General features: G+C 37.8%; 13 protein-coding genes and 1 non-coding gene across 40 annotated transcripts; 10 read left to right on the forward strand and 4 right to left on the reverse strand.

Moving 5' to 3' along the window:
- Nucleotides 1-8,379: 8,379 nt before the first annotated feature.
- LOC127413516 (fibroblast growth factor 8-like) lies at nucleotides 8,380-14,319 on the forward strand. Of its 2 annotated transcripts, none has more exons than XM_051650720.1 (5): nucleotides 8,380-9,083; nucleotides 9,166-9,202; nucleotides 10,076-10,223; nucleotides 11,813-11,919; nucleotides 13,269-14,319. In XM_051650720.1, exons 1-5 carry the CDS (start codon nucleotides 9,052-9,054, stop codon nucleotides 13,542-13,544), a joined length of 600 nt encoding a protein of 199 aa, XP_051506680.1. In that variant the 5' UTR covers nucleotides 8,380-9,051; the 3' UTR covers nucleotides 13,545-14,319. The 2 variants fall into 2 exon arrangements, with proteins under 2 accessions (XP_051506680.1, XP_051506679.1); XM_051650719.1 differs by having other exon boundaries at nucleotides 8,381-9,083; nucleotides 10,043-10,223.
- A 9,512-nt stretch (nucleotides 14,320-23,831) lies between these two features.
- Nucleotides 23,832-73,940, forward strand: fbxw4 (F-box and WD repeat domain containing 4). 2 transcript variants are annotated; one of them, XM_051650706.1, is made up of 9 exons: nucleotides 23,832-24,207; nucleotides 31,770-31,865; nucleotides 32,317-32,502; nucleotides 38,201-38,333; nucleotides 39,096-39,190; nucleotides 60,766-60,831; nucleotides 69,685-69,825; nucleotides 73,163-73,304; nucleotides 73,389-73,927. In XM_051650706.1, exons 1-9 carry the CDS (start codon nucleotides 23,900-23,902, stop codon nucleotides 73,521-73,523), a joined length of 1,302 nt encoding a protein of 433 aa, XP_051506666.1. In that variant the 5' UTR covers nucleotides 23,832-23,899; the 3' UTR covers nucleotides 73,524-73,927. The 2 variants fall into 2 exon arrangements, with proteins under 2 accessions (XP_051506666.1, XP_051506667.1); XM_051650707.1 differs by lacking the exon at nucleotides 23,832-24,207 and adding an exon at nucleotides 29,931-31,093 and having other exon boundaries at nucleotides 73,389-73,940.
- Nucleotides 73,941-83,494: 9,554 nt separating this feature from the next.
- LOC127413876 (WW domain binding protein 1-like) lies at nucleotides 83,495-97,942 on the forward strand. 5 transcript variants are annotated; one of them, XM_051651413.1, is made up of 5 exons: nucleotides 83,495-83,558; nucleotides 91,539-91,641; nucleotides 93,105-93,235; nucleotides 94,211-94,372; nucleotides 95,349-97,942. In XM_051651413.1, exons 3-5 carry the CDS (start codon nucleotides 93,133-93,135, stop codon nucleotides 96,059-96,061), a joined length of 978 nt encoding a protein of 325 aa, XP_051507373.1. In that variant the 5' UTR covers nucleotides 83,495-83,558; nucleotides 91,539-91,641; nucleotides 93,105-93,132; the 3' UTR covers nucleotides 96,062-97,942. The 5 variants fall into 5 exon arrangements, with proteins under 5 accessions (XP_051507373.1, XP_051507371.1, XP_051507374.1 ...); XM_051651414.1 differs by lacking the exon at nucleotides 83,495-83,558 and adding an exon at nucleotides 84,282-84,326; XM_051651415.1 differs by lacking the exon at nucleotides 83,495-83,558 and adding an exon at nucleotides 91,035-91,073.
- A 125-nt stretch (nucleotides 97,943-98,067) lies between these two features.
- On the reverse strand, nucleotides 98,068-106,886 carry LOC127413875 (steroid 17-alpha-hydroxylase/17,20 lyase). The gene is made up of 8 exons (XM_051651410.1): nucleotides 105,426-106,886; nucleotides 105,201-105,339; nucleotides 102,198-102,427; nucleotides 101,843-101,929; nucleotides 101,291-101,497; nucleotides 101,030-101,199; nucleotides 100,850-100,953; nucleotides 98,068-100,759 (listed from the first exon to the last, which is right to left on the reverse strand). Exons 1-8 carry the CDS (start codon nucleotides 105,756-105,758, stop codon nucleotides 100,494-100,496), a joined length of 1,536 nt encoding a protein of 511 aa, XP_051507370.1. The 5' UTR covers nucleotides 105,759-106,886; the 3' UTR covers nucleotides 98,068-100,493.
- Nucleotides 106,887-107,230: 344 nt separating this feature from the next.
- Nucleotides 107,231-110,888, forward strand: LOC127413877 (BLOC-1-related complex subunit 7-like). Its single transcript, XM_051651416.1, has 5 exons — nucleotides 107,231-107,500; nucleotides 108,795-108,857; nucleotides 108,981-109,024; nucleotides 109,214-109,234; nucleotides 109,341-110,888. Exons 1-5 carry the CDS (start codon nucleotides 107,369-107,371, stop codon nucleotides 109,390-109,392), a joined length of 312 nt encoding a protein of 103 aa, XP_051507376.1. The 5' UTR covers nucleotides 107,231-107,368; the 3' UTR covers nucleotides 109,393-110,888.
- Nucleotides 110,889-112,911: 2,023 nt separating this feature from the next.
- cnnm2a (cyclin and CBS domain divalent metal cation transport mediator 2a) lies at nucleotides 112,912-133,382 on the forward strand. 2 transcript variants are annotated; one of them, XM_051651239.1, is made up of 8 exons: nucleotides 112,912-114,547; nucleotides 122,290-122,433; nucleotides 122,532-122,669; nucleotides 122,770-122,939; nucleotides 124,543-124,636; nucleotides 125,041-125,103; nucleotides 127,024-127,202; nucleotides 129,978-133,382. In XM_051651239.1, the coding sequence occupies exons 1-8, from the start codon at nucleotides 113,071-113,073 to the stop codon at nucleotides 130,188-130,190; spliced, it is 2,478 nt and encodes an 825-aa protein (XP_051507199.1). In that variant the 5' UTR covers nucleotides 112,912-113,070; the 3' UTR covers nucleotides 130,191-133,382. The 2 variants fall into 2 exon arrangements, with proteins under 2 accessions (XP_051507199.1, XP_051507200.1); XM_051651240.1 differs by lacking the exon at nucleotides 125,041-125,103.
- Nucleotides 133,383-133,613: 231 nt separating this feature from the next.
- On the reverse strand, nucleotides 133,614-160,901 carry LOC127413820 (cytosolic purine 5'-nucleotidase). Of its 6 annotated transcripts, XM_051651241.1 has the most exons (19): nucleotides 160,874-160,899; nucleotides 159,415-159,532; nucleotides 158,387-158,425; nucleotides 151,516-151,589; nucleotides 142,944-143,061; nucleotides 142,755-142,850; nucleotides 142,312-142,403; nucleotides 142,145-142,202; nucleotides 139,478-139,571; nucleotides 139,305-139,358; nucleotides 139,071-139,154; nucleotides 138,874-138,915; nucleotides 138,204-138,311; nucleotides 137,994-138,060; nucleotides 137,736-137,906; nucleotides 137,549-137,600; nucleotides 137,173-137,233; nucleotides 136,614-136,790; nucleotides 133,614-135,330 (listed from the first exon to the last, which is right to left on the reverse strand). In XM_051651241.1, exons 2-19 carry the CDS (start codon nucleotides 159,513-159,515, stop codon nucleotides 135,097-135,099), a joined length of 1,722 nt encoding a protein of 573 aa, XP_051507201.1. In that variant the 5' UTR covers nucleotides 159,516-159,532; nucleotides 160,874-160,899; the 3' UTR covers nucleotides 133,614-135,096. The 6 variants fall into 6 exon arrangements, with proteins under 6 accessions (XP_051507201.1, XP_051507203.1, XP_051507202.1 ...); XM_051651243.1 differs by lacking the exon at nucleotides 158,387-158,425 and having other exon boundaries at nucleotides 160,879-160,901; XM_051651242.1 differs by lacking the exon at nucleotides 158,387-158,425.
- Nucleotides 160,902-163,704: 2,803 nt separating this feature from the next.
- Nucleotides 163,705-167,526, forward strand: LOC127414105 (alpha-internexin-like). The gene is made up of 3 exons (XM_051651849.1): nucleotides 163,705-164,804; nucleotides 166,235-166,359; nucleotides 166,657-167,526. Exons 1-3 carry the CDS (start codon nucleotides 163,743-163,745, stop codon nucleotides 166,898-166,900), a joined length of 1,431 nt encoding a protein of 476 aa, XP_051507809.1. The 5' UTR covers nucleotides 163,705-163,742; the 3' UTR covers nucleotides 166,901-167,526.
- Nucleotides 167,527-167,669: 143 nt separating this feature from the next.
- On the reverse strand, nucleotides 167,670-180,518 carry LOC127414106 (polycomb group RING finger protein 6-like). Of its 2 annotated transcripts, XM_051651852.1 has the most exons (11): nucleotides 180,388-180,518; nucleotides 179,545-179,727; nucleotides 179,244-179,343; nucleotides 179,033-179,129; nucleotides 178,631-178,686; nucleotides 178,453-178,512; nucleotides 178,172-178,289; nucleotides 177,268-177,295; nucleotides 176,907-177,005; nucleotides 172,012-172,098; nucleotides 167,670-169,361 (listed from the first exon to the last, which is right to left on the reverse strand). In XM_051651852.1, exons 2-11 carry the CDS (start codon nucleotides 179,638-179,640, stop codon nucleotides 169,314-169,316), a joined length of 789 nt encoding a protein of 262 aa, XP_051507812.1. In that variant the 5' UTR covers nucleotides 179,641-179,727; nucleotides 180,388-180,518; the 3' UTR covers nucleotides 167,670-169,313. The 2 variants fall into 2 exon arrangements, with proteins under 2 accessions (XP_051507812.1, XP_051507811.1); XM_051651851.1 differs by lacking the exon at nucleotides 180,388-180,518 and having other exon boundaries at nucleotides 179,545-180,319.
- Nucleotides 180,519-180,574: 56 nt separating this feature from the next.
- On the forward strand, nucleotides 180,575-185,081 carry LOC127413823 (DNA-directed RNA polymerases I and III subunit RPAC1-like). Its single transcript, XM_051651265.1, has 9 exons — nucleotides 180,575-180,685; nucleotides 180,923-180,994; nucleotides 181,128-181,235; nucleotides 181,743-181,875; nucleotides 183,105-183,224; nucleotides 183,800-183,952; nucleotides 184,050-184,199; nucleotides 184,295-184,411; nucleotides 184,508-185,081. Exons 1-9 carry the CDS (start codon nucleotides 180,614-180,616, stop codon nucleotides 184,624-184,626), a joined length of 1,044 nt encoding a protein of 347 aa, XP_051507225.1. The 5' UTR covers nucleotides 180,575-180,613; the 3' UTR covers nucleotides 184,627-185,081.
- Nucleotides 185,082-189,155: 4,074 nt separating this feature from the next.
- LOC127413822 (LIM domain-binding protein 1-A-like) lies at nucleotides 189,156-217,278 on the forward strand. Of its 14 annotated transcripts, none has more exons than XM_051651249.1 (13): nucleotides 189,156-189,217; nucleotides 189,465-189,504; nucleotides 193,315-193,412; nucleotides 208,716-208,818; nucleotides 209,078-209,122; nucleotides 210,519-210,594; nucleotides 210,764-210,869; nucleotides 211,078-211,250; nucleotides 211,686-211,808; nucleotides 211,944-212,027; nucleotides 213,958-214,081; nucleotides 214,159-214,328; nucleotides 214,918-217,278. In XM_051651249.1, the coding sequence occupies exons 3-13, from the start codon at nucleotides 193,385-193,387 to the stop codon at nucleotides 215,146-215,148; spliced, it is 1,263 nt and encodes a 420-aa protein (XP_051507209.1). In that variant the 5' UTR covers nucleotides 189,156-189,217; nucleotides 189,465-189,504; nucleotides 193,315-193,384; the 3' UTR covers nucleotides 215,149-217,278. The 14 variants fall into 14 exon arrangements, with proteins under 14 accessions (XP_051507209.1, XP_051507210.1, XP_051507211.1 ...); XM_051651250.1 differs by having other exon boundaries at nucleotides 189,169-189,217; nucleotides 193,312-193,412; XM_051651251.1 differs by lacking the exons at nucleotides 189,156-189,217; nucleotides 189,465-189,504 and having other exon boundaries at nucleotides 192,719-193,412; nucleotides 210,767-210,869.
- Nucleotides 211,481-211,616, forward strand: LOC127414425 (small nucleolar RNA SNORA13). Its single transcript, XR_007892796.1, has one exon. It is a non-coding gene; the product is annotated as a small nucleolar RNA SNORA13 (small nucleolar RNA).
- A 931-nt stretch (nucleotides 217,279-218,209) lies between the features above and the next one.
- Nucleotides 218,210-233,343, forward strand: LOC127413821 (prominin-1-A-like). Its single transcript, XM_051651248.1, has 25 exons — nucleotides 218,210-218,560; nucleotides 218,841-218,929; nucleotides 221,217-221,516; nucleotides 222,501-222,562; nucleotides 223,303-223,508; nucleotides 223,814-223,934; nucleotides 224,163-224,226; nucleotides 224,340-224,429; nucleotides 225,562-225,758; nucleotides 226,734-226,808; nucleotides 227,475-227,538; nucleotides 227,794-227,950; nucleotides 228,086-228,238; nucleotides 229,628-229,751; nucleotides 229,906-229,994; nucleotides 230,325-230,409; nucleotides 230,529-230,672; nucleotides 230,825-230,893; nucleotides 230,980-231,072; nucleotides 231,267-231,320; nucleotides 231,572-231,652; nucleotides 231,791-231,859; nucleotides 231,951-232,040; nucleotides 232,184-232,296; nucleotides 232,439-233,343. The coding sequence occupies exons 3-25, from the start codon at nucleotides 221,285-221,287 to the stop codon at nucleotides 232,530-232,532; spliced, it is 2,526 nt and encodes an 841-aa protein (XP_051507208.1). The 5' UTR covers nucleotides 218,210-218,560; nucleotides 218,841-218,929; nucleotides 221,217-221,284; the 3' UTR covers nucleotides 232,533-233,343.
- A 5,806-nt stretch (nucleotides 233,344-239,149) lies between these two features.
- Nucleotides 239,150-243,080, reverse strand: LOC127414244 (BLOC-2 complex member HPS6-like). The gene is made up of 3 exons (XM_051652131.1): nucleotides 242,323-243,080; nucleotides 241,908-242,005; nucleotides 239,150-241,798 (listed from the first exon to the last, which is right to left on the reverse strand). The coding sequence occupies exons 1-3, from the start codon at nucleotides 242,838-242,840 to the stop codon at nucleotides 240,285-240,287; spliced, it is 2,130 nt and encodes a 709-aa protein (XP_051508091.1). The 5' UTR covers nucleotides 242,841-243,080; the 3' UTR covers nucleotides 239,150-240,284.
- Between the last annotated feature and the right edge of the window lie 12,844 nt (nucleotides 243,081-255,924).

The following is a 255,924-nucleotide window of genomic DNA, read 5'->3' on the forward strand; positions in this document are numbered from 1 at the left end:
AATGCCCCCCCATGTCGGAATTCCTACTCGGAAAGTCGGACGAACTCAGAGGACCCCGAGTTCAGAAAGCAAGATGGCTGCGAAGAGCATCGACTGTAGTATGCTGTGGGTTTAAAGGTTTTTTAGCACTTTTGTCTTTTTTGTGTCCAATTTAGTAAGTTGTATACACAATACTGTATTACTGTTGCCAATAGGCATGTTGCTACGATCCTGTTATGCGTGAATTAACACGTAATGTGTTGTTTATAAACTGGTACAGCTAAAATTGGCTAGGTCGCTGCTGCAACAAGAACAATGGTCAATGTTGCTACAACACTGCCTAACGTTACAAACTGTAAAACCATTTACACAAACCCGTTAGGCAAATTTATTTTGCAAATATATGTTTGTACTTCCATAGGGCATTGCCCTTTGTTTACACCGCTGGTTCGATTAAAACGTGGTTAACATGTTTTGATACAATCAAATACGCTGAAACATTAACATACATTCTCCGCTTTCTGTCATCTTCCTCAAGGTCTCTTAGGTGAAGGGCATACTTATTTTGTAGCTTTCTGTACTCCAAAAGAGCTAGTGCAACAATTACTTTCCTGGAGGCGTCCATCTTTTTTTCTGACTTGTCGTGTTGTGTGTAATGGAACGCATCCAACTCGGATTTCTTGTTTTTTTTTAATGGATATGACGTCGATCCGAGTCCTGATCTTCGACTTCCGAGACAAATGGAACGCAGCATTAGAGCCCACAGACACAAACAGACCAACACACACAAACATATGTGACGGACTTTGTCGAATGCAATAACTATGACATAAGTCTTTGGAGATCATTAGCTTGTGTTGGGCCAATTACATTCTTTGCATACTGAACTAATCTGTGGCTCTGCTGTCGAGGTTCCTCACCATTAGTTGTTTTGCTTATCCATTTCCTTCCCTCCCTCCAATTATCATGTCCCTCACTCTGGGTTTGTTCTGCCAGTGTTGCTGTGACGCCTGTCCATCACTCTGAGTCCCTCTGAAAGAACACTTTAAAAGTGAGAACAATGCTGCCACCTCTCAATCACTGCGGAGTGGTATTGGTACTCAAATGAGTGTTCTTCCCTGGGGTGTGTTTTGTCTTGCTGGTTTTCTTGCCCCACTCAGTAAGGCCTCTGTGATGAATCTCACTGTAAGCTGTCGTGGGTTACCTTGGCGAGGGTTGAGGCGAGAAAGGCGTCCAGTGTCATCAGTGACGTGGCTGAAAGAGGGTGGACTGACAAGCGCGGGGCTCCAGTACATGGAGCTTCTCATCCACCCCTCGGCCCCTCCTGTGCTGTTCTTGTCCCTCTGGAAGAGCCATCAGGCCCCAGAGGCACACAGCAGGCAGCCTACTCCCTGCAGTCAGGCACAGGGCCTGCCTGCCCTCCTCTTAACCCCAGGAGCATCGACAGCCATCCCAACCACCGCAGGGGTTCTCTGGCCAAGCCCCCTGCTTCTCTCTCTTCTCTGCTTTTTCTTTCCCTCCTTCTCTGTCTTTTTATAATTTTTTCTTCTTCTGTCTTAAACTAAAGCTTTAACACTTGTTCTTTGACTCTCACACTCCCTTCTCTCTCTCTTTTTCTCCCTCTAATTTTTTCACAGTTTTAATGAATTTTTATTTTCTTCCACTTTAATCAGAATCAGAATCAGCTTTATTGCCAAGTATGTTTACACATACAAGGAATTTGTCTTGGTGACAGGAGCTTCCAGTGTACAACAATTCAAAAACAATATAAAAACAGCATAAATAATTTTTTTTTAAATTAAAAATAAAACTAATTATACACATACGTACAGACACACGCATTCATACATACACACATACACATGGGTAGTGCAAATCTAATACAGTCTGTTATGTACAGTGCAAATACAAATCTGTTATGTACAGTGCAAATGTTTGTTTTTTTTTTTGTTTTGTTTTTTTTCTCTCAGAGGAATGAAATGGCAGAAGAGGTTGGGTGTGTTGGATAAATATAAGAAAGACTAAACTGTGTATTGCACATGCTAACTGTTCATGAGATGGATAGCCTGAGGGAAAAAACTGTTCCTGTGCCTGACTGTTCTGGTGCTCAGAGCTCTGAAGTGTCGGCCAGAAGGCAACAGTTCAAAAAGGTAGTGGGCAGGATGAGTGGGGTCCAGAGTGATTTTTCCAGCCTTTTTCCTCATTCTGGAAGTGTATAGTTCTTGAAGGGGGGGCAGGGGGCAACCAATAATCCTCTCAGCAGTCCAAACTGTCCTTTGTAGTCTTCTGATGTCTGATTTCGTAGCTAAACCAAACCAAACAGTTATTGAAGTGCAGAGGACAGACTCAATGACTGCTGAGTAAAACTGTATCAGCAGCGCCTGTGGCAGGTTGAATTTCCTCAACTGGTGAAGGAAGTACAACCTCTGCTGGGCCTTTTTCACAATGGAGTCAATGTGGGTCTCACACTTCAGGTCCTGTGAGATGGTAGTGCCCAGGAACCTGAATGACTCCACTGCTGCCACAGTGCTGTTTAGAATGCAACTTGTTGCAACTTGTTCTGGCCCTTGGATATTACAAATAAATTATGGCAAACTTAACTTGGTTTCCACTTGGAATGTTTTTTTCTTGCAAAAAACAAACAAACCAAAAAATACACTGCATTTGTCTACAACACAAACCATGGACAAACCAATGTCATTCTGGACAAAAATTCCTATAAAAAATGGAAATTAAACAAAATAAAAAACAAAGACTAAATATGCTGTCATAATAAGATTTTTTTCTCTTTCTGAAAAATCAGTCTTATAATGTGTTTTGCAAACATGATGACCCTAACCATTTACATATTTGTATTACTTTTTAAAATAAATATAATAAATAGATAGAAAATGAACAAGTAACAATGTTAAAAATATTGTACCACTGCATAACTGCCATCAATTTCAGTTATGTCAGTAATTCCACTCTGGCACCTTGCCCACATCAGACATGGTTGTCAACACTTAAGGAAAGCTATGTGCTTTCCAGGAGTGCCATTCTGTCCTCCACATGTCTGTCTGCCTGCCTGCCTGCCTGCCTGCCTGCCTGCCTGCCTGCCTGCCTGCCTGCCTGCCTGCCTGCCTCCCTCCCTCCCTCCCTCCCTCCCTCTCCCTCTCTCTCTCTCTCTCTCTCTCTCCCTCTCTCTCTCCCTCTCCCCCTCTCTCTCTCTCTCTCTCTCTCTCAGGGATGTTTAAATCCAATTTAGATTTAATTAGTATCATCTTGTTCTGGCTTAATTGTGATTACACCATTGAAAGGCCTCAAATTAAATTCTTGCAACACATAACAGAGAGTTGAGATGTTCATATGAGAGAAATCATTAGATATTTACAAATTCTTCTGCAGAAGTGCACAGTTTCGACTTGAGCTCTGTATTTGTATATTTATTTGTTTGTGAATGGGTGCAAACATGTACAAAGTGCACATGAACTCTCACCCAAAATCTTGCCTTCTAAAATCCTGCTCTTTGTGCAGTGGTTGTTCGGTAGTTTGACAGCAGCTCATCTCAGATTAGTCATCCTGTAGTTGATTAGGCAATAAGCAACAGAGAGTTAGACACGAAGTTAACCAGGAGCCCAGCTCAGCCTCAGGCCATGCAGAAGTACTCAGCCATGGAATGAGATGGGTGACTTTTCAATGGTCCATTAACATTGGTCCAGTTAAACACCAAGGCCAATGTACACAAAAAAGAGGGAAGTAAAAACAAAACATGTATCTAAAGACAGTACCAGTGGAAGGCATCCCACATGTGTGCATACTCAAAAGCAGAGATATCCCTAGGTATTAGATTCACCTTACTGCACTGGTCAGTCGCTCATCCTGTTTCCATGGAAACAAACCTGTAAAGAACTGTTGTTGGTTATACAGAAAATACATATGATGTAAGGCTCTATTCTCACTGAGACACATCTCCCAAGACTTTTAGTAGTCTGAGCAGAAGTAGCAATTGATTAAAAGTAGCATAGAATATAGAGAGGTCCTCTAAAGTGGTTATTGAGCTTATAAATAAAATGAAACTCTGTAATAAATAAAGAAATATTGTTTATGAAACAATATTTTGCTGTTTTACTCTATTTCAGTGGCATGTTTAAGCTTAATATGAGATCTAATATAAACCTTAACTGCAGCACGAGCTATGAAAGCACTAAAACAAGTCCTTGCAGAATGTGTGTATTATCTGTAAAGAGTATACTTACAATATATATATATATACACACACACACACACACACACACACACATACAGTTGTGCTCAAAAGTCTTTTATTTAAGGATAATGTGATTTATTTTCACATAGTTGTTTGGCTCCTTTTAAAATCATAATGATAACAGAAATCACCCAAATGGCCCTGATCAAAAGTTAAAAGACCTGCATAACAAGGTAATGGAACTTTATAAAGATGGAAAAGGATATAAAAAGATATCCAAAGCCTTGAAAATGCCAGTCAGTACTGTTCAATCACTTATTAAGAAGTGGAAAATTCGGGGATCTCTTGATACCAAGCCAAGGTCAGCTAGACCAAGAAAGATTTCAGCCACAACTGCCAGAAGAATTGTTCGGGGTACAAAGAAAAACCCACAGATAACCTCAGGAGAAATACAGGCTGCTCTGGTAAAAGACGGTGTGGTTGTTTCAAAGAGCACAATACGACGATACTTGAACAAAAATGAGCTGCATGGTTGAGTTGCCAGAAAGAAGCCTTTACTGCTCCAATGCCACAAAAAAGCCCATTTACAATATGCCCGACAACACCTTGACACGCCTCACAGCTTCTGGCACACTGTAATTTGGAGTGACGAGACCAAAATAGAGCTTTATGGTCACAATCATAAGCACTATGTTTGGAGAGGGGTCAACAAGGCCTATAGTGAAAAGAATACCATCCCCACTGTGAAGCATGGTGGTGGCTCATTGATGTTTTGGGGGTGTGTGAGCTCTAAAGGCACGGGGAATCTTGTGAAAATTGATGGCAAGATGAATGCAGCATGTTATCAGAAAATACTGGCAGACAATTTGCATACGCTCTTAGACATTCCAGCATGACAGTGACCCTAAGCACAAGGCCAGTTGACCCTCCAGTGTTACAGCAGAAAAAGGTGAAGGTTCTGGAGTGGCCATCACAGTCTCCTGACCTTAATATCATCGAACCACTCTGGGGAGATCTCAAACGTGCGGTTCATGCAAGATGACCAAAGACTTTGCATGACCTGGAGGCATTTTACCAAGACGAATGGGCAGCTATACCATCTGCAAGAATTTGGGGCCTCATAGACAACTATTACAAAAGACTGCATGCTGTCATTGATGCTAAAGGGGGCAATACACAGTATTAAGAACTAAGGGTATGCAGACTTTTGTATCAGGGGTCATTTCATTTTATTATTATTTTTTTGCCATGTTTTGTTTTATGGTTTTGCCATTCTGTTATAACTTACAGTTGAATATGAATCTCATAAGAAAGAAATGTTTTCTTTAAAAATGGCATATATATTACCAATTCTCCAAGGGTATGCAAAATTTGACTGAACTGTATATACAGTACTGTGCAAATGTTTTAGGCACTTAAGATATTTCACAAAAACATTTGTCTTAAAATGTTATTTATATCTTCAGCTTTAGTGTGTCAAAAGGAAACACATTTTAGACTCCCAAACATTACTTTTGCAAATAGAAAAGATTAGAATAGAAGAACAGGGTGCTCTGCAAGAGATGGCATTGCCCCTACAAAGCCCCCCACTGAACATCAAGTCAGTCCGCATTTACATGAAGAGACAGAAGCAATTGAGACAGCCTAAACAGATAAAAGAACTGTGGTGAATTCTCCAAGAAGCCTGGTACATCCTATCTGCCAACAACCAATAAAACCTGTCTCCAGGTGTACCTATAAGAATTGGGGCTGTTTTAAAGGCAAATGTGGCCACACCAAATATTGATTTAGCTTTTTTATGTTTACTGGACGTTGTATGATGTTAATTGATAAATGAAAACTATTTATGGCATTATTTTTGAAGACATCCTCACTATGCAACATTTTTCACAACTGCCTAAAACTTTTGCACAGTAATGTGTGTGTGTATGTATATATATATACAGGGTTGGGAGGGTTACTTTTGAAATGTATTCCACTACAGATTACAGAATACATGCTTTAAAATGTAATTTGTAACGTATTCCGTTAGATTACTCAAGGTCAGTAACATATTCTAAATACTTTGGATTACTACTTCAGCACTGGTAGATTTTCTCACTTGTTTTGACCAGTACAGTAAGACAAAATACACATATTAAAAATACATTCTCTGAAAAACCTAAATATATTATGCAGTGTTGTTTCTAAAACAAGATAAATCTAATTGATCTTGTTTTAAGGATTTTTAGATATTTTACAGGAAAACAATACAAAAATTATTATCAAGAATAAGATTTTTGCCCTAATATCAAAGGTCTTACTAGAAAAAAAGAAATTATGATCCAACGTGAATTTTCTTGATAAAAAAAATATGATCGTGCTGGTAACATGTGCATGTAAAATGGCTAGAAATAGCATTTTAGTTTAGCATAAACATGACAATTTACACAAGGTTTATTTCTATTTCTTCTGCTCCAAACTTACTTCAGACTTACTTCTCTGTCTGCTCGTATGAATGTAACACATCATAAGAAAGTGTTTCACCGCTGTTCAAATGCACTTTGGATCGCATCATTTATATGTATAAATGTTTTCCATCTGAAAGGAATAAATATTAAATGAAACAAATGAAAATAAAATACAAAGTAATCTCTTCAGTAATCAAAATACTTTTTTAATGTAACTGTATTCTAATTATCAATGATTTAAGTTGTAACTGTAGTGGAATACAGTTACTTATACTTTGTATTTTAAATACGTATTCCCATTACATGTATTCCGTTACTCCCCAACACTGTATATATATATATATATATATATATATATATATATATATATATATATATATGGGCCCATCTTCAGTGCATAACTTACACCTGTAACAGTTCTGGGTGGCGCCCCCCTGTGGTACAACTGTTTGTTGCATGGGATGTCTCAGAGGTCATATTCCACAAATTAGTGGTTGGAGTTTTTCTAAGTCCATTAAGTCTTATTATTAAGAACGTTTCTTTGTGGCGGAAGGTGACAGCTCAAACAAATCTATTTATTATGAGCGCTCTGTTGTCATGTCATTTGTTTGAGATACTTTAATTAATTGTTGATCAAATTAGTTTCGCCTGTACTTAAAAGTCTTTTCATCTTCAACGTTTCAGATTGCATGACGGACGTCGGCTATAAGGTATTTAACCAGTTAAAAACCTGCAAATCGCAAATGAGCGGAGACATATGCTGAGTGATGGTGGGCCATCAGAGAGCCACTGAATTCTCTGATGTAGGTTTTTGAAAAGTAACATAAAGGAGGGTGGGGTTGAGCTATTTTGACGTTTAATTAGTTCCGATTAAAGATTGATTGGCTTATTTTTTTTTTTTTCTTTGCTTCACTAAATGATCTTTCTATAATAAAGTTGCAGGTCTCAAATAGATATTTTGTTTTGATCTGGATAGTTCATATTAACTACATTAAAGTTACATCTTGTTTGGATAATTGATAGTAATTTATATATAGCCTATATAAAAATATTTTCACCCAAAGGGTAACATGAAATAACATAACAAAGATGATGATTGACATGTCAGAGGGTACAGAGGTTATTTGTCGCATTTTTGGCCACTTTTCTGCGACTATAAAGAACATTGCCAGTGCATGAAGAGAAATTAGACACTTCACACCTGTGTTATCCCTCTGATGTTTAGGGATTTTTCTATTCAGTAAAAAAAAAAAAAAAAAAAAAAAAAAAAACGCTAATCGTCTGTAATCCTTTTAATATGTCTCACACTTTCCTTTTGCAATACACAAGTCACAAGTAAACCAGTTCTGCAGTCTGGGTCATTGCATAACAGCCTTGGTTTCAGTTTTGAAATCAGAATTAACAACTTTCCTTGATGTTTGGTGGTTATTGAAGGCTTGGAATTTTTAAGCATTTTAAGAATGATAGTGGGTCTGAGTGTCATGCCGGTCTTGCTCAGTGAAGTCAATGCAATTCTTGCTTATTGTAAAGAGCGTATTTTATTGCTCTGTGAATATAATGACTGCATGGTCCTAAACTCATCTGACTGCTTATGGACTCAGGTGAAGGCATATTTGAAAAATGGTTTGGGGTGGGGGTTTGGGTGGTGGTGGGGGGGGGGGGGGGGGGGGGGGGTCTCCTGCTTTTGTTCTATTGAAAAGGGGGCTTGTTCCTCCAGGACCAACCCTACCATTTTAACCAGGGGTGCAAGCGCGAAAGAGGTTGACATTGGAGACTGACTGGCAATGGGAGAAGAGGAGGGGATAAGAGAGTCCCGCCAGTCCAACAACACTGCGTCTTGAAGAAAGATCACCAGCACGGCAAGAGATGCACTGTCCTGCCTCCTCTGACTGACATTCACACAAGAGCCAGACTGAATGATCAAGGGGATACGCGTGGATCAAACGTCTAAGGATTCCCCGTTGGATCTATTTCTACTGCGCTACTAATAGACAGCGCTCACCTTTATAAGGACAGCATACGACTTCGGGGTTTCTTGTTTAAGTCTGCTTGATTAGTGCATATAGCTCATTCGCTAAAACTTGAAAACTTCTCCGTTTACATCCTCCAAGTTTTGCGTGAAGTGCACTTTTTCTTTATTCTCGTTCTCATGAAGGAAATCAATGTAGTGTTATTACTTGTCAGTGGTGTCAATCTATAGAGTCGACGTTTTGCCTCAAAAAAAAAAAAAAAACCTGGACATTTTTTGTGCCTCCGGGCATTTTTTTTTAATTGCCAGTTGATCTGCTCATCATATGTCGCGATACATATTTTGGATGCCAGCGTGGGTCTTTAAACCTTTTAACTGGGAAACCAATTTTTTTAAATCTCCGCAAATTACACAAATTTGCTCCGCTAATTTTTTTTCCGCTGAGGCCCGTCCCCTCCAGCAACATGAGACTCATTCCATCACGACTGAGTTATTTGTGAGCATATTTCCTTTTTTTCCACACAATAACCCCTTTCTTTTATTTTAAAAGACTAATCTGAGATTTGTTCTCTTTGCAGATTTCTTCACCTCTTCGCGTTTTGCTACTATGCTCAGGTATGTGCAAAATTTACTTCTTACATTTACAACTTTTGATATGGTAATTTATTAGTATTATATTTAGATCCATCTGAAATTATTTTAAATTTATTTATTACTAAAGATAAAAAAGTATAAAATATCAGTACTCCAAGTGCGTATTTTCTCGTTATCTCCCTCTATTTTATGTTGTTGTGTTAAGATTATTGAATTCATAGAAGGCGTTCGCACGCGCGCTTTAGTCAACAATAATTTAGATTTAGCTAGTTTAGGATATCCAATAGGTTGGTCTGCATAGATATGCATGTAGCCTGTGAAATAACAGTTAATTTAAGAGGCACTAAAAAGCGAGAAGGGCGGTGTTACACGTTGTTATCAGATGGGTATCACAGTAGGCGCGGTAACCTGGCAGGTAATACTAACATAGCCTACTGGCACAGGACGCGTGGGCATGAGCGCGTGAAGTAGCCTATGCCAGCCTTGAGTCATGTCGTGGGGACATAATAACATAAAAGGCACTAAACTTTTATAGACATGTCCCCTACGCTTTACATTAAACACCGGCGTCACGAGAGAGAGGAGAAGGTTGCGCGTTTAGAACACTTTGGCTAAAAAAAAAAAAAATATTAAATTTTTTTTTTTTATTGTTTTTTTTTACTATTTATTTTTTATTGACACCTTCTCAAAGCAATACCGCAATTCTCGTTAATTAAAAAATGTCAAGCGCTTTCTTTTGTGATTAAACGAATAGGTTATGAATAGCTTCGAACGGAGGATAGTATAATTTATAGGCCCATTTCCACGAATGATGAAACCATTTCTGCAGGTATTGATTTTATGGTATTTAATTTCTGACAGGTAACCATTCAGTCCCCGCCAAATTTTACACAGCATGTGAGTGAGCAAAGTAAGGTGACGGACCGGGTCAGCCGTAGACTTATCCGGACCTACCAGCTTTACAGTCGAACCAGTGGCAAGCATGTGCAAGTTCTGGCAAACAAGAAAATCAACGCCATGGCCGAAGATGGTGACGTTCATGGTAAGAGCATCCTCCTTATTTATCTTACACAAGCACCCTGCGTTAAAATAAGTAAGTGCAATTATTATAAACCCGTCGTGATGCTTTAGCTATTGAGGAATGTTTTTAAATACGATTTAAATACTTTGCCAATTTTTGCAAAGGACTTTGCACAGTGAAGACAATATTTAAAAAGGCTATTGCCTCTTTATTTTGTGGATCTCTTTGATATAGTGTGCATCTGGTCAGTTGAAGTTAAAAAAGCAGTGGAGTGCAAAAAAATGCTAAATGGATTGTAGATTGTTGAAGGTGATTCTCTAGAGAGACGCGCGGGTCTGGAAGAGCCATTAGAACTCATCTTACTTCAACCTTCTGAACATTTCCTTAAGAACGTTCCCCTTCTTTCCCGACCAGCTCCAAGATGAAAATATGTCTAGCCGAATTCTAACCCTTGCGTTTGCTTTCTACGGACATTCAGTCCTGTTGACATACAGATCTCTAAAAACACTGAAAAGCTGTTTTTAAGAATTTTCAAAATTAAGATTTATAAAACATAGATTTGGTTTAATGCAACTAATATAGGCCTACCATTAATAAGGTCTTCTGTTAGTTTAATGTGAATTTAAGCAACCATAATGTTAGTTTAGATTTTGTAAAAGGTCCTAACTCAATTTATTTTCATATAAGTAAACATTTGAATAATTATACAAGCATTAAAAATAATTGATCTCTGTCGCAACTTTAATGTGTTACTCCACTTGGATAATCTCTCTTATTTGTAACTCTCTCTTATGTGGTTTCACCACATTAAAACCCATTAATTATCGGCTCTGTTGTGGTATTTTTTGAAGGTTGGCTCTGGCCCTGCATGGATTTGGTGACATCCATGTCACCTGAGCATGTTGTAGAGACAGCAGGGCTGTTAGTTTGGGCCAGTGCCTGGCTACAGCTCTGAGTTTGTGGTTAGGCACTTCACCAGCAGGTTATCTGACCCCCTCCATTTGAACCATAACTCTTTATGATCACTCAGAGTATGGGGGCTGAATCAGAGAAGGGCTGCAAGTGCTAATTCTTGGCATGTAAAATATACATCATGGAAAGCTGAGTTCTCCAGCAAACACTCCTCAGATTTTCTTATCAAAAGCTTTATTGAACTGTTAATGTATATAGCTAGATTACAAAATCTTTTTTTCTTTTTAAATTTAAACCTGTCTTCCATGTAAGTGAAAAAAGATGACTTTAGATTAAAAATGTAACATTTCTTCACTTTTGTTTTAGTTAGTTTTTCTGTATTTGGATGTGATGGCAATTCACATATTGTTTATGTACTTACGTTAAATGTTAAAAGTCTTGTCAGGAAGTCTTTGGTTCTTTCCCAATTTTTTTTTTTTTTTTTTTTTTTTTTTTTTTTGAAGTGCACATGTTTTTATCATTTTGCTAGAATTTAAGCTTACATAAATCCTAAAGAGTAGTCTCTTTGGATTTCACATATGTATGCCCATATGTGTATCTGTACATGTCTATGTATAGATAAGAATTTGTTTAGGCTGTTGCTCAGTGTATATTTCTGAGTCACATCATCTGATCATTTTCATCTTTTCTTTCTACAGCCAAGCTGATAGTGGAGACGGACACATTTGGGAGCCGAGTTCGAATTAAAGGAGCTGAAACGGGCTTCTACATCTGTATGAACAGAAGGGGGAAGCTGATTGGCAAGGTATGAGAAAAAGTCATACATAATAATTTTGCTACCGAAGTACAGTTTACAAATTCTATTATATGCACAGTATATGTATCACTGATTTTTCTGTTTGCATAACAAGTATATTTAGTTACTGGTTGAAAGAAATCTTAATAGATCATTTGGAAATCTAATTTACAAATGATTAATATCATTTAAACGGTCACATAGACAACCTCAATTGCTTGCAGACCTCTTGATTTCATTCTTATCAAGGTGAAATTTCAGAAAATCAAATTAGTGTTTGCTAAAACATGCTTTTATCGGTTAGTGGGCATCAGAATTTTTCCTATAGATGCATTAGGTAAAATCGAGTGTGAAGAATGGATCAGTCTCCCTTTTTTAGCTGGCTACTCTTGTTCCAATGTGGATTTGTGCCTTCTCCTTGCTGTGAATGGTAATAAAGTGGGATGGAGGTTCGGCCCCCACCTCCCAGCACCCTGCCAGGTGGACCATCTGCTTGGCACCCATGATCTTATGCTATCTGACATATTGGCCATGCAACGACAGCCTGCATGAGAGTTTATGTTTTTGCTATTTTGTATTGGTTGATATGTGAGCCTTTTTTCAGTTTTGGATTTGAGATTTTTAACAGGCCATTTTGTTAAGAGGCTGGGGAAAGGTTTGGAATCCTGGTTTGGCTTATTACCGCTTTTATATGTTGTACCATTGCATTGGCCGGGTAACATCTAAAGGTTCCGTTGTTATGAGAATAAGATGTTGCGATGCCTATGTTAGAGGCAAAATAAGAAAGGCAAAGGAGTCATTTAACCATGTGCAAATTTATTATACCAGATAAGATTAATATTTTCTGCATGTATGTTCTTGTTATTTATAGTTTCTATAGATCAGTTATTACTGGAATAAATTCTGGATTTATCATTATTAAGGTTTTTACAGTATGCCTGTGAAAGATTTAAACAAGGCATTAATGACAATTTATCTCATAGGATGAATCCGACTGGTGTTTACTGAAAGGGGAAAGTCATTGGCTTCTTCTGTCGTTTCTCCCTCCTGATCTTGGACTATAATGACTTAAGCATATGCTGTGTGTGTGTAGGGAAGCCCTATGCAGGGGCGGACTGGCCATAGGAAGAACCGGGACTTTACCCGGTGGGCCAGCCGCAAAAGGGGCCGAATGGGCCACAAAACGGTGCCGTGATATGCCGAAGAGACTCCCCACCCCCCTTCCCAGTCCGCCCCTGGCCCTGTGTACACTGCAGCAGACGATTTTCCAAATACTTTTCGATAAGCTATATATTTTCCATCAATTAACAAATGCTTACCTCAGTAGCTAAAATTTTGTCTTTGTTTTGTCTTTACAGAGAAATGGTCAGGGGAAAGATTGCATTTTCACAGAGATAGTACTGGAGAACAACTACACAGCTCTACAGAATGTGAAGTATGAAGGCTGGTACATGGCCTTTACACGCAAGGGTAGGCCCCGCAAGGGCTCCAAAACCAGGCAACACCAGCGGGAAGTCCACTTCATGAAGAGGCTGCCCAGGGGACACCAAATCGCAGAGCACAGACCCTTTGATTTCATCAACTACCCTTTCAACAGACGGACTAAACGCACCCGCTACTCAAAAGAGCGTTGAAGAATGAAGCAGGAGAAAAAGAGTGAGACAGCAAATACTTTCTCAAACTATGAACTCTTGTGGACTCCTAAAGACGTTTTTGTACTGAGCAACAATATACCTAATTTTTATTTTATTTTTTTTCAGAAAGAAAAAGGTAAAAAATAAACATCTCAAGAGATCTATTTTTGTACCCCTGACTTTTAGTACTGACCTGTGTAAAAGTATAGAAAAGCGAAGCACGGGACATGTAAGTGCTGACTTAGTGCGTGGATTTCATCCGTCTTTCTCTCTTTCTGGTTTTGTTTAATTTGATTTGGATGGTGTTAGAGTAATTTATAACTCCTTGCATTGCTGCTCATTGGGACTTGAAGGGCCTGAGAGAATGCACTGACAACAGAAGGCTGTATTCGGTTACACAGGCATCCGGGGCACCTCTCGACCACCCAGCGATAAGATACCCACCTCATCTCTCAGTAACCTCTCTGGTTCTTGATCCTGGAACTCTCTAGAGATAAAACACGGTTAAAGCAAACAGAGCTTTAAATGCATATTTAAATGTGGCAGCTATATTTTGATTATTACACGTTTCCTACCGTGGTTTAAACTGTAAATTTTCAAGGTGTATAAATGCATTGTATGAAACTGTAGGAAAAGCTTTTGTTCTTTGTTGCATTTTGTTTGTCTGTTTTTTATACAAATATAAATATATTTTTATTTGAGGATGTGTAAAATAATTTTAATGACTGAAATATTTATTTAAAAACGTGTAATAAATTTACCTTAGGAGACTGACGATCAGCTTTTCTTTTGTCTGATACGTTCTTACCTCTTGCTTAATGGATTTCAATCCACAATCCTGATTAGCAAAATTAGTTTGAATAACATTCCATTGCATCTTTAAAGAATTTATAGAAATTATGTTGGTAATACGCATATGCACCTATTTGTCATAACCAAAGTACGCATTCGGCTGATGTCTCTTCTAAAACTGTTTAATACCGATTGAATGGCCTCATCCATAGAAAATTAGGCCAGCATAGTCTTTGTATGAAACTTGTCATTATGTAATTACATCACAATAAATACCACCATTGTTTGCATAACCCTTCTGGTTAGTGACCAGCACAGAGTGAGATGGAGATACTGGGTCTCTCCCCCCAGAATGTTTGGAATGGCACAGCTCAGGTCAACAGCTCAGTAGGACTGTCTCTCTTGGGGGGCTACACTGTTTGGTCTCTCCTCTGGTTGAACCGGACACGCTGCTGCTCCCCGGCCCTGTCTCCTCACACTCAGTCAGGTGTTTTTGTTTAATCTCAGACCTTTAACTCCCTGTAGCTTAATCTGATTGGAGGGGTATCTGTTTTGTCCGAGCAGGGTGGTGTGTGTTTGCGGACGGGGTTCCAGGGAGCCGAAAGCCAAGATCAGAGTGCAACAAAGTGAGAAAATACGAACTGAGATTTGTGGTCTGAGATCACTATCACCTTCTTGCCTGTGAGGAGAGGAGTTTAAGATTATTAATGATTCATCTGAGATGCACATTACTTCTGTTATAATGCTACATAAATTGTGATCAGAAGAAGAAATATAGACCCAACTGGCAGTTTCTTAAAGATTTTTCTATCCCTTGTTAATCAAATTAATTGCATCATAAAATTCTAAATGATTCAGTCAAAAATCATCCTGTAATTAGTGCTGGCATGATAGAAGTCATGAATCATTTAAAAATGTGTAATGCTGATATATTAGTGAAGGCTGGCATTGTTTTTATGGTGCACTATGCCATGTGTTCTACCTAATGTTATGCTAGTAGCTCAGGGTGCAGAGGTCAAACTCGTAGAAAGGCCACTGCCTCTGAAAGCCTGTTCCATTCTGCACTGGGCCAACAGTGTAATCCAATTCACGTTAAAGGTAAAACTTTTCTTGATACTTTGAATTAAACTACTTGTGGAATAAGAAGACAACTTCTAAAACTGATAGACAAAAAGGGCAGACTGAAGGTTATAGTGCAATCCTACATTTAAATAAAGTAACTGGTGTTTGAAAGTTTTACACTTTACCAAGTTTGTGAACTTATTAAAGACACAGCTACATACAGACATCCCAAAGAAAAAGAGAGTAACCAATAAAACGTTTGTTTTTAACAAAGTTTATTGATTTTTAAAAAGAGATTTGGGTAACTTCACCAACAAATCACATACCAGCAATATTAAACTATTATACGCAGCATACCCATTGTCGACCAAATTTTACGTAAAAAAAAAAAAATATACTTGTTCAGTACAAGTTAAGCTCAATCGACAGCATTTGTGGCATAATGTTGATTGCCAAAAAAAATTATTTTTCCTTAAGAGAAAAAGCAAAAATCTGGGTTACATTGAGGCACTTACAAATGGAAGTGAATGGGGGCCAAGTGGTAATCGTTAAAATACTCACTGCTTCAAAAGTATAGAAATATGTAAAAATATGTTTGTTAACATAATTTTAGTGACAAAATTGCTCACAATTTTTTTCTGTGCAAAGTTATATCCAATTTTACAACTTTGTTGTCATGACGATAATGCTGCAAACCCTGTAATCCCACAAAAACAATTATTTAAACTTTATAGCTCAAATAATGCACAAGCTTTAACATAAGAATTAATGTGTTTTTATACAATTATAAGATTCACATTTCTGCCTTTAAACCCTCCACAAAAAAAAAAAAAAAAAAAAAAAAAAAAAAACTGGCCCCATTCACTTTCATTTTAAGTGCCTCACTAACCTCAGTATTTGCTTATATATATATATATATATATATATATATATATATATATATATATATATATATATATATATAAAGAAAGAAAAATAAGGGATGAGTCAAATTATTTTTGTGGTAATCAACATTATGCCACAAACACTGCTGATTCATCTTAACTTGTATTGAGCCAGGAATATTCATCTAATGTCCATAAATAATAACACTTCACAATATTGTTATAAACATAACATTAGTTAACACAATAATTAACATTAGCAAACAATTACTTAACGGCATTTATTAATCCTGGTTGATGTTCATTCATAAATATACATTGTTAATACTTTTATACACGTTAACACTAATAGTCGTCTACTTAAATATTACTTAATGCATTATGAACTAACAATGAACAATGGTATATTTATAAATTAACATTAAACAAGATTAATACATGCTCTAAAAGAAGTATTGGACATTGTTAGTTCATGATACCTAATGCATTAACTAACTGTAATGCATGCAGCCTTACGGTGTTATCATAATGGTAATAATAATAAAACATTTTAATCTGTTGTAGTTTGGTCATAGTGTTAAATGAAAGAACGACTGGTGACAATTGACTCCCTGTGTTTTCACATTGATGATGTCTGCTGTTGATTAACAGACTATGATCAGTTTCTCAGTTTCCCCTGAAATTTGTCTCCATGACCATAAAGTTGTAGGAAACCCAGGGGATCCAGCCGGTTGTGGGAAAAATCGCACCTTCTGTGCAGCTTGTGATGCCATGCAAATGAAGAGCAATTCCACTGAGAAAGAGGGGACGCAAAACTGCTTTCATCCATTTTATTGAGCTGCAACAGTCATCCTTAACCCCTGATAAACGAACAGGGCTACCTTCTTAATTTGCTTAGGGAGCAATTTAGACTTGTACAAGACCCCCTGCTGCACTGGCAGAATGGTAGGGGTGAGAGAATGGGATGACCCAGACCTCTAAGCTGCCTTTACTTCACATTCTGCCTAACCCTGGTCATAAAATCCTTCCTGCAAACTGGAGCTCAATGGAGGAAACATGGTTTGAAATGATGCAGATAAATCCACTTCAAGGGCTCTTTCTAGTACCCATTTAGAGTGCTCACATGAACAAGCAATTGAAAGTCTATTTGATTCCAACTTTTTAAGTTGAAACTGCAGAATACAAATGGATCCACTTCATTAGAGAGTATAATAGAGATTTGTTATTTCTGGGAAGAGATGGTCATATTCAAAATACTCTTAAGTGAATGTGCATTAAGAAAAAATTGTGCACAAACTCTCATAAATTACCAGATGATTACAAATTTGTAGGGGTAGGACAATACGCATTTGTCTTTTACATTTAAAACTTGAGATGTTCTGACATTTTCATTGTCGGAAAATTTGCAACACTACAAAAAGCAGAATTACTACACTTGCAATGATTTCATAGCACACAAGGCAGCAGCCAAAGTTATAACTGACATGAAAACATTGCTCAAAGATAAGAAGGGACTCGACAGTTTGGCTGTTTGTATATGGGACATATGGAAGAACTGTTGACTTTTCCAATTGGAGCTGTAATCTTTTGTTTGCCCATGCATTTCTAAGGCTGATTGTCTGAATGATCTGAACAATTACAGGCTATATGTGTTTGCCAGTCACATAGCACCCTGCAACCCCCTAAAAAGATCAAAAGGGAAGATTCCCCCTCCTTCTTTATTTCCCTTCAGTCATGTCAATTCAGCTGGAAAGCCAACCATAAATGATTTTTTAAAACTTATGGTATCTGGGACACAATTATACAGAGGACCTACATTTCAGTGCACTCACTGAGCAAGCATGTAACCAAATTTTATGATTACTAAATTCCAAATGGGAACAACCCATATCAGTCGACCACCAATCAGAATATCAAAGGATGGGGATGGAGGGGGTATTCCCCTCAACGTCTATGGTGGTATGTCCCATCTGCTGAGGAAATAAACATTTTATTTCAATGCTGTGCATTAAATTTCAAAAATCCTTGTGTTTCTCTATGACAAGATCAAGAATATGGCACAAATTATGCGTCACTTACATGCCCAGTTCATAGGACATACTGATATAAAAATGACCAAATATCAAACTTTTTGAAATTCTTTAAACACAATCAGATCTGAAAAAAAAAAAATCTGTCATCATTTACTCAACCTTATCCAAAACTGACAGACTTTTTTTCTTTCATGCAATACAAAGGGAAATGTTAGGGACTGACAGCCTCAAGGCCAAAGCATACTTCAGTTGTCCACAGTATGCGTGATGCAAATTTCGTCATCAGCACTGTTCGCGCGGTCAGATTTTCTCGACCCGCGTGACATGTTCCTAGTCTGTGCGCATCATCTGTGCATACGCCTGCCATTGACTGTACTAAAAGAGAATCACAAAGCAGTTGTTTGGGGATGCGTCGAAAAAGGTCATATTTGCTCGCGGTTAGAACAGTATACTTTTAAAAGGCAACACGGTCGACCGGGCACAGGCCGATCTGGAACGCACAAAAACGAAGTATACCCGGGCCTTTAATCCCCATTCACATTTATTGTATGGAAAAAAGATGCCATGAAAGTGAAAGGTGACTGAGGCTTACATTCTGCCTCTCCTTTGTTCTCCATGGGAGACATAGGTAGTACAGGTTTGCAACAACATGAGGGGGAGTAAATGATGACATCATTTTTTACTTTTGGGTAAACTATCCCTTTAAGGCAGAAGAGGCTGCTTATAATTCAGTTTAAATACGAAAAGCTCTCTCTTTACATTGCACACTCATCAGATGGCCATTCTTAATTCACTAACAAGCAAAAAAAAAGCAAAGAATCAAGCCTTTCCTTGTTGCTTTAAAAATAAGCTTGTTAGGACTCAAGTTTATAATAGTCTTTTTGTGACCCAGTTTATTTATAACAAACCCTGTTGTCATTGCTTATGTTGAGACCTAAATACAATTATTGTTGTAAGCAAAGTTTAGACTAAGGTTTGGAAACCAACATTACTTTAGCGACAGGGAAAGACAGAGGATATGGCTGTTAAAGAGATAATATCTGTGACAGTGTATTGAACTAAACTCAGCTCCGTAAGGGAGAGAGAGAGAGAAAGCAAGACAACAGAGGCCTGCGTAACTTGGTCACCACACTGAATGGGCTAAGGTCAGGCCACCACTTTGGTTCAAAACAAAGGCAGCCACCAAGTAGTCGCATTACTGACAATCACATACCATAACCTAGGATCAAATGGCCCCTTTGTGGCGCTAATATAAAAACATGTTGTACAATGACAAGCAGTGAATGCTTACATGAGATGGGGTCTTCTGACAATTACAAGAGGCTCGCCTACAAAAAGAAGAGGAAGAAGGAGCAAAAACATCAAGGCAATTGAATTGGCTATATAGTGAGGGGTGGAAAAGTTGAGTGATTGGAGGAGAGGCTGAGTGAAGAAAAGAACAAAATTGCATTCCACAAGCAACTGAGCATGTCTTCAGAGGAATAAAGTGTTTAGAGGCCGAAAAGATGAGAGAGGAGAAAACGAATAATAACAAGCCTGAATTCTGTGTCTGGACTGTTTGGGAAATGCTTCATTTATTGTCTGTCTTTTAGATGACCTTATAAACAGTTTCAAACATATATGAGCTAAAAAGGCAACATTCAGGTCAACCCTTTATTAACACATGTTAAATATGTATTTTATCTCTCTGTTGTGCAAGATAACATGAGTGTAAAATGGCTTGGAGGTGACAACTAGCCTAATACACACACAAATAAATAAATAAATAAACAGCACCTATATCACCCTTGTGCCAGTTTCAGGGTTCCCACATATTTTGTCCAATAAATCTCCATTACTTTTCCAGTTGTTTATGATAAAGCATAATGATTTTAAAAATAATTTGATAGAATGCACACGCAAAGAGCAATTTCTAGCTAAGGAAATATTTTGAGGCAAGCACAACTACAAAAATGTATATTCACTCACTAAATTCCATGACTTTTTAGGATTTTGTTACTGTTCGTGACATTCCGAAGCCTGAAAATCACAATTTAAAAATTTCCGGATATGTTAACATTGCTGTCCCACATATTCTATGACCATGGGAACTCTTCAAGACAAGTTTTTTAAATTCTTGATTAAATAAACATGTTAATATAATATTACTTACATTAATGTAACACTATGCTAATGTCATAATACTGACCAACTCAACAAATATTTTAGCCTATTTTGAAGATTTACCTATTCCAATTTCATAACAAAATTTCATCAAATTTGATTTGCGCAATTAATTTACAAAATAAATGTATAAAACTTAGAATATTTAGCTTTTTTTTTTGTGCATTTTATTTAGTTAAAGATGACTCATTGATGACTCAGATGATTTAATTTTGATATGAAATGTAAATGCCTAAACCTTAAAAAAAAAATTGTGTATATTATGTACACTACTATATTTACATGCACCCTCATAATGCCATTATAATGCGATTAAGGCGATTAAACTGTAGCTCATGTAAACAGAATACTGGGATTATTTTATTGTGATTAAGCTAAAAATCGCTTTATACTTGCATGTAAACGCTTGAATCGCATTTCTGACACTCTGACCAAAGTGCGCCTGCGCAAGTGCTGCAAAGTATGATGTTACGTTCAAGCATAGGTTGGTAAACATTGCGTAACAGAAGAAGCTGCACTAACTTACTTCTCGGACTTATGTGAAACAGCATTTTCTTGCACTGTTTTCCAGCAGTGGTGCTCCCCCATTGCAAAATGTAAAATGTTTCCTTAACAAGGTCTTTCTAATGAGTTTGTCCTCGTGGGCGGAACACAACAACATTCAGCGCGTGTATTCCAATTCACAAACAAATTACTCTTATGAACTGGCTCTTTTTAGTTAAATAAAACAAACAGTGCATCCAGTGTAGTCAAAAATGACTCTTGAACCAGTTCTTTTTAGTGAATCAAAACAGACAGATTAGATTAGATTCAACTTTATTGTCATTGTGCAGAGTACATGTACAGAGCCAATGAAATGCAGTTAGCATCAAACCAGAAGTGCAAATAGCAATTTGTATATATGAGTATATACAAAAAAGATTTTTATGGAGTGCAAAGTTATGAGGTAGAGAAGCAGAGACCAGCTCAATGCAAATGTCTATGAATACAGTACAAGGTGCAAATGAAGACGTATAAACACTGAAGGTGCATTGTACAGGAAGTATATATATATATATATATGGCCGGTGACCATAAGAGTGCAAGCGGCATCAAGAAGTAGAAATTATGTGCAATGAAATGTGCAAGGGAATGTCCAAAAAAAAATATGTAGTCCGAGTGGGATGTAGTGTTCAGCGCCTGGGTTTTGAGTTCAGTAGGCTGACAGCTGAGGGAAAGAAACTGTTCCTGAGTCTGCTGGTGCAACAGTGAAGACTCCTATAGCATCTCCCAGATAGGAGAGGAGTAAACAGTGTAGTCAAAAATTACTCTTGAATTTATTCTTTTAATGAATCGTTCAAAAAGACTTACAAACTGACTGACTAATTTCCCTTATGCCAAGCTGTAGTTAAAGATACATATTTGCAACAAGTTGTTTTAATTCATAAAAATATTAATTGATAGCCTATATTTTGTATTCATTTTTTTAATTCATAAAAAACATTAAAACCACATATCTCAGTGAATAATCAGAGTAATGGCAAGGAGCATGTAAATGGGATTGGAGAGGTTTGCCCAAATCATGTAAACATCTTAAAGGAATAGTTCACACAAAAATGAAAATTCTCTCATTATTCACTTACCCTGATGCCATCCCAGATGTGTATGACTGTCTTTCTTCAGAAGAACACAAATTAAGATTTTTAGAAAAATGTTGAAGCTCTGTAGGTCCTTATAATGTAAGTAAATGGGTGCCATCAGGCTGCTGGCTATTTGACAGTCCAAAAGGCAAATTGAGGCAACATAAAAGTAATCCACACAACTCAAGTCGATCAATTAATGTCTTCTGAAGCAAATCTACACAGGCTGGTGTAAGAAATAAATAAATAATTAAAACTTTATTAACTTTAAAAAAAATTGCTTCCTGCCAGCAATCGACGCATCAGTGATGTAAGCGCTATGGTGTTCACGCGAGCAATCAGAATCGCGTGCTTTGTTTACAATAGAGAAACGAACGTCATGCGAGATTTAGTTAATTTCAAACAGCATCCCAGCGCTGGGTGAAAGCAACCATTTAAAGTTAAAAACATTTGAATTATCGATTTGTTTCTTACGCCAACCTATCGATTTGCTTCAGAAATATTAATTGATCGACTGGAGTCATCTTGATTACTTTTATGCTGCCTAAATATGCTTTTTGGGCTGTCAAATAGCCAGCAGCCTGATGGCACCCGTGTACCTACATTATAAGGGCCTACAGAGCTTCAACATTGTTCTAAAAACCTTAATTTGTGTTCTTCTGAAGAAAGACAGTCATACACATCTTGGTTGGCATCAGGGTAAGTGAATAATGAGAAAAATTTCATTTTTGGGTGAATTACTCCTTTAATCTGATTATTCCTTTTACCCAGATAATTACAATAATCACAGTATTAGTGTACATGTAAATGTAGCCAGTGTTGTATAAGTTACTCAAAAGTACTTCACTACAAATTCCTTTTTTATCATATTACTTTGCTGATTACTTTGTTGAAAACGTAATAACATTACTAATTACTTCACTTTTAAATTCTAAAACACTTTTTTGAAAAGTTAGTTTTTTTTTGCTCAACAAATACAAAAAAACCATATATATATATATATATATATATATATATATATATATATATATATAGTACTCTCCATGTTCATTGTTGCATTCAAGTCATACACTTGTTCCTCCCTTACAATGACTCTTTACAAGGCGTATTCCCTTCAGCTGTCACAGAAATGTACATATGAACATAATTCATGTTTTAAATTATACATAAATAATACTATTTTAGAAATGTGTAGGCCTAAGCCAAGTTGTGTACTTAACTTCAATGAAAATCAGTCACTGTAATTTGATCACTAGAATTTAAAATGTAAAGTGTAACATCCCTTTCTGACAAAAAAAAAAAAAGATTAGATTACAGTAATCTATTATTATTGTAATCTAATTACAATTATTTTTCTTTTATTTACAACTAATTATTTTGTAATCAGATTACACCAAATGCTGGATATGAATAGCCTATATTTTTTCTTATTATAAGTTTTCCTTCTGTATATGAATCTTACAGGGGAGGTTTATAAAATAATTTATATCAAATAATGCCACACCGTGTAATGGTATTATGACTAAGATCTTATAGCATCATCCTCCTCATTGGCAAACCCCATCATCATCATCATCATCATCATCATGATCATCATCAAAAAAAAAAAAAAAAAAACGTACCTCCACTGACCATATTTATCGCCCAAGCTAAAACGACCACAGAAAATAAGCGCAAAGTGTAAGCAGGCACACTAACTCTTGTGTGGCAGTCAGAGCTATGAATAGCATGCGTGGATCACGTGACTCATGTGTTTGTGATGGCTTCCTGCGCTCACTGTGTCTACTCGCTTTGACAAAAACATGGGCTTCTGCATATTCCTGCGTAACACAGACGAACCTCCTCGTAATAGATTCCTTCACATAAGTAGCGGTAGACGCAGAGCAACAAAGATAAGAGAAGAGGCGCAGGTCTGGAGAAGGAGAATGTTTCTGTTTAATTTACCCGAGGACGTGCTGTTCCTCGTCCTGTCCTACCTGGATCACACATCGCTCTGTCGCCTCTCTCAAACGTGCAGGAGAAGCTACCAGTTCATCTCCAGAGACGTAGTTTGGAGGAGAATAGCTAAAGACATTATCAATACTGGGCTGACACGACAAGGATTAGATTTGTAAGGATTTACACAACACTGACTGTGTCGCTAGCTTATGGGTTTCGGCCTAGGCATTGAACAACACAGCTACGTAGACTGCGTAGGACAACGCGCATTCAAATTAGTCGTGACGTAATATGGAAACAGCGTAGCTTGCGATTTACTAAAGTACTTACGCTGACAGTCATGTGTGTTTTGTTTACACGTGCAACCTGCATGTGAGAGGGACTCATTACAAAGTTATGAGAGTATTTAGTGAATGTAATTCTAGTCAGCCTGATTTAACATATTTATATTTTACAGTATACAGTGCTGTGCAAAATGTTTAGGCACTTGTGAAAAAAAAAATCATAGTGAGGATGTCTTCGAAAATAATGCCATAAATAGTTTTCATTTATCAGTTAACGTAATACAAACGTAATTAGGAAATGTAATTGTAGTCAACCTGAATTACATATACACACAGTGCATTCATAAAGTATTCAGACCCCTTCATTTTTTTTTTACATTTTGTTATGTTGCAGCCTTATGCTAAAATGGTGTAGATTATTGTTTTTCTTCACATCAATCTACACTCCCTACCCCATAATGACAAAGCAAAAACTAGATTTTTGATAACTTTGCAAATTTATTAAAAAGAAAAAACTGAAATACCACATTGACATAAGTATTCAGACCCTTTACTCAGTGCTGACAGTTGAAGTCAGACTTTTACATACACCTTAGCCAAATACATTTAAACTCAGTTTTTCACAATTCCTGACATTTAATCGTAGAAAATATTCCCTGTCTTAGGTTAGTTAGGATCACTATTTTAAGAACGTGAAATGTCAGAATAATAGTAGAGAGAATGATTTATTTCAGATTTTATTTCTTTCATCAGTGGGTCAGAAATTTACATACACTTTGTTAGTATTTGGTAGCATTGCCTTTAAATTACTTAACTTGGGTCAAATGTTTTGGGTAGCCTTCCACAAGCTTCTCACAATAAGTTGCTGGAATTTTGGCCCATTCCTCCTGACAGAACTTGTGTAACTGAGTCAGGTTTGTTGGCCTCCTCGCTCACACACGCTTTTTCAGTTCTGCTCCCAAATTTTCTATCGTATTGAGGTCAGGGCTTTGTGATGGCCACTCCAAAACCTTGACTTTGTTGTCCTTGAGCAATTTTGCCACAACTTCGGAGGTATGCTTGGGGTCATTGTCCATTCGGAAGACCCATTTGCGACCGAGCTTTAACTTCCTGGCTGATGTCTTGAGATGTTACTTCGATATATCCACATAATTTTCCTTCCTCAGGATGCCATCTATTTTGTGAAGTGCACCAGTCCCTCCTGCAGCAAAGCACCCCCACAGCATGATGCTTCCACCCCCATGCTTCACGGTTGGGATGGTGTATTTCAGCTTGCAAGCCTCACCCTTTTTCCTTCAAACATAACGATGGTCATTATGGCCAAACAGTTCAATATTTGTTTCATCAGACCAGAGGACATTTCTCCAAAAAGTAAGATCTTTGTCCCCATGTGCACTTGCAAACTGTAGTCTGGCTTTTTTTGTCGGTTTCAGGTTATGTCGATATAGAACTTGTTTTACTGTGGATATAGATACTTGTCTACCTGTTTCCTCCAGCATCTTTACAAGGTCATTTGCTGTTGTTCTGGGTAGGTTTGCAGCAGTATACCGGTTTCACAGTATACCACGGTATGAAAATTGACGGTTATCATACCATGTACATTTGCTTATCTACGGTATTGAGAAAAAAAAATGCAACCTGACGGAGAATCTCACCTGTGCGTGCGCATCTCCTTTCCTCCTTGACTGCCTGTCAGATTCGTCAACTTGTCCCCCACACACACACACACGCAGTGGAGAAAATGTTAGAGAGAAGCGAGATCTGACGTAAGTGAGTGTGTGTGTGAGTTAAAGCAGTGTTTCTCAACTGGTGGGTTGCAGGTCTATTCGGACTGGGTTGCGGACAGCAGGGAAAGAACAATGCCATGGTTCTCCCATTGAAGATATTTCGGCAGCCGCCCAAGTGATAGCCTATTTAAGACTGCTGAGGCAGATTTAATGATAATCTCGCAATCAGCGAAAGGCTTCTCCTCTGCACTTTCGCACGAGTGTAACGGAACTAGCTCACGCTAATCATCTGCTCTGATCTCTGGCATTCACGTGCAACAACTGGGCTTCCCTCAATATTGCGGAGCGCAGACCTCAAAACTGATGTGACCAATTTCAATTCTAGTGAGACTTTTCTAGTTTAAAGCGTTACGAAGGAAGTCAAGTCAAACCTCTCAAATAGTAGGCAGCCCTGACATGCCAAACAGCACTGAGGAGGAAAAGAGCAACACTGTGCTATGAGCAAATTTTTGTTTCATTATACATCATCACCTTTACAAAATTGTTTCACGATTTTACATGAGTAAAAGTAACTGTTATATTTTGACAAAATGTTATAGTTTCATATGAAATAATCTGAAGGTAGAATCTATTAGACCTCATTTTATATCAACAGTGGCATTTGTAGTTAAAATTTCAAGATGTGTTTCAGCTAGTACTTATTTTTTCATAAATACTATAATTTATTATTATTACTATTATTTAAGACTAGCTACACTGACCTAACCATGGTAACAAGGAGTCTTTCCTTCTGTGTAATATGTATGTTCTGTTTGAATTATGTTTGAAATTAGGAAACAAACGGGATAATAATGGGCTCATATAAGTAAATATGCTCTTCAATTTTTAAAAGGCGGAAGAGAAAACTTCCTGTCGCTTTTGTTGTTGACGTCAACAACAAAAATAATGTCACTTGATGATGTAATAATGTCACAACTCATTCACAGAGTTGTCCCTGGGCCACACTTGGGTTGTCTTGGCTGTGTGCTTTGGGTCATTGTCCTGTTGAAAGGTGAACCTTCAGCCCAGTCAGAGGTCCTGAGCACTCTGGACCAGGTTTTCATTAAGGATATCTCTGTATTTTGCTGCGTTCAGCTTCCCTTCAATCCTGACCAGTCCCCCAGTCCTGCTGCTGAAAAACACCTCCACAGCATGATGTTACCACCACCATGCTTCACCGTTGGGATGTATTGTGCAGGTGATGAGTGGTGCCTAGTTTCCTCCAGACATGATGCTTGGAATTGAGACCAAACAGTTCAATCTTCATTTCATCAGACCAGAGAATCTTGTTTCTCACAGGCTGAGAGTCCTTTAGATGCTTTTTTGCAAATTCCAAGCGGGCATTCATGTGTTTTGCACTGAGAAGAGGCTTCCGTCTGCTCACTCTGCCATAAAGCCCAGATCGGTGGAGTGTTGCAGTGATGGTTGTCCTTCTGCAAGTTATTCCCATCTTCATACATGATCTCTGGAGCTCAACCAGAGTGACCATCGGGTTCTTGGTAACCTCTTTTACCAAGGCCCTTCTTCCCCGATTGCTCAGTTTGGCCAGGCGGCCAGCTCTATGAAGTGTCCTGGTTGTTCCAACTTCTTCCATTTAAGAATTATGGAGGCCACTGTGCTCTTGGGAACCTTCAATGCAGCCGAAATTGTTTTGTAGCCGTATCCAGATCTGTGCCTCGACAATCCTGTCTCTGAGTTCTGCAGGCAGTTCCTTTGACCTCATGGCTTGGTTTTTGCTCTGATATGCATTTTCAGCTGTGAGACCTTTGTTGGGGCTTCGTTCAGTTGCGGGTTTGGTTATTAGCAATAATTAATAATTATCAAAGACAACAATTAATTATTAAAATCAATAGAACATTGATTAGAATCAACATTAGCTTATTAATCCTTCAGATCAACAATCATCAAAGATAACTATAAATTATCAAAATCAATAGAATATTAATAAGGATTAATATTGCTGGGGCACCACCCTGGAATCAGGGACTAATAACCAGACAGTATAGTAGTCTTAATATAGATTGTTCTCTTAGGAAAGTTGACATCCGGAGAACATCGACATTCAAAAGGAAAGCCCTTTTGCACAGGGCTGGCAGGGCTGGCATGCAGAACAATGCCAAAACACTTTATGCTTTAAAGAGAAGTTTATTGATGCAGTAATATCAATTAATAATCAATACAATGCAGTCGATAAAGTTCCGGCTTCCAACTACAAACTAAACAGTAACATGATTAGATATGGTAACAGATAAGCCTATAATACATGAGAGGAGGGTGTGTGTGTGTGAATGGGTGTGTGTGTGTGTGTGTATATATATGTAAGGAGAGAAGGAGTGCACAAAATGGCAGGCTTGGCTCTCGTGGAGAGTATGTCACACAAAGTTTCCAGCCAGAGAATGTGGCCGCGAATGTGGGCAGAGAGACTGGTTAATGGCGTCTGCCCATTTAACATGTGTCTCCCGCTGGTACGATAACTTAGGGACAAAGCTGGACTCTATCGCCATGTTATCTGTTCGCCAAATGTGTGTGTGGTTTTGTTTGTGAGGGGTCGTGTGTGTGTGTGCGGTTAGTACGAGAGAGAGAACAGGGTAACGGCACTGAAGCCGGTTTAGCGATCGTGGGAGAGACGGCAACCATTGGTTTTATCACTAAGAGACGCGGTGAACAGTTCGTAATCCATCCGTCGCAGTCGTTGGTTCTTTAATGGATAAACTCAGTGTGCCGGTCTCACCCGCAATGGCGGAAATGCACAAACAGCCCAACGTGGTTGGACGACAACACAGCAAATCTCATTTGTGGTAACATTAAGTTACAGTAATACCTTATTAGCAGCAATGAGCAGACTCGGCGGTTTGTAAACTGTACAAGCAATAACCTTGATACACCAGAATAACACACTATAATAATCTATCTCTGCCCGGACGTAAACCTCTTAAGTCGCATGAGGACGCGGGTAGAATGCGTGTTCGTCCGTCGTTTGACTCCGACTCGGTTCCTCGAAGCTCGGGTGATGACGGGAGGCCGTTTCCTCACTCTGTTTGGAGGGCGGTACAGCGGCTGATTCTCGGCGGGTTGGTGGAGAAGGAAGAGAAATCTTCTTCACTTCTGCAGGCAAAAGGTGAGACACGGATTGCTCGGCAGTCTCCTTCGGATCCATTAGCGTGCTAGGTGGAACACGGAGAATCTCGGCTCGTCCAGCGAGATGGAGATTGTAGGCCAAAGTTCAGGTATGTACGTTACTTCCTTGGGCAATGAGGCTACACCTGGGAACAGCAGGGCTGCAACTAGACGTGGCGCATACTGTCGCTGGAAGCAAGCTTGGAGGAATCTCCAGTGTTTTAAACTCTCGATGACATCATGGTTGAGGGATGCGTTCTGTCGTTTGTTTCATCCAATAGGAGTTGAGAGTTCCATCCTTCAGAATTTCACACCTAGGTGTAAAGTGAGCAAGGCTTGATGGAATCTGTAGTCTGTTTGGACTCCCTTTGTTTGATTTTGGCTTGTTATCAGGCTTTGAGTGTTCCTACAGGCCTTAGTCAGGCTTTATGACAGTGTGTAAGCCTGCCTTTGTCTCTTATCTGAGCACATGAGGCCCAACACCTTATATATAAGTTTTTGCCTTTTCAAATCATGTCCAATCAATTGAATTTGCCACAGGTGGACTCCAGTCAAAGTGTAGAAACATCTCAAAGATGATCCAGAGAAATGGGATGCCCCTGAGCTAAATACCAAGTGTCATAGCAAAGGGTCTGAATACTTATGTCAGTGTGATATTTCAGTTTTTTCTTTGTAATACATTTGCAAAGTTATCAAAAATCTGGTTTTTGCTTTGTCATTATGGGATATGGAGTGTAGATTGATGTGAAAAATAATTGTGTGTGTGTGTATATATATATATATATATATATATATATATATATATATATATAGACATACACAGTGTATAAAATATACACTGGCGGCCAAAAGTTTGGAATAATGAACAGATTTTGCTGTTTCGGAAGGAAGTTGGTACTGTATTTCACCAAAGTGGCATTCAACTAATCACAAAGTATAGTCAAGACATTACTGATGTAAAAACAGCACCATCACTATTTGAAAAAAGTAATGTTTGATCAAATCTAGACAGGCCCCATTTCCAGCAGCCATCACTCCAAAACCTTACCCTTGAGTAATCATGCTAAATTGCTAATTCGGTACTAGAAAATCACTTGCCATTATATCAAACACAGCTGAAAGCTATTTGGTTCGTTAAATTAAGCTTAGCATTGTCTTTGTGTTTGTTTTTGAGTTGCCACAGTATGCAATAGACTGGCATGTCTTAAGGTCAATATTAGGTAAATAAAATGGGAAAAAAGAAACAGCTTTCTCTAGAAACTTGTCAGTCAGCCATTGTTTTGAGGAATGAAGGCTATACAGTGCTTGAAATTGCCAAAAAGCTGAAGATTTCATACAAAGGTGTACACTACAGTCTTCAAAGACAAAGGAAACTGGCTCTAACAAGGACAGAAAGAGATGTGGAAGCCCAGATGTACAACTAAACAAGAGGATAATACATCAGAGTCTCTAGTTTGAGAAATAGATGCCTCACATATCCTCAGCTGAGAGCTTCATTGAATTCTGCCTGCTCAACATCAGTTTCATGTACAACAGTAAAGAGAAGACTCAGAAGTGCAGGGCTTATGGGAAGAATTGCAAAGAAAAAGCCACTTTTGAAACAGAAAAACAAAAAGAAAAGGTTAGAGTGGGCAAAGAAACAGACATTGGACAACTGATAGTTGGAAAAGAGTATTATGGATCTTAACCCCATTGAGCTTTTGTGGGATCAGCTAGACTGTAATGTGCGTGAGAAGTGCCCGACAAGACAGCCACATCTATGGCAAGTGCTACAGGAAGCGTGGGGTGAAATGTCATCTGAGTATCTGGACAATCTGACAGCTAGAATGCCAAGGATCTGCAAAGGTGTCACTGCTGCACGTGGAGGATTTTTTAATCAAAACTCTTTGAAGTAGTTTAAGATATTTTTTTCAAATTCTAATAGTCATTTTTCACGTTATTAATGTCCTGATTATACATTGTGATCAGTTGAATGCCACTTTGGTGAATAAAAGTACCAATTTCTTTCCATAAGAGCAAAATCTGTACATTATTCCAAACTTTTGGCCACCAATGTATATACATAAATACATACATACAGTATATATATTGGATGTTGATTTTTATTTGATCTCATTCAGAATAACCCTGCTGAATAGACCAGTTAAACGGCATGCTATTCTATTGATGGTCTAGGCTGGTTTATGCTGGTCAGTGCTGATTAATTCCTGAAATCTTTGACTTTTCAGCTGATTTAAAACAGCAAAAATGATTCCATTAAGTCACCTCGTCTTTTAGTCACACAAACTATCATTTGTATTTCAAATGTAACAATTTATACACTTTGTGTGCATGTGTTCGCTTAACAGTCTTTACTATCTGCTGTAAGGAAAGTATAGAAACAAGCAGCCTGTCACTTTAACGTCCTCTCAGGCTGTTTCTAAGGGAGAACTTAAATTCAACTAGTTCCCTTAGTTTTGCCAATTATCTAAAATGAACCCAAAATGTACACAGCACAATAATGTTGTATTGTAATAATATTATTGTTAAACCACTAACCACTGATCATTTATCACCAACTGTTTCAGGTGTCCCTCTGTTCCTCTTAAGGACAGAGTGAGGGTGTCCCACAACTGGATCCATGGAGTCTGTCGCAAAGAGGTCCTTTTAAAATGGAAGATTAAGTGAGTTAAATATTATTTAATATTATTTTAACCCTTTTTAAATAAGAAGTGCACTTAATTCAGTTAAGCTGCTTCAAACTTGAATGCAAAAACAACCTGAATCGTACACAAGAGAACTAGCCGTATACAGATACAGAAATGCTCTTGTTCAAGCTAGTGGAATAAAATTAGTGGAAATGTGACCCACCCCTGTCCTTGGAAAGGAAGAAGGGAAAGAAGAATTTTAAAGTAAGTTGATGTCATACTTTTCATTGTCCAACCCCAAAATACATCTTTTTCAGAAATTTAACCTCTGGCTTGAGGAGTGTTGTTGACCTTGCCAATATGGACAAGACATTATTGTGTGTGTGTTTTATTAGCCCCCTCGTCACCTTAAGCCCCAAGATACAGATTGAACTACAGAAAAAAAACGTGTAGGAGTAATTTCCATTCCTTGATTGTTCACCCACAGCTTGTTGCCATGGATACAGCTGGACTGTGATGTGCTGTATATCTCTCAGGCAGCAAACATCAGTGCGTACCATCTGAGAGCTGAGAGGGGAAAGTTGCAGAACAATTGTGTGGCCCTGTTCACAGGACACCAAGAAGATGTGTGTAGATTCACCCTGACAGACACACACCTTATCAGTGCAGGAGGGTAAATCCATGTTCTCTGTTTTCATGCATCATATTTGGTTTTACACCCTTACAATCATGTCAGCGATCATCTAATTTGATGTGATAAGGCAAGAAATCTTTTAACAAGAAACTGATGTAATTTCCATTGAAATCGAGTGTAGATTTCAACTCCATTACTGTAGATTTCTAAACCTAAAATTAATGGCAACATAGTTACACATGCAATGAAGTTTTAGTTTGGTGTCCAGATTCAAAAATAAGTTTCTTTTAGAGTCTAGCAGCAGCCAGTATTCTTTTGTTAAAAAGCAAAACAGGAATGTGCTATTTCTCCCAAATTATTGTGCCACTATTATTTCCTAAATTTAAACATTGTTACTCATTAACTACAGTAGTTCAGCCATTCAGTCCACACTTTGTGGTTTGATTGGGACAGTATGCAGTGGAAAAACACATCATTCTGAACAACTGAGGAGATTTAATATATTTAATTAAAGGAATAGTTCATCCAGAAAATGAAAATTCTCTCATCATTTACTCACCCTCAGGCCATCCCAGATGTTTATGAGTCTCTGTCTTCTGTAGAACACTAACAAAGATTTTTAGAAGAATATCTCAGCTCTGTAGGTCCATACAATGCAAGTGAATGGTGACCAAAACTTTGAAGCTCCAAAAAAGCACATAAAAGTAACCCATACGATTTCAGTAGTTAAATCAGTGTCTAAAGAAGTGATCCAATCGGTTTTGGGTGAAACCGACCAAAATGAAGCTCCTTTTCACTATAAGTCTTGACATCAGCAGTCTCCTTGGCGATCATAATTTCAAGCTCTAGTACACTTTCTAGCGCCATCTAGCTCTGCACATTCGTCAAGCACTAGGAAGTGAAATCAAGCTTGAAATCATGATTGTGCCTAAAGACTGCAATGGCAAAATGCTCAGTGAAAAATCTGTTACAGTTTGGTCTATTTTCACCAAAACAGATTGGATTGCTTCAGAAGACATATTTTGTAATTAACATTTTTTATTGATTCAAAGAAAAAACACAACAGAGAAAAACACAACATATACACACCGAATCAACATTTAACTTTTAACCCTCATTAACATCCCTCCCCAAACACCAACCCCACCCTGCCCCAAAGAACACCCCTGTGGTCACATAAAATAATACACACACACAAACAATAAAATAAAAAATAAATAAATAAAAATAAATAAAAAATAAAATATATAACATGCATAATTAAACTAAACGTCTCCCTCCTCATCCCTTCCCCTAGAGTCCTCCAAAACTGCCAAATACCTACCCCACTTCCTGAAAAATAAGTCCTTCAGCCTCAGCCTTCCATCTATCATCTTCTCATAAGCCGCCACCCTCCCCGTCTCCGCACACCACTCCGGAAATGGTGGCGCTCTGTCTGACTTCCATCCCCTTAAAATAATTTGTCTGCCAATCATCACACCAGTCAGAACCCAATTTTTTTATATATTTGTCCCCCGAATTTATAACTTCCCCATTGCTCAAAATGCAAAGTCTGGGGCAAAGTAAAATTTGAGTGCCCAGAATGTCACGCAAATAATTCTGAATCTTTAACCAAAAATCTTGGATCTTAATGCATCCCCAAAAAACATGGGCTGTGTCTCCAACTTCTGATTGGCATTGCCAGCAGATGGGTTTGTCTTTAAGACCAAGCCTATATAATCTAGAGGGGGTCCAATAAAATCTTTGTAAAATCTTAAATTGCATAAGGCAAACCCTTGCATCTCTAGATGCAGACTTGACATTTTTCAGAATCTTAGTCCACACTCCATCCTCCAATACCAAATTCAAATCTTTCTCCAATAATCTCTTAATAGAAGTTAAAGCTCCATCCCCCATACTCTGAATTAACAGGGAGTAGTACACTGATGCCTCATGACCTTTTCCAAAAGCCGCAATCACCTCTCCCAAAGCATCTGCCTCCTTAGGGGGGTGTGTGCTACTCCCAAAAATAGTACAAAGCAGGTGGCGCAATTGTAAATACCTATAAAACTGAGGTCTGGGAACCCCAAAATGTTGGACCAAGTTTTCAAACGATTTCAACGCTTTCATATAGGTGTGTAGCAACCCCCCTCACAATCCACTTTGGCCAGCAGAAAGGGGACTTGCCAATACATAATCGTGGGTTCTGCCATATGCTTGATTTAAATAAGTGTCCAATTTGAACAATTTGGACACTTTAGTCCATACAGAGTGTAAATGCGAAATAACGGGGTGTAACTTAACTTTTCCGATTAGTTTGATAGATAGCTTTGTAATGGCGAAATAGGGGCAAGAACTGCCTGTTCAATAACAAACCAGGGAGGGGCTCTCTCAGGTGGAAGTGACCAATGAGCCAAATGTCTGAGACTGAATGCATAGTAATAAAACAAAATCTTGGGTAGGCCTAGCCCTCCTTTGTCGATCGGCCTATGTAACTTATTAACATGCAATCTGGGACCTTTACCATTCCAAATGAAGGACTTTGCTATGCTATCAAATTGCTTGAAATAAGAGAGGGGAATGATAGAAAGAGACTCTCTCTGCTTTATATATCTAGCCAAAAGCTTCCCTGCTTTGTCACCCGACTCAAAGTATGACTGTCTTGCCCTGAATAACCAAAACTCCACTTTCCGTGACAAAATAGCGTTATATCTATATTTCAATCATGTCAATTCTCTGAGGTTATCAGCTGACATACAGCGCTTCAGCTCTGCCTCTGCACTTTTAATATTCTCTTCCAACTCCACGAGTTCTCGTGCTTTGGATTTTTTGATGAATGAGGCATACTGTATGATCCGACCCCTAAGAACCGCCTTAAGTGCCTCCCAAGCCACGCCCATAGAGGATACTGAGTCCATCAAAAGATGAAAGTCTCCTCACAATATTATATCATGAGGGGTGCCAGCGGTTTGCAACATCCCTTCAAGATCTATAAAAAAGTCCTGATCATCAGCGTTATGTGTGTAAATATTAGCCAAAATCAACCTTTGCCCTTGAATTTCAGCTAAAACAATAATGACTCTCCCTAATTTATCTTTAGTCTGTTTGAGACATTTGAATTGTAGATGTTTATTAATCAATATAATGACTCCCTTGCTCTTACTTGAGCCAGCACTAAAAAAACATGTCCACCCCATATCTTCCCAAATTTTTCAGCTTCCTGTGGGGAGAGATGTGTTTCTTGAAGAAACATTATATCATATTTCTTATGTTTAAGAAAAGTAATAACCTTCCGTCTTTTTATGGGGCGCCCCAACCCATTTACATTCCTTGTGGAGAGAGATAGTACATTCATATTAACATTTTACATTTTGATATAGTAGAAAAAATAAATTGTCAAAAACAAAATTATACAGACCACATTCCCCATTAGTGAAACAATCAAACCCCGAACTTCCCCCCGAACAAAACAAACAGAAAAAAGAAAAACGTGCGCATTAACCCCGCGCACAAAAGCGCCAACCGGCGACAATCCCTCTAAACTCAAAAGGTCCATGAACGCCCATGAGCCCCCACGACAACTTTGCCATCGGATTGCTCAATTTTGCCTCTCAAATTTTTGAGGCAAAATTACATAACAGAAAATACTTTGTAAAATAAACCCCAGCCAATAGGAAGAATGAACACAAAGAACATGTAGATTCATTCACAGAACTGTCTCAAAGGTGTGATCTTCCGCAAAACAAATTCCAGCTGATATAAAACCGTTCAGATTCCTCGGACAGACAAACGAATGTTCAGTTGGCTGCTATGAGTTCAGCGGATGACGTAATGATTCCAGTGTCCCGTAAAAATACTCAACAAAACAAACTCCAGCCAGCAGGAGGAATAAGCACGAAGAACGAAAAGATTAATCCACAGCTGTTCCAAAGGAGTGTTATTCAATAGAACAAGCTCCAGCCGCTAGGCAGAACCAGTACAAAAAGAAACAAAACTGGCATCCCGGTTTCCCGGATGGTCGAGTCAATTCACTCGGAGGCCGCATAAAAGTATATACCATGACTTACACAGTCCGTCAACTTTATAAAAGACATCCTTTGTGTGAGCATGGAGATATTTTGCGGTCATCCGTAGTGTCCACTCTCAAACTGGCCGGGAACTTCAATGCAAAAGTAATCTTTCGTCAATGCAAAAGTTTCTTTAAGGAAAAGTGTTATTCACAAAACAAACTCCAGCCACTCGGCGGAGCCTACGCAAAAAGAAAAAAGAAACCAAAATGATGCCCAGTTTCCTCAAAAGCCAGAGTTAGTACAGCAAGTCGACCCACTCACATGAGAAACACCCAATGGTTTACTCACCCATTGATTCAATAAAAGACATTGGGACATATAAATACTTTGCGACCGTCCTTCGTTTCTATTCTCAGTTTGGCCGGAAACATCAGAGCAAAAGTGATCTTTCGCTGATGTAAGAGTTTCTTACATTCCTTGAACCGATCGCGTTTCTCTCTTGTCGAACTCGCAAAGTCCGGGAACAAGAAAATAATATGGTTCTTCCAAGAAAGCTTCCCTTTGCTCCTCGCCTGGCGCAACACAAGATCTTTATCGGATGATCTCAGAAATCTGGCCAGAATCGATCGGGGCCTGTCTCCCTCAGCAAATCTGTGAGCTGGGACTCTGTGAACTCGCTCGATTTCCAGCTTGTGGCCTGTTATGTCGAGCAGACCTGGGAAAAGCTCGTCTAGGAATTTCACCATATCTCTGCCCTCCTCATGCTCAGGAATTCCAACAATTCGAACGTTATTTCTGTGGCTTCTACTCTCAAGATCTTCAAGCTTTTCAAGGAGATGTTCCAAATCAACTTTGGTCACGGGCAGATTAGCAGTTAATTCCCTCTCCGAAGATTCCAGACAATCGATTCGTCTCTCAACATCAGTCACTCTTGTAACTAACTCGGAGAATTTTATTTCCATTGCCGTAATCGATCGACGTATTACAGCGAGATCCTCCAAGTCAGCAAGAACCTTCGTCAACATCACCGACAGGATGGACAACTGATGCTGGATCACCTCTCCCGCCGCGCCATCCAAGTCGAGTCCCCGGTCTATAGGCCTGTCGGGGCTTTCATCCTAAACACATAAGTGTCTTTTAATGTCTCCAGAGCCCGAGGATTTTGACTTCTTTGCCATGTTTTACCTCAAAGAGCAAATGTGTAACTGGGTGTATCAAATTTCACCAGATTATAACATGAAAATAATAAAAAATTTAGCAAAGTGCGCAGAGCTCGTCGCTCACACGTCTGCTTCTTGCATGGCGTCATGTGACCTCGCTTCAGAAGACCTATTAAACCACTGGAGTCTTATGGATTAATTTTATGCTGCATATTTGTGCTTTTTGGAGCTTCAAATTTTGGTCACCTGACCATTCACTGAGATATTTCTTCTAAAAATCTCAGTTTGTGTACTGCAGAAGAAAGAAAGTCATACACATCTGGGATGGCATGAGTGTGAGTAAATTATGAGAGAAATTTAATTTTTGGGTGAACTATCCCTTTAATGCTCATTTCCTGTAATGCCCCTCTCTCTCTCTCTCTCTCTCTCTCTCTCTCTCTCTCTCTCTCTCTCTCTCTCTCTCTATATATATATATATATATATATATATATATATATATATATATATATATAATATATAAAACTAATGTTATTTCAACATTCTGTATTCCTACCAATAATAACTAAATTTCTTTTTTTCTTTTTTAGTGATGGTAAAATAATTGTTCATGACAGAGGAAGTGATTACTCTGTTGAGTACTATGGTCACAATCAGGAGGTGAACTGCATTGACTCTAAAGGAGGTGTAATTGTCAGTGGTTCCAGAGACAAGACAGCAAAGGTGGGAGCTGTTCAGGCATTGTTTATCTGTTGGGACGGTTCACCCAAAATTAATTCTGTCATCATTTACTTATGTTGTTCCAAACTCATATGGCTTCTCTCCTCTGTGGAACAAAGAAAGAATGTCATATGGGTTTGGAACAACATGAGGGTGAGCAAATGTTGACGGACTTTTCATTTTGGGTGTACAATTCCTTCAAGTATATATGGTAGCCTTGTCTAAGTTGCCTTTCTCCATTGCTGTGTTTCATTGGCCTCTTTCCACTGTGTGGTATTCAGTTGATTTTGAAGGTCATTTTATAGAGAAGCATTTAGGAACAGAGGACAGTTAATATTCAATAGAGGGAAATAAATCTTTGAGTGATCACAGAGATCACACTCCTCTCCTTAAGTTATCACCTCTTAATTTGGAACCTGTCCAATTCAATCACAATAACTCAATGTAAATTGCATTTATAGTAAAGGAGGCCTTTACATGGCCATCAATGAAATCTGCTATGTATGCTACTACTTGGCAGTTCTATTTGGTATGATGTCATCCTTTTGGACAGGGCGGTAGCGTATGACCCCATCATTCGGTGCATGCAATGATGTGCACTTTAATTTGTGAAAAGCCTTGGAAAGACATCAGGAATTCACATGTCCTGTAAAAGCAACACAAAATTGTTCTGGTTGACTCTAAACATTTGGGTTTCAGTACTGATATTGTTGTACAATGTAGGTTCATGTCAAAATAACTTAAAATAGTTTTATTTTATTGTAGATTTGGACTCTGACTCCAGATCGACTCGTACAGTTCTTACATACAATTCCCACGTTTGACAGAGTGTGGTCAGTGGCCATCAGTCCATCTCTATGGTAAGTCTGTACTCTTATTATTAGCATTACTTTTCCTCAACAGTACTTGTCTGGTTTCTGTGGTTAAGAATCTTAGTACTGCCTGCAATAAACTTCCCGTTTCCACCTGGTATTAAGATGTGTCTCGGGTGTCCCTGCATGTTGATATCAGACACTGAAGAAGATCTTTGAATTTCTCACGTTTGTGTGTATATCCACTTTTTTCTTTTTTTCTGATCGGACGGTTATTTCCTTTTAAATCCCTTCGTAACCGGCAAAGTTTAAACTTGTTTTAGCGAAGCGGTTGATTGACAGGTGAGATGCGGTGCTTTGGTGCTGCCGGGATGCATACAGGATAGATTAGCATTTACACACCAAATGTGATGCAGTTACATGCATTTTTGAGCACATTCGTATGTGCTTTTTGTGAAGCGATCACAAAACATTTTAGACCTTTTTTAGCACTGACCACACCGATCACCAAATACACATCTTAATACTAGTTGGAAACGGGGTCATAGTCTACCAAAGACCTTACTTCCAATATTGAATGGATTTGATGTTGTAAATCCTTGATTCTCACTTAAGCAAAACTATTGCATTTATACAACATTTCTATTATGAAATTAAATTAATTTTAGACACAGTATGGCCAGTTGTTTTGTCTATTGTCACTCCGCTAATGAAAATAGTTCCAAAAGAAGCCACAGCATCATCAATCATTGTACGTCGCTAAGCAACTCAAAGACTGACTGGAATACCAACGAACAGATTCATACAGTAAAGCATCCCAGGTGGTGTTATACTAAATATCGGCACTCTTGAAACACTGTGGACCAGAGAACCAGAACTATCTCTTGTAAATTACTGCAAAAATTTATACATGTTACTGCATGCAGTTACTTTAAAAGCATCTGATCATGTCAAATTTCTCCACCATAACTACAAGTGCACATCCTGTATTTAATATTCTATTACTATATGGTTGTTGGCAAAAAAATTTACCACTTTACTATTTCCACGATGCTCTTGTTGCAGTCCGTCTCACTCATTACACATTAAGTGTTTGATTCTGTTGCAAACTTCACACTCATTAGCTTTCTCAATTCTTCAGACTATATGAATCACCAGTAGACCTGAACATCAACCTTTGCTTTCATCAAGGAGAATTTGAGATCTTTGAAATAATGAACGTATCAGTGGGTTTAAAAGCAAGGAGTGGGGGTGGTGGCATCATTACAGTTTGTGAGGTGAAGTGGTCATAGACAGGGCAACCCAAAGCAGGTGGCCAGACCCTTTTTTAATACATACACTTCAATTTATTGCCATGCCATTGCTTTGAAGTCAAATAGTTCACACCTCTGAAATGCAGATGGAGAAGAATGTGATTCCAGCCCCTAAAGGTTTAGAAAGAAGAACTGTGCCCCCTCATGGTGTGGAACAAGACCCTTTTTTAGCTCTTTTAAACATTTATGCATTTCGCTGAATTGTACTAACACTTTATCGCTTTTAACATAAAATTGTATATGAAAATTAATAAATCATCCTATTAATAAATCGGTACATACTTTTCTGTCCTATTTACTCTCAGGGGGTATTCACACTTGGTCACCTCATGTGTTTTTTGATCTAATTGCTATCCCATCATGAAAATACCAAGTGTAAATGCCCTCCAGGATGAATTTGAGACAAATATAATTCCGATCGCCTCCGGATGTGGTTTAAGATTCATTCCAGACAAAACTCGGTCAAGTGTAAATGCATCTTGCTGTTTAAGCCACTTTTGTAAACTTTACTCCACCCAAACAGTGCTACGTCAGCATATAGGGAAAATGCGGAACATAACAGCTGTTACCAACTATTTGCTTAGGGCTCGTGTCGTGCAATAAATCATAAAGTAAGAAACGAATGCATGTTGTAGGAGAGACAGAACTTTTTTCATCATTAATTTGAAGCAGACCGCTGAAGAAATTGAAACTAAACACTGACAATAAGTGCAGCTGACATGCATGATTGGACATATCTTTTTTTTTTTTTTTTTTTCAATTAACATTTTTTGTTGACTCAAACATATAACAAAGAAAAAACACAACAAATATACATTGAGTCAACATTTAACCCCCACTATTAACCCTCCCCAATCACCAACCCCACCCTGACCCCCAACGAACACCCCTGTGGTCACAAATAGAATACACGCACACAAAAAATAAAAAAAATAATAGACCGTCATATATGAAACTCTGAACCTTCAACCAAAACTCTTGGATCTTAACACCCCCCCCCCCCCCCAAAAAAAAACTTGGGTTGTGTCTCCATCTTCTGATTGGCATCGCCAGCAGGTGGTTGTGCCTTTAAGACCAAGCCTATACAATCTAGAGGGGGTCCAATAGAATCTATGTAAAATCTTGAATTGCATAAGGCGAACCCTTGCATCTCTAGATGCAGACTTGACATTTTTTTAGAATCCTAGCCCACACTCCCTCCTCCAATACCAAGTTTAAATCTTTCTCCCATAATCTCTTAAGAGAAGTTGAAGTTCCATCCCCCAGACTCTGAATTAGCAGGGAGTAATACACTGATGCCTCATGACCTTATCCAAAAGCAGTAATCACCTCTCCCAGAGTATCTGCCGCTTTAGGGGGGTGTATGCTACTCCCAAAAACAATACAGAGCAGGTAGCGCAGCTGTAAATACCTATAGAATTGAGATCTGGGAATCACAAAATGTTGAACCAAATTTTCAAAAGATCTCAACACTCCACTCTCATATAGGTCACCGAGTGTAGTAACCCCTCTCACAATACTGTCTGACCAGCAGAAAGGGGACTTTATTAATACTTAATCTAGGGCTCAGCCATATACTTGATTAAACACTCTGGACACTTTTGTCCATACCGAGTGCAAATGCGAGATAACGGGGTGTAACTTAACCTCTCCATTTAGTTTGATAGAAAGGCTTTGCAATGGCAAAATAGGGGTAAGAACTTCCTGTTCAATACAAAACCAGGGAGGGGCTTTTAGGTGGAAGCGACCAATGAGCCAAATGCCTGAGACCGAATGCATAATAATAAAACAAAATCTTGGGTAGTCCTAGCCCACCTATGTCAATCGGCTTATGTAACTTATTAAAATGTTACCAAGGACGTTTACCATTCCAAATGAAGGACTTCGCTATGCTATCAAATTGCTTGAAATAAGAGAGGGGGACATCTACAGGGAGAGACTGCAGCAGGTAGTTACATTTTGGAATACAATTCATTTTAATAACATTAACCTTCCCAATCATCGATAAATGTAATGAAGCCCACCTGCCCACATCGCTCGAAAACCTTTTTATTAAGGGGTAAAATGAACTCTAACTAAATCAGACAAATTTGCTGGGAATAAAATGCCCAAATACTTAATGCCCTGTTTGGGCCACTAGAAGGTGCCCGGCTGGAAAGCCATTACTGGACAGTATGCTGTCAGAGCCAAAGCTTCGGATTTAGACCAATTGACTCCTTGTATCCTGAGAAATTATAAAAGGAATTAATAATTCTCTGGAGGAAAGGCATAGATCTAGTAGGGTCAGAGACAATTAATAAAATATCATCTGCGTAAAGCAAAAGCTTATGCGCCATACCTCCTGCCACCACCCCTGGAAAATCATCCTCCTTTCTTATTGCGGCTGCTAATGGTTCCAGGGCCAGACAGAACAATAAGGGGGGGAAAGAGGGCAACCCTGCCGGGTGCCCCTATCCAGAGTAAAATAATCTGAAGTTAATCCTTTTGTTTGTACCGCCACTACCAGGTGTCTATAAAGTAACCTAATCCATCCAATAAAAGATTTCACGAACCCGTATATTTCCAAAATCTTAAAAAGATAATCCCATTCTACCATATCAAACGTCTTTTTGGCGTCAAGTGAGATGGCAGCAACCGGAGTCTGATCATTCGCCACTGACCACATGATATTGATGAAACGCCTAATGTTATCAGAAGAGCTGATAGAGCTGCGGCCCTGAATAAACCCCACCTGATCTGTATGTATAAGAGGTGTCATAACTTTACTTAATCGGTTAGCCAGAAGTTTTGACAATATTTTTACATCTAGCTAGATCAGGGAAATTGGATGATAACTCTTACACTCACTTGGATCTTTGTCCTTTTTAAGAATCAGACTGATCCGTGCTTGCATCATGGTTGGCGGAAGCTTTCCATTCTTTAATGATTCTGTATAACTTCTAACAAAAGTGGAGCCAATTCTGTAGCATAAGATCTAAACAAAACACAGCGCCAAAGCCATCTGGCCCTGGAGCCTTGCCTGTAGGCAAGGCCTTAATTACATCGCCAAGCACCTGATTGGACATATCTTAACTACGACAAGCCCAGAGGGAAAAATACACAGTGTGCACATGCATATACTCGCACGCGAGGCAGAGTCACTTGGAATCAAATAATAAATCACATCTTTTAATTTCACAGCCCGGCATTAGTATAATCACGAAAGTAACCACAATTTTTGTAGCACAGGAATTAAAGATCGGAGTTATATCAGTTTGACAGAGACACATTGATGTGGCCAAGTGTAAATGGAATGTGCTTATTTAATCTGATAGCAATCTGATCAGTAAAAACGCACAAATTGAATAAGTGTAAATACCCATGGCATGCATCTTGATTGATTGGATTGCTGTCTGAGTGGGTAAGCACATTCCTGCACTAAATGCACCTGTGTGATAATGCTAATGCTGGGCAGTGAAATTTTGTAGCACTTGATATTGCTCATAAAAACTATAAACAGCAGGAGGCAGTACAAAAGGCAACAGCTGTTATGCCGCATTTTCTTTAACGTCTTTGGGCTCCCAAACTTCCGCATGCTGATGTAGTTCTGTCATGTCTTATATGCGTCTCACACCACAATCTTGAGTCATCGGAATGCTAATAGATTCAAATCCGTCTTTAAGTGCATTTGCACTTATTTTATTTTGGGAATGGCATACTACCATACTACTCTTACTGCAGTATATAGATAAATAGTATGTATGGTAGTATGCTATTCTGAACTTAGCCTGCTCAGATAGCTATCCGATCAGTAAAAATGAATTAAGTGACCAAGTGTGAATACCCCTTTCAAGTTTAGAGAACTGTTTCAGTGTAGAGCTGGTTAACCATTTCTCTCCCAATACATCTGGGAAATTTCCCAATGTGATGAGCTGTTTAAACAAGTGTGGGATGGAGTGAGACAGGCGGAGAGAGAGAGAGGAAAAACTGCAGGATATTATTGCGAAGCGGGGTTGCCTTTGCTACTGCTGCTGCTGCCTTTGATTGCTCGGCCATGTATACTCCCACACACTTAATGACTCACAGGCACATGAAGCTGTAACACTAGCACAGAGCCTCCACTTGGCCCTGATCTGTCAAACGCACCTTCCCAGCTCAGCTGAACAAATGGAAATACTGTGTGCCGGGAGACACTAAAGGACACCGGCTGGCCTGGCCTCGTTCTCATCAGCATCTCATCTTTTGTCACGACAAGGCTTGCGTGTAGCGGAAGCAAAGACACTGCTACTTATGCAGATGCAGTGGTTCAACTCAGTTTTAGTCACTCAGCCGAGTTATTAATCCCCACTGCCCTGTCTCCTCAGCCAAGAATTTAGATTTCAAAATAAGAGACGATTATCCACGTCATTAATTCTCCAATTTGATGGCTGAAATAGCAGGCCTCCGAAACAGACTACTGCACCCAGATAATGGACCGCACTTCTTTACACTTATTGAGGGTGGGAGAAGTTAATGAAATTGCCTTGAAATAGAGGCATCAACTAACCTATAAACTGACTTTTAAAAAGTATAATTCTGTGGTTTGGTGGCCATGTGGAAGTAAATTTATACACAGAAACTCCTTTGAAAGAGAGAATTTTCACTTCATCAGCTGCTGTGGGATTTTAAGTAACCTTTGAGTTGAGTAAAACAGACTTTTGTGGACTACCTTTAATCTAGTGATGTGTCACGATGGCCATTCAACAGCCAGGTAGTTGATTTTTAAGGTTGACTAGTTTATTTAGATTTTTCTTCTATTTAGTAGGGCTGTCAGTTGATTAAAATTTGTTATTGAATTAATTACATGATATGCACATTCATTAATCTAATCTCAATTAATAAAATATATAATAACACTAGTTCAATATATGATGATTAAATAATTATATAATAATTATAGTTAATTTAAATAATTATAATATGTATTATAAATATGATTAATTTCTATAATTAAAATGGATGAAATTATTGTGGCATAGCATTGAGTATAGAATTGATAAGACCAAAAGTTACTTTAGAAGGCCATATATTGTTTATCAGCATATTATTGAACATAAGCCTATCAATGGCCTATAATATATTTATTATAAGGCTTTCTAAGGATGCAGCAATGTGCACATACGTCAGACGGATGCTTTTGTTGCATCTCACTATGGTTGCCTTGCATTCTAGGTCACTGTGTCAAATTACTTTTTACTTTTATGCATTTATCAGATGCTTTTATCCAAAGTGACTAAAGTCCATTCAAGGTTTACATTTTGTCCGTTTGTGTGTTCTCCGGGAATTTAACCCATGATCTTGGCGTTGCTAGTGCCATGCTCTAGCAGTTGAGCTACTGGAACCCTTGTAAATGTAGATAAATATTAAACGTAGTTTGAAACTTATACAAACATATCTCATGACTCCTGCATTCAGAGTTGCGCTCATCTTGTGCTGCTGCTAGTGTCAAGCAAGCCTGAGTGTGGTTTGTTGTCTGTACAGCTGCACTTAAAGAGCACCTATTATGGTTTTTCAAATATTACCTTTCATGTAGTGTGTTATATAGCTGTTTATGAATGTAAAAAAGTCTGCAAAGTTTCAAAAATCAAAGTGCACGACAAATGGAGTTATTGACTCCCAAAAGAAAGAACCGATTCTGAACACATGAAACGAGTCGTTAGTAATTCCAGACTTCCTGTACTAACCTATGTAAGTGGTTTTTGACCTTGGATGCATGTAAATCTATTGTATGAGACCTTTAAAATAATATTAGACGCGTTTAAAAACCATAATAGGTACTCTTTAAACAGCTGGAGTTTCGCTTGCTGCCCCATGCTGAAAACAGATGGTATTTTAAGCTTAAATTGCTTTGTTGGTAGGAATATTCCTTATTACGGTCCGAGGACATTATTAATTGCATACATTTTTTAACACATTATTTTTTATGTAATTAATTGTGCTGAATTAATGTATTAAATTGACAGCCCTAGTATTTAAATTTAATGTACTGCATATTATACTTTGTACTGTAAATATTGGTATTTTAAAGTGGTACTTTAAATAGTATGCTGACAGCTTTCTGTGCATTAGTTGTTAGACAGTTTACACATTAAAGCCCTCCTTGAAAAGCCTTAAAATTCATCCCTTTTAAATTACCACCACTACAGATACACATTCTGATAGACGTCACTGACCACTGTGTCATATCTCGCCTCTGGTCATGAACATTGTGTTTTTAAGATGCCTAGTTCAACTTTTAAAGACCTCTGCATTCTGTTCCATTCCATTGCGCTCCATCTAGCTGTTTTTGAACACATGAACACGTTTTATGTAAACACCCCTACTTTAAAAAATCCATCTTCCATTTTGTCAGACAAACTCTATTTTAAAAGTTGATTAAACTATCAAATGTAGAAAAAGTTAAGCTTAACTTTTATGCCATTCAGTGTGATCAACATTTTAAACAGCAAGAACATACAATGTAAAGTTTGGTCTTGAAGGTAGAACGTACAGGCTTTTGAGCATGCTCAGTTTGATCACAGAGGAAGCCATTTGTGGCAGAATAATTCCCCCTGCTTATCATTGTCATAAGTATGCGATCACTGTAGTATGGTTTTATATTACAGGAATATTTTCTTATTTAATGTAATGTATTAATGTAAATGTTAATAAGTAATATTTTCATCAAAATGTTGCTTGCTGTAATGACCTTACTAATTGACAACATAATGCACATTAACTGCATAGGATTGTCCATTTAGTGGATTTTCTGTGGAAACTTTGTAAACTTCAGTGAAGTGGAAACTTCATGTTTACTGTTGTAAGTCTATTAAGGCCAGGGCTCCCACAGACAAGGACAACCAGGAAATATCAGGCAACTTAAAACTTGTTTTGATTATTAAGGATCTTGTCCAGTAGTCATGGAAAGGTCCTGAAAATTCATTTGTCACAATATGCATATTGTTGCATCTGCCACTGAGCATGCTAATTGGAGAAGCAATTTTTGTGGAGGCAATACCCATAATCCCTTGCACTTGGATTTATTTGTGTGTTTGGTCAAAGCATGGTGACATATGAGGACAACAGTTGTTGTTTAGAATTAATAGATGCTTTTTTCTTCTTTATTTTAGTGTTTTAGCTATGTTTTGCTGTAAAAAGCTGTGCTTTATTTGAAGTCACCATCAGGGCGATGAGTGTTCTCTTTGGTGAAGTTTTTTCAGTTTTCAAGTTGACTTATCTTTGTTTTTGTGGTGATCACCTACACTGCTATTTAAGTCAGCCCATCTAAAAGTGAAAATAAAAATCTGTTTAACAAAGAATATCTTGTTCCAAACGTAAAAAATGCAACTTAACATATGAACCGGTACATTTTGATATCACTGTTATTTCTGAGTGTGTTTTTTAGTTAACTGAAACCACAGACAAACGTAAATTGTTACGTTGACACAACTAATTTGCCCTTAAATTGAAATCTGAAGCTGGTTGCCTTAAATTAAGTTTATTTTTTTTACAGTGAAGAAACACATCCGATCTGGGTCAGTTCAACACAAATCCAGCCAAATTATACAGCGCTTCCTTTGTTCTGCCAATATCAGTCGATTTTGAAAATATGCAGTATTGCAAAGCACACCCCTTCATTAATCTCGGCCATGTCATGCTCATCACACCTGTTATTTATTTGCAGTTTTCATTTGTTGAAGTGATGTGTCCTCTCCAAATTACAGCTGCTTCTGAGAATTGAGCTCCTGACTGTCCACCAATTAGAAAGAGCAACAGATGTCCTCTAATTGAGAGTAAGCATGTTCTGCTTTCACTCATGCAACAGTCAGTGTAATCTCTTTAGGAGCTGAAACCATAGACAGAGAGTTTCTAAAAGGGAGGGTTTCAAAATAGTGATTTCTCAGTGTGTTTTAATTTGGAAACCTGAAGGAAGAGATGGAAACCCCTTGTGTTGCAAATGTAATTGTTCCAGCTTCACGCTTGATGTATCTAAAGGGCAAGGAGCAAGAGAGGAGACGCTGCAGTGAGCAACGGGTCTGAGAGAAGGGGTGAGGGACAAAGAAGAAAGAAAGAACAGAGAGAGAGAGATGTCGAGAGAGTTTGCATATGGTCGCCTCTGACACTCAGGTGTTAGGGGCTGTATAGTTTCAACCCAATGCGGAATCACATTTGTGTATAAAACAAAAGAATTTCCCACCATTTGCTCATGCTTTGATTTTTTTTTATTTCTTTCTCAAAATGATTGTCACTTTTTGAAGAAATAGTTCCCCCAAAAAATTTTTGTCATCATGATGTTCCAAACCCACATGACTTTCTTCTGTGGAACACAAAAGGTGAATGTTTGAAGAATATCCTTATCAATGTTTTCCATGTTATTGAAGTAAAAGAGAACTGGGGCTGTCAAACTAAAAAAAAGAATAAAGTCATAAAAGTGGTCCATACGACTGTGTTATATTCCAAGTCTACTGAAGATATGCATTACTTTGAGTGAGGAACAGGCCAAAATTTAAGTCTTTATTCACTGAAAATCCTGAAATCAGCCCTGGCTCTCCTGATGTCTAGTTTGTGACCAAATTGTTCTTTTGAGTCAGATCTCGTCAATCAGTCGGTTGATCCAGTTTACAAAATTTTCTGAATGATTCGTTCACAAATCTGACTGATCCTGTTCTTACGTTTAACTCACTAACTCCAGTTATCTAGTCACAGTGGTTAACAACCCACTAGAGGAGTAGATTAGGGTACAATGGGGCTAAAAACACCCCTTAAGGAAATGTAGCTTTTTTCTGGTCAAAATTTTTTATTTATTCGTATTAAATATTGATGGAGCAACATCATTTGTGTGAAAATAAATAATAACGGAAGGTTGTTTCGATTAAAATTATTTTTTGTTTTTTAAAAGGTGGTGGGGTAAAAGGCCCCTAAGGTTGAAGTGATATTGTGTAGATACTGGGGCAATAGTTATAGGGCAAAATTTGTCAACTAATGCAAATAATTGAGACAGCAAGGTGCTTTTTTAAGTAACAAATTAAGATGATGCTTACTCAAAATAACTACTTATTTATTACATCTCAAGTATTCTATACACAAACTAATCCCTATTATGATTGAATCAGTCATTGTGAGCCCACTTTGAACATTTGTCATAACAAATCTATTCACTCCACTTTAAAAAAAAATGATATGTGTTTAATAGGGGCCTTTATCCCCTGCAACAGGGGGACTTTTTACCCGAAATACTATCCTTTCACTTATTGGACAGTTATTGAAATTGTTTTGATTTAATGACTTTAAACAAAACTGAAAATGATAAATAAGTATTTTGTCTCAAAAGAAATGTTAATTACAGGGACTTTCATTAGCTACATAAATTTGCAACATTTTAAAAAATAAAAAAAATTTGATCAAATTGTCTCAAAATCAACCTTTAGACACCACATGCAATGAGCTCATGGAACAGAAACATTTTCCAGTGTATAGTGACAAACAGGTGTTTAGGAAAGTACTGTAGTAAGCCTTTACCCCGCAGAGCCTTTAGCCCCATTGTACCCTATCAGTGAATAATGGCTTAAATTTTGGTCTGTTTGTCACAAAAAGCTATTGTTTGGCTTCAGAAGACATGGTATATACTGCACAAATCGTATGGACCACTTTTATGATAATTTTACTGTGCTTTTTTTGTCATTTTGGAGCTTGAAATCCCCAGTTCTCATTTACTTCTATCATATTGAAAAAGTGACAGGGATATTCTTCAAACATTCACTTTTTGTGTTCCACAGAAGAAATGCAGGTTTGGAACAACATGAGGGTGAGAAAATTATGACAGAATTTTAATTTTTTGGGTGAATTATCCCTTTAACTTCCCTCCTCATCTGTTTCTCAACCTCCCCTCTCTCTTTGTGGTCAGTTTTTCCAGTGAACATTATCTCAAGGTCTGTTAGTGGGGTATTCCTGGCTGGAGCGAAATGCCAAGGTTGACTTTTGTCCATCTTGTACCTTTTTGTAGACAACATCACTGATCCTAACAGTGTGTCTAGTGGCCCTTGTCCTTTTTCTGAGATTGCTTTTTATTGTTGAATTTGGGAGCCTAGGTACTTCACACTGTTTTATTAGTTTTATATTGGACCATCTTCTCAGAGCTGTCTCTGGTGTTTCAGAAGTTATATCAGAGCGTAATTTGTGCGAGCAATGACGGACTTGAAGCACTCTATGGTGACTACATGACTTTCACAGGTGATGTTGCAATGTAAACGCTAGTTCTGAAATTCCCTAAATGGTGTCATATGGCTAGCGGTCCCAGCCTAGCTGTGAGACCAATCCGAAAAAAAAGGCCCCTCTCCCATTGCGAAGGTAATGGGCACTCTGGCTCCCTGCATTGTTCTCATTTCACTCCAGTGGGTTGCTCTTCTGTTCTAAATTCCATTTACAACCCCATATCAAAGAGACAGCGCCCATGTTGGAGAAAAAACATCATTCAAAGCAACCCAAATGATTCCTGATTCTTGATCTGTAACCCGTGAGCTTGACTGGTTCTCCCACCCACCCCCCATCTCAGTCTAGCCTTTGTCTGCCATGTCAGACTTCAGACTCTCCCAAATGTTGATTCATCTGCTCCTGTCCAAGAAAAGGCCCTGATTGCTACTAATGGCCTCTGATTAGCATACATTTTATCTTGAAGACACTGTTTTAGAACCTGGAACGTCTCGTTCAGTTGGTAATGTCCCTAGAGGAGAAAGCAACTCTTTCAAGTCTTTCAGATGGCCTAATTGCAGGTAGAATTGGTTGAAAGTTTGCACAGCAATTAACCAGCATACTCTCTTCCATAATAACATGGTTTGCTAGGAAGTTTACCTACTGTGGTAAAAGGATAGTCAAGAGCTACCAAAGATCTGTGTAAGGAATCATTAAAAATTCATGTTTAAAATGAGCATTAGAATTGTTAATGTCTTATTCCACGAGAGATGATCCCATAATTTATGCTCATTTATATTTACAGATGAAATGTCAGGGAAATTAACGGAAGGCAAAACAAAAGCCATGACCTGAATGTCAAATTATCTATTATTTTCCCATTTTGCATTCGCCTACTTTTGAACTTTTTAAATTGAAGAGACTGTTTATTTAACTAATTGTCTTTAAAGGTAAATTTGTAATTTCTGCGGCACTAGTAGCCCAAACGGGAAAAATTATGACTTGTTTTTAAAGTCGACACTTTACCATTGGTCGACCAAACATATAGTCCCGCCCCAAAATAACGGTATTGGTTGAACCAATGTTGCTGTGTCAGGCTGGACAGGCAGCCCAAAACAAACAAAGCAATGTTTTGATAGTGCCATAGAGCTTTAGTGGCTCATAGTACAAATGGCTTACTAATAGTTTGTCTCTGCATATTATGCTGTGATAGGACAAAGTGTTTTATCATCCCAAAAAAATTACACACTTCACCTTTCAGGAATGGTCATTTAAAGGAATGCTTCAGGTTCAATACAAGTTAAGCTCAATCGACAGCATTTGTGGTATAATTATGACTGGTTATTTTGATGCGTCCCTTCTATTCTTTAAAAAAAGAAAAAAAGAATCAAAAATCAAGGTTACAGTGAAGCACTTACAATTTAAGTGAATGGGCCAGTTTTTGGAGGTTTAAGAGGCAGAAAGGTGAAGCTTGTAATTTTGTAAAATCACATACATCAATTCTTCTGGTCAACCTCATGTATTGTTTGAGCTATAAAGTTGTTTAAATCGTCATTTACTGGGATAACAGGGTTTACGGCGTTACGTCATCATGGCAACGAAGTTCTAAAATTGGATATAACTTTCAAAGAAAAGGTTAGCAAGCGATTTTATCACGCTAAATCATGCTAACACCTATATTGTTTACGCCTTGTAAATATTTGAATGTTTACGGATTGGCCCCATTCAATTCCATTGTAAGTGTCTCACTGTAGATTGACCAGATTTTTTTGCTTTTTTATTTTATTTATTTTTTTTTTAAAGAAAAGAAGGGACAAGTCAAATACATTTTTGTGGTAATCAACATTATGCCACAAACGCTATTGATTAAGCTTAACTTTTATTGAACCTGGGATATTACTTTAACAAACATTTTGAATTATTAAATAAACCATCTCACTTCCATCATGCAGGGCACTGGCACACAAATATCTGTCTCCCACTATTCCTCACAGATACCGTCCTTCTCTGCCTTATTGTGTCTGTCTGGCCCATCCCATTTAAAAGTCTTTGTCCTTTCCTTTTACCAGTACAGTAGATGTATAATTAGTAGGAAGCACATCTTGTGATAAATAGTTTCCTGTAGTGTCAGACATGACCGATTCTTACCGACAAGATGGGACTTGTTATGTCTGGAAGAATCCATCTGACGAGGTAACTCTAGCCAGTGTGTGTACTTACCCTGCCAAATGAAGAGTGTGTCGGCTACTTATACACCACAGAGCCTGTCAGTTGAATGTGCTTTATAAATAAAGTTGAGTTGAGTTGGTTTAATAAGTGTGTTTGATATAAATGTGGAGTTTGTGCATGTTTATTTGCTTGTTTTTAGTTTAGGGTAAATTATAGAATCACTTCACTTACAAGGAAAGTAGCAAAGATCCACAGATGTTAGCTTGAATTGTGTGATTTGATCTGAGGTTAATACCAGCTGCACATTTCTGTTCTTGAGAGAATTACGTTTGTTTAGTTTTTCAGACTTTGTTTAATTACAGTTTAGATGAAGAGGCCTCACTAGATTGATCAAATGTGCTTGTCTGCATTGGCCAATGCAGAAATTCTGGTTTGTTAATCACCAAGAGTATTTCTAAACATGACTGATCAATGTCCTAAGCAGAGAATAAAATATGTTTAGAGTGAATGACGTGACTTATATTTATATCCAGGGTTAAATTAAATGCATTAAAATTTCCATTAATAGAAAAATTTTAATCCACTTGATATTAATACAATTTCAGAATTACATTTCATTTAGATCATTTTAGATCATGTTTGTGGAGCTAAGAAGTAAAAAATGTCTAGGTTGTGTAACTGTCCGGAGATTGTAAAAATAAAAAGTTTCATTAACAGGCTGAAAATTTGGAATAAGGATGCTTTGCTATAGTTAGTTTGCCATTGAATAGTGGCATATGCAGTGAAGCTTTTTTATTATTATTATTATTATTAATATTTGAAGAAAAAAAAACTTTTGTCTGCCAAGTTTTTGAGGCGTAATCAACATGTAGGAAGCCATTTTGTTGTCATGTGACAAGAAAACCATAAAACAGGAGTTTGTCAAGGTCATTCAGTTGTATTTATAAATATCACTTTTTTATTTGTTTGTTCAGGTCAAATGAAGTAACCCCCCAAAAACATCATGGTATTCATGGTATCATTAATTTTTTTTTTTTTTAAATAATAATTCAGTTGTGTACAATCATGTGTAATTTGTGCCACTCTTGAGTCATTAAATGATTTTTTTTTTATTATTATTATTGGTCAAATGGTATTAACGTTTTCCAAAAATGTATGAAACCAACACAAATACAAAGATTACATTTCTAAGAGCTTTCACATGCATTTTAAACTAGACTTTTAAAATTTTGTTTCCTGTATGTAATGGGAAAGGCCCTGCCACAGGACAGAAGCTCTCCATCTATCTATCTTCCTCAAAGAGAACAGTACACACTGCCTCTGTAGTTGCATTGAGCCCTGAGCGACCAGGCAGGGGGGATGAAAGGCACAGGGCGCAAGCGTCAAAAAGAGAAGCAACCCCAAGGAGAAGTGAGAAAGGCTCCTTTTTGGGGAGGCCTGTTTTGTTTAGAGTTGGTGAAGCACAACTACAAAGATGTTGCAGGGGTACTGCCTTTGAAATTTTCCAAAGAAAATGATTGTTGGATAAACCGCCCCCAAAATGCCACTCTCTGTCAAACGGAGGGAGCGTGACCTATGACCCCCTGTATGAAAGTACAGCGAGACGTACCCCTCTATACCAACCTAAGCTCACCCCGCCCCAATTTCACCCCCTTTGCTCCACCTCATTCAAGCAAAAAAGAGAGAGAGAGAGAAAAAAAAAGTAAAAAAGAGTGAAATTCACATCATTCATTTTGCTTCTCATCTCTCCCTCTCTTATGGCTTGGAGGGTGAGCCGTGTCTTAGGAGTCAAGAATTCAATTAGTTAAAAAACAAGAAAGAAAGCAAGAAAAGAAAGAGTCTGCAACAATAAAGCGATAACAGACAGAATGTGCATTCCCACACGTTAAATACAGGGTGCTTACTACTGAAAGCACAGCATGGGAGCTATAGCCTCTGACTGCAGGTGGTGGCCTGAATAATTGCAGTCAATATGCCCCTTCTATGCAGGCTTTGCACAAGCAGATCATTACACACATGCCACATACAGGTGTTCCCCAGGCGCATTCGAGATGGAAACTTTTGTTATTCCCTAAAAAGCATTTTTGCTCAAAAGTTAGTTGGGGAGTTTAACTCTGCTTTGGTGTAATGCACAACTGGCTGTGTTCTTTCTTAACCATAAGGAATTGGAATATTCACATAAAAGGATTTGAACAACTTTGTTAAAATTTATTCTGATATATTGAAAATGCCCTTAGTACTAGTAGAGACCATATCTGAGTTTCATTTTTATTTGAAATACTTTAAAGATATACTCTTTGAAAATACACTAAAGATGACTTAAAAAGTAAAGAGGATAACACAGGATTTTTTTCCCCCTCCATTTTACACAAATCTTATAGGTGTGTCTTAGGGGTAGGAATCAGAAGATACTATAATATTGCAATTCTGTAGTGGATTGCGATTTAAAAATGTGATATGTTGCGATCGTTTACTCACTTGTTTCTCATTTATCTTCACTGAACTATGGTGCTTTGGGCAACATGTGCAGAACTTCCCACTTCATCGTAGAGCCATAGAAGTAACATGGAGCATAGACACATCAGTATGTTTATCAATACACAATACATCATTGTGAGGTCAAATACTTTGCAATGTTATTTTTATTTATTTTTTCATCACTTGCAGTTCCAAATGGGAAGAGATTGTAAATTCCAGATGGAAATAACAGTGCTGGCGCAAGTGGCCCAGAAATGATCTGGGCATCATAACTTTGTGATACATCTTGTCAAGTTATAAGAGACAGGTGACTATTTATAAGCCGTTACACACAAGTCCATGTCTGCGTAACTGGTTGCTGACTTTCTCATTAAATTTGTGTGTATTTTTTGTCTAAATTGACATGGGGCTGTTCCACTCCTCTAAGCAAAAGGTGGTGTGTGGAATGTTCCTTTGACCTCAGATGCAGGGGACATGAACAGAAAGCCAAAAGGTCTGTGAACTCGGGTGTGAGCTGAACTGGGGGGGGGGGGGGGCTGGGCTAGAGGATGGGGCAGAAGGGTCGACACAGAGAGGGAAAGAGAAAAACCCTGTCTATTGTCCTCCTCCAGCCAATATAAATACATCATAACCCTTTTCAATTCAAACATATTTAGAGACTAAGATGAAAGTACTTTAACATCCCCTTGAACAAAGCCAGGGGTCAGCTATAACAAATGAACAACATCTACTGCAAGGCTGATGCACGGGGGGTTAAACTCCCTTTGAACCCTGTCTTTATCCACGGGCCTTTGGGAGAGACTGTGATGCATTTGGATATAATAGATGTATTTGACTGTATGTAAAATATTTTCCCAGTGAATAATAGTCAGAATTGTCTTATTCATTCCAGACACTACTTAAATTGCATTTTAATTTTAATATTAATTTAGGATTATTTATTCTTCTGACCGATAGAAATATTTGATTCAAGATTAACTGAATGCCCTCTTCTAGTTTTTTAATTTAATTTGTTGTGCACATATAAAAATATCAGTGTATTTGTCTGAATGACGGTAGTCTGTTTATGTCTTTTGCTGTGTGTTCTTTTTTCCGATGCAGTCACGTTGGTGCTCTCTTGTTGTTGGAATAATTATAGGGGAACAGCTTTATAACACAAAATATTCAGTTCAATATTCATTCAGTTCAATATTCAGTTCAGTACATTACAGTTTAGACATAACAATGAAATGAAAATCTATTGCCAGTAATGTTGGGGAAGCTACCCTTTTGAAACAGTAATTAGCTACTCTACAATTTACTGACAAATGTAGCTATTTATATTTGAAGCTGTTTAAAAGGGCAAATTATTACATAACTATTTAATCTCTTTAAAAATCAGAGATATGTAACTAGCCCAAAACAGTGAGGTTTTTATTAAGGTGCCAACAGGAACACATAAGTTTACAACAACAACAATAATAATAAAAACACCCTGATTATGGGTAAAAACATAGTAATAAACAGCAGCATTCTAAATATTTATTTGACAAAAATGAATGAAAATAAAAATGAAATCTGAACCAATTCACTAAAATGAATCTTCTGATTTCCCAACCAGAGACGAGAGGACGTTTTAGGTGATCATCCCAGGATATTTGTTTCCCCTGCTTGATGAACCTATGCATGGTAGCTGGTCCAAGCTGGTTTAGGTGATTGACTCGCCCTACCTAGGAGGGACCTGTTAGACCAACATACTCTAGTGGGTTAGAGTTGGTAAACCACCTTTGACCAGCCACAAATCCAGCTACCATTTTTCAAAAACCAGCTTGACCATGTTAAGATGCTATGACCTGGTATTTCCAGCAGGGTTACCTCAGTTACCTCAATCAGATGTAAAGTTGTATGCATAATACAAAGTGAAAAATATATAGCAGTAAAGCATTTTATCTTTAAATGATCTTATATAATTTAATATGATATACAATAATATTTGAGTGATTTTAAATGTATGAAAAGCTCGGGGTATGAACAGCACATTTCTAGTGTGTGCAGTTGTTTCGAAAAGCATTTGCGGTGGTCATGACCAAATACGTGTGGTTGCTTGTGTTGGTTTGGTCCTAACAATGTTGTTACTGTGGAGTTCCTCTCCCAGCAGGGGCTGAATTAAAGTTTGTGTGACCCCGGCACTAATTTCATGCTGCACAGTTCCTCGAATAATGATGTCAGCTGATTAGGTTACCAAAATGGTTGTGTTGGCAGTGAACCCCTGACATGTTCTAATGATCCTGAGGCGTGCTGTTTTTTTTGGGGCAGATGAGTTGGGGTCCGGGGTGGGTAGCGTGGGGCAGGGGGTTTGGAGGGAGATTGTGTGCATGGTCTTCGCTTTAGAGGGGGGTGTAAGGTCGAGGGAAGATGGGGCCACATTAGGCGAGAGAGAGGCTTTGACCTTTTACAGCTATAATATCACTAGGAGTCCCTTTCAGATCAATCAGACCTGGTCTGGGAGACAAAAATGTATTTAATATTGTGTTCTATTTTTCGCTCCCTCCCTTGTGTTTTTTCACAATCGGAATCGGTGAGGGATAAGTAATTGAAGCAATAGAGAGTAATAAGGGCTGGGAAGAGAGAGCTTTGGCCTTGCCCCTATTGTATCTTGTGTCACACAGGTTCAAAGGTCAGGGAGCCTGCATATTCTATTAGGGCGCATGGCCTTCATTGGGGCAAATGAGTTTACCCAACAGTAATTAAAATGCCAGCACTGGCCAGGCGAGCTGAATATGGTTGATGGGCCACCGCTAACTGGGTTGACAGCTGCCATGGCTGTCTTTGCCAATATGCTTGGGCTCTCAGTGAACAAACCAACTGAAACCATCACAGATGAGAACGCATGTTCCCTCAACTTTACTAGCATTCCCTCTCTTTTTCTCTCTCTCTGTCTTTGTTTTTTTCCCCTCTGTCTACAAGCATTCACACCAAAAATGGCTTCATATCAGTTTTAGAAAAAAGCTGCTTTATTTTACATATGCCATGTTGAGATCATATGACTTGCCGAACAGTACTCGCTTTATCTCTATAATGCCATTTATTGGACGTTTTCACTCATCGAAATAAACACATTTTTTGCAATGCCATTGTTAACTGAGAAATTCTGTTTTTGCTCAATGCTGCATCTTCACCAATAGGTGTGAGCGAACATAAACACCAGTGTTACTGAGTGCACCTTTAAATTGTGTGGCACTATTTGTTTAATTTACATTTAAGAAAGTTAACTTTTCTCTTCGTGCAATATGTAATTCCTGCTCTGAAATCACCTGTGAGTGATAAACACCTCTAAATTCAAGTCTAACTGTCTCTGCTCACTTGTGTGGGTGTTTGTGTGTGAGAGAGTGAGAGAGATGAAGGGTCACTGTCCCTCTCTGTTTTTGTGCTGGGGGTTTGGAGTTGGACACCAGGCGCTACAGAGCTTATCCACACAGGCTGGTTGTTAATTTGAGGCCACACTGGTATTCCATTGTAAAGCCCATTTCTTTGGTTGATGTTAGTGGGAGGGCAAAGAGCCCCCTGCTCTTTCTCTGGGTTTTTCTCTGGAGGTATTAAAGTATGTGAGAGGGAGAGATGCAGAGAGGGAGATAGTCAGTAGCTGTGATTTGTTTTGTTTTGTGTGTTTTTATGTGTCTTTTGCTAGGTAGGTTTAAAGCAATAAGCCATGAGAGACTGTGTGTCAGTGATTTCACAATTGGGAAAGGGTGCTCTTAGACAAGACGCAAAGCAGAGTGCTTCAAACCCCTTTATTTGAGGTAAAATTACTTGCACATAGACTCGAGTGGCTTATTGCTTTTGTAAAATGGTGGCAACAGCACTACAATAATAAAAAAAGAAACAATGTTTAATAAAAAGTTATTTTTTGTTAATAATTATATGAATGGACCCTTTTTTAAACTTTCCAAATTGTGATCGTGAAAGTAAACTATACCAGACTTCTACAGCGGTGATAGGGGGACCACAGCAAATATTATTTTTTTGCATTCCAATTTGCTCCAAAAGTAAAAGAAAAACTCCACTATTACACTTCCAAGACTTTCCAAAAGAGAAAAAAAATAGAGAGAGAGATGGATTACAGAGAGATTAATCAGAAGAGAGAAAGATGCCAAATAAACTGTCACTCCCTCAGCAACTGTATTTCAAACTCCATCAAAACTATGTTGACTTTTTTTTTTTTTATGAATGCCAGGGTGATGTAACACAAAGAATAATGTGATATATTTACTCAAGAAAAAATTCAATAAAGTTTGCTGGAATTATGCTCTTACATAAGGCTGAAACGCATCATCACAGTCTGTGAAAAGGGTCAATAAATGTTATTTCGCCAAGTAGTATACTTTATTATCCTAACTGTATGCTATTTGCAGGTACCAAGCAACATAGCAACTTGCCACATTGTGTGCTCTCAAGTGTTTGATTATAGTGATTTTACAATGGCTTCAAATTGGGATCCTCCAATCAGAATGGAAAATCGGAACTATACGTTTTATAATATGAATGTGCGGTCACAAGTGTGACTTTATAGTATTTTTATTTTACAGTGGCTACAAACACTACTTATACAATTAGAATTTAGTGTCAGAACCATCTATTTTATAATAGTAAGCATTCACTGTAGGGTACACTGTCACTACATACATTTTACATTGTTGGCACAGAGACAAGGAAACCATTCTGTCAATGAAAGAAACTATCACAGCAGGGCATTGTAGGAATACCTGAGTGCTAAAACAGGCACATTCCTGTGTGTTCACTAGTGTAAGGGCTCTATTGTTCAGCTCACCTCCGAACACAATGCAAGGAGCAGCAGAGCTGCAGAGCCTTGCCCGCCAATCCCAGCTGTCCAGGAGGGCTCTAATCCCTGACAATCACACAGGTCAAAACTACTGCAGTCACACACCCACCTAACAGCCACCCACCCATACCTGCTCAACTCATTTCAACCTGTCATCCAACTAAAAGGGGGTATCCAATTGTTTTTGTTACTTTCTTTTTTTCCCCACGTTCCTCCTTTTTTCCCTGTCTCATGAATGAAAACACATTTGTGAACAAATACGCTGTCTCAACATACCCTTCAGCCACTCTTTACACCTTGCTAGACTCCATTCATTTTTCAAAATTTGTTTTTAATGTGCTTTGTGTATTCTCTCTGGGAGCCAGAATATTACTCCACTGTTATGTCACTTGTTCATTATTGAAATGCTATAAGCATTAAATACTGGAAGAAAAAACAATATTTGAGAAAATGTTTTGAAATGGGACGGAAGACTCTTAAATAGCGATTTTTAAACCAGGTTTTTTTTATTATAAATAATTACATAAAACAAATGAATAATAGTTATAATGATGATGATAATGATAATTATCATTATGAAGTGTTGCTATTTTAAAAGGCATTTAAAAAATAACCAAACATGTATCTGTTCTAAAAACACTGTTTTTTTCTCTTTGCAGCAACTTTGTGACCGGAACAGCCTGCTGTGAGAATTTCGCTCCTCTTCGAATCTGGGACATAGAAAGGTACCTTTCTTTATATGATCTTATTTCTGTTTTTTTCTAATTTTATTGTATGTGATTATATACAGCTGATGTATTTTATAGTGTTTGCTACTCCCAGTAATTCCCACCCAGGGATGCTTAAAGGGTTAGTTTACCCAAAAATTTAAATTCTCTCATCATTTACTCACCCTCATGCCATCCCAGATGCATTTTAATTTCTTCATCAGAACACATTTGAAGAAGAATAGAAAATATCTCAACTCAGTAGGTCCTACAAATGCAAGTGGATGGTGATCAGAATCTCCAAAAAGAACAGACAGTCAGCATAAACATCATCCATCCGACTCAGTTAAATTAATGTCTTCTAAAGCGATGTGGTCGCTTTTGGTGCAAAAAAGATCAATATTTAGTACTTTTGAACTATAAATCATCACTTCCGGTCAGCAGTGGTAGGTACGTGTGATGTAATCGCATTGGCATGTTCACGTCAGAACTGACGCACGTGTGACAAACCAGCAAGAGTAGTGCGGTTTACAAACTGAGCAAGAGGAATGCTATACAGAAGCTTTGTTGGTTTTGGTTTAGATCTTTATTTGTATCTGATTCTTTACTCACAATAGTGTGTGAGATTATGTCCGTAATATGCCAATGTGAATACATCACACGAGAGACCACGTGAACTCTGCCCTCTCGTGACATGAACGCGTATACTGCTGCTGACTGGAAGCGATTGATTTGATTTGTAGTTAAAAAGTACTTAAATATTTATCTTTTTTGCACCAAATGCGATCGTGTTGCTTTAGAAGACATTAATTTAACCGCTAGAGTCGTATGATTGACGTTTATGCTGTCTGTGATTTTTGGAGCTTCAAAGATCTGATCACCATCCACTTATATTTTAAGGGCCTTCTGAGCTGAGATATTTTTCTACAAATGTGTTCTGCTGAAGAAAAAAGTCATACACACCTGGGATATCATGTAGGTGAGTAAATGATGAGAGAATTTTCATTTTTGGGTGAACTATACCTTTAAGCAAGTTCCAGGTGGTACATGGAAAATGTCGATTTTGCTTTGTAGTCCTTTAAAACCGAAATTACGAATTTAAAGTAAAATAAAAACAAATAACAACAAACTCTGTATATGTAATAATATTAATAATAATGTGATGGCCAATATATTATGAGTTCAAAGGTATGCAGGTTTGATTTCATTATACAGGTTTAATTTAAATGAATGGGTAACCCCGATAGGGCTGTGGGGAGAACTAATACAAAAAAGGTTAACCATTACATTTTAAATAGGTTTTATAATTTAATGCACATGCTTTTTAGTAGCATTCAGTTCGCTGCTATATGTTTTTAAACCTTGACATGTGAACCCAGATCTGTTACTATTTGTCATTGTAATTAATTGCACACATATTGACAGTAGAACCTTATCATGATGATAGTTGCTGTGCCATTATCCCCTCATCTGAGTCTTTTCTCTTTGGGAAGTTCAAAGCTGACTTAAAAATTCCTGTCATGAAAGGCCAGGCTTAAACCTGATACAACCTGACTGGTTTCCGTAATTCCCCAGCTTTACCTGCTGAATTCAACTTGCTTGCATGTTGTCAGTCGAGGGAAAGTAAAAGAGAGGGAGGGGGACAACGTGAGTTCCGGCATGAAATGACAAGGTAATTTGAGATGGGGAAAAATTGCGGGGAAGGAGTCGAGGCGATTCCATGCAGATTTCTCTGGGAATCACATATTCTAGAACTCCGGAACAAAAAAGTTGAGTCAAGATTTATTTGACCCACAGTGTGCCTGATGGTTTTTTTTTATCTGTGAGGCGTGGATAGCCAGTGTCAGATTGATGGATACATGGGCTGGGTAGCTATCAGAATGCAGATGCACGCACAGGTAAACAGGCCATTGAATCACCAAGTCAGACTCACTACAACCCTGTTAAACTAGCAACCAATTAAGGTTACAGAGAGGTGTGACAGTCAGTGAACAGCCAACACACCGTTAAATCTGTTTGCTTTTGAAAACTCGATCGTTGCTTTGATGTAACACACAGGGCAATTTTCCGGATGATGTATTTATATATACTGCTCACTGGATTTGTTTTGTTTTTGGCACCATTCAGAGGAAAACTGTCCAGTTTTGGTGAGCCTGTGCCCACTTCAGACTCAGTTTCCTGTTCTTAGCTGACAGTAGTGGTACCCCGGAGGGGTCTTTTGCTGCTGTAGCCCATCCGCCTCAATGTTCGACGTGTTGTACGTTCAGAAATGCTTTTCTGCATAGCACTGTTGTAACACGTGTTTATTTGGGTTACTGTCACCGTCCTGTCAGTGTGGACCAGCGTGGCCATTCTCCTCTGACCTCTGTCATTAACAAGCCGTTTTCGCCCACAGAACTGCCACTCGCTGGATGTTATTTGTTGTTCGCACCATTCTCTTTACACTCTAGAGACTGTTGTGTGTGAAAATCCCAGGAGATAAGCAGTTATAGAAATACTCAAACCAGCCTGTCTGGCATCAACAATCATGCCACAGTCTAAATCACTGAGATCGCATTTTTCCCCATTCTGATGGTTGATGTGAACATTCACTGAAGCTCCTGACACATATTTGCGTGATTTTATACATTACACTGCTGCCACGAGATTGGCTGATTAGATAATCGCATGAATAAGTAGATGTACAGGTGTACCTAATAAAGTGGCCGGTGAGTGTATATATAGAATTTTAAGTTTAGTTTAAGATTTTTGATCACTCTCTGCAAATTCTTGCCAATTTTGATTTAAAAGAATAGTTCACTCAAAAATAAAATTCTGTCATCATTTTTCATGTCGTTCCTGTATGACTTTTTTGCTTATAACACAAAAGAAGAAACTTTAAAGAATGTACCGGTTGCTCGTTTCCATGTGAATACAATGAATGGGGACTGGAGCTTTTAAGCTTCAAAAAGGACACTAAAGCACACACACAAAAAAATATAATAATCATATAAGTGGCTCATACTACTTGTGCACTCTGTTCCAAGTCTTCTGAAGCATTACAATAACTATATGTAAGGAACAGACCGAAATATCCATAAAAAGTCATTATTAACTGATAATCTTCCCCACCAGTAAGCTGTTCTTTAAAATGTTTCCTTTTGTCTTCCATGTAAGAAAGAAATTCATGCAGATTGGGAACTACATGAGGGTAGGTAAATAATGACAACATTTTTATTTTTGGGTAAACCACTCCTTTTATGTTTTACTACCTTGTAAAGAACCTTCCGCTGATTCGTATCCTACACATTATGTGATTGTTTGGATGTGCAAAATAGATGCATTTTATCTCTGAAGGCATCATCTGATTTTGAAGTGTGTGAAAACACAGGTCCGGTCTCAGGAGCGCAGTGACCTGTGCTGGAGCTAGTCGTGTTCTCTTTCCTCCTGTCTTTGTGTGGCTGCACTAGGGTCAGTTGTATCCTGCCGCAATGTGTTCCCGTCTAGTAATCAGGTGCACCTTGTGTGAGGAGCACAAAGCCGCCAGTCACAGGAGGGAGAGAAACCAACTGATGAGTGGAGGGGTTTGGGCGCTGACAGGAATGGGGGCTGAGTGTATGTATATCTCTGTGTGTGTGTTCCTATGTCGCTTTTATAACATTTCCCAGACAGGCCACCAGCATAACCCTTAGACACCCAGCACAAACATGAGGCACATTAGAGCAGTTACATTTACCCCATTCTCAGGAAAAAATCAGAATAAACATGACTGTATCTCTGTAATTTTTTTTATCTTTCTGAATTGAGATGGGTAACGATAGAGCCAAACACTGCCCAGTTTGATGTTTAGCACAGACATGCTTCAGAATAATAATAAAAATGTCACATTACTACTAGAGGGAATAACTAGACTCTATTATTTGTATGTATATCATTATTTTATATTTGTAGAATAACATTTTATAGTATTTTTACATTCCATTTAATAATTTAGCAGCAGACACTTTTATGCAAAAGCGACTTAAAATGAGGAAAATCACAAGCAATTTGAGAGATTTTCTGAAAAAGACTTCTCTGCCATTCCAAAGCAAAATGCAGTGTTGAGATAAAGAAGTTAATGTGTTTTGCTTTTATAGAATGGAGATTTTCAGAGTGATTCTTCACAACAACAACAAAAAAAAGTTGATGCCTTAAAATGTATTTTTGAGCTCACAGTTATTTCATATACTATTTGAGATTATATTTCCTGTACACCATTTTCATCATGACGTAAGTTTATTGTTTTTTTTTTTTTTTTTTAGAGGAGAGTGGATGCACCTATGATCCTGATAGATGTTCTGATTCATGATTTTTGTTTAGCCGGAGACTTCCAAGTACTTTGCAAATACTGATGAGAGCCCCTGACATTTTCTTAACATGGTTTTGAAAGATCAGGGCTTATTTTGAGTCGCACATTTTGACTGGGTGGAGAAATAATAGAAAGGACGTGTACAGACCGAGATCAGTCGAACCCTCATGTCTCAAAGTACCAGCTGACCAGCTGCTTAGTGAACTAATTACAGCACTATGAGGGAACGAAAGAGTTTGTGTATGAGGGACATAAAGATATCTCTGCTGTTAGTCAACCCATTAGAAGCTAATTTTCTTCTGAACTGTCTTTTAAGTGAGGTGCTTGAAAAAACATTCTTTACAATGATCATGCACAAAATACTCAAAACACAAGCTACCATCCCCAGACACTAAACAAGCACACTGGATACAGACTAATGTTTATTGTTTTATGGAAATGGGTATATACCGATCAGCCACAACATTAAAACCACCTGCCTAATATTGTGTAGGTACCCCTCGTGCCGCCAAAACAGTGCCAACCCACATCTCAGTATAGCATTCTGAGATACTATTCTTCTCACCACAATTGTACAGAGCGGTTATTTGAGTTACCGTGGGCTTTGTTAGTTCAAACCAGTCTGGCCATTCTCTGTTGACCTCTCTCATCAACAAGGTGTTTCCATCCACAGAACTGCCGCTCACTGGATCTTTTTTGTTTTTGGCACCATTCGGAATAAATTCTAGAGACTGTTGTGTGTGAAAATCCCAGGAGATCAGCAGTTACAGAAATACTCAAACCAGCCCATCTGGCACTAACTAGGGATAAATAATTTATGCCAGAGAGAAAGTATCAGGGTTCCTGTGCTCAAGGAAAACCTGGAAGTACCAGTAATTTTGAAATTGTGATTTCCAGGTCATTTAAATTAAAAAAATCTTAATTCATGGAAATGTCTTGGAAATTGCTATAGTGACTATAAATTTTCTAGTTTTGCTCAGCTTTAAAATATTTTGTTGGCTTGACATTGTATGTAAAATTATTTTGAAAAATCCTAAAAAAGAAAAGGCATGGAAATGTTTAGATCAATGGGTCTGGGAACCCTGTAAGTAATTTTGTCTGTGTCAACTTAAACTTTCATTATACAGAAATCAGAAACATTTCTAATTGCACAATGGTTCAGTTGCACTGGACATGGCGATTCCATTCTTTCGTTAAAGCCTTTCTCCTCTTTAAGGTGAAAAGCCTATGATCACCCAGTCAGGGACACACAAGTGGTGCTTATAAAGGATCCCTAACTTTTCATGAGGCTTTTGCCATCAAAGAATCACACAATTACCCTGAAATTCTTCACATTTTTTCTCTCAAAGAAAGGGTTAAATGCCTGGATCCTACCAAGAGCTGTGTTATACAAATTGCTATCTCATTGTTTTTAAGAGAACGCGTGTGACATTTAAAAGTCTCCATTGTCCTGGCCCATGGCATTCTTTTATTTTATTTTCCTCTTTGCTGGTGGTTATTTCGACTGTGGGCTAAACTGGTTGATATGCATACGGCGCAATGCAATTTCTGTTTGTTTTTGGTCATGAAAACCTCAGCAGGTTTCGTTTTGTACCTCTCTCATCCTTTCAAGGCACTGGCTGTTTCCCATAGCTTCCCTGTGCCAGTTTACGCTCTACACTTAACCTTACAAGAGCGTTAGCTCAATCTGACCTTTTCCTGTGGCTCTAACACCCAGAGAAATGTCCTCAGCATTGCCCTTTTTCAAAATCTATCAATTCATTAAAGTTCCCTTTCATAAAGTGTGTGTGTGTGGCCCAAATGTTCAAACAGAGACGGAGGACTGTTAGGGAGGCCAGCCCCACCATTTTTCTTGATGGCCCTGAGACCATAACTCACAACTAATTACGAACACATGCCATTCTTTATAGTGCAGAGTAGGGATTTAAAAACTCCTGAACATTATCAGAACATAGAAAAGGAAAGACATTTATTTGCTACTGTCTTATTGGGCTGTTGCAAAAGTGTGGAAGTTTTTCACTAAAATGAAAAGACATTAAGAACTAGTTGAGCCATTGAACTAGTTGGTTGTCTATTGAGAAGCAGACAGTTAAGAGGCCAGTTTCTTATGTAACTAGATAGACAGACAAGGCAGACAGATCAAATCCCCCATCACTTCTTCATTTAATGAATACTTTGGCTAAATTAGTTGTACTTTTTGTTACAAATAAGAGTGTAATACTAGCTCTGTTTAATATATTCAAACATTTATAAATCCATTCCACAGAATTCTGCAGATATTTCCTTAAAACCACTGTAGAAAAGGCATAATAATTCTGCAGATATGTAAAGCACACAAGAACAGCTAGCGATATTGAGTGTTTTTTGCTTGTGCTTAAACATATCCAGGGTTCAAAAAGGATTTGGTCAGTTGCCCTTTGAGGAGTGCTTTAAAAGGATGTAGAAAATAAAGAATTTTCCCTCAAGTTTGCCTGTCAATATTTGGTGGCTACACTGTTCATGTGATCATTTTAGCAGATTGCAAATATCTCAGCTTCCACAGGTCTGAATATTAGAAATCTCCTTCAGCAAGAGCTGCAGAAAAAGCCGCGAAGGGACCCACTCATTGTTATATAATTTCTAGTTTTGGTTGCACAAAGGAGGAGAAGGCAAACCACTTTTCTTTGGCTGCTGTTGGTGTTAATGTGCATTCGAGACAGAAAGAGCGTGCATTGTGAGTGCTGCTGGCAAAGGCACTCTATATGTATTACTCCACTGGGACGGTCCAAAGTAGGAACGTTGACTCGCTCTCGTGTCTTAATTAATGTGTCTATTTCACACTCTGACCTTAGTAAAACATGTGTCATCACTCTGGTAAATCACTCTTGTACTCTGAGTTTAAATCGAAGATCAGTTTCTCCTTAGCAGCCCTCTAACCTTTTTTTACTTAATCAAAAGCTCTCGTTTAACCAGCATTGCACCCTTTGCCATGATCAGACAATGTTTAGAGAAGGGACAGTCTCGCCACAGGTTCACAAACAGGCACACCGCTGTAAGATCAGACCCTGGGCCAGCCATGAAAGAACAAGGTCGCCTGCCATGCAAATGCAGTAATTTAAAAGATTATATGGTTATCATCCATCCTGTAATCTTCACAGGTTCTCTCTAAAAAGAACAAAAAAACATGGGACACATAAAACTTGTGACCTAACAATTTAAGAATCCTGGGTGTTTGCTGTTATACTTGGAACAGTGCTATTACTGGCTTTAAAATCAGAGCACAGATGTGAGGACTTCTTTTATGATGCTTGTTTTTCTCACTTCACGCTTCGACATTTGCAGAGGCCCTGGCAGACGCTGGATGCTCTGTCCTGACCCGAGTTTAAACAAAGAAAAATATTTGATGCAAATTGCTGGCAAGAGACAATGCTTTGTAAACAAATGTTTGGCATCAATTAATTGATTGTCCTCATTGTTTAGCACTGTCATCAGTTGAAGTTGTTGGTACCATGTTATTTTAACAGCAAGGGGTAAATGATGGGTTCTTGCCTATTGCAGATGCCCAAAGGCTAGAGGAGAGTTTGTCTTTAGGGCCAGTGGGGTCTTGGCCTTTGGTTCTGCAGGACTATCTCTTAAAGAGCCTGTGTCTAAGAAAGAGACCCCCCTTGTCTCCCCTAGAGCGAAGGTTGGGGATTACCAGTCTGCCCTCGGTGAACAAGTTCACAGGAGACCTCAAACGTGGGGGGCGGTCGCTATGGCCATTGGGCTCCACTAAATGGTTGCTAGGAACAAGGTATCAAAGGTCCACAAGTCGCACACAGTCACGGTCATGGAGGGAATTAAATAGCAACAAAGAAATTGTGATTTTACAATAATCTAGCCTCAACGGCGTGGGTGGGGGTGGAGAGCACTGCGGGCCTGTTCGGTTTGTGATCATAGGAGCGTGGTGCTAGCCCAGACAGCCCCCCTCTACCCTCTATCTGTTTCTTTCTCCTCCTTTCTTCCACTCCTCTGAGTTTTCCAGCTTCTTTCGTTCCCTCACATATATCTGGGAACGTACCTTAACGGCAAACTAATCTGCTTTGCCAGAACATTCAAAGGCAGAAAGGTGTTTACTTTTTATCTCCTTGTCCTAAGATTTAATTTAGCTTTTGTGTGGTCTGTGGACGTTGGAAACATAGGAATATATTGGGATTTAAAAGTAATGAGAGATTAAGTGAGCAAATGAAGGCGTTTGGTTTGAAATTAGATCTCCCTTGACTCAAGTAAGATGTGAAGACTGGAGATGTTCCAATCTCAACAAGTAAACACGAGCTGTTTAAAGAGTCTTCTTATCATCAAATCACTTTGATTTAAATGATGCTCAGATGTGAGACAAAGATGACCTCACTTGTCCAGTCACTTTTCAACTTGTGCTCTGGTATGATTGGCCTCAAGCAAGCAGACGTAATTCTCTCTCAGGTGCTTTTTAAGTCACTGTCTGTGTTTTTATTAATGTATCAATCTTCTTCAAGACAAGGTATAATCTGTAACCATCTTCTCTTATCTCTTGTTCTGTCTCCAAGGTGTCACCTGGTGTCGTGTCTCGGTACAGAGTTCCGCCGCGGTGCAGGTGTGTTGGATATTGTCTACGAATCTCCCTTCCAGCTCCTCACCTGTGGATATGACACCTTCATCCGTTACTGGGATTTGCGCGTCTGCTCCAGGTACCTGGCCAGGCGGCAATAGGTCTCCATATGAAAAACCGCATAGTGGGAACCTGCATCAGACCTCCAATAGAAACATTTCTGCACTGTTACGATTCAAGTTGAATTAGGCTTAGCACTTGCATTAACCTTTGCTGTCAGCAGATTTGGGCTTGTCTGCAGAGAGTAATAAAGTTAGCCAGTACATCTCGGAGTGCCTGTGAGGAAGATTAGTGTTCTCTGTTAATCTAATAAACCCTCCTGTGCATAGAGTACCGTTTAGATAAAAAAGAAGGCAGACTTGAGCGTACTCTTGGGTCTGTGGACACAATTGTTCCTCTGAGAGAGTGAAAAGGACCCCCTCACTGAGAGAAACTCTTGCGGTAGGACTCTCACCCACCCAAGTCTGCACTGGTTGGTGGCCATATTGATGTGGCGCAGCGTGTCTCCAGGGCAACGGGGCGGGTGCTGGGGATCAGCGAGCTGCCTGTGGGGTTGACTGGGGCTCTATGTAGGGCTTTGGGGAGGGGTCACCCTCACAATCGCATATGGGCAGTCAAGTAACACAAATCAGAGGTGATTGAAAGAGGGCCCTGGAGAGTTTGGGGAGGGGCAAATGTCCCCTCTTAAGATATCAATAATTCACAGTAAGACCAGTCAGGGCCCAATATGTGGTACATCTTGATTCAAAGTGGTTAGTCATCAGAAAGTCGTCATCATGTGTAAAAAAAGAGGGCACTTAAATTCACTTATAACTGTAGATGATGGGTAAGTGTGTGAAACTAATTTTTTTATTAATTGTGAATAATTGAGTTGATTTTAATTTGATTACTCACCCTCACAGGCTCTGTGCAAAGTTACAACAAACTAATTGAACCTCTCCTGTCTCAAAATGAGCAAAATCATCAGCTTTTGCTTCCATTCCTCTTTAATTAAAGATGATAGTTGTGTTTACATCTTTGTGCATCAATTCGTTCTCTGTTTTCAATTAAATAACCAAGTGATGTTACTGTCAAGTTTGTCTTGATGTGTGTGTGTACACATCTGTGGCACAGCGATATGCAATCCAGACATCTCCCGCACGCTCCTGCTGCCCTGCTGTCTGCCACACTCCCTCACCATGATTTATTCAACACACCATTAATGGAGAATTGATCTCTATTGGCTCAGCACAAGCACAGATACTTCCCAGCCTGCTCTAAAACAAGAGAGCCCCTTTCCGTAAACAAGGGATGAGGTTTCACCCTTGTGGCCTGCCAGCATAAATAAGACACTTGCCCTTAAGCCGCACAGAGAGCTAGCCATGGTGGCTTTGGCCCTCTGCTTTAAGACTGGTCTAATATAGTTGACAATGGCTGGAAACTCCTACTTCAGAATGTCTCCAAGTCTCCAATGCATGGCTCATGACACATTCCTTTCAGTTGGTTAATTTTTTGTGATGTACATACTAATGCTCTTAGATATATTTAATTTATAACCTATATTTAGGTTATAAATTAAATAACCTATTGTTTTAAGGGTTATTTCACCCTTTTTATTCCATGGAAGAGCTTTTTAGCCGAATGTTCACACTTCTCTTTTCCATAAAACAAAAGCCTATGGTGGCCAGGGAATGGCAAGCTGCAAAAAAAAAAAAAAAACAATTTAAAAAAGCCTCAGAAAAGGAGTGCATACGACTCCTGCGCTATACTCTCAAGCCAGTCTTCTCAAGCCATACTATAGCTTTGTGTAAGGAACAGACCAAAATGTAAGCCATTACTCCCTGAAAATCTTCCCTTCAGCCATAGCTCTCAAATCTCATTCGCACTTCTATGTAATCAAACATGCCATGTTGTAATTGGTCACATGGCACTTGAGAATATTTGCATTTGGCATCAATGAGACCCATTTACATGCACACTAATACGCTTATAACTACCAAAAATCAGCTTTCTGAAGAAGTCAGACAACACAAAAAAAAATAAAAGTTTTTTAAATGAGACGTAAACAGGCATGTGCACAACACTTGTGCTCATTGGATAAGCCAGTAAGAATGCTGGTAAAAGTGTTTATGTGCAAAGCAGAAGTGAAAACCGAGTGCTGATCGGTTTATACATAAAAATAAAAATGACCTTAAGGATAAAGGAAATCCATTTAAAACACTGTACACACATGCAGCGACGTCACTGTATATCACTGTATGTCATTAGTCTCTGTGCTGTGAAGTTGCTAGTGGGTGTTCCTACTGCTGTCGCTTTAACATTATTGGTGGACTGCACATCTGGCCATATCTCTTGAAAATCTGATCACAGGGAAGGCATTTTGCCAGAAAAACTAAGATATCATTCCTATTTGATATGGAATCAGTTTTCTTGTCCCCAAAATTGCACATTCTGCAGGGAAGAGTGTTTTAATATGAACTGCAGCAGTGCTCATTGCATCATATGATAAATAAGATGAACAATCTATCAATGTATGACTCTGCCGACCATTTCTTTTCCACACATAATTTTTTATTATATTCATGTATGTAGTAACAGACAAATCCCATAGAACAGTGAAATCGCTCACAGAAACTTCTTATCTGTCTTGGCTGAACTTGAATTCATTATCTCAAAGGAGACGGATGACGTGAGCTCCACTGACATCCCCTTCACTCCTATTGGTTGTCGCTCCCGAAAGTCGCACCTCATTTGCATAAAGTTAAACTTTTCTTAACTTCCGAGAAGGATATAGCTACAGGCATTGCTCCAAATAGGAGCAGAAGCTCCAAACTGCCATTAAAGATATAGGGAGCCCCTCACCTAACCCTTTCCCTTACCTTAACAGTGAGTGGAAGTGACGCCCCTTTTGGAGTTGCCGCAACCCTCTTTTGGAATAACCATGCCCCCTTCTGGAATAACCATGCACTCTTTTGGAGATCCCACCCCCATTCTTAGGTCTCTGGCCTGCAGCTGTACCTACTTGTAACTTTCTCATGCTGCCGGACATGCCCACATCTAGTTGTCAGAGGTAGCTCATGTCACTAAAAGTCGCCAGCGCTCATTGAAAATGAATTACATCTAGTCGCTTTGTCGCTGGAAGTCACTGCATGTGTGTATGGGGGCTTAAGGCGTTTACATGACCACATCTATTGTCGGTTTATTAAACATAAACAGTGTATGATTGTGGACGTAAACGCGTTCATTGGTGTCAAGCCTGGTGCACAGCGTCGACATGATGAATTTTTGAATATATGCGAATGCGAAAGAGATTTGAGAACTTTCCAGAAGGAAAGATTATCTGCAAAGTGCGACCAAATTTTTCTTTTGTGTTAATTTATTTATCTTAATATTTTTGTGAGTGCTTTAACTGAGCATTGTACTTCCTCTTCTAACAGGAAGTGTGTGATGGAATGGGAGGAGCCTCATGACAGCGCCCTTTATTGTATAAAAACAGACAAGAATCACATGATTGCCAGTGGCTCATCATACTATGGAGTAGTGCGCCTTTGGGACAAACGGCAAACCCGCTGTTTACAGGTATAAATTTTAAGCATTGTTTTCAGCACCTTTCAAATGGATTGTTCTTACTTAAATTCATATTTGCAACGTTTTTCTTTACAGATGTTCCAGTTGGCACCCACCACTAGCAGCCCAGTGTACAGCCTGTGCTTCAATACCTCTCACGTGTATGCTGCCCTGGCCTCTGTCCTCTACTCCCTTGACTTTAGAACTACAGTGTCCCAGTCCTGGAAATAACCATACGTTTATGTACATTGTTTATGCATATTTTTAGGCTCAGATATCATTCTTTATCCTCAACATGTCCTCCAAGCCCATGGTGAAGTATCCATCTTGCCTTTTGAATTATCAGTGCAGCTAATGATACAGTTAAGGCCTGGTGAACAATTCCCCTGGCTTGCTCAGAGCTCCTGAGAGCGAGCAGGGTTCATGACCTTCTGTGGCCCAAGTCTTAATGGACTTAACACATTGCCAGTGACCTCCGAGATGTCTAAAACAAACACTGCTTAGAGCTGCCAGCACCCACTGAGGGGATATATGCTAAGCCGCAGCTCATATGATAATAGATATATTGTAACTGAAAGTATATTTTTCCAACAATGAGCCAATTAAATGTGTTTTGTTTTCTCTTGTTTTCTTTCTTTGGTCTCAGTTAGCTGAGGCTATGCTTGCTCTGAATTTCTTGGTCAGTTACTGTTTACATTGATCTTATGACACCTTAGTAATGCCCTGTTCATACATACAGCGATTATTTGTATCTCTGGAGGACGCAGAATGGCTATATTGTTGGTCGCTAGTTGGCATTCCTACTGACAGATATAATGCATCAATGACTTATGCATCATATCATGAACAAGATCAAAGGTTACCAATGCACCAATCAAACTCTGACAATTGTTTTCCATGCATAATTTTTTTAATTATTTCCCTGCATGTTGGCAGACAAAAATCATATAGAACAGTGGAATCTCTCGCAGTAAACTTGCTTTGCACTCGAATCCAGTATCTTACAGAAGACTATGCCTGTCGCGATTATTAAATAACCGTCTGATCGCGGTTATTTGATCCAACCCCGGTTATATGAGACAACCGCGATTTTTGCTCATTCAAATTCCAATCACATTTTAATGCCCAAATTAGGGAATTTAAAGCAAATATACTGTACTTTATAAATACCATGAACGGCGTGTTTGCATGTCATTCAGTTGAACTCCGAGTCCCAGCTCCTGGGACGCAACATCAAATAGCTCCTGTCCAGAAGAGCGCGTGAAGCGCCCTGATGCGTGCGCTGTCAGCAGAGACTTACGCCAAACTCCCGCGAAAATATAAATAAGTATAAACTCTGATAGTGAACGCAAAGTGCTCCGGTTTCACATTAAACGATCGTGTAATGGCAAATGTTCCTGGTTCTCATACATGCTGTGTTAATGACACGCAGTGACACAGAGGAGGAGACACTCTTACTCTATTTCTGTGGAGTGATAAAATGATGAAACAAAATCACAAAGGTTTTGCTTCATGACAAATAAGAACTCGTTGGTATAATCAGAGCATTAAAATAATGTGTGAAAGAAGAAATTAGGAAATAAATGTTTTAATATTGCATATTATATATATATATATATATATATATATATATATATATATATATATATATATATACATAATATAGCCTACATTAAAATTATATTTTATTAAAAAATATTATAAAATATGAGTTCAAAAAACAAGTGTAAATGTAAAATTGACCAAAACAAAAGTTTACCAAAAAGAGAGACATATTTTAAGTATTTAGAAATATTTTGACATTTAGAACATTATTTTTCATGTCATTCAGAAGTTTTTAAAGCCTGAAAAGGAAATCATAGTTTATTCCTATTTTATTATTTGATTTATATATTTGAAGTTAAATATGTAAAAATTACTTATTAAAGAGCACCTATTACGGTTTTTCAAATATTACCTTTCATGTAGTGTGTTATATAGCTGTTTGTGAATGTAAAAAATTCTGCAAAGTTTCAAAAATCAAAGTGCACAACAAATGGAGTTATTGACTCCCAAAAGAAAGAACCGATTCTGGACACCTGAAACGAGTCGTTGGTAATTCCAGACTTACTTCCTGTACTAACCTACAGAATTTCGTAACAAAAAATCCACCTCTGGTCTTCATTGGCTGCTCGCAAACAGCTTTGACCCACCCTCAAACACTACACTAAGCGGTAGACCAATCACAACAGACTGGGACATCTGACCAATCAGAGCAGAGTAGGCTCTCTGAAAGGAGGAGTTTAGAATGAATCCTTTAGAATGGATCATTGAACGAGTTGTTTTTGACACTGGGAAAAATAAGGTAATGCTGCAATTTAAATTATTAGCAAACTAAAGTGTTTTTTGACCTTGGATGCATGTAAATCTATTGTATGAGACCTTAAAAACAAAATTAGGCACGTTTAAAAACCATAATAGGTGCTCTTTAAGGTGTATGAAGCACAAAAGCACACCTTAAGAAATATGACAATTTATACTGTATGATAATTAATTGTGAAAGCCCTTAACGAGACAATTAATCGTCATAGCCCTAAAGCAGACAATTAATCATCATAATCACAATTATTTGTTTGACAATTAATCGTCAGCCAAATTTCATAATCTTGACAGCCCTACAGGAGACTGATCACAGGAGCTTCTGTTCCTTCTTCTGTTGTAGTCGCTGCATTGCATCGCTGCTCATTTGCAAAAAGTTAAAGTTTTGCCTCAACTTTGTCTCATAGCTGGACATGTCCACATCATATCGCTGTCACCCATGTCGTTGGAAATCACCAACTAATTAGTGAACCAAAGTCACTTTCTCACTGCAAATTGCTGCATGCGTGAACGCCCCTAAAGACTTAAGTATCATAACTGTTTGTGTTACATGTGTTTTAATAATCGCTCTCTGGTGTACCTAAAGAGGCAGGGAAGACATTTGGTGACCCTGTAAGTGTTTTCGGCTAGTGTTATACACCATAAAGTGAGAAATCTGAGGTAAAATGTTAGGCCTTAAAAGCTATGGATGGCTGCTTGGTCTGTGCCAGAGCAGACATCTGCAGAAGGGGAACAGAATAACCAAAGACCCAGAGAAGATGGCAACATGCCTCTTCGTTCTCTTTTCCTTAAAGCAATTCGTTAAATGCATGGCATACAAGTGCTGAACAGTACAAATGTTGGAGAGCAAACAGAGATCCTCCTATCACTCATATAAGCCACCCTACATAACATATGTTCACCGTACTTTGTTTTAATACTACTGAAGCAATACAGAGGACACATTTAACAACTCGTAGAGACAATGGAACAGTTGCTGCCCAATGCGATTCTTAAAAGGTGGGGCTTTTATTGGGTTGATAATGATTTATGGTCAATTGTGGAATAAATGAGATCATATGCGATGTAGGGCAATCCATTAGCTGATTTTGTCATTGGGTATAAAAGGAATGCCTACACCTCCGTGCAGATATTGTACAATCATGCAGGAAATATGGCCTCCTGGGACTCAAAGACGTGGTCAGTTTAATAAATAATAATCCATAGGTTTGCAGCTCAATGGGCACTCAGTTATATTGAGGATGACATTGTGGATATTCCTAAATTGAAGGCAGTGAATTTTAGACTAGATGTGGCTTCTGGAACAGCATGTACCATCATGTTAAATTAGATAGCCAGATTTACATTAATAAGAAGGTTTCTTAGATGTGAGTTTGACCGTTCTGATTCAAATTCTATTTTTTTTACGCTATTCTTCACTACTGTTTTTCAGTTTTCTATATCAAGACAAGTTATTTGTCATGTACACAGGGTAACAGGTTTGTGCAATGAGTTTATTTATTTATCTATCTATCTGTGTATCTGCCTGTCTGTCTATCTATCATCCATCCATCCATTTACCTATCTATGCATCCATCCATCTATCTGTCTGTCTCTCTGTCTACCTGTCTGACTGTCTATCTGTCTGCCATCCATCCATTTACATATCTTTCCATCCATCTATCTATCTGTCTGTCTATCTACCTGTCTGTCTTTCTGTCTGTCTGTATCTATCATCCGTCCATCTGTATGTCATCCATCCTTCTATCCGCCTGTCCATCTGTCTGCCATCCATCCATTTACATATCTTTCCATCCATCCATCTATCTGTCTGTCTATCTACCTGTCTGTCTTTCTGTCTGTCTATATCTATCATCTATCCATCTGTATGTGTCATCCATCCATCTATCCGCCTGTCCATCTGTCTTTTCATCCATCCATTTACCTATCTATCTAGTTACCTAGCTCTCTGTTTTGCCAAGGTCATTAACAAACAGCCCTTGGGGAATTGCTCACAGTTTCTGACAAAGGTAATGAAGACCTTTAGAGTTCAGAGGACATGAGGAGGGGTTGAAGGCGCCTTATGGGAAGGGGATTTGAGGATTACATTTGTGGGACCTACAGTGCACAAAGGAACACACACAAACATTGTCCAAAGACCAGCCTGCTGTAATGTGATTATTTCTGTATTTTGTGCTCTCTGATCTTCACACTTGCCAGTACATGCAGCACAGATACAGAGATGCTGGTATATAAAAAGGGAACGATTACACACACATGGGATTAAAAGCACTTTGCATGCTTTGCACCTGCATGAATCACTGTAAATTCATACTGGCAATTAAAGCTCAGTAAGAGTACAAAAGGTCTACATTACTCTTAGTGCACCAAGGTTTAAATTTTCTACCAGTATTACACAATAAATATGTTTACACCATCAGAGAACATTCCAACTTTGATCTCAGAAGAAACATCTGGATGTCAAGGAGCTCTCATGAGAAACAGCTGATGACATTTTTGAAAGCATTATGATCTAATTTGTTTTAATTCATGGCTCCAGTTGTTTTGTTTGTTTGTACAGCATCTCTTCCCATGCTGGACACATGCTCTAGCATCTCAACAGTGTTCACACTTCACAGTAAAGAGTGTAAATCACTGAAAGAGACCTGAGCGAAGACCGCTTCGTAAATTTAGATTTCAAAAGACAGGCCGAGGACTGTAATGATGCATCTGGTAAGCTTTCTGGCATGCCTTTTGAAAGCCTCAATTACACCGTGATTCTCCCGGCAGATGTTGGAAGAATAGTGGAAAGCCAAGCTATTTGGCTGGGAGAGCAAAGTGTTTAGCAGGTGAAACAGTATCCGTCATGTTACGTTAGACCTTTTTAGAAGGGTGGGAACCCTATATTTAGCCACTGAACTCTGCTCACATTTTATATTTGTAGATGCACAAAGGGATAACAGAAAATGTTTAGAGGTGCTGTATCTTCACATTTTCCATTAACATTTCTCATGGTTGTGAGCAAACAGAGTACTTTTCTTAGTTTGAGAATGATTATTTGACCTGAAAACCACATGGTAGCTAAATTCAGGTGAATTCGTCAATTTCACACATTATTCACTTGCACAATAATCCACAGCAGTTCTCTTTATTTACGGACCAGACTGGAAAAGTAATGTGAGATGAAGTTAAGAGTTAGCCCCTGTTTTGCTTGGCCAAGTTCACTAGACTTAAATGGAATTAAGGACTTCCTTTTCAGCACGTCCTTTTCGGACGATGCCTTTCACAAGCTGTATTAGCTTGTGGTTATGTATCAAGTGTCACAGTGGCTAATCACACACCCATGAATAGGCTTCAATCCACAGAGACATCTCAGAGGATTCCAGAGTTACACCAATAGTGCCATCTAAAGGTCACAGGGAAGACACCACTGGTGCATTTTACTCTTGACACACTAACACACAGGCAGTATCAATTTAGGGCCCAACATGGTGACCTCTGAATACTAAATGATATAATATAATTGCAATTGCTTTGCTAATTATATGCACAATATTTTATGTTCTGTATTTATTTGCAGCCTGTGCCTCAAATTAGAGATCAAAAGGCCATCTTTCAGGCTTTTTATATACATCAAGTGTAAAAATACATAAATTAGCAACAGACATTCATGTTGTATGAACAAGGCTTTGAAGTAGTTTTTATTTATTTATTTATTTATTTCTAAACTTAGTAGATAGTAGAATAGGGTTTTTGAAAAATGTTTAAACTGATGTTCACTCACATGAGATGAAGACAGGAAATATCAGTCTTAAGAGTAAATGCTGCTTTATTCTACATACACTGATCAGCCACAACATTAAAACCACCTGCCTAATATTGTGTAGATCCCCCTCGTGCCACCAAAACAGCGCCAACCCGCATCTCAGAATAGCATTCTGAGATGCTACTCTTCTCACCACAATTGTACAGAGCGGTTAACTGAGTTACTGTAGACTTTGTCAGTTCAAACCAGTCTGGCCATTCTCTGACCTCTCACATCAACAAGATGTTTCCGTCCACAGAACTGCCGTTCACTGGATGTTTTTTGTTTTGGCACCATTCTGAGTAAATTCTAGAGACTGTTGTGTGTGAAAATCCCAGGAGATCAGCAGTTACAGAAATACTCAAACCAGCCCATCTGGCACCAACAATCATGCCATGGTCCAAATCACTGAGATCACATTTTTTCCCCATTCTGATGGTTGATGTGAACACTAACTGAAGCTCCTGACCCGTATCTGCATGATTTTATGCACTGCTGCCACATGATTGACTGATTAGATAATCGCATGGATGATTGTTGGTGTCGTTCTCACACATCGTACATTCTTACAATGACATCCCTAATTGAAAACATAAACAAATTTGACTGAGTGCACCTTTAAATGTAATGCAAAATATGTTACATGGCTGGGGAAAAAAAAAAAACAAGAGGTACAGGCAGCATACTGTATCTCAAATTGTCATTGTCATTTAGCCTTGTTGATCTGCTATCTTCACTGAGCAGGGGAATCTGATCCATCTGTCACACAATTTTTAAAGGCATTACAGTTTGAATCATAAAGGGGTCGACAGAGGGTAAAGGGGTGGAGGTGTAGCTCAGGCCAGTGGTGCTTCCCCACATCTCAGCCTCTGCTGTGGGAGAAGCTCAGGACCTGTCACTCATCTGTGTGTGCTGGAAGGAAAGAATACATGCCTTTCATGCGGACCTCCAGCATCTCTCCTAAAGGGATCCCACCAGCAGTTAATGAAAGGCACCCTTTCCCTAAAGGAGAAAAAAAAAAGCTAATTTGAAGATACTCGACCCTACTTTGCAAATCAGTCAGTAGATATCTGATTGTCACTCCAAGAGCTGGGGTCTAATCCTATTGTTTTTTCTATAGGATTACTTGTGCTGGGTACCTCTCCCCCTTTGGCACTGCACGGGAGAATAGACAGATTAAGGGGATTAGCTTGTATCCTCCTAACTTGTCAAGCTGGGATGTAAGGATCCATTGACTTAACTGTTCTGAATGAGAGAAGTGCCTAAAAAAGAGAGAAATGAAAGGCAGTGAACAAGAAAAATTCCTTACAGAACAATGCGATTTGTTTGCTTTTGTTCCTTTTAACTCGACTTGGTTCAAAGGGCCTCACCTAAGAATCCTCAGTCTAAAGTTGGAAAGATATGTTGCAGGAATAAAGCAAGTAAGAGCCCTTAGCTATGTCTGTCAAAATAACATTTAGCACAAAACAAACAAGTTTACTTGAGAGATTACACTGAATTTTTAGGGATCAGTGGTTGTCACTTTTTCGATGACAGCATAGGATACATGGATTGTGCAAAAAGAACCTGCTGGAGGTTATTAAAAATTGTACACATTAGAACTCTAAAATACTGAAGAACTTCTTCCAACATTTTATATTACTTTATATTCTGCCCTTTCAGATAGTGTTCAATAGATGTACATTTTTTTTAATTATTTTTTAATATTACAAAGTGATCCAAATTGCACATCCAAATTTACAGTGGGATTTGGACCATTATATATAAAAAAAGTAAAAAAAGAATCCATTAGACAACAAAATTTCAAAGCCAGTGTGGCATTTATTGTATTTGAAAGAAAGACAGTAACAACAAATTTCAAGCATTACATTTCATGTAAAAAACAAAAATAATAATAAAAAAAAAATATACAGTGTAAAGTTCTGTTTAAAATGACAAAACAATAGATTTATTATTCAAAGATAAGACAAAAATTATTTGGACCCTTTCTGTTTGTCATATTTTGTGGAACATGTCCATAGTTAATGTGACAAACTACATCTGGGACTGACTTCATACAGTAAGACTACATTCACTACAAATCACTGTTTTTTTTTTTTGTTTGTTTTTTTTTTAAGTAATTGCAAAAAATGGCTCAAAAAAGTTACGTTAGTTCTGAGAAAAAGCATAATTAATTTATTACCACAATTTATTTTCAGATGTTCACTTGACATTGATTTTTAAAAAGTATTAACCTTTATTTGTTAAGAATGTTCATTGATTTTCCAGGCTAAGTTTACTTAAAGGAACAGTTCATCCAAAAAGTAAATTGCTTTCATTATTTACCCAACCTCATGTTGTTTAAAATCTGTATTATTTCTTTCATCCGTGTTAAGCAGAATGTTTAAGTCACTAATCACTTTCATTGAATGGAAAAAAGATGCAATGAAAGTGAATGGTGACTGAGACTAACATTCTGCCTAACAGCTTTTGTGTATTGACCTGTTTCAAGTGACATCCATGTATGACCGCGACACGATGTTTGTGACCAAAATTCCATATATATATACCTTCAGTGTGCTGCACTGTGGGATGCGAACAAAAGCCGGCAAAATTTTCATTTCTAATTATAAATCTTGAAAAAATGATGGTGTTTACTTACTAGATTCAAAAAGTTATTTTTTTTTCAATAATGTTACAAATTTCAAGTGACACGGCTTCATTTCGCCATAGTCAAGCAGCGATGAAGGGTGAGAGCTGGTATGAAACACTCTTTTATTCAGACATGTCAGTACACATGTCGATTATATTTAGAACTTAATCGAGTCGGATACATTTAAACTGAAAATACATTTCTAAGTACATAGGACAAAGTTAAATTCATAACACCCAGACTGTATATGGGCTGTTCTCACTGCTACCATCAGGCAGGCGGTATTGCAGCATCAGGACCCGCACCAGCCGACTCCATGATAGCTCCTTCCCCCAAGCAATCAGACTTTTGAACTCTTGATCTCCCACGATCAAAATACATCAGCACTGCACTTTATTATTATTACTACTCTTACTCTTATATCTCACACCGGACTGTCATAAATTATATTATTATTATATTATATTCTCTCTTAACAGCTATATATACTACTATATATACTTTTTTATATATTTTTTATTTTTTACTTTTATTGAATAATGTGTATCTATATTGTGTGTATTGTTTACTGTACAGTGTATGTTATTATTTGTATATTGTTGTGTGTAATTATGTGTATATCAGACGTTTAAATTGTGCTGTGTTAATTTGATGTTATTGTAAATTGGTATATGTCTCATCTATGTCTCATTACTGTCACAACTGCTATGTTGATCGGAACTGCTCCCAAGAATTTCACACACCATTGCATTTGTGTTTATGGCTGTGTGACAATAAAGTGATTTGATTTGATTTGATTTGGTATAAAGGTATGTCATATTTGTAACACATTTAAATGTGTAAAAAGCACTATAATGTCAATATACAGTTCTATACATTTAATGTGTATATATACCAATGTTAGCCAATAAACAAGGCATCATAAGATTATGAAGCACACACTTTATTCACATCACCAGATTACAATGTAAACATATTAGTGATACAGTATACACTTACATATATGCCTCGGTTGCTTACTGTGTATTTTTCATGAGATAAAAGTAGCTCTAACTTTCATACAGATGTAATCATCACAGAAGTTTCATAATATTGTGACCAAATCAGAACAGAAAACAACACAAAAACATTTGTAACTTCTGAATGATAGATGTTTATGGTGATATACCGGTAGGCGTGTGTACTCGCTGGTCAAACATCAGACTCGCCAGTGTACGGAGATAAATCATTGGCAAAACATATTTAAATGTCCACGAGAGTCAAGTTTGGCAATATTTGTTCTGACTTAAGACCTGTATACACTTTTCCTGGGACTTGGCAAGGATTAAAAGCAATGTTTTAATGTTTTTCTTGATATTGTTTCACGGGTGTTTTTCATTCACAGCCATTGCTTCCTCCCACTAATGGTCACAAATATGGCGGCTGCGAGGAAAAAGTAACGTCAGTGAAAAAAGTCAATACGGGCTGAAGGAAACTCGAGAACAACATAAGGGTGAGTAAATTATGACAGAACTGTCTTATTATTATTTGCTATAATCTGCTCCCACTGCATTAACCACATTAACTGCATTTTAAATCATGTGTCATACTCTTTCTAAAACAGTGCAGGCTCTGCTGCAATACAGCTTTGAAAACAGGAGGACACAAATTGATAAATAGGTCCATACTGACAATCATTAATTATTTATTCCCAAAACCTGCATGGATAACATGCATGGAATGTATTCAGTTATGAATAAACCAAGTCAATTGTACTATTTATGTAGTTACTTTCTTTCTTTCTTTCTTTCTTTCTTTTCTTTTTTTTTTTTCTTTCTTTCTTTCAGGGAAATATGTTATTTCCTGTCCCTTTAAATTCAATGTCAGCTGATTTCTTGATCTCAGCTGGTGAAAAACAACAAAGTCACGCCCTATTTGGCGATGACGTCGCTTTTTAAACGACAGATAAATCAGCCACTGCAATTTGTCAAACCTGGAAGTGTTCGCTTGAACGGACCAATAACAGCAGTCCATTGCAAGGGGCGGAGCTTCTTAGACTTTCAGAGTTTGAGAGAGAGTTAAAAAGAAAGAAGAAAGAGACGGAACTGAAGCTAGCTCGCAGGCTAGCTGAATGTCCTACCGTGTCGCAGATGTTTCTAAAGCCACGGGGAAGGGCGGAATGTGGGGGGTCGAGTATATAAGACTGGGCATGGGGTTGTTTGTAAGTAACGCGGTTATTGGACCAGTCGGTTCGGTGTCAGTGGAGGCAGCGGTGACCGAGGTAAACACACTGTTAGCATAATTAGCCTAGGCGGCAGACTGTGGCTGCGTCTCAAACCCCAGTGAGCTGCCTAACTAGACAGCATTTTTGGGCAATAAAGGCGCGTTTAATCGCGCTTAGGATGCCTAAAAATGCTGTCTAAATAGGCAGCACTCTAGATTTGAGACACAGCCTTCGTGTACGTTTTCACAGTAACGTCAACAAAGATTGTACTTTTTACATGCGACATTTATCTTTTTGGTACTCTTGATCAAAATAGGCAGTGTTTAGCAGGCACATAGTTTAGGCAGAAGAGGAGACGTCAACCTGGAGGGCTGATCTGAACAACTTCAATCAAGTTTAGCTGCAACAGACCTGAGTCCCTTACATTACTTTGAGTGTGAATTAGGTTGTTGTTAAATTGAATCCTGTGAAAGGTTGTGATGATATGTGTGAAATCTGAGATAGTACAGTTACCAAATCATTAACCTATCTCTTTTCCCCATTCTCACCTTGGTATGTGTTAAAGAAACAATGGTGTTTTCATCATTGATCGATAGCCTTGTCTTTTGGCAGATGTTGCTTTATTCTTAGTAATTGTTTGTATGGTTTAATGTAATAAAGTTAACAATTCACACCATAATAGTTTTCACTTGGATCTCTTATCGGACCAGAGCAATTCAAAAACTGCCAGCAATATCATTGACAAGAAAAATTAAAGACCTTCTACAATTACTACAGCTGGCATAATTACTGATAAGATATAAGTTTTGAATTGTAGAGATGACTGTGATTAACAGGAGATGTAGTATGTATGAATCAAAGTATGTTTACTAGCCGGCCTCTGTGTCAAGGAAACTCGCATATCTAAAAGGTTCTATGATGACGGATCGAAGCTGTTTTGAATCTTTGTGCTTTCACTCTTGCCTTGACTGTGAAAGGCGTGTATATAGGGAGGTGCTCCTCTTCTTTCTGTTGTGACAGGTGTTAGGTCAAGGTCAGAGAATGAAAATAACATGGAGTGGGCAGTTTGTTCTTTAAAGTTGTTGTCTCTGAGGGAATGTAGGTAGAATGATAAAGGGATAGTTCACCCAAAAATAAAAATTCTCATCATTTACTCACCCTCATGCCATCCCAGATACACTATATTGCCAAAAGTATTCGCTCATCTGCCTTTAGACACATATGAACTTAAGTGACATCCCATTCTTAATCCATAGGGTTTAATATGACGTCGGCCCACCCTTTGCAGCTATAACAGCTTCAACTGTTCTGGGAAGATTTTCCACAAGGTTTAGGAGTGTGTTTATGGGAATTTTTGACCATTCTTCCAGAAGCGCATTTGTGAGGTCAGACACTGATGTTGGACAAGAAGGCCTGGCTTGCAGTCTTCGCTCTAATTCATCCCAAAGGTGCTCTATCGGGTTGAGGTCAGGACTCTGTGCAGGCCAGTCAAGTTCTTCCACACCAAACTCGCTCATCCATGTCTTTATGGACCTTGCTTTGTGCACTGGTGCGCAGTCATGTTGGAACAGGAAGGGGCCATCCCCAAACTGTTCCCACAAAGTTGGGGGCATGGAATTGTCCAAAATCTCTTGGTATGCTGAAGCATTCAGAGTTCCTTTTACTGGAACTAAGGGGCCAAGCCCAGCTCCTGAAAAACAACCCCACACAATAATCCCCCCTCCACCAAACTTCACAGTTGGCACAATGCAGTCAGAAAAGTACCGTTCTCCTGGCAACCGCCAAACCCAGACTCGTCCATCAGATTGCCAGATGGAGAAGCGTGATTCGTCACTCCAGAGAACGTGTCTCCACTGCTCTAGAGTCCAGTGGCGGCGTGCTTTACACCACTGCATCCGACGCTTTGCATTGCACTTGGTGATGTATGGCTTGGATGCAGCTGCTCGGCCATGGAAACCTATTCCATGAAGCTCTCTATGCACTGTTCTTGGGGTATCTGAAGGCCGTATGAACTTCGGAGGTCTGTAGCGATTGACTCTGCAGAAAGTTGGCGACCTCTGCGCACTATGCGCCTCAGCATCCGCTGACCCCGCTCTGTCATTTTATGTGGCCTACCACTTCGTAGCTGAGTTGCTGTCATTCCCAATCGCTTCCACTTTGTTATAATACCACTGACAGTTGACTGTGGAATATTTAGTAGCGAGGAAATTTCACGACTGGACTTGTTGCACAGGTGGCATCCTATCACAGTACCACGCTGGAATTCACTGAGCTCCTGAGAGCGGCCCATTCTTTCACAAATGTTTGTAGAAGCAGTCTGCATGCCTAGGTGATTCATTTTATACACCTGTGGCCATGGAAGTGATTGGAACACCAGAATTCAATTATTTGGATGGGTGAGCGAATACTTTTGGCAATATAGTGTATATATGACTTTTTTCTGCAGAACTCAGATGAAGATTTTTAGAAGAATATTTCAGCTCTATAGATCCATACAATGCAAGTGTATGGGTGCCAAAATTCTGATGCTCCAAAAAGCACATAAAGGCTTCATAGAAGTAATCCATATCAAATCTTCTGAAGTGATATGATAGGTGTGGAGAGAAACAGATAAATATTTAAGTCCTTTTTTGCTAGAAATTTTTATCCCTTCCCAGTAGGGGGCAATATACATGCAGAATGTGAATCACCAAAAACACAAAAAGAAGAAAGTGAAAGTTAAAGTGGAGATTGACTGAGCAGGGAGAATAATTTTTAGTAAAAAAAGGACTTAAATATTGTTCTGTTTCTCACCCACTACAATCATATTGCTTCTGAAGACATTGATTTAACCACTAGAGTCTTCTGGATTACTTTTTTGCTGACTTATGTGATTTTTGTTTTTTTAGAGCTTCAAAATTTTGGCACCCATTCACTTGCGTTGTATAGAACTTCATTTGAGTTCAGCAGATGAATGTCATACACTTTTGGGATGGCATAAGGGTGAGTAAATGATGAGAGAATTTTTATTTTTTATTCCTTTAATGCAAGTGGCCTACAATGTGAAATAGTTAAGCTGCTGATGTCAAATCTTGTCTGCTGCTAACATGAGAGAAACTACATGTTTTCGCACAAGGCTACTTCAACAGTCCCATTTTTTATTAGAAGATGGACTGGCTTGAATTTGTCACTGTTATGTTGGTTAAAGTCAGTGTTTCCCAACCTTTTTCTTCAAGGGAGCCCTTTTTGAATGAAGTGACCCCCTCAAACACACATTCAACACCAATCATTCGAAGAGAAAACATTTAACAAACACAGCCTATGCATTTTACACATTTCAATTTCATTTCAAGTATTTTCACCACTAATTAAGTACATTATGGCACTAGAACCTAAAGGAATGTTCTGGCTTCAATATAAGTTCAATCGACAGCTTTTGTGGCATAATGTTGATTACCACAAAAAAGGAAAAAAAATCATTTAGACTCGCCTCTCATTTATTTAAAAGATCAAAAATCACAGTTACTGTGTGGCACTTACAATGGAAGTGAATGAAGCCAGTCTGTTACATTAATACATTATAGGTATACACAACGATCAGCCACAACATTAAAACCACCTGCCTAATACTGTGTAGGTCCCTCTCGTGCCGCCAAAACAGTGCCAACCCGCATCTCAGTATAGCATTCTGAGATACTATTCTTCTCACCACAATTGTACAGAGTGGTTATTTGAGTTACCGTGGACTTTGTCAGTTCAAACCAGTCTGGCCATTCTCTGTTGACCTCTCTCAAGTCATTTCTGTCCACAGAATTGCCACTAACTGGATGTTTTTGGCACCATTCTGAGTAAACTCTATAGACTGTTGTATGTGAAAATCCCAGAAGATCAGCAGTTACAGAAATACTCAAACCAGTCCATCTGACACCAACAATCATGCCATGGTCCAAATCACTGAGATCAAATTTTTTCCACATTCTGATGGTTGATGTGAACATTAACTGAAGCTCCTGACCCGTATCTGCATGATTTTATGCACTGCACTGCTGCCACACGATTGGCTGATTAGATAATCGCGTGGATGATTGTTGGTGCCAGATGGGCTAATTTGAGTATTTCTGTAACTGCTGATCTCCTGGGATTTTCACACACAACAGTCTCTAGAATATACTCTGAATAGTGCCAAAAACAAAAAACATCCAGTGAGCGGCAGTTCTGTGGACGGAAATACCTTGTTGATGAAAGAGGTCAACAGAGAATGGCCAGACTGGTTCGAACTGACAAAGTCTACGATAACTCAGATAACCGCTCTGTACAATTGTGGTGAGAAGAATAGCATCTCAGAATGCTATTCTGAGGTGCGGGTTGGCACTGTTTTGGTGGCACTTGGGGGACCTACACAATATTAGGCAGGTGGTTTTAATGTTGTGGCTGATCGGTGTGTGTTAACATGTTTTTAGTGTTATAAAATCAGATTACAGGGTTTATTGCTGTTACTTCGACATGACAACAAAATTGTAACATTGAATATAACTCTAAAATAATGTATAATAATTTTGTCTTGTGGCTATACTTTTTAAACAATGTGTATTCAATGTTTATGGACTTGCCCCTATTCACTTCCATTTTTAGTGCCATACTCTAACCAGAATATTTGCTTTTTCTTTAAATAAATGAGGGACAAGTAAAAAATAAAAATAAAAAATGTGTGGTTATAAACAATATGCCACAAATGCTGATGATTGTGCTTAACTTGTATTGAAACCAGAATACTCCTTTAAAGGGATCATTCACCTCACCCTTAATGAAAATTCTCTCATCATTTACTCATCCTCATGCAATCCCAGATGTGTATGACTTTCTTCTGCAGAACACAAATATTTCTTAGAATATCTCAGATCTGTAGGTCCATATAACGCCAGTGAATGGTGTCCAGAACTCAGAAGGTCCAAAAAGGACAAAAAGGCAGGCAGCATAGAAGTAATCTGTAAGACTCCAGTGGTTTAATCCATATTTTATGAAGTGATATAAGTGTGGGTGAGAAACAGATCCATATTTAAGTCCCTTATTTTACTGTAAATCTCCACTTTCACATTCTTCTATAACCAACTCTATCCTTTTGAGTTCTGGTCACCATTCACTTGTATTGTATGGACCTGCAGAGCTGAGATATTCTTCTAAAAATCTTTGTGTTCTGCAGATGAAAGAAAGTCATATACATCTGGGGTGGCATGAGGGTGAGCAAATGATGAGAGAATTTTTATTTTTGGAACTACTCTTTTAACATACTGCAAGTAACTTGCTGTTTACAGTTGCTGTCAGAAACACAGGTGTGATTTCTCAGGGCATCTATTAGAGTGATGTCTGTCATGTGGTAGGTGTAATTTATATGTGCTATTCAAAATAAACAATAAAAAACCCTTGCTGCACCTTAAAATCGGCTATTTAGTTGGCAGGTAACTGACCATTCGCTAAGCCCCTCCCCCTTTGGTTACAGATGCTAGCTCGGACAAACTTTACAGAAAGTCTAATAGGAATGAATTGGAGTTTTTTGTTAAATTTGTAAACTCATAAAGTGGGGGAAAAAGGGAATAGATAATTCTTATGTGGGCTGGAATGAAGTGTTGCATTGCAAAGCATTTTATCTGCAGTTTTTCATTACATTTTTCTTTTGCAATGTTAAATTGCAACTTCTATGGACTTTCTGGCACTATGCTAGTTGCTGTCTGTTTCTGTGTTGGAATGCTGCTCTCAGGTTTTGCTAAAAGAGCACCTATTACGGTTTTTCAAATATTACCTTTCATGTAGTGTGTTATATAGCTGTTTGTGAATGTAAAAAAAGTCTGCAAAGTTTCAAAAATCAAAGTGCACAACAAATGGAGTTATTGACTCCCAAAAGAAAGAACTGATTCTGGACACCTGAAACGAGTCGTTAGTAATTCCAGACTTACTTCCTGTACTAACCTAGTAATTTGGTAACAAAAAAACCCTCCCCTGGTCTTCATTGGCTGCTTGCGAACAGCTTTGACCCACCCTCAAACACTACACTAAGCGGTAGACCAATCACAACAGACTGGGACATCTGACCAATCAGAGCAGAGTAGGCTCTCTGAAAGGAGGAGTTTAGAATGAATCCTTTAGAACGGATCATTGAACGAGTCATTTTTGACACTGGGAAAAATAAGGTAATGCTGCAATTTAAATTATGAGCAAATTCAAGTGTTTTTGACCTTGGATGCATGTACATCTATTGTATGAGACCTTTAAAACAAAATTAGGCACGTTTAAAAACCATAATAGATGCTCTTTGCTATTTGTTATCAGTAATCATTATCTCAACAGACCGCAAGTGAAAGCCAGTGGAATTTTGACTGTAAGTTAGGAATACTAAACATTGCTCATCATCAGGAAAGCTTTCAATTTCACAATCTTTTGCAAGTGTGCGTTGTATCTAGCTCAACACTCAAAAGACATCTGTCAGCCCTGCAGTTGTCATCATAGTGTCTGAGTGTGAGAGGGAGTGAGACAGGGGGAGGAGGGTCAGACCGCTTGTCTGTTCATCCTGTTTACTTGCATTCCCTGGCAGAGCTCAGCTCACTCTTGAAATGCCATGAGGGTGTTTAATCTGAGGCCGCCAGCCAATAAACGGGGCAGTTCATGTCGCACTGTACCATGTGCGGGTTGAGGGTAGCCCAAGCCCGACCTTCCTCTGTTTCTTCCTTGGACTCTGCAGTTCAGTGTGTAATAAAACTCTGTTTCTGCTGAGCTGATTGTTGATTTTGCTATCAGAAGCCTACCATGCCTTTTCTGCAGGGGTTTAGACAGGTAATGCAGGAAATCAATAGAGCAACTTAATTTGCTTTACTTATAATACAATCTTCTCACGCAAGGGATTGCATAGTGATTTGCCTCTCCTCTCAATTGTATTTGTGATTTATGTGCTTTTTATTTAAGTAATCTGTAGATGAAGTCAGTCTAATGTCACTGCAGACTTTATGTTGAGGTCATTTATCTACTTTTTTGTTTTGATTGTGTCTTGCATTGAAAACGTCTGTATTTATACTTGATATGGCCTTTGAAGCATCAAGAATATTCCCATTTTTGTTATGTAAGGTTTATTTGAATGCTATATTCTCCATTTTTTAAAAAAGTGAAAGCAGCCTAAAAGAGTGTGTGTGTGATCAGTGAGCAGGATGTCTTTAACAACACTAGCATCGTGGAACGATTCAAAAGCCTTTTATCATATTTAGGCTCATGTTGTGTGTGTGTACTATGTGTTTGGTTTTGCAGAACAGGCTGTTGTGTTTCGGAGTGAACAACCAAAGCTACATCTGTGATTCGGGCCACTGCTGTGGAGAGTCCCAGTGCTGCAGCTATTACTATGAAGTGTGGTGTAAGTATCTCTCAAGATCATGACTAGTTTGCTAGTGTCTGGAATCCTCCACACAGTAATGATTTTTTAAAAGGTACAGTTCACTCCAAAGTGAAAATTGTAATTTACTCAGCCTTATGTTGTTCCAAACATGTTTTACTTTCTTCTGTGGATCACAATAGGAGAACAACAGCCTAAGTCAACATTCACTTTCATTGCATGTTTTTCCCCATACAATGAAAGTGGCACTCAATTCCTAACATTCTGCCATAGAAAGTAAGTCTTTGGAGCATCCATCAGTCACTCCTGGACTTGCATATGGATAACCCTTTAGGTCTGTGTCTATGTCCAATTCCAGGACACTCTAATGTCTGACAAAAGGGCACTGAGTTTCGTTATTTAGGGGTATAAAGTGCCACTTGCATTTGTTCTCAATAAGCCAGACATCGGTTGGACAAGAGGCAGCATGCCTTATAAGAATACATCCAATTCGAGACTCATGTTTGACACAGTAATTGTTTTGTTATCGTAAACAGTAATGAGAATTAAGCGTTCCTTCACGCAGCTTACTGGAACTTCCGTAATTTTAAAAATAAACACAAGTGACCTACTATGTCGTAACAGACACCAGTTAATGATTTCATAGTTGGATTGGAGAAGCTCCATTCATCTTAAACAAATCTCTCACAGAAACTTTCTCATATGAATTTGTAATTACGTTTGTGTCTTTGTCGGGCCGTGATCTAGTTGTTTTTCTGCCTTATTCACACCCATTGGCAATGCTCCTGTGTTATCAAATTACCCCTCTCCCTCTGGTGTACCATCTATTTTAAAAACTGAGGACTAACCTCATCTCCACAGTAATTACAGCACATAATCTGCTGAGTCAAGGGGATGTACTTGGGATTTTTGCAATGTGCCAAATATGTGCGACCCGAACGCACACAAATGCAGTGTAACCAGATCAGGTCAGCTCCTGCAAATAGCTGCGTTAAATTTCTCTATTAGGAAAAGTAGACCCCCTTCTGCCAGAAAAGTTCTTTCCTTTATTTGGGGCAAAGTTTCACACACTTGGATCTCACATGACTTTGACTTAAACAGCTCTTTCCGTTGGCTTATGAGTGTCCCACCCTAAAGTCCAACACATTCTTCTCTTCTGATCTGATGCCACATTTTAGGTTCTGTAAACTGGTCTGTTTTGTTCTATCTCGACATTTCAAAACAGAGAAATTTAAATACACACACGCACACATACATATATATATATATATGTATATATAAGCAATATACTCGAAAAGCTCACTGGTGTTTAGATGCATTTTCCAAATATTTGAAAGCACAAACATATTTTAGGTGATTATGTTGCTTTTTAAACTCATATATTTTATTATGAAAGATATCAATAATAAGAAGTAACAGTTTGCCAGGAGTGTTGATGTTTTTGTGATATATATGTTCCTCTCTCATTATGCTTTTTATGCAAGTTGTGGCGAGCGGGGGCGTGGCCGAGCGATGAGGGACGGCTGGGGGAGAATGATTGCAATCAGCCGGGAGAGGGATAAGGTAGAGCCAGAGCCGCAGTTCGAAAGAGAGAGACGCACAAAGCTGTCTGCGTGTCAGTGTGGTGTGTGCTGAAAAGCAAACCTTTTGTCTACTGCTGAAAAGCAGTGTCTTATTGTGTGATACTGAAAAGTGCAGCAATAAATGTCTGACGTGGATTGTTCACCCGGTCTCCGCTTCCTCCTTTCCACATTAAGAACTTGGTCTGTTACACAAGCATATACACCATTCTTTTATATGAAATTTTTTTGTGCATCATAAGCAGCAATAAAACTATTGTTTGTCTTGATCTCCAAAAATCAGTGTCAGAAAGTAATCCAGTGTTCCTTTTGTAAATGTTATTTGAAAACTTTTAAACTGTGGGATTTTCTTTCCAGTTGACCTTCAAATTGGTTGTATTTAAATTAAGTAGATGACGCAAGTTTATTATTTTTGTGCTCCGTATTAGTGGTCGACTACCATGGGTTTTTCAGTGTCAAAGCTTGTACCGACATCTAGAGAGCAGGGTGGCCAGTATAAGAGATGTTTCTGAAATGAAGTAAACACTTGTTTTACTCCCATATTTATTGAAAATGTACTAAAAAAATAAAAAATGACCACTTCAGCTGTCCAATGATAAGGCTGTCGATAGATTTTAAAAACGAACTCGAGGTGGATGTAACATTATTCTGTTATTCAGACAAGTGGACATCAAACACGCCAAATATCAGCCTGGCTGAGATATCAATCTGTCACTACTCGGTAATACATTTCATACTTAATAGACACAAAAGGTTCGAGGACAATCGTAAAGTAATTTTTCTGTCTGCACTGAAATACTGGCTGAACTGACAAAATCACAGCCAAACAGAACTTTGGACCAAAGGCATTTCACTGTGGGTCAATTTGGCTACCAAGCATGACAAGACGAAAATAGAAACCAACTGACCAACAAAATTTCTTGTCAGGCGACTGTTTGTAAACAGAAGACATTTGCTTCACTGATAGTGATTAACATTGCTGTGTTGTCATGTTTGTGTTCTTTCATCAGGGTTTTGGTTGGTCTTGACACTCATCATCATTCTGGGCTGCTGCTGCCTGTGTCACCACCGCAGAGCCAAACACAGACTGCAGCAGCAGCAACGGCAGCACGAGATCAACCTCATCGCTTACAGAGAAGCCCATAACTACACCTCTCTACCCTTCTACTTCAGTCTGTACCCGCTTTATTACTCTCTCTCTCACTCTGCCTCTACCCCATTCTAACTCGATTATCTGTCCTTCTGCTTTTCTAGCAGCTAACCCACTTTTCTTAAAGGGATAGTTCACCCAAAATCGAAAATGTTGTTGTCATTTACTCACCCTCATGTTGTTCCAAACCTGTATGACTTTCAGTCTTCTGTGGAACTTAAAAGGAGATGTTAGGCAGAATGTTAACCTCAGTCACCATTGACTTTCAGTGCATCTTTTTTCCATACAATGAAAGTGAATGGTGACTAAGACCAGCATTGTGCCTCCCTTTGTGTTCCATGGATGCAAGAAGGTCACACAGGTTTGGAACAACATGAGTAAATGATGAGAGAATTTTCATTTTGGGCTGAACTAACCCTTTAATAATAATACATACAGTACTGTGCAAAAGTTTTAGGCACTTATGAAAAATGTTGCATAGTGAGGATGTCTTCAAAAATAATGATAATTAGTTTTCATTTATCAATTAACATCATATAAAGTCCAGGAAACATAAAAAAAAAAGCTAAATCAATATTCGGTGTGACCACCTTTGCCTTTAAAACAGCACCAATTCTCCTAGGCACACCTGGACACAGTTTTTCTTGGTTGTTCTGTCTCTTTATGTAATCTCAGACTGATACGATGTTCAGTGGGGGGGCTTTGTGGGGGCCATGACATCTGTTGCAGGGCTCCCTGTTCTTCTATTCTAATCTTTTCTATTTGCAAAAGTAATGTTTGGGAGTCTAACATTTATATTTCCTATTGACACACTTAAGCTTAATATATAAATAACCATCTTAAGACAAATGCTTTTGTGAAACATCTTATGTGCCTAAGACTTTTGCGCAGTACTGTATATGATAACTAAAGCTTGTTTTGGATGTCACAGTGGATCAGATTATGTTTTAAATGCAAGTCACTAATCATCCCTAATTATCTGTCTTCCTCTCCTCCAGGGTTTCTGCCTGGCTACCTCTTACCTGCCTATGAGGAAGTCGAGAACAGACCACCGACACCCCCGCCTCCATACAGTGCCTCTCAGCCAGGCCAGTCCACCAGCCCTGTCCCCCTGTGCTCTGAACAACCAGATGAGCTCTGCCCAGCACTGCAGTGCAGCCCTGTTGCCTCTGCATCGGAGAACTGTTCCCCAGGGCCATGCATCGAGCAGCCCCACTCTCCCACCTCACACTGCCCCACCAGAAACACCCACAAACCGTACCTCAGCCTAGAAGAGGACGAGCAACTCCAGCAGGTAGCATGTGCTACCTCACACAGCCTGGTCAAACAAAGCAGTGAGGATCTGACTAAAGCTGGAGAGCAAGGCTTGGACTGTTCTCCTGACATCAACGACAAAACTCCAGGGCGTCATAGGCGCTTCACGGGTGACTCTGGGATTGAGGTATGTGTGTGCAGCCAGGGGCCCGGGGACGGAGAGGAGGAAGAAGAGATGAAAGAGCTAGTAGGGCATTTGGAAGGAGGGTTGCTTGAGGAGCAGGACTTCTGTGATAGCTGCAACCCCCGCAGTAGTAGCCCTCATGGTTTAGGGGTCGAGGAGCAGGGCCTGGCTACCTCAGACAGGGAGCCTCAGCGACCCCCGGTCTGCCTTCATTTGCACACCATCAATGAACAGGAGGGTCAGCATCATGGCAACCATGATCCTCAGAGTTGAGCACAACCAGTTCCAGCAGAGACTTGTTTTACACTGCTGGTTCCCTTTACTTTTTCAATGTACATCAGTTTTTGTACTGTCAGCAGTGTCACTTTGGGTGTACTTCTTTGTGTGTGTGAAAGAGAGAGTGTGTTTTAGGAGGGTGTTAATGTGCAAATCCTTTACGGTTTTTATGGATTAATAGGATAATCTAATAAAGACATTAATAGGTCTGTTGCCTCAAAGAGAGGTCACGATCAAAGCCACAGGGGAAATTCTGTTCCCCGGTTTATAGCCTTATTGAGTTGTCACACAGCTCTGAATGTCATGCCTGTAGATTTGGATGCTTTTCCTTGGTTTTTGGAGGCAGATTGCCTCCTGCTGAGACCTATTAGTTCATCAAAAAAGGAAAATTGTCAGTTTGCTCACCCTCATGTTGTTTTTCTTCTGTGAAACACGCAGATAAAAGGAGACATGTTAATGAATATCCCAGTCCATCTTTTGATTTCAATGACAGTCATTATTTACATAAGTCAGCATAAAAGTAATCGATAAGCGATATACTAGGTGTGAGTGAGAAATAGATCAATATCTAAGTCTTTTTTTACTCTAAATTCTCCACCCTGCTCAGTCAATCTCCACTTTAACTTTCACATTCTTCTTCTTGTGTTTTTGGTGATTCACATTCTTCATGCATTTTGCCCCCTACTGGCAAAGGAGAAGAATTTCTAGCAAAAAAGGACTTAAAGCTACACTATGTAACTTTTGGCCCTCTAGCGGTTAAAAAATAAAACTGCATGTGTCTTGCGGAAGAACATTGTTATGGTAATGACGTAAGTTGTGGTTCGGCTCTGTTCCTCTGCGTGGATGAATGTGGTTTGAGGCATCGATTTAGACAAGGATACAGGGAATCTTATCAGAATGAATGGACAAATAAATAACGAAAGAAAGGAAAAGACGGATATCCAAAAACATGTCATCTGAGCAGGTAAGTGCCATATCTTATGCTGTTGTTTTGACATTGGAAACATTGATGTTTTGAAATAAATGACGTTACTAAATTTAGGCAACGTTCGTTAACATAAGACATAACGTTTGCTAATCTGGTAAGGTCAAACGTTGTTATGTTTTTATAACTGCAGGATAGTCTGGCCAAATAGACCACGGAAGTAACTAATTTATAGATTGTCATAATTACCAACCAGTGGTCAACATCATTTCAAGACTCACATGTCCTTGGCTAGCCTAGGACTAAAGGATTTATTTATATAAATTATTGCCGTTATAATAAAAAATACACATGCTTGCTAGCAAGTTAAAAGTTCTGCACCACTTACATTAAAATGATTGTATTTCACTACACACACACAGTTGTGTGATTACACAATTATACATAAACCATATCAATAAAATATTTTACCTGTTGAGTAAGAAAAAAGCTATCTCTCATTCGCTTTTAAATCCTTTCAGATCTCGGAGTTGTCGCCACCTCTGAAAAGCCAAGCCGATGTTGATTCGAGTTTTATTACGGACTCTGTCTCTTTCCCTTTTTGCTTGAAGACTCTGCTCTGTTCAGGGTTTCTTTGTTTTTACAACTAGTGATTCCCCAGAGGTTTGCCGTTTTGAATGATCCATGGTCAATTTTTCTCGTTCGTTGTAACACAAACAAACTTTCAGCTTCAGCTACTCCCACACCATACACACGCTAAAGTAGCCGGAGCTTATTGTCTCTGTGTACGGATATGACGTCAACACACACGGGCAAATGAAGGATGTATGTAATTTCCTGCTAAATCAGTCTCGACAGCTCTAAAATATAAATTATTATTATAGGTTTATCAAAGTGTATTTGGGTAAAGACATGGTTTAGAAAATGGATTTTTGTTGCACTCAATTTTTTTTTTTTTTTTTTTTTTTACAACAAAAAAAAGTTACATAGTGTAGCTTTAAATATTGATCTGTTTCTCACCCACACTTGTCATATCACTTATGAAGATATAGATTAAAACCCTGGAGTCATATGGATTACTTTTCTGATGCCTTTGTGCTTTTTGGATTGACAAAATATTGGCACCCATTCACTTGCATTGCATGGACCTGCAGAGCTGAAATATTCTTCTAAAAATCATAATTTGTGTTCTGCAGAAGAAAGAAAGTCATACACATCTGGGATGGCATGAGGGTGAGTAAATGATGAGAGAATCTTCATTTTTGGTTGAATTATCCCTTTAAGCTTAAAAGCGAGTCCACTGCCATTATATTGAAAAGATGGACTGGGATATTCATTAAAATATCTACTTTTGTGTTGTGAAGAAGAAAATTGACATACATGTACATTACATAATTTTTATTTTTCTGAGAACTATTTCTTTAAGGTCAGAGTTAAATTATCTGTGGTTGTTTTTGGTCTAACATTTTTATCATTAATGTAATTTAAAATACTTGCTCTCTCAAAGGGACAAGATTACACAGTGCAAACAAATTCCCAGAAAAAAGGGTAGTGTCATGACAGAGCAGTCTACTGACAATTCAGAGCTTTAATTGTCTTTTTGCTGTTGATTTTTTTGTTTTTGTTTTTTACTTTAACCCCAAAATGTTTGTCTGGAATATCACTGCATGATGCTATTCAGAAAAATGAAAGCAAGTCACCTAAAAGTGCCCCCTACCTTGCAGTTAAACTTGATAGGGTTGTCATTTTGTTTGTTTTGTCCTGTTCTTGTATTACATGGTTTTGACTTGATCCAAAACTAAGCTATATTTTGCATGATTATTTACATAGATCCACAAGCTGATATCCACAGTTGTTGTTATACCACACGCTTTCAAGTAGTGAAATTTGAAGTTCATTATGCAACGACTCTTCAAATGAAGGCCGAATATACCTTTGTATATAGATTTAACCCATCTTGCATATTTACAGTAGGTGCCTTTGTTGATATTACTAGCTTTCATATGCCTTAAGTACAATGTGTGTGTGGTAGGATTACTGCATAAAATAATCAAGGGCCAGTATGAGTGGAAATAATAGACCAAGTGCATACTAATGGGTATGACATTTTGGTCAATGTTAACTTCTTGTTTGAAAGGATCACTTGATAAGCCTTCCATCGAAACATATCATTTAAAAATATGTTAGTAGTCTTTGCCTTAATTTAATTTCTGTATTCGCCCATAGTGCTTTAAGTTGGTTTTGTATCTTAACACTGTAAGGGAACTCTTGCACCACTAACAGTAAGGTGACTTGTGTATAGGCTTTATTACATAGAGTAAGCTTTTGATGTAAGTTTTGTTGTAACAGATCAGGTAAGGTTACTGTTATTGCTATGTTAGCGTGTTCTTCAGAGTAGCACTTATATATCTGGTTAATGAGATACAGTGTGTTTTTGTTTTTCTATGGCAGTGAGACTGCGCTAAGCTGCTCCACTGCATTCCTACACTGTCTGTGTGTGTGTCTCATAGTAGGATTGTTCTTCAAGCCACTGTTTATTTGACCTTTGATTCGGGTTAGTAGTTATGCTTCCTACAATATCAGAGTCTTTTGGGCACGGAAAGATTGTTGGCCCTGTAGATCACCAGAGCAGTGTGTTCCTATGTGAACTGGGGGCTTATTTCTTTAAAACTTGATGTGGCAGGAAAATTAGGTTCTGTGTTATCTGGAATAACTGGTTCTGGAGGCAGATTCCAACAAAGACTTGGTGCCTTCGCAAACATTCACTGAGCAGTTTTGTCTGACTTGAGGGTTCGGAATGAATTGGACCAGTTATTGCATCATGAATGCATTTATCAAAATACCTAACTGATTTTGGTTTAGTCATAGATTATTAAGTTTAAGCTTTAAAAGTTATCTGTCGCAACAAGGGTGCTCATGAAGTTCTTTCCCTAGCTCTAGTCCTGAAAGTTTTATTTTGTTCTTTGATGTTTAAGACCAGCGGTATTGATTAAAAGTAGTCTCGGTCACAATGTAAGGTTAGCTTACTGTAAATGAGATTGTGAGAGTTTTTGCCTGAAAAGTTGTCATTGCACTGTTTTGACACTGATGCAGTGAGAGTGCGTGCTTGAAGGTGACGAAGGCTTTGCAAGCCAATTGCTTTTGATTATTGAGTTTAAGCCTGGTACAATGTTTTAGTTTTGTATCCGTAGTCACTTTCTTTTTATATATAAAACTGTATTTTACGCATTTTATAAGACAACCAAAATAATGAGAATCAAAGGATGTTCCATATGAATAAAAAAAGCTTTTTAAAGCCAAAGAATTTCCTCTGTGACTAGTTCAGTTACCCATCCAATGGTCTTATTTCATTACAATAAGAAATGGAGTCACATTGTCACAAGAGATTCATTTTATTCATGTTTGATTTGATACAGCAGCTTTATATTTTTTTTTCTTGACAGAAGGGCTTTAAACTAAAAATATTCACAAAACATTAGAAGAGATGACAGAAAATACAATTACTCAGCAATGCTTGGTCTCTCCTCTGAGTCTAGTAATGACTTTAAATTTCTTAGGTTGAAGAACCACACCAAACTTGCCCTGCAAGTCAGGCAGAGGCTGGCCAGCAGGCATCTCAAGTGTGAACCTTTGCAAAATCCATGACAGGAAGAGAAAGAGCTCCATTTTTGCCAGGGCCTCACCAAGACAAACACGCACTCCTGCGCCGAATGGCAGGTAGCTCGCTGATGGGCAGCACAAACCATCGCCCGCCTCGTTTAGAAATCGTCCTATCGGATTAGAAAAGCATTGTATAAGAATTTTGCTTTTTTTTTTTTTTTTTTTAGGGGGCATCTATTGGAAAATTCTGTGTAAGTTACCTGGGTCAAACAGCTCAGGATTCTTCCATTCTTTCTCATCATGATGTAAAGACCACAGGTTAATAATAACTCTTGTCCCTTTCTGCACAGTGTACTCTCCCACACTGCAAAAGTGTAGAGAAGACATCAGTATTTTTCAAACGGTCGTGCAAATCAGTGTTGTAATTATGAGGTTAATACCTGGAATCTTGGAGTGCCACATGAGGGATGAGGAGTGGGGAGACGGGTCGAATTCGCAGCACTTCCCTAATAGTGGCCTCTAGATAAGGCAAATTTCCTCTTTCATTGAGCTGAGGGTGTCTGTCTGTTCCAATCTTATTGTCCAGCTCCTCCTGAATCTTTTTCTGCACCTATAAGTTTAATTCAAAGGACATCAAGTATTTTTTCCAATGTAAGTGTTATTGATTTAATACATCAAGCAGTAAGCAGCTCTATAGTTACCTGTGGATTATGTACCAGGTAAGCAATTGACCATTTTAATACAGTGGTAGTGGTTTCCACCCCTGCTCCGAAAATGTCCCCCACAGTCATTAGCAGGTGATCTTCAGTTAAACCAACATCCTGAGTGCTGTTGTTATTCTCTGAACTGCGTCTGGCACTCAGCAATGCATCGAGCAGGTCCCTCTGGACGTTATCACTGTAATCCACCTGTAGAGAGAGACAAACGGCACATTATTGACAGAAAAATTAATGGCCGAAAAATAGAGAGGGGTATAGCTGCAGTCATTGCTCTAAAAAGGGGCTGGATCTCCAAACCACCAGCAAAGATATAGGGAGCCCCTAACCGTAAGTGGAGGTAATGCCCCCTTTTGGAATAACCCCGCCCTATTTTGGAGATTCTGCCCCCATTTGGAGGTCTCCGGCCTGCAGCTACACCTACTTGGAAAAATGGGCTACCACACTGAACCCTAAAATACAACCTGTGCTCTAATTATACACATGCTAAGGACATACAGTGAGGTCTGCTTTGTAAAAATGAAGGTGTGTATTTACCTTGTGCTCCTCATATTTCTTTTGAAGCAGTTTGTCTCTGATGGCAACACACTGTCTTAAAATTCTGAGATCTTTATTTGGGAATATCTTGGAGGAAAAATAGGTTCGTTATTTTTTTAGATTTCTGATAATAAGAGAAAAGATTTAGTGTGACTGCTTTTAATGGACATCTTAAAGGCATAGTTCACCCAAAAATTAAAATTATATCATCACTTACCCTCATGTTGTTCTGGAACCAGTCATGTGGGTTCAGAACAACATGAGGATGGGTAAATAATGACTGAATTTTCATTTTCGGGTGGACTGTCCCATTTCATTTTTTTTTTTAAAAGACACATATTGAATTAAGGTTTACCTGTAGCCATGGAAAAATGTCCACCAAGCTGTCCTTTGCTACTGTATCCACGATTCCTTGGCTGTATTGGAGCATAGACTCAAACTCAGCATCTCCACGTTTGTATGAGGAGTTGAAACATAGGGCACACACCACGTTTGTGACTGCACGCGTCAGCTCTGGGGCCAGATCCACTGCACTGTTCTGAGTTTCAGTCAGTATATCACACATAGAGCTCGCCTCCTTGCAAACTGCAGGGGGAAAACAGAAGTATGGTGCCATAAACTGAAGGAAAGAACACAAAAGATGGTTAAAATATTTTAAACAAAACTCCTCCATTGACTGCTTTTGACTCCTCTCCCTACAGCTGGTTCCGTCACTCAAACGTTCACTATTGTTAGGTTTAAAGCAGGTCTACTTAACTTCGGGAAGGTTAGGAGCCACAAAGCTGGATCCCTGTATCCGAGGGCCACACTCTTAATTAAATATTGATCTGTTTCTCACCCACACCTATCATATCACTTCAGAAAATATAGATTTAACCACTGGAGTCTTGTGGATTACTTTTATGCTGCCTTCAAGTGCTTTTTGTAGCTTCAAATTTCTGGCCACCATTCACTTGCAGTATATGGACCAACAGAGCTGAGATATTCTAAAAATCTTCTAAAAATAATTTGTGGTCTGCAGAAGAAAGTCATATACATCTGGGATGGCATGAGGGTGAGGAAATACGGTTAAAAACAGTGTTACTATGAATGCAAACTTTAATACAGTGAAAAAGACACTCTATTATATATATAAATATATACATAAATAAAAATGTCCAACATTCTTTTGACTGTCCATGCACTAAAATAAAATATTTGATGCCATGAGTGTGCCTTCATTTACTATTACTATTATTTTGAATGGCTATGGAAAATGAAGCAATGTGATAATTTTACCTGGTCGTAAAAAGTAATCCGTTAATTTACCTGATGAACTTTCACCTTTTGCTGACCCTTTATGCTTCACAGAGCTAATGTGTACTTCTAAATCATTTGCACATTTATTAGCAACTGACACATAAGTGCCAGCTTTGTCATACATTCTGCTTTCCGTGGATCTCGACCTGGATGAAAGCATGGGAATTTTTTGTGCAAATCTTCTGTAAATTTGCACTTTTGTTTGGGCATTGTTTCCACTCAGCTGTCACTTGCTGCTACTGTCAAGCAACAGTTTGATGCCGAACACAACAGAGCTTCGCGCGTTCGTGGAGAGATTGACAGGCAGGAATTTGGCCAATAGTTGCTGCAAGCCTCTTATAATCGACCAATTGTTGTGCGAGAAGGCGGGACTTACAAAGAGGGGTTAAAGCAATGCAAATATGCGCGAACACACAATGAAGTATTATACCAGATGCACATCATAATGCAACTAAAGCCGAATCCCGGACATTTTCGCAGATTTAGAAATCCCGGCCGGACGCTTTTTTAAGGTCCGAAAAGAGGACGTAGGGTCACCCTACCTCAAGCATACCTGGTTCTTCTCATCATAGGAGCTATGTTGCCCATTACAGTTCGGTACAGGTGTCGGAACCGCCGTCAGCCGTCCTTGCAGCATATCTTCATTTGTGTGTGAAACGGAGGAATTCCTGTCGCTGTTTTGACTCCTTTACACATTTTATTAGCTCTTCGTTTGTTTTCAGCTGGTAAAAATACCACCATATATAAATCTAACGAGCGCATTTAGTCCAGCAGCCAGCATTGTTTTGGATGTTCGGCAAGTTCCGTCGCAAATATACGTCATAAAAGCTGTCCAATCAGGTTGTGGCTTTTTTCTGATGCCTTTGGTTTTGTATCGTTAGGTTCGGTGTTAAAAATGCCAGTGTGAACACTAAGCGAACCAGGACTAAATGTATCATTTCCTTTTTTGGTCCGGACCAAGAGAACCGAACTACAAATGTGAACACACCCAAAGATTTGTTCAACCGCCTTAGCGTTTTGCGCCGAAGTAGATCACTAAGGCGTCTCAATGCCGTCACTGCAGGAAAAATTATTGAAAAGTTATTTTTCCTTTAAATACCGTTGTCATGGCGAGTATATATCTTTAATGAGCTATTCAAAAGATTGGACAGATTTGCGCCGTGTGGAGTAAAGGCGTTTTTACTCTCAAGTGAGATTGCGAGCACGCATGTTTGATTGACAGACCGCGCGTGAGCGCACATGTACTGAGTATGAACGTGCGCGCAGACCATCCTCTTGCAGTTAAATTCCCTTTCTAACGTGATTCAGCAATGTAGAGAACTAGCATAAATCCTCATGAAGATAGACACCTAACAATTCATACAGATTTGATGGGCCTGCTGATAAATATACTGTATTTCTGATGATGATATAATAACGCGGGCTGCAAAAGATCACTCGAGGCCACGGGCAGTGTGTTGGGTAGCATTGGTTTAAAGAATCCTCCCTTGTTCATAGAACTCAAAAATGCATGTACTAACCAAGCTTAGGATGAGAACATGTACAAGAAGTACATGATATTTATTGCTCTCTTCATTGAGAGTTTGTTGTGCTAACCATAGTCACCAAGCTCAATATATCTGCTTTACACCATCATGTATTTAGCATGCTAACATTCACTGTCACTATAGCTAACATAAACAAATAAAAGATATAAAACAGATTTATTTGAGTTACTTCGATATGTATTAATTTGTTGGGTTTACCCAATTCAATTAGGTTCCCTCTACACAAAGTATTTGAGTTAAGATTACATTGTTATTTTAAGTTAGGAAAACTCATTTTAAACATGTGAAACCACTGTTCACGACTGAATCAAGTTCAGCCAAGGAGTCACAGTATATTCTGTTGTTGTATTCTATACATTTTGTTTTTAAGTTTTGGATGTTGTGTGTTATATGGTCTAGATATTATGTGTGCAATTAGGCTGCACCATGTTGTCTGCTGTGATCTGTGCTATTTATAACCTTATAATTATTTTAAATATAATGATTAGTAAAGACAGGGCAGTGATACTTACTTATCTTCTCGATAGAAACTGAACCTTCGCCAAACATGCACAGAGCCCCATGCACCATTTTCCGATGGAACTTCCATGTGGCACTGTAGTCAGCAAATGCTATATCTTTCCCATCTCGAGTCAATATGTCTGTTGTAACCTTAAAGAGAACCATGTAAAGCCTCATTTAAAACAGTAGCCATTTTTATTGAAATTCAAATAATGAGAGTGACACAGCTTACTTACAGTTCGTGGCCTCCCTGCAAATATTTTCCCTTTTTTGATCAGGACCTCTTTTGCATGATGGTGGTTGTTCACAATAAGGACTTTGTGGGAGCCCATCATGAGGGAATAAAGAGCTCCGTATTTCTTTTGCAGCTGCTGAAATAAGATGTGAGGTGGACTGTCACTCATGAGGCTGAGAATACTCCCAATGATAGGCAACGAGGGGAGGCTGGGAGGAGATCTGTCGCCTGGCAGAAATCCTTTCATTTTCCTTTTGAGATACAGGACTGCCAAAGCCACTGCAGAAAAAAGACATGGACAAAAAAGCCATGGCATGATGTGGGATTCAGACATTGTCTGCTACATTCAAGCAAGTGTCCACCAGCTCTCCAAATCAGCATAACATGTATGAGCAAGCCAACGGCATATTTTTATACAAATCCTTCAATGCCATCTCCTTGACCCTGAAATAGTTTAGCTTCAACTATCTAAGTGTCATCAATGTGGTTTTCAACAAAGTTGCTGATTGGGTCCTAACATTCGAAGATGCATAAAACTGCACGTTTGAGCATTTGGTTCATTTTGCACAGCTTTGTGCCTTTTCTTTCTGTTATTTTATACATGCTTTTAGAATGTAATTGAAATTTCTTCCAAATTGTTACATTCTTGCAGATGCTGTAACTTGGCCCATTTTGAAATTGCTATACTACTTTTTGCTCACTTTATGATTGGTTACAAAAATAGACCATGGAATAATGATCTTTTATTATTTCAAACCTTATAATATTAATCTTTCTTTGTAAAGCAACTTGAATAGAAACAAAGTTTTGGTGAGCATTTAAAATATTGAATGCAATGCTGATAATATGCATGATAAATAATCAAATTGACACAAGCAAACAAGTGGAGTGGACAAAAGTTGATAAACTAAAAACAAACACTTAAAAACTCCAGTAATTATAATAAGCCGATGTATTGCACTTTAATGTCTTGAATGTTTTGAATTGCATTGCTTACGGAATATTGCACTATTTATACATTTTAGATGTATACAATAATATTATTTCTCTTGCTTCTGCAATTTAACCTTTCTCTGTGACTTAAAAATTTTGTGATTTCTGTTTTCTTTGGAGCTTGCAAAAATAATATTTCATAGCCAGCATTCGTTGCTGTACGCTAAAATGTTGTGTATTTCTTCAATAAACTGTCTTGGGCTGTGTCTCCTTTTGAAGGATGCGTCCTCCAGAGGTCTGCATACATCATCGAGGCTGTCTCGTTTCATCAAAGCGAGTAGGACGCTTCGAATGGAATTCGGAGGGTGCATGAAGTGTATCCTTCGTGGGCACTCACAACCCACAATTCTTTGCTTCAACGGAAACGTCAAAAAAAATAAATAAATAAATAAATAAAAAAATAAAAATGATGCTAATTTGTCTGTAAATATGATGTTCAAACGCAAGGAATGTTAATTCCCAAGTAGAAGTACCTCAATAGATGGGTGCAGAGTATATAATATGTATAATTATATTAATATATATAATTAAAATAAAGTATTAGACTAAAAGTACACCTGTAAAATCTATTTTCTTTTCTCTTTAAATCATTATAACTCTCCTAAAATGTACCTCATGCATTCCCTTCTAAAGGGACTTTGTTCCCTTCTCAGTTCTCACTCAAAGCGCTCGCGCTTGTTAAAGAGTGGCGTGCTGTCATAGCAACCATGTTACGTTCTGTTTCCGTTTGTCCTACGAACGCCGTCTCGTTTAAACGAGGCTTGTTTAAAAGAGTACACTCGGTATACTGCAGCCTTCAAAGGCCGCGTCCTATCTAGCACGCAGCCTTCGAAACGAGACACAGCCTGACTTCGCTTGACTGAACCAAGTTCTTTGTGTTTTTCGTAGTTTTGAATCTGATCTATCCTCGCACTTTAAATTGTCCCTCACCAGTGTCCGTAGTAAACAGTTATGGCTTCCTCCGAAACGCAACCTCGCTTCGGTCAATCTGTGAAAGGGTTACTGTCGGATAAGGTCACTTCTTGCAGTGGAGATGTGATCGCTCTAACTCGTCAAGTGTTAAAGGGATCCCGGAGCCAAGAAGTAAATATTGAACACGATATATAAACACGATTTTGTTTTAACTGCTATGGCGAAATAGCCGTCTGGCAAGCTGTTTCCTTCTTACAGCATAAACATAAGATATGACTACTAACCAAGAAACCAGCCTACATAGACATCATTTTTGGGCATCATAAGCCTATATATTATGTAGGGTACAACGGGGCTAAAGGCTCTGCGGGGTAAAGGGCTCCTTTCATTTTATTTTCTCACAAAACATCAAATAGCATCAAAAACTACCACAGCCACAGTACTTTACTAAACAACTGTTTGACACTATGATCTGGGCACAATTTTCCTGTTTTATTAGATCATTTTGTGTAATGTCTAAAGTTTGATTTTGAGATCATTTGATTTAATATTTATTTATTTTTACATTTATGAAGATAATGAATATCCTGGAAATTATCACATGCATTATGAAGCACAATACTTATTTGTCATTTTGAATTTTTTTTCAAGGTGATTCAGTAAGTGAAAGAATAGTATTTGGGGTAAACAGCCCCCCTGTTACAGGGGCTAAAGGCCCCTATTAAACACGTTGTATTTCTTAAGTGGGGGGGAAGAGGTTTGTTTTGAAAAATGGTCAAAGTTTGCTCACATTGACTGATCCAATCACAATGGAGATCAATTTGTTTATAGAATACTTAAGATGTAATGAAATGTCAAATGTGATTGAAATTAACAAGAAATGATGCACCCTTTTCTGAAGTAGTTATTTTGAATAAGCATTATCTTAATTTGTTAATTTGTATTAAAAACGATGCCATCTTAAAAGTATTTGTCTAAGTTGACAAATTGTGCACTATAACTATTGCCCTGGTATGTGCACTATATCAATATAACCCCCCTGGGGGCCTTTTACCCCAGGTGTGGTGTAGAATGCTCCCTCACCACCTTTAAAAAAAAAAAAAAGAAAAAAAAAAAGAATTGTATTCAAAACAACCTTCTGTTGTTATTTCTTTTAACACCAGTTATGCTGCTCCATCAATATTCTATAAAAATACATGTACTTCTTCAATCTTGAGACACTTTGTGACCAGAAAAATCTAATTTTCCTTACGGTGTGCCTTTAGCCCCATTGTACCATATCATATATGATATCCAAATATGCTGTCTTGGTATGCGGCTCACTAGGTTTTGAGAAGCAGCCAGAGTTAGACTCAATAATGCAGCTGACAATTACCTAATTAAAATTATGATTATTGTAAGTCTATTATTTATTATTATAAATAAATTGATATATTTTAATAAAAATGTGTCTTTTTCTTTGCAGCTGCTTAGTCAGGCAGCTAGAAATATGGTAATTCAAGAAGATGCAATTTTGCACTCTGAAGATGTAAGTAATGGATATATAAACTGGCTTTATTAGCCTATATTACTGTTATTTATATTAGTTTTGCTCTTTTCCATCTGTGTGCTTAAGGAAAGTGTAACTTTGAAAGATTATTTATGTTTACAGAGTCTACGGAAAATGTCTATTATAACGACCCACTTGCAATATCAGTAAGTATATGTGTATACAGTATATATTGTATTTATCTACATTAACACCATGTATATAGTGAATCATGATGGAAAATGGCCAATGCCAACTGAGAATTGATGACTGATTTAGACATTGCATGCATAATAGTGAAGGTTTGAGTTGTGAATAAGGAACACTGAAATTTATCTTTACTTTTTGTTCTCCAGGCAAGAAGCCATTCAAAAGAAGTAAGTCATAATCATTCAAATGTTTCAAACAATTGCATGATTTTTTCTTTTTTGGTATAGTGTTATGTTTATTCACCTTTCCTTTCTTTGTTCATGCATGTTACAGTGTAGAACGCTCAAAAAACCTGCAGGACCAGCTGAAACATTTGATGAAATAATGGAGCTGTGTGCATACACAAGCCTCCTTCTCTGATTTTTAATTGGTTTTCAACAGTAGATCAAACACTTTGAAACGCACACTGCTCACATTATTTGAGACTTTCTGAGAATTACTCATATTGCAAAGCAGTTATACTTTCAAAAGATACATAGACTTACCTCCTCCTGTCCTGTATGACCTACTTTTGGGTGGTCGTTTCAAAACAGCCGCAAGACCTTCAAGTGAAGGCTTTTCTGTTAGAGATTGTTTCCAGGGTTCATATTTGTCTTTTTGTATTGGTATAAATACAACGTGCAAGGTTTTTTTGTCTGATTTTTAAGCATTGATTTGCTTAAGAACATTTACTTTTAAATCTTGCTTAAAGAAAGGTCCCATTCACTGTTTAACAAATGTGTAAAAAAAAATTTTGTGGTATAAATGTGTATGTCTTGTTTTATGGTGTTTTTGTTGTGCCATATTTATTTGAACATACAATGTTTGTATGAAATTTCACTCAAAAACATTTCTGCATGATTTGTCAGTTAATTAATGAAGGGTATTTTTCTGTCAAAGCTTGGATTAACTTCATAAAATGTATGTGGACAAGTAAGACAAATGGAAGAAACGTGTCCTTTGGCAAGTGCAGCACAGGGATACATAATAAAGTGTATCCCACATGCAATATCAGCAGCTCCTCTGCAAGGGCAAGCAGATGGATGTCCTAGAGCGAGGCCTTGAACTCCTTTGGATTCGGCTACAAAGTTTTGAATTATGTCTGCAAGACGTGCGCATAGATTTTTACATGAGAGTCAAAATATAAGTATGAGGATAAAAGTCTACAATTGTTTCATTGTAACATCAGATGGAAATTTCATTTTTTCCCTTGATAATAATTATAGACAGTGATGAAAAATATTATTCAAGCAAAATTGTTGCATGTGCAGCAGGTATACGGCTAATAAAGGCCAAGCATTAATTTTAAGTGCTTGATAAGTGGTCTTGTACTCTGCACGTCAGCGCGTTCATACTCACAAGATCATGGGAGCTAGTATTGCAAACCTTGAGCTGGAAAGAATGTTCTGTACCTCCCTTAGTTCAACTTATCAGTGCCCAAGGTTTCTAATAATGCACTCTTATAACCCACAATTATGTGGTAGTTTAAAAGCAAGTCCTGAGTTAGGCATTAGTATTACTCTGTGTTTTTGTAAAAAGATAATGTCTTTTGTCCTTAAACATCCAAGATATGGATATTCTTTGAAAATTGTTGACAACTTTTTCAGTTGACTACTGTGTGAAACATTCACAGCAATCTCTCAGTGCAGTTGATTTTTTTCAGTTTGTAAATCAAATAGATTTTTGTTTATTATTTTATTAATTTAGGTTTAGAAAGATCAGTACTGGTGACAGTTACAAATATGCCACTGAGAGTTGCAGAGTGTAAATAATCAAACATGTTTCTGTAATTATATCTCATTGTATAATAAATTAAAAATATTTACAGAATTAAGCATGGTTGTAATGTTCTTGTGTCCTTCAATTTTATTTTTATTTTTTGCCTCAATGTAATGTTCTGCACAATTGAATGTGAATATAAAACTATAACTATATTCGTATGTAATGTATGTTCTGTACTGTAAATATGTTGTTTTTTAAAAAAATATGTGTCAACATCAGATAGCAGTCCATATCGGTTCGTATGTGCTATTTGTAGGGTTATGGCTCCCTCTACAGGCAAAATGTAACCAGACATTACGTGAGAGTAAATAATTGATCTGTGAAAGTGTTTACAATCTTTCGTGACTACAGGGGCCCCATTAACAATAATAGATTTTTAATATAGTTTTTTAATGTTTTATTTTCTTTAATATTTACCTATATTTATTTGTACTACAATATCCTATGCTTTACCACTGAGTAACTTGCATGCTTTAACATAAAATACCTTTAATATCAGTGAATCAGAGCTGGAAAGAGCAAAAAAGATAGTAACTAAACAAAACATCTCGTTCTTTCCCACTCTGAAACGTCACAGACTGATTGATCTGCTGTAAAATCTAGTTGTTTCAGGTGAACATATATTGTTTTGTGGTGTGTGACTTATAAGTGCTAATCAATGCATATGTGTTACATGTTTATGTATGGGGTAGAGAAGCACACACGTTTACAAACAAGTTGGAATTGCAGCTTATTCTTGGATTTGAGTTGATACACCAATTACAAAAGTTCGAACAATTAATTTATACAGTATACAATGTAATTTAACTTTACAGACTCATTAACATAATGCATAAAACAGATAACCCATATAACAATATTTGATTTCCAGAACATTCCCAGAAAGTTTGTTTTAGGTTATGTATGATGGAGGAACATTCTGTCTTCAATACAAGTTAGGCTCAAACAAAAGCAGTGGCATAATGTTGATAATCACAAAAAAAAAAAAAATAAATAAATAAATAAATAAAATAAAAAATAAAAAAACAGACTTGTCTCTCCTTTTATTAAAAAAAAAGTAAACCTAATCGTTACAGTGAAGGACTTACAATGGAAGTGAATGGGGCCAATTCTTGGAGGATTTAAAGGCAGAAATGTGAAGCTTATAATTTTATAAAAGCACTTAAAGGAATATTCCAGGTTCAAAACAAGTTAAGCTCAATCGACAGCATTTGGGCATAATGTTGATTACCACAAACATTTATTTAGACTTGTCCCTGTTTTTCTTTATAAAAAGCAAAAAGCTGGGTTACAGTGAAACACTTACCATGGAAGTGAATGGGGCTAATTTTTGGAGGTTTTAAATGCAGAAATTATAAATAAACCTTATAATTTTATAAAATGATCACTTACATTAATTATCCTTTAAAACTGGTGTATTATTTGAGCTGTAAAGTTGTTCCAATCGTCATTTTTACAGTCATTTGAGGGTTTTATGATTTGTTGATATTACATCATCATGGCAATAAAGTTGTAAAATTGGCTATAACTTTACACAGAAAAGGTTAGTAAGTGATTTTATCACACTAAAATCATGTTTACACACATATTGTTTATGTCTTGTGGCTATGACCTCCAAATTCAGGAACCTTTCTTCATACTGCAACATTACATCAATAGTTTACAAGCCATGTCTTGTTTTGCTCTATTGTTTAGTTAATCGGCCAAATACACAACCAAACTTAATATGTAGGATTTAATAAAAAATGTCAGATTTAATATGTAAGATTTGCTGGATCCCAATTAACCCCGAATCTTCAGCACGTTAATACAGTGCATTGGCTCGTAGTTTTACTGGCAAGACGCTTTTGGCCGCTACTGACCACTCCTACCTTTTAGCTACGCCTCATTTTAACCATTGATTGGTCTTTAAAAACACCCACTACCGCGTTTGAGTCCGTTAGGACCGCCTCTCCTGCAAGTTTCCGTGCAATATCATTGGATACGCTTTTCAGTAGCCCCACCCTATTTTGCATACATTATTCGATTGGTCAACTCAAACGTCAGTCAAGAGGCGTCCGTACAAACAGCAGTTGACATAGAGGCGTGCTGGTGTGTCATCGCGGTGCAGAGAGGCAGCGGTGCGCGGTAAGTAATGTTGACGCTTGGTGTCAGAAAGGCTGTAGAGAGGATGAAGGCGGAATCTGACTCCCTCTGACCGTGGCATCCTACATTCATTCACTACAGTCTGCCCACTGTTAACATGGTAGAGCAATGGACCGCAGTGCCCACTTCTAATATGGCGGCGCTGAACCGGGCTAGATCATTGACCGTTATGTTCTTAATTGTCAGCAGTTGTGTGATCAGCTGCACTAGTGGCACAGATGCACCAGAGGAAACTGTCATTATTGGCCTCAGACTAGAGGACACAGACGAGGTGTCTTTCATGGACGGAGGTTATTTGCGTGTCAGCGAGCGATCTCGTGTCAGGTTGAGAGTCTATGGGCAGAACATTAATAACGAGACGTGGTCCAAACTCGCCTTTACGGAACACGAGCGCTCGAGTGACCGCAGCAGCGCACCTGCGGAGAGCCAGAGCCCCGGAGACGCACCTGCCCTTCACCCCTGTGGCATCCGATCGTCCGATATCATCATTCTTCCCAACGTAGAGGTAAACAGAAAGACATCTGGGGTTATTGAAATAGAAGTGAAACCTCTTCGAAAAACAGAGAAGAGTAAAGCCTATTACCTTTGCATCACGACCGCTGCGCCGTCGGCCTCACCAGGCGCGCAGGACGCGTGGTCCGAGAGCACCTGGGTTTATCATGACGGTTATGACACCAAAGTGCTCGTGGTGGAGGAGAAAAAGTTCCTGTTGCCTTTCTGGCTGCAGGTGATTTTTATTGCCATGCTGTTGTGCTTGTCTGGCATGTTCAGCGGGCTCAATCTGGGACTGATGGCGCTTGATCCCATGGAGCTCCGGATAGTCCAAAACTGTGGAACCGAGAAAGAGAAAAACTACGCAAAGAAGATCGAACCAGTCCGAAGCCAAGGAAACTACCTTCTTTGCTCTTTACTCTTAGGAAATGTTCTGGTCAATACCACCTTGACTATTCTGCTTGACGACATTGCAGGATCAGGGTTGATAGCTGTAGTGGTGTCCACTATTGGGATTGTGATCTTTGGAGAAATTGTGCCACAAGCCATCTGCTCCAGGCATGGCCTGGCTGTTGGTGCCAACACAATATTCCTCACGAAATTTTTCATGATCCTCACTTTCCCCGCATCTTTTCCCGTAAGTAAACTTCTGGACCATGTTCTGGGACAGGAGATAGGCACTGTATACAACAGGGAGAAGCTGCTGGAGATGCTCAGAGTGACAGATCCATATAATGATTTGGTGAAAGAGGAGTTGAACATCATCCAAGGTGCTCTGGAGCTCAGGACTAAAACCGTGGAGGATGTCATGACTCCTCTGCGAGACTGCTTTATGATTGCCGGTGATGCCATCCTGGACTTCAACACCATGTCTGAGATCATGGAGAGTGGCTACACGCGCATACCGGTGTACGAGGGTGAGAGGTGTCATATTGTGGACCTGCTGTTTGTGAAGGACTTGGCCTTTGTGGATCCAGATGACTGCACTCCACTGAAAACCATCACGAAGTTCTACAGCCACCCTCTGCATTTTGTCTTCAATGATACAAAGCTGGATGCGATGCTCGAGGAGTTTAAAAAAGGTAAAATCGTATACAATTGCAATGTTTAAGAAAACCTCTTGGACATTATGTACTTAGAGTTATGCACTGTAAAAATGAAAAGATACTCAGTGCACCATTTGGGGTTCCTCAGGTGCCACACTGGCCAAACTTTCTAGAGATCCTCCAGACTCCCTTTTCATTTATCAGAGAAACGTACTTTTAGTTCCTGCATGAACTTTAAAGAACTTTAAGTACCGTCAACGCCTCCTTAAGTAACCCCATCATAAGGGAAATGCTTCAAGGCTCTTAAAATATATATTGAAGTTCATTGAGCACATAAGTAGGATATCTGGGGCTTATTTAAAGGTTTCCAGGTGGAGCTTCAGACAGTTCTCTGGTGTGTCAGCTGAGGAACCCCAAATGGTACCTTGGGAATCTTTAACATTTTTACAGTGTGGAGTATTCATTGTTAAACAGTTCAACTAGCCTATATGATAATTATTAATTGTGAAAAATGGGTCAGTTTGTTTTAATTTTATTATTAACCAATTACAATACTGACAATCCTCTAAAAGAGTGATGCCAAATCAGGGGCGTACTTAAACAGGTTCCATTGTGTATTTGGAAAGATTTTGTTTTTACTTTGTTAAACCTAGGAAAGAGAAACATATAAATATTAGGGCTCTGTATTTATGGTTCTCAGGCCTTTAGCCCCACACTGTCCAATAACATTCAGTAACATAACAATATTTAAAGCCGCATAAACCAGGATAGATTAAAATATTTGTCACAATTAATTTCTCGATTCCAGACGTTTCAGGAACTGTCAGCTTATGTTGTAGTCCTACATCATGATTTTAGCTTATTTCAACATTTAAATTAGGCTATCATATTTTAATATAACTAATTTTAAATAATCATAAGTCATCTTGAGGCCCCCTTAGGAAAAAAAGATTGTGAAACACTTCTCTAAAGTACCTGACAACTGCTTTCTGTATGAGATGTCAATGCTTAGCATCAGTAAGTAGTATTGTTGGTTTTAATGTAAGATTAGATGTCACTTTTAAAGATTTTACCTGTTGATTAATGGGATGATCTGTTCTCTCTGAAGTGTGGCACAGGCCACTGAATCAGTGGAAACAGTTCAAATGGAGTGCGTTGAACTTGATGTGAAAACTCAGCACTGGCTGTCAGTGATGCAAACCTGTCACTTGCATTGATTACCGAGTGATTGAGCAGAGTTCATGAAAAGACTGTATCCACTCCTGCCGGAGTGTACATCTGCATATTCAGCAGATCCAGGTTTATATATAATCCAAGCTTTTATTTTATGATGTTATGACTTTATATCACAACATAAGGCAGTGAAGCTCTTTTATTACTGCTTTTTGAAATGTATGATTTGGGAATCATTTGAACAGGGGCCCTTAAGCCACAGACTAATCAGTCTGGCTTGTAATTTTCACTGGCTGCTGCACTATTTAATTAGATCAAGATCTCTCAACTAGTGGCTGTGAATTATTATTTTTTTTTAATCAAACAGCAGTATCAGTTGGTCTGGAATGTTTTGCCGTTGTGCATTTCAATACAAATACGAATTTCAATCTTACTTTTGCATGCCATGTACATTTTATAGTTTGGCAGCTGCATTAATTCAAAGCAACTTAAAGGGATAGTTCACTCAATAATGAAAATTCTCTCATCGTTTACTCACCCTAACGCCATCACAGTTGTGTATGAATTTCTTTCTTTTGCAGAACACAAACAAAGATTTTTAGAAGAATATCTCGGCTCATACATTGCAAGTGAATGGTGATCAGACCTTTGTAGCTCCAAAATCACATAAAGAAAACATAGAAGTAATCCATAAGACTCCAGTGTTTAAATCCATATCTTCAGAAGCGAAATAATAGGAGTGGGTGAGAAACAGATAACAATGTAAATCCTTTTTTTACTCTAAATCTCCGCTTTCACTTTTACATCTGAAAGTCACATGTGGTGACTGATATTTTAACTTTCACATCTGAAAGTGAAAGTTAAAGTGGAGATTTAGAGTAAAAAAGGACTTGTATGGTTTTCTGTTTCTCACCTAGACCTATTATATTGCTTCTGAAGATATGAGTTTAAAAACTAGAGACTTATGGATGACTTTTATGTTTCCTCTGTGTGATTTTTTTGGAGCTACAAAGGTCTGATCACCTTTCACTTGCATTGTATGGACCTACAGAGCTGAGATATTTTTCTAAGAATCTTCGTTTGTGTTCTGCTTAAGAAAGAAAGTCATACATTTCATTTTGGGTGAACCTTTAAAATGCATTCAAAATGTATACATTAATATGCACAGTATACACTGGAAAAAAGACTAGTAAGATTTACTTAATTTTTATTTTTCGCAAGTTTTTGTAAAGTAAATTTAATGGTATAAAATTAAGTAAAATCTACTTCATGACATAATATTGATTAAAGTACATTTAACTTAAACATTTGAGTTAATACAGTAACTTTTACTTACAAATCTGATATATATCTTTTTTAAATGTAGTAAAACATAAATGAACATTTTGTTAGAACATTTCACATATTGAACTTTCTTTATAAACACTTAAACATGTACCACATGACATATAGGGACAGTGGCGGTTCACAGTTGTTTTCCGCTTCAGCACGCCCCCAAAGTTGTTTTTGGGGGGGGGGGGGGGGTTGGCTGTGTGGGTGCCTCATGCTCTATTCTATTCGAATACTTTGTTTCAAAAGTAAAGCCACAAGATGTAAACAATATTTATGTTAACATGATGTTACAGTGATAAAATCACTTACTAACCTTTTCTTTGTAAAGTTATATCCAATTTGCCATGACAGTTTAACCTGAAAACCCTAAAATGACCATAAAAATTATGATTTAAACAACTTTACAGCTCAGATAATACACAAGTTTTAACAGAAGCACTTGCTTCTGTTGCTGTTGCTGCACATGTAAGTGATTTATAAAATGATAAGCTTCATATTTCTCCCTTCAACCCTCCAAAAATTTGCCACATTCACATCCATCATAAGTGCCACACTGTAATCTCGATTTGTGCTTTTATTTAACGTAAAGGACGGACTATTTGAAATAATGCACAAAAATGCTGTCTATTGAACTTAACTTGTATTGAACCCAGAATATTCCTTTAAGCTTCACAGGAACCAGGTTACAGGTCCAGCTTATTCACAACATCAATTATTTGTTGGCAAATTCAGGCAAAGAACTGATATGTTTTGATTTAAAATGGATGAAAATAGGCTAAATCAGTTGTTTTAATTTAAGAACCGATGTTGATACATTTGCTCATTTCTATTCATTTTCTCCATGAGAAGGTACATTTGTTGAAAGATTCTGTATTCGACAGTGTCATTTTCAAACAGGTTGTCACCCTGTTGGGTAGGCAGACCACAGTAGCACCATGGCCCAACATTCCACAAATTGTGGCTCAACAGGAAATGGAGTTAAACAGATTTGGGCAACAATTGAGGTATGTGTTGTACAGTGTCAAGCTTGAGTCCATCAACAAAGCCTGTCTTAGAAGCCCCCACATCTCCTCTGTAAAGAACTCCATATCACCCACATAAGCCTTTCTCTCCCTTTCTTTGTTGTGACTCGGCATACCTTTCAAAAAATGTTTACTGAACACAAAAGTAGTGATATGCTGTTATGATGAAAGCTTGCTGTCACCTGATGTGTCAAAGGGCAAGTGACCATTCTAGTACCCTCTCATTTATCTCTGTTTTGCAATTAATTATTTGCATTTCCAGGCTATACCGTTACATTGTTGAATTTTCCATTCTGATGTGCTTTATTGATCCTTTTTGCATTGATGTTTGTTACAGTATGTAAACCGCTTTGATTGTGGCTTTTTTTTAGACTTGGCTTCTGTAGTCTTTAAAAATGACTCGTCAGGAATGAGAGGTAATTGTGATCAAAATGTTGTGGGGTTGGAATGTGTAATCCTGTAAGCAGGGTCAAGAATTCACAGGGTTAATTGATGTTTATGTTGACAAAACAAGGCGCATTTAACAGACTTAAACATAAATCGTGTTGTAAACAATTTTCCAGTGAAGGGTCTTTTAAGATTTATGCATTGTTGGTACAGTAACTGAGTGGTTAACCGATATCAAAAAAGGTCCTTGGGATGACAAAAGTTTAGAGCTAAAATATGAAAACATGCTCCAATCTCTCTGCCTTTCACACACACATGCACAAATATACACTGTCTATAAACCGTACCCAGCAATATACAATATCTCCCCACCCTCTATCCACCTTTCAAACTCCTACAGTTTTCATTGATATTTTAATAAGTATTTAAAAAACTTAGGCAGGTGCACATTTCGTTTTAGTGTTAAATGGTAACATTTGTATTCGTTTACATTAGTTAATGCAATAGATAGCATGAACTAATAGTGAACAATGCTTTTACTGCATTTATTTATCTTGGTTAATGTTAATTTCTACATATATGAATACATTGTTTATATTAAAAATGTATACATGTACATTAACTTTAATGCAATATTATCCTATAATGCAATAACCAAGATTACAAAATGCTGTAAAAAAAAATCTATGATCATTGTTAGTTAATAATACCTAATGCATTAACTGATGTATGTTAATGAACAAAACCTTACTGTAAAGTCTGTACCACACATGAAAATCAAGTTATTGTAGATTGTAATGTGTGTATTTAAATCTACCAGTCTGAACCTAATCATTTAAATGGGTAGTTACTTAAGGGCATTGCAGTAGTTTTGCTTTTATTGTGTTCATCATGCAAGTTTTCAGTCTGATTCTCAGTTATTCACTTTTTTAATTGGACTTTTTTTGGCCCAATAAGTTTCCTATGTATAGATGCTGTGATTTTTGGACTTTTACATTTTTCAACAATTTTTAGTGTTATTAAATAGCAGACAAGTTGATAAGTGTTTAGTCTGTCAGGAAGCTTTATTGTCTTGACATTGACAATGTAAATTTCAGTGACTAGAGGCCAACATAGTGATGTGTTGATGCACTGAAATTGAGCAAGCAAATGTTTATCAGATACATAAATTTTTTTTTTTATCATGTGTTTGAAATCACTTTTTATGGGCAGTTGTTCTGTGTGAGTCATATGTGTGTCACAGGGGGAGAAAAGTGAATTTATTGTGAAGCACATAGTAATTTCTATTTCCGGAGTGAAATATTAAAAAGACTGAAATAAGTCTTTGCCTTTGGGAACCTACTGTTATATTACTGTTTAAAAGAGGATCAGATAAAAAAGGACCATCGCCTTGATAAGTGTCTGCGACATTTGTAAGATGTTCCAGTGAGGCATCACAGACTTGCCACCCACAGTCCCACTGACTATTTATAGGGAAATTCCATTATGGAAAATATCAATGGAAAAACCTCATTCCATAAATAAGGTGGGAATGTACAAACTGTGTCTGTATGTGTTGTCTAGAAAGCATGAGTTTACTCTGAGTCATCTTGGTTCTGCTCACTTGATCACAAATGTTTAATGTAGAACGTTCTGTAAAGCATTCCATCAATCCGTCTTTAAGAAGTTTTTTGGTGGGAAACTCTGAAATAATGTTTTATAATCGACATCCATGTCTCAAGCATAGAAGAGAATCGAAGAGCCTTCTCAGACACCAGTGGTCATATTTCTTATGTCTTGGCAGCTGTGGGAGAGCTATGGGCTATGTCTCTACATCAGATGTCTATACTTCAGTTACATCTGATTTAGGGTGAATTCAGTTTGAAAGTGAGCATTACAATTCCCTACTCACTGTGAAGAGCAGGCCACTTAAAGTGAGCTCTCTAATATGTGCTGGGCTTTACTTTCTTATATGTGGCCATTTGGAATCCACTACACATAAACATTCAATAGTGTCACTTTGTTGTTAATCAGAAAGTTACTTGGTAACTTTTGGCAGCAAAATTAATGCTTACAGTTAAGACTTGTAGGAAACTTCTGAATCTTTAATTAAAATGTATTCAACTTGTGTACAGTCTGTCCATGTGCCGTTTGGTAGAAACAAACAAATATGTAAAGGAATATGTTCTGTTGAAACTGTATATTGCTTGGGTGTACGAGAGCAAATAAGCGGCTGTCTACACAAACATATTTTTTGCACCCATTTGTGCTGTTTTTCTTATTGTTTTTCTGTGTAACAGGGGCTAGACGGACATCATTAACTATTGCGCTGCATCCGCTGTTTGTTCAGCGTATCGCGCTCGAGCACCGCATTTTTAAGATGCCATTTCAAGTTAAAAGAACATGAGGTTGAAAAAAACGCATCTCGAGACACCTGCATTCTGTTCCAATCATTGCGCTGCATCTGGTTTTTTTAATGGAAGAAGAACAACATGTTTGGAGTGAAAGGCTCCTAAAGGTTTTAAAATCCCAGGTGAGATAAATAAATGATGAGGACATCCCACACAGGATAGCATGATTTTAATAGGCAAAATTACTTCCATGAATTGACTATTAGGATTACCAATCGCTAACAGCCTTGTGGAATGGCCCTTCGTGAAGCAATTCAGTTGCTCGCTTTTGTTTGGAACGACTCATCGAGTAGCGTCCCCCTCGGGCAGTGTTTGGAATTCACCCTTAGTTACTTGCTCAGAAAAACTCGAAGGGTGACATAACATTTATGCCTTTTGTGTACACTTCAAAATAAGTTCTTGAAATTAGTTAGTCTTGTCTTTTTTTATTTGCTGTTGAAGCCTTTGTGACACTGTGTGGGTATTTCTTGGAACCTTGGAACAATGGTCCTTCTCTAGGTCCTTCGAACGTAGGACCTACTTGTGTTTTCTGTTTGGCTGCATATCAAGTAATTTATTGTCTGTAGTGTGTTGAGGAGTAGCTGCTTAAAGATCGGGGGTATGAGATGTGGGCTGGCACAGAAAACTAACTCCAATTAGATGATAAGCAGAAAGCTGTTAAACAGATTTTTATTTAGAGATTTTTATGTTATTTTCTCACTGTTTTAGAAGTCAGACTTTGCGGTTTTAAATGGACACAAACCTATGTTTCCTCAGGCAAGTAATTTTGCATACTGAATCAGGCCTGAACGTCTCTTGACAAACTACAGGATCAAGTAAGACCAGTCAGTCATTAACTCAGGTTTCGCTGCTTAGACAGAGCTGCCCAGTAGTTTTTCCAAAGAAACCTTTACCTCTCTATGATTCAGCTGGCATTTACTGGCATTTATGGAAAAGTCTCATATGGACACCCTACATAGTGGATTGCCACACTCACGCTGGTGAGCGCATCGCCCAAGTGGAATGGAAACTTCATTTTGGATCTAATATTAGCTCTGGCTCCGGAAAATTCCTTTTAAATGATCACTAGCTGAGAAACAGGAAAAGAATTTTCTTTAACATTTTGGTTGACAGTACTGGGTAGGAATTTTTTAAGCAGCTTATCGAGGAGGTCCTGGGAAAACAGATGTGGAACCATGAGAGATTTGCTAAGAAAACGCGATGGATTGTTGTCTGGCTCACTCCAAGAGCCTCTTGTTTGAACAGTTTGTTTGGTCACAATTGTCAAATACTAACTCTCACATAGATCCGTTCAGAATGATGATTTTAGTAAGCATCCGTGACATATTTCATCCATAAACCAACAGAACTGCAATTCTGTGGGTATTTGTGCATTTGTGGTTGAAGAGAGTTAGGACCACCATGTTAGATTAGATCTGATTCTGAAGAGAGATACGTCCTAACCTCATAAGGGTGTTTTTTTTTGCTCTGGCAGGTAAATCCCATTTGGCCATTGTCCAGAGAGTAAATAACGAAGGGGAGGGAGACCCGTTTTATGAAGTTCAGGGCATCGTCACGCTAGAAGACGTCATTGAGGAAATCATCAAATCTGAGATTTTAGATGAGACTGACTTGTACAGTGAGTGTTTATCAATTTAAACTAATTTCCCATGTATTTCAGTCTCACAATTCAGGTGCAAACACGTAACATTGTCTTTTTCTTCTTCCCAATGAAAGCTGACAATAAGACAAAAAAGAGGATTGTTCACAGGGAGAGGAAACAGGACTTCTCAGCTTTCAAACCCACAGATAATGAGTTGGGGGTGAAAATATCACCGCAGCTTCTGCTGGCCACACTGCGTTTCCTGGCAACAGGTACTGATTGTTCAGCATGTAACTACATGCGTTTTTTATATTTTTATGATTATTAACTGAAACATATAAAGCATTCTTTAATTTGTTTTCTTCCCTTCAGAGGTGGAGTCCTTCAGTTCAGCTCAAATGTCAGAGAAAATCCTTCTGCGTTTGCTCAAACATCCTAACGTCATCCAGGAGCTCAAGTATGATGATAAGAACAAGAAGATGTCAGAGCACTACCTCTTTCATCGCAACAAGCCTGTGGACTACTTCATCCTCATCTTGCAGGTCAGAGCGTCCTCCGCTGTATTTTATTTTTATGAGCTTGATTTCTGATTGCATGCAATTTTTTTTTTCAATGGCCAGTACAAATATCTAGAGAGTAGAGTGGCCAGTGGTCGATTTATACAGCAGATATACTGTATACATAATGCAGTTTAGTAACAGCAAAAAAATCTAGACAATAGGGATTGACATTTTGATTAATTTTGCTGTCGAGTACTATAACACACACACACACACACACACACACACACACACAAAGTAATGACTTGAAATTTAGAATTTAAGTTCAACATTCAACCTTTGAACCTGTTTTTCTTATGAAAAAATGAGCACTATGCATAAAATAAAAAATATATGCTCTCACACATAGAAAAATACATTCCAAGTCTTCTAAAGTGAAACAATCACAATAAATAATGAAAGAATGTTATTTTTTGGGTGAACTATTCATTTGACAACATCATGCATGTTACATCATGAGTTGTAATGGCAACATTTAGGTGAGGGAAGCCCATAGCAGACAAAGGCACAAAGGAAAATCAAATTGCAATATTTGAGTAGTGTTTTTACTAGTCGAATATTTAAAGCTGAATGAGTACTCGATTAATTGGTTGCTCAGGCACATACCTAGAAGACAAAATTGCTGAAATGAAATGAACGCTTATTTTACACAATATTTCAAATTGAATTTTTTCATTATCCGTTGACAGGCTTATGATAGATTTAGGAACTGTTAGAAGGTGTAGGTACTGTAACACGTCTGGTAATCGGCATTACATTTTTTAATGTAAATGTTTAATTAATTGTTTTATTTAGATAACAAAATAATGTTATTTCTCGATGGTGATCATTTAAAAAAATGAAAATACATTTTAAATACATTTTGAAAATCTAAATAAAAAAAAAATGTTGGTAAAATTAACAACAGAAAATATAAATACGCAAATATTGTCCGATAAATTGGCCTGGATGATATCCCAGTCTCAATCTAGTCACAACCTCTGTAGGCCTTGAGCTATGAATACAAAGTCATGGAATTAACATTGAAATCTTGAAGCTTCACATTCAGACAAGAGCAACACAAAATCTTTGTTCCAAAACCTAGTGAGCTGCCTAACTAGAAAGCATTTTAAAGCATCTGTAGGCATGCTCCTGATGCAAAGGTTGTTCTAAAAGGTAGGCAGCAGCTTTATGCTGCCTTCTAAGATGTCTCACTTTGGCTGAATTCTAAGACAGCATCACATGTATCCATAACGGAGAAGGCAATCTCAGAATGCATTTTGTTAAGCTCTGTGAAAAAATGGGGGGGGGGGGGAGTCATTCAGTCTAATTAAAAAAAGTATTATTTTACTGAATATTTGTGTGTGCTATTTGAGTCTGAGTTTTGTGAGACTCGTGGACTTCTTGTAAGGAGCGATATTTGTGTGGCCTTGTAAATTTCTGTCCGTGAACTAAGTGTGTTCCAATTGAGTCACTTTTGCGGTACCATTTCAGTTAAGATGCTGCCTTAGAATGCTCACTAGTTTTTGGAACAAAGATTTGGTAGCCAGATAACAATAGTCATTGAACATTACAGTATGAAGAACCCTTTCTCTCTGGCCCACAGGGAAAGGTGGAAGTAGAGGCTGGAAAAGAGGGAATGAAGTTTGAAGCTGGTGCCTTCTCCTATTATGGAGTACTGGCCCTAACCTCATCACCAGGTCTGAACAATGGTTTATCTCATCGCACATACAAACCACATGCTTAGATGTTGAAAGTAATTGATCTTTTAATGAATAAATGAAATCTATGATCTGCTCTGGTTGTGAAAGGAAGTGATCATCTTCCAAAAGCAGTTTTTGTACACTCTCCTATGGTTGATTTCTTTATTTTAAATGACTCTTTCCACCAAACTGTGCATGATGTATGATTCTCTACAGATGTATTATTGGATTTATTTGGGCATGTAGAATAACTAACCCCTGTAATCAATCAAATTATGCAAATGATTACTTTTTTAACTTCTTGATTGAAATTCTATTTAAATCATGTTTTCCTCCCCACAATTTCCTTCTCTCTTGCCCTCCTTCTCTTTTTCCTTCTCCCTTTTCCTCTTGCTCTCCAGTTCCCCTCTCCTTGTCTCGAACCTTCGTTGTGAGCAGGGCAGAATCACTGGCAGGATCTCCAGGTACCACACTCGTTTCTCCACCCTTTCACACTTTTCTCTGAATCCTTGACACTCTTTTTTTTCATTAATCCTTGCATACAGATTCAGTCAGTCTGAAGATCTGATTGGTGCACATGACTTTACCAGAAGTGGTTGTGTGCTCTCTTTTATCAGAGTGCAGTGTTTCTAATTTTGTCCCTGGTCTCAGTTCCAAAGTGTGTTATTCTCTGTCCAAGGTCCTAATTTTCTTCTACAGTAAATGTTTTTGCACTGTCTGATAAGAATTGCAGATAACGGGAGCAAATATGCAAATGACTGATAAAAAACAAGAATTCACTTCAGATGGGGTCTGTTTGCTTGTTTTGCTCTCTGCCACTTTATTTTCAGATTTTCGTAATGTGTCCATAAGTGCACAGTATCCTTGCATGTTTTATTGAATGCTTTATATTTTTTTTAGCTGTTATGAATAGAAATGAAGAAAACCATGAAGTCCAATAAAAACATATGAACTATATTTATTTACAGCATTTATTAATCTTAATGTTAGTTTATAAAAATACAATTAAATAGTTCATAATACATTAACTAATGTTAACTTATACAACTTTTGATTTTAAAAATGTATTTGTACAGTATATGTTGAAATTACCATTATCCAATATTAATAAATGCTGTAAAAGTATTGTTAATTGTTAGTTCATCTTTACTGTGTTGTTAATGTTAACAAATGGAACCTTATTGTAAAGTGTTACTGTAACATTTTATAATAGCTTTAAAAAATAACATTACACTTTAGAATTCATGACCCATCATTAGTTATGTATATTCAAATAGTTAAAAATGTCACTTTGATTCATATATTTTCATATAAAATATGAAAATACAAAGTAATGTTTGTTTATGATTTATTAAAGTTATTAAAGCATTACCCAAATATATATGAAAAAAGTATTTAGTAAAAATAATAGACATTAGTATTTATTTATTTTTTCACAAATTTCCATATAATCCAAAATTGTTTATGTAGGTCACAAACGTTTTTATACTCCAGTCCGCTTATCTAAATTGGAAGAAATCCACACGGTAAACGTCTGACCTTAGGATTATACACATTCCTGTAAAATGACTGTTGCACTGCTTCCCCATGGACACCCTTTGAACTATTTCTTTAAGAAGTAGAGCACTTAATCTTATTTTGATTAAAACCTCTTCACCATGCATTACTTGTAAGCTATTATGCAGATGTTTCGATCTTTATTGTTATGTCACTTTCTGACATAGTTTGTGGTGTAAAAAAGGGAGTTTTTACCTGGTAAAAAGAGGCATGGAAGCAGGTGTCTGCTTTGAGTTTTGCTTTGAGCATTAGATTTGAGATGTCTCTCTAAAAAGTGACTAGGGACAAATCGTTGCATTGGCTAATTGGTTGTTTGTCCTTACCGTGTGTTACCGTGTGTTACCGTGTGTTGAATATTTTCCTCAATGTTTGTTTTGGCAGGGAAGGGTCTAAGCTTCAAAGATTTAAGTTGCTTAATGCTAACTAATTGCTATTTGATAATGTTGCTACAGTATATAAATAAGTCCTCAGTGGATTTCTGGCAGGGAATATATAAGCTTAAAAGTTCTAAGTGCTTTATTATTGACAAATTGGTTGTTTCCCCCTTATTATTGTTGGCTGATTATTTACTACATAAGTGCTCAGTGGGTTTGTGGCAGAGAAGTATCTAAGTCACAGCTGCTACATCACAAATTTGGATATTAAATAAATGAAGCTCAAATTTTGTGTCTAAATACACAACAATATTCCAGTACGCGGTTCACGAGTATAGAAAGGGTATACAAAATGAATGGAATATCAGAGAAGCATCTTTACAGCTTGTTTGCACCATAGTAGCACCAGCAGATGACCACTGACCAACATGTCACCCTTTATTTGCTATACAGAAAATAAGTCACCTCCACGACCATTCGGTCTCAACCACTCCGACTCCCTGAACAGGACTGACCGGATGGAGGCGGTCACCCCCACACTGGGCAGCAGCAACAACCAGCTCAACTCCTTCTTGCAGGTCTATGTGCCAGACTACTCCGTGAAAGCAGCCTCTGATTTGCTTTACATCAAGGTGTGGATACTACTCAACTCCTTTAAAAACTGTTTCATTTGAAATGTTTAGGTAATGGTACGTCATGCAACCTAGAATGTTTACTGAAGTTTGAGACAGATTTTGCCTCTGAAGTTACTGTCTGATCAGTCGTGTTGTTGTGCATAAAAACTGACCAAAGAAACATATTTTTATTTATATTTTTACAAATATTTTACATATACATACATTATATTCATTTAGATCAGTGGTTCTTAATGAGATTTGCTTCAATACCCAGATTTTACATTGGACATCAAGTGGTGAACCAAGACAAAATGATTTATTTTACTAAAGTAAACATGCATGGGCCCAACATGGATTGAATAGGAAAACTGACAATTATGTAAATGCATAAACAGCAGATGATTTACAAGCTAACAAATGGAACACACACTGGCCTTAGTATTAGTATATGCCACATTACCGAAACAATTAGCAAATTTGTGGCAAAATACCGCAGACTTTGATTGGTCGCACGGTTATTGACGTCAGCCACAAAAGTGTCTCTAAGCAAAACTCCTCCCTTTTAAAAGTAGATAAGTAATGGGTGAATGTACTGTCAGTTGGTTGTTATCGCAAAATAAACCCTGACAGGATGATTTGAGGAGTCTTGTATCAACCTGAAGGGGTTTATTGGCGATAGCAACCGGCTGACTGTACACTATCCAGCTTATTACAAGACTACTGTGACAAGGAGAGGGTGTGGCCGGGCTGCAAGGCTGCATGGCCGGCGCTGAATCAGCTGATCAGCGGGAGAGTGAGATAAAGGGGAGCCGGAGATGCCAGTTCGAGAGAGAGACGCACGCGGCCATGTTGTATGTGTGTCTGTTTGTTCATGTTTGTTTTATGTTGAGTTTCTTATTAAACTTTACTGTTCAGCCGGTTCCCGCCTCCTCCTTGCCCATCCTTTAACTGTTACAGTGGTGCAGAAACCCAGGAGGGAGGAGGGATGCACTGTCGCAGAGTCCTTGCCATTGCCATTCGCCAGGGGAGCAGCCGTGGCCGTCTGCCTGGGGACGGAGGGGTTGCTGCTGGCCGCCAAGAGCCGGAGGAACCGTTGCTGTCTGCCGAAGAAGGGGAGGAGCGGTTCCATCTGCCAGGGGCCAGAGGACTCACTGCCGTCATCCGGGGGAGGAGCGAGCTGGCATCTGCCAGAGGACAGAGAAGCGGTTGAGGACCGGGCGACAGTGCGTCCGGGAGCCGGGGAGCAAGTTCTTTTCTCTCTCTCTCACTGTGTCTCTGCTCACCCTTTCCCTGTCCCCACGCCTCCCCGGACCACCGGCTGACAGAACGGCTGGAAGGGCAGCGTCTCCCCTCCAGAGATTGGGGGGCATGGCCGGGCCATGTGGGGGGAGTTTGTCAGACCGGTGGCGCCTTGGCCTGAATCAGGCGGGGGAGGAGTGTGACGAGGAGGAGGGCATGGCCGGGCCGTGAGCGGGAGAGCAAGATAATGGGGAGCCGGAGATGCCAGTTCGAGACAGAGAGACGCACGCGGCCACGTTGCATGTGTGTCTGTGTTTGTTTATGTTTGTTTTTATGTTGAGTTTCTTATAAAATGTTTTTACTGTTTAGCTGGTTTCCACCTCCTCATTGCCCATCCTTTAACTGTTACAATTACCTACCAAATAAATAAATAAATGAACATGAAATATTTTAGTAAAAATTATTTTATTAACTTACTTTTAGAGATCACACAGTGATCTGAGAAGTAGGAAAGATGACTCGCAATATCCGGATGACCGATCTCGTATAAATTTATCCTCAGATGTGCGATTGTAATTCAGAAATATCAGACTGCTAGATGGTGCCATGGACCAATCAGAATCAAGTATTCCAGATACCCATGCAATAAGCCTATTTATTTTGCTGTCTTAACTATGAGAGATAATATTGTTAATATAAGTTGTAATTGATTTTTTTAATTTAGTATTGTTTTTCCCCGCTGTCCATGGCTCTATCAAAATAGACTTGCAACCCATTTTTGGGTAGCAGCTCGCAACCCATCAGTTGATAGCCACATATTATTGGACGATTTTATCCAAGGCAACTGAGAAATTGGAAAAAAAAAAAAAAAAAAATTACAAACACCATAAATTAATCAGAAGGAGCCAACTATAGTATCAGTGCAGCAAAGTAAATTTCCTAAGTAGACCAGAATAACCTTCAAATATTTACAAGTCTGAGTCTACCTAAATAATCTGGGATTTAAAATCAAATTTAAACCTGGAAATAAAGTTTTAGGATTTAAAACAAAAAATTTTTTGTCGTAAAATATACACGAAAAATTTCAGATTCTGATTTCTAGGTTGCTAATCAAGCAAATGTGTGATCATGTTAACTCCTTTGTACGAAAGGTTACCGGTATATTTCCTAGCTTTCTTTTGAAGCACACAGGATGCTCTTTGGAACATTCTGAAATCATGCTGGGATAACATGGATCATCAGGTTTTGCACAAACTTATGGAGCCCAGGCCAGCTTGAGTGCATGCTGTCATTAAAGAAAAAGAAAGACATACCAAATACTGACAAATTCTGAAATTGATGTTGATTTTTCAGCTTTTCTCTTAAATTATTATGCTGATAATATAATTTGTAATGGTAAAAAAACTTTAAATTAGAAAAATGCAAAACAGAAGCATTTTCTTGCTAGTGGACTGTGACTTTTAAACCTCACTGTACAGAAACTTGAAAAATTGTTTGTTTGATGCAATTTCCCACCTTACAGGTCATTCATTCTTTTCCACTCTCTCTCAGGTGACCCGCCAGCAATATCAGAATGCCCTGATGGCGTCCCTTATGGACAAAACGCCTCAGTCCACAGACAGTGAGTTCACCAAGATTGAGTTGACCTTCACTGAACATCAAGATGGACTGTTGGATGAGTCAGCCTCTCTTTTGATCCAACAGCAGAGCTCCACCAATGCACACAAAACCAACCACACTGCTCACAACGACGGGGCTATTTAACTAACCTCAGCAGAGAGAGGGATGACAAAAAGAGGGAGAAAATGTCTGAGAGCGTGTGCACTGCTCTATTAGCCTCTCCCTTTCCATGTAGTGAGCAAAGGCCTTCATGTACACTGGGCAGCTTCACTTTTGAGTCCTCTCATCGTGGTCCATTTAAAGGGGATTGGAACATACGCATAGACTGTTAAAGTGAAGGACTGCATATCCCACAATGCATGCATGCACTAATGACCTTAACACCTTTTGTAGGCAGCGGTTCGGTCAGGGACCACCGATGTCATTTTGCTCACTCATCTACTGACCGAAGACATCACTCGAGATGGAGACAGCTACAGCACACTTGAAATACACACTTGGTCTCACACACTTTCACTTGGAGGTGTCCATTCGAAGAGAGACTAATTACAGCTACAAAGGAGCAAGAATTCAGTCACGAAAACCACCTCTGGGACTCTTGAAGAGGTGAGGAGCCACACCTCGCCAGACAACAGAAGGACAAAGATGTAATGGTGCCTTTAGACAATACTGAGTTACTCTTTGCTTTGTCAACAAAGCAGATATAGAGACCCCTGAGGGCCCAGACGACACAGAGCTCTCCCAAATCTTCCGTGCTGGACTCAGGAAGCTCAAGCAAATGATAGGAGATATCTGCGACCAGGAAATTTCCAACACCAGTAAACACTCACAACATGTTCCGTACAGATATATAACACCAAGCCCAATACACCTTTTCAAGGATAGTCAGAGCCAGAGCTTAAGAATACTTCTCAGCCTATTAGAAGGCCAGGACTGAGAGGCCTCATGACCAAAGACATTTGACAAGGACAACAAGTAACAGGAATCACATTGTGGTTCACTGTGGATGTAATGATATCTAAGGTCTTACAAATTTGGTCAACTCACAGCAACCCTAAACACGACGTGCATAAGCAGGCAAAACAGTGTTTGTCTGGAATGTGCCAAATAATAAAGGTTTTGACAACAATTTCTGCAATTTCCATGTTAAGAGTTTGTGTCTCAAACATGAGCAGATATGCTATGTACAGTGTTTGCAGTACAAAGAAATCAAATGTGTTTACATATGAGGGCATTTTTCATCTATATATAAAGAGAGATCTTTTTTTTTTTTTATCCTGATTGTGCTGAGGTACAGTGCCACCTATTTTAAGGTGAATAGAGTATAAATGTCTAACGACTGTTTCCATTTTTATGTATGTCGGACCACTCTTTATTAACAAGATGTTTTGATTTTCAATGGTTTAGCTGTAATCACATAACTTTTAAATGTTTTTTAAAGTCACACCTGCATTTAGAACCTCAAAGAAACTTCTTAAGGACAAGCTTTCTGAAGGCTCAGTAACTTAAAACTCATCATCTTCAAACTCCATAACCTCAAGATTTTGATTGCTCTTTTATCTTATCTTTCTTTATAGGAAAAAAGCTATCCATGTAGGACTCAATGTCATGGGATTTTAAAAGAGGTACTTGTTTCGATTTGTCAGTAAAAAAAAAAAAAAGATGAAAATAATTCACCATTAATGTATTTATTTTGGTTTTAGCATGGCAAGATCACATTTATTCTCTTGATACAAAAGGGGAAAGACTCTCTGGCTGATGTTTTGTCTACCGTATATGTTTGGGTTCATGACTCATTCACGTCTCAAGTGTTTATGTAGCAACCTCTCAGTGCAATAGTGCAACAGCTATGCAGGGACAATCATGACCATAAATAATGTGCTCACAGGTAGGACATGCAGGAAGAAAAATCAGAAAATAAACTAGCAGAATTTAATAAAAGAGGCTTAGATGTGATGTAGATTAGATTAAAGGCATAGTTCACCTGAAAATCTCTCAACACTCATGTTGTTAAAACCCATATGTCTTTCTTTGTTCCATGGACCACTAAAGGAAATGTAAGGGAAAATTCCACAGAAGAAAAAGTCATACAAGTTTGGAATAACATGGGGGTGAGTAAATGACGGAACTTTCATTTTTGGGTGAAGTATCCTCATAACATCATAGCAGAAATGTTTAGTGAAGAAGCTTGAGATGTTGAAAGTGAAATATATATTGTGGAGTCTTTGTCATTCTGTGGACAAATGAAGGCTTCTGTCAACATTCCTATTCTTATATTCTTACATCATGTGTTTTCAACTGCTTATTCCATTATTTTTCACACTGTGGTAAAGACAACACCCTTCAGTTAAAGCATTTGGTGATGTCCTAAACATTGGACAGTGTTTTTTGGTCAGATTACCTGTTTAAGAAAAGAGGAAATGTCGAAAAAAAAATGTGGTGCTCTAACATGCGGTTTGAGTCTATCACACTGCTGTTTTTTTTTTTTGTTTTTTTATCTTGAATGTGTATAGAGATACTGTACAGTCATAAATCAGAGTTCTATTGTATGCTTACATTCTATAAACCACACAATACTATATCAGATTTAAATATATATAATATGCAGATGGAAATTGCTATAATAAAACTATGTTTGACAACTTTATGGCTGCCTGTATTTTTGATTATTTGATTTGAATTTTTAATGATTCTGAACACTTTGTGGGCTAGTGGATGACATTGTTTTAACAATGGCCAATACAGATGACGATATCAAAAAGGCACGGTGGCTATCAATTGAAACTTAAATATAATGGAATTAAAATGTACACAAAATAACTAAAAGTATATTAAAAAAAAAAAAAAATTAAAATGCTTAATCCACTGACAAATATTTCCGTACAATTTGGAACTGACAAAAGGGGAGATTAACACTTCTGTTAATCTACAAAGCAGGCAGAGTTATCAGCTAATACAAACAATTAAAAAATTGTAGATATTGGCCTAACCAAATGACACTTCTTTATGCGATGGCTTTTAAAAGGTGTTATTGAATGACCACCAGGGGGTGCTGCAGAACAGAGGGACTGCCCTTTTACTTTTATTTGACCTCACTAAATACGAAATCATGCCACACCATTGAAAAAAAAAAAAAAAACAAAACTGTGTAACATGGAAAATCTGAAAATGAAAAAATATGAATAAAAGAAAATAACACCCATTTCATAAGAAAGCATTCAAATTTATTTCTACATTAAAACTACAGTAAGATTGAGTCCTCACATTCTCTGAGATCACAGTTCTCTTTACAGTAAAGCACAACATAAACCCTAAACACACACACACACACACACACACACACATAAAAAAAAAAAAAAACAACATGCAGGAAAATGTTGCTAAAACAATCTTCAATAATCCAACAATAAAATTAGGAAACAATAATAATAAAAAAAAAAACAGTTCACAACAGTGACTGACTGAAATGCTATGGATCCTGATAACTTCATGAGAAGACATGGTTATGGATGCATCAATTTTTTTCTATACTCTTTCAGAGATTACATTGGCAGAAATCATCTTTAGGGAACTCAAGCCTACAGTTTTTTTTTTTTTATTATCCCAACTAAAAAATACTGTTCAAATGAACCAAGAAAAATACTGCAGTTTTATATATGGGTTCTCATGTTAATTTCAAAGCAACATGGACCAAGGCAGTAGGCCATTCCATCCTTTACATAAAACATCAAAAATATTAGTGCTAAATAATAGTGCTAATTTGAGCACTGTGTCAGACGGGGGAAAAAAATTAAGCCTTAATGTAATAGTCCCCAGACAGCTTTGGACTGTAACTGTACTGTAGGTTCTGCCTAAACACAATAGCTACAAATGTTCATTTTGACAGAGTCTTTCTTCCTCTTGGTCCACTGTCACCCACAAAGCTTCGTTTCCATGGCCAGGTGCCAATTATTACAACCAGACCAGCTTAAACCCTCTCCCTTTTAATTCATTGTCTCCACCCAAATGCTATGGTTGCTCTTACATCAAACAACATTATTTCAAATGAAAATATTCATTTGAAAATGCCTGGTAGAACTAACTATATATCAGTGGATATAAAAATGCTAAATCGTGAATCTATGCTCTAGATTCAAGGTCTAATAATAACACAGTGATCATGGCGAGTGCAAAAGGGGCCGTTCAGACCGAACCAGTTCAAGCGCACAAAAGCTAGACGCAGCGCAACGAATAGAACAGAACGCAGGTGTCTGTCTATTTCAGTGTTGGCTTATTCTTCCAAGCTGTTCTCAGCAGCCATTAAAAAAGGTGAGGTTGAGTACTATCTACTCTTCAGTTCCAGCTATGCAGCATTGCCAAGTAATTTGTAACGCATGTATAAAATGGCAAGTTGCATGCGTAAATTTTTTAAATGTTTGCTTGGAAATCACCCAATATTATGTGAGCAGTGTGCATACTAACAGTTCTGACAAAAAAAAACAAAAACAAAAATCCTTTCCAGCATGCTGCAGTACATGGCTCATTTCCAAAGGTTTAGACACAATCTATAATACTTCATGGAGCCATAGTACGAGTAAGCATGCTATTATTTCAAGCTTAACTAAATCAGTGACAGACCTTGTTTTACAGTATATGCAAATACTGTAACTGATTTTGTTATGCACTTTAAACAGGGATATTGAAAACTTTCTGTTAACCAAAACAGTGAAATTAATGAATTCTTTTCATTATTATTTTTATTTTTTTCAACACATTTTTAAGTGAGGCCAACAGTTTGGTGAGTGAAGGCTTATGGTGAGATTTCCATAAACCTCATTTCAAAATAAGAAGCTGAAACAACAAAAGCCCCAGTTTTATCTTCATACTCACACCAAACTCTAAAAATGGAACCTGGTTTGAAATATACAGTGCAAGAAATAAACGTACTCTCTTGTATCTCGACAAAATACAGTATATGAATGAATGTGAATGCAATGATCATACTTGTTTAAACCGTAGACACATCTCTAAAGCACCTGAATCCAGTTTAACAGTAATGCCAAAGGTCTGGTTATTCTTCTTCCTCTTCTTCCTCATCGTCATCCTCGTCATGGCAGTGTGTGATCTCCTGTGGCGTCAGAGGGAAGAGATGGGGGGGATTGATCTCGCTTATGGAGCGGGTGAGCTGGTGTCTCTTACTCTCCTGCTCTCTGAAGTCAATGGAGTGACGGTTACGGGTCGCCATGGGCGACTCAGTGTCGTATATGTCCACATGAGTGTGCTCCACTGTGGACTCGTGAGGCATCTAAATGTAAACCACAGACACAAAAGCAGTTGCTTGAGTTTACTGCATGAAACTAGATCTGCTGCAAGGTTTCATAATGCCGTGGGCTGATGATGCAAACCAAAACATGAGATTATTCATAACAAATGAATGCTAAACTGCTTAAACAGCTGCGTACATTATGTTATGTTACACTTGAGTATTAAAAAAAACAGTAACACTATTATTATAAAATGGGTTGGAAGAGCAACATTAGAAGTGGTAAAATAGCCATTATACACCTGGGACCGAACATCAAGTTTTTTTAAATTTATGAGGCAATTAGCGGTGTTGCGCAACCACACACAACTAAACTCCGATTCAAGTCGAGTCTAAAATACCCCTGAGCCCTAAAAAGATTTTTGTATCCTGGGGGATACAAACATTTAAGAGGCTGGGTGCCTGCAAATACTGAGGGACTAAAATACATGTGACTTTGTGTATAAAGTCTGGTAACAACGCACAATCTTTATCTGAATGTAAAAAGGCAACATTATTTGAGAAGGCAGCTGACATTGAGGCAAACGCTCCTATCTTTTCAATGTTATTTTTATAATTTCTACAAGCTATAAAATTGAAAATAAAAGAAATATTTTAGAAAAAAACATGGAAATGTATAATGTGGGCCCTAATGTGTTGGAAAATAGCAGAATAGAGATACCTTTATATGCTTGCCCTTTTTAGGGTTAATTATAAGTTCTTTCTCATTTTTGGCTCGTTTGGGACACATCCCGCTCTGTATTTTCGAATGACACTTTTCTATGACTAATGTATTCATGATTACTACAACTGTAGTATGTTTGTTGAATCAGAGATTATTTAGCAGAGATGGGCCACTTCTATTAATATGAATGGGAGAAACTGGAATGCTCAACCAAGAAGCTCGCACCCAACGGTCAACAGATGTAGATAGGAAGTCCTGTCTGACAGTTAAAAGAGCCAATCACCTTTTAGATACAGACATCACCTGTCAATCAACTTTAGAACGCACATGAGCATTAGCTATGCAAGCCAGGAAAATTGCATTTTGTAGTGTAATATGAGGTAAAGAATCACAATTAATGATTCCAGTATTGTCAGATTTTACTGCTGACTTGAAATATGTTCTTTGATCGTAATATTGGCCAATCATTTTTGAGATTTTGGTCTTTCTCCATTCAAGTAGATAGGAGCTGCACTGGCATGACTGGAAATAGTCTCCAGAGAGTGTTCCAAAGATGGCCGACAGTGGACTGACTTGCTAGAAAGACTTTGGTTGAACTCACCAGCACGTGGGCGGCTCTAAACAGGTAGCTGAAGGGATAGTACAGTAGATTGATGAAGGATGCAGCATACAGGTCAGCGTAACGCATAACTTGAGATGCAAAAAGAGTCTGACGAGAACCACTGCGGAATAGACTTCCCATCATCCCATAACACATGTCCATGTCATGCGTCACTTTCTGAGAGGATCAGATAAACAGAAAGACAAGAAATTACACTGAACTTGAAGAAAACAAAGGGATTATATTTCTTCCCTTAGTATCAAGAATCAAGGACAGTTTTGGTCCTCTTATTTGATTGGTCAAGGGGTGTGCCAAGAGTGCTGATATTCAGTATAACAACACTGGAACGTTTCACTCTGCTTGTCTGTGTTTGTGGGATTTCAGACCAGAGTACGCAAGCCGTGCAGAGAGGAAGTGGAGTTGTGTGATTTTGCCAATGTTCATTGGTGGATTAAAAAACTATAAAAACAATAAATAAAAAAAACAACTGGCCACATTTTGTTTGAATGCATGTTACTCAATATTAACAGCACTGGCTCGTGTGACATTGCTTATATACCTTAATCCTCCTCTGAAGAGAACTGATATCGGGTCTCTCATTACTGCTGCTGTCCAAATGCCTATGGATAGAGGCAAGAAAATATTAAATTTAGGGGGAGAGAGAAAGAGAGAGAGAGTGTACCAGGAGAAATAGAGAAGTGTGCTGTGAGAACAGTGATGAATGAGTTAAATGTAAGAGAAGCAGTGTGCTTTTGATCTTTAAATAGAAAGGAACATTCACCCATTATCTGCACGTCAAATGGCTGCAGACAGCAGGCAGCTATGTGTGCTTCTCTGGGGACCCAAGTGCATGCCTGTGAGCATGCACACATGCCATTGGATGGAGGCGATCAAAGGCACAAACAACTGAGCCACAGTTTGTGGATGATACTTACTTGTAGAGCTCTGCCAGGAAAATGTCCAGACTCTGTAGCTCCTCAAACAGCACTGCAAAAAAAAAAAAGAATACTGTGAACTGCATGTCCTCATCTGCTTACGTGGCAGATGTCTCTCATGGAAGTCTTTACTGAGGAAGATTACAAATTTCATTCAAGTGTGTGTTTGCAGGTCAAAGTGACTCACTGCTCTTGTCAGTCCACACATGCAGCTCCTGAGCCAGCTCAGGAATCACCAGAAACGTTCTCCAGCCCTGACGCTTCTTAGACTTGAGGATGTCTCCAAATATGTGGTCACCAATGTACAAGATGTCCTTCCCCTTTGCTCCCAGTAGGTCACACACTATGTCTGAGGAACCTGAGGAAAAACATACTCGATCTGACAATGCAGAATAGAATTGTCCTTATTCATAAAATACACAGCACGCATACAGTATTAGCTTACCACCAGAATACACAATGCCATGCTGTAAGGGACCTGTATATGTCCCGATCTTGAGCCTCCCGGTGCTCTACAAGAACAGGAGAACAGACATGTGGCTGAATCTAATAATCCAACCTACTGGTAATCAACAGAGAATTCATCTGAATAAAATAAAGATCTACATTGCACCTGTTAATGGCATCTGACTCATGAAAATTTAGGAGAGCTTACCGTGTCCACCTGTCTCAGGACTGTGCCCTCCCCAAAGAACAGAGGCTTCCTGGCATCGACCAAAATGAGGTCAAAGTAGGACTGCCAGGGCCGATGAGGTGTATCCGCCTGTAATAAAGAAATGACAGTTTCGGTCTGTTACTTGTCTTGGTGTATGCTGTAAAAGGCAAAGCAATTACTTCTTATATGGCACTTGAGACACTCTCAAGCATTTCTCCCAATACTTAGTGATAGCACATTATTTATTGAAAACACTTGCTTCAAACTATGTACCCAACTGTGTTATATACACACATCTTAACTAGTGAATTAATCCTCAGCGTGTTCCACTACACAGAACTGTGTGCCGCTTCAAGGTCAATTGAGAAAGACATTATATATGAAATTTGTATTGCCCTTTTTCACTGCGTACGTTAGGCAAACAAAAAAATGAAATTCCACTTGTACACTCAAAAAATAATTTTAGACAATTTTTGTTCATTTATGCATTTTAATTTCTGAACACAATTCCATATTAAATAAATGTATGTTTTATTAATAAAATGTTGTTAAAGATTACTCAATTCACTTTGATGGAATTTTGTTATTAAATTAAAATGCATAAATCTACATTTGAGTGTATGCTAGTGTAACTATTTGAGAAGTTAAAAAAATTCTGAAGATTACTTACTTTTGGACCATGTGGAAAATCAAACAAGTATGTCATGATTTTCTGAAAGAGAAAAAGGAGAAGAAATTACGCCAAGAATTCCATCTTTTCTGGAGGAATCTGTTTTTATTTAACCAAACTTTTACAGATTTTGTGTTTGCTACATACTCTTAACTTAGATTTAATTAATGTGTCACATGCTTGTGCTAAGGACTCACATCTGTGTACTTGTAGTCACTATTGGTAACAAGGAACACTTTGGAAACTTCATTCATTCGGCTCAAAAGCAATGACAATTTAGCCTAGATGAAAAATACAACAAAAGACATCCATACACAGAAAAATGTTATTATTTTAATAAAATATAAATTGTGAATAAACAACAAATGTGAAATAAGTTAGCACAAAAAAGAATGTTTGCAAACAGCTGTACTATTATTTGGCTGACTCACGTCTTTCACCACATATTTCTCCAAGTTTTCAACTGTCTTCTCCTTTAGAGACCCCTGAAATGTCACAAAGAAGCAGTTGTTTGTTTATTGTATGAAGTTTATTTAGAGTCCATGAAGAGTTTTTTTATTTTGTTTTTTAAAGCAACATCCTGGCAACTAAAAATAGCCTTTACCTTGAAATGGACCCAATCCACAGCATCTCTGACATCCTGAAACATGCTCTTATAGGACATGAAAAGATCTCCATCTTTAAAGCCCATCTCACAACTGAGGAACCAAAAATTGAAAAGCGTATTTAATGGTACCATCAAATTCCAATAAATATTACCTTATGTGTTTTTATGTTGATAAACAAAAATGTGGTACATGGGTCCCAACAGAGTGGTTTCAGAAAGACCCTTTTAAACCTTAAATGCATACACTGTGTCTTTAGTGACCCGGGACCTCATTCCACCTCCTTTACCTCATCAATTTTTTGGAGTTATGCCCCCATTTCTTTAGTGTTCCTCAACCTTTCTCTTATGAATCATCTAACAATAAAAATTGCTAAAATGGCAAAAAAAAAAAAAAAAAAAAAAGATTGTTTAAGTACAACACATTAACTGTATGATAGGACTATTGCCATTTGGGGTTACTACTGAAATTCTTTAAGCAGTGCATCTATTTTGACACAATAAGTGCCTCAGAAAATGCATTTGACAGCCAGTTGAGCCTAGAATGAATCGTATTATATCATTTGTTGCATCATCTCTTTGATTTATGAAAAATAAAACACACACACAAATATATATATATATAAAGTATCTATATATATACACTGGTGGCCAAAAGTTTGGAATAATGTACAGATTTTGGTCTTATGGAAAGAAATTGGTACTTTTATTCACCAAAGTGGCATTCAACTAATCATAATGTGTAGTCAGGACATTAATAATGTTAAAAATTACAATTAGAATTTTTTTTTCAGAACTTCTTAAACTACTTCAAAGAGTTCTCAACAAAAAATCCTCCACATGCAGCAATGACAGCTTTGCAGATCCTTGGCATTCTAGCTGTCAGTTTGTCCAGATACTCAGGTGACATTTCACCCCACGCTTCCTGTAGCACTTGCCATAGATGTGGCTGTCTTGTCGGGCACTTCTCACACACCTTACAGTCTAGCTGATCCCACAAAAGCTCAATGGGGTTAAGATCCATAACACTCTTTTCCAATTATCTGTTGTCCAGTATCTGTGTTTCTTTGCCCACTCTAACCTTTTCTTTTTGTTTTTCTGTTTCAAAAGTGGCTTTTTCTTTGCAATTCTTCCCATAAGGCCTGCACCCCTGAGTCTTCTCTTTACTGTTGTATATGAAACTGGTGTTGAGTGGGTAGAATTCAATGAAGCTCTCAGCTGAGGATATGTGAAGCATCTATTTCTCAAACTAAACTAGAGACTCTGATGTACTTATCCTCTTGTTTATTTGTACATCTGGCCTTCCACATCTCTTTCTGCCCTTGTTAGAGCCAGTTGTCCTTTCTCTTTGAAGACTGTAGTGTACACCTTTGTATGAAGAATTCTGTTTTTTGGCAATTTCAAGCATTGTATAGCCTTCATTCCTGCACATGGTCAGCAACAATACTCAGGTAGGCTGTGGCATTTAAACAATTCTCAATTGGTATTATGGTGCCAAATGTGTGCCAAGAAAACATTCTCCACACTATTACACAACCACCTCCAGCCTGAACCGTTGACACAAGGCAGGATGGATCCATGGATTGTTGTTTACCAAAATTCTGACAGTACCATCTGCATGTCGCAGCAGAAATCGAGATTCATCGGACCAGGCGATGTTTTTCCAGTGAGCCTGTGCAGCACTGCAGCCTCAGTTTCCTGTTCTTAGCTGACAGTAGTGAAACCCGGAGGGTCTTCTGCTGCTGTAGCCCATCCGCCTCAATGTTTGACATGTTGTATGTTCAGAAATGCTTTTCTGTATAGCACTGTTGTAAAGTGTGGTTATTTCGGGTTACTGTCACCTTCCTGTCAGTGTGGACCAGTGTGGCCATTCTCCTCTGACCTCTGTCATTAACGAGCCGTTTTCGCCCACAGAACTGCCACTCGCTGGATGTTTTTTGTTTTTCGCACCATTCTCTACACACTCTAGACTAGAGACTGTTGTGCGTAAAAATCCCATAAGATCAGCAGTTTCTGAGATACTCAAATCAGCCCGTCTGGCACCAACAATCATGCCACAGTCAAGGTCACTTATAGTATATCAGATTTCCTACCCATTCTGATGTTTGGTCTGAACAGCAACTGAACCTCTTGACTATGTCTTTGTGATTTTATGCATCGAGTTGCTGCCAATCGAGATGATTGGCTGATTAGATATTGGCATCAATGAGGTGTACCTAATAAAGTGGTCACTGAGTGTAAGGCTGCATCCAAAAATGTAGGCAGGTAACTTGCTGCCTAATCAGTTAATGGCTTAACTGACAGCTGTTCTGAATGAATGGATCTCTTGTGCCGGAGGTATGTAATTATGTTTGCTGAAACACCAATGCATTTAAGGGTTCGAGGGGGTCACATAATGAAAACACCAAATTTATATCTTTTGAAATAAGTTCTATGCAAACCTAATCTAACTTTCCTAAACTTCCTCCCCAGTCCAAAAAGACAATCTATATAAACTAAGCTTCCAAAAATGTCTCTTTCTGAAATCCTTGCATTTCTGACATCAGAAATATTAATATATTAACACATGATCTTATACATTTACACATTAATGACACCTATTCAGTGTTTAGACACTTGTCTCGCATGGTGAGGTAATAAGATGGGTGTAAAATCCATAAAACGAACCTTGTGTATCTGGCACAACTAGTGAAGAAGTCAACCAGGCAGGCAAAAAGGTATGTCTCTGATAAGGTACAAAAACAACAATATTGGCTAAGGCACAGACTGTGCTGCTGATATTAGTTGAAAAATGCAAAGTTGTATGATTCAGGAGTGGAGTGAAGACTCTTTACCTGGTAGGTTAAACAGTGTGTTGAGGATGTAGAATCGCTCTGTATCTCCACGCTGAATGAACTTGTTTGGGTACAGCTCTCTTATATCTGGACTAAAAATAAAAACAAATACACAACAAACTATTGCTTTCTGCTCAGTGGAAGTATAACCAAGACTTTAAGATAATTTACAGAATATTCTTTTAATGTACTAATTTAACTGGTCTCAAAAACTGGGTCCTAGAAAAAATACTTACTGTCAAAGCATTACTCAATTAAAAAAATCCTAAATAGAAGGCTTTTATTATTTGTAGAGGAATAAAAACAGATATATTAAGATAAAGGCAGTCTGTATTGTGGCTCACCTATCACTCGCTGTGATAATTCAAATTAAAATAATAAGCACCATGCTTCAGTAACCAAGGCATCTTAAAAGTGCTTAAAAGTGAGTGCTGCTGACTCACCCACGCAAGAAGTTAAAACCATGAGCGCACACAAGAATGTTTCCGTATGCATCAACTTTCAGCAGATTTCCATACGTTGTATCAAACACCAAACCTCTGCAAAATATAGAAAAATGTGTTAATCAAATTATGGAATAGAAATACAGGATGCAACCATTACACATATTGGAAAAGTATCTTACAGATCACCTTGTGGGAAAAGCAGGATCATAGACAAAGTTTAGAAGCTCTTGTGGGTAACCAATGGAAACCAGTCTTTCCACAGTGAGATCAAAGCCAAGGGATTCATACTCGGGAGACTTATACACTATTAACAAAGAGAGGACACAAAGACAAAACAAAAACACTCAACTACATGAAATATTACCAATAAATGTAATAATGAAACAACAGTGGAAGTGCTGATCAAGGGAGGTGTACTTTATGCCCCTCCAACAGAGTCCTCCGTAGTTAATGGCTATACTATAGAGGACCTTTGTGGGCACATCTCATCATAGGCCCGGAGCAATGTATCCAGTTGTCCCCCTGACAACGCCCCTGATGAAGAGTAATCTATACTTGGACTTTGGAATGAATGCTATGTGAATTACATAGTAACTGTGTCTTGGTGTCTCTTGGTGTTAACAGGAGATCAAGGAGCACCCTCAAGGAACCAGGTAACGAGCTGAACTGCTGAACTGTCGTCAGAAGCAAATGGTGAACTGCCCTTTTTTCAGTAAAAAAATATATTTCATATCTAATCTTACAAAAAAGGCTTTATTCTGGAAACTACAACTCAAACCACACTGCACAACGAGGTGTCCTAAAGTCTAACTAGATCACTAGACATCAGTCAAGGTTGGAGCTTTGTTGTCAAGGCTATAAACAACCAGTCAAAAGGATGAAAGTCCATGGAGCTGAGACGCAACAGGGGTCATGAAATGGAAAGTTACTTAGATTACAATCCTGCTCAATTACCACTGCACCTTTGACAGGGATACTATTACTCACTTCAAAGTGTCCAGTATCAGTTAACTATCTTAAAATCCCATCCAATTCCTCATATGAACATCATTAACTGTGATTCGCACTTTACCTCTCATCCCAACAGAAACAGGAACACACTGTATTATGGCACGCATTACAAGTACCAAATATTTATAGCCATACCATATACATACCGCCTCATTCAAGAGCTCTCATAAAAGCTGTTAACATATACAAAGCCACAGATATAGTTGTATTGCACCATCAAGATCTATTTTTATAACTGACTCCTGATCAAAAGGTTTTAATTAATGTTTTAATGTTGTCCCCAAAGTGTAACTATGACATAACAAAGATCATATTCCACTAAGTTTGCTAACCAGAAGTGCCCAAATGCTTTTGTCTTACTTTTTAACTGCATATCTACTCTGTTTTAAAATTAAAAACAAAATTCCTTTTGTTTCTTGTAAAGTGTGCTTTCTTATTTTAAAATAAATGCCACATGGTTTGATTATTTGTTATCTAATGCAATGACAATATATTTTTCTGAGTGGTTTAAGTGTTCAAATACTTTTGAGGGGCTTACACGACTACAAAACATTACAGGGTTGCTGCAGAGTTTTAAAAATCAAATGTAAGACTTTTTAAGACCCTTTTCAAGACCTAATCAAATACAATTAATACAATTTTATTATTGTAAAATAGTCAATATCCCCTTACCAACACAAACCCACACAATCTCGAAATATATCATGTATCACAGACTCTTACTTAAACAGGCAGGGGCACACATTCAATATGGCCTTAACATTGCTTATCAGTAAAACAGGGTAGGATATATGCAAGATTAAAATACTGTTTTAACATTTAAAATATGTTTTCCACATATACCTCACATTAAAATTGGTTTATGTACCATTATATAAATAAATACAAATTAGATGTCAACCGACATTGGATTTTGCTGATGCGATAACATGTTGAAAAAAAGGGCAATTTATATGCCAATATTGTTTTTAAATTGGTAGCCTATATTTAATGTTCTTCGTCTTTCCTTCCTGTGATGGGGAGGGCCAGACAGAGGCTACAAGAGTCCAAATTGAATTAAATTCCATATGCAGTTTATGGTGAAACCAAAATTGATTTTTTTCATAGCGTGGAACTTTTAACTTTAAAGGCTTAAATACACTGTGGACTCTTATTTTGAAATGTTTGCGCTTCACTGCTTCCAGCTGCTCATTCAAACAGATACGGGAAATAAATGTGCACTCCTACAATAATCTACAACGTATTACAATGTAAACAAAAGTAAACATTGTCATATTTCATCAACACTATTTCATCATCATCATCAACAGTTGATCATTAGTGATCGCTTCATAAATTTCCGATATGGCCTAATGATTGTGAAGTGCTCTGCAACAACTGGAAACACTCACAAGCCCCCGCGTGCATGGAGAAAATACAACAGTGCCACGTTTTCACTCTGAAGGACGCAGCGCATGCATTTATTTAATTAAATCGCATTCTTTTGAAGTTTGATAATCACATTAGTTCATTTCATGATTCCCGTCTTTCCGCCACCAAATTTAAGGCCTGTTAAAATGATAATTAAGACTTTTGTTGTATCATTTAAGATATTTAACACTTTTTATGACCTTAAATTTGGAAAACGTCTCCGGTTACATGTTCCCTGAGATGAAGGGAATGAGACATTGCAGTGAAACTCTTTGGGGAATTCCTTTTCCACGACCTAGTTGAAGCCCTTGTATCATAACGGCAATCTTATGATTGGTAATGGTGTTTGAGTCCTGCCCTTTAAGGCGTGCATTTGCCCTATATAAGCGGGTGCTCAAACACCATTTCTTCAGAATTTTCTGACTGAGGGACAAGAACGCATCGCTCCTACCTTGAAACTCTGAAGTAATAGTGCAGCCAAGTTTTGCAATGTCTCGTTCCCTTCATCTCAGGAAACCGAGGTTACATGTGTAACCGGAGACATTCCCTATCGATTCAGTTCACTTGACAATGCAGTGAAATGCTTTGGGGAACAGAGTTCCATCACGCTGCACTACCAGGGTATAAACACTTATGCAATATGTATAAGAGGTCACGGGCCCATCAGGCGGTGACTTATAATAAGTCTTCAGGTGTGTATGAAAATGAATAACCCCACATGGTGAAAACCAGACAGGAAATTAATCTTAATCTGAAGACCTATGTAAATCATATAATACACACAGAATAATTTAACCCCTTCATAACCAGAGGTAGGAAGGGAGGTTTTATTCTATTGGAAGTGCTTGTGACTTCTAGTGGGAGTAAATTAGATAGCAGCCCTCACAGGCGGCTGTATTAAAATTAAAACAGGTAGCCTGCCCGTAACAAGGAGTTTGGGCTCACCTTCTGGGAAGACTTGCGAAGCGATGGACGCCACGCCTAGGTTATAAACTTTGCGAATGTGTTTTGTGAAGACCATACTGCTGCAAGGCATATATCCTGTAGGGATACACCATTTGTCCATGCCCATGCGGAGGCCATGCCTCTAGTTGAATGCACTTTTATGCCAACAGGGCTTCTCATGCCCTGTGATTCATAAGCAAGGGCGATCGCATCAACGATCCAGTAAGAGAGCATTTGTTTGGAAATGGACATGCCTTTTGTGCATCCTCCATAACAAATGAAGAAACATAACAAATAGTCTAAACTGGCAGGTGCGCTCCACATACATGTGTAATGCCTGCACGGGACATAATAAATGCGCTAACTGCTCCACAACCGTCTTAGATGTTGGAGAAGAGAAAGCTTGTAGGTGGACTTCCTGAGCCCTAAAGGGTGTGGAAAGCACCCTTAGGCACATAGCCTTTTTTGGGTTTGATGGTGGCTTTCGAAAACCCCGGACCAAATTCCAGACATGAACTGTCAACCGACAGTGCCTGTATATCACCAACCCGTTTAACTGAGGCCAGATTCAACAGCAGTGCAGTCTTTAGAGAGAGCACACGCAGCTCAACGGATTCCAATGGTTTGAACGGGGGCCCGTGAGCACCCTCAGCAGTCCCATGTTGGAACCATAGCGAGGGGGGTTTAAGCGCCTCGCTCCCCTGAGAAACTTCACGATCAAATGATGTCTGCCTATAGAGGAGCCAGCCTCTGGGGCGTGAAATGCCGAGACTGTCACTACATAGACATTAAGTGTTGACGGAGTAAGACCTGCATCTAACTGCTCTTAAAGGAATATAAGGATCTCCGTTACAGAGCAATTCACTGGGTTTTTGCTGCATGAAGATCACCAATCCGCAAACACACACCATTTTAGTGCATAGAGGCGTCTTGTGTATGGCACTCTAGCCTGCAAAATGGTGTTCATTACAGACTGAGCCAATTTCGGCTCGTTCGCTATGCTCCGTTCAGGGGTCATACGTGAAGGTTCCATAGGGGATGCCAAATCATGTCAGATAGCAGATCTCTCCTTAGCAGTATATCCCATGGAGGGCCGCTTAATATCTCCATCATTTCTGGAAACCATGGCTGGTTGGGTCATTTTGGCGCAAACAACAGAAATGTTTCCTTGTCCTCTCGGACTTTGCTGATGACAGAGTGGAGGAGACGTACCGGAGGAAACACATATTTGCGTTTTGTCAGCCACTTGTGGGGCAAGGCATCCACCCCTAATGGGGCTTGGGACATGGAGTACCAAAGAGGGCAGTGGGCTGTCTCCTGGGACGCAAATAGGTCAACTTCCGCTTTGTGGAACATTTCTCAAATACTCACAACCATCTGAGGATGAAGTCTTTATTCCCCCACCATCAGACCTTGGTACGACAGCATGTCCGCTCCGCAGTTCAGATGGACCGGAACATAGGAGAAGGCATTCGCTCCACGAGGCGGCTTTGCGCCAGGCTCAATGGTAGCGATCGAGTGCCGTCCTGGCGATTTATGTATGCTACCACTGACATATTGTCTGACCGAATCAGAACGTGATGATTCACTATGTCGGAATGGAAAGCCTTCACAGCCAAGAAGACGGCTAGCATTTCATAAGCAGTTGATGTGCCACACATGTTTCGCACCCGTCCAAGTGCCGAAAGCCGGGTGTCCATCACAGAGCATGCCCCAACCGTGTTGGACGCATCTGTAGACACCACTTTTCGTCTGAAAACCTGACCCAGTATAACAGCCTGCTGATAAAGGTTTGGAGCTGTCCATGGTGCTAGAGCAGCCAGACAGTTCGGCGAGTAACAGAAATGCGCACGCACCCCCGGCACCTGGTGTGACGTGGTACATGGTGTTTGAGCCACTGGAGAGGTCTCATGTGTAAAAGACCTAACGGTATGACGTGGATGCTGCCGCCATGACGCCCAGCATTTTCTAAAAAGAGTTCGATGGAAATGCTTTCCCCAGTTTGAACTGAGACACACACTGAAGAATAGTCCGGACGCACGCATGCTCATGGAGTCGATTCAAACTCCCAAAAAAAAAATTTGTTGGCTGGGAGAAAGTGTGCTTTTTGCCCAGTTGACATTGAGACCTAGACAGTTCAAATGGTGACATATCAAGTCTCTTTGCTCACGTATAGCAGAGCCTCTGATCAGGCTAGTAATAGCCAATCGTCAAGGTAATTCAGAATGCGAATACCGTTCATCTTCAAAGGGGCGAGCGCCGCATTGACACATTTCGTGAACGTGCGCAAGGCCAGAGATAATCCAAAGGGAAGGACTTTAAATTGATATGTCGTCCCCTCGAGCACCTCAAGAACAGCCTGTGATGCAGTACAATTCAGATATGAAAGTACGTGTCCTTTAGATCTACTGACGCAAACCAGTCCCGTGGGCGGATGTGCGATAAGATCTGTTTCTGAGCAACATTCTGAATGGCCGTTTTGCAAGCACGGTGTTCAAGTGTCTCAGATGTAAAATCGGCCGAACCCTGCCGTCTTTCTTCGGAAAGAAAAGGTAGCAACTGTAAAACCCTTTGCTGGCATGGCAGCTCAGAACAATCGCTATCCAATCTTTTGCGAGGAGACTGTGAATTTCTGCACGTAATACAGGCACGTCTCGTGACAGAACCGTCGAGGACAAAACGCTTTTGAAGCGAGGAGGTCTGCATGTGAATTGGATCGAATACCCGTGTTCGATCATTTTTAGCACCCAATCTGACATGCCCGTGAGTGCCCGCCACACGTTCACATAATGGGATAGTGGGTAGGGATGAAACAATACCATCTTTTCTCTTCTGATCCAATTCCGATACCTGAACTATCAGTATCGGCCGATACCGATCCCGATCCAATACCAGTGTTGTTTTTTTCTTAATGAGTTTAGAACATCTATAATTCACTGTGTGGAACTGATTGGGAGTACTCTTTGTATAAAGAAACAAAAACATCTAACAATACATTATTTCATTATAAAATAGGAAAACAAAAAACAATTACATAAGAGCATGTGCAAAACTTTATTGTTAACTAGTCTGCAGTATGCAGCAGCAAAAATAACAGTAATTCCAGTGAAAGTCTTCAGTTGAAAAAGATCTATTTACACATTTGAACTTGTATCTGGACTTATAAATGGTTTCAGATCTCTCTCTTTCTCTCTCTCTCTGTTATTTATTTCATTTTAGTTTTATTAGTATATCAATCTGTTTTTCAATCACACAGTAATTTTTGGAACCCAATTTGTTTTTTATTGTAATTTCTAATAATAATAATAATAATAATATGAATCATTTTACTATACATTGGTGATAAATTTCAGTTGTAATTTCTATTATGGTTTTTAAACGTGCCTAATTTTGTTTTAAAGGTCTCATACAATAGATTTACATGCATCCAAGGTCAAAAAACACTTTAATTTGCTCATAATTTAAATTGCAGCATTGCCTTTTTTTTCCCAGTGTCAAAAACGACTCGGTCAATGATCCGTTCTAAAGGATTCATTCTAAACTCCTCCTTTCAGAGAGCCCACTCTGCTCTGATTGGTCAGATGTCCCAGTCTGTTGTGATTGGTCTACAGCTTAGTGTAGTGTTTGAGGGCGGGTCAAAGCTGTTCGCGAGCAGCCAATGAAGACCAGAGGCGGGTTTTTTGTTACCAAATGACGTAGGTTAGTACAGGAAGTAAGTCTGGAATTACTAACGACTCGTTTCAGGTGTTCAGAATCGGATCTTTCTTTTGGGAGTCAATAACTCCATTTATCGTGCACTTTGATTTTTGAAACTTTGCAGACTTTTTTACATTCACAAACAGCTATATAACACACTACATGAAAGGTAATATTTGAAAAACCATAATAGGTGCTCTTTAAGGCTTTTATTTTGAACGATCTGCGCTGAGCTCACCAGGAAGTTTGTGTTTGAGTGTTTGTTTGTAGGCTAATTCACAGTAGACAGTAATATGCTTCTCATTCAACATCTGGTAAACTGCTTGTCCGGTGCTGTCGTCAATGCATGTTATAGGCAGTCCGAACTATTGATCATCTACATCTGAGATGGAGTTTGTGTGGAGCGACCACATACTGCGCTGAGCAGCGCATCACGAGCCTCTGTGCGTGTTAATGTGTGTGTCGGCACAGCAAGATAGAAAATTCGGAAGAAATGGTGTTTGAGTGCCCGCTTGTATAGGGCAAATGCACACCTAAAAGGGTGGGGCTCAAACACCATTGCCAATCATAAGATTGCCGTTATGATACAAAGGCTTCAACTAGGTCATATAAAAGGAATTCCCCAAAGCGTTTCACTGCAATGTCGAGTGAACTGAATCGATAAGGAACTGAATTTAAGACATTTTAAGACTTTTTAAGGATCCACGGAAACCCTGCATTAGTACTAGCATGTTGCATTATACAGGAAATCTCTTTGGACCTCAAAACAACATCAGAATGAACATTCCCCCAATGAGCAGAAGGACTTCTGCTTAAAAGGGAGGAAGGAAATGTCAACATTGCTAAAAATGAGAGGCTTGACCCCTTGATCAAGCTATACAAGGATCCTAAACTGTCTGACTTATCAATATGACAACGTGGTTCAACCAGTCAACAGAAACGACACATTCAGCTTAAGACTTGTACTTGTATACTAACATTACTACATTATCATTAGTGCAATACTAAGTCTAAAGACAAAAGCCAAAATGGTTGTGGCCCTCAAATGGATAAGCATCTAAGTTTGGCTAGAAGCACTTCTCTTCTGCTGAAACATTTGCAAAGCTAAGTAAGTTTGCTGCACTGAAATTAGAAAGGAGTTACACAATGTATGTGTATTGGTCTTCCAGACTAAGCAGCTTACATCTGGTGTTGACATGAGGGCAGGCAAGGCCCTATTCATCTGACCATATGAAATTAAAACCCTTTCCTGTAAACACTGGCTCTTGTTCATGGATAAAAGCTCATAAACAAGATGTTGACCAATCAAGAGGACCATGCCTCATATCAAGAATGACAGAGCATCCCTCCATCTTACATGTTTTAGAGCCTCCCAACTTAAAAAAAAGAGCAAGTCAAGCACAAAACCTCATACCTGAGCCAACAGAGGATGTGGTGTTATTTAAAGAGACATTACACTACTGTACGTGTGTAGTTACCATCCTTTAAGAGACTGTTCTTCAATATCAAATTCATGAGATCATTGTTTATTCGAAGAGCCATGTTATGATCAGACCATTTTGCAACACTTTGCACTTCTTAATAGACGTTTTTGAACTTATATCATAGTGTTCATCCAATATACTATAAATGACACTGCAAAACAGGGCACTATGTAGACCCTATGTAGAGTTGAGAGACTCTTACTTATTCTTACCTGCTAGAGTGTAGTCCATATCAAAGCCAAAGCATTTTATTTTCTCCATTGCCAAACTTCTATTGACAAAAACTCTGAGGAGGTAAACAACACAAATCAATAGAAGGCCAATTTTTCTCTCGCATGCTAACAGTGTTAAAGTCAGCAGACTCTATTATTCCATTGGCTTGAACACAACCTGTGAGCTGTTCAGAACAGTGACTCTAAGGAAGTTGATATTAGTGTTGAAAATGAGTTACATTGACATAGTCTGGCCTGTGAAAGCAATAAATCAGAATTTTGCACATTATACTACACAAAGAAAACATGCATTAAGTTAAATGACATTAACTGCCATCAAGCCAACTGCAGCAATATATGATATGCAAAATGGAGCAAATGGCAAGGTAACATTCCTTGATTTCTAAATGAATCAAGTTTTTAGGGCAGAAATTAGCTGATGACTGTTAAAGAAAAATAGGGTGACCCACTTTATATTAGGTGGGTATTATATTTAACTACTATGTACTTAACCATTTGATACAATGTACTTATTATGTACATACACTGGCGGCCAGAAGTTTGGAATAATGTACAGATTTAGCTGTTTCGGAAGGAAATAGATACTTTAATTCACCAAAGTGGCATTCAACTGATCACAAAGTATAGTCAGGACATTACTGATGTAAAAAACAGCAACATTTTTTTTATCAAATCAAGACAGGCCCCATTTCCAGCAGCCATCACCCCAACAACATATCCTTGAGTAATCATGCTAAATTGCTAATTTGGTACTAGAAAATCACTTGCCATTATATAGAAACACAGCTGAAAGCTATTTGATTCGTTAAATGAAGCTTAACATTATGTGCTCAAGCTGACGCCCCTGAGCAGCAGGCCACAAGCCTAGGACTCCATTTGGTTGGGGAAGTGCGGGAAATTCGGCGAGAAATGTTGAACTTGTCAGCAATGCTGACAAAGGTCGTTACTGACTTAAGAGGATCTTGCTGTAATACATTGATCGATCACTGCCATGGAGATGAAATTAACTGAGGTGGTCACAAGAGTGTGGGATGTCGAGAAACGGATCGATTATCTGGAGTCATTGGGGAGCGAATTATCTGCTAATCCACTAGCGACCAAGGTGGATTTGGAGTGCGTCTGGGAGAAATTGGAGGACAAGGAGAACCGTAACCGGTGGAATAATGTCCGAATCGTCGGAATTCCTGAAGCCGAAGAGGGTTTAGGATATGGACAGGCTTTTTTCGAATCTGCTTGAAATAACAGGCCATAAGCTGGAAATCGAGCGAGCTCACAGGGTTGCGGCTCGGCAATCCGCTGAGGGAGACAAGCCCCAATCAATTCTGGCCAAATTTCTGAGATCATCCGATAAAGATCTCGTTTTGCGCGAGGCGAGGAGTAAAGGAAGGCTTTTTTGGAAGAACCACAGCATTTTCTTGTTCCCAGACTTTGCAAATTCGACAAGAGAGAAACGTGATCGAATCAAGGAATGCAAGAAGCTCTTACATCAACGGAAGTTCGCTTTTGCACTGACGTTCCCTGCCAAATTGAGAATAGCTGCTAAGGATGGCCACAAAACTTTTACATGCCCACAGCAAGCGATGTCCTTCATAAAGTCAATGGAGTAAGTTATTTTGTGGTACTCACGTTGTAGCCGAATGGACTGACACACTGAACATTCACTTGACTGTTCAAGGAACTGAGCACCTTTTTGTTTCTTTTTGTGCTGGTTCCAGTTTGTTTTGTGGAGTAACACTCCTTCGGGACTGTTTTGTGGATGAAACTGCAGGTTCTTTGTGCTTATGCCTCCTACTGGCGGGAGTTTGTTTTGTGGAGTATTTCTTGCAAGAAATTGGAGTGATTAGATAATTTGTTGCAGTCATGTAGAAGCCGAATGGGCTGGCTCACTGAACATTCGTTTGACTGTCCGAGGAAACAGAGCACCCCTTTTGTTTTTTGTGCTGGTTCCGCCTAGCGGCTGGAGTTTGTTTTGTGGAATAACACACCTTCGGGACAGTTATGTGGATGAATCTACACGTTCTTTGTGTTTATTCCTTCTATTGGCTGGAGTTTGTTTTATAGATCATCAGTTGTTGTGTAACTCTGTCTCACAAAATTTGTATAGAAACTCCGGACTTGAGCAATCCGCCGGCAAAGTTGTCGCTGGGGCTCTCGTAGGCGTGCATGGACTGTTGAGTTTAGAGAGATGGACGGCAGTTGGCGCAGTCATGCGCGGGGTTAATGCGCACATTTTTCTTTTTTCTGTTTGTTTGGTTCTGGGGGAAGTTCAGGGTTTGATTGTTGCACTAATGTTAGAATGTGGTCTTTATAATTTTGTTTTTGACACACAATCAATTTTTTTCTCATATGTCAAAATGTCAAATGTTAATATGAGCGGATTGTCTCTATGCACATGGAATGTGAATGGGTTGGGGCACCCCATAAAAAGAAGGAAGGTTATTTCTCTTTTAAGCGTAAGAAATATGATATAGTTTTTCTTCAGGAAACGCATCTTTCCCCGCAGGAAGCTGAAAAATTTGGCAGATATGTTTTCTTTAGTGCTGGCTCAATAAGAGCAGGGGAGTCATAACACAGATAAGTAAGCATCTACAATTCAAATGTCTCAAACAGTTTGAAGATAAATTAGGAAGAGTCATTATTGTTTTAGCAGAAATTCAGGGGCAAAGCCTTTTTTTAGCTAATATTTATGCACCTAACATTGATGATCAGGGCTTTTTTATAGATCTGGAAGGGATGTTGCAAGCCGCTGGCACCCCTCATGATATAATATTGGGAGGAGACTTTAATCTTTCGATGGACTAGCTGTTTGAAGCACAAGTGTGCAAGCCCCCTAGAGCAACACTGACGCTTCTCAGGATGTGTAAAAATCTTGGTCTTATAAATATTTGGAGACTTTTGAACCCATCTGGTAGGGACTATAAATTTTTTTCATCAGTCCATAAGATTAACTCTAGAATAGATTTTATATATATATATCTAAGTCCCTCATTTCATCTGTTGTTCATTGCTCAATTGGAATCATTTTAGTCTCAGATCACGCCCTGATGAGTTTAGAGGTGCTGCCACATATAGAAAAAAGGAAATCATATAGTTGGCACTTTAATGTATCCCTTTTGCAAAATCCTGAATTCCAACAAATGTTAAAGGCTGAAATCAATGTTTATATGGAGACCAACTGGTCCTCTGTGGGCATGGCTTGGGAGGCACTTAAGGCGGTTCTTAGGGGCCAGATCATACAGTATACCTCATTCACAAAAAAATCCAAAGCACGAGAACTCGTGGAGTTAGAAGGGAATATTAAAATGCAGAGGCAGAGCTGAAGCGCAGAATGTCGTCTGATGACCTCAGAGAATTGACCCGATTGAAATAGAGATATAACACTATTTTGTCAAGGAAGGTGGAGTTTTGGCTATTCAGGGCAAGAAAGTCCTACTTTGAGTTGGGGGAAAAGGCAGGAAAACTTCTGGCTAGATATATAAAACGGAGACCATTTCTACCATTCCCTCAGTGAAATCTGCTGGTGGTGAAATATTTACCTCGGCCATTGATATTAATAATGCTTTTAAAGAATTCTATCTTGATCTCTATAGTACCACGTCTTCCGTCTACTGATGAGGATATTAGTAACTTTGTTTCTTGTTGAAATTCTCTTGATTCTGAGATAACCTTGGAGGAGCTTGGTGAGGCAATTAAGGCCTTGCCTACAGGCAAGGCTCCGTAGCCAGATGGCTTTGCCGCTGAATTTTTTTTAGATCTTATGCTACAGAATTGGCTACAATTTTGCTGGAAGTTTATACGGAATCATTAAAGAATGAAAAGCTTCTGACAACCATGATGCAAGCCCGGATCAGTCTGATTCTTAAAAAGGACAAAGATCCAAGCGACTGTAAGAGTTACCATCCAATTTCCCTGATCCAGCAAGACGTTAAAATATTGTCAAAAATTTTGGCTAACCGCTTAAGTAAGGTTATGACATCTCTTATACATATAGATCAGGTGGGGTTTATTTGGGGCCGTAGCTCCTCTGATAACATTAGGCGTTTCATCAATATCATGTGGTCAGTGGCGAATGATCAGACTGCCAGTAGCTACAGGAAGCGTGGGGTGAAATGCCACCTGAGTATCTGGACTAACAGCTAGAATGCCAAGGATCTGTAAAGCTGTCATTGCTGCATTTGGAGGATTTTTTGATGAGAACTCTTTGAAGTAGTTTAAGTTCTGAATTAAAAAATAATAATAATTTAATAGTAATTTTTCACATTATTAATGTCCAGACTAAACATTGTGATCAGTTGAATGCCACTGGTGAATAAAAGTACCAATTTCTTTCCATAAGAGCAAAATCTGTACATTATTGGCCGCCAGTGTACATGTTGTTGCATTGTAATTACATTTAATGTACTTGCATTTAATTACATTTGTAGTTACACTGTTAACTTTACCCATAACCCAACCCTTAACCTAACTCCTAAACCTACCCGTACCTCAACCTCAGTAACAGCAAATGTGAGCATTTTGCAGAACAACATGTAAGTTACACAGTAAATACATAGTATGTATTTAATGTTATTACATAGTAGTTAAGGCCACCTAATATATAGTGTGACCAAACAGGGCAATATCAATATCAACCTAAGAAAATAAATAACAAAATAATGCATGCAAACACTCAGTCCGCTGAACACAGCTGTGCAACAAAATATATTTATTTATTTTTTTTTAAATAAATGACAGTGATAGAACCCATCTTGTAAAACTATGAACACTTTATTTATATTGATATGAAATACATGAAACAATAGCACTATATGAAAAATTATGATCTATCACATTTGCACTTAGACACAAAGATTTAAATTTGGGTACCAAAAATCTGGTAAGATTTTTCATTGTAAGTGAGGGGATTAAAAGATATAAGCAAGCAGATTTGGCTTTTTTTAAACAAACATTTATAAAGGTATTGTAGAAAAGGTATGTAAACTCAGCAAAAAAAGAAATGTCCCTTTTTCAGGACACTGTATTTTAAAGATAATTTTGTAAAAATACAAATAACTTTACAGATCTTTATTGTAAAGGGTTTAAACAATGTTTTCCATGCTTGTTCAATGAACCATAAACAATTAATGAACATGCACCTGTGGAATGGTCGTTAAGACACTAACAGCTTACAGACGGTAAGCAATTAAGGTCACAGTTATAAAAACGTTCTACTGACTCTGAAAAACACCAAAAGAAAGATGCCCAGGCTCCCTGCTCATCTGCGTGTATGTGCCTTAGGCATGCTGCATGGAGGCATGAGGACTGCAGATGTGGCCAGGGCAATAAATTGCAATGTCCATACTGTGAGATGCCTAAGACAGCATTACAGGGAGACAGGAAGGACAGCTGATCGTCTACGCTGTGGCAGACCATGTGTAACAACACCTGCACAGGATCGGTACATCCAAATATCACACCTGTGGGACAGATACAGGATGGCAACAATAACTGCCTGAGTTACACCAGGAACGCACAATCCCTCCATCAGGGCTCAGACTGTCTGCAATAGGCTGAAAGAGGCTGGACTGAGGGCTTGTAGGCCTGTTGAAAGGCAGGTCCTTACCAGACATCACCGGCAACAACGTCACCTATGGGCGCAAACCCACCTTCGCTGGACCAGACAGTACTGGCAAAAAGTGCTCTTCACTGACGAGTCGCGGTTTTGACTCACCAGGGGTGATGATCTCGCGTTTATCGTTGAGGGAATGAGCGTTACACCAAGACCTGTACTCTGGAGCGAGATTGATTTGGAGGTGGAGGGTCCATCATGTTCTGGAGCAGTGTGTCACAGCATCATCAGACTGAGCTTGTCACTCCAGGCAATCTCAATGCTGTGCATTACAGGGAAGACATCCTCCTCCCTCATGTGGTACCCTTCCTGCAGGCTCATCTTGACATGATCCTCCAGCATGACAATGCCACCAGCCATACTGCTCGTTCTGTGCGTGATTTCCTGCAAGACAGGAAAGTCAGTGTTCTGCCATGGCCAGAGAAGAGCCCAGATCTCAATCCCATTGAGCACGTCTGGGACCTGTTGGATCGGAGGGTGAGGGCTAGGGCTATTCCCCCTAGAAATGTCCGGGAACTTGCAAGTGCCTTGGTGGAAGAGTAGGGTAACATCTCACAGCAAGAACGGGCAAATCTGGTGCAGTCCATGAGGAGGTACACTGCAGTACTTAATGCAACTGGTGGCCACACCAGATACTGACTGGTACTTTTGATTTTGACCCCCCCTTTGTTCAGTTTATGTCTTAGTTGTTGAATCTTTTTATGTTCATACAAATATTTACACGTTAAGTTTGCTGAAAATAAAAGCAGTTGAAAATGAGAGGATGTTTCTTTTTTTGCTGAGTTTATTTGTTATTGTATTTCACAAGGCATGAAAATGTATTATAGTCCATTGTTTTCTAATGGCACAATTAAGAATATTAATTCCTAATATTCTTAGTTAAATTAATGGTAGTATATATATTTTACAAACTACGCATTTGTTGTGGAAAATAAAAACTGAATCTGCATTTACTCTGTGGAATAAATGAATTGTTATGCTACAGGGCAATTATGTTAAAGAGCATGAAGAACAAAGATGTAGCTAGAGGAAGGGAGAATGACAGAGTGATCTCACAGATTCAAATCCCATCACAAGTCTTCCTATGGACACCTACATAAAATTACAGCACAGTGCAAAAGCATTGATGGTTTTATTCATCTTGTATTTTTAGTGCTGTGAAGATTACATGGAAGAAAAAACATCAATTATCAAAACAAATGATCAGTCAGCATTGCAAGTCAATAACAAAACTTGGCATACCTCATAGAAGGATGACAGTGGGCCAGTTCCTGTGGTAAGCTTTGTAATAAAGGAATACATGGACTACATTTTACATCAGATCATACTGACTAATACTTCTACATGAAGAACTGTGCTGGTGCCATTGTAAATGAAAATTCAGTTCCGTTTTCTTATCATGATGCCATTTGAATGTTTAATGTTGCTCCTTTTGGCTGTGTTGATGTATGATGTGAAGAAAACTTTGAAATAGAGAATGGATTTATAGTATACTTTGCATGTAACTAAAGAGTGCTCTTAAGAAACGATTCTTTGGCATTGCCAAGACAAACACAGCATTTTAGGAACTATGACCAGCCATAGAACATGGAAAATATAAAGTCTGTTTGTTTAATAAGAAAAACAGGTCTTGTTATATTAGTCATATTAGAGTCAGAATGTGCATTTACACTATTAAGGCAATTCTTTTTTCAATACTTTACTCAATACTTCAAACAATATATCAAAATACGTGAGCACAAAACACTGCATTCTTTTAACTGAGCACAAGACAGGCAATACATGATTCTTGCCTACATCACATGCAGGGCAACATCATTTCAACAATGAAGTTGAAAGATCTTGACAGACAAACATGTGCATAAACACAGGTACATCCACAAAACGACATGATGGCATGGCAAAAGCAAACATACTCCTTGTCATGCCTGTATCGCTTTAAATAAAGAGGATAATTATAAGCCTGCTGCACAAAAAAGTGACTTTTTAATTGAAAATTACTGTTATAGCAGAGCAATTCTGTAGACTAGATAATTAAAAAATGTACAAGAGCATTTCTCCAACAACTGTTGCGACTATAATAATATACATTATTAGGGCTGAATTTACTTCGACATAAGGTATGGCAAGAGGTGATAGATATGGCTTCTGTGTATGGAATGGAGTACTTAATAATGACAATGGGGATACTCAGGAGTTTGCAATCAAGAGAATAGTCTAGCCCAAACAGCACCAACAAAGCTGATAGCAAGAATGAAATTCATTATTACCTGTGATACGCCTCTCTTCTGTACTTCTTCATAGATAAACCATCCATGTTGGCTGGAAGGTCTGCATAATTCTGGAGCCGATCACTCCAAGAAGTCGTCATCTTTAACTGTTATAAGTCTGTCAAGAAAGAAATACAAACTTAAAAGGGAAAGTTCTTCTATAGCAGTCTCTTTTAATAAGGTTATGGCTCTTTCAGTTAATAAAGTCAAGCCAAATTTATTTGCATAGTGCTTTTATGATCAATTTAGTTTCAAAGCAGCTTTACAGAAAATCAAGCCCTAAATACTTTGTTTTTTAAGCCCTAAATAAACAAGCTAACGGCAACTGTGTCTTGGGGAAAAAAACTGCAAAAACCATAATGAAATTCAAGCAGACTGGAGGACATACTGATTCCAGACACACAGCAGTGGTTTAGTATCTCTAATGTTAAAAGTCCACCACGTTATTGCGTAATAGCTCAGCCTGCCCCCTGCAAATACTATGCAAAACCTCAACAATAAAAGAAGCAGCAAGATCAAACAAGTTTAACGGAATATCAACATGTTTAATACATCAATTATCATTTGAAAAAAAAAAAAAGAAAAGAAAAAAAAAAAGTCAGTGTAACGGCTGGGTGCTGTTTCCTGGCTGTCAGGCTGAAAGACAAACAGCCATAAACAGGAAGAACATACATACTACAGCAAACTTCCTGAAACACAAAGTTTAACAAAGTAAAAACTTTATCACAATTCTACTGTTACCACTCGAGAGTTACTAAAGAAGAACAAAATAATTCATTAGTGGATAGAAATTAGTGGGCTGCTTCTTTTCCTAACTTTCACACTGTAACAGTAAGGGCAGAAGAAACCAGACATTAGATTTTCCTCTTATTATTTGTATTTTTTTTCCTTCTTCTTGTAATTACCAAAATAATTATTGCCTAGCTAATTTTTGCTCATTCTGTAAAAAAAAAAAAAAAAAAAAAAAAAAAAAAAAAAAGTTTAATGGAAGGCAAATAATGAATAATAATAATATATTTGAATTAATGCAGTATATATAAAAAAAACATTACTTAAATCTTTAAAAATATAGATACTATGGGCATCTCTGTGTGATACAAGAGACTATGAGTGGATCTGATGCTCATTACATTCATCCAGCTAACGTTATAATGCAAGTAAACTAATTTGCAAAGCATAAAACGTCTTTTTATTTGAGGATAAAGGATATTTATAAGCATAAATGTTAGCAGATCTTTCCACTTGCACGAGCAGTTCCGTGATTGGAAAGTTAGCACACCAGCTAACTCACATTCCTTTAGTTTTGATCAACCGTTAACTAATGCATAAAAGGGAAGATTTCCCTTATGGATGTCGCTATAACGTTCTTATACACAATCCTCCTGCAACGACTTAATGGGGCAAGTAAAGTTTACTGAAACAGGTTTTTAATGCAGCGCAGTGTCAATAGGCTACTTACCTCACCTCCTGCGACAACAATTGCAGCTCTGCGCTATTTGCGTACTGCGCATGCGCACAGAACTCAGACCCTGCTAGAGCCGTGACATTACTGTGTACAAAACAATATTAAAGGCTTAATTGAAAAGCACTTGATTATTGAATCCAATTGATATGAAATGCTTAACTGGTGATAATCTGTGGAAGTGATGTCACACTAAACTTAAATTACATAATGAATCTTAAAATAGGATGCACAAAACAACAAAAACGGATAGACTATTAACTTGAAGTTAGAATTTCTTGAATTTGTTATTGCATTATTGTAATGCCCAGAGAGTGTAAGTTTTTAAACACACATGGTAAAAATTAAGCATAGATCTTTATCAAGTCTGGGGGGAAAAGGCATTCATTAGAAGTGAAATATCACCATCTACTGGCTGTCAACTTCAGACCGTATTGCAAGATGTTTATCCAATGCAGTATTTTAGGCTTGTTTGATACCTTACATGACGTGGTCTGTTTATATCAGTAGATACCACTTTAAATCTGTTTACGAGTTTATGCCAAAGTAATCAGATTTTATGTAATCAAATATTTATCTAATGAAATAATTGTTGCTTATTCCATATGGAGAACCGACAATTTACATGTACAGGTTTTTTTTCTTGGTAAACGTCCTCAGCAAACTAAATAAGTACATAAATAAAAAAAATGAACTCTAATTCTATGAATGTCTGTGTCAGTCATGGAGATTTTTTTTTTTTTTTTTAAATACTGTATAGAGACATGAAAGATATTAAGTTATTAAAAAAGATATCTCTATAAATATATATAAGTTTGCATACCCTGGCAGAAATTGTGAAAATTTGGCATTGATTTTGAAAATATGACTGATCATGCAACAAAACTGTCTTTTAATTTAAGGATAGTGATCATATGAAGCCATTTATTATCACATAGTTGTTTGGCTCCTTTTTAAATCATAATGATAACAGAAATCACCCAAATGGCCCTGATCAAAAGTTTACATACCCTTGAATGTTTGGCCTTGTTACAGACACACAAGGTGACACACACAGGTTTAAATGGCAATTAAAGGTTAATTTCCCACACCTGTGGCTTTTTAAATTGCAATTAGTGTCTGTGTATAAATAGTCAATGAGTTTGTTAGCTCTCACGTGGATGCACTGAGCAGGCTAGATACTGAGCCATGGGGAGCAGAAAAGAACTTTCAAAAGACCTGCGTAACAAGGTAATGGAACTTTATAAAGATGGAAAAGGATATAAAAAGATATCCGAAGCCTTGAAAATGTCAGTCAGTACTGTTCAAACACTTATTAAGAAGTGGAAAATTCAGGGATCTCTAAATACCAAGCCAAGGTCAGGTAGACCAAGAAAGATTTCAGCCACAACTGCCAGAAGAATTGTTCGGGATACAAAGAAAAACCCACAGATAACCTCAGGAGAAAAACAGGCTGCTCTGGAAAAAGATGGTGTGGTTGTTTCAAGGAGCACAATACGACGATACTTGAACAAAAATGAGCTGCATGGTCGAGTTGCCAGAAAGAAGCCAATGCCACAAAAAAGCCCAGTTACAATATGCCAAACAACACCTTGACATGCCTCACAGCATCTGGCACACTGTAATTTGGAGTGACGAGACCAAAATAGAGCTTTATGGTCACAACCATAAGCGCGATTGTTTGGAGAGGTCAACAAGTATTGTGCTCCTTGAAACAACCACACCATCTTTTTCCAGAACAGCCTGTATTTCTCCTGAGGTTACCTGTGGGTTTTTCTTTGTATCCCGAACAATTCTTCCGGCAGTTGTGGCTGAAATCTTTCTTGGTCTACCTGACCTTGGCTTGGTATTGAGATCCCTGAATTTTCCACTTTTTAATAAGTGATTGAACAGTACTGACTGGCATTTTCAAGGCTTTGGATATCTTTTTATATCCTTTTCCATCTTTATAAAGTTCCATTACCTTGTTATGCAGGTCTTTTGACAGTTCTTTTCTGCTCTCCATGGCTCAGTGCATCCACGTGAGAGCTAATAAACTCATTGACTATTTATACACAGACACTAATTGCAATTTAAAAAGCCACAGGTGTGGGAAATTAACCTTTAATTGCCATTTAAACCTGTGTGTGTCACCTTGTGTGTCTGTGACAAGGCCAAACATTCAAGGGTATGTAAACTTTTGATCAGGGCCATTTGGGTGATTTCTGTCATCATTATGATTTAAAAAGGAGCCAAAAAACTATGTGATAATAAATGGCTTCATATGATCATTATCCTTAAATAAAAAGCAGTTTTTTTTTTTTGTTTTTTGTTTTTTTGCATGATCAGTCATATTTTAAAAATCCAAAATTTCACAATTTCTGCCAGGGTATGCAAACTTTTGAGCACAACTGTATATAACAGCAAAACACACCCAGACTTATAAGACGAACTTTTGCTCGAATAATAGGCTAATAATAATAATAATAAAGCACACACACACACACACACACACACACACACACACACACACATATATATATATATATATATATATATATATATATATATATATATATATATTTGTGTCTTATAAGTCTGGGTGTTTTTTTGGGTTGTTATAAGATTAAAATGGCACTGCGCAAACCAGGACAGTTCCATCTATAGCTGTTCAAAACAAGGGAGAAGATATGTTATGTTCTTTATGTGTACATTTATAGTCAAATCTGTCTAAAAATACAACCAAACCAACGTTTTAAAGCTCTGAATAGTTATTCTAATCTTGATAGTCACCACCAGAGTTAACATGAATGAAGTGATTGGGACAGTCCGCCGGGTATATAATGAGAAGCACACCCATTTTTAGACTTCTTCATTTGTTACGAAGATGAGCTACGGGTCAGACCATTACATGTCCTCATCCTACAGAAAGATATTCGGGGAATCCCCTCGCCTTGCGGGTTCCTCATCTAGAATGAGCAATGCCTCTTCACGGAGTTCCATGTCTTCCAGCGGCTTCAGGTCTCTCTCTCTTTCCCGCAGCAGCGCGTCTCCTGCGGGCTATTACAAGAGATCGGGCCGCTCATCTACCTTCTCACCGGTCCATTTCGACAGCGTGGATTTCTCACAAACATCTGTGTTAAACAACGAGTTTAAAATCATTCGGACCAATGAAAAGGAACAATTGCAGGGTCTGAATGACCGTTTCGCCACGTTCATTGAGAAAGTGCGCAATCTGGAGCAGCAGAATAAAGTGCTGGAGACCGAACTGGTGACCCTGCGCCAGCGGCAGAACGAGCCGTCCAGACTCGCGGACCTCTACCAGCAAGAGATCAGAGATCTGCGCGCCCAGCTGGACGAGGCGAATAGTGAAAGGGCTCATGTTCTCATCGAGCGAGACAGTATCGAGGAAGACCTGCAGAAACTTCGAGGTAATTTTGAGGACGAGGTCCGAGCGCGAGAAGAGGCTGAGCAGACTCTCAGAGCCTACAAGAAGGACGTGGATGATGCCACGATGGTGCGCGTGGACCTGGAGAGAAGGGTCGAGTCCCTCTTGGACGAAATTAATTTTCTGAGAAAAGTACATGACGAAGAGGTGGCGGAGTTGACGAATATGATCCAGGCTGCCCAGATATCTGTGGAAGTGGAGTTGTCTAAGCCTGATCTCACCTCAGCCCTCAAAGAGATCCGTGGGCAATACGAAACGCTTGCGTCTAAAAATCTGCAGTCTGCTGAGGAATGGTACAAATCAAAGTTTGCCAGTCTGAATGAACAAGCCACTAAGACCAACGAGGCCATGAGAGCCACGAAAGAAGAGATCAATGATTACAGGAGACAACTACAGTCTAAAACCATCGAAATCGAAACCTTGCGAGGCACAAACGAGTCACTTGAACGACAGATCCGTGAGATGGAAGATGCACACAATGCCGAGATCGCAGGTTATCAGGTATTCACATGGGTCACTGACAAAAACTGACAAATGTCCGATTTGATAAAAATGAGAAATCTTTCTAAAATCTAGTTTTAAACACACGTGTCAAGTTCGTAAAAATGTAGGACCTAAGCTTTGTGTCCATGTTGGTTATATATATATATATATATATATATATATATATATATATATATATATATATATATATATAAAACATAAAATAAAAAAAAAACATTTAGGCCAATAGCATTGTCCACCAAAATATTATTTGGTGTAACCATCAAAAGGTGGCCTATTAAAATACAATCCTTTAAACCGTTTTTAATTTATGTCGTATTTTTCTTTAGTATTTATATTATTTTTGAGATTAAAATATCTTTTATATTTATATCTAAATATAAATTTGACATCTTTGACATTGATTTGGTGGACAAAAGTTTTTATAATATTAATATTTTAAAACAAAATTGTTTACTGCTTATTTAGTTGCCATAAATAATAATATTTATTTATTAATATTATTTAACATTTATTTTTTCAAGAATTTAACCTTTTAATGAGACTTTTATTTTCTTTTTTAATACTGTCTCCGGACGGTTACACCAATTTTTCACGACATTTTAGACTTAGTAAATCTAGTGACTACGAACTCAGAAATTGAAAACACATTCATCATAGTAGAGGTGTGTAAGTAGCCTAATTGTTTTGCTTAAATTGCAAATGTATTTTTGAAAAACTTCATAGATCGGACCAAAAAAACAATTGTTGTTGATGTCTTTTCACTTATTGGGGTTGGGATTCTCTGTGATTAGTGACCCAGTCACTTTTCAATGTAATTTATAACATTTGAATAAGTGTGTAAACTAGCTCATTGGTTTCTGGACCTGCTCTGTCCATGGTGCTGAACTAATCGCGCGCAGGATGGCCTAGGTTAATTCCACTAAGAGTCTCTTCATAAAGAGGATTGTGTGTGGAAGGTTTCTGCAAGGTCACGTTCACTTGGTGACGGAAACCTGAAAGATATCTTCAGTTTCTGTTTATGTATTGATATAACAGAAATGCTTTCCAAATGTCAAACATGAACTTTCATATAAAGTGCCCAATTCCCAAATTGAGGCTTTCCCCAGTCGTGATCTATATAATTTTATGAGTGAAAAAAGTGGCACTATAAATCAGATTAGCTTCACTGGACCTTGTGCTGAATGCCAAGAGATCAAGGTTCACATCAGCTTTTTTTCAACAACCAAGACAGTCTACTTTAAGTGCAGACATTATGTACTGAGCTCATTTAAAATGGTTGAAAATTTGAAAAGTGCAACAGTTAAACACATAAGACTACTTGATGTAATAGCAATTCCTGTCATCTTATGGACAAAACACAAAATGGACAAAAATGTTATGCTAAGGCAGAAGTTGATTTAATGTTTTTCAATCCCATTAAACAGGAAACAATTGGGCAGGTGGACCTTGAACTTAGGAATAATAAGAGTGAAATGGCTCGTCACCTTAGAGAGTACCAGGATCTTTTGAATGTCAAAATGGCATTAGACATTGAAATTGCAGCATACAGGTAAAGCACCAGTTATTCAGTTTTACCACATTAATTACACATCTAGAGAGCTGATGAAATGAAAATGAATTCTTTCACAGGACAACTGTATTTTCTCAGTGATTTAAGGAACACAAAAAGAGATGTTCGAGACAATGAGTGAATGTTAACTAAGGCTTAACATCTCCATTTGTGTTCAACATAAGAAAATCAAACAGGAACACCATGAGTGTGGGTGAATGATGGCAGAATTTAAATTTTCATGTGAACTATCCCTTTAATATAATAACTGATCAGTTTTTGTCAATGTCCTCATAGAAAGCTACTGGAGGGTGAAGAAACCCACTTCAGTTCTGGGGTGACTTTCTCCAGCACACCCAGCATTAACTATGGGTATCAGAGTCGCCCCGCTTTCACCTCAACCCGCAATCCCAAAAAAGAGAAAGAGGAAGAGGGGCAAACCAAATCTAAAGCATCAGCCAAGCGGGATGAGAACACTGAGGAAACCACTGCTAAGAAGAAGGCAGAAAAGAGTGATGTGGTCGATGTTAATTCAAACTAAAATGTTGAAATGTGACATACTGGCACATTATGAGGATTAAAGCTATTCTAGTTAACAGTCTTTCACTCTTTAGCGCAACTTATTTTACTACACCATTGCTCGATAACAGTTTAAATGTTTGGCACGGTAAAAACTGCCAAAAGCTGCAAATTGCCACAAGGTTTTCATGGCATTTAGCACTTTTCAGATATTGTTACTGTGACATAGTGTTTTAAAATCATATCTAGTGTGATGGTTTAACACATCAGAACTTAGGCCTCAAATTTTCTGTGTATTTCTTAAATGTTGTAGTTTCAGACATAGTATCTTAGACCTGTTAATTATTTTAGGACCAAATCTATGAACCTTATAATTTGGAGGGATGACCAAGATAGAGCCACCATTGATGTTGATTCAGTGATTTTAGATACATCTGTATGTTTATTGGACAGCACTATGGCATATAAGGGACCAAACCACTGAATCTTACATCAGCTCTACCACAGGTATGCCTTAACCACACCAACAGCAGTAATTAAAATGTCATGTTTGTTTAGTCTGTTTTCATTCATAAATCATTCTTTGCAACATCACTGAACTCTGTCCCAAATCAATAAACATGCATAACAAATTTGTGCTTTGATTGGTCCTTTGCTTCTCTAAATGGCTTAACATCTGTTTCAAGAACTCACATATACTCAAGCAAGAAAATGGAGGTGCTGACTTTGTGATTTGGCCCATTGTATACAGTACAATATTCTATTACAGCTATGTAATCATTTAAAGAGCATTTGTTGGCTTTTTTTTTTTCAATGGCAGAAAAGTGACCTACTATTTTAAGGCTAATCGATTCTGTCTCTCTTCACACACAACAGATGGTGCATTTAAAGATATGATTAATTATTCCCTCAGGCACATGGCTTTTGCTCCACATTGGTCTGAACGACAGTCCTTTGCTGAATAAAATATGGCAGATGCCCTTTCAAGATTTATTGTCCTGATGGAAAAAGGTCAGCTCTGGACAGTAAATTCCCTTGACAATCGCCATAATGGCCTACCTATAGCTAGAATTCCAATGAATAATGTAATGTTAAAATGGAGATGATGCCAAAGTTCAAGGTTACATCTAGGGATACTTAAAATTGGACACATTCATGATCAAGGTACATACTGTATTCACACTTTCAGAACATTAAAAAAGCAATTTCAATTAAACCAGAATTTAAAGCTCTTTTGTGCTTTGATTTGAACTGGCTTCAAGCTTTGATCCTACACTGTGATGTTGTCACATCTAAATCAAAAGCACATTAATTCAATGTGGATTGCAGACAGGTGAAATCATCCAGGGTGGTGGAGGCGGTTCCCTTGGAAACCATTTTCTTCAGTCCCTATGGGTTTAGTATGTAGTCTATCTTTCAACACCTCTGTCTCTGCAGTGTATTTTGTGATAATAGCTTTAACAAGAATCTCCAACAGGTGACTAGAATTGCATATGAGGTGAATAACACATAGGCCAATGTACTAGTTTTAGTGTACAGCTGACAATAAGACAACCTTTCATCCTAATATTAGCAGTTCACAAACAGTAAAGGCACAAATGACTTCTCAAAACATAAAGGATTACTTTTCACTAAATGAAAAGGACTAATGGAAAAGAGGTGTCATATTTGCATATCATACATCTGAGGTATGCAATGAGGTCTGTCAGGCCAAGCAGACTTTACTTATAATGCTGTTTTATAAATGAAACACACTTCACTTCAATGTTCCAAGAAACAAAAGATTTAGACTTCTGTCCTCAAAAAGCCCTGTAACAATCATACAGTATGGCTCAGAAAGCACAAACAAATTACATCAAGGAAAAGACAACAACCAAAAAGACTTTAGCACCTCTGGAACAGTTAAAGGGTAACAATGAACCTCTTTCATTCTTTCACAGGTGCTCACAGAATGGGAAATTTATGAGAAACTTAACTCATGTCCAGGTCCAACAGTGACACTGTGGACACATCTCTTTGTACAAAGACAATGTTAAGTGTTATCAAATTATTAATATGATTATTTTTACAAATTACAGAGTTTTCTTTTTGTCTGTTAATAACATATGCATTTTACATAGAACTGACATGTCAAAGTAAAGCAATATAATGCATTTCATATTAAGTCTTCTAAGACCAGGAAAAAAAAAAAATTATAGCAAAATAACTAATCACAGTGCTCATCACAGTTTCTAGGTGCATGTGCTGAATCAATGCTGGCATTTTTTTTATTTTATTTTATTTTTTTTTTTAAGTAGAAGGCAACCAGGATGACAAAGAATCTTTGCTGCATAGGACATCTTTAAGATAAAGTTCAGTTTAGCCCTTGAAATGAAATCGCTATGCACTGTAATTCGCTGTTTACACAGTAGTTTCTCTTACTGTAACTTTTCTCATTACGAAGCAGGCAGCACCAGTCCAAACTGCAGAACCAGCATGCCATTCTAAAAGAGAAGAATATATGTGGGAATCCAAGAATACAAAATATAAATTGCAAAGAAATAACATTTTGATGATTGGTTAACCACAATATACCTTTTTCCACGCAGTCTAGTTCTGGTCCGACTCCGCACCATTGAGCATTTGTTGGGTATAGAAACTTTCGGGATAGCCTTTATCAATAGTAGCGACCAAAGGCCGGCATTATTGTTGCTTTTAATGAACGATTCATCATAAATACTTAAACAACCCTACCTCAGGTTCAAATGATTTCCCAGGGATGATGAAATAAAGTTAATCGGCTGAATGAAAGCACACATTTATGTGAAAGTGAAAATATCTGTGGTTCGCGAGGTGTTTCTTTGGTAAAGTGTTATAATCCATGAAGAAAAATGAGGAGCTGCATGCACATTGTTCAAGTTATTCTCAGAGGAATAAAGGTAGCGAACTTGAGTCAGAAAATAAAGGTTTTAAAGCTCATTTTACTTTTAACATTGTGTTTTAATTGATGGTGCATTTGCAGCATGTTTATTTCCTGTTTGTTTTTTGACATTTAATGCAATTGCTGGTTTATATGTTAAGAGCGATTCAACATGCAATAAAGAGAGAAGCAACTTGAAATACTATGATTTTTTACTAACGACCAAACATTACAAAGGAAACATTTCCATATTTACAGTTGTTGTTTTTTATTTGTTTATATTAAATTCATATCAGATGAGGGCAGCCAAAATTAAACTCATATATGTAATGTATTTTGTTGTGTATATTTGTCACCGGTGAACACTTATCCAATCATTCCATTCAAATTGGAAGGTATAACTCGACATTTAAGATATTTAAAACAGTGATTCCTGAATAATCAAACTCTGGGGTGGAAAGGTAACTTTATTTTATCAATTTAAAGTTGGTCTTAAAACATACATGGAGATTAAATGAAATAGTAATGTCATGAGAGCAACGTGAATATTAGGCTATTATTGTTTATTCATTATGAATGTACAAATGTATTTCTTTATAAATAAATGTACATTTTGTGGTGTGAAATGGCCCTGCCATGTTTCATGTGAACTGCTGCTTACACTGGAATGCACTCTCCCCCTTGAAACCACAAATGCGTGCTTTCATACAGTTGTATAACATGAAGTATTTCTTATGAATCGTTTATTAAAAGCAACAGCAATTCCGCCCTGTGGTCGCTACTTATGATAAAGGCTATACCGGAAGTTTCTCTACCCAACAAATGCTCAATGGAGAGGACCGGAACTAGCCTGCGACCCTGCATAAAAAGGTCTATAGATTTACTACTACGAAAGTCTACTGGGGCATTTGAACATTGATTCATGCTGTTAATCATAATTGTGACTGATAAACACACACAGAACAAAGAAAGGTATGAAATTGTTATGCCAATATCCTGTGTCTCAAATACACTGTGTTCTGTACCTTGACTGTCCCTCAGTGGGCAAAAGATTACTGCATATCCATGATGAATGTAGTAATAGAAATAGGCTCAAGCAAAATAGTTAAAGTCGGCATGAAATCAAAATAGACCTATTTATTTTCTTAATGCATGCCACTGGTCTTGATGTGAATGATTCACCCATGCATTTTGTTTTTGTAAATATTTTGGACGTGTCACAGAGATAAATTCTTCTGCTTTTATTTCATGGATTACTTTAAAATTAAAATCCATTCACAGAACATGATTTTAATATTGGTAACTTTATTGCATGTTCACATTTCTTAGCAACTTGCTCTAAGGTAGGGCTACTTTGTCATTGCATATATGCCATCTCTGTTCATCCGTCCATTGCCTTAAAGAACTTGTAATAGGTACTCTATTCAGTACTGGTGATGATTTTGATTAATCTCAGGGACTCGTGTTGTTTTAATCTGTTCACAAAAAAGATTAGTTCAGATTAGTTCATTGATTTGTTCATTGACCATTTCTGCAAATTAAGTTTTTGCGACAGTAGATGGTGCCAAATGACCATCTTTTATGCTTTGAACAAGGATAAAGTAGAGTTATTAACAATTGGAAAAAGTTTAATTATCATATATTATAATTTGCATTTCTACAGTTCTACTAAGAGAAATCAGCACTGCAGAGTGATTAAGCATCATAATAATTTCCCCACAAATGACAACAAAGCAGATCTGTCATACTGTGAACTGCTGAGCATGACTTTTTAATCAAACAATACAAAAAGAGACAATACTAGCCTAAAAAATAATTATGAGTTTCAATAAAGTCCGTATGCCATTGTAATAAGTTGTTTATCACTTCATTTTAGTCATAATTTATCCAACCCATTTTCTTTTTGAATGAGATTGACAAATTGAACAAATGACCTTTCGACTTGTCGTTCAGCAGAACCTTGTTAAGGACTGATTCATGCAAGTGTACCAGTACATTCAGTTCCTTCATGAATGAGACATCTTATCTCGTTCAGACTCAAACGACTGACTTGAACTTCAGTGAAGGGGTGTATTCGTTCAGTGGGTGAAACTAATGATATGCTCCTTAGCAGCAAATTCAAGATCATCATGTACATGTGGGGATAAGATCCTCATGAACAGTATCCTTATGGAAGTAAAGAAAAAAAGGAGCTCATACCACTTGCAATCAAAATAGTTTTATCAGACACCAACCTGCAATGCATTTTTTCCCATGGTTTTACAAACTTCTCTCAAAGACTGGTATCGCTCAAGGAGATGGTCTCCACATACTACATCAACCTGCCAAATAAGCAAATGATTAACCGTAGTGCCCAAAAAAAGCAATCCTCTATTAGCATATAATGTTTATGTTCATGATGAGCTTCTGATGAAATCTTTTCAACAAGATCAACTAGCTTTTTTAACATATTTCGAAGAAAATACAAGTGGTGCTTGACATGCAAAACTTGTTGCCACGATTCTGGCCACTACATACGGCCTGGTACTCTCCTTTCATTCAAGTATATAGGATTTTTTTTTTTTTTTTTTGCCATTTGACATTGCCTCTAAAAAGTATTCACCCCTTGGATGTTTACACACACACACACACACACACACACACACACACACACACACACACACACATATATACAGGTGCATCTCAATAAATTAGAATGTCGTGGAAAAGTTCATTTATTTCAGTAATTCAACTCAAATTGTGAAACTCGTGTATTAAATAAATTCAATGCACACAGACTGAAGTAGTTTAAGTCTTTGGTTCTTTTAATTGTGATGATTTTGGCTCACATTTAACAAAAACCCACCAATTCACTATCTCAAAAAATTAGAATACATCATAAGACCAATAAAAAAAACATTTTTAGTGAATTGTTGGCCTTCTGGAAAGTATGTTCATTTACTGTATATGTACTCAATACTTGGTAGGGGCTCCTTTTGCTTTAATTACTGCCTTAATTCGGCGTGGCATGGAGGTGATCAGTTTGTGGCACTAATGAGGTGGTGTGGAAGCCCAGGTTTCTTTGACAGTGGCCTTCAGCTCATCTGCATTTTTTGGTCTCTTGTTTCTCATTTTCCTCTTGACAATACCCCATAGATTCTCTATGGGGTTCAGGTCTGGTGAGTTTGCTGGCCAGTCAAGCACACCAACACCATGGTCATTTAACCAACTTTTGGTGCTTTTGGCAGTGTGGGCAGGTGCCAAATCCTGCTGGAAAATGAAATCAGCATCTTTAAAAAACTGGTCAGCAGAAGGAAGCCTGAAGTGCTCCAAAATTTCTTGGTAAACGGGTGCATTGACTTTGGTTTTCAAAAAACACAATGGACCAACACCAGCAGATGACATTGCACCCCAAATCATCACAGACTGTGGAAACTTAACACTGGACTTCAAGCAACTTGGGCTATGAGCTTCTCCACCCTTCCTCCAGACTCTAGGACCTTGGTTTCCAAATGAAATACAAAACTTGCTCTCATCTGAAAAGAGGACTTTGGAACACTGGGCAACAGTCCAGTTCTTCTTCTCCTTAGCCCAGGTAAGACGCCTCTGACGTTGTCTGTGGTTCAGGAGTGGCTTGACAAGAGGAATACGACAACTGTAGCCAAATTCCTTGACATGTCTGTGTGTGGTGGCTCTTGATGCCTTGACCCCAGCCTCAGTCCATTCCTTGTGAAGTTCACCCAAATTCTTGAATCGATTTTGCTTGACAATCATAAGGCTGCGGTTCTCTCGGTTGGTTGTGCATCTTTTTCTTCCACACTTTTTCCTTCCACTCAACTTTATGTTGACATGCTTGGATGCAGCACTCTGTGAACAGCCAGCTTCTTTGGCAATGAATGTTTGTGGCTTACCCTCCTTGTGAAGGGTGTCAATGATTGTCTTCTGGACAACTGTCAGATCAGCAGTCTTCCCCATGATTGTGTAGCCTAGTGAACCAAACTGAGAGACCATTTTGAAGGCTCAGGAAACCTTTGCAGGTGTTTTGAGTTGATTAGCTGATTGGCATGTCACCATATTCTAATTTTTTGAGATAGTGAATTGGTGGGTTTTTGCTAAATGTGAGCCAAAATCATCACAATTAAAAGAACCAAAGACTTAAACTACTTCAGTCTGTGTGCACTGAATTTATTTAATACACGAGTTTCACAATTTGAGTTGAATTACTGAAATAAATGAACTTTTCCATGACATTCTAATTTATTGAGATGCACCTGTATAATGTTTTTTGTTTTTTTTTTTGTTTTTTTATCACAGGGAACTTCATTTGGCTTTTTTGACACTGATCAACAGAAAAAGACTTTCATATGAAAGTCAAAACACATTTCTAAAAGTTAGTCTAAATTTTAACAAATATTAAACAAAAAATATTTGGTTGCATAAGTATTCACCCCCTTCAAGTCAGTATTTAGTAGATGCACCTTTGGCAGCAATCACAGCCTTGAGACTATGTGGATAGGTCTCTATCAACTTGCCACATCCGGACACTGCTATTTTCCCCCAGTCTTCTTTGCAAAACTGCTCAAGCTCTGTCAGGTTGCACTGGTTTGTGAGTGCACAGCCTTTTTCAAGTCCATCCACAGATTCTCAATTGGGCTGAGGTTTGGCCACTCCAGGATATTAACATTGTTGTTTTGAAACCATTCTTGTGTGGCTTTGGCTGTATGCTTCGGATTGTTGTCTTGCTGGAAAACAAATCTTTTGCCAAGTCTCAGTTCTCTTGCAGACTGCATCAGGTTTTCCTCCAGGGTTTCCTGTATTTTGTAGCATTTATTTTACCCTTCCAGGCTACCACCACCATGCTTCACGTGGGGATGATGCATTTTTGATTATGTGCGGTGTTTGGTTCGCGCCAAACATAGAGTCTGGTTTGATGGCCAAAAAGCTCAATTTTGGTCTCATCAGACCATTGAATCTTCTTCCAGCAGACTTCAGAGTCTCCCACATGCCTTCTGGAAAACTCTAGCCAAGATTTCATATGTTTTTTGTTTTTTTTTCAATAGTGGCTTTGTCTTTGCCACTCTCCCATAAAGATGTGACTGATAAAGAACCTGGGCAACAGTTGTTGTATGCACAGTCTCTCCCATCTCAGCCACTGAAGCTTGTAAGAGGAGTCACAGGTCTCTTGGTTGCCTCCCTCACTCGTCCCCTTCTTGCACGGTCACTCAGTTTTTGAGGACGGCCTAGTCTAGGCAGTGTTCTTTTGTCATGGTATTGTTTTTCCCAAGATACTGACTCACCAGTAAGTGGACCTTCCAGAGACAGGTGCATTTATACTGAAGTCACTTGAAACACCTTAACTGTGCACAGGTGATCTCCTTTTAATTAACTGAGTGAATTTTAAAACCAGTTGGTTGCACAGTGATGATTTAGGTGAGTTGCATTAAAGGGGGTGATTACTTATGCAATCAAGTATTTTCTGTTTAATATGTTATAAATGTAGACCAATTGGTAGTGTTATAGTGGAGAATAGTGGTAGTAACTGGTCATGTGTTTTGACTTTGATATGAAAGAGTCTTTTTCTGTTGATCAGTGTCAAAAAAGCCAAACAAAGTTCACTATTATTCAATATATATATATATATATATATATATATATATATATATATATATATATATATATATATATATATAAACATCCGGGGTGGGGGGTTAGGAGCTTGTTCAAAAAAATAGTAATAGTGATTCTCAGCTTGGCATTGGCAAACACCACTAATAAGAGCTCAAGGTAATGTTGAATCACACTGGGTACCAATGGAGTCAAACTTACAGAAGAGAGCAATTGCTTGCATTTTTCACAGTAATCCAAAAACATCACATTTAAATGCACTTTAAGCCTCAACATGTACATAAAATGCAGCCTCTAGTTTATTCCCAACATGATTAGACAATTTTTAGAGTCCAATATGTAGAGTAGGGCACAGCAGACTGTCCTGGAGCAAAGCACACAAAACCCTCATGTATCTTTCTCCTTTATCCCTGCAGCTGTCCCTGGCACTATGAGGTGCTCTATGCTGTGCTAGATCAGTCTTAGCTAATCAAGACTGAGAGACAGGGTGCCAGAAAAATACCTTAAGCCAGTAATCCAGGTACGGCTGTTTAGCATTACAACATGCAACCTGACTTCACTACCTATTGCTGCATTTGCCCATAATATGCCAAAAGTTTGTGCTTAAATTCCAAAACCCACATTTATGGCCCACATTCGCTTGTGTATGCATAGTAAGAACAATTAACAATGCAAATGTATATGCGTATTAAGTTTTAAAGTAGTTTTATAGTCAGAAAGAAATATTTATTGCCTGTAATTTTTCTTAATTCACACAGCAAAAATTTAATTTTTTGGCTCTGCAAATATGTCTAAGCCAATAAATCCTTCATCCAAAATAATTATGAACTGTTCTACATGGACTAGAGACTGAATATGCATGAGTCTATCAAACTGGAGGTGGCTGTCTTAGTCTGTAGTAGTTACAACTGAATAAAATAAATGTGAAAAATACAGCTGTAGATTTTCTTCTCCAACCGATTCAGTGCTATTCACAAGTGCAGAAAGCTTTCTCTATGCTTGACTGAGCTCTGGTCCTTTTCAAGGGCACAAATCCTTATCCAGAATTGGGATTAGGAAAAACTAATTAAACAGCAACATAGCAGGATTGTGAAGTGTGACAGGAAGTCACTGAAGTGTTGAAAAAGAAAGGGAACATCCTAATTAAATAATTTCTTTCACCACTCTTCACATGATTTTGACTGATTGACTGATTTTGCTCAAGACATCAAGTGCAAACAACTCAGCATCTCTTTCCTCTGTGTGAAGGATGTTGTCCAGTTCGTACTACCAGTCCTGTCAGTTTGAATTATTGAGCGAATGACACAGCAGTGGGGTGTCCATCTGACATATCCTCAGCCACTGTCAGATTTCTGACAGCGCTGGCCATCTGAGCTAGGATTTATGCACCTGGTTTAGTAAAAAAACCAGAACACCAAGACCTTATCCTTTATGCTACAGAGTGGTTTATGATTCAAAATGTGGTAGTACTGGGGCGTTCAAAAAAAGGTGGGTGAGAAGAAAATAATCTGTTACTCTGTTGCACCTTGTATCTTGGGCTCAGCTCCATCTTCCTCCTGATAAAAAGCTCCACATGGCGGACAGTAGCTTCCCCTGAGACGCGCACATACTTCCTCTCGAGGGGCTTGGGAGTGAAATATAATTGACATTAAAAAAATAAAATTTCAAAATAAATTATCACCTCAATTCTACACAAAAGTAACAAACATCCCGCTGTTTATATTTCATCTGCACAATAAGATTGCATTGTGCTTAATTTATACATTTACAGTGCATTATATGCTAGAAACATAATATTGGTTACATGGGTATAGAGCAAATAAATGTGCCATTCTTATTAAAATAAAATATAAAAAATTAATTTACTGAGAAAATGTGAACATTACCTTATAATTCTCAATACCTTGTTCAGCTCTGTAAATCAAAGATAAAAAATAAAAAAATAGGTGAAAAACTAACAGAACAAATCTTCTTGTCTATGTAATAATAATAAATAAAAAAATTAAGTACATAAATGGGCATTTGCAGTTGTATTTTCAACCAGGTAAATAGCACATAGCCTCAGCACAACAGCTTTATTGTTTGTTTTTGATGGATTAGCTCCATCTAGTGGTGACATACACTACATAACCTACTTGACAACATTAAAACAAAATCGATCCTACTTATTTTGTTTCTGGACTTGTGAACTATTAATCAGAACACATTATTCCAATTTGAAAAAATGTTTGTCTTCAAAATCTTTTATCAAATTTAATATATTTCTCTGTCTCTGAAACAGCTTTTCTTTTCGACAGATGACATGAATCACTCTTACTTTTTCAACCCCTCCCCTCCAACCACCTGGCTCGATTCTGGTATGGAACGCCCACTTTTTACAACCCAATCAATTCCCAAGGGCTAAAATGAAATCCCACCCTATATTTTTCAAACAACATTCGCAACAAAACCCATTTTACTTCCGTAGCGTGACATGCTTCGGAGTGAAACACGATATTCAACAAAAGAAACAAATTGTATGGCAAGACTGATTGACTTCATCCATTGGGAATTGAATGGATTGCAAAAATTGGCCATTACATAACAGAATGGATAACATAACAGTTGTCTGTATATGACAGGTGACTGAAAAGAAAAAGTTGAAAAAATGAGAACGCTAGGTGATGTCAGCCGAAAGGGAAAGTAATTTCAGAGGCGAAGCGATTTAATTTAAAGTTTGTACGTTGATTTTAAGCCCTAGTAACTGAATGATGCCACATTGTATGCACAGTCGCAAGAAACATTACTGACCCCACAAACTCCAACATCAGAGACACGTCTAACTCTGATGGAATAGTGAAAACAGACTGAGGCAGCACGTCTTTCCTTTTCGGAAGCGGCTTCACTGGGCCTATGGCTGGCACTGCCACTACAATAACAAAGAGAGAATGAAGCACCCCCATAAGCAGATTCAAATCTCACATTTTCCACAGCACCAATAAACAGTCTGTATTACTATGTACTAAAGGCATACACAATAATAATACAATGAGAAACTTCAGTAAATGGTGATGAACTTCACAAGAACAAACCTGGCTTTGGAACTTCAAGCCCTCTAAGTTTATAAAATTCACATATTCGTGACCTTTCATCTTGAGAGAGAGAGCGAGAGAGAGAGAAACATTTTCTGTTAAATATTTCTCACTAAAAACAAAATGCTTAAGACAAAATAAGTGGAATCGGAAAGAGATCAAAATAAAGTCCACTTACCTTCTTCCAAATATGGAACCATCTTGAAAACAATGTCTTGCAATTGTCTGTCAGGTCTTTAAGAGAGATAAAATTTGACACAAGACTTGGCAACCAAGCTACAACATTATCAGTAATTAAACTCTAAAGAACATAAGAATCTCTTAGGACCCTGTGACAAATGCAAGACCACTCAAGGTAGCAGTAATTATACACAAGAGATGGTCCTGAACATAACAGACTCAATCTCTAGTGGCAGCCCTAAACTTGTAAGCAACAGTATGCACATTGATTGCATTTTAAAGTGAAATTACAACTATACCTGGTTTTGACAAGGTTTAGCTAATTCATGGTTTAAATGATGATACAACACTTGTGCGTGTTTCTCAGCACAGTAATAAAGAAAGAAGACAATAAAATTACCTTATATTGTACAGTGGCTGTGTCTGGTGCACTACAATAGCGCAGTTTGGACACCTGTTGCTGTAGAAAAAGTGCTTGACTATGCAGCTCTTGCAAACTGTGGGGGTAGAGATAGAGAGAGAACTAGTCAAACAAAAAGGTGCAATACAAAACATTGTAGTAAATAAAGGCTTCTAACCAAATCAATCGATACCAGGAAAGATGGACTTACAAGTGTGAAGACACTCTGTGATGGTGGATGCATCAATCAAAAATCCATTGCAGAGAGAACAGCGAATATAGGGATAAAATTCCCTGAGAGGCAGGGAGCGCTTTAAACAAACAGAATTAATTATGGCAAGATCTGGTGTGTAAAAAATAATCTCGTAAATATATATGGCTATGTAAAGTACATCTAGTTCATATAGACTTTAAGGACTCTAAATAAAAGGTTTCAAAGAAGTTAAATAGTTAAATAAAACAAAACTATTAATACATAATATTCTCAAATGTATTTTGATTGAGTGTTGTACCTCGTCGCTGTGGTCAGTGTCACGGCTCTCGTCTCCTCCGCTGAGGGAAGCACTTGTGGAGCCCGCCACTTCAACTCTCTCCAAAGTTCCGTCCATAATACACGCAAAACTCGCAAAGCAACAGCAGGAGAGAAATAATGCCTTTCTGGTCTCTTTGGTAGAGGTTGGACGCTTTCACCCAAGCTGAGTTACGAATAGTTTACGTCAGGTATAAGTTTCCAAACAGTTCAATCTCCTCCGTGCACCTTCACGGAGTACACGCGCAATAACTCAGTGACGTAATGAGAGTAGAATAAAAGTCCCCAAGCTCGTGAAGCACTTTAATGAGGCTTAAATAAAAGTCCTAATGTACACAGAACTGTAAAAATAAACTATAAATTAATTATTAATTCAAAAATTAAATATGGGAAAAAAATAGTGCAAACGTATTTACATTCGGACATGTACTGATTATTATTTAGACAGATCTCCATACTCCAGAGTTCAGATTACACATATTTGCTGTTTGTGAGACCCACAAAACATCTTTAATTAAGATTGAAGCTTACGTTACACCGTTTTCATTAAGCTTATTAAAGTAGCATATCATGAAAGATTTAAACAATAAATATTATCTTTATACGTAACAGATTTCAGGACAAAACATAAATAAAATAAAAAATAAAAAAATAAAACAAACATTATATTCTAAAGAATATAAAACACCTAAAGATTTCTTAAATATTATGGAGGATTATTAAAAGAAGCACCTAGTAGGCCTATCTAGGTGCTTTCCTTTGTTTATGTATATGTTTGAGTTGAGTCTGTGTTTCTCTGTCAGGTGTCTTTTATTTATTTATTTACCTTAAATCTGCCGTTTATGTATGACTTCCCCTTATGTAGCATTTGTTGGTTATTTTCCTGTGTCTTGATGTGATAAATGTGTTTTCGTCTCTTTGTAGTTGTTTATTACGCACATACACGCGCGCGCGCGCACACACACACACACAAAAGCACACGTTTTTGAGTTGATGTTTTTCTGCCCCTACCGCCGAAAGTGAGGGATGACATCAAATATGATCCCTCAAATATGGCGGCGCCTAGGAGCAACGTGGATGAAATTCGTGATAGAGTAATATTGGGTGAATTTGGCGTAAAAAATGTAAGTAAGTGCTCTTTGCGTGAGAATTACATATTGTTCACTGTCTGTTTATGTTATTGGCTGTGCCATGTCCAATTTAAGCAGCCATTATTTGATACTCTAACGTTTACGCTTCTTCGTAAACTGCAGTCATTGCTGTTAATCTGATTTATATATTTACTTATGTATTGCTTGTTAAAAGTGTATTCCTGTCAGCCACATATGTAACTATTATGTCTTGTATGTCAACATACACAGGTCCATTCTACAGATTATCCTGGAAATTACCCCGGTTACGATGACACATGGGACTTTGAAAAATTCAAAAACGTTAATATTTAATCATCTTAATTAATAACATATACTTTTTATGTATTACCTTAATTGGCATTAATAACTTAAATGTTAATTCAGGCTTTTTATAATCAACTGGTGCAACATCTGTATAATTATACTGTTCCAGAATTTCAGGATTGATATTGTTCATTCGGATGAGAACATGTTGGAGTTTGATATGATTGGAATAGACGCTGCCATCGCCAATGCTTTTCGCCGTATATTACTTGCCGAGGTATGTTCGAAGCTGTACCTGTTCCATCATCAACTTGACATATGCACATTAATTTATATATATATATATATATATATATATATATATATATATATATATATACACTCACACATAACATCAAGTTTGGGAAAGTGTATGACTTGTACCTTTAACTGGATCAGCGTTTCTTTCTAGTTTTTCCTTAGTTTTTAACATCTGTTTGCCTTCACTGGTGCTCCTGTGGTGACAAATGATTGTTTAACAGTATAGATATTCCTTGCAGTCTCTCAATTAATACAGGGTCATAACTGCATGCAGAATAATTTAGAAAAACTGGAAGTTTTAGAATAATTTTTGCATGTTGTCCCGCAAGACAGTGTTGAAACAGCATGACATTTCAGATATACTTGTTTTATAACTTAAGCTGTACTGAAAGGAGGAGGTGATAGTCATATTTCTTAACCTGGGGATACACAATGCTTTTATATAATCTGAGTTATTATTTGTCTTCTACTTTACTTAATTTAGGTCCCAACAATGGCAATTGAAAAAGTGTTCATTTACAACAACACATCCATTATTCAGGATGAGATCCTGGCCCATAGACTTGGTCTTGTGCCCATTAAAGCGGATCCTCGTCTTTTTGAGTACCGGAATGCGGGTGAATATGCTGCAAACACAAATTGCATGTTTTTGCTTCAGAACAAATCAGTTTAAAACTTAAAGGGGTTATGACATGCCTTTTTTTATTATTTTAATATTTTCCTTGGTGTTCACTTATAATATTAGTAGAGTTTTTTAATACAAAAAAAGTTTTTGTTTTTGCGTGTGTTTTAAAAAAAAAAAAAATGATCCCCTTTTCTCCCAATTTGGAATGCCCTGTACCCACTACTTAGTAGGTCCTCGTGGTGGCGCGGTTACTCACCTCAATCCAGGTGGTGGAGGACAAGTCTCAGTTGCCTCCACTTCTGAGACAGTCAATCTGCGCATTTTATCATGTGGCTCGTTGTGCATGACACCGCGGAGACTCATGCTACTCTCCACGATCCACACACAACTTACCACGCGCCCCATTGAGAGTGAGAACCACTTAATCACGACCACGAGGAGGTTACCCCATGTGACTCAACCCTCCCTAGCAACCGGGCCAATTTGGTTGCTTAGGAGACCTGGCTGGAGTCACTCAGCACACCCTGGATTCGAACTCACGACTCCAGGGGTGGTAGTCAGCGACAATACTCGCTGAGCTACCCAGGCCCCCACAGATCTGTTTTTAATATATTTATTTATTTATTTATTTTAACATGATAATTTTGCAGCCTCATTCTGACCCTCTGTCAGAAATGCTCTGTTTTGGTGCTCCTTCTTCTTTAAGACTTGACAATAAACACACTGTTATGATTGGCTCTCTGCTTTTGACTGACCTGCTTGGCATCTCACTGCTCACCATTACTGGGTGGCCTACGGACGTGAAATGTTAAAGAAGGCGTTGATGTGTTGTGGAGGCGGTCAGATGCAAATGTCTACCACATTGTGACATCACAGTGTGGAGGAAGTGGAGAACGAGTCGTTTTGGCAGCTTGGTTTCAGCAAATGCTCTTTTTGCCGTGTTGAGGAAGTTTTGAGTTCTTAAACTTTCTGTATGTTTTTATAGTACAATTACATGTACTGTCATGTCAAAAGATCAAGGAAAATTTGAATCCTCATGACATGACCCCTTTAAAGGTGTTCATTTCAGTTAAGTTCAATTGCCATTACTGAATCAAGTAGTTAAAGGCTTGTTGATGATTCTTTTTGCATGTTCTCTGCAGTTCCAAAATAGTTGTATTCCCTTGTAGGAATACTGCATTACTGTGTGAAATTAAAACGGTTTCTCTTCTTTTAATCAAGAGGACCAGGAAGGCACAGAAATTGACACAATTCAGCTTCAGCTGAAGGTAAAATGCACTAGGAATCCTAGAGCCCCGAAAGACTCTTCAGATCCGAAGGAATTGTATCTCAATCACATGGGTGAGTAAAGTGTAGTTTTCTTTATGATTCCATGACGCTTCTTAAATATCTTGGCAAATCCTAACTGTTCTTTCTAAAGCTATAATGCTTCACCTGTCTATCGTTATAATGTTTGAGTGCAAATTGAAAATTTGATTGCACACACATGAAAGATGAAAGTGGTTGAACAATATGGATTTGTGGGGGTGGAGGATTGATAACTAGAGAGCGATCAGACCAATTGCAAATATAATACTGATATGTTTTATAGGCTTATACAATTTAATTATATCAGTTGAGATGTACACCTGCATGCTAGAATTAAATGTTTTAAAATTCTGGAATTAAATTAAACACAATTACACAATATTTACTCATTCACAATTTTGTTTTAACTTTATCAGTAATCTGTCAGTGCTGATCACTTTAAAATGGCCAATTACCAGCTGATTTATCTGTCTATGATATCACACAACCATCAGAGTGCTGTTAGACATGCAAAAGAAATTGTTTTGCGAACCAACGATGAAGCATTCTCTGATATCACTAGTGTTTACAATATTTATAATAACAAAGAATTTTGTGTTTGCTTTCAGTCTACTCGGGTGACATAAAATGGGTCCCAGTTGGAAACCAGGCTGATGTGTTTGCAGATGCCAAAATTGGTCCTGTGCATGAGGATATTCTCCTGGCACAGCTCCGCCCAGGGCAGGAACTTGATATAGTAATGCACTGTGTCAAAGGAATAGGTAACCTATTATAAGAGGCTTTGTTTGTTCAAGAGTTATGTGGTTAACTAGATGACTGTTTTTAGATTGTTAACATCTACTTATTTACACCTCACAGGTAAGGATCATGCCAAGTTTTCTCCAGTGGCCACTGCAAGTTACAGACTTCTTCCTGAAATCACATTATTACAGACCATTGAGGGAGAAAATGCTGAGAGGTTAAAGTGCTGCTTCTCACCTGGAGTTATTGAACTAGAGAATGTCAATGGTAGTGTTCTATTTATTTATATTAATATAATTGATATTTGGTATTTTGATGAAGGATGTGAATGCTGTTGTATTAAATCTAATAATGAATTCCAGGAAAGCAAGTGGCGAAGGTTGTCAACGTTCGTTTGGACACATGCAGCAGAGAAGTTCTCCGGCACGATGACTTGAAGAACTTGGTGAAACTTGGCAGAGTGCGGGATCATTTCATATGTATGTTCTCAGCAAATAGTATTGCATGATGATTGTTGGTGGTGGTGATTTTTGAATTGCATTGTCCAATTTTCCCTACTTGTCTTTTCTCTGCAGTCTCAGTTGAGTCTACGGGGATCCTGCCTCCTGAAGTCCTGGTTAGTGAGGCCATTAATGTGCTCATCGCTAAGTGCCAGAAATTTTTAGCAGCGCTTGATTCAACAGAAATGGACTAGATGGAGTGTAACTGGCCTCATTTTCTTCTGCTTACTATCTGGAACGAGCAGGATCCTGTGTTGTTGGCTGCCTAAAATTGTACACATCTTGCATTCTAAAGTTTTAACTAAAAGATTCCTTTTGAAAAGTGTGAATTATACAAATTCCATCACAACAAGAGTTAAAATGCTAAACAAGAAAATCAAGCATGGAAAGGCATCTTGTTTATTCAAATGCTCATTTCAAGGCCAAAACTTTTCAACAGTCATTAAGATTTTTTGACATTTGTTTATTTTCCAAACATAGAGTAAACTTGTTCCCAAATGGTCCAAGCAGAGTTTCTTATTTTTAATTTCATCTCATGTCCAGCTGAGAGGACCTTAACAAAAAATAATGTTGTAAATCTCCTATTTGACACAAAGTTTTGACATATTTGTTAGTCCATGCGTATTAAACTTTTTGACAAAGTGACAAACGTCTATGAATTCATGTCAGTGAATTTTGCTTAAGTCGGATGCTCTAGCAAGCTTCTTTTTACATCTCTCTTACTCTTGTCTTTACTCCTAGTATACACTTGAACAATGAGTTTGTTCACATGCACTTGTGAATTCAATTTCAGTTGGATTAAAGCAATCATTCATCTTATTAAAATGTCTTGTAATTGCTTTAGTCTGACTGAAATCGTACCAACTTACTGACCTAGATAATGTGATTGTAGATCGGATGCATCCAGCATGGATACACGTTAATTGGACCACAATTAGCCTCGACGTTATGCGTATGCTCCAAAAAACTGGTGTGCCATGCGACGTGTATTTAAACTGGAAGACAAACGCAACACAGAGAAGAAGAGCAACAACAACAACACACCTGTGTTCGAAACGAGATAAATCTGCCTCCGAAGGGCACTTTGAAGAGAGAACAATGTCTTAACAGTGTTAAAGCAAAATCATTTTAAACTTCTTCACATTTGTAAGACATCATGATCAAGTTTGGAACCAACAGTGACCGTGATCAGGCCAACACTAAACATGAATAATTATTACTATAGATTTGTTTAAAAATTTGTTTTTCACCTATACATCTTCCGCCAATAGGAAACCCAGTTTTATTTTGCCTGCCAACGCTCCTCTCTATCAATGAAATCAAATGCTGTATCTTGGAACTAATGTTGACTCAGGCAATCAATTCAGTCTTCAGAAATCTACTTTAGATTAATTAGATGTGTACCTCTTGATGCTGTTTACACATAGTTGTTCAAGTAGGACTAAATAATGCAGTGCAACTGAGACTTTTCATTTCATTGTGCTAGTGTCCAAGAGTTTGTCATCTTCATGTTTGGAAATATCAGTGAGTGTTCATATACTACTTGTTTGGAAATGTTTCTTAAAAACCTATATTTTGGATGTAATATCTTCCCTAATCCACATGTAATGGTTATTTGCAATTGGGACATATAAAGTGCACATGCTTAGGTTCCTATCCGCTCTGGATTATATACAAACATGCTGACTGAATTACTCAAGATAATGTTTAGCATATGCTGTTGTTGTCAGAGGTAGATGCATCTAAATAGTAGCTTTATATTTGCACTGTTGGACATTGTTTGGCACAATCAGAACTGGAGTCAGCACAATGAAAGCATTATGTGAAAAATCCTGTTTTTTCTCAGAACTATACAATCACTAGAGCACCTGATGAAGTTCCAGACCGATTTCACATAAAAATTGGTGACAGGAGGTTGTATTTTGTCTCTCTTTTCCGAATTTCCGAACTGCCCCTGTGGCTGAAGTTGGAACTACAGTTGTGAATGACAGTAGCAACCGATGAATAGATGACAAAAGTCACAGTGCATCTGATTTTCTGGGTACATTTGAGTAGTAACTACTTAATAATAACACTAACCCAAACCTCACACAAACAGCATTCTTTCACTCACTTCTTTGCAAATGTAGTATTCCGCTTGCCAGAGATTAAAAGGGATGTGGTGTCAATGGCACAGAAGGGGCAATATTTTGTGGGCATGAACATTTGCCACATGGTGCCTTTCTGAGATTTGCCATATTGGGTCCAATTTGGTGGGAAAAAAATGAAAAGCACTGATTTTTTTTTATGTGATCACGTTGCGTAGTTCATGCATATTTGTACATGAAACAACATTCACGTGTCTAATTCCTTTTTTTTTTAAGCTCGACTGGAGATCTTCCAGGAAGACCTCCAGACATGAATTCTCTGCTTTCCAGGTGGATAGGTCACATTGCTATTTTGTCTTGTTATTATAGGTGGGCACAGCATCTGCACTAGATAATTTTGGGCAGCATTCTATCAAACACCCTCCCTCCCCATAACACAAACAAAATACACATATAATCACACACAACGTGTACAAGAGGACTGTTGAAATTAGGCCAGAGTGTCTTTGGAGACTGCGAGTTGCTGAAGGACATGGCGCAATAAGTGGGTCACCTTCCATTGTGTGGCTCTCATCATTAGAACAGCCACTGCTGCGATGAGGAGGTTCTGCTCAGACTGGTTAAGACTGGAACACATGGACAGAGTCACTTGGCACGCAACATTCCCCTCCATCCTTGTAGCCTATCTTGTTACTCAGCTTTGCTTTTGGCAGGAACCAGACACTACTCAAAGAATAAAAATACTGGGTTAAAAAAAATCTCATAACCTTGTTGGCCAGATCTATTGTTTATAAAACATACTGTATTTTCTAAGCAAGCAAATTACAGTGAAGGGATTGCCCAGGATGAGTTTGACACACTGCATCTCAGCCCACTGGAACACTTGACAGCTAATTAAGATGAAGGCTATTATAGTTCTTGAGAGCTGTCTGGATGTTAATATTTTCTGCATCTATTTCACTAAGGAATGACTCTTTCACAGCAGAGATTGTTTATCTTGAGATGGACCACTTGTACTGAAATGAATGTGAGAAATTTGAACAAACAATGTGGCGGGTGTAGAAAAGGAAGTCCCGCCTTACAGGCAAACGAGCCAGTCGTCTTTTAGATACAGACATCAGCTGTTGGTTAACTTGAGAATGCCCATGCGCATCAGCTGGACAAGCCTGAAAAATAGCAGTGTTTGTGTGATCTGACCTAAAGAGCACAACCGATGATATCATTGTTGTCAGATTTTACTGCTGATTTGAAATATTTGATCATAATCTTGAATAACTGTTTTGGAGATTTCTGTCTTTCCCCATTCAAGTAGATGAGAGCTGTACTTTTATACTGCTTATATCCATAGAAAATAGCTGCCCGGGAGAATTCCCAAGATGGCCGTGGATTGGACAGATTTTGGAAGAAAACAAAATGCGCTCGCTTTGAAATACAGATGTGCCACATGGTGTGTATTTTTACCTGGAAGTGGACTGCAACACAAAGCAGAAAAGAAGAGCAACAACACACTCCTGCATTCTAAACAGGATAAATCAGTCTCTGAAGGGTGCTTTGAATGGAGAAAAATGTCTTTACAGTGTTAAAGGAAAATTATTTTAAACTTCTTCACATTTGTAAGACATCATGATCAAGTTTGGAACCAATTGTGACTGTGAACAAGCCAACACTAAACATGAATAATTAAGACGACAGTTTTGTCTACATTTGTTTTTTACCCAGGAGAATTCCCAAGATGGCCACCGAATGGACTGACCTTGGGGGGGGGGGGGAGTAAAGGCTTAAACCAACCTAGGTGGTTTGCTGGTCTTAGCTGTTTTATGTAGTCACCCAGCCTGGCCAAACAGGTTTAAGCTTGCTTAGCTGGTCAGCCAGCCAATGTCCCAGCCTGACCATGCTGATAAGGACCCAAAACCTCTCTAAAATAATCAAAACTGGCTAAGAGCAGCTACCAATCTTAAGCGTCCCCCCCCCCAACTTTGGCCAAGCCATTTAAATAATGTATAATAATGGCAATGAAACACTGAAGGTTTAATGCAAGAAGGTGGCTGCTTTTGCCATTCTGAGAGACTGCCAAAGCTAAACTAATGAATCTCTCATTTGGCAATGCCATATTAAACCCTTGACTTTCAGCCAATCTGACACGGACCCTTTGCTTTTTTTCACATGGAGTCTGCAAGTATTCCTTTCCAAATACTGATTTGTGACCCATTTAACCTCTTCTCAAATAATATTTGCATTAAACTGTGTCTGTCCTTGTAGCAGGTCACAGGTGACTGGGCTCTTGGGGCACAGAACCAGCAGAGTTAATTGAATACAAGGCGCCTGCCTGCCTGCTTACATGCCTGCCTGAGTGGAACTGTGTATTTCCAGTGAGTGAGAGACAGAATAATGCTGTGCCTTGTGTGCCCCGGCAAGCTATCACTGCTCTGCCGTTGCCATGGTGACAGTGTCCTCGCTGGGTACAGCGGGCTGGAGAAGTTGCTCTGGCTCTGCGTCATATTTATTCCAGTGGATCTGTGTGCTCTCTCCCTCCTCCTTTTGCTCTTTCTCTCTCTCTCTCTCTCTCTTTCTCTCTCTGCAACCCCCCCCCCTCTCTCTCTCTCTCTCTCTGTCCATGCTTTTTAGGGCTAATTGACCCAGCTCTAGATCATCAATACACAGAGCTTTGACTGCCACAAACGGCGCAGACCCTGAAGAGGTAAAATATACTGAGGCAATTGTTACTAAACAATGTGGAACAATGTTAACTTGATTACATTAGTTTGTATGTGGTTTGATTGAACTGGAGCAGTTTTACTGTAACAAAGTAAAGCTGTTTGGTACTGTGATATTGTAATGTGTTGATGCACCTTTTAAAAATGTATTTTTGTGCTATTGTTTTCACGCAGTTAATTGGATTAGCAGTTGATTATAGATCTTGCTTCTCTGCGTTTGTTTCTCGACAGCACGCCAGCAGCAGGAACATCACTGTGACTGCGAGTAAAGGTGAGTGTGTGTCAGCACACTCAGGTAAACATCTAGTCCTCAACAATGGTCTCACACTGCCATGTGTCACCCTGATGGAGAGAGTGTGCAGGAGAAACAGAGGAGGGATCATCTTTGTTTTCAGCTGAGCTGTGAGTCGGGAATGTGTGAACGTGTGACTGAAAAATCGGGAGTGAGGGACCTGATTGTGCAGTCTGTGGTGGAGAGCGTCTCCTGAGGCTCAGAGCTTCAAAGCCAATCTGTGGCTCTGAAAACAAAAAGCCATTTCCCTCAAAGCCTCAAGAGCATCGCGAAGAAACCTCTCAATGTGAAATTATCCTTCATGGAGTGGCTCTCTTTGTTCTTTGCTCACTGTATTTAGACCGCAGCTCTTCTTTGGCTGAGGAAAGTAAATCAAATAAGGTATTCATTAATGGCACACAAAAGTAAATGGTTAGAGAAAGCTGAGGGTTTGTTTTCTGTGTCCAAGATTGAAAAAAATTTTCTCATTTTCCAGTAAAAATATCTGCATGTCCTTAAATCAGTTTACTTGAGAGAGTAAAATGCTTATAATGTTTTTATTTTCTTAACCCATTAATGAATTTCTTTTTTTTTTTTTTTTCTTTTATTTTAAGCATAAATCTTACAAAATGTTGTGAGGTTTTTGCTTAAAAAAAAAAAAAAAAAAAAATTTGCCAATGTGGTAAGAATAATAAACTTAAAGGAATGTTCTGGGATTAATGCAAAGTTTAGCTCAATTGACAGCATTTGTGGCTCTTACAATGGAAGTGGATGGGGCCAGATCATAAACATTATAATACACACTGTTTCAGAAGTTTAGCCACAAGACGTAAACATTATAAGTGTTAAATTGATTTTAGTGTGATAAAATCAGGGATTTACTGCCATTACAGCGTGTACCAGATTACCATGGTTTACTGGCGTTATGTTGTCATGACAGCAAATTTGTGATATTGGATATATCCTAACTTTACAAAGATAAAGTCAGTAAGTGGTTTTGTCACAATAAAATCATGTTAACATGTATAATATTAACATCTTGTGGCTATACTTTTGAAACAATGAATATTTAATGTTAATGAACAGGCCCCATTTACTTCCATTGTGAGTACCTGACTGTAACCGCAATTTTTGCTTTTTTAAAGAAACAAGGGAAAAATAGGAATTATTATTATTTTATTTTTTTTGTAATCAACATTATGCTACCAACACTGTTGATTGAGCTTATGTAACTTGTATGAAACCAGGAACATTCCTTTAATTTAAGGTATATTAAAGATATTTTAGTCTTAATATCTTACACTTTTGCTTCTCAAGTAAATGTATGTTGTTTTATGCGAGTTCTTTTTAGTTTTTTACCGGTATACAAGAAAAAAAAAACACTTACGATTGTTTTGTTTTTTTTGCCTGGGTGATTTTACATTTGATTGACTGATCTTTCGTGTATGTAAAGGGAAGACTTACATGGCAAGTGTTTTTTCTGTGTCAGCATATTGATTTTGAGTGACAGGTGACATGTAACCCGGTGCTCTGTTCCCCTAGACACACTGGATATGTAGTCTGTGAAATCAAAAGGTTGTACTTAACCTTTGAGAGTGCCCTCTCTATGCTCTGGAATTATCAGAAGGCTTGACAGGGGACGTAATGGACCAGTGGTGTGTAAGATTTGGTAGTTAGAAGCACAGCCCACTGGAGGGAGAGTCTTTGAGAAGGGAGTGCTGAGGAAAGTGAGGGATGCGTTGGATCGATCGCAGGGCTGACACAGAGCGGGTGCCATGTGGACAGGGACCTCTCTATGTCTGCTGGGACTAAGAGAAATCCAATGAGTCTCTGGCTTTGAGCTGGCAAAACAAGAAGGGAGGAAGGGACGAGTGTGCGCTTAAAGACAAAGCACAATTGTAGATTTCTTTCTATTGATAAATAGACAATAAAGTCTATATTCAAGGTGACCTATTGGTTTTTGTGTCCCATGGATTGCTGTACCACTTTTAAAGGCTGGTTTCTGGAAGAAATTAGACACCCCATAGCACTCTCCTTACTAAGCTGTTTCTCCAATGTCCCAGTTCTCCAGGTAGGTTTTGCATTTTTAATCTAAACTGTCTGTAACTATTAACACCACCATTTTCTTGTCAGTACGAATAAATGGAAGTTATTACACTTTCAAAAAAGGTTTTACCATGGTTTTTTTGTATATGTACAGTGGAAATACATTGTATTCTTAGTATCTTGGAGTACAATGTAATCCTCGTGTTATGTTGGGGTCTATTTTAAAGGAATGTTCTGGGTTCAGTTCAACTCCAGCTCAATCTAAAGCATTTGTTGCTTCATGTTGATTACAACAAAAAATAACTGATTCAATCCCTTGTTTATTCAAAAAAAAGAAAACGGTTACAGTAAGGAACTTATAGAACTTAGAACAGTTTTTATCACACTAAAATCTTGATGTGTACATTGTGTGGCTATACTTTTAAAACAGTGTGTATTTGAATGTTTATGTAATGGCCCAATTTACTTCCTTTGTAAGTGCCTTACTGTAAACCACAATTTATTTATTTTTTTATAAACAAGGGACGAAATTATTTTTTGTGGTAATCAACATTATGCTACAGATGCTGTCCATTGAGCCTAAATTGTACTTCCATTAATAGTTTGAAAATATACTTAACAGTATCAGACTGATACCTCATGATGTTTCCTTATCTTATGAGAACTGATTCTAAACAAAATTTTAACTTTAAATCACATCAAATGCCCTCCATTATAATATTTACATTACTTATGTTTGGGGTCTCAGAGACCCCAGGTATAAAACGTGTTGAAATGCAATACAATTTTACATGCCAAGATTATCTAACTGATGCTCTGATGTCACATTTCTGTAAAGCACATGCCTACTTTGTAGTAAAATAGAGTGATAAAGCCTCAGTAATATCTGCCTACTGGATTAGGCCAGAGGAACTTATTAAAACAATTTGAAGGGAAAATAAGAGGTTAATTTCAAAATTACTATTATTATCTTTACATGTACATCAGTGGGATAAAAAATAAATAAATAAACAGCAAAGTCAATCTCAACAAAACTTTAGGGGTAAATGCCATATGCATATGCTTAATATTCAGTACTACTGCATTTCCATCTGATACCATTATTGTACCATAGTACCCCTACAGTACTTAGATATAAAAGAGATAAAATAAATGTAGGACAATGGAGAGGTTTCTGAAATGAACAGAACAAGCAGAAAGGAGAAGAATGGCAGTATAAGTAGGAAAAGAGAGATCAGTCATGCAGCAGATGTGTGTCTCACTCTGGCAGGGGTGAGCTGTGCAGCAGACCCCAGGGAGCGTCAGGAGGGCAGGCTGTACAGTACGTGTGTCTGTGTGTGTTTATGCTGTGTGTCATAGCTCCACTAGGCAGTAATGACTTTATGCCTCTGGGCTAGCAGCACAAGGCAAAAATAGGCAATACATCTACAGAAGAAAAAAAGAGCAGCATCACATGGCCAGTGTGCTCTAAAATCTGCCACACAGGTCACTTTAACAATGTTGGCTCTTGCTCCAACCCTCCCTCTCTCTGATCCAATCCTCTGTGTCACACACAGACACACACACACTCTCTCTCACGCTCATATTTTCTCCCTCCCACAAGTATTGCAATTTGCATATTAATGAACCTGAGAGCAGAGTCAAGCAGAAGAATAATTCCTACTTCCTGCTTTGTGCAGAGGTCTTGTTTCTACATTTTATTTTTTTTGTGCCCTCCCTCTGCTCACTCCCCACCCCTTTCTGCCTGTTTCTATTTCTCAGTAGAAGCCCATGCGAACAGTGCGTGGACTGAACAACACCATTTCATTACGAGCAGTGCCAAACATGTGAGAAGATGTCTGTTGGAGGCTGTGCTTGCCCAGGTAAGAGCTCTAATTTCTTCTGCATGGAGAGGTTCAGGCAGGAGTTGCGAAAGAGCATGATGTTTGTGTGGGAATGAAAATGTTGAGGGCTACCTGGAACATTTCACATCTCTCATGCTCCACTAATCTGGAGCCACTTAGGTCATATGTTGCATTGTACACTGTATCCATAGTGTGTTTATTTATTTCATCTGAAAAGGTTTGAAAGTGTTAATTAAATCAGAAGAAAGAGGAACCATAGCATTGCTGTATGGATATATTTGTTGAAATGTTTTAGAAATTCATTTGTATGTAATGGCAGTTGTTTGAACAAGATATTTGTATGTGAGCTTTGAGCAGTAACTTCCTGGACGTTACTGTGACCTGAATAGCTTCTCTGACTGGTTTATATAGTTGTCCCGAGCACTTTCCTTGTCATGTGACGTCAGCCCTTGTTCACACATCTTAAAGTATTTTGCATAGAGAAACTAGTAAAAGCTTTGTTTGAGCAAGACATTATGGTGTGGTTTTAAAGTGATATTTTACCCAAAAATAAGATTTCTGTCATCATTTAATCACCCTCATATTGTTCTAAACCGACATGACTTTCTTCTGTGGCACACAAAAGAGAATAACATAATTAGTCACTATTCACTTTCATTGTATGGGAAATCAGATGCAATAAAAATAAATGGTGACTTAGATTAACATACTGCCTTACATTTCCTACTGTGTTCCACAAAAGAAAAAAAGGCATACAGGTTTGGAACAACAATAGGATGAGGAAATTATGACATAATTGTAATTTTAGTGTGAACCATCCCTTTAAGAAAAACTTTGTTTTCCTTCCCATACCATGTTCTGAAAACAATTTTAGGTTTGGATGTTCATTTGTGCCAATGGCAGGGAATAATAAGGTTTGTTTCTGTAAAAACTTCTGCCTAACACTAATTCAAGTTGTTTGCAATGTCAAACTTTTCTCATGCTGTGGGCATTTGAAATCAAATACTATATTGTCAGGCATGCATTGACATTTTTGGCAGCTGTTCTTAAACTTTTCTTCTAACTAATTTATGTCAGAGGAGTTGTGCAATCAGTCACATGCATAATTCACTCTGTGCATTTGTTTTGTACCAAAAGGCTTTAGTTGTTTGATGAAAAACATTGAGTATTGGGCATCACAGTTTCTTTTTTGCAGCAAGGAAAGGTGGGATGATATATTCATTAAAAATGTGTTAGCACCCCTGAAGTGTTTAAACCAAGTGATGCTCTCAAATCTGTAAATGCAATTTTGATCTTTGTGGTCTGATCAATCGCAACAGGACATTTCATGAGACTGTTAATTGGCCATATAATTTAAATTATATTAGCCATGTTGTGCAAAACATTTAAACGGATAGGTAACCCAGAAATTAGAATTCTGTCATCATCACCTCCCTCATGTTGTCCAATCCAACACCGTTTGACTTTCCTTATTCCTTGGAACCCAAAAGAAGATGTTTGGAAGAATCTTAGCCTTGTTAGTCACAATTCCCTTTCATTGCATCTTTTTTCCATACATTGAAAGTGAATGGTGACTGAGGCTAACATTATGCCTAACATCTCCTTTTGTGTGAAAATGTTTATTTTTGGATGAACCATCCCTTTAAAGGGAAAGTTCACCCAAAAATGAAAATTCTCTCATCATTTACTCACCCTCATACCATTCCAGGTGGATATGACTTTCTTTCGCACCAAATGTGATCATATCACTTTAAAAGCATTATTTTAACCACTGGAGTTGTATGGATAACTATTATGCTGACTGTCTGTGATTTTTGGAGCTTCAAAGGTCTGATCACCATCCACTTGAATTTTAAGGACCTACTGAGCTGAGATATGTTTCTATTTTTCTTCAAATGCTGAAGAAAGAAAGTCATATACAGTACATTTGGGATGGCATGAGGGTGAGTAAATGATAAGAGAATTTTCATTTTTGGGTGAACTATCCCTTTAAGAGTGACAGGGCACAATACAAAGCTGGTTCCTGTTATTTTGCCATTTCTATTCTTTTGGCACAATATCCAAATCTTCAGCAAAATGAACTGTGGAGATCATGGTTTCTTAAGTCAGAAGTTTAAAATACTGCCAGACCTGTGGGTCCAATAATGAATATAGCTATCTAAGGGTGGTCAAGAATGCACTGAGATGATTACACCTCACTCCTCTGAAAGATCTGACACAGCCCATATTGACTTTGCTGTGGAGACCAATGTGCGCCAGCACCTAAATAGAGAGGTTTAATTTACTGTACACCGCTAGACAAGGCACCCTTGTTTCTGACCCAGTCTTTTCCTCCATCTCTCTCACAAGTTAGTCTCTGGATCACTTAAATACTTTTCTAATAGAGTCCATATGTTCAATTTACATGAATTTCCAAGTAGCCTCTACCAAACTTCATGTATGTTGTGGAAAGATAATCACAATTACAAGGTACATAATGTCTACCCTCTTCCTCATTGAGATAAAGATTAAAAACAGGATTTTAGACGAAAGGTATCAAGGCAAGTTTGGACCAGGTTGGGGCTTTTTTTGGTGCCATAAACACAAGCAAGCAGTTTCTTCAGGTTTAATCTCGGCACAACAGCCCTCCACGAAAGCCTCTCTGGCAACCCCACCGATAAACAAGCCAAAATTTGGCACATAACATTTGTTTAAAATCAAGTCGCAAGGGTGCATTTTTATGAGCATAGTCATGGAAATTTCCACAGACGTGTCCTATCTGATTGCTTTCCTTTTTTGTGGAGAGAGGCGGGAAAAAGGGAGTAGAGAAGAAAGAACATGAGAGAGCGAGACTGAAAGCGAGACGGCTCTTTCTTGCTGGGTTCATCTGCTTTTGTGTAGAGTCCCTCTGTGCTGTTTCATAAAAGGCAGAGGAGCTCCATAAAACCTGCTTACGATGTTCACCTCTTTCAGAAACATGACACAACCTCCCTCCCTATCATTGCTTCCAGCACACGCCCCTCCCCTTGACATAGGTTCCGTTTGAAGTCTGGTTTGTTTACATTCCTTTGCTCATGTGGGTTGCACGTACAGTGGGCAGCAGCGATCTTCCCTCATGGATTCACTGAAATTGCTGAGCATAGATTACTTGCTTTTAACTGCCTCTTTTATAGCTTTGTTTGAGCAAGATAACAACCCATACCGAAGCTTTTAAATGTGAGCTATTTACATGATAATAAATCATGGAAATCTCTGCTGGTGCTAAAAGCTCCATCCACCCACTCCTCCTCACATCCACAGGCACTCAACATCAGCATGTGCTCTGTTGCCTCATGCAGAATGTCACATGGCCCCTTGATTAGAAGGAAATTTCTTCTAGCAAAGCTAAAATAGCAACCTCAAAGCTAGCCTGTTTCAAGTTGCACAACGGCCATGGGAGCCCAGAGCAAGGGTAGGGTGTGTCAAGTCAAGAGTAGCTGCACAGATTTACCGTTTCTCTGCTGGATTGGCAATGCCTGTGCAGACAAATTGTGTTTTGCATGAGTGTGTGTGTGCTTGTGTGTGCGCGCAACATCCCCCCTCTCCACTCGTTGCTCCGGAGTCTCACAGATCTGTCTCATTACACAGAGCTGGAACAAAATGGCTTCCTGTGCACAAAATCAGCTCCCCTCAACTTGTCAGCCACTAGCAGCATTTAGACGGTAATGTTAGTGCTCATTATGTCACGTGTCAGTGATGGTGAGGAAATATTAGATGAGAGCTGACATTTGCCAGCTGCACAACTCCGACACAGCAAGAAACAATGCCATGTCTAAACTAAAAGGACACGTATGTGATTTTACTACCTGAGTGAAAGTTGATTTACTGAGTGAAATGCTGTAATTGATCATGATTAAAGGAATGTTCCAGATTCGATACAAGTTGAGCTCAATCAACAGCATTTGTGGCATTATGTTGATTACTACTAAAAATAATTACAACTTGCCCCCCATTATAAAAAAAGAGAAAAAATCAAGGTTACAATAAGGCTAACAATGGAAGTGAATTGGGCCAGTCCATAAACGCTGAAATACACATTTTTTCAAAAGAATAAACACCATATTTAGACATTGTATTTGTTAACATGATTTTAGAGTGATAAAATCGCTTATTAACCTTAACTGTGTAAAGTTATACTGTAAACGATTTTATCACACTAAATCATGTTAACATGTTTAATGTTTACGTCTCATGGCTCTACCTTTAAACCAGTGTGTCTTTTAATGTTTATGGACTATCTCCGTTCCCTTACATTGTAAGTGTCTTGCAATGAAGTTTTTTTTTTTTTTTTGTGGTAAACATTATGCTACAAATGCTGTCAATTCAGCTTAACTTGTACTGAATCCAGGACGTTCCTTTAAAGGGTAGTATTGTAATTTGGCCCTAATGAATTAAATATATTAGCAATTGCCAATAAAATAACCTAGAAGAAAATTGTATTGATCAGATTTTGCTCTTTTCTTAGCTAAGGGGACTGTATGGAGTTCTCAGTGTTTCATTTTGATATCAACTTTGTATCAAAATTCCTTTGGAGAAAAACAAATAGACAAAAATGTGACAATCATTGACATACATTTAAAGTATAGAGCCATACATTTAATGTGGATAGCATAGCTAAGATAATTTGATTTTGGAAGAATTTGTTGAGACATGTTTGAATCCAAGGAGGAAGATGGGAATCAGCAGTTTGCTTCCCAATGATTTCCAACTCGGTGGCTCCTGCCCTGAGACCACAATAAACTCCCATGATCCAACCCTGACAGATGCTGTTACCAAGGAAAAGTCTGATTACAACAGACCCTACACTTGCTCGCCTTGTACCTAAAGTCTGTATTTTATGTAGAGAACACCTAAAGTGTCTGAGCTGATTTATACCCAATGACAGCGAATGTGTTTTTCCTCTGTGTGCTTTACTGCTTATTGATTTTTCTCTGCATTCTATTTGAGTATTACTCCTGCTGGTGTTTGAGGTTTGACACTTATATTTGATGGCAAAGAGCATTGGACAACAAAGTGAACAAACACCACAGTTTAAAATCAGAGTGTAGGAAGACATTTTAAATTGTGTCAGAGTGAGTCATGCCTAAAGCTAGGTCAGATGTTGGTTGGTCAAAACATAGAAGTAGAGGACTTCATCCCTCGTTCCAAAAATGCTGTTTATTCAAATATTAGCTTTTTCACAGGACAAATTACTTTAGATTTCTGTATTGAACTATACATTCCCATACAAATGTGAACATTTCCTGCAAATCAGGTTTCAAGACTGATAGATAGTCAGTATCAGATCTAAATGTATAAACCAAAAAACTGCATGTGTTGATAGAAAGCTTAAAGGAATGTTCTGGGTGATGAGTTAATAATACAAATTAAGCTCAACAGAAAGCATTTGTGACATAATGTTGATTAACACAAATAAGTAATTTCGACTCATCCTACATTTATTGACAAAAGCAAAAAAACAAAACCAAATTGCAGTTATATGAATGGGAATGGTCCATAAACATTATAATTCACATTGTTTCAAAAGCAAAGCTACAAGATATAAACATCATACATGTTAACATAATTTTGTGATAAAATCACTTAGTAACCTCATCTGTGTAAAGTTATATCCAATATTACAACTTTGTTGCCATGACAACATAATGCTGGTAAACCCTGTAAGTAATATATCACACTAAAATCATGTAGTACAGAGATTTTATCACAGTAAAATCATGCTAACACGTATTTACTTCTTGTGGCTATACTTTTGAAACTGTGTATTTTAATGTTTATTAACTAGCCCAATTCACTTCCATTGTAAGTGCCTTACTTCATCACGATTTTTGATTCCATAAAGACCTTATGTTGGTTTTTACAATAAAACCTACGAGTGGAACTAACATTTTAAGATTTCATTTTTGCACTGTTACCACTTATTACCTCAAGTTTTTCCTCATTAAAAAAGTTTTACTCCTAAAGAAATTATAAAAAAATTTGAAACATTATTTTGAAAAATCATGAGCACTTGCATGAGATGAAGGCTCCAATCATATCAGTAACCTTATAAAAGCTGTTTTACTTTACATGGATAGGATCCCCTCATGGGGGCTGCTATATTAGGATCACATGACCAGCCAAATTCTATTACTCACTTAATCTCTGTAACCACCCTTTTATTGGACACTTTCACTTATAGATTAAGTAATGGCTGACTGTGAATAGTGAATTTCTGCAATGGCACTGATAAGTGATAACTGATGAGTTTGAATGATGCTGCATCCATGAACCTAGGTGTCAGTGTAAGTATTTTTTTTTTGCTGAGTGCACCTTTAAAATCACATTATCTTTGCTTTTTTTTTAATTTATTTTTTTACCTTTAATTTAGTTTTGAAATATGAATGTTAACATAAATAAAGTATTAGCCAACATACAAGCATTAAAATACTTTATATAGAAAATAAAGTAAAATTAATAAAGAAGAAAAGTAAAACTAAATACAGCACAAATGTAAACATGCAGTCCTGATTTGGTCTATGGTTTGAGTAAACAGATTTCATTAAACATGTATGTGTTGCAAGTAAATCCTGAACATTTCTCTGAGTGGGGACAGACATTAGATATGAATTGTTCTGCAGTCAGTCCTCCACAGTAGTTTGTATGGCCCTCACATATGTTGTCTGTCGCCAGAGCATTATCGCACTCTGCCAGCCGTGTAGCTGCGAGCAGCCTGGGTGAGCAAGAGGCACATAGCTCCTCCTATGCTTGTGTTTGGGTGAGATGAGGCAGTGGCATAACAAAGAGCCCCTGGAGCACTGGGAGGCAAGCAGAGGCCTCATCAGGGAAAGAGATTTTGTCAGCCACCATGGCTGAGTGGAGGAAGAAGTTTTCCCCACAGAAGCAATTCGTCTTTTAAACTAGAGGACTTAAAATGACAACAGATTCACTGCTGCAGATAAAGGACATACATAACGCTCCATAAAGCTTCTAAAATTGCAACAGCCCCTAGTGGAAGTTTAGCTATAATCGTTTTCTTGTTCAGCATGTCTTTTGAGAGAGTTGTCTTTTGATTGAACAGAGTTGCATATTAGATCCATAATAAGTCTACAGTCTCCCAGTAAATATTCCCATGTTTATATACCTGCCTTATCTCACACTTTAATTTATATATATTATATAATTTATATAAACATTGGCCACCTTAACACTCATTTCTAATTGTGAATGTTGGCTCATGGCTGGGCTGCAGTGCTGTGAATTCTTATGGCATCGGGTTTATGCATGTTCACTCTTGAAGCGCTCTTCATCAACAGTAAGCCTTTCTACTCGCCGCGGGAGTTTTCCTCGTTCATTCTGGTGAGTGTTTATATCTCGCCACAAGTGTATGTGAACGCAGCATTGCAACAACTGGCTGATCACATCACAAACATGGAGCAACAACACCCGGACTCACTTATTATTATTCTGGGAGACATGCCCAACCAGAGACAGAAGTATACTGGACCACTGCTACACCACTGTAAAGTATGCATATCGCTCTGTCCCACGTGCAGCTTTAGGACTCTCTGATCAATGTCTGGCTCATCTTCTCCCGACCTACAAGCAGAAACTAAATTTAGCTAAGCCTGGAGTAAGGACTGTAAAGAGATGGACCAATAAAGCAGAGCTGGAACTACAAGCCTGCTTTGACTGCACTGATTGGAGTGTTTTTGAGGCTGCAGCCACAGACCTGGACGAGCTCACAGATACTGTGACATCATATATCGGTTTCTGTGAGGATAGGTGCATCCCTAATAGGAAATTTTTATCATTCAATAATGATAATCCTTGGTTTACAGGAAAACTGAGACAGCTTTGTCATGCCAAAGAGGATGCTTACAGAAGTGGGGATAAAATATTGTACAACCAGGCCAGGAACACACAGACTAAGGAAATCAGAGTGGCTAAAAGAAGCTACTCTGAAAAGCTGAAAACCAGTTTTCAGCCAACGATCCTGCATCTGTATTGAAAGGCCTGAAAAGCATCACCAAGTAAAAGACACCTCATCCTCACTCAGTAGAGAGTCAATTAATGGTTGATGAACTGAATGTTTTTTACTGGAGGTTATAAAAGCCCAGTCTCATACCCCTCCCCCACTCTAATCCCTCCCCCGCTCTAATCTTCACTTCACACACACACACCAACACCTCCTGGAACCCCCTCCTGCTACTCAGTCTGCACTTATGATCTGTGAGGAGGATGTGTGCCGGGTCTTTCGGAAAAAAAAGACATGGACAGCTTCAGGCCCAGACGGTGTTTCACCTGCCTGCCTGAATGTCTGTGCTGACCAACTGGTCCCCATTTTCATGCAGATCTTCAATAGATCACTGGAGCAGTGTGAAGTTCCCTACTGCTTCAAATGCTCCACCATCATTTCGGTCCCCAAAACAACCAAAATCACAGGACTTAATGACTACAGACCTGTTACGCTCACGTCTGTGGTCATGAAGTCCTTTGAGAGACTGGTTTTGGCCTACCTGAAGAACATCACTGGACTCCTGCTGGACCCTCTTCAGTTTGCTTACCAAGCAAACAGGTCTGTGGATGATGCTGTCAATATGGGACTGCATTATATCCTGCAACACCTCGACAGACCTGGGACTTATGCAAGGATCCTATTTGTGGACTTCAGTTCAGCCTTCAATACCATCATGCCTGATCTTCTCTCAACCAAACTGACCCAGCTGTCCGTGCCCACCCCAATCTGTTGATGGATCACAAGCTTTCTGACAGATAGGCAGCAGCTAGTGAGACTGGGGAAACTCACATCCGGGACCCTCACTATTAGCACTATTAGTGCTCTTCAGGGATGCGTTTTCTCTCCATTGTCTTTTCCCTATACACGAATGACTGCACTGCAAAAGACCCCACTGACAAGCTCCTGAAGTTTGCAGATGACACCACGGTCATCGGCCTCATCCGTGACAGTGACGAGACTGCATACAGATGGGAGGTTGATCAGCTGGCATTCCGGTGCTGTCACAACAACCTTGAGCTGAACATGCTCAAAACAGTGGAGATGATAGTGGACTTCAGGAGAAAACTGCTGACACAGTTCTACTCGGCCGTCATTGAGTCTGTCCTGTGTACATCTATAACTGGCTGGTTTGGTTCAGCCACCAAATCAGACAGAAGGAAACTACAATGGACAGTCAGGATTGCTGAGAGGTTATTGGTGCCCTCCTGCCCACCCTCCAAGACCTGTACGTCTCCAGAGTGAGGAAACATGCAGGTAGAATCACTCTGGACCCCACACACCCTGCCCTCTCCCTCTTTGAACTGAACCCTCTGGCCAGGGCTACAGAGCACTGAGCACCAGGACATCCAGGCACAACAACAGTTTTTACCCTCAGGCCGTTTTCCTCATGAACAATTAAACTGCCTCAGGACTCCCCCATAGTGCAATAATGTAAATACATATCTCATGTACATATGTAAATTCACATATTTAATTCAATAACTGTACATACCCCTACCTTGCACATACATTACCACTTGCACATGTACATACGCCATTCTGTTATATGTACTATTATTTGTATATCTATTTATACTCTTACCTTGTTTTATATTCTGTGTCTCACTGTAATGTTCTGTGTGCACTTGTTTCTCCTACCACCCAAAAAATTCCTTGGCAATAAAGCTCATTCTGGTTAATTGACACCAGGGGGCAATGCTGCTCCAATCTTCGAGAGTGTGTGTAAAGAGGCCTAACCCATCACACTGTTTACATGTGACCCTCAGCCAGTTGAGAATGCATTATGTGCTGATTCATTTCACACCCAATTTAATATAACCACAGACTCTTTTGAAAAGCACAGTATTCTTGCCATGAATTGTTATGCTTTGTCTTTCTCTGGAATATTATGTCTACATAAAGCTAACAGATCACAGATACCAAACCTAATCAACTTATTGAATAGACTTAACTATTATTGTGAAATGCAAAGTAAGTTTGAAATTAACAGTCTTTGAGATAAAGCTTTTTTATTTCAGTGTTTGTTATTTTTCCATTACAGTTTTAGAATTTCATTTTGTTTACAATTATATTGCCCACGTCAAGCTCTATTTCAACTCTGTTCTGGGGGTACATTTTCGATTGGGTGTTTTAGTTTGACCCTCTATAGTATATATTTTTTCATCTTCGCCTTTTCACCAAAGTAAAACCTTTTTTATCCACGCACAACTTTCAAACTGTCATTCATGCTTTGGTAACATCTCGTTTAGATTAAAATAAGATTATTGTAATTCACTTTACTATGGTGTCTCTCAGTCTTCCCTCTCTCGTCTACAGCTGGTACAAAATGCAGCTGCCAGACTTATCACGGGGACTTGCAAGTACGAGCCAGTTACACCAATTCTAATTGCTTTGCACTGGCTTCCTGTCAAGTACAGAATTGACTATAAAATTGTACTGTTTGTTTACAAAGCACTACATAATTTGGCCCCTAAATATCTGTCAGACTTGCTTCAGCCATATACTCTGTCTAGAACTCTGAGATCTTCAGATTTTGGTTTACTCTCTCTGCCTAGATCTAGACTAAAAAAATGTGGTGATCGAGCATTTGTAGTCGCTGGGCTGAAACTATGGAATAGTCTACCTCTACATATTAGATTAGCTCCCTCAATTTCAACCTTCAAGTCTGCTCTAAAGACATATATATTCTCTTTGGCTTTGAATACTCTTTAATTATTGTGACCTGTTTTATCTTCTTATTATTGTATTTTTATCTACTCTGTATGTTTTATTTTCTTGCAATAACCATTTTACCTTGTACAGCACTTTGGTCAACCATGGTTGGAAATGTGCTTTATAAATAAATATTGATTGATTGAAGAATATGAATATATATATATATATTTATTTATTTTTTGATCTGTATTACGAAAAGCATGCTGGCCTTACTCTGTCAAAATATAATGAAAGTATTGATATCTTATGAGTTCTCATCAATTCTGTTCAGCATGAGAGAATAGCATCTTTATTTGTTACCACACAACTGGGGGCAGCAGATTTTGTTTCCGCAACACTGTGTTATAACTGCGCCAAGATACAGGGACAGTCCTCTGGGGTAGGGTGAGTTTAGTTCTGAACCTGATCTAATCCACTTGCATGTAATTGTTAAGTGAACCCGAAGACTTAGGGTCAATCAGCTCACTAGGTCAGTAGTCGGGGCACTGACCAGAGAGTCGGACATTTCTAGGGCTGTCTCAATCGCAAAATTGTTCCAGGGCACTGAAACGTTTGCTCCCTAAAAATTCCCAGAATGCACCGTAAAAACCAGGGTGCATGTTTGCTAACTATGATACCTTACTTAAAACGTTGTCATGTCTTCTGAAGTCTTTCAAGTTGTTAGAAGACAAACACAAGTGTAAAACTATGAACCCAAAGGCTTATTTTCTCTTTAAAAGAGATGTAGTTTGTAATGTCTTTCATCCATAATGACCATGAAAGGGAAACAATCTTTTAAAAATTAGAGTTGTTAGAAGAATGTATTCTTGATTAAAGATGCACTCAGTATTTTTGTTTTGTTTGTGTCATTTTGGACTTACACTGACACCTACCTAGGGTCATGGATGCAACATCATTCAAAATCAAGTTTTCAGTTACCGATGCCATTGTAGAACGTCCCTATTCACAGTCAGCCATGATTAATTTGATCCATAAGTGAAAGTGTCATATAACAGGGATTAAGCGAGTTGTATTCAGCTGGTCATGCGATCTTAACATGGCAGCCCCCATGAGGGGACTTTCACCACTAGACTACTACACCACTCTTTTTGGGAGAGAAGAGTTCAGAATAAAACAAATGGCTTTATTGATTCTAGCAGATTATTAAAGGCATTTTGTTAACAAAACAATTTATACATACTGTAAACGGTACATTTAAGCAACATAACATGACATGAGCTAGACTGTTGTTATAAATTAATACAAGCACGGCTGTGAATCAAATCGGTCATGTCTGTGTACTACAGGTTATCATAGGTGTTAAAACAATACGTATTATTAAAAGAATTACCAGGTTCCATACAAGTTAAGCTCAATCAACAGCATTTGTGGCACAATGTTGATAACCACAAAAATATTTTTGCCCCTGCTTTTCTTTAAGAAAAGAAAAAAATTGGTTATGAGGCACTTACAATGGAAGTGAATGGGGCCACTTTTGGAGGGTTTAAATGCAGAAATGTGAAGATTATAATTTTATAAAAACAAATTATAATTTTAACATTTATTTTAACATTCTTCTTTTAACATTCTTATGTTAAAATTTGTGTAATATTTGAGCTGTAAATTTGTTCAAATCAGTTGTAAAATTAGATATAACTGTACACAGAAAGGTTGGTAAGCGATTTTACCACTAAATTCATGTTAACATGTAGCCTATAATAATTACGTCATGTGGCTATACTTTTGAAACAGTGTGTATTTTAACGTTTACTGATTTCCTTCCGTTACTTCCATTGTAAGTGCCTTACTGTAACCCAAATTGTAACAATTTTTATTTTATTTTTTAAGAAAATGGTGGACGAGTATAAATTAGTTTTTGCGGTAATCAACATTATGCCACAAATACTGCTGACTGAGCTTAACTTAAACTGAACCCGGAATACTCCTTAGAATACTTACACCAGTAATGCTCTTGTGATATTTAGTGATGATATTCCAAAGATGTCTTTAAACAGCCAAGTTAATCCTGCTCTGTGCCTGCTCAAGATTCTGTGTGAAGGCACAATCATGCTTTGGCCCTAAGCCTAGGGCTTTGGTCCTAGTTTGGCCCTTGTACCATAAGGCAGTTCAGATGCTGCTTTGTTTCTGTGTAAATGAAATGCAACATCAGGGCAGCCTTTAATGTAATTTTGTTGTCACAACAGAGCACATATTTCATTATTTAGTTTCATATTTTCATTCATTTCATATTTCTGTATTAATAATTTTATATTTAAAACATTAATCTCATAACACTTTATGCAATTGTATTGCTGTGTACATGCATTTATACCTGCTCTGAGCAGCATTAAACAGCCTGTGTAAATTCACCTAAATGCCACTTCAGATGCCCCTTTGGTGTCACCTTTGCAGTGTGAAGATGGCTAAAGTCATGCATCAACAGGATCTTCAAAACGTGTGTAGATGCTGAAAATACAGCAACATTTCTGCACTCGTCGTTAAACGCACGTGTTGTTAAAGGACCAAAGAACGGTTGTTTATTTTAACATTTTAGTCTGCTCTGTGGTGGCTAACTGTGTGTCTTTTCTCAGCATTACAACGTTTACAGAGGGCTTTCGACGTGTAAGATTCTTACTAAGTGCAAGAGGAAGATGAAGGCAGTTGAGTATGCCTGGGGGAGGGGTGAGGGTTTCGTTGGAGGGGAATGCGAGGGGTTGATGCTCCAGCAGAGCAGGGGGAGTGTTGAGGGGGTTGCCCGTAGAGAAAGAAGGGCCTGTGCCATTGTTCATATGCAAGAACAAAGGGTCGCACGGGCAATTTTCTTCTTTCCCCCTTGAGCCAGGTTCGAGTTTTACACAATCTACAACTACCAACCCTCCAACTGAATTTTGTACCTGCTTTTTACACAGAGCGATGGTTTTGAAGGGCTAATGCTGATGATGCAATTCACCTCGCTTTAATAACAGCGACCGACAGTCCACTGGGATATTACCAGGAGGTCCGAGGAGAGAGCGGAGAATTCCTTCTTGGTTTTCTGCAGGTGCGGCTCGCGTGAGGCTCGTTGACGCGTGCAGTGCAACATTTTTTTTGTTTTGTTTTGTTTTGTTTTTGCAATATTTCGTCTAAGCCGAAAGTTCGAGAAAATACAATTGAATTGCATCGCTATGGCGATGTTGTTTACTCTGGGATAATCCGCGAACCTGTGCGGGCCTTGCCCGTCTGTTGTTGTGAGTGCAGCCAGGGCTGGCTAAGCTAGGCTATCAAGTTTGTCGCTACAGCAGACAATCAAATATTGAAGCTGGTTCAAAGCTTGTTTGTTAAGATACACAAACGATGTATACTTCAAATGAAGAGCAGCATGTGCTAATAGTGGCACAAGGCGCTTTACTATGAAGTGACTAGTATTTTATGTTTGGCTACACCTCAAATGTAGCTTAGCAACAATGTGCACACCACGAACAGTCGGTGGAAGTTTGCCAGGTTTAAAAGATATTCAATGTACAGGGTACTAACGTAATGTTTAAATATTCATTTCTGTACATTACCTAGATTCTTCTTATGAATCATTAAGTTTTGAAGCTTCAGTTATGCATTATGACCATGTTTGGGTGAACTTGTTACAAATAATCTTAATATGTATTACAATGCAGTATTTTTTTCTTTTGTAATATCATGAGCTAATAATTACTTTGCATTATAATTATTTATGATCAGCATGCGCAGTATACACAATAATAGCCTAATCATTTGTCCAGTGTATGAGTCAGTTAAACAGTTGTAACAATGTTGGGGTGCATTACACATTTGCCTGAATATTGGTAGTTATATCATATTGAGGATCTTTGCTCATGGAAAACCCCACCCAGTTTAAAATCCCTTTGTTTTGGTATTACTGTCATGGGATGCATGACTGTCTTATGTCCAGGTGACCCTTTGCATAAGAGCATCAGTGCAGCCTGGTGGTCTGTGTTGGATGTACACATTGCACTCATCAAGGCTAATAGTGGTTAGATCACCAACAGGGACAGACTAAGTTTTAGCCATAATCATCACGTGTTCATAATTTCTTTACAATTTTTGTTTTCACTTCTTATTTCTATTATTTTGTGATGGGCTAAAAGTACCGAAGGAACTGTTTGTCATCTCAGCATTTGCGCAACACATTACATTGGCCTGTGGAGTGGGAGGTTTCTAGCACTAATAATGTGCCTAAACATATTAGCCTCGGATAGACAGAACATTGATAGAGTGGTGCATCAGACAAGAAGATGGGTAGATCTGTGTGTGTGGCCTTGCAACCTTGTTCCAAAAATTGCAGGAATAAATAGGTACACTTTTCTTCAGATGAAAGTACATTGAACCCCAGTAATTGAAAGGCAACAACAGAAAAGAACACAGTCCATCCTTGGCAATGCCAGACTAATGTCTTTTTTTAATGGCAGTTAGCCTGAATGCATTAGGACGCTAATGGATGTGTTTGTCGGCATGTCTGTATATTCTATGAATGGGCTATAATTACTGTAGGCCTTCATAAAAATATGGTCTGTATGTTGAATGGACACTTGAGTGTTCTCTTTCTCTTATTGTCTTCCTGTCTTTACATATTCTAGGCTGTTCGTCCAAGTCATTCAAGCTGTACTCCCCAAAGGAGCCTCCCAACGGCAGTGCCTTCCCTCCATTTCACCCAGGCGCAATGCTGGATAGAGATGTGGGGTGAGATTTATAACTCATGTTGTGATTATTGGTTCACACAGTTTTGGAGTAGTACTTACTTGATATCTAACTATCCCAAATCTCGTACACAATCTGAATCGCATTGAGCTTTAGAGTACCTTGGGCATACAGTAAGGTACCCTATTAATGGGCAGCCCAATCTGTTCTCACTGTTGATATTTCAAATGAAAGTCACTTGTATGAGAGTTGTCTTCTCACCCATGATATATTAATCTTCGTAATGCTCCTTATATTGCAGACCGACACCAATGTATCCCCCCTCTTACATGGAACCTGGAATAGGGTGAGTGCAATCCATTGAAAAATGGTGTCCTTATTTGGCAATTAATATTTTTCAAAACTGCAATTTGAAAAGATTTATTTTCCAGAACTTTTAAGGCTTGATTACATCTTTGTCTATGGCAGTAAACTATGTGTGCAAGGTCTAAATGCATAGTGAATGTGCTAAATCTGTAAACCTTTAGTCTCTTGCATGAAAGAAAAAAAATATACAAGATTTGCATGTCATAAACCATTGCAATCTTCAGACTCAGTACTGCTTCTCGAAATACTAATTCAATCATAATATCTGTTTTCTTGAGAAAAGTATAAAGAATGAAATAACTGATATACACTCAGTGACCACTTTATTAGGAACACCTGTACACCTAAATATTCATGAGATTATCTAATCAACCAATAGTGTGGCAGCAGTGCATAAAATCATGCAGATACAGATCAGGAGCTTCAGTTAATGTTCACATCAACCATCAGAATGGGGGAAAAATTTGATCTCATTAATTTAGACCATGGTATGATTTTTGGTGCCAGACGGGCTGGTTTGAGTATTTCTGTGACTGCTGATCTCCCAGGATTTTCTCTAGAGTTGTGTCAAAAACAAAAAAAACATCCAGTGAGTGGCAGACAGTTTTGCGTACAGAAACACATTGTTGATGAGAGAGGTCAACGAAGAGCGGCTACAGTAACTCAGATAACCCCTCTGTACAATTGTAGTGAGCAGAATAGCATCTCAGAATGGACAGTCTCGAACCTTGAGGCAAATGGGCTGCAACAGCAGAAGACTACGTTGGGTTCCACTTTTGTCAACCAAGATCAGAAAGCTGAGGCTGCATTTCCATTCACCTCAAGGTTTGACATGGTGTGCATTCTGAGATGCTATTCTGCACACTACAATTGTACAGAGGGGTTATCTGAGTTACCGTAGCCTCTCTGTCAGCTCAAACCAGTCTGGCCATTCTCCGTTGACCTCTCTCATCATCAAGGTGTTTCTGTCCGCAGAACTGCCACTCACTGGGTGTTTGTTGTTTTAGCACCAATCTGGGTAAACTCTAGAGACTGTTGTGCGTGAAAATCCCAGGAGATCAGCAGTTGCAGAAATACTCAAACCTGCCCGTCTGGCACCAACAATCATGCCACGGTTAAAATCACTGAGATCAAGTTTTTTCCCCATTCTGATGGTTGATGTGAACATTAACTGAAGCTCCAGACCCGTATCTGCATGATTTTATGCATTGCAATGCTGCCACACGATTGGCTGATTAGAGAATTGCATGAATAAGTAGGTGTTACAGGTGTGAGTGGTCACTGAGAGTACATGTTTGAACAAAATTGGGCCTGCTCTGTATAACATCATATGATATATATATTTTTTTAATATGTAAATTCATGTTCTGTTACAGGAGGCACACGCTGTATGGAAATCAAACAGACTACAGAATATTTGAGCTGAACAAAAGGCTACAGAATTGGACAGAGGTTAGGAAACTATTTTCAACAAGATTCTGTCTGTAATGGTACAAAATATCAATTTTGCTAGATAAAAACTGTAGTTTATTTGCATGCATGCAAATCATGCAGTCAATTTAAATGTAGCAATTTTAAAAGCTATTATAAAGGTTGTGTGCTGTTTGTGTGCTTTTTTCAGCAGGACTGTGACAATCTATGGTGGGATGCGTTCACTACAGAGTTTTTCGAAGATGATGCCATGCTGACTATTACATTCTGTCTGGAAGATGGACCCAAGCGATATAGTAATATCCTCTCCTATAAAGTCAATTCAATAAATGTAAACTGAAAGTTTAGTTTGCTGTTGACGCCTGCGTCTTATGAACTAATTACATCCAGTGTATTTAAATTTGACTTGAATGACCAAAGAAAGACCTAAACAAAAACAAAAAAAACATGTTCATAGTCTGGAGTTTTCCCTGTAACTGAATCAAAAATACTTCCTGTTTTCAGCCATTGGTAGGACGTTGATCCCCCGATACTTTAGAAGTATTTTTGAGGGTGGGGCCACGGAACTCTTCTATGTGCTAAAACATCCCAAGGAGTCTTTCCACAATAACTTTGTGTCCCTGGACTGCGACCAGTGCACCATGGTTACACAGAATGGCAAACCCATGTTCACACAGGTATCACCTTCCTCTGCTTTTATGGCCTCTTAGTTTTTAGAACTATAGTTCCATAGTACTGAGCCTCTAATACTCAGCTGACTGTATTCAGGCTTTGTATTTGAACTCTGATGCGAATGCCACACTAAAATGCCACAAGATCCATTGGAATGACCATAGTTATACAGTGCACATCATAGTTGCTTGTCAGTTATAAATCCTAACTTTTGTGTAATTTATTGGTTAAAATTTGCCTTTGTGTTGCCTGTTCATTTCCTTTTCAAAGGGAATGTGGTGTCAAAATAGGCATACATCAACTCTTGTTGTGATCTTAAATGGAAATCAAAGTACTTCCATAAAATAAGATTCTCTACAATAAGAACATCTATTAAAGGCCAGCATTTGGAGGAACTGCACTTGTAGTTTTTGAACTGAGAAGTACATTCATATCCTCAGGTCTGTGTGGAGGGCCGGCTATACCTGGAGTTTATGTTTGATGACATGATGCGAATAAAAACGTGGCACTTCAGTATCAGACAGCACAGAGAGGTTGTGCCGAGGAGCATCCTGGCAATGCATGTGAGTTTTGGATATTTATCAATATGATAAATGATAAATTGATAACAAAAAGATCAATACAGTTTGTGTTATGCACCAAGCAAATCGGACGTATTCTATGATTTAAGCTGATTAATTCAACTTTTCCCCCAACAGTCCCAAGACCCTCAAATGCTTGACCAGCTATCAAAAAATATCACAAGATGTGGCTTATCTAACTCGACACTGAACTACCTCCGGGTAAGTTCTTTTAACATCAGTATACAGAAAGAAACAAATTAGAAAACGGATCCAGCTGATAGGGGTAGGGTGGTATGACCAAAATCTTTTATTAAAGTATGATTAATTTTATTTTATGGTAAAGTATACTGTATATTGCAAGATTGTTGCTGGAAGGTAAAAGAAAAATGGTTTATATTTTAATGAAAATTAAATGGGCTACTTAAAATTTAGTTTAAATAAAGTACTTTATCTCTTTTTATTATTTTCTCTACTTGTTTGAAACTTAAATGCAAAACCAAATGCAAATCAGAAGATAATTGTTCTTAACAAACAAATAAGTCTGGCATCAGTGCAAAAGCAGCTTTACATCAACACTTCAGTTAAAACAAAATAATAAATATTGTAAAACTTGTATTATAAATTTGAAAGTTTCGGATTGATGGATAGAAATTCTAAACTCTGCGTTCATTTTGACTGGTTTGGGACACATCCCACTCTCTATTTTTGCTTTAGGTTTTTGTCTCTTTAGTTTGTAAATAGCGTAAAGCATCCTTCCCCACTTTTAGCGCCACATTTGTGTCTACCACGGTGTATATTGTATAGCAATAAAATAGTTTTTTATACATAAACATGGTATATACCATTTTGGAGGTTTCAATTTCTCAATTCCATTATTACTTGAGTAAAGGCCGATTTATACTTCAGAATCGAACCTATGCCGTAGGCAACGCTTAGCTACGGCGGTTACAGCATAGCCAATATGCTGTAGCCTGACGTGCACTTCTCCAAAAATGTAACTGCACGTCGCGCTGAAGCAGACCACCACAATTTTGATTGGTCCGCTTTGTAACCAGAGACCGTTTCCCAGAATGTCAAAAAGAAATCCGAGGTAGTGGCACATTTTCTTGAATATTATTTTAAAATCTGTGCATACTATCCACTGACCGGTGATCGTGTCACATTGTAGTTGGACTTGTTTTGTTTTTCAGGAATGTCTGTTGTTTTTATATTCTGTTTGTGTTTCATGAATTTACAAGCAAAAACATGACGAAAGACATCTGTTTACAGCCTATAAACTCTGTGCTTTTTTCCTGGGGCTTTTACTCAATACATGTTAGGTATGTGAGTGACAATATTTATTTTATTCTACACAAGACCTTTCCAATCAGTTTGATGTTTTGACCATATGTCTGACAGATTAGTGTACAGTAAATAATCATATTTGATACTTCTAATTTGTCAGCAAATAAAAAAAAAACAACACCTGTTCAGAGTTGGTTATATTGCCTTTATGCATTGAAAAGACCAACTTTTAAGCTTTGAAACGACACCAGTTTTGTGTTGGTCAAGCGAGTTAATTTGATGTGGGGTTTTTCCTGCACGGAGCGTCGAAGAATGCCAAAATATTTATTTATTTATGCGACTCGAGAGCAAGTATACAGTTTATAACTGATTAATTTTCGATCTGCATGGCAGCCAACAAGTATAATAATAATATGTACATAAATACAGCATATGTTGAATTTGTTTTTAATGCTACATTAATTTAATAAATACTTTTGAATCCACAAATGACGTTGCTTTTGTTTATTTATGAAATGTATAATTATTTCAGAAATGAACGCATAGCCTGCTACATTACGTTGGCCCTTGGAGTGGGAGGTTTCACACACTAATAATGTGCCTATGCATGTTAGTCTCAGATAGACAGAACATTGATAGAATCCTGGGGGTTTGGGTTATATGTAAACTAGAAGGAAATAATTAAAATGAAATGTGATTATATGTTGCCATCTGCTTCTTGGTGGAGGGGCTTTACACGCAGAGACACACCAACATAGAATTATAAATGCAAACCACCATGTTGGCCTCTACGCAGAGCCTATGGCATATGTACGACGCAGAAGTATAAATTGGCCTTAACCCGTTGTTTTTATCTTTCCTACAGCTTTGTGTAATCCTGGAGCCCATGCAGGAGTTGATGTCCAGACATAAGACGTACAGTCTCAGCCCACGAGACTGCCTTAAAACCTGCCTTTTTCAGAAATGGCAGAGGATGGTGGCCCCACCAGGTGAGAAACAGGCCAGTTTTATCAGACTTTAATCAAATATCCACAAATGTCCTATGTGTTCACCTTGTGAGTTTCAGATATGATGTCTTCTGCTCCTTCTCCAGCTGAGCCTGCGAGACAAGCTCCCAACAAACGAAGGAAACGAAAAATGTCTGGTGGCAGCACCATGAGTTCAGGAGGGGGAAACAACAGCAACAGTAAAAAGAAAAGTCCAGCCAGCAGTTTCGCGCTCGCCAGCCAGGTACCTGTAAGCATCTCATTTTGATGTCCATTTTCAGCTGGGTTACGGGTGGAGGGGTGAAAGTGAGAGAGGCTTTTATTGTCCTACTAAAGATTACGAATAATAATAGGAAGACAGACCCAACCTAGAGACAAGTGGACATGATCCAATGCTGGGCAGTCCCTGGTCCTTTAGGGCCGCAGGTCTGTGGCTTTTTGTGATGTCTGTTAAAGCCTGTTGGGGTAGGGTGTTCTGAGCTCCAGAGACGTGGCCAATACTAGAGACCCGAGGTGGAATGAACCCGTGCGGCACTCAAGGATCCGGGATGCCCACCGCTGATCTTTTCACTATGGTAGAGCTGTTTAGTGTGGTTCCCCAATGACTGAACTTAGCCTTTTCACATACAGCACTTCTTGAAGGTTTAAGTTCCTGTGGCTGGTGAACTGTGCTGGGCTTCACGATTTGGGCTCAAGTGTCTTATAGCGGGCAGAATAGTGGAGGTCTAGTTCCTCAGTGCCTTCTGCAGTTGCGATGTGGTGTTGAAAGCTACTGCGTCCCCCACGGAGCACCCCCGGCTTGCGGGGATAATTTTTGCGCCCCTTCCTGTCCCCTGCAGGACGTGATGGTGGTGGGAGAGCCCACACTGATGGGAGGGGAGTTCGGGGATGAGGATGAGCGGCTGATCACACGGCTGGAGAACACACAGTTTGATGCGGCCAATGGCATCGACGACGAGGACAGTTTCAACAGTTCCCCAGCCCTGGGCACCAACAGCCCCTGGAACAGCAAAGCTCCCTCCAGCCAGGAGAGCAAAAATGACAACCCCACCTCACAGTCATCCCAGTAGAAGCATTAGGGGCTAGTGAAGGGCTGATAGCTGTCGGAGGACATTTGCACCTTTGTTTAAACCGGCACTCGCATGACAGTTCTTAAAGCCGGCTTTCTTGTCATAGTCTTCTGCCTTGATGAGTCCTCAATTGGCCAACACCTCATCATCCTGCTCTGTCACCATCAGACATGGCGTTTTGTTGAATCTTTTGTTTGAGAGACGTTTTCATACCATCAGTTATGTGTCTGGCCCATTTGACCTTGTAGAGCCTTGACTCTATTGGCTTAGTGAAGGCAGCCGTGTCGGGTTATTGTTCCAACCTCGGGTCTCTGTCTGTGCGTGCTGTGCTTTTGAAACGCATGGCTGTTTCTGTTGTGCTCACTTGACAGGAAAGAATCACTTTTATCTAACCGTTTAGTGATATGACCATTGTGTGCACCTCAGATTCAAACCCAACGCTCTATTTTTAAAAACTAAATTATTTGTTTTGTAGGACCTGGTTGGAACAAAAACCTGTACAGTTCCGGAGCTTGAGGACCGGAGTTGAGAACCACTACGTAAAGTCCTTAAAGTAAAACTAAATAAAGTGTAAAGCATTGAGGGTCTTGAGTTTGGTCATGCCCAAAATGGTCATGGAGAACTTGCATGACTATGAAGCCAGACTTAAGAGAAGTGTTTTATTTGTCCTTTTTTTTTTTTTTTTTTTTTTTTTTGTTTTTTTTTTGCATTTTGTTTTTTATTTTTATAACGATTTCTAAGGAGAAAATAAGCAAGCAACAAAAACTCTAAATATCCTTTGCACTCTTGTCACTGTATTTTGGATCTATTTTTCTTATAAAATTATGATGAATTTTGTTCTTATTAAAACATAAATTGATAATCTTTAACTGGAAAATGCTTTCAATGAAAAATAACAAATTTTGTATTGGTATTGTTATCAATATTATTATAAGTAGATGCAACTTTGCTCTAAGCTTTACACCTAACTGTCTATCTGTTTCTGTTTAAATTGTCATTAAAAAATGAGATTACTGTACATGATCATAGCATGTATGTCTGGGGACCGCATGTATCAGACATTAGCTGCTGCAGCTGTATTGGTCTCATTGTTTGCAGATCTAAATCCTACACTGTTAGTACAACGGCTGGTGGCACATTTTGTCCAGACCGTAGCAATGAACATTTTGTTTTCTAAGAGTTTTTTAGCTTATTGAAAAGAACAGAACAAGCCCAATGACTTTGTATAAACCCAGTCATTCACAATGATTAGTTTGCTTTAAAAGTCTAGGAAAGCATCCCTTTCTGAGAAATTGTGGTATATACTTAGCATTCCAGGAATTTTTCTCCCCTAATGCTACAGACCAAGGAGCAAGATCCTTTAAACAACACATTTATGTAAAAATTTTGTTTTTCCATCGTTTTATGTATTTGTGATTGTATATTTAAGATTTTTAGCCAAGTTCTGTATGAGTGTAATTCTATTTACTCTTCTTTAGAAACCCTGTTCCCTTCACCCTTTGCTAAAGAATCTGTCACATGTCAAAAGTAAAGCTAAAACTCTAATTTCAAAACAAGTTTTTTTAGATGCATTAAAGGTACAACTACCTTTCACCTAAGGTAGATTATAGTTTATAAGTCAATGTACAAGGCTTTACCATTGCATTATATATCAAGACAGAATGTTACTGTGTATTTAATGTTTCCTTTGTTCATAACATTTTATGTTATGTTTGCCTAAAATGTTATATAAAATTCAGTGAATCCATAAGAATCCTTATTAAGCTTTAGATAATGTAAAAACAATCCTGATCACTAATTCCGAGAGGCTACCTTCAGCTTACAGTCTATTGGGTTTTAAAACACCAGAGGGCACTCCATTGCATGGTCTAAATTTAACTAGCAAATTGTAACATTTTCACCCTGGTTTTCTGGCAACATCATACAAATCCTAAATTAATTTCTCTCATTGCTGTCACTCATAACATACAGTGCTATTTTAGGTTCATTTACTAAATCAGCCACAAACACAGGTGTGCTCTTTTCTGTCCTTTCGAGCTAATTTGTTAGTGGTTTTATGAATATATATTTGCCTATAGTGTCTGCCATTGACAACTGATGTATGGTACCAATAAAACAAGTTTTCACATCTATTATGCGTGGTACGTGGCTAAAACATGCACAGCAACAGTCAAAATAACATTAGGATGAGAAACCTTCTTAAAACCACCCACAATCTGTAGCTTTCATAGGATGTCTGATTAGAAATAAGTGGACAGCTTTAAGTCAGTGCTCAAGGGTTGTTGGCACAGCATATTCCGAACATAACTTGATTCTTTGCAAATAGTTTGGGATGTGAATCACTTTTTTTGTGTTGTACTTTACAGTTGAAGCAATGTTTGCTTACAAGGTGATGTATCACCAGGAAGTATGGACCTTGGATTATGTGGACAGTTATCAGAAACAATAAGGAAACTGTTTAAGAATATGCCTTGATAAATAAATGTTTTCATTTGTAAGAGTTCAAACAGGAACATATGAATTAAAAATGTAAAAAGTCATCATTGTACATTAAGCTGAACAATATAATTCCGTGCTTTGGAGTTTTCAATCCAAATTCTGTTTATTGTAGAAAGAAACTGCTGGAGATTTGTCTTTACATTTCTCTTACACTGTCATCAGTGTTTCTCAACCTGTTTTGTTTTAAGCACCCTCAGCCCCATCAACAAGGCTCATATACCCCTTCATTGACACTAAACCAGAAGTGTGTTCCTTTTCACTTTTAATATATACTGGATATATTTTAGCGTTATCATCAATATGATTAAATTCACATAATATAAAGACACACAATGCACATTTTAAAAAGTAGTCCTTTTATTACAATACATGTTGTAAATTTTGTTTTACTGGGTTAACCAAGCAAAATCTTAATTCTTGCACCCCTATTTAGGAATCACTGATAGGGTTAAGAGAAGAGTTTATTTGTTTGTTCCTCTGCCCTTAAGGTTGTTTGTTCACTGTCATCAGTAATTTCAGGTAAAATTTGTCTTTGTTCACTCAAGGTAAATTTAACAACAACAACAAAAAGATCTCCTTTAAAAGAAACCCTTTCTCTTTTTAAAAAATAACAAAATGAATCAAATGTTGTCACCCTCCCTTCTGTCAACCCCCTACCTCTGTTTGTCTTTACTTCCTTTCCAAAAACTGACCATTCTTTCTAGTTCACTATGAGCCTCCCTCCCTCCCTCCCTCTCCCTCCCTCTTTTAGTCTTAGTGTCTCTCACTCTTTGATTGCTTCAGTCAATACAGCTTCATAGTTGACACCAGGTTTCTCTGAGAGAGAAAGGTCAGTCACTGGATCTTGCCACGTTCGAACTGGGCTAAGGAGAACAAATTCAACAATAGCTGGAAGAATTTCTAGTGGCAACAGGTATTGTTCTACAGGGGGTTTTGTGTGTGCCCTGAGCAATATGATCTCTCTCTTCTCTCTTGCTTCCCTTTTATTTTGTTCTCGGGTTACTGTTTTTATGTAAACAAAAGGTCAGTTTATGCCTAAGTCACGCTGATACATTTGATGTCAGCAATGACCTGTCTGTTCATATTTTGACGACTGTCGTAAAGAGCAGTTGCATAGAGAGTTCTGCTTCTGTTTGAAGTTGTAAAATGAGTTTAAAGGTGGTTTTAAGCTATCCAACATATATGCTTTGCAGCTTTCAGAGGATGTGGAGTTTTCATTCCGACAGTCTGCTCTTTCCCCAACTTCATTTTTGAGTTAGAATGATGTGTTTCAGGACATACAGTAAGTACAGGCTGGGATATTCTTCTGTTCCTCTTTCTATAATTACCATACAACACAATGGTCATATGTGCTTCTGGTGATTTCTGTTCTAATGCAAAACATATCTTTTTAGTTTGAGGAACAGTGATTAATTAATCCATGTGTTCTGTTGAGAAAACTTTACAGTCTTTATATTTGGGCCCCAGAGACCCCAAAGATTTATATGTAAAACTAAAACTCATCATAGAAAAATACAATAAAACAAATCTCAATAGACAATTGGCAGAAGTGAACTGTTATATTGTGTGTACACCAATGAGAAAGTCATGTTAAAATTAATTTCATTTCATCATGTATGTCTAGGGTAATGTAACAAAGTTACAATTTTGGGTAACATTTTACAATAAGATTGTATTCGTTAACTTTATTTGATAAATTAGGTATCATGAGATAACTAAGAGCAATCATTTTAACAGCATTTATTAATCTTGGTCTTGGTTATAAATATAACATTTTGCTTTGTTAGATCATGCACTGAAAAATCCAATACATTGACTTTTGCTCAATTGATTGAGTAAACTCTTTCCCTTTAATTGAATTAAGGAATGGCATTTCCAGATCTTGTGTAATTAAGTTCACTTAACTTGGTGTTCATATATTGTAGAATAATCTTTACTATTTTAGTTAAGGTAACTAGGTGCAATTAGATCTCAGATTTGACCTCAGACTCAGATCTGTTATTTAAATGTTGTTTGTACTTAATAATTTTAGTTGAATTTATTCAAATTTAGATCATACAATAACAGCTCAAATAAAGAAGATTATATTTGATTTTTAGTTAGTTAATAAATAAACTTAATCCTCCACTGAACTGCATATAAACCTGTGCTCTGTCTGCACATGCCTAAGATGAAGTGAAAGAGAGTTAACAGGGTTCAACTTGACCAAAAGGCACACAGATCACCCTCATTTTGTCATCGTATGAAACAGCTATTTGCAACAAAACAGCATACTGCAAAAGAGCTAAAACCTTAAGAAATTCTTAATAACAATTATTTAAATGCCCCGATAAATTCCCTTTCATCAAGGAAATAATTCCAAATAATTAATGGGTATTCCCCATGTCCTCAATTTTGTTCTCAATCGTTTGAGTTATTAACACTTAAAATCTTAAGCCTATAGATTTTTAAGATAAATAAATCAATGAACAGAGATATTTGAGTTATGAGCCCAAAACCTGACATTTCAAGTAATGTTGAATTAAGACAACTTAAAGGTGCACTTTTTTCCCCGTTAAAAAAGTTTTACTCCTAAAGAAATGAATTGTAATTTTGAAACATGTGTATAAAATAATGACCACTCACATGAGATGAGGACTCTAGTCATATATCAGTAACCTTATAAAAGCTGTTTTATTCTACATGGGGCAGGGGCGCCCTCATGGGGAATGCCATTTTTGAATCACATGATCAGCTGAATACTACTCGCTTAATCACAGTAACCGTCTTGTTATTGGACACTTTCACTATTGGATTAAATTAATCATGGCTGATTGTGAATAGTGAATTTCTATAATGGCATCTGTAACTGAAAACTTGATTTTGAATGATGCTGCTTCTAGGTGTCACTGTAAGTCCAAGATGACACAAACAAAAAATTACAGCGTGCACCTTTAATTTTTCCATTAATTACAATATTAGGGTTTACAGTGTAATGCATTACGTAATGTTAATTTATACAACTATAAATGTTAAAAATTTACACTGTAAACAAGTGATAACTTCCAATTGTTACCTTAAGGAGCTATTTCTACCTGATCTTACACTTAAGTTTTGTTTGTTTACTTGAATGTAGTAAAGTTGATTCAGTAATGTTAAATAATATTTTTGACTTCAAACTAGTTAATGTAGATGTTACCACATGAAGCACATTTTTAAGTTGACATTTCTTTCAGTTTATTACTATATGCAGATTTAAAAATGTTTTTATTTATTTTTTTATATTTTTTTTATAAATGCTGTAGAAGTATTGTTCTTTGTTGATGTTTACCAATGGGTTATGTTAATGTTAGCATATGCAAAATTTGTGTAAAGGGTTACACAATTTTGTTAATAATCAGTTCGCATAAAAAGTCAAGTATTAACCTGTTCAATGTTAAGCATGTTTTTTGAGATGTCAAAAAGGCCTTGGAGTCTCTCAGACCCCAAACAGAACATGAGGGTTAAACAAAATAAACTATAGTTGTTGTTTTGTTTTGCGAATGTCATACCTGTATTTTGTGATTGTGACATTCATTATGGTCTCATAGGTGAACTTTAACAGCCACAGGAATAGAGACATGAGCTGGAAGCCCATTGCCATTGACTAGTAATCAAGATGGGATCTAGAATGAAAGGGCTGGAGTTTGGGGCTGTCATTTGGAGCTGCGTTTTGCTGCTGCTTCCTTTGCCAAGTGGGAGTGTGCAGCCCTCATGTCCAATAGAAACAGTGAGAACAGAGCTACAAAGTCCAAATTTAACAGCTTCCCAACTGACCTTCAATAGCGCCTTTATATCTCCTATTGTAAATTCTTTCCTGAGCTCTGTCCAACCCAATCCTTTTCCTAAAGGTGAGTTAACCATTCATTTGTTAGTAGATGTTGTCTCTGGCTACATGTTCGACAAAAAAGTATTCAATACGAATTACAAAAGCTAGTTGGAAATTATGTTTACATGCAGTGTAGTCTGTCATGAATGGGATTTGTTACATGTGCTCATCAACACATTTATATTAGGCTCATTAGTGGAGGGTAATAGGCCAGGTTTGTTGTCTACATGGTGTTCATTCAGATGGAATAAAAGCACTTAGTTAATTTTCAGAAGCAATACCACTCTGCAAATACCATTCAAATGTCCAATCATTCAAGATTTGAATGGCCTCCCCTTGCCTTCCAAAGTCATTTGTTTACAACTAAATGTGTTATTGCTGTGCACCTCTTAATCATAATCTAGATGGATTTCAAATGAACAGGCTAACATTTCAGTTAATCATTCTTTCCTGAGAAGGAAATAACTTGTAAGATGAGAGAAGCTTATTCACACTGCAGACTTCATAAAGTTTAAAGCCGTTCCCAAAATGTAAGCAATTTCTTTTTGATCTACGTATCTACATGCCACCCTCCCCACTAGATAGATTTATAGACAATCATTATTTTTCAAAGATCCATGCCTTCACGTGTCCACCCAACTTTTCGAATTGCTTTAACAATAGAATATAATATTACTCCATAGAAACAAGTCAATGTTGTTCCAGTGATGATGTACTTCTATTCATTTACTGTTCTACTTTTGCTTCAGTAAAGTCTTTTATTACAATGCCTACTAGCTTCACATCAGCAACTATTTAGAACAATTTAAGAGATTAGGCATGAAGAACAAAAAACAAATGATATCACTGCGTGTTGTACAGAAAAAGGCATTGGGCATATCATCATTCCTTACCTCAGATACTCCTAGGGCAAAATCAAAATGCTTGAACACTGTTTACTTTGTGTTAGGTAAATGAATGTGAAAAAGAAATGCACATGATTTAATGGCATTTTTGTTCCCTGTAGATCTGGTGGTTAGAATGATACAAGACAAAAGTGTAATCACACAAGGAGACACAGTTAAAGAGGTATGTAATGGGTCATAACTGTATTTAAAAGTCAAACCTGTATATTAATTAATAGCACAGTCCACATTGTATTCCTTTATTATTCTTGGTCATATTCATGCAATAGATCTGTTACTTTCCTAAGCATCAGAATATCATTATGATTAAGACACACATGGATCAATTTCTGGGCTCTCTCTCTCTAGTTAATTTAAAAATAAATTATAGTACCATAGCAGGACTGATGATTAGTTATTTTTAGGATGGATTTTCTTAATCAGATGTAGCTGGCAATGGACAGGAGAGTGGAAACCCCTAAGGAATATAACTTAAATATGTAACTTTGTTTTTCTGAAAATTGTTAACGTATCACAAATAGCTTCATGCTTATTAAAGAAAGGGGAGTTCTGTTAAATTCTCAGAATAACGCTGTCATGATGGTAAGACAATGTATATATACAATATACAGTACGTGTCTGTACTAGGACAAATTGCTCAGGAAATGATTACTATAGACAGATGATGTCAACACAGGTGTACTGTGTTGTGTCAACACTGACTATTTGCCAGTCAAATTTAATGGCTTCTTTGATCACAAATCATCAGTATGGGTACACATTAAAACAAAGCACATGAACATGCATGTATGAGTCATCAAGAATGTTTTTCAATCCATCTTATCCTTATGTATTTAATGTAAAATACAGTATAGCTTGGAGTCAATTCACCCTCTATTAATAACCTCTTTCACTAATGGCCAGGTTTTGCGATACGAGATAGGTTTCTTGGTCTGCGTGGCCATTGGGATTCTCTACATCGTCCTCATGCCACTAACTGGCCTAATCTTTGCCTGCTGTCGTTGCTGTGGTAACTGTGGGGGCCGCATGTACCAGGAACAGAAAGCGAGAATCCATTGCAAGCGGAAAAGCTTTTATTGGTCCACATTTTTCATCACTACACTAATTATGTAAGCACCAGTTTGACTTGATTTAAGCCAAATCTTACTGTGCTATTTTAGTATTTTTGATGGCTAACACACTACTTACAGATTCTAAACTTTTAACAAATACTAATTCTGCTCTGTTGCTGATGAACACCCTTCTGTCTGATCAATAAAATAATTATTTGACTGTCAACTATTTATAATATAATAATATTCTATTAATAATATTCTATTTTCATTTATCAAAATATAATTGTAACTATATTAATTGTTATTTGTATTATTAATTACTATATAATTTTATATTATTCATATGAATTACTGTGCAGGGCTGGAAATGTTTGCATGTTCCTTGGCAGTACATACACTTCAGAGACTGTGATGCACAGCTCCAGTGAAGTCAACAACATATTGGAACATCTCAAAGGCTATCTTGCCTCTGTTCCAAAGGTATTGAATTTTGGATGATAAAGTTATGTTACACATCATGTTTATATATTGTGGACTTTTCTTGAAACCTTTTGTTCCTGTAATAAACTTTGTGCAAGGACATTTTATCTTAACAACTAAAATTAAATGCATATCAAATTATAAAAAACAGTGCTGAATATGACTGAATATCAAATATATGTAAATTACACACAAAGTGTAAGACTTAAACTTTCTGTTTCACAACAGCAAATCCAACAAGTGATGGATGAGAGCTCCAAGACCATGGATAAGGTCAAATATAACTTAAATGGTACGTCTCATACCCCTCAAGACCCATTTGTTTTTCTTTTCATACCCTGAATGCTAAGCTATGTTTGTTTTATACTGATCTCAAACTGAATAAGTGTCATTTTTGTCTAATAGAAATTGGGCCTTTGCTTGGCAAATTGATCCAGAATGGTCTTGAAGGTCCCCTTAACCCAGCACTGAACTCCATTACCGAAATAGCTCAAGGTACATATGTGCGGACACATTAAACAATACAGCTGTCCACCCAGCACAACCCCTCTCTTTGATGAGCTCTAATTCCACCAGTAATTATGTTTGTAATCAGCAAAATTAGCATTGCAGTTTTCCTATAGGTATTCTCGGTGTGAGGCATAATGTGGCTATGAATTAGGCTATTAGGACTGTGTACAGATCTTCAATAAAAATGTTAGGAGGGGTTGTACTTGCACTAGTTACAGTATATGTATGCATGGCAGTGCCATTGATGAACCCTTTTTAATTATTTGCCCTTCATTTATTTCAAGTCATTTAATTAAATCATTTGACATACATTCTCAATCTGAACAATTATGGCTGTTATGACCTATAAAATCAAATCAACATCAAATAGAAAAGGTAGCTCTAATTAATGCAGAAGATTTTCTAACACTATAAACTGCAGCTCTACACGGTACTGTCACAGTGGATTTGATATTATCGCTGTTGCAGGTTTTGCAGTTGTTTTTCTTCATGTTTTCTTCGCGATCAACATTTTCCTAGTTGATTTTAAATTGGTTAACCACTTCATATTACATAAGAAATCTACAACACACATCTTCTCTGAGTGAATACAGATATCTGACAGCAACAGGTTGTTATAGTGTCTGCAGAGGTGCTTAATCCATTATTACCACATGGTAACCTGTAATTGTTACCTCAAAGATCTATTTCTACTTGATCTAATCCATACAAACTACTATTCTTAGTGCAACCTAATTTGTCAGATTGTTTAAATTAGATTAAATAATATTTTTGACATTTTTGAGATAAAACCAGTCAATTTAGATATTACTAAATTAATTAGACATTATTAGAGATATTTTTTTTTTTGTTTTTTTTTTTTTAATAACATTGTACTCAATATATCAAATGTAAAAAACAAAACAAAAAAACAAACAAACATATTCACAGCAAGGCCACACATTTTTAATACCTGGGGAAATTTTGTCAAATTTGGTGCCCTTTTTGCCCATAACCTTATTTGGAACCTGACCCTGATGCATGGTTAAACCTTTGTCCCTGAAGCCCTCTTTTTTAAGCATCCATTAATCAGTTGATTTTTTTTTGTAAATGTTCTTTATGTATGTCTCTATTACAGTGATAAACAGCACCAGTGTTGGACTGCTGCAGTTTAATAAGACTTTGGAGCAGCTGAAACCAAAGGTGGATGAGCTAACTGTTAATTTATCTGCATTGTCGCAGCGCATTAATACCACTCTACACAAGTCAGATTGTGTAAACTGCACTTCCCTTCAGCCAGAACTGGACAAACTATCTGTGGATGTAAATCTTGATGTAAGCTAAACCAGAACTGTCATCATGGGCACAAACCAGTAAAAAGCTCATATGGGAATTCTATAATGCCACTCAGTGAGGCATGGCATCTTTATTATTCCGATTCCACTTCAGTCTTTCTGATAGTTTCAGGTTGAACATTAAGAGCAAATTAAGACAAGCATGGGAGGACTGTTGAACAATTATCCTCCCCCTCTTTGAAGCTATAGACATGTTGTAGCTGTAGTCTCAGGTCTGCTTTTAGAGCACAGTAAGTTCTACATCAATTTTCCTGCATGGGAACATTATAAGTAGGATTATAAAACCCACACAATAAGTGCAATAATGTACTGGCTTATATTACATGGTTACCACACATTTTATTCAAACTTAAGAGGAGCAAGTTGTATAACCTGCTCAGCTGTGGCACACAAAAGCTCAGATGCTCCCATTGATGGGAAGCAGGAACATATAGGAACACAAACAATAAGGAGTATAACATATCAGTGTTTGCCAGCTACTTCTCTTGGAAACCTAACTCTTACTAAAAAAGGTTTCCATATAAACAAGCTTTCTGTTGTGGAGAAAAATAAGAATATGTCACTGTTATTGTGTTTGTGTATAACCAGTAGTGCCCTCTGTAGTTAAATGTGGGCCATACTTAAAACAATGCGTGATATGTAATGTAACCTTGATGGTTCCCCTGCTGAAAAGACCAGCATATGTTGATCATTTGATGCTGATTTCCAGTATGGGATGCTGGTTTGCTGGTGTCCAAACCAGGCTACTTAACAAGCTCAGCCAGTTCACAGACTAAGTATTGGTGGGGAACAACTTGGCTTTTCTGGTCCACCAGCTAAACCAGCATGGAAAACTGAAAACTTTTCAGCAGGGGATCTTCTTTGACAACTTAAATGCAAGTTGGATACACGCACATTTCATGACATTTGAATTTGTTTTTATGTTTTGTTTGCTTTTTTTGTTTTTTGTGGGCAGTTTCCTGATCAAAATGACCTGAGGTCTGCTGTGAACAAGGCAGAGAATGCTGACGTTATTGGACAGGCAAATAAGGTGCAGGCAATTTAGTCAAAACAGGAAACTGAAATGACAATTTTGTTTTGTTTGTTTAGTTTTTTTTCTCACAAGGATAAAATTTCACATCGGTGCACTTTCTTTATGGGGTATTATTCACCTAAATACATAAATAAAATACATAAATCTGCTCAGTTTTGCTCTAGAAGTACAATTTTAGCTTTTCGTACATAAATATAATGTATATAGTGGGATCTAAAAGTCTGAGACCACACTGTAAATCTGGGACTTTTTTCCCATTAAACCAGGAAGTTAAAATCAAATTTTAGGATAGTAAAAAAAATAAAAACAAAGACATTTTTAAGATCCTCTAGATAACTAAGCAAATGTAAGCACCGTTTTGACATTGACCATGTTAACCATGTTAAATCTAGCTATTTAACAAGGATCATCAGTTTTTTGGAGTCCATGCCAGTGCCATTAAAAATGGACCATGGAATTTTTCAATTAAACTTTTTAGTCAAATGGTAACTTGTAACAACAAAATTATGATAAATTAGAAACTAATGCAAAATAGAAGAATTTTCACTAGTGGTCTGACACTTTTGGACCCCACTATGGTCCAATATTTGTATGTATATATAATTGTATATATTCCATATATAATATACAATTTGGTCAATGTTATACATTACTGTTTCCCAGGGGAGAGACTTCACTGACAGCATTCCACAGAAGGTGAGAAATGAGACCAGGCAAAGTGTGCAGAGTAAGTATGTGTTGTTAGGTGACCTTGATAAATTGTTGTTTGCATTAATACTGCTCGTATATTATACTGTATGTAAAGCTTTCTGGCAACCAAACAACCACTGTGATAGTGTTGCATTTCATTTGATATCACCATCTGAACCCATGAATGTTTATTCACTTAAGGGTTATGTATAGATAAATGTAGGTATATTGTATGTCTTTATAATTTACTAATCAATCTAGTTGTTAATGTCATATCTTTTGCTCTTAAAAGTGGCTCTATTGGAGCTTGAAAAATTAAAAATCCAGATCTCAGGCATATCTAAAGACCTTCCTCTTGATGCACTGAAGAATATCTCAGGCCCATTAACTGACGTGCAGGAATCTATTTCTAATTATTCTCCACAGTTTGAGCTGTCAAGTAAAATCAGGTAATTTCCTCACTATTTTTAATCCTTAATTTAGCATGATTCTGTGTGTTATTGGCAAGTTTGTGTGTTTCCCATCAATATCTCCCATTCAAAGTAAAAATTATTATTATTATTATTATTATTATTATTTAATAGCCGGGCTGTTGGATTGATTCTGAGCTGTCTGATCTTGCTGGTGGTGGTGTGTAATTTGTTGGGTCTGCTGCTGGGTCCGGTTGGACTACAGCCCAAAGATAACCCCACCGAGCGCTCCTGCACATCCAACTGTGGAGGAATATTCTTCATGATGTGAGTACAAACTCCCCTGGACATTTGTGTTTGTATAACAAAAAACTGTTATCAACATCAAGATTTTAGGTTAAAATGTATATGTGTATGAGGAAAAGTTTTTGTCTTAGGTTCAGTACCTGCCCACCATTTCTTTTTAAATTTTTCACCATTTGTAATCACCTTCTTGCCTTTGCTAGTTTATTTTAATCCTTAAATGCATGGGTGTTTTCCCAAACATTATTACATACCTCGGGTCTTTAAAGACCCAGCATGTATATCTATCACTGATGGATCTACAGTACAGTGAAAAATGGCCAGATAGTGTCAAATAAAAAAAAAAAAAAGTCAGACAATTAGAAAATAATAAGATCTAGAACAGAATTCATTACTTCCACACTGAAATTTCGTGAGACACAACTGGCTGTCAAATACATATTGAGCTACCCATAACACATAAACCACACATACTGTATGTATTTTCTCAGGCACTTTTTGAGTGAAAATACAGTGGATGCACAACTTACATCATTTTAGTAGTACACCCAAATGACAATAGCCAAATCATACTGTTCTTGTGTTACACTTGCTATAGTTTACTTCCACATTGCTTCTTCGTCAAATAGCAATTTAAAATGTAAATAAAGTAAATCACTAAAACATCAGTGCCACCTTAAGTAAGAAATAGCATGTATAATACATTATGTGTACATGCATATGGAATTCTGATAATTCACCACTGTCACACAGAAAATCAATGTGATATAGTAGTTTTTTGTATGAATATAGTGCTCACTTGTCTTGTAATTAACAAAAAATAAAAAAAATAAAAATAAATAAATAAATTCTGTTATAGTAAATTCATATATATTTGAAACAATCATAAAAATATGATTTATGGAAGCGCAAAAAACACTCTTACAAATCTCGGGTCTTTAATGACCATACATACTTTTGGTAATCATGCAGTTATAAGAAATATATGTTTTGCAATTTTTGCCCTTTTTTCCCCCACTATTCAGAAGACAAAGATTGAGGAATAATAAAGGTGGGGGCATAACTCCAAAAAATGGATGAGGTATAGGGGGTGGAATGAGGTCCCAGGTCACTAAAGACCCGAGGTATGCATCAAAGGGTTTTGTGTGATATAATGAAAAGTACAAATATTCCATAAAGTCTCTCAATTAATGTGAGGTAATAAAAGCTGCATGCTTGATAATTATAAAATAATGGGCAAAATGTGGTTTAAAATAGCTTTAAATGGAGTTTAAAATGTCATGTCGTAGGCCATATAAAAAGTATTTCCCAAAGGTAATTGATGTCAACTACCCTGTTACAGTGCTTTCCATTGTGATATACAGTGCAATAAAAACAGATAATTGTAGCTTATTTCCTCATGTGTCCATTTAGAGGAGTAGCTTTCAGCTTCCTGGTCTCTTGGATCTTTATGATAGTGGTGCTGATACTTTTCGTAGTAGGAGGAAATACTTACAGCCTTGTCTGTAAACCATGGGAGAACAATGAACTCATCAAGGTATTGCCAGCAATAATGTCTCATTTTGTCAGTACAGCTTTGTTCTATTGCCAAGAGATTAGTCTCTCTTCCCACATTATGGTGTAACCTTCATATTGTACATAATACTAAGTTATATGATTAATAAATAGCTTATGTGTGTGTGTTTTATAAGATTGTTGATACTCCAGGGCTGATCCAAGGATTTGACTTGGCTAGTACTCTGAATTTGAAGACAAACCTGACAATTGTTAATGTGTACAAGTAAGTCACACAAGGCAGCATAACTAATGATTGTCATATCTGCATTATTTTTTTTATAATAAATATATTAATAATATTTAAAAAATGTATTGTCATTATAGTATTGTTCTTTGTGTACAATAAACAGTATAGTATATTAAGCATATTAAAAAGTTATAAATAAAAGAGATACATGTAAAAAGACATACAAAATAAATAAAAGTATAATAACTTACAAAAGTACAACAAATAATGAAAAAAAAAAAAAAGACATAAATAATACAACAAATAATAAGGTGCTGTAAGGCAGTGCAAAATATTATGTAAATTATGTCAATGTCTTATTTCCAGTGATTGCAAAATGAATAAGCCTTTATGGACCACACTTCATCTGAATGAGCTTATTGACCTAAATAGTATTTTAAATATTTCACAGGTAAGAAATTACACTTTTACTTTTCTCAGTGCTGACCTATCAAAATAATTGCTGAATCTTTTATCATTTTTCACTTATCGGACACTAATAACAGCTCAACCTGCTGATTCTCTCAACAGTACACTGGGCAGATCTATCAGACCTTTGACAAGACTCAAATCAACATAGCAAATATCACAATCCTCACTCCGGAGATAAAGTCCCAGCTACGCAACTTCTCTGGTAGCGCAAGCACTATGAACTTTAGCAGCATCATGCAGCAAGTAAGCAGTACAGCACAGTACAGTAGCAAAAATAAAAACAAAAAAGCAAATTAATGATAGTTTAATAAAGGGTACACATAGGCCTTAGCATCTAATTTCAGAAGGTATCAATCTTGGTGAAGCTTCTAATATTTTATTCTTTCATTTTTCAGATCACTAATGTTTCAGAGACTAATTTGAACTTAGTTGCAGAAACTTTGGATGTCTTGGCTTCCGAACAGGCAAGTAATGTTATTAGATTGTTCTGATGCTTCCTGTTCTGGAGTGTGAATGAGGTGACTCACATACAAATACTTGTGTGTTTCAGAGCAACCAAAATATCACAAATGAACTGCGTGGGGAAGCACGAGACCTGCGAGACCTCCAGACTGGGATTACATCTACCATTATGCCCTTGCTGGTGTGTTAATACAACACAAAAAAAAAACAGTACCCAGAAACTGTATTTTAATTCAATGTGACATTATCATGAAAGGAATTAAAGGATTTTAATCACAAAGTGCTGTCAACAAGGACGTGTTTGTTCTCAACACTTCACAAGTTTGCATGAATTGGTTTGGTTTACTCTGACATTCATTATGTTCTTCTTTGCAGCTGGAGCTGAACTCCACCATTAAGAATCTCAGTGGAATAGCCGCACAAATCAATGTAAGTAAACACTGGAATCATTATAAGTGCCAAAGATCTGCAACTTTGTATAATCCATAGTATGTAGTATAAATAATGTTGTCTTCTGCGTGACTTGCATAAACGACAATTTGGTAACCAGTGTGTGTAGCAGTGGATAAGCAGCAATGTTTTATTTTGATTAAAAAAAAAAAAAATTATGTGAAATCTTCTCACTTTACAAACACACCTATTTTTACTTATCTCTGTCAATGTCTTCATTCAATTTGTAGGCAACTGTGGAGAATGTTCTCATGAAAGTTGGCTATGCCCAGGACGTCCTGAACTACAACATATCACAAATAGTGAAAAGTGTGAGTTTTTACAAGGGCTATATTTAGCTAAATCAGTCAGGATTATTACTGTAGAAATGTTGTATTACATACAAGAAATCTATGATGACTCATTATAGTCTTATTATAATAATAATAATTACCCCTCCATTTCTGCAGATGAGCAGGACATTCATAGACTGTCAATTGGAAATTTTTCTGGCATACATTCAGTGGGCAAACCAAACGGTATATATTTAACTATATTTTGGCCTGTGTTTTTATATTCAAGGTGTCTAATGTTACTGATCTCATATTGTTGTGTTGTATTCTGTGGCAGATTACAGAGAAGGTGGGTCGCTGTGGGACTGCAGCTGATGCAGTAGAAAGATCAGCAAAGTTGATCTGTACTCACTTTGTGGCGGCTTTGGTAAGAGTTGTTCAATCAGTGTTGTGTTTTCAGAGTGCTGATAGATTTATAGGAGGACAAGATTTCCACATAATAAATCATTAACAATGGACTATTGGAATTTTGTCTAACTGCTATGTTTTATGTCTCTTTTCTGTTTTCAGAATTCCTTTTGGTTCAGTTTGGGCTGGTGTATGCTATTCCTCATCCCCAGCATCATTTTCTCAGTTAAGCTGGCAAAATTCTACCGCAAGATGAAGTATGCAGATGTTTATGAGTAAGTTATCTTATTAGATCATGAATTGGCATGCATAAAGTCAGAGCATTACTTACTTGCTGTAAACTGAACCTTAAAACAAGAAGCATGTGGTGAAATTAATAATTCAAATGTTTTTTTTTTTTTCTCTCTCTCTTTACAGAAACAACCACATCATGATGAATCCTTTTCCCAGGGCTCAACTCAAATCTCCAACAATGGAAAATGGGAAACAACCCACGTACTTATATAATTAAATAATAATAATACAAATAATAAAATCTGTGAGTTTGACTCAAAACAAATCCACACACACACCTAAATTTGAGAGTTTAGAATTCCAGTTATGTCTTTTTTATTATGAGTATTTCTCTGTACAGTGCTGCCCTACAAAGGCAAAACACACTGAAGCTGAGAAAATGGCTTCAGTTATTGGTTTTAATGTAGTTACTGGACATTTTTTTTCTCTGAATCTGAGTATAGTAGAGCCAAAACCTGCATAGTCTACATTTTGACAAAATGTGTAGTTACTGCATTTTGCCTTTGCTCTGCAGACAATGAATGTAGGTAGTAACATAATGCCAGAGAAGGAACTTCTAGTGCAGTGCAATATATCTTGATTTCTTGTGTCAAAAAACATTTTAGCATTTAATGTTTATGTTTAATGAAAATTACAAATTGTTACTACTGTATTATTATTATTATGTTTTTTTTGTATTGTTTTGTATTGTAAGGCAATCATGTGAGTTCAGGTTTTAGAAAGCACTTTATGTGGTCCTGCAGGCAAGGGATTTATTCATGCCATCTTTTCAGTAAGAAATATGGATATGCTGTTTAGGACATACAACTGACATAGTGAATTTGAATATGTTATGTTCTCTTTTTTTTTTTTTTAAGACAACAAAAAATTTCCATCAGATGACTGTTTTAATTAGGAATTCTTAAACTAACTAGACAGTTAATCAATAACTGTGCTATCACCTCTCTTTGAAGAGGTACGGTCTTGTAAAACATTTCTATCCAGGATTAACCACAACTCTTTGTTTGTAATAAAGGTGCTCACACTACCATGCTGAACCTGTTTGTTTGGTGTAAACCATTGCTCGCCATAGTCTGTCCAGACGACCCCTCTATAAACCCCTCCCCCCATCACACCCTCTGTCCTGTCACAGCGGCCTCACGGCACAACAACTGCCATTACAGCAGTGTGCCGATCAGGGAGAACTTTGCTATTGCAGTGCTTGTGTAGTGGAACAAGCATTCAACACATGTCTTTGCTTCTTAGGAGAAAGAAACAGCTATCACAGACAACAGGCTTTATTCACTAATCTGATCCTCTGATGAAAATGTTATATATTTAGAAAGTAATGTAGTAGAGTGGCTTTCAAAAAGCATTAGTGCTGTACAGCATTAAAAAGACATTTAAACGTGTGCCAGAATATTGGTTGATATTAGGGCTAAAAGTATTTGTATTAGCAAATGCCATGGACACTTATTAGACGTGTGCTACTAGGGGCATCCTAGGGATAACCATGCAATTGGTATTGATATTACAGTATGTAAATCTAAACTTCATTCGCTCTCATTCCATGCAATACATGGGAAAATTATTTCATGTGCTCTCTTAGCATTACACAATTCAAGGCCTTTGAATGATTATTCAAACAGGTTGATCAAGCAGACCACTCTTTCTCAGCAGACAGAATGTAGCACAGGTTTGTCAAACACTTTTTTAGTAATGTAGCATAAATCATTTTTAAAATGATCCCAACATAAACAACTTAAGGCATAGTTCCCCAAAAGTAAATTTTTTTGTCATCATTTACTTTGCAATCATGTTGTTCCAAACCAGAATTATTTTCTTTCTTCCACAGAACCATTGTTTGAATTGAGTCATTTAAGTCTCTTAATTAGGTTCCTTACCAGATGTAGTTTTGTTGGCGTTTCTCCCAAAGACAAATTTCACTGAGATATTTTTAACCCTTTACTGACAGCCCTGATGTGTCCTGAACTGAGATCAATTGGTTAATGAAATTAAATGATGCATAGTGTATAGCAAATACAAAACACAATGTCCACGCAGAAGGACGCAGGGTCGCACAATGTAAAAGGGACTGTTCACTATAATTGTTTACTTCTGGTCACTCTCCAATGCACGTCCATGAGGGGAATCAGTTTACACTGCCTCTCGCGTGATGCAAGCTCGCTGGCATGTTTGAAGGAAAGCAAAACCAATGAAGCTTGTGAACAGCGTTCTCTTGTAAACAAATCGAGCTGCACTTCTGATTGTATCGTGTCAGTTCTCACGTGAACATAGCAACTCTCTTTCGTCACGTGAGAGGCAATTGGATCCCCTCATGGACATGCATTAGACAGCGACCAGAAGTAAACAATTATAGTGAAAAGAACTTAAATATCGATCCGTTTCTCACCCAAATCAATCATATCTCTTTATAAGACATTGATTTAAACACTGGAGTCATATGGATTACTTTTATTAGGATTGTCTGTGATTTTTGGAGCTTTAAAGTGCTGATCACCATCCACTTGCATTGTATGGACCTACAAAACTGAGATATTCTTCTAAAAATCTTCATTTGTGTTCTGCTGAAGAAAGAAAGTCATACACATCTGGGATGGCATGCAGGTGAGTAAATGATGAGAGAATGTTCATTTTTGGGTTAGCTATCCCTTTAAAGATATTGAGGGAGGGTCTCTCGTCAAAGGCACAGCATAATAATTAGACAAAGATATTTCTCCTTAAAGTATATAGCAACTGTTTGATTGTGAGCTAACATGTAGTATTAGATAAATACCGACAAAACTATGTGCAGTTTAACTGCGTGCATATTAATTAACCACTAGCGACGGTTTAGATTTAAGATAAAAGATTATTTAATATTAGTACTTTAGAAGTAACAAAAATCATATATCAAAGAAGAATTATATCTTACCATTATTGTCAGGTGAAAATGAAGATCCACTCCGCCAGTGTCACTCAGTCACAGTCTGTAAATTACTTCAGAAAATAGCGCGTGGTGCACTCGGCATGTTTAGAATTTTCCGACATAAAAACGTCTGGTTTGGATTATTTATGAAAACTGGGACAGATAATGGACAATGTTGCGTTGTGTCACTGCAAACATAAAAAAAGAAAAATAATAAATAATAAAAAAATATCTAGTTTGATATTTCTAGTATTCTAGTTTCGATAAAACACCAGAAGACCCCCAAAGTTACATTTTTTTGGCCTTATGGGGGGTCCTTTAACTTTTATGGGGGTCCAGCCCCATAATTAGGCCTCAGTGATTTATTGAAAAGAATGCTAACATTCTGTCAACATCTCCTTTTCTGTTCCATTCAAGAAAGTCATATGGGTTTGAATCAACAAGTAGGTGAGCAAACAATGACAGAATTGTCATTTTTGGGTGAACTATACCTTTAAAAAACATTTGTTTCTAATTATATAATGTATCTAATTTTCAGTGCCTTTAGGTGATTACTTTAGATCATAGAATGTACACAGTGAACAAAGCAGCCACTTGAAATTTCAAACTCAGTGGCCTTTGTAGTCTGTCATAATTAGTACACACTTGTGGATCACAAAGAGAAAGAAGTGTGACTTCAAGGTTTTTGTTCATGTTGTCTTACTTACAAGGACACATAGGAGCCTGGATGCAGCGTAATTTTTAGGTAAAAATACTCTTGCAGAAATTCACTATTCACAGTAAACCATGTATAATTTAATCCATGAGTGAAAGTGTCCAATAATAGGGCGGTTACTGAGATTAAAGTTGCCATGAAATCAAAATTAAAGTTTTGCTGCTTTTAGTGTATATTTATTCCCTTTAAGTTCATCAATATGCTAGTGTACTACATGCTGACATGTAAATTATGCCACATGCTGACAAAATTATTTTTCTTAAGATATAAGCATTTAAAATCAGCAGTATCTCTTTTCCGGCTTGACAGACCTAAGCACAGTCAAGATGACACAAATGGCATGAGGAACTTTGTCCAATCAAATGCTTTCTAGAATGAGAACACTCCCTCCCCTAGCATGTCTGGCTGTGTTCTAACTGGTGCTGATCATGCCTTCGCAGGAAACTTCTAAAGGAGCACAATCCATGCTCTAGGGTCAACTCCAAACAGACTTTACAATAAGAATCACTTGAGTTTTGACCTACCGTTATCACCTTTCAGCCTTCTGAAGCTCTCACAGTTGAGGGCAATTGTCTTTGTATGGAATAGGGCATAGGAATGATGACTTCTAAATAAGACACACTGACGCCGAAGCTGGACGAAAGGAAACTCGCTGGAGTTCTTTTTCTGCAGACTGAGGTTTCTTGGATATACCTGTAAGGCTGGCACCAGAATGTCTACAACCAAAAGGCGCCATTTCCGGTAAAAGTCAAAGAACTCCGAGAGAATCAATGTCATAGAACTCTCTCAACAAAAGCTGAAATCTACACCTGGATATCACCATGTGTGATCAAGTGCAAATCGCCTTTTGCTGAAATCTACACCTGAATATCACCACAGTGTGATAAATTGCAAATCACCTTGCTGCCCCCTCTTCTCTCTCCCCTTCTCCCCTTCAACAGCTCTGGACCAACACAAAGACATAAGATTTATATGTAAAAAATATAACAACATGAAAACAAAGAATGCAACTGTATGTGTTTGATATCATTTAAGAGGTCTCTGTGCGACTGGTATAGTGGTCTCTTTCCCATGTTGATAAAACTAATGGTAACAAAGTTATAAGGTCTTTGCCAAATACTGCATAATTCTGGAGGTGTCTCCCCCTCCTTGACCTACAATTGAAATTATCTCCTGTATGTTAACAAGGTTAAACCCCAGGAAGTCAAGAACCCATTCACCCCCAAATCCTCATTGTCCATAGGATAATACCATGTGGTACACAATGTTTATTCTGTCTAGATATTTAAGGAAAGTTGGCACGAAGCTCTGGGAATCTGTATGCAGATCTCCCATGCTGTACCGCTGCATGTAGTTTTGTCAGGTATGTTTCTTTGACTTGTCTTTTATTTTTAGTAATGCTTGTTTATTCTGATCATGTGAAATTGGCTTTGATTTGAATTTCTGCAACAATGTTTTGTATCCTACCTGACAAATAAATAGTTATTATTTGATTTATTCTGAATTCCTCTGAAATCATTACTGGAGCTTTAATATAGGAGGAAGCCATTTAAAGACTCTCAGTTTGAATTTAAACCACTCAGGACAACCAGGTAGGACAACCACTTAGGACAGCCAGGTAGTATTTGAATTTCAATAGACCAGGGTAGACCATACTGGAGCTTTAATATAGGAGGAATCACTCAGGACAACCGGGTAGGAGAAAGCCATTTAAAGACTCTGTCATTGCTCACCGCCCGTCTTAGCAAGTTGTATGTACGTGACTAAGCGGCAATATCGTCTGGTTATGAGAAAAGCCAAACCATACGATATTAGTTAATCCTACAACCACTGACTAAACGGAACTGGCTATCCATTTTCGGGAGGTTTATGTAATTTAATAACGGCCGGCGTAAGTCTCCAAAGATCAAAAGGACAATGAATAGAAGAGGATTTAGAGTAATCAATAACCTAAAAATGTTAAATTAAAAGAATGATCAGAAATTAATTAGAGCTTAAATATAAATTAGATTAAATTAGAGGTCAATTTAAAATTGGAGTCAGATTAATATAAAATTGGAGTCAGATAAAATGAATAACGGAATTAAATGTGTGAATTAACAATAATTGATTTACTTCAGCGCTCAGAAAAGACAGAACAACGCAGAGACCTTCAAGGGCAATTTATTGAAGTTCCACTCCGGAACGGATATGAAAATTATTATCCATAGATTCCCTTTTTCTTTTTTACATACCGCTCGAGTAAGTGTTCTTTATTCTTCATGTTTAGTGTACTGTGATTCAAACTATGGACAAATTAGCTTCTACTCGCTTGTTTCACATTCATCTGTATTTGCACAATGGCTCCAGCCTTGTCCTAATGTAATCCAAGTCCCCGCCCAAAAAATTTTTCTCGTTCGAAACGCTGTTTCATTTGGAAATACGTCACAATACAGTAACGAAGTCGGTCATAACTTCCGTTTTATGGCGACTTTAAGCAAATAGTATTGAGCTGGTCATGTGATTTCTAACATGGCCGCCCCCATGAGAGGACCCTCTCCATGTAGAATAAAACAGCTTTTACAATGTTACTGATATGACTGGAGTCTTCATCTCATGGGAGTCATCATGATCATATACATATGTTTCAAAATAGCAATACATTTCTTTAGGAGTATTTTTTTAATAAGGAAAAAATACGGAGGGCACCTTTAAAGGGTTTCAGGTTTCCAAATGCAATTTAACTGTGCTGAGTTGATTCAGGACAACACAAGCCCTGCAATGCATTTCAGTTTGAAGCTGTAATTCATTGCATAATAGAATTTAGTTCAATTCAATTAAAAGCAGTACTGTGTGAATGCTGCTGCTTAGCCCTGCAGGAATATTTCTGAATAATACTGTGACTGCTATGTTGCTTGGAACTGCACCCAAGACTTTCACTCACTGTTGCACTTGTGTATATGGTTGAGCAACAATAAAGTGATTTCATTTTGAAAACAATGGGTGGGGCTGTACAGGCTTCATATGAAGCTTTGCACTGGAAACACACTGCCTATCTGAATTCCCCTCTCTGACCACAAACCAGAAGTTATTTGTATACTAATGACCCTCGATGTCTGTGAGGGAACTTGCAAAAACTTTCATGACAGAAATGGCTCACTTTTGTAAAAGATATCACATTTAAAAGTTGGATTGAGTTGAAGACATGAAAAAAATCTTGTAGGCGACTGAGTAGCTGCAATAAATTAAGTCACATTTAATTGTGTTCTACAATGTTAAAATCCCTGTAATAGCTCTATACAAAGTCAAAGACATGCCGATACAAGAGCAATCTTCAGACACATTCGTAAGGCATTTAGCATGATTATCATTGAATTACCAAGTCTAAACAGTTTGATGCATCAGCATGCACATTACGTGATATATTGCTGTACATTTACTCCTCACCTCATTAATACAAATCTTAGCTGTGATATGTCTTCCAGACGTGATTGTCTTAAAATAATTACACCAGCATATGATGTCAAACTGTACTGTAGTGTCAACGAAACAACAACAACAAAAAAGACATCATGGTGCTAAGGGCTTATAAATAAATTATCTAGAGCATGAAATTATGATAAGGACAGTTTGCTTTTAATGCTTAGTCATCTCTGACCTTGCAATAGAAACAGGGTGACAGCATGCCTGCATGTGATGGTTCATTAAAAGGACATATCTGAAGGTTAAAAAAAAAAAAGAGAAATAGGAATACTGTTAAAAACAGACCAGTCCATAAGCCAAACACATGATGAAATGCGGTAAACCAAATAAACATTAAAACAACATATATTAGTCTGTATCAGTAGTAATTCAAGCAGTAATTAAACAGCTGTACATTCCAGTTAGTACTTCACAATTTTAATTGTTAAAGGGATAGTTCATCCAAAAATAAAAGTTGTCATTATTTTCTCACCCTCATATTTTTCCAACTCATATGACTTTCTTTTTTCCATGGAACACAAAAGGAGATTTTAGGCAGTATGTTAGCCTAAGTCACCATTCACTTTCATTGAATCTTTTTTTTTTTCATTCAATGAAAGTGCATCCTGTGCCTAACATTCTGCCTAAAATATTTTGTGTTCCATGGAAGAAAGAAAGTCAAAAAGGTTTCGAATGATATTAGAGTGAGTAAATAATGAAAAATAAATTTTTCATTTTTGGGTGAACTTTTTCCCTTTAATGAAATATCGCCTGATTCAGAAAAGCCCCATTATGCTCTTCAGACCATGCATAGTAAATAATACTTCTTAAGACCAGGAAATCAGTATTGAATAGAAGTCATCTCTCTATAGGAAGGGTAGCCATATGATTTGTGAGTGGGAAAGTCAAACAGGACTGGCCTGAGATGTAACCTGAGGACCAGGGAAAGTTCTCTGCTTAGGTTCCTGAAGCTCAGTGTCCATCTCAGCACCAGCTCTGGACAATCCCTTTGCCCAGCGTGGAGGAGTAGGTGGAGGTATCGTGGAGGGTGACTGAAGGATATCTGCATACCTCTGGCTAGGTTTAGTCTCCCTTTGGAGAACTTTCCTCAGTAGTGGTTTCAGAAGGCCAATTGTGACCTGGCTGCCATGATCCTCAAATGGTCCCGAGTTCTGCGTGGATAGAGGCAGGTTTGTCAATACTATATTAAGTATGCTAGAGACAGTCATGTCCTCTGGGCACAGGGTCCACAACAGGTCCAAGTATGGGTCCAGATCCCTATGTTGGGCCACTTTACACAGCAGAGTGCTGAATATCTCTTTATTTAGAAGTGGGCTTTGCCGGCAAAACCTCTCAGCTACTTGGGTGACCTGCTCCCACTGGCCCTGTTTCATGAGAATCTGCAAAGCCTGCATTACTGCTTTAGGCCTCTGACTGCACAATAGCAACTCCACTTGAAGGTGTTGGTTGGCTCCTTTGCATGGGAGCACTGTCAAGGCCCGTTTATAAAGTGGCAAGCTCTCAGAGCTCTCCTTTACGCCGTAACTCCACGAAGAGGTAGAGGACGTGCCTGCCTGCTGTTGTGCCAGCTCTAGAAACCTGGGGAGCCAGCTGGGCTGGAATTTGAAGATAGAGTGGCACAACAGCTCAAAGACAGGTAGTGCAACATTCACTGTAGTGTGTTTCTGTTGACCATTGCAGTGTGCAAAGTTTGCTGTCGGTTGGACAGGGCTGAGAATGATTTTCCATAACTCAGCAGGGGCCTTGGAAGATAACAAACCCTCACTGTCGCACCTCAGATGTAGGACAGCCTGCATGGCATGCCAGGATTCAGCAGGAAAGAGATGGAAGATGCTGTTCAGGTATTGAAGGTTTTCCTTCTCTATTTCAGAGCTGAGCAGCCTGCATACTTCCTGCTGCACCAGACTTTCACAGTAGCTTCCCAGATCCTTGTCAGAGGCCTTCACCATTGCTGTTTTAACATCCTCTAGCAAAACGAGACTTCTAAGCTCGGATTCGAGAGAATGGATCAACCTTTCTTGACCTGAGGAATTTTTCTCAGCACTTTTGGTCCTCTGGTTGCTGAGGTAGTCCCTGAGGATGGCTGCAAGTGAAATTGGGGCTTGAAACATCCCTCCTCTTTTGAGCTTCTCCATTGTGAGCTGTGTGCTACTAATACTTCTTTGCTGATAATATTTACACGCCTCCTCAAACACAGCTTCAACCAAGATTGCACTTGAGTCAATGGCCTCTGAACATGTCGGCGAAGGCTTCAGTTTAGCATCCAGTTCTTTTTGCGTAACCACAAATACCCCCGTCTCTGACAACATTTGCGGAGAGTGACTGTCCAAAGAGTTCACAAAGAGAAGGCCCTCCCTTTTCAGATTTATTCTCCCCAATTCCAAGCCACATTTAGTATCTATTAAGAAAAAAATCCTGCCTATTGTTAGTGCCAGGGTTTCATTGTATATATTTAGGCTATTTAGTGTCCCACCTGCACTAAGGCAATTGTCAGGTAATTTGTATACCTTCTGTAGACTGCCGTCCCTCTTCAAAACGCACACCCATCCACTGCTGAGGAGAAGCAGGAGATCTCCAAATCCAGTAGGTGAGAATCCACATATATCTGGAGGATTTATAGAGGAGATAAAGCCAATGCAGTCTGTAACAAATCTCTTAAAGTCAGATTCCTTGTTTGAGCTTTTCATAAGAAGTGTCCCACTACAGGCACTGTGCATTTTAAAAGTATCATGTTCAGGTGACCATGCTAGAAACACTTTGGAAACTTCCATAAGAGAGGTTTCCCTTATGTCTGGCAGCATGTATGCCAAATCCCCTGAACTGATGACCATGTATCTAGGATTATTGTGCAATGCAATTTTCACACTGCCCAAACTGACACACCCCTCATTGATTTCTATAGTCCTTTTGCATATGCAGTACCTGAAGTTGCTGCACACATTACCAGAGCTCTCAGATGGGGGTCTTTCTTCACACCATATAATGAACTTTTGACACATGCACACAGATATCACTTTTGCTCTGGGGCTGTTACACAGATCCACAGTGTGTAGTAAATGCCAGCCTGATTTGCACTCCAGGAATTTCCAGAATTCCACTTTTCCATTCTCAAAAATCACTCCCAGCACTGAGGGCCCGTCTTCCGCATTGCTTTGGGCAATATAAATCACATCCAATATAGGCACATTCCGTGTTAACGCTAAAGCAGCATGTTTCTGTGACTGCATGAGATGGGGTCTCAGATATCTGTCATATGTCAGGAGAGCACTGTTGGGCTGACGCACAATAACATGAATGTGACGTCCATCTGGACTCACGCGAACATCAGAAAGGCGGTTTTGAGAGATGTTGGAATACGCCTGTTTTAAAAACTCTTTTAAATCCTTTCCTCCAGTGAAATCGCCGAAATCGGTGACTTGTTCCAGCGCAAATCGCGTCATGTTTGCCGAAATAAAGGCCGACGTGGAATAGGAAGCCTAACATGCGCGTGAAACGATCAACACTTTCACTTTGGACCAGCGGTCATCCATGACCTTCTCAAAACAATTCCGACGCTCATCTCACTTATTAACTCCACGGTTGCGAATGTCAACCCTATAGTATAAGAATTATATGAAATACACTTAACTCTCTCCTGTGCTGTCTCTTTCTCTCACTCCTAACATCACGAGTTTGTTAATTTCCGGACACGGAATGGCTGTGCGTCAAAACCTACTAACCGCCTTCCTAGAAAGCACTTTTGTTGCGACAATGGTACCCTGAAATGATGTCTAGGCAGAAGGCTCTGTAAGTTTTGAAACGCAGTGCATGCGACGTTTTTAGATTTTTATTTTGCAGAAGGGAGGAGTAACCATGACCCTACTCTATCGCATAATCTCCATCAGAAAATATTTGCATGAGAAGTCCTATAGCTCACTGTTTCTTGAGATAAGGGACAAAACATTTCCTAAATACAAAAGTCCTATTTATGTTAAAAATCAAGACATTTATAATAATAAAAATACTGAAAAAGTTAAATCTAAAGGAAATGTGTATACTCATTTATTACTTATGTTTTAAAATAATTTCATTATAATATTTTAAAATGCATGCTCTATACTTGGTAGCACATGTACTGTAAATGAACCTGTCCTCAGCAAGAGGTCACAATGTTAAACTGCAAAACAAATTTTTAAAAATGCAACAAATTCATAAATATGAATATCAAATGAAAGTTAGGGATCTGTAAGATATCAAACAATACATAAAGTAAAATTATATTAAAAAAAATTCCCATAAAAAACTGCCTATCAAAGTTGTGTCCTCACTTTGCGTCAACTCTATCAGATTTTTTTAATAATCCTGAATAAATCAGACAATGACATGGTCAGCTATAACTCTGAGTACCCCTTTCTCAATTCCTGCTCATGGTGGATGCAACAGTAGGACACGTGGTCTGGTCATTTTTATATTTTTATATATCTCAAACAAACAATCTTTAAGTCTTTGCTGTCACAGATTCTTTAATCTTCTGCATGTCAACACCGTCATCCCATTGTGATAATTTCTGTTAAGAATTGTGGAATAATTTTGGCATTTTAGTTTAGGTTATAGATGCTGCTTCAACTGAGGAAAAACACAAAATGGCTCCAGTGTACAACACATATTTAAGATGGAAAAATATTCAGTTTTGTCAACTCCATCAGAATTTTCAGAATAGTGTGAAAACAGAAAATAAATAAATAAATAAATAAATAAATTCTGGAATGTATTTGATCACTTAACTCCTTTTCTGAACACCCTTATTAGATAATTAAAGACTTTACACTCTTGTAGGATGGATCAAATTAAAACGGCATGCTTTAAGTGTGACTGACGGAGTTGACAGAAATTACAGTAAGATTAAGTTATAAAGTGAATAAATGACAATTTTTGGAAAAAAGCGTTTTAATAAATCCTGTTCCCTCACATGGTTTATTAGCTGAAATTTTTGTCTACAAATATATACATTTCAAATGAATATATTATTAAAAAATAAAAACTCAGATTTGAAACATGTTTTGTCCCTTATCTCCAGTGGCGATTTTAGGGGGTGGCCTGTGGTGGCCTGGGCCACCCCTGAAATCTCATTGGCCACCCTGTGGCCACCCCAGAACTGATTGGTAGTTCATCATGTTCATCAACACAAGAACGAAGAACCAATAGAAACACCTGTCAATCAAAGATGACATCTCAGGTCATTTGTTGATTTAGAGCCACACTGACCCAGGGTCAGTTTTATATTTCTGACCAATATAGTAGTGGTGGGACTGAAGCTGTGTGAGCTGATCTTTGATCAGTGGGGGGAGGGGCAGGCCACGGGTGGCCAGGCAGGTGTCGCAGGTCGCGGGCAGCGGGCGCCAGGTGTAGAGTATAATGGTCGGTCAGAAGCACGAAACTGACACGAGCTAGCATCTACCTCCAACTTCCAATGAGTTGACGACGTCGATTTGTGGTCAAAAAGAAAGCTGTTATTTTAGAGGTATGTTCATCTAATCTATCGTTTAATTTATCCCGAATTTCCATGTGAATGTGAAAACATTTTTTCATTGTTACAGTAGCTAGGTTAAAGAGTAAGCTAGACTGTACACCACATTCAGCATGTTATCTTTATATTGACATGAAATATGAAATGCCATGTTTTCTGATTTAATGACGGAGGTGTGTAAAGCGTTTTACAGATGTATATGTTCAATAGCTAAAGTTATATATATGGCTAACCTGTGTGTGAAATGGAAGGGTTTGTGCTGTGACTGTACTTTAAGTCTTTACATGAGTTATTTATGAGCTCTTTATGTGTATTATTGGTCAGTCAGACCAATAAAATCTTCAAAGTTTTTATACCTTATTTGACATTTTAAATATACAGAGGCAGGGCAAATTGCACTTAGATGCCGCAAATGATTTGACTAACTATTTTATTTGGTAATATTCAAAGTAATTGAAGCTATCAGAACATGTGGAAAATAAACCTGAGTAGACACTGTAAATAGAGTTTTGTTTTTTTACTGTATTCAGAGCTCAATCTGCAATTTTGGGGTTTCCAGACAGACACCTATAAGCCCTCGTAGCCAGTTTCACACACTGATTTGTACCCAATTTAACAGTATTTCTGCTGGACAGTGCAGTTATAGCTAATAAATGAATGAATAATTGATTGAATGATTGATTGAATTGCGCCTCAATCAGTTATCACCTGTACTTGTATCTTTTTATGATTATACACTATACCTGATGTTATACACAGATTAATTCTCTACAATGAGAATAGCTCTTAAAAATGTGGAACTGACTTTTCCTAAACAATTACTGATTTAAAAATAGATGTTATGTTAAAATAACCAGAGATTCCCAGAAACTGTAATAGGTTGAAATAGAACAGGAATAGAAAACTGTCAAATGTCAAAACAACAGTCTGATATTGAATACAAACAATTCAGTGAATGCTAACATGAGTTTAAGAATTCATTTATTCTACATGTGTAGATGTTGAAGCAAAGCAATGCGATATTTACACATTTTGATCATGTGCCATTCATAAAGGTTCTCCCGGTATCGCCACCCCACACTAGGTCTGTGTCCCATCTTGGCCACCCCAGTAAAAATGTCCTGGATACGCCACTGCTTATTTCAAGAATCAGTGAGCTATTTATCTGTTTTCCACGTTTTGTCTGCACAAATATTATATTCTTGTGCTGGAAAGTTATATTTGATTAATTTTAATCGATGAATATATAAAACACATAGTCAAAACATTGTGTCAGTTGCACTTTTGATATGGTAAAATACAAGTATTATGTGTATAATACAATCAGAATCAGAATGAGCTTTATTGCCAAGTGTGCTCATGTACGTACATGTGCAAATGGTAATGTATGTGCAAGGTAGGGGTATGTACAGTCATTGAATTAAATATGAGTGAATTTACATATGTACATGACATATTTATACATTATTGCATTATTGTATTGGAAGCCCAGGAGTGCTATTTACAAAAGAATGAAGGAATAAATGATCAGTCTATTAATTTGAAAATAGCAATACAACAGCACATTAATAAGTAATTTTTAAATGCACCTTTTAAATTGTGTTTTAAAAAGCATTTGGTAATTGCTTTTCTTCATCCATTTGCCAGTTGCTTTTCTTTGTTGTTTGACTTTACCTTTTCTTTTACCATTTGTCAAACCATACCTGCTGAAGCCCAGCAGTGCTAATTAAATAAGAATGAAGGAATAAAATATCTATTAATTTGAAAATAAAAACTTGAATAAATAAGGCAATTTATAAACAGACAAATAAAAAGACACGTTTAAATGTGTTTATTTAATTCATGTTTAAAAATGTCATTTAACAATAAAATTGTGCATTAATAAATCCTATTTATTTCATGTTTAAATTGTCATTAAATACACAGCGAATTTTAAAGCATCATTTGCACAGGCTGTGTCTCGTTTGGAAGGACGCGTCCTCCTCCGGAGTTGAAATCAAAGTATTTTGATTACTGAAGAGATTGCTTTGCATTTTATTGTCATTTGTTTCATTTAATATTTAGTCCTTTCAGATGGAAAACATTCATACATGTAAATGATGCGATCCAAAGTGCATTTGAACAGCGGTGAAACACCTTCTCATGATATGTTACATTCATACGAGCAGACAGAGAAGTACGTTTGAAGTAAGTTTGGAGCAGCAGAAATAGAAATAAACCTTGTGTAAATTGTCAGCTTTACACTAAGCTAAAATGCTATTTCTAGCCATTTTACATGCACATGTTACCAGACATGATCATATTTTTTTATCAAGAAAATTCATGTTAGATCATAATTAATTTTTTTCTAGTAAGAACTTTGATATTAGGGCAAAAATTATATTCTTGATAATTCATTTTTGTATTGTTTTCCTGTAAAAATATCTAAAAAAAATAAATAAAAAAAAAGTCGAAACAAGTGAAAAAATCTACCAGTGCTGAAGAAGTAATCCAAAGTATTTAGAATATGTTACTGACCTTGAGTAATCTAACAGAATACGTTACAAATTAGATTTTACAGCATGTATTCTGTAATCTGTAGTGGAATACATTTCAAAAGTAACCCTCCCAACCTATACAGCTGATCATGGTTATCTTAGGTTTGTTGTAAGAATACATTGTGAACACCTATAATCATAACCATATAGAACCTTTAAGGCTGAACAGCCTGTCAGGGCACCTTTCTCTCATCGCGATTTTGTGAGCCAGGGTGTGGGGCTGCATAAATCGGTGCAACTTTCTCCCATCGCAATATTGCAAGCTCTGTGCAGGGCGGCTGGGCAGGTACCCTGTCGTGCCGCCCCAGAGAGCGTTTCCGCCCTAGGCGCCTAACCTATTTTGCTTATGCCAGGATCCACTACTGACACTGGTCACATACACACATGATCTAACTGCATTTTTTAATAAACCAACTTGTTAAAAAGAAGTATTTCGGCAAGATTGGTTGGTATAGTTTGTGAAGTATTGACTGATGTCTCGTTACCCTTTGATTAGCAGCATTTTTTAATCAATATTAATATTTAGCTTAAAATGTATATATACTTAGCATTTTATAAGGCAAAGTGAATGTTTTAGGTGTTGTGGCAGGTCACCATTTGTATTAGTTTTAACACCATTTTAAACTGTCTTTTTGTCTTCATTAGTTAATTTAAATGATGCAAAAAAAAAATAAAAAAAAATTAAAGTACAAATATCCAACGTCTTCTCTCGTTTGATATGATAAACTGCATCTAATTATGCAAGAATTAGCAAAATGCTATTAAAATAGTTTTAAATAATAGATAACATTCCACAGCACAAATAAAAAGCATAAAAAAGGCTCAACAATGAGTTTATTTTCTGTTCAGATTTTAACTTACCCTGCCAAACTTTTCAGTTTTCATTGATCCATTTTTAGTAACATGATTGATATTATTATATTTATAAAAAATAATTACTTAAGATTTAATCATTTAAAAAAAGTTAGTTTGCTTTATATAAAAAGCAATTAACTGCAAAAAAAATATTAGTTTTTATTTTATTTCCGATAATAGATAGGAATTATACAATTATGAAGTAAATCCATGAAAAACATTATTAATTTGTTTGATGCATATAAGACTGTCAAGTCTTTTTCACAATTTTGATTAATTGAAACCTCATCTAAGTCAGCCAGCTAGATAACTTTACAATGGTAACGAGTTTAAATCAGCAGAAATCACAACAACAATCAATAAATTACACAAAACCAAATAAAACATGTGCATGATCAGCAAGCATAACACATTCTTTAAATAACACACCCAATTGGGCAAGTGACTGTTCCGTCAACTGGCCTAAAACTCTCTCACTCCAAGGCCGGCCATCCTTATTGAGTCCTGTTAAAGTACTTCCTATATGCTATACTATACTATACTATACTATTCTTCTTCGGTTAAGTCTGCTTAATTTGTGTAAAAATATATCAGTGTAAAAGATAGTGTAATATTGGGCTGATGATAGATGGTTTTCATTTTTGTTTTTAGTGAGGCCAAACTTCATTGCTATAGAAATAGTTTGTCTTTTGTTAGTAATCTGACTGCTTTGTCTTTCTGTACAGAAAATCAAGCAGCTTTTGGAACACTGGAGATGTATGATGCAGGGAGAAAGTCAAGAGGGAGTCAAGAGGAGCAGGCAGGACCGTCCAATAGAGTGGGTGGGCGGAGCAGGTCTGAGAGGGCTGGGGATATGGGTGATGAAGATGATATTGGTGCCTGACCCTCTGGTATCAGTGAGGAAGATGACGATCCAGCATGAAGGAGAGAGATCAGGTGCAAGTACAGGGATCTGATCAGTTCTGTCCAACGTAAGTACTGACTTGGGGACTTCTCAAAGAAAAACTCCATCTTGGTTTGACTCTCAGAGTTTGCTTTATTTATGCTGTTTGCTGTTTAAACATAAAGTGTATAATTACTAAACCACTAGCATCACCAAACAGAATTGCAAAAATTATTATTTTCAAATAAAAATAAAATCTTTTTATTTTATTTTTAATAACCCTCAGGATGGTCTGTCAAAAGTGCACTTGGATAAGGATGGGCTCCCATGTATAGGTAAAATTGCTGATGCATTAATGAACAAGACTCTGTTTTGGTTCTATATTGGGGGGACAGATGCACACATACCTTTTTAGTGTGTATTTTCTTGCAGATGATATTCAATATTTGTGTGTGATAGCTCCATTAGAGGAAGGTGCGATAGAGCCTGGTGGATCTGCAATCCATCATCAATGTGTCATATCCATCAGCCAGGCAAGCTGGAGGGTGAGTACATTACAGCTGTATATTTAATTGACATTTGGGTTGGAACTGGAAAAAAGGTTTTCTAAATGGCATAGACTGGCACTGAAATTATTTTAAAATGCCAGAGCGATTAAAGACATGTTATTAAATGAAAGATCTTGTCATGTTTAAATCATGTTTATTTACCATGAAACGGCTGTTGATTGTGGTAAATGACATATATCCTTGATCTCTTCCTTGCAGGAAATCATTGATGCTCTAATCCCTTCTCCAGAAGTGTTGTCATAGGAGAGCTAAGTGGGGTTGAACTGTAAACAACTGTAAATCAGCAACATTCATATTTTACGTTGGTAACAGCAAACAAATTGTATACAGTTTTTTTATTTTATTTTATTATTTTTTTATTCTTAATGTTTGTGGTCTCAGTTTTAAGAATTGCATTTTTGGATTTTGTATAATGTATAATAATTGTGTCTTATACAATAAATGTAAGTGAACTTGCAGTCAACATTATATTACAAGACAAGGTGTCAGATTCAAAACCAAGTTTTGCAATGGGATCTCTCAAAATGAAAACTGAAGATGTGTTTTCATTTAATGGAAATATGCAGTGTAAGGTTTATGACTAAATTTTGGTCAGTTTTGTTTTAACAACAGTCCTGTAGTATAAAAATTTTGCTCTAGTTTTATTGGACTTGAAGGAGTTGTTGCGCTCAAACTAATCAAAATAATTTAGCTTCAGGTGCGTAGAGCCAAAAAGAGTGAGTCAAAAATCAAAAGTTGCTAACTGCACACTGAATTGCAAAACAGACTGAAAAGGGTCTGTTTTGCAATTCATTGTGCGGTTAGCAACTTTTGATTTTTGGCTCTAGTTTTATTTCCAACAGTATGTGCCTGTATATAGTGAACATCACAAGTCAGGGGCTCATTATTTTATGAAAACAAGCTTGCTTTGTTATGCAAAGATTTAATGCTAATTTGCAAGTCAAAACAAAGTTGACCTCCTGTATATTTTAGAATGGGAAACTAGAATTAGACACCGGTAGATTCTAGTAAACAGGTTCCATTCTGTTTGAATTTCCCAATCCAAATGATTAGTCTTTGCACAATAGCATGTGGTAAGCTTTACATGTTTAAACTGTGCCACATACACTACTTAATCTCCTGTTAATAAGAACATGTAGGTTAAAGTGAAACACTACCACCTAGTGGTGAAATATTGTATTTGGAATTTAAATGCTACTCTCTGATCATTGAGTAAACTTCAGAAGATACATGAAAATGAACAAGAATATAAAGCTGATTACAGTTAAAGGGGTCATGATATACCTTTTTACTATTGTTTAAATATGTTCCTTGAGGTTCACTTATAAAATAAGTAAAGTCTTTTTGCACAAAAACAGCAACGCTCATTCTGGCCCTCTGTCAGAAACGCTTGGTTTTGGAGTTGCTGCTCCTTTAAGACTTGACAGTAAACGCCCAGTGTTATGATTGGCTGTCTGCTCTTGACTGACCTGCTCTCTCCATGCCATCTCGCTGTTCACCACTACTGGAAGGGGTTACATAAGTGATAATGTAAAGTAGGCATTGATGTGTTGTTGTGGAGTTGGTGTCTACCACAGTGTGACATCACAATAGCTGAGTTTCCATCCAACTATTTTTATGCACGTTTTGAAATTGCGCATAAGAAATCCTAAATGGAAATGCTTGATATGCAAATAAACTCTCAGAATTAGCATAAAATGTAATGCGCTAGGAGGAGGTGGATTTTCTAGAGTTTTGCATTAGTTCAAATATGCAGTAAGGTGATGGAAACAGTTTATTCGCAAAACGATGACGTGTTTTAACCATTCATGCATGTGTTATGAGTGTATGATAGCTTGATGTGACTGGCCCAACGAAAGGACAGCTTGGAAGTTGGCACACAATCCTATGAACAAAGCCCTTGACATTCTGAAGTGTCTAACCCTTAGCTGGTCTTTAAAGTGGGTCCTCATATTCCGCCAGAACAGTTTTAAACATGGGCGCTCAGGTATGCGGAGGCTGGTGGCGAATGGGCATCGCATCCATTTCAGCCCTCATTATATCAAAAATTACACTTTTTCTGCAGTCTATCCTGGCAGCATTTAATTACTGTGCAATTGCTCCAAGCAAGGAGATCGTTCAGCTGCTCTATCATGACAAGGCGGCTCCCTGAAGATAATACGCATGACGTAGTAGATGGAAATGCACAACGATTCGTATTTTCTTTAGTCGAATTTTTAGAAATGCACATAAAAATGTGAAACATTTTGATGGAAACAGCTAATGTGGAGGAAGTAGAGAATGAGTTGTTTTGGCAGCTTGGTTTCAACAAATGCTCTTTTTGCAGTGAGAAGGACATTTTGAGTTCTGAAACAGTATGTTTTTATAGACCATTTCAAGGATGTAAACAAAAACGAAAGAAATAGAATGCTGCTGGCCTGGGAGCACTTCCAATATCATTACCAGATCCTTTAAATAAGGCTCTGAGTTAACATATTTTCTCAAAGAACATCAAACGTTTACCTGAAGTGACTTATATAGACATGTTGTTGAAACTGAGCGTTTACGCAAGAGAGGCAATGAAATTGTATCGTAGTTTAGATGCTCATAATTACTGTATTTCCTCAGCGGAGAGATCTGGAATATTGGATCACTTCTATTATAATCAATGAAGCCTTTCAGTGAAGCTGTCTGTGTGACCTGCGGACAAGGTAAGGATTTTTTGTGTGTGTGTGTGTGTGTTCCTAATTTGTAAGTCAATTAGGATAAAAGTGTCTGCTAAATGGCTAAATGTAACAGTAAATTACTTGCGCAGCTTCATTCATTGTAATGGGAGTGATCTACAGTATAGTCACTTTTGGAGCTCTATCTCTCAAACTTACAATTAGTTGGCATAAATTTTGTTCCTACCAGAAATAAGATGTGTGTTACAGTTGTTAGTATTGCATGTATCAAGCTTTCTTTTCACTACTGCGGTTCATGCATCCATTTGCCGTTGCTTTTTTGGAGATCTAAACTTTCATTTCTGTTAGTTCCAGGCATCCAGGGAGCATCCGCTCACTGAACAACATGGTCCACATTTTAATAATGACATTTTATGACAATTGTTTTAACGTTAGTAATGTTACATTTATTGTGTTTGTCACTATGACTGAACCGACTCCCGCTGTTGTTTTGAATGAGTATGACAACTAGTAGGAAATGTTCAAGGAACAAAGACGTCACTTCCTTAAACCGATGAACAGCCCTTGAAATGGTCTAAAGCACAATGACCTCTTATATGTCAAAAGATCAAGGAAAATTTTATTCATGTCATGACCCCTTTAAACAATTCTTTTTTAAGAAATTGTTCACCAGTACATCTTAATTGCTGCCTAATGCCTAGCTAAGGCTATATACACTTTATGTGGCAATAAATGTAATGCTTGACTGTCTGTTACAAATTTGTATCGAGTCAGTCTACATAAATTAATTTTGTAGTTATTTATGTAGAGGCCATATTCTGTAGAGAGTCCGTGTGAACATTGGTGTTTCCCTTAATATGCACACAGATTGGTCCAAGCTTGGATTAACTGCCCTGTAGTTTGATCCCCTTTGACATCTGAAGCCTTTTGGAGGGCTCTAGTACCTCGTGCAAGAACGTAATCATCCACTGTGTTCTGAGTAACACATATTCTCTAAAAACCAGGGACTTTTTGGGCTGCGCTCTGGTCAGTGGCTGTGATTTGTACTGTTGTATTATGTAGCTTCATTGTTGGCTTCTCACTACAGCTGTTTTTGCTGCCTTAATTGGACATCAAGGTGGCAGTATTTTTGACATGCCTCTCACACATTTATTAAAATCTAAAACTCAGTTAAGATATGTCTCTGCTTATTAGCTGCTTGTTGGTATGGTTGACATGGGCAGATTTCACCAGGATAGGTGCTATTTTATGCAAACAAGGGCGAGAGAGTTGCTGCATTTGATGCTACTTGGTATTGATCCATATCTGCTTTTTTCCAAGACAACATTTTATGATATATATATATATATATATATATATATTAGTTATTGTGTTATCTCTTTGTTCCCACCTCTTTCTGTCAGTGGATCTTTCTGACAGATAGGCAGCAGTTAGTGAGGGTGGGGAAATCCACTTCCAGCACCTGTATGATCAGCACTGGTGCCCCCCAGGGATGTGTGCTCTCCCCACTACTCTTCTCCCTGTACACAAATGACTGCACCACCAAGGACACCTCTGTCAAGCTCCTGAAGTTTGCAGATGACATTACTGTCATTGACCTCATCCAGGATGATGATGAGTCTTCATACAGAAGGGAGGTTGAACAGCTGGCTGTCTGGTGCAGTCAAAATATCCTGGAGCTGAACACACTCAAAACAGTGGAAATGATAATGGACTTAAGAGGAACACCCCAACATGGACCCCGCTCACCATTCTGAACAGCACTGTGGCAGCAGTGGAGTCATTCAGGATTCTGGGCTCTACCATCTCACAGGACCTGAAGTGGGAGACCCACATTGACTCCGTTGTGAAAAAGACCCAGCAGAGGTTGTACTTCCTTCGCCAGTTGAGGATGTTCACCCTGCCACAGGTGCTGCTAATACAGTTCTACTCAGCAGTCATTGAGTCTGTCCTCTGCACTTCAATAACTGTCTGGTTTGGTTCAGCTAGGAAATCGGACATCAGAAGACTACAAAAGACAGTTCGGACTACTGAGCAGATTATTGGGTGCCCCCTGCCCTCCTTTCAAGAACTGTACAATTCCAGAGTGAGGAAAAGGGCTGGAAAAATCACTCTGGACCCCACTCACCCAGCCCACTAACTTTCTGGCCGGCACTACTGAGCACCAGAACCGTCAGGCACAAGAACTGTTTTTTCCCTCAGGCTATCCATCTCATGAACAATTAAAACTGCCCCATTAAGCAATAATTATGTGCAATACACAGCTTGGTCTATTTATATTTATCCAGCATATCCTACCTCTTCTGCCATTACATTCCCTTGCATCTGTATACTGTAACAGATGTGTGTGTGTGTATATATATATATATATATATATATATACACACACTACCGGTCAAAAGTTTTGAAACACTTGACTGAAATGTTTCTCATGATCTTAAAAATCTTTTGATCTGAAGGTGTATGCTTAAATGTTTGAAATTAGTTTTGTAGACAAAAATATAATGTGCCAACATATTAATTTATTTCATTATAAAATTAAAATGTAATAAAAAATAAATAAAGTTTTTGAAATTGATGACTTGGACCAAATAATAAAGAAAAGCAGCCAATAAGTGCCCAACATAGATGGGAACTCCTTCAGTGCTGTTTAAAAATCATCCCAGGGTGATATCTCAAGAATTTGGTTGAGAAAATGTCAAGAGTACATGTCTGCAAATTCTAGGCAAAAGCTGACTACTTTGAAGATGCTAAAACAGATTTTTGATTTATTTTGGATTCTGTTTATTCACAACATAATTCTCATAGTTCCATTTATGTTATTCTATAGTTTTGATGACTACTATTATTCTAAAATGTGAAAAACATTTTTAATAAAGAATGAGTAAGTGTTTCAAAACTTTTGACCAGTAGTGTGTGTGTGTGTGTGTGTGTGTGTGTGTGTGTATATATATATATATATATATATATATATATATATATATATATATATATATATATATATATATATATATATATACACACACTATACATATATTGTCTTATTGTGTATTTCTATATATATACTTAAATTTTCTATTAGCTTTTTATTCTATTATTTTATTATCTTGTTGTTGTATTGCCTGTGCATTGGAAGCTTCTGTAACCATGACAAATTCCTTGTATGTGTAAGCATATTTCACAATAAAGATCATTCTGATTCTGATCCCTGCAAGTAGTGTAGTTTGTTTCTACAACCCCAATTCCAAAAAAGTTGTGGCAGTATGAAAAATACTAATAAAAAATAAAAATAAAAAAAAGTGATTTGTAAATTCGGTTTACCCTGTGCCAACACATTATTTGAAAATGTACCTTGTATTTTTATTTATTTATTTATTTTTTTTGTAAAAAAATATACACTCATTTCAAATCAGATGACTGCAACATGCTCTTAAAAAAAAGCTGGGACAGTCGAGTGTTTACCATTTGGGCACTGAAGGCACAAGTTTGTTAAGTTCAGCAAGTGGAATTT

This window comes from Myxocyprinus asiaticus, chromosome 23 (genome assembly GCF_019703515.2).
Source record: "Myxocyprinus asiaticus isolate MX2 ecotype Aquarium Trade chromosome 23, UBuf_Myxa_2, whole genome shotgun sequence".
In the NCBI taxonomy this organism is placed as follows: Eukaryota; Metazoa; Chordata; class Actinopteri; order Cypriniformes; family Catostomidae; genus Myxocyprinus; species Myxocyprinus asiaticus.

Excerpts from the sequence above, each read along its gene's own strand:
- LOC127413516 (XM_051650719.1), top strand. The coding sequence starts at position 9,052 with ATGAGACTCATTCCATCACGACTGAGTTATTT. Across the intron at positions 10,224-11,812 it reads CGAAGATGGTGACGTTCATG|CCAAGCTGATAGTGGAGACG; the intron begins GTAAGAGCATCC and ends TTCTTTCTACAG. Across the intron at positions 11,920-13,268 it reads GGGGGAAGCTGATTGGCAAG|AGAAATGGTCAGGGGAAAGA; the intron begins GTATGAGAAAAA and ends TTGTCTTTACAG.
- fbxw4 (XM_051650706.1), top strand. The coding sequence starts at position 23,900 with ATGGGCTTCTGCATATTCCTGCGTAACACAGACGAACCTCCTCGTAAT. Across the intron at positions 31,866-32,316 it reads CTTTTAAAATGGAAGATTAA|CTTGTTGCCATGGATACAGC; the intron begins GTGAGTTAAATA and ends GTTCACCCACAG. Across the intron at positions 73,305-73,388 it reads GGCAAACCCGCTGTTTACAG|ATGTTCCAGTTGGCACCCAC; the intron begins GTATAAATTTTA and ends TTTTCTTTACAG.
- LOC127413876 (XM_051651411.1), top strand. The coding sequence starts at position 84,177 with ATGTCCTACCGTGTCGCAGATGTTTCTAAAGCCACGGGGAAGGGCGGA. Across the intron at positions 84,327-91,538 it reads TGGAGGCAGCGGTGACCGAG|AACAGGCTGTTGTGTTTCGG; the intron begins GTAAACACACTG and ends TTGGTTTTGCAG. Across the intron at positions 94,373-95,348 it reads CTCTCTACCCTTCTACTTCA|GGTTTCTGCCTGGCTACCTC; the intron begins GTCTGTACCCGC and ends CCTCTCCTCCAG.
- LOC127413875 (XM_051651410.1), bottom strand. The coding sequence starts at position 105,758 with ATGTCTGAATCCCACATCATGCCATGGCTTTTTTGTCCATGTCTTTTT. Across the intron at positions 102,428-105,200 it reads AGTTTCTATCGAGAAGATAA|TTTGCAAGGAGGCGAGCTCT; the intron begins GTAAGTATCACT and ends TTCCCCCTGCAG. Across the intron at positions 101,498-101,842 it reads AGAAATATGAGGAGCACAAG|GTGGATTACAGTGATAACGT; the intron begins GTAAATACACAC and ends CTCTCTCTACAG.
- LOC127413877 (XM_051651416.1), top strand. The coding sequence starts at position 107,369 with ATGGCTTCCTCCGAAACGCAACCTCGCTTCGGTCAATCTGTGAAAGGG. Across the intron at positions 107,501-108,794 it reads AGGGATCCCGGAGCCAAGAA|CTGCTTAGTCAGGCAGCTAG; the intron begins GTAAATATTGAA and ends TTTTCTTTGCAG. Across the intron at positions 109,235-109,340 it reads CAAGAAGCCATTCAAAAGAA|TGTAGAACGCTCAAAAAACC; the intron begins GTAAGTCATAAT and ends TGCATGTTACAG.
- cnnm2a (XM_051651239.1), top strand. The coding sequence starts at position 113,071 with ATGGTAGAGCAATGGACCGCAGTGCCCACTTCTAATATGGCGGCGCTG. Across the intron at positions 114,548-122,289 it reads GCTCGAGGAGTTTAAAAAAG|GTAAATCCCATTTGGCCATT; the intron begins GTAAAATCGTAT and ends TTGCTCTGGCAG. Across the intron at positions 127,203-129,977 it reads CTGATTTGCTTTACATCAAG|GTGACCCGCCAGCAATATCA; the intron begins GTGTGGATACTA and ends ACTCTCTCTCAG.
- LOC127413820 (XM_051651241.1), bottom strand. The coding sequence starts at position 159,515 with ATGACGACTTCTTGGAGTGATCGGCTCCAGAATTATGCAGACCTTCCA. Across the intron at positions 151,590-158,386 it reads CACTGTCATCCTTCTATGAG|AGTTTTTGTCAATAGAAGTT; the intron begins GTATGCCAAGTT and ends TTACCTCCTCAG. Across the intron at positions 136,791-137,172 it reads CTCTTCAGAGGAGGATTAAG|AAAGTGACGCATGACATGGA; the intron begins GTATATAAGCAA and ends TGATCCTCTCAG.
- LOC127414105 (XM_051651849.1), top strand. The coding sequence starts at position 163,743 with ATGAGCTACGGGTCAGACCATTACATGTCCTCATCCTACAGAAAGATA. Across the intron at positions 164,805-166,234 it reads CCGAGATCGCAGGTTATCAG|GAAACAATTGGGCAGGTGGA; the intron begins GTATTCACATGG and ends CCCATTAAACAG. Across the intron at positions 166,360-166,656 it reads ATTGAAATTGCAGCATACAG|AAAGCTACTGGAGGGTGAAG; the intron begins GTAAAGCACCAG and ends ATGTCCTCATAG.
- LOC127414106 (XM_051651852.1), bottom strand. The coding sequence starts at position 179,640 with ATGGACGGAACTTTGGAGAGAGTTGAAGTGGCGGGCTCCACAAGTGCT. Across the intron at positions 179,130-179,243 it reads CACAGAGTGTCTTCACACTT|TTTGCAAGAGCTGCATAGTC; the intron begins GTAAGTCCATCT and ends CTACCCCCACAG. Across the intron at positions 172,099-176,906 it reads AGCTGAGCCCAAGATACAAG|GTTGATGTAGTATGTGGAGA; the intron begins GTGCAACAGAGT and ends CTTATTTGGCAG.
- LOC127413823 (XM_051651265.1), top strand. The coding sequence starts at position 180,614 with ATGGCGGCGCCTAGGAGCAACGTGGATGAAATTCGTGATAGAGTAATA. Across the intron at positions 180,686-180,922 it reads GTGAATTTGGCGTAAAAAAT|GTCCATTCTACAGATTATCC; the intron begins GTAAGTAAGTGC and ends CAACATACACAG. Across the intron at positions 184,200-184,294 it reads TGAACTAGAGAATGTCAATG|GAAAGCAAGTGGCGAAGGTT; the intron begins GTAGTGTTCTAT and ends AATGAATTCCAG.
- LOC127413822 (XM_051651249.1), top strand. The coding sequence starts at position 193,385 with ATGTCTGTTGGAGGCTGTGCTTGCCCAG. Across the intron at positions 210,870-211,077 it reads AGATGGACCCAAGCGATATA|CCATTGGTAGGACGTTGATC; the intron begins GTAATATCCTCT and ends TCCTGTTTTCAG. Across the intron at positions 212,028-213,957 it reads CGACACTGAACTACCTCCGG|CTTTGTGTAATCCTGGAGCC; the intron begins GTAAGTTCTTTT and ends TCTTTCCTACAG.
- LOC127413821 (XM_051651248.1), top strand. The coding sequence starts at position 221,285 with ATGGGATCTAGAATGAAAGGGCTGGAGTTTGGGGCTGTCATTTGGAGC. Across the intron at positions 230,894-230,979 it reads ATGTCTTGGCTTCCGAACAG|AGCAACCAAAATATCACAAA; the intron begins GCAAGTAATGTT and ends TGTGTGTTTCAG. Across the intron at positions 231,860-231,950 it reads TTCAGTGGGCAAACCAAACG|ATTACAGAGAAGGTGGGTCG; the intron begins GTATATATTTAA and ends ATTCTGTGGCAG.
- LOC127414244 (XM_051652131.1), bottom strand. The coding sequence starts at position 242,840 with ATGACGCGATTTGCGCTGGAACAAGTCACCGATTTCGGCGATTTCACT. Across the intron at positions 242,006-242,322 it reads AATGTGTGCAGCAACTTCAG|ATATATGTGGATTCTCACCT; the intron begins GTACTGCATATG and ends TAAATCCTCCAG. Across the intron at positions 241,799-241,907 it reads GGGACGGCAGTCTACAGAAG|ATACTAAATGTGGCTTGGAA; the intron begins GTATACAAATTA and ends TTTTCTTAATAG.